Here is a 288358-nt window from a genome sequence, read left to right as displayed (position 1 = left end):
AAACGTGCATTCAGCACGCAGGTAAGTATTGATAATAAAATTTTGACGTGGCTAAGTTAAATATTTTGGGCGAGAGAATTAATTAAATTACACTGCACGCAATAGATGAGCTCTGAACTGGCCCTTTTGAGATCCGCTATCGCTATAATTTTATAGGTATTCAAAAGAAACTTTTCACATCTTCACAGTCATAGCGGACCTCCAACTTATTTAAATCTAAACATCCTAGCCTTATTTATTAGCCTACTTAATCTATCTTGCTTCCTTCAGTTTTGAGACGAAAACCAGAAAATCATGAATTTCCACTAAAGTCTTAATCTGTGAAATCCAAAGTACTGTTTTTATTAAATCATTATGAAAGATGAATCTAAATATAAATTTTGAAGTCTCTAGCTCTTTTCTGTTGCGCCAATGATTTTTTTAGAAAAACGTCCAAATTTCGAAAATGGCTGAAGTTATCGAACTGATATTTAACACACATTAATTTAGTATTATTCCTGACATGCTAGAAAAGTTTTAGGTCATTTGCTTGATTTTTAAGGTATTGCGCAACATTTATGATGTCAGAGCTAGTTACAGCAGACTGGCTAGCACACAATGGAAACTGATGTGAATTTACTACAGCGTGAGTAAGCTGCTTCCCTACATCACCCTCTACTTAAATTTTTTGTTTATGAATGTTAATGAATGAAAAAAAAATTTAATTACAAAAAGGGAAGCAAGAGTACAGTTTAACTCCCTATAAAAAATCAAAATTGAAATATAAACAGGTAGAAACATTAAAGAAAACTGATTACCTACATTAATTATTTAAATTGTGGGCATGTTCACTGTCTTTTAAACAATGTCATTACTCAAATTTTTAAGCAAAGTCAATGAAATATTTTGGCATACATATTGCCTTAGACAAACAAACACATACGAATTGAAAAATTATGAAAATCTTAGATCCATTAAATACATTAAATACATTTTTACATACACAAATTCAAAGAAAATAACATGATACATAAACAGGTGATTATCTCTTAGCAGTCTTTTCTAAACCTGAAAGAAAAGTTCACAAATAATTTTTACACACGTGGTTGTAGCCGCTTTGGCTGGCGTCCTACACTTCCATTCACAAAGGTAGAGGAGGGGAAGTTGCTATGGTGTGCGTCCTTCACGATCTCTCTAAATTACATGGGGGAAAGGGGAGGGGTCACTGTGAGTTGTGTCCAAGTCACTCCACGCTTTCACGCAGCTACCAGGCTGCCATTATCTGGTTTGTCCTGTAGAACAAACAAAAAGAGTGCCTCAGACTCTGTTCACTTAATATCTAAGAGTGGGTAACAATTAAATGGGTATATATACATTTTATCCTTCAATATTTTGCTGGAACAAAGTTAACAGAACTTTCTCAACATTACTCTCGCGGTTACTTAAATGTCATAAAATCGGTAAACAAATGGCTCAAAACGCCGTTAGTCACGTACTAGAGAAAATCTATGCTCAAGGCATACAATCATGAATCCTATTTAACATCAATTTATTATTTCTGGGCCGGAACACTGAACCAATGCTCGGTACATTCCTGACAAATCTGCATTTTATTTACTTAACTGACTCATCTTTGATTACCTTATTCTTAGAGATAGTATGAGTATATTTGATTAGTGGTTGTTTTCTCAGCTTCTTTGTACATGTGAGTAACTTTTGGTAATAGTACAGTTCTGAGTGTTCAAAACACACTACGTTTAGTTGACTACAAAATCCACTTATTGGTCCTCTGCTGTTGTTTTAGTTCCACATCTGCAATTAGGTACTTACTTACTTTGAAGTGTATTTATGCTGAGCTAAAATTAACGTTTCACGTCTGCCATTATGTTACTTATTTATTTTGCTAGTGTATGTACTTATTTAACACTCACTCTATTAATATTTAAAGCATAGGATAGCACATTTATTTCATATTCATAGTGTATTGCAGCTGATTAGTTCGCTCACGTGGCAATCCATTTCCACTCGATCGGACGCTGAAACCTCAGGTAGTCTCTCTCAGACCTACCACTAAAGTGCATCAAGTAATTATGGACGAGCGTAATGCTAAATTCCTTAAACCTATAGGACACCATGAGATGCTCTGTCTCATCTAACATAAGGGTACCTATGGTCGCATTCACGCCTCCAACTCATAACCTCAATACGTGTAGGTGTATCCTGTCACACACTACACTAAAATAATGGCCAGCTCCAACCTTATAAATACTTCAGGGACGTGTCCTTCACGCCTCAACCACAAACACTGCTCAGTTCTATTACACTGCCTTTCCTTGCTACACCAGGTGAGTTTAATCTTACAACTTATCTACATATTTTCCTAACACTAAGCAATCTCTTTTACTATTTCTTAGTTAGCTCTAATGCATACACTAGGTTTCACTACCACTTCAGATCTTGCTTGTATATGAATTCATATATCTTTTTAAATTACTGTTGGTGGACCATTTCCAATAAAACAACACTTTGTACTTACCATATTACCAGGGTTCCACACATACTTGTTACTCAAATACATTGTATCTTAATTACATCATACTTCTCTATTGTTTGTCACTATTAGGTTTGTCACATTAGGTATTTTTCTTCACTTATCGGTGGATAGAATGGTTACAGAACTCATGGCTTGGTAGCCATGACAGAAAAATTTCATGTCTGGAAAGAAGAGGTCGAAATTTTTGTGGATAGGAAAGATGAAGAATGAGGGAGACCTGAAAGGGAAAGAAGATCTCACACAGCTGGGACTGCACAGCTGCCACACTGTGTAGAGGTTACAGAACAACCTCCTCCCTACAGCATTCATTGGCTTAATGCTGGCTTGATAGTCATAACGGAAAATTTTAGTATTTGGAAAGAAAAGGTCGAAATTTTTGTGAATAGGAAAGATGAAGAATGAGTGAGACCTGAAAGGGAAAGAAGATCTCACACAGCTGGGACTGCACAGCTGCCACACTGTGTAGAGGTTACAGAACAACCTCCTCCCTACAGCATTCATTGGCTTAATGCTGGCTTGATAGTCATAACGGAAAATTTTAGTATTTGGAAAGAAAAGGTCGAAATTTTTGTGAATAGGAAAGATGAAGAATGAGTGAGACCTGAAAGGGAAAGAAGATCTCACACAGCTGGGACTGCACAGCTGCCACACTGTGTAGAGGTTACAGAACAACCTCCTCCCTACAGCATTCATTCATAACCTTTGACCACGCCACGTCGATCTGAAAATACCTTATGATGCCTTTTTAGAACCTGTCTCAGTTCTTCCTTTTGATTGTCTGAAATCTTATCGATTTCCTGCAATTTAGCTTCTATTTTGTCCACAATAATTGCTTCTTCTTTTTCTGTGTTCAGCTTACTGTTACTAAGATTAACACCTTCGTCCCAATACCTCCTATTTTTCAGAACTCGTATAGGCAGCTCCCAAGTTTCATGATCAATTACTACATGTTTATCACTAAAAGGTACTATAATTACTCCGGTTATTGGCAAGACCATTTTTAACTGGCTTCTTTCAAAGTCAACAACACTCTGATATTTTGACAAGAAATCTATGCCAATTAAAACCTCATTACTGAGATTGTTTATAATTAAACATGGATGATCAATTAAATTACCATTAATGTTAAAGGGTAGTAAAGCTTTTTGCTTTACCGTTTTTGAAACCTTGCCAGTAGCACCAATTATTCTTAGTCCTGATACCCTCATTACTGTAAGCTTGTCTTTACCAGGTAATGCATCAAAGAAGGACTGAGATATTGCACTCACCTCACTTCCACTGTCTAAGAGACAACGTACATTGATACCCAACATATTCACTATTATTATAGGGTGGCTTATTCTAGGTTGTACAGGTGGTTCCTCAAATTCATCTAGTAGTTCCTTTTGGATTTGTCTCCAACTAAAGTGATTGACATCTGTCTTCATTACATTTAGGTCACAGTGTGTAGGGGTTTCCTGAATTACATTTTCAGCTGCCTTTTCCAGTCGGTCTATTAATTTTAAATCGAAACACCGCACGACTTCATTACATTTAGTTTGCTGAACATAACCCAAATTACTGTAGTCTGAGCGATTCTGCGCCTCCAGACCGGGCATAACACTAGTTACAGCTAAACCACTTTTACCATTATCGTCGGTTTCCTTCTCAAGTGACAACTGGTCACAGCTACTGGGTTCATCGACCCTCAACAGCCTACCCTCTACATTCTCACTTATCTCCTGTCCTAAATTTATTAGTACAGTATCAACATCCTGCACAGGCACTTTAGATAAGAGCATATCATCCTCATCGTAAATATAAGCATGAATTTCTTCTGCTTCTTCACCTGTCAATTCAGTATTTTGGAGCTCCTCCCTATCGTTACACTGCTGCGCCTTCTCTTTCTCTTCCCACTTAGAAAGCGTCTCTAACACGGTATCTATCAAATACTGTGAGTGATCTAATATTTCTGTTGTGTCCTTAGATGCTACCGACTCTTCATCCACATGTTCAGTTTGAGTATTCTGATCTGTCTTACCAATTCCCTTAACTACTGGCTTAGGAAAAGTAACCGCCTGGTGAGCGCCAGTGTCCTCATAGACGGGAACTAGTTTTCCTGCCTCGGCCTACTACTGTTTCCTTTAGTTTCATTATAGTTAGCTGGCATAGCATTGCTTTCCGTACTGTTGCTTACATGCATATTTCTGTTTGGAACAAAATTATTATCCCTTGGACGCCATTGTTGGATCTACCTCTCTTAGGATGGCGAACACCTACTGTTCTGATGTTTACATTGCCATTTTGCTCGTTCCTAAAATTACTACTATTATTATTAGAATTTCTGTTATTACGTGATTGCTCCTCATTGGCCGCAACACGTTCGACACGTTCCAAATATTCAATGAAACGATCAAGATTGTCTCTAGGGGCAGATATAATTCTAGTTTGCTAGTACCATGGCAGTTTGGCTTCAAGACCCAGTATTATCATTTCAGGTTTCAGCTTTTCGTCCAAATGTGACAAACGTGAAATCCATGACCTAGCAAATTCTTTAATAGATTCCTTGCCTGCATTGAAGCGTTTTCCACTCCAAAATTCTCTCAACACTTCATTTTGCTTATTGCTAGACCAATACTCATTAATGAAAGCTGTTTTAAACTCCGCTAATGTTTTACACTTCAACATAACATCAGCTGACCAACGCATGGCGTCACCTGCTAAATGGCTTCTAATACATGAGATTTTCTCTCGTTCAGACCAAGTTGGTGGAATCACATCTTCAAAATCGTTCCAGAAATCTAGCGGGTGGATATTTTTATCTGGATCGAACAGCAAGAACTGCCGACACCCGATAAAAGCGGCGTTTGCAGCTACAACTTGTATATTACCATTACCAGAAGCTACTGAAGCTACTTTACTCTCAATGTTAGTACTGATATTTTCTACTCTCAATTCAACATTATCTACTCTTTGTACAACATTAGTAGTATCAGTTTTAATTGCATCTACGTCTGCTTGACATATGTTTACTTTAATATTAACATCTTTAAATCTATCTGAGCACAGTTCAGATTCCGCCTCGATCTTTTCTGTTAACTTGTGCTCCAGCTTCGCATCTTCCATTTGGAAGTCTTTGCGAACCTCAGCAACTTCGGATTTAACTGTTTTATACATTTCAGAAAACTGTTGAGCAACCTTTTTCTTAATATCCTCATGATTGTAATCAATTTTACAATTCAAACTGTCTAGATCCTCTTTCAACTTATTGCAACCAGCCTTGAAGGTATTGTCCATTTCCTCCAATCGATTATTAAAATTGGTCTGGCTGGCCACAATCCTGTTATTTACCTCAATTATATCAGATTTTAAATCAGCTGTCATTTTTGCATTACTGGCAGCTATTGCTTGTAATATAACATTTAAATCAACAGCCCCAGCATCTTTGGGTTGCTCACTAGCTGGCTTTTTATCACACTCAGGTGACGAAAAACTAGCTCCAACACCAGAATCATCAAAACTAAATGAAACTTCTGATTGATTAGTCATATCTAACTGCTCCTTCTTAAACTCTACCATCTCTGATGACTGTTTCATTTTTAATTCATCAGAGGAGCTATCATCTAAAAAATTTACAATTTCTACTTTCTGCTTTACTACAGGGATCTCTATTATTGAATCATTGCCCCTTCGCACACTACTGTCAGGAGACAATACTTCATATTTTACTTTAACATTACTACTTTCATGCATATTTACACTTGAACCGTTGTCTGGATTTACAGTTCCTTCAACAGACATAGGTTCTGATATAAGTTTAACCTCAGTTTCTTTTGGCGGTTCCATCGCCGACAGTCTTTTAGTGCAGGTTAGTAAAATTTTTAACAGCTTTTCACTTAACTTAGTTCCTTCTGCACGACGTATGGCGTTGCCGGCGCGGCGTACCAGGTTTCCTGATGCGACGTGGCACGTTGAACTGCAGACGGCTCTCCGACGGCTGTTGTGTGTTTGCGTGGCCCGCAATTGCAGGCGCTGCGCCGGCTGCTCCAGCGGACGACTGCGGCACGGCGAAACTGGCTTCTCGCGATGCCGGCAGCACCGCTAGACTCAGTGCCAGCTCCGTCAATCCAGATGCGTTGTTAATCCAACTGCGTTGTCCACATGCCCACGTAACACTTTCACTGTTCTATTACTCAGCTGCGTGCCGCATTCCACTCGCGAATCCGAATAGTTAAAAATCACTTTCACTTAGTTGATTTCCCGGCCGATGCACCATATGTGGGGCGGCGAGTAACTTGTTAAAATTAAAATTTTCCTGTATAAATGTTTGAATGTTGAATCAGTTTCAGGCTTTTAGAATGTTGTTAATGCTGTCTTTTGCTGTTCTCAACAATGGCTCTCTATTTACTTTTTAGCACCCAGAAAGTGATTTAACAAAACGTGAAGCCTGTAATTAGAGTTCCTAGTGCCCACTTCATCTGAGAATACCATTTCAGCTGCAGCTTATAGCTCTGAGGAATTAGGAGATTGTCCGGGATTTCTAATCAAAACGATTTTCCAAAATAGTTTTTGTATATTCTGAAATTCACTGATAAAAAACACAAGTATCCCTACAACCTAACTAACAGAGCAGTTCAGAGTCTAATGCGCTGATGCAACTATAAATGTCCGAATTAAATGTTAAAAAGAATGCTCGCCAAAATTTGATGAGAATATTTCGTCAAACGCCACGCTAAATAATTGGTAGAATGTCTGTCCCGCGACGGCACGTGAAAATACGACAATACACAAACTGAGGCTAGATAATGAAAATCATGCCCATGTGGGCACTTGCTGACAGTTAGACACATTTTAATGTCCTGTCCCGATCTTAACCAACTGCGCCTCTATCTTAACCTGCCTAATACTTTCGATGCCGTTTTAGCGGATGACCCACGAGCAGCTGCTCGTGTTCTTTGTTTTATCAATTTGACAAACCTCGCTAAGGACATTTGATGTTGTTTTTTAATCCTATGCCTGTCAGTCTCTTTTAGCGTGTTTTCCCTTTTAGTTGTTGTCCACTTGTGCCTCGCGGTGCATTTTTAGAGTAGTCAGGGCGCTAATGACCATTGAAGTTGTGCGCCCTAAAACCACAAAAAAAAAAAAAAAAAAAAAAATGAAAATCATCCCAGAATTAACCCTTCACTTGAAATGCTTTCACGGTTCCGCGTATCTCTAGTAACTTAATACGGCACCCGAGGCTGTTTATAGCAGTGATACCGATGCGACGCGACTCTGGACACAGATGGCGTGCTATTTAGCGTCTGGAGAGAACTGGGGCCTTCCTTCCTCGCGCAGCGTTCTTATATATATAGCCGCGGTGCGGACGGCTAAGGGAACGCCTGATCAAATCGGCTCTCCCGACTAGCCGCTGGGCTAGTAACGCACCACTTCAAGTTACATAATAATTTATAGCGTCTTTTGCTGATGGCCGACGAAGCTCTTAATTTAAACGTGCATTCAGCACGCAGGTAAGTATTGATAATAAAATTTTGACGTGGCTAAGTTAAATATTTTGGGCGAGAGAATTAATTAAATTACACTGCACGCAGTAGATGAGCTCTGAACTGGCCCTTTTGAGATCCGCTATCGCTATAATTTTATAGGTATTCAAAAGAAACTTTTCACATCTTCACAGTCATAGCGGACCTCCAACCTATTTAAATCTAAACATCCTAGCCTTATTTATTAGCCTACTTAATCTATCTTGCTTCCTTCAGTTTTGAGACGAAAACCAGAAAATCATGAATTTCCACTAAAGTCTTAATCTGTGAAATCCAAAGTACTGTTTTTATTAAATCATTATGAAAGATGAATCTAAATATAAATTTTGAAGTCTCTAGCTCTTTTCTGTTGCGCCAATGATTTTTTTAGAAAAACGTCCAAATTTCGAAAATGGCTGAAGTTATCGAACTGATATTTAACACACATTAATTTAGTATTATTCCTGACATGCTAGAAAAGTTTTAGGTCATTTGCTTGATTTTTAAGGTATTGCGCAACATTTATGATGTCAGAGCTAGTTACAGCAGACTGGCTAGCACACAATGGAAACTGATGTGAATTTACTACAGCGTGAGTAGGCTGCTTCCCTACAAGCTCGCTGTTTCTTTCGCATCGGCGTAGATACAGCACACACTGCCATATTACACGCTACTATTCGGAGGCCTCTAGTAGCTGAGAGCTGCAAATATGTAGACATAAAGAATAAAAACGTAGAATGTTAATAGTGTTTGATTTATTTAAAAAACTCTAAGAGTTTTCACGTAATATATTCGGAGCCATTACTTTTCAGTACGCCCACATAGACCCTATATTTACAGGATACAATCTCAGGAAACAACAGTTTTAACTTCCCAAATATGTCTGTTGTCAGACGGTCGAAAGGTTAGCTGTTATTTACATTCATTTCAGAAAATTGTGTTGTTGGTTTCTTGGTTTCTGCCTGTGGAAATTGATACAACTATTTTTTTTTTTTTTTGCCAAATACCCATACCTCACTTAATCTGGTAACACTAACCTCTCTGTCACTACTTTTTCAACAGTGAGGCAGCTTCAGCTCCAGAGAAGATTTTAGCAGTGACTGCTGATCAGAGAAGGCAAAGGAGGCCAGGCCTCTTCACTTTTCTGTGATAGAGATGTAGTAGTATTAATAGGAAGAGTAGGTAGTAGTAATTACAACGGCAGTGGTAACTATAATTACTTTTACAATAAACCTTTAAGCACATTTGCCAGAGAGCTCGAAAGACGTTGGCTTGTGTTATTTCTTCATACCCGCCAGCACTAGAGAACAAGTCAAAGTGAGAAGGCTTAACCACGATCCAAGGCAGACGGAGGTGTGAAGCACATGGCGTGGAGACCAGAGACATGCCAGGCCGCCTTCAAACACTCTTTTGCTGGGTTAACAACGACGTCACTACTAGGAGCAGAGGAGGATGTAAAGGTTGCTGAAGCCGCATAGTCTTGAACTTCCGTGGCACAGAAGGCCAGTAGTAGCTAAGGCGCCGCCACTCCATGTTCCTCTTACGTTAGTTGTCCCGTCTGGGGTGAATATGGATGAAAACCAGCATTGCACAGGGTGAGGAAAATAAAAGTTGCCTGGTGAACAGAGTCCAGGGTACAAAAATGGCTCTGAGCACTATGGGACTTAACATCTTAGGTCATCAGTCCCCTAGAACTTAGAACTACTTGAACCTAACTAACCTAAGGACAACACACACAGCCATGCCCAAGGCAGGATTCGAACCTGCGACCGTAGCGGTCGCGCGGTTCCAGACTGAAGCGCCTAGAACCGCTCGGCCGCTCTGGCCGGCTCCAGGGTACAAAGCAGAGAAAAGAAAATACAATACTAACCTGACTACAGCACATGTTGAAAATGACTATTATTCATCTCTTGGCACTTTTAGGTCCTGGTCAGCAAGTTGCTGAAGGCGGATCGAACTGGAATGCTGGAATTGCTGCAGTCTCATCCAAAATATTCTGCTGCTGTTCTTGTAGACTATGAGGGTCGTTGCGATACACCTTATATTTGAGGGCTCCCCACACAAAGTAATCACACACTGATAGATGAGGTGGTATGGGTAGCCACCTAGGGACGCGACCAGACCGCAGGTCCAGGTGGAGTATTCGCCGGCATGATCGACGTGATATGCTGGTCTCTTACGACAGGCATCGGGTTGATTTGGTAGGACTCTTAAGCATTTTCTGGTGAACTGCATCTACCTTTTCTAGTGTGCTAGCACATTATGGAAGGTTTTTTGACTTGTTCCAAACGTATCCTAACCGACGCCATTTTCGGACTAAGCGTTGTGTGGCATTCTTTGCTGGCACTTTGACACGATTGAACTTCTCAGCAACGTTGGCAGGACTTAAATGCACGTAACTTTCCACAATGAACTTTCGCTGGACCTCTCTGGGTACCATCGTCGCCTCTACATTGTTCCACCCACACTGCCGCAGCCCGCACTACGCTCTGAATCGATGTGGATCACCAGGTGGGCCCATACGTGACGTGCGCGTCACGGGCTGTGGTTATACGCATACATTGAAGTCCAGTCGAATCCACTCGGCCAGTGCGGGCCACTTTTATTTGTCCCACTCTGAAACAGCTGATGTAACGCTTCCGAGTGAGAACATCATTCCTACCTTGCAATAATTTTCGTTTCAAGGAGATGTGAAACTGAACGCATTAAATTTTCAAGGAAGGACTTCTAACACCGGTGCTACACCATCTTCAGGAATATAAGCTCAAAACACGTACATTACAGAGTTTATCGTATTAGCGGCATAAATGGTGATTTGCTATACCTACAAAAGGTGAATTATTCTGCTGGCCATATTTTCTCTTAAGCACAAGAAGAACTGCATCGTTCTCTGAGGTTTTCGGCCATCTGAGGAAACTGTTAATGGGCTTAACAAGGCATGCTTCTTCTAAAGATCATCAAAGTAGTTTCATTTTACTTAAATAACTATTGAAACAAATGTTGAGTATTTCAGAGTTAATTAAGGTACGTAACGAACTAATGAAAATCGGACACAACAATGAAGTGAAAGCTACAGAGATGTCATGACAATTCAAACCGACATCGCAATCTTGATGCGGCAGCAGGTTCCCGGAATACCGGAAATTTCAGAGAAATTTTTAAACAGTCACGAAGATTTGAAAGCACATTCGAAGAAAACGGGATATTTCAGGGGAGTTTCAAAACCTATACTGAACGAACAGACTAAATTATAAATGAGAAGATTTATGAATATACATTAAAGGTTGAATAGAATCTGCTTTTATGCCTGCGTTGTGGATGAAGCAACGCACGCATCGGACACGTCGCCATTCTCATTGTTTTGTGACTAGTGGACACCAACAGCGACATTCAACAACACCTTCTTGGTTTTCATAATGTTGGCGAAACTAGAACTCCTGCTGCTTTATTCACAGCACTGAGTGGTTAGTGTCAAAATTATGATACGAAGATCGAACTAGTAGTCTAAACCTACGGTGGTGCTTCAGTTCTGTCGTGAGAATTGAATGGCCTCTAAGTTATTATCCCACAAATTGACCGTCAAGCTCCTTTTATGCATTGTTTTGCACACCGCAGCCGAGCTGTCCTAGTATAAATCCAGCGAGTTCTTTTTCTATTTTTTTGACGCAAGATACTCCTGCATTCTTCCACCGGTCTTCCAAATGCGCAGTAATTCTCGACAGTGCTGTTGGTAAACATATTCCTTCGAAGAGTGAAACGAGGCGGTACTGTAACTTCAGAATAGTATCCGCCGTTCATGAAAGCCGTTCAGTGCTAATTGAGGTTTTAAATGAAATAATTAACAGAGAAGCCTGAGGTTTCAAAAACAACCTCATGCACTTTGACATTGTTTTTCATCTCTCTTATTTTCAAAGCGTGTTTTTTAGCACTGAACTACTTTTCAACATTCAACTGAAGAAAACCAGTGCTGCGCCCTTTTGCAACAAAGCTGTTTCAGGATGCAGAGCTTACATGAAAAGCTTAAAAATGAAAATAAATTTATCTGCTTTTAAAATTCCACGAACTGTTTGCCTAATTCCCAATCTGAAGTTCCCGTGAATAGAGCTGAAAAGATGGATGAATGCATTGGCAATTGATTGATATCAGAATACAAACAGGTCTACTTCGATGTATTGGATAATCTAGTAACATAACGGGAAACACGATTTTCACATAGTGATAAACTGGTCTTCCTTCAATCAGGTGATACTATTCAGATCGCCAGTTATGTTAAGTATTTCCCTGTGGACGGTATAGACTCGTCATTAAAATCGATTGGTGCCTCCTTCAGTCGCTTGCAGATGCATGTAGAACTGGAGATTTTATTTTGTACCCATCATACAGAACCGTTTCACTCTGTCAATTCGGGAGATGTTATTAACTGAATAATTGAGGGGGAAACAGACAAAATTTTTCCAGAGGCCACCAGGCTATTTTGTACAGCTGATATTATTCCTACAAGAAATACTTTAATTACTTTGCAAAAACAGACAGCCGGCCGGGGTGGTCTAGTGGTTCTAGGCGCGCAGTCCGGAACCGCGGGATTGCTACGGTCGCAGGTTCGAATCCTGCCTCGGGCATGGATGTGTGTGATGTCCTTAGGTTAGTTAGGTTTAAGTAGTTCTAAGTTCTAGGGGACTGATGACCACAGAAGTTAAGTCCCATAGTGCTCGGAGCCATTTTTGAAAAACAGACAATGTCTGATGGGATAAGAGCAATCAGTGGTTTTATAATATTACTTATAATCCGTCTTGATTGCAAATTTTTTTATTCATATGACCGGTTTCCGTTCATTCAGAACCATCTTCAGATCTTTAACAATAATGATACTAATTTACTATTTTCCGGAAGCAAATCTTTTTCATCCTATTTAATCAACATCAAATGTACCAGAACGTTCCTGATATTTCAGTTACAGGAGTAACCCGTCCAAATTCAGCAAATTTCACATGCTGCGTCACATAAAATTGGTTGGCAGAGTGCACGTCATTTATATTAATTATAACACTACTACCAACAGTTGGCGTCTGGTACATTTGTTAAATTCCATTAGCGCATACTATATTCAGTAGATTTTTTTAATTAAAAAATACTTAATTAAAATACATAGATGACACGGTTAAAATCTGTACTTATCAAAATTAAAAAACAGTAAAATTATCATTTTTATACGATCTAAAAAGCATAGGGCGATATATATATCTATGGTGCTGGTGTGGACTTGTTTTCCTCTACAGTCTGCTTCCGTGGTTCCCGCCATTTCGGTGTTGTGCCGCGGTCCGCTCAGTTGTCTGATGTCCATTGCCGCGGGCAAAAGGGCAGCGCAGGAGGGCCCCGTCAACGACGCCAGGCGCTGCACGCGTCTTCCGGCTTCTCCACCGCGCCCCATCTCTCATCCCTCGGCCTGGATCTCCACACGCAACAGTTGTCATCTTAGTGAGTCCTTATAAATGCTAAAATAGGCGTTATGATTGAATTCGATTTGCTCGTTGAGGATTAAATTATAATTAAGACGCACTACGTGGCGAACATTTATAAGACTCCGATGCCGTTGTCAAAGCTGTAAGGAAGAGGATAGCCTCGGCTGGTTCCGATTTTCAAAAGCGCGGCATGCAGACTCCGGTTCATCGTTGGCAAAACTGCATAACGAATGGTGGTGACTATGTGGAAAAATGATAATCTGTAGCTGAAATGCCGGCCTATGTGGCCGAGCGGTTCTAGGGCTTCAGTCCGGAACCGCGCTGCTGCTACGGTCGCAGGTTCGAATCCTTTCACTTTATTCATAGGCGTGTTTGCTGCCCTTCATATCACTAGTATGTTGGTTGACTTTCGTCGCACACACTATATACAATTTGCAGTTTGACAGTTTGTTACTCATCCCACATATCTTATAGTTTTTGGCGACGTCAGTCTATTTTATTGAGTCTGTAGCAAGAGCATATTTTGGTTCTAAAGCTCTTTATATTTGTCTTAACAAACCTGTTTTATTTCTGCTTTTCAGTCTTTGTACAATTGTTTTTAACATACTCCCTTTATATATATGAATTGTTTTCTTCGCTTGCCTGTCCGTTGTAGGACACTACCCCCGAGTCTTATTTTGATTTTGGATTACCAATATTTAGACCCTATTCCACTTCTGAAGATGACAGTTTAACTGTTGCAACCAGTAAAGTGAATCAAATACGATTTTCTTGCGCAGGTGACGACTGACTTTTTATCTGTGTTGAAATATTTTTCAACTGCTGAACTACAGCAATGAACATAAATAATGATATTTGTTTACCGGTTCATCTTGAGACGACCGTTCACGTTTGTACTACCTTCTTTGCACTGTACGTTAGTTGTTGGCTATTTTTTGTTCAACGACCAAAGTAAACAGTAACATAACCGTGAATATTCATCTGAAGATGAAACTATCGATTCGAAACAGCTAACGGAATTGTTTGTGTAAAAAAATAGATTTATCAACAACGGCCAGTTGCTTTTTCTTCTTTGCAAAAATCAACATTTATTTTGTACGCATCCATGGCCTCAAAAATGACAGTTTTCGACAAAAGTTCGTTCCAAGTGACAATCATACTGATGCATTACGTTTTATTTATGATAATTCAAGTACAGAAAAACAGCGTAAGGTTTTCACTAATAGATATGTAGCCAACAAAGACCACCTCTTGTATCTTTCAAATTTTGGAACTCCGAAGGGAAACAAAGCTTGACGCAAAGACAGTGCGCCTTCTACTGACGCGTATTTGAAGATGAGCACTTGTATCAAGTCTAGGGATATGGAATAGTGTACCGAGAACGTAATAATTCTGAAGAAGCGTTTCCACAAAAAACTGCACTTAGAATGTTTACATTCCAGCTCATCATTTATCACAGACAACAGAATATTTGTGTGTAGGCGTTTAAGAGCATAAATACACTGAGAACAGAAACTGTAGTTTATACATTTCAAATGGTCATGTGCTACACATTACTCAGACATTCAAATTCCAACCCTCTCGATAGTTCTCAAATATAATATTGTAACATTAAAAGTAACGTCGAAAATCGAGGTACTAGTGCAAATAACTCAAGTTTATTAATCTTATGAGTAATTTTGACTGTGGTTAGTACCCAGAAGATATTCCTGGCCTCTTCTCTTATTTAATTCAAGTACAGCTAGATAAGTAATGATGAATGAGGGAGTGTGAAATTCTAGTTGATTATTCTTGTAGTACGCTGAAACTCATCGTTTGGTGACGCGCTAGGACGAATTAACGGGAGCGTAGACTTTGGCGGCCGAAGTCTAGTTCAGACAAATTCTTCTGGGTGCGTGACCGCGTCATTTATTGTAACACTCGTAGCATATTACTTCACAATGAGTCACGAAAAGATAAAGGGTTGTAAAGTCTTTCTCGTGTACCACTGAGGACGTTGCACCAGGTAATAAGCTTCAGCGTGAACGTATGGTACAAAAAAATGGCTGAGCACTATGGGACTTAACATCTGAGGTCATCAGTCCCCTAGAACTTAGAACTACTTAAACCTAACTAACCTGAGGACATCACACACATCCATTCCCGAGGCAAGATACGAACCTGCGACCGTAGCAGCAGCGCGGTTCCAGACTGAAGCCCCTAGAACCGCCCGGCCACACCGGCCGGCTAACGTATGGTGCAATATTATCATTTTTAAAATTAACACTGAATGTTTAAAGTAATAAATCTTTAGCGATTCTGGTAATATATATACTCTATACATTGAAGAAAGTGTAAGACCCACACTCCGGCAAATAAAGGAGGAAGTAGTAACCCCTAAACATTGGATAAAATTTACGAAATAATCGTTTCGTCTCTTACTGAAGAGGTTGCTGAGATACCTCAAGCGAACCATCACTGGATTTCGCACACTACTATACTTATTGACGAAGAGAGGAGCACAATGAAGAAACGTGGCATACAAACTGACAAACTGCTCAAGATGAAGAAACGTACAAACAATTTGGCCGCAGAATACAGCAGATCTTCCGAACTAACGAGGTACAGTGTCTCACCAGTATTTTTGATGAACTAGACCAGCATCAGTTGGTGAATCAAACGCATGATCTCTTCCAGAAGATAAACTGCATTATTTGAGAGTTCAAATCGCGCACGGTCAGTAATGACAAGAAATTAGTTAGTCAGGTGCAAACAACACTACAAAACAGTGTAACGCAAAGGAAATATCCGACGAGGAAGAAAACATTTGTGTTGAATCAGGCATGATACTCTGGCCAGCGAAATCAAAAATAGCGTCAAGCATTTGAAAAACAACAAAGCCCCAGGTATAGACCGTATTTCCAGAGAAAATATAACTGTGATGGGAGAGGAAGACATGCGTGCTTCATATATGATATGTAATGTGATGTGGAAAACTGTGAATGGCCTAAAAACTGGACTACATCTGTTCTAATTCCTCTTCACAGGGAATGCTCCAGTTGTAGTGCTGTAGCATTGATATCACCTGCTAGCGAAGGCCTCCTGCACATAATTAATAAACGCCAAAAAAATTCCTACAATCCCAGAGTTCTGCGGAGCAAGCAGGTTTTGTGGCATCCAAAGGGATTTGAGAGCCAGACTTGAAGTGGAGGCAGATAGCTGAAAAATGTTGAATTTTGTGGTCCTGCTTTCCTTTCTTTCTTTAAACAGGCCTTTGACTGTTATTTGGACAAGCTGTGGCATGTCCTCAATGACTCTGGGGTTCCAAAATACCCGGCATCCTTATTGAAATATCTTTATAAAAGTCATACAACAACCATAGAGTTGGATGGAGAATACTCGGAGTTTTTCGATGTGACGCATGGACTTAGGCAAGTATGTACACTGTCATCACAGTTCTATGACATCAACAAAGAGTAGGTCTTCAGTGAATCAATGGATGACTGGAAGAGTGGAGTTCCAACTGGTGACGGGAAAATCTGCGCACGGATTGAGGGAGAACTTAACGATATGGTCTCTAGAGATAATACTATCGGTCTAGAGATAAACGTAGAAAGAGAACCGAACTAACTGTTGTTAATCGACAAGGATTAGATTAAATGCTACTTAACGGATATCTAACGGCTCTCGAGCGTCTCTGATCAGTGACACAGAAATTAGAGATAAAGAAATAAAGCGAAGAATCTACCTTGGCCTACCAGTAACGGTCATATTCAGTAATATCTGACAGAAACGGGCAATATCCAAAACAACAAATTTGCGCCTCGTGTGTTCTCGTACGGCTGCGAGACTTGGACCGTGTAAACTAGTGACAAGAGCCGATTTGATGGCTTCGAGATGTGGTGTTGGCCGAAGATGTTACGTGTACCACAGACAGAAGGAAAAGCCAATGCTTCCATTATAGAAGAACATATCATCACAAGAAGTGTATCTTCCCGTGTCAAAGATACACTACTGATCCTTAAAATTGCTACACCAAGAAGAAATGCAGATGATAAACGAGTATCCATTGGACAAATATATTATATTAGAACTGACATGTGATTACATTTTCACGCAATTTGAGTGCATAGATCCTGAGAAATCAGTACCCAGAACAACCACCTCTGGCCGTAATAACGGTCTTGATGCGCCTGGGCATTGAGTCAAACAGAGCTTGGATGGGGTGTACAGGTACAGCTGAACGTGCAACTTCAACACGATACCACAGTTCATCAAGAGTAGTGACTGGCGTATTGTGACGAGCCAGTTGCTCGACCACCATTGACAAGACGTTTTCAATTGTTGAGAGATCTGGAGACTGTGCTGGCCAGGGCAGCAGTCGAACATTTTCTGTATCCAGAAAGGCCGGTAAAGGGACCTGCAACATGTGGTCGTGCATTATCCTGCTGAAATGCAGGGTTTCGCAGGGATCGAATGAAGGGTAGAGCCACGGGTCGTAGCACATCTGAAATATAACGTCCACTGTTCAAAGTGCCGTCAATACGAACAAGAGGTGACCGAGACATGTAACCAGTGACACCCCATACCATCAGGGCGGGTGATAAGCCAGTATGGCGATGATGAATACACGCTTCCAGTGTGCGTTCACCGCGATGTCGCCAAAAAAGGATGTGACCATCATGATGCTGTAAACAGAACCTGGATTCATGCGAAAAAATGACGTTTTGCCATTGATGCACCCAGGTTCGTCGTTGAGTACACCATCGCAGGCGCTCCTGTCTGTGATGCAGCGCCAAGGGTAACAGCAGCCACGGTCTCCGAGCTGATAGTCCACGCTGCTGATAACGTAGTCGAACTTTTCGTGCAGATGGTTGTTGTCTTGCAAACGTCCCCATCTGTTGACTCATGGATCGAGGCGTGGCTGCACGATCCGTTACAGCCATGCGGATAAGAAGCTTGTCATCTCGACTGCTAGTGACACGAGGCCGTTGAGATCCAGCACGGCGTTCCGTATTACCCACCTGGACCCACCGATTCCATATTCTGGTAACAGTCATTGGATGTCGACCAACGAGAGCAGCAATGTCGCGATACGATAAACCGCAATCGCGATAGGCTACAATCCGACCTTTACCAAAGTCGGAAACGTGATGGTACGCATTTCTCCTCCTTACACGAGGCATCACAACAACGTTTCACCAGGCAACGCCGGTCAACTGCTGTTTGTGTACGAGAAATCGGTTGGAAACGTTCCTCATGTCAAGACGTTGTAGGTGTCGCCACCGCCGCCAACCTTGTGTGAATGCTCTGAAAAGCTAATTATTTGCATATTACAGCATCTTCTTCCTGTCGTTTAAATTTCGCGTCTGTAGCACGTCATCTTCGTGGTGTAGCAATTTTAATGGCCAGTAGTGTACTTCCAGTAACTTAGGCAAATTTTCAGAAGTGAATGAGATAATCTAGAAAAAAACTTGTACGGCAAAATCTAAGGCAGAAGAGCAGCAAGATGCATCGATCAGGCGAAATAGATTGCCAGCCTACATCTTCACATTATACACTGAAGAGTCAAAGGAACTGGTACACCTTCCTAGTATCTTGTGGGGTACCCGGGAGCACGCAGAAGTACCGCAACATGACGTTTATGGACTCGACTTATGTCTGAAGCAGTGCTGGAGGGAACTGACATCATGAATCCTGGAGATCGCTTCTGAACAGTACGTTGCAAGGCATCCCACATATGCTCAATCATTTTCACGTCTAGGGACTTTGGCGGCCAGCGGATTTTTTTAATCTCTGAGGAGTGTCATAGAGCCACTCTGTAGCAATTCTGGACGTGTGGGCTGTCGCATTGTCCTGCTGGAATTGTCCAAGTCCATCGGAATGCACAATGGACTTGAATGGATGCAGGTGATCAGACAGGATGCTTACTTACGTGTCACTTGTCAGAGTCGTATCTAGACTATCAGGACTCCCAAATCATTCCAACTGCACACGCCCGTCACCATTACCGAGACTCCACCAGCTTGTACAGTCCCCTATTGTCATGCATGGTGCATGGATCCATGAGGTTGTCTCCACACCCGTACACGTCCATTCACTCGATACATTTCCAGTGGTTTACCTATTTGCTAGGAATTTTATTTGAACTCTATGAGATTGATTTATGTGCAAAATGCTTATGAAACATGCATTCCAGTGTGATTGGCTCCTATTGCCCCCTGTTCTATCAAGTGCTTTTAGTAAGTACGCTTACTTCCTAGCATGATTCTCCACCAATTGACAGAGTTATGCTTGCTCTATAGTCTTGTTTAATCACGTTCAAAGGTATGACATCCTGGGCAATGATGAGCCTACTTCATGACGCATCGTGATATGTTGGCTCGCAGAACTTTCAAGCGCCCCTATTGGCTGAGTTCACGTTACCAGGAATAGCTTGTAGCCGTTTAAGAATTGGAGGCTTCTCTTGTTTCGAGAGGGCGGCGTGGGTGGCTTTCGACCGGTGCCAGCTTGCCGGACGCTTTGCTGAATGCTTTGGAATTTTCCTCTGCCATTGTACTGGCGTCCTTTCCCTTTGTGTTTACAATAATCGTTACATAGTGTAAGTGGTTTTTCTGCCGCCTTTAGTCTGGCGGACGGTTTGTTCGACCTGTTAAAAAGAGGTGATACCACGCTTGTATTGTGTTGGAGTTCTTACACTGAGCCTTTCCCTGTGTCGAATATCGTGCGACTCAAAGCCAGCGAATAATTCTGCCCGTATCATTACTGCACCACGTCGCTCCACCATCTCATCATCTGTCCCTTATACGTCACATAATGCCAAAATTCAATTAAGCATCAGAAGTCAGTACTAATGTTAAGTACATTAGCTATGTATTTCCCCTCATTCTGTAAGAAATGCGTGACAAAAGGAACAACTGAAAGTCAGAATCTCACTGGGCGCTTAATTAGACATAATATAATTTTACAAACATTTTGGAAGGCATGATCGTCAGAAAGTAAACGAGAGGATGGCTGAGAACATCGTATTTAACAAATGTGGTTAGTGCGATGTGGTATTCTTCATACATGGAGATGAAGAGGACTGCTGAAGAGAAGAAGCTGTGGTTACAGAAACAAGGCTTGGACTTCTGAAAGAAGATTAATTTTCCAAGAATATTCTTCGGAAGTTTTATCGATCTTTATTTGAAATGATGAATATGCACCGTATAGGATGTTTCAAAGATTTATCATAGGTCAAAAAACTGTTTCGTCTAAATGAATAAAGATAAATTATTATGTCACAATTTTAACTTACGTATAGGACAAAGTTTTTAATTAAAAAGAAAAATTCTGTTTTATGAGGGTATACATTCACATACGGGACGGGAAAAATAAAACTGACCCACAAAATATTTACAGTAAGACTGACGCAAAATTGACGCGATTTAGGTGCCAAGGTGGTTTCAATTCCTCTGTTGATTGTTCAGAGGATCACCTCATTCACACGCGACAGTGTTATCAAGGTGTTGTACATTATTTTTCTGTCTTGCTGAAAACATCCATAAAGTCTTTCACCATCTCTGAGTTGAGCCACGGAGGTTTCTAGGCGTACAGGTTAACACTGACAATTTGGTGAGATTTTGTTAAGACACAGGCATCAGAGATTGCGTGCCAACAACCAATCTTGAGAGTATTCTACGGCTGATGGGGGTTTCCAATGCGTAACGGCACAAGTTCTGTGATTTACGTATCTAATTTACGCATCTAATTTACGAAATCGCTGCAGGAAAAATACGAAGACATCGAAAAAGAAATGATTGTTGTAATGACAAACTCAGCATACAGGAAAGTCAAAAAACCTTCGGTGACATTCAAAGCAGGGGTGATTACATTAAGAGAGCAACGGGAACTCCACTGTTAAATGCAAAGGAGAGAGCGGAAAGATGGAAAGAATACTCTGAAAGCCTCTATGAGGGGAAGATTTGCCTGATCTGATAGAAAATAAAACAGTAGTCGATTTAAAAGAGATAGAGGACCCGATATTAGAATCAGAATTGAACAAAACTTTGAAGGACCTAAGATCAAATAAGGCAGAAGAAATAGATAACATTCCATCATAATTTCTAAAACGATTGGAGGAAGTGACAACAAAACGACCATTCACGTTGGTGTGTAGAATGTATGAGTCTGGCGACATACCATATGACTTTCCGAAAAGCATCGTCTATACAATTCCGAAGACGACAAGGGCTGACAAGTGCGAAAATTACCACACAATCAGCTTAACAGCTCATGCATCCAAGTTGTTTACAAGAATAATATACAGTAGAATGGAAAAGAGCATTGAGGATGCGCTAGATGATTAGTTTGGCTTTAGGAAAGGTAAAGGCACGGGAGAGGCAATTATGACGTTGCGGTCAACAATGGGAGAAAGACAAAAGAAAAATCAAGACACGTTCATAGGATTTGTCGACCAGGAAAAAGCGTTCGACGATGTAAAATGGTGCAAGGTTTCGAAATTCTGAGAAAAGTAGTGATACATTATAGGGAGAAACGGTTCATATACAACATGTACAACAGCCAATAGGGAATAATAACAGTGGACGTCCAAGAGCGAAGTGCTCGTATTAAAAAGGGTGTAAGCCTAGGATATAGACTTTCGCCCCTACTGTTCAAACTGTACATCGAGGAAGCAATGATAGAAATAAAAGAAAGGTTCAGGAGTGAAATTAAAATTCAAAGTGAAAGGATATTAGTGATACGATTCACTGATGACATTGCTATCCTGAATGAAAGTGAAGAAGGATTACATAATCTGCTAAACGGAATGAACAATCTAATGAGTACACATTATGGTTTGAGAGTAAATCGGAGAAAGACGAAGGTAATGAGAAGTAGTAGAAATGAGAATAGCGAGGAACTTAACATCCGGATTGATGGTCACGAAGGAAAATTTTATATTGACACGATACTAATTTACAGATGCGTTGATCGTTTTGAATACATACTTGGGTGGTTGCAGTGAACTGCCTATTGTAGGATGATACTGCGCCTAAAGGTGTGGAACATTTCAGTGTGAGGCCTCACATGAGATGAGTCGTTTTGTATGGGCTGTCATTCTAGTCGATGGAGGGTGACGCAGGCGAGAGTTCGACGACCAGTGGTGGCCGTCTTTAGTAAATCGGCTTATATATCCTCTGATACGTAACGTGTCGACACAGTGATTGAACTCAGTGCCCCGAAACTTTTCAGCACACAGCGGAACTGGAGCTGGTCTGTAATTGTAGTATTTGGGGGTAATGCTGAAATGATTAATGGAACTTTTACACCTCGCGCGTTTTCAGCTGCGCGTGGACGGAATATCTCGCGAAAAATCGCGCCATATGACCGTTCCGCTAACGAAGTTTGCGAGCGTAACCATTGGGGCGCTGGCGGCGTTGTCGAGCTGGCTGCATCTGACACCTTCCGGCCGGCGGCTCACGGCAGACCTGGACGTGCAAAGAATACCCTGCCGAAAAGCCCGCGCCGGCCGACATGCCGCTCACGTGCGCCCGCGACAATAATCAACAAGCAGCCTGCCACCTACCGAGCCCCAATTTTTTTTCCCGCCACCCACCCGCACTCCTGCACGCTCTCCACCGCCCAACCCCTTCATTGTTTACAAGCCCGCCATTCTTCGCGAGGGTCGGGGTGGGGTACCCGCGCAGTGTGGCGAGCAGGCTTTGTTAAAATTCTGGGCCGTGAGATCGCAAGCGAGGTTTTCACTGGCGGACCCCTGTATATTCTCTGCTTCCTCCTGTGCTTTCCTCTCCAGCTTTTCTAGTACTCCCAGCCGTTGTCCGCACCGCCGTCCTCACGCTTTTCACGCACTGGTCGTTTGCAAGCATTTACTCAATGCTCCGCCACCAGGGATAGATTTATTTACTAAAAACTCTACGGAATTTTGCATGAGGGTTGCTCCTCCCGGACCGTACTTTAAATTGTATGATTACGGAGCCTTCGTATCAAATACTCATACACTACTGGCCATTAAAAGTGCTACACCAAGAAGAAATGCAGATGATAAACGGGTATTCATTGGACAAATATATTATACTAGAACTGACATGTGATTACATTTTCACGCAGTTGGGGTGGATGGATCCTGAGAAATCAGTACCCAGAACAACCACCTCTGGCCGTAATAGCGGTCTTGATACGCCTGGGCATTGAGTCAAACAGAGCTTGGATGGCGTGTACAGGTACAACTGCGCATGCTGCTACAACACGGTACCACAGTTCATCAAGAGTAGTGACTGGCGTATTGTGGCGAGCCACTTGCTCGGCCACCATTGACCAGTCGACTTCAGTTGGTGAGAGATCTGGAGAATGTGCTCGCCAGGGCAGCTGTCGAACATTTTCAATATCCAGAAAGGCCCGTACAGGACCTGCAACATGCGGTCGTGCATTATCCTGCTGAAATGTACGGTTTTGCAGGGATCAAGTGAAGTGTAGAGCCAAGGGTCCTAACACATTTGAAATGTAACCACTGTTCAAATTGCCGTGAATGCGAACAAGATGTGACCGAGACGTATAACCAGTGGCAACCCATACCATCACGCCGGGTGATACGCCAGTATGCGATGACGAATACACGCTTCCAGTGTGCGTTCACCGCGACGTCACCAAACACGGATGCGACAATCATGATGCTGTAAGCAGAACCTGGATTCATCCGAAAAAATGACGTTTTGCCATACGTGCACCCAGGTTCGTCGTTGAGTACACCGTCGCTGGCGCTCCTGTCTGTGATGCAGCGTCAAGGGTAACCGCAGCCATGGTCTCAGAGCTGCTGAAAACGTCGTCGAACTGTTCGTGCAGATGGTTGTTGTCTTGCAAACGTCCCCATCTCTTGACTCAGGGATGGAGACGTGGCTGCACGATCCGTTACAGCCATGCGGATAACATGCCTGTCATCTCGACTGCTACTGATACGAGGCCGTTGGGATCCAGCACGGCGTTTCGTATTACCCTCCTGAACCCACCGATTCCACATTCTACTAACAATCATTGGATCTCGACCAACGCGAGTAGCAATGTCGCGATACGATAAACCGCAATCGCGATAGGCTACAATCCGAACTTTGTCAAAGTCGGAAACGTGATGGTACGCATTTCTCCTCCTTACACGAGGCATCATAACAACGTTTCACCAGGCAACGCCGGTCGACTGCTGTTTGTGTATGAGAAATTGGTTGGAAACTTTCCTCATTTCAGCACGTTGTAGGTGCCGCCAACCTTGTGTGAATGCCCTGAAAAGCTAATCATTTGGGTATCACAGCATCTTCTTTCCGTCGTTTAAATTTCGCGTCTGTAGCACGTCATCTTCGTGGTGTAGCAATTTTAATGGCCAGTAGAATATTTTGATAAAAAATTGACGTATGGTATTATTAGCCCCCACTTCTGCGAAATATAGAATTTTTACGGCTTTTGTAATTGCATCCACGACTTAAAAAGTCTATGTTCTCAAAAAACATGCTTAGAGTTGGTGCACTGGTTATACTATGGATCTGCATTCGACAGGACAGTGCTTTAAATACTCGCCCGGGCAACTACATTTAGGTTTCCCATAATTTAGCTTAATAACTTAAGGAAAATTAAACACACAGCAAAAGGAAATATGTGAAGAGAGTACCGAAAACAGTATAACTGACGGAGACTGAGTAGTAGCAGAAATTTCTCGTGAGTGGAGGCCCTAAGATTGCAGAACCGCGTTTCGCGTTTTGCATTTTAGGAACTCCAAAGTAAGTTTCAAAACTTTGGCGACAACCCTACATGTAATTTTTTCCTAGATGCAAGAAATAAAAAGCATAACGCACATGCGATGCATTTTTTTATTATGAATGACTATGAGATTCAACTGTTGCAAATTTATTATGTAAGACCTTTGAATAGAACACATGAACAGAAAAGAAACTTAAGAATCTTAAGCAGGAGCATAACAAGCAAACATCAACATCAGGAATACAAAAATGCGTGAGATACTTGTCCCTAGCTACTTTTGTGAAGTAGATCTATGGATAGACGAACTCTTGGCAGACACAATCTCGTATCGTCATCCAAGGCAACGTGGCCAGACCTGTAGTCGTGTTTTATATTCTTCAATGTAGAGAACGTAGACTCCCACAAGCAGGACGGTGAGAACGACAGTAAAGAAGATACTGTTTTCTCCGGTTATTCACTTTTGTTTCAGATTCAAAAGCAGGTAGTGTTTTCTTTGAATCTCGATCTCAAGACTATTTTCGATAATGCTTTTATAAGCTGCTCTTTTCCGGAACTGTTCAATTCTGCTTTGTATATGTTCACCTCGTCAGGTTCAATCAACCACTCACAGAGTATAGTATAGATCGAGGGAAAGAGTTTACAACTCGAGTAGGTGCCCTTTCATGTGCTCCTTCATCTGATATTTTCTTCTGTTTTCAACTCAACTGAACTAGAAAAGCAGTTGGATCGTTATCACGTATCGCGGATGTCCAAAGGGCGAGATTTTTTTTTTTCGGAAATGACTGATTTCCTCACTTGATGATATGATCGTTTCATTCCGTCCCCGTATATTTGTATTCAAAGCATTAAGTTTACTGAAAATACCGGAAAGGATGCCAGCTTGCCAGCTCAGTACACCAAACGGGGCTTTTAAATCCACTATAATAAAACTCATTATTTCCGTTGGTTTCAAGAACTGCAAATAGTTCATTTTTAAGCTGTCCAACTGTAGTGAGTATTTTTCCTTTAGAAAACCAAAGGAATTTGCCATGGGATAACAACACTTTATGATATGCACCGATTTCTTTACATTCTCAAACACTCACGATATTACAGGACGAGTTTTTGTATAGTTGATCATTGAAACAACATTTTATATGTCGTCACCCGAACGATTTCCGTCCATAGTCGTCACCATAAAAGCCTCTCTATGCAAAAAGCAATGATTAGTTACTACTGATGGGTTTTTATTCAGCACAGAAGTTAGAAACCCTTTACATTTACTCCCATTGCAGAAGCGTCATCACTCCGTACAGTAATGCAGTCCGTCGACTTGAGAGCGTTATCTTGAAAGAAACTTTCAGCAGCTGCAAATATATTATATTCAATGGTTGTTGTTTCCACTTCTCGACAAAACAGCTGTTGCACACTAATTTCTCATCCACAATCGTATCACTCAAAAGATAATAACTGATCGTTTGTAAGTAGGCTGTTTATGTTTTCTTTATGTAAGTTTGCTGTTTATGTTTTCTTATTGGCAACGTTACGTAGCGCTCTCTGTATGAAAATCACTGGCTGTGCTGTGTGCAGTATGTCGCTAGTTTGCATTGTTGCCTACCAATATTCGTCAGAACTTAGAATGACTCTGCTGTGGGTTTGCTCCATTGTGGCCCATTACCTGTCAGCATTTCAAGAGTCAGCACTGTCTTTCCGTTGGAAGGACAACACTACTTCTTCAAGACTGCATGGAAATCCACTACTTCTATGTGCAATTTCTTTTACTAATGAGACTTTGTGAAAAACAAAAACTGTAATTACTATTATGATGAACAATCTGGACTGTCTTTATGGACTGTGAGAAAATTTTAGCTGTTGACCAACATTGTATCAATAAGTGTGTGCATTTGATATCTTTGTTATTGTAATTATGAAAAAAATTTTCAAATCTGTATTGGCCACTGGCCAAAAACATTTTGTAAAATTTTTTGTGGGGAGCATGGGGGCTATGTAAGTAGGCTGTTTATGTTTTCTTTATGTAAGTTTGCTGTTTATGTTTTCTTATTGGCAACGTTACGTAGCGCTCTCTGTATGAAAATCACTGGCTGTGCTGTGTGCAGTATGTCGCTAGTTTGCATTGTTGCCTGCCATTGTTGTCATGAACTGCTATAGCTGGATGTGAACAGCAGATAGCGTTGGGCAGTTGGAGGTGAGCCGCCAGCAGTGGTGGACGTGGGGAGAGAGATGGCGGAGTTTTGATAATCTGTAAGACTGAATGTCAATTATGAATATTAAGGTAAATACATTGTTTGTTCTCTATTAATATCTTTCATTTGCTAACTATCCCTATCAGTAGTTAGTACCTTCAGTGGTTTGAATCTTTTATTTAGCTGGCAGTAGTGGCGCTCGCTGTTTTGCAGTAGCTTGAGTAGCGAAGATTTTTGTGAGGTAAGTGATTTGTAAAAGGTATAGGTTAAAGTTAGTCAGGGCCATTGTTTTGTAGGGGTTATTGAAAGTCAGATTGCGTTGCGCTAAATAATATTGTGTGTCAGGTTAAGCACAGGCTTGTATAATTGTTCTAAGTGGACGTTTCACATGTAAAATTGTTCTAAGGGGACGTTTCACGTTCACGTAAATGTCAATGCTCTGCACGATTCTTAAGTTTTGCATAACATTACTATGAAAATAAACCGACCAATCCACAATGTGCCGTTAAACTGCATCATCTGATAAAGTTATTTCGAAATCTTTTCAGCTGCTTCCGGTCCCAACAAAGTAGCAACAATTTCTTCACATGCGTGTAAAATAAGCTTATCACCGATGATATGAGGTTTCTGTTGCTTGGCAGTCATTTCAAAAATTTTGAATTGTATCGAAAGGGATTTATCTGTGAGCTTTATCCATTTTCTCATGATGGCAGAAGGTGCTTGATGGAAGTACACAGACGTTGAAAATATTATAGCGGTTTTTGAACGACGCTGTGGGGATTTCTTTCTAAGTACCTTTTCAGCTTGTAGGTATCGTGGACTCATTTGATAACACTGTGCTGCACACCAAATATTTTGGTGTAGACTTGCACTTCTCGTTTCTCCACGTAAATTCTAAATTTATATATTCTCCTTTTTCGTGGTTGTTATGTTGAACATTGTTTCATCTCGCTTTCTTGGTTAGTAGATAACGAAAATGGCGCAATTTCAGTATATTTATGTCCACTGTCCTCAGAGGCAGATGATGTGTCGACGGCATTCTTTTTACTCTTTCCAAAGCCCTCCAAAAAGAAAAGAGTGCTCTAGCAAGTAGCAAACGCCCGAAATTACTGAACTATTTTTAAAATTGTGTCGAGAAGCAAAACAAGAGATAGTCGACGACTGATTACGAAAAATAGGACGAACTGAAAGAGGAATAACCCAGACTTTCCAGAAATCCAATCTTATTTCCCACCGACAATTTTTACTGACGCAGCCGACAATGCGAACAAAGCGTCAAAGATAGGGGTGGCCACACCCACAAAGGATCGAAGGATTACAGCAGCCGCAAAAATGGGACTTTCTGAATGAAGATTTTTTCATGTAACGAGGTTTCATTCGGTTTAGAGTTGAGTGTAAAACGTTTATATAATTATTATGATACGAGAGCTGTTTAAATGTGTATAATCACGTATAATTATGGGCGATTTCTTAGAGACTGGGCTACTCCAAGAAATTATTTGGCAAAAATTTTTTTATGGTTTATGTTCACTCCAAGACGGACCACGACGGAGTTTTCCGATTGGGACGAAAATCGATCGACGTTATGTACGGAAAAATGATTACAATTTCAGAAAAATTGGGTAAGAGTAAGAGCTTCGCAAAACTGAGCAAGCTAAAAACACGTTGGTGTACCTCCGGCCGTTATGCAAGCCTTGGTACTGATTGTTGGTAATCCTCCTAACGTCTACCTTGCCATATTATGTCCACTTGGCGCATTAGATCGTCAAAATCCCGAACTGGTTGAAGGCCTTGCAAATTAGGCACCAAATCCTCTAAGTTGGGGAGAGATTCGGCGGCCTTTCCGGCCAAGGTAGGATTTCGCAAGTACGAAGACAAGCAGTGGAAACTCTCGTTGTGTGCGGAGGGCATTATGTTGATGGTATTTGACGACAGCACTGCGTCCCACGAAGGGCAACAAAACAGGGCTTACAATATTGGCGACCTGCCGCTGTGCTATAAGGGTTCCGCGGATGACAGCCGAAGAGGCCCAGCTATGAATTGAAATGGCACCCTGGACTACGGCTGCTAGTTGTGGAGTAGTATAGCTGGCGACAGTCAGATTAGTATCCCACCGGTGTCCCGGACGTCTACAGACAATATATATGCGTTTAACATTTATACAAGGGCTGTCCAGAAAGTAACTTACGATTGATCGCGAAATGAAAATCACACTGAAAATCAGAAATGTTTCATTTGTAACAGTTAGCTACGCCTTTCAGCTACTTCTCTACGTAGTCGCCGTTCTGACTCAGACATTCGTCGTAGCGTTGTACCAACTTTCCAATACCCTCATCGTAGAAGGCAGCCGCCAGTGCTTTCCGCCAATTCTGTACGCTGGGCTAAAGCTCGTTGTCTGTGCCAAAATGTTGTATTCGTAGACAGCGGTTCGTTTGAGCAGAGATGAAACTCAGTGGGAGACAATTACGGGCTGTATTGTGGGTAACCAAACATTTCCAATTGAAACGATGCAGGAACATCTTCATTGCCCCTGCAGAATGAGGCTGAGAATTGTCTTGGAGAAGAAACTGCACGACAGTTATGTAAAGTTGGTTGCATAGCTTCAGGGGAATATTCTCACCAGGCCTTCGTACTTGGCGGGAGACACTATTTTCTATAACATCTTTAGAGCTCAGTAATGAAAAGAGCGACATAATTCTACCTAGAGTCAAACTAGAGACACTGCCCAATACATCTTTGCAAAGCTTTATCGGATTTTCATAGTCGTTTCCATTTCGCGATCGATCGTAACTTACTTTCTGGACAGCCCTCGTAAAACAGATCTGAAGATTGTCGTTATAGACCGAAACCGGTAGCCTGATGACAAAAAATTTGTGACCGTAGACGTAAAGTAAAGGAAATTTGTTCTAAACTCAGACCACTGTTTTATTCGCGACCACGTCGCAGCTTGTGAGTCTACAGACACATCTTCGACCTGGAATCTCATTGACTGGAGTAGAACTGACCACAGTAATTAGTCCCGCTTGGAGGTGAGCCCCGATGACCAGCGGAGACGTGTCTGGCGATTTCCCAGACATTAGCCAGTCTGTCGGCCGCGATACGGCCCGACAACCCAGAATAATGGTCCGGGGTGCCACTTCCTTTCATAGCATGTTCCATTTGATTGTCATCAGCAGCCCCCTTACAACACAACGGCACATCCCCTTTATTCTACAGTGCGTTTCGTTGCCCTTCATGGAAAGCCATCCTGGGCTTACATTTTAGCAAGATAATGCCCGCCTGCACATGGTGAGAATTTCTACTTCTTGTCTTCGTGCTTGCCAAACACTACTTTGGCCAGCAAAGTCGTCGGACCTTTGCCCAGTTGAGACGGTCTGGTGCATTATGGGCATAGACCTTCAACCAGGCTGCTCGGGGTAGCCGCGCAGTCTAGGTCGCCTTCTCACGGTCCGTGTGGCTCCCCCCGTCGGAGGTTCGAGTCCTCCCTCGGGCATGGGTGTGTGTGTTGTCCATAGCGTAAGTTGGTTTCAGTTACATTACGTAGTGTGTAAGCATATGGACTGATGACCTCAGCAGTTTGGTCCCATAAGACCTTACCACGAATTTCCAAATTTCCTTCAACGATCTAACGCTGTCCCTAACTAACGATGTCCCTCAGGAGGATATCCAAACACTCTGTCTGACTTGCTCAGTTTGTGAAGTTGTTTCTCTTGAAGAAATAATCTAATTTTTCTGAAAGGTTAATAATTTGTTTGTTTATACATGTCCTTTTACTATTTTTATTTTTTCAGTGTTATTTTACCTGCAGAAGATTAGAAGATATTAAAAATATTGTACGATGCTTACATGTATTCCTGACACACCAATGTCTTGCGACAGACCAGCTGAGGAACGCTGACCTAGATAACACATGGCGAGAGAAATGGATGGAATCTGCCGAGTCACTTGACTTCAAAACATTTAGAAAAAGGCCTTGGAATTAATTCAAAAGCCGGGTGAAGTTGATAAAATGAATCTTAACACCACTTATATCCGTAAATAGTATTGCAGCCCTTATAGAGAGGAGATCCAGAAAATCAAGATACAGGACCAATCAATGAACAATAAGATATGAACTTAGCGCCCTCAAGACAAATAATATTCTGTTAGGTAATAATTCCTCCTAAATTTCCATTGTAGACGTGATAGAAATATTTATGTACGTAAAGTCAGGCAAGGCTTCCAAGCTCGACGGGACAGATGCGGAATTCCTTCTTCACTACGCCAAAAAATATCTTGTAGAGTTTTATACAAGTGGAATAACCAGGGGAGGGGCAGGGGGGTATATACCACAGAAAATGGGTTCAAAGATCATCACATTACTAAAGCTCGGAAAACTAGAAAAATGGTTCAAATGGCTCTGAGCACTATGGGACTCAACTTCTAAGGTCATCAGTCCCCTAGAACTTAGAACTACTTAAACCTAACTAACCTAAGGACATCACACACATCCATGCCCGAGGCAGGATTCGAACCTACGACCGTAGCGGTCACGCGGTTCCAGACTGTAGCGCCTAGAACCGCTCGGCCACAACGACCGGCGGAAACTAGAAGAGCAGCCGTGCACCTATAGAAAATTTGCTTTGCTCAGCACTAAATATAAGCTGCCTGAGAGGCTCCTATGCAACAGATTGAGCCCAAATTTAGTGGAAATTGTCCAAGACGAGCATACAGGATTTCGAACTTCCAGGAGCTGTACAGACCAGAAAAGCCTATTGCTTTCACAGTTTTAGCTACATCTTATGACCCTGTCTGGAGACATTGGTTGTTATATAAGCTAATTCTGATAATTCCATTGAGCAGCACCATCCATTTCATTGAGGTATACTCGCGAGAAGAACTTTTAAACAAGGAATCTCCGAGTTGTTAAGCTACGTCATATTTCTTCTATACGATCGACGCTTCGACCGCTCTGCACCGATTTTCTTTAGAATTTTGTGGTGTACATTATTGAATAAAAACTGGCAAATATCAGTGTCGCATCTCATATAATGGGGGAGTTCTCCGCGCTTATGCTGGAGTAGTGGAACTGTTACGTAAGATTACTGTGGCTACTACTGGTGGGCCATCGTCATTTTATAGTGATGTTCCCCCCGCTAACGATGGAAAAATCAGATTACGGGCGAAAATTTTTGTGGTTACCACTAGTGGGCCATTGTCATTGGATGTAAAGAGGTTTTTCCCAGGTTTTTCCCACACTTATACTGAAGAACTGCTATTGGTTAAAATTATTCCGGCTGCTGTCGGTGGCCACCGTAACTGGGCAAAAGCGGATCGGCAGAGCAACTGAGGTGTCAGGTCTATCAAAAATATTATTGACCACAGAAACGGCTTCCTGGACGTTGTTGTTATTTCCCGCGTATTCGCTGCCTTGATGGTAAGGATCCATGAACTGGAAGTCTGTATCTGTCCTCCCTACTGAAGTTAAATCCGTTCTTAGAAATTTCAATCGCTTCTCGAATGGTTTTCTTTCATAAATATTGGTCTTCTTAGCCAGCACACGTAAGTTATTGAAATCAATGCCAAGGGCTCAGTTCTCTTGATGTTTCGCTACCATCTAAATACCTATTTGAGTTAGTGAGCTTCCTATGCACTCTGTGTCCTAGAGTGTTGTCTGATATGCAAACCGAGCTTACTCACAACATCGAAGGTAAGGATGATTTTGGACCGAATCTGTACTGTGACATGCGAAGTGTGTCTTTCACATAGTGGAGCGAACAGAAAGACTTTAAAGGAGCATTCCTTAATATCTGTATCTCAAAATCTTTTATAAAATATGTTGCCTTCTACTAGCGACAAAGGTAAACCCGTTAGACTCTTCATAAATATCTCCTTTCTGTTTAAAATAGCTCTAGCCGAGACATAATTCAGCTGGGTCACAAATGTCGGGAGCGTCATTCTCCATAATGACATCCATCGTATCTTATACTGGGATGTTAGTAAACAAAGATTTTACATCGCAGCTCACAAGGAAGTCGCTTGCGGATATCTTCACCATGCGTAAAATTCACATAATATGTTTCGTATGTTTTACGAACGTATTCTTTCCTCCAACTAGGTGTTTCGGTTTTCCAGATAAACGACTTACTAAAAGGTAAGTTTGCGAGTTAACTGCATTCACTAACGGTCACGCTTCCCTGTGTATTTTGGGTTGGCCATACGTTCTACGTTAGACAGGCACTCTGGGCATTAGACTCTTAGTAACAGAGTTATCCATTCTAAAGCCTGATTACAGATTTTTCGCTTTATAAACATTCTGTTCATCGGGTCGCTTTTTAAATTGTGGTACACAGGATCAGTTAACATCTTGTGGTGGCACTCACAGCATCCATTATAACTGTAGCAATTATCCTCCTCTGCTTTCGTATCCACGATGTTTTCGTTTTTCTTGAGGTCATAAAATCTTCTCTTTCCTGAGTCGATATGCAGCTCTTGGACGGCTTAATTTTCCGTGGAATTCTCGACACATCCAATCCTCCTTCTTGGCCTGGAGCTCCGGCAGAGAAAACGGGTATGCTTCGACAGCACTGACAGTTTCTTCAGTGCGAATAATCTTAAGTGAAATTGCGAAATTCAGACCTTTGTACAGAAATGATCTGGGTGCCTCATCGAATTCCTCTGACTTTTAAAGTTATTATGGGCTGCCACAGAGTTCATTCCTTGCCCCACTCATGTTCAATATTTACATTTACGACATTCTGAACACATAATCCATGAAGTTCGGCTATGCGGATGTCTGCGCTATAACCGAGCAATATGAATCATTCGAGGCCACCGAAGACATATTGAGTGCTGACTTCCGGTTGCTGAGTGACTATTTTCACAAATGGAGGTTGCAGCTAAACCTAACTGACATAGAAGCATCATGGTTCCTCCTTTATAACTGCTCAGCAAGAAAAGAGAATATCAGCTTTGAAGGAAAACGGTCAACCATAACTCTCTCTCCAACCGAACAGATCTCGAAAGGCCCAACGGTATCGATCGACCGCCGTGTAATCCTTAGCCTATAGGCATCACTGAATGCATGTATGGAGGGTCATATGGTCAGCAAACCGCTATCCCGGGCGTTTTAAGTTTTCTTGGCCAGAATCGATACTTCTGCTTCAAATACCTCCTCAATTGAGCTCACAAGGTCTGAGTACACCTTGTCAATGGTTCACAAGGTCTGAGTACACAACTCTCGGCAGACTCGAACGGTCACCCATCTAAGTGCTGGCCAAGCCCAACAGCGCTTAATTTATGTGGTCTGACGGGAACCGATTGTTTCCACTGCGGCAAGGCCGTTGGCTCTCAACCATAACCAATACCATAAGTCTATGAAGTCACGCTGGATAGGAACGCCCTCTGACAAGAAACACCTGATAAAGACAGCAGGTAATATGAGGACAAGGACTTACATCATATATAAACTGTTTGAGCACCTCTTGCGGCTCTACTGCAGATACTTTTCATACAGCTGCAGTTGGGCCTCGTCTGTTGGGTGGCGGAACACTGCACCCTGTTTGGATTAATTTCTCGCATACGATCAAGATTGACGTGGTGTTAAATGACTCTATGCTTACCATCAGCGGCACAATAAATCCCACCTTTTCTGGAGACTAGAAATCTACTCTGTAGGAATCAGCATGAGTTTCGAAAAAGACGGTCATGTGAAACCCAGCTCGCGCTATTCGTCCACGGGACTCAGAGGGCCATAGACACGAGTTCACGGGTAGATGCCGTGTTTCTTGACTTCCGCAAGGCATTCGATACAGTTCCCCACAGTCGTTTAATGAACAAAGTAAGAGCATATGGACTATCAGACCAATTGTGTGATTGGATTGAGGAGTTCCTAGATAACAGGACGCGGCATGTCATTCTCAATGGAACCCCCTGCGGGTCCGGGGTAAGAATAGGCCCGAGGTATTCCTGCCTGTCGTACGAGGCGACTAAAAGGAGTTTCAACTGTTTCGGCCTTCCATGTGATGGTCCCCCTTGGGGTTTGACCTCCATTTTTCAAAATTCTACAGAAGTACGAGCCTTTTGGGGAAGGACACCTTACGTGGTGTACCACTGGTCCTAAGTGCACTAAGACCTTGGCACTCAGCATTGCACTGGCGTTGTAACTATACCCACTATTCCTCAAATTGGGCCTAAACGCCTGATGGGTTGTCCCAGTTACGCCCATAGTGCATCTCCATCTGCACCAGCGATCATGATGGACTTTCCATGGCACCAGAAATCCAGCACGGTAGCCAGCCCGTTGTGGTGGGGTCGTCATGTACCCTCTAGGTTGTAGCCCCCTGCAACACAGGGATCGTACTGCCGATACCTGTGCTGCACCCTCCCCACGTCGGCCAAGGAGTAGATGCCCGTCTCCTTGGGGCATCAGGACTCCCGGCAATGGTCATCCTGTCAGGTGGCCCTTGCTGCGGCTGGGTGGCGCCCGTGGGGAGAGCCCCTGGTCGGAGTGGGTGGTATCGGGGCGGACGTGTCGCAGATGAAACGTCACAACATATCAGGTCGCACTGCGGCCGAGTCTTTCAAAAGAAAAGGTACCGTTTCTAGTTCTGGTTCTCCTGCCCTTTCCCCCTTGGCCACTCCATGGGAGGAGGGACAGGCCCGCCGGCTTGGGGCGAAGTACTTCCCCCACTATTTGGTCTGTTCTCGAACCGATGGGGGCACATTCGCCACCTCCAAGCCCATGTTCTTTGTTCAGCACATTGAGGACATCTTCGAGGAAATCGAGGCTCTCAGCAAGATGCGTTCAGGGTCCGTTCTTATCAAGACCACCTCCGCCACACAGTCGGCGGCGCTCCAGGCGTGCGACCGCCTAGGGGAGATCCCAGTCTCCATTGTCCCACATCTGGCACTAAATAGGACGCAGGGGGTTATTTTTCATCGTGACCTCCTGCTACAATCTGATGAGGAGCTCAGGGCCAACCTGGAGCGCCGAGGCGTGCATTTCGACCGGCGAGTCCAGCGCGGCCCCAAAGACCATCGCATCGACACCGCGGCCTTTATCCTCGCCTTCGAGGGGGACGTTCTCCCGGAGAAGGTAAAGGTGATGTGCTACCGGTGTGACGTGCGACCCTACGTCCCGCCTCCTATGCGCTGTTTTAGGTGTTTGCGCTTTGGGCACATGTCGTCACGGTGTGAGGCTGAGCCCCTTTGTGGCGATTGTGGACGTCCTCTTAGTGAGGAACATACATGCACCCCACCACCTCGGTGCGTTAATTGTCCTGGCGTCCACTCGCTTAGATCCTCAGACTGCTCCGCATATCAGAAGGAGAAGAAGATACAAGAAATAAAAACTTTGGATCGGCTCTCTTATTCTGAGGCCAGGAAGAAGTATGACCACCTCCATCCCGTGCCATTGACCACTTCGTTTGCCTCAGTTGTGCCCACTCCTTCTGCGGTATCCTCACCCCTATTCTGTCCCCCCTCCGCCTCCTCCGCCCATCAGGGGGCTCTGCCTCTGCCTCCCAAATCCCTCCCTTCCAAATCCTCCTCCCCCGTGGCCCCCACCCCCTCTGCCCCAGGGGCCGCCCTTCCTTCTCCTTCTCCCCCCACGCCACCTGAGAAGCGATCCTCTTCTCAGGCGTCCATCGGGGCAATGTTCCGGACCCCAGCTTCCGAGGTCCGGCGTTCCAAAACGGACCCCGCGCGTGAGGACCTTCTTCGGGTCCAGCCCACCATCCCTGTGCCTCCTCGGCCTTCCAAGAAGGCCTCCAAGAAGAAGTCTCCCCCTCTCCACCCCGGCGCGTTTCGTCTGACGCTCCATCCGTGAGTCGCTGCTCCCGGCCGTCCTCAGTTTCGCCGGGACGCTCTGCTGCCAGGCGCTCAGCTGGCCTTTCGTCGGCAAATGATGCTGCCCCTCCTACACAACCAGGGACAGCGGCCGCAGCTGGCGACGAGTCGATGGAACCGGATCCGCCTCCCGTCGGTTGTAGCGTTGTTCCCTCGCAACCTGGCCCTCCGCGGCCATCGAGGTGACCAGCTCTTCCCCCGTCTCGTTCCCCCAACTTTTTGACTAGCGATGGCGTTGTTTCATTGGAACATAAGAGGTATTCGATCTCATCGGGAGGAATTACAACTGCTCCTCCGCCTGCACTGTTCGATCGTCCTTGGACTCCAGGAAACCAAGTTGCGCCCGACTGACCGTATTGCCTTTACCCACTATACCTCGGAGCGGTATGACCTCACCCCTGTGGACGGTATCCCAGCTCATGGTGGGGTCATGTTGCTCGTTCGGGACGATGTCTATTACCATCCCATCCCATTGACCACTCCACTCCAAGCAATAGCTGTCCGCATTACTCTTTCTGCTTTTACTTTTTCAGTTTGTACCATCTACACTCCACCGTCGTCTGCTGTTAGTCGGGCTGACATGATGCACCTGATCGTTCAGCTTCCACCGCCGTTTTTATTGTTTGGCGACTTCAATGCCCATCATCCCCTTTGGGGCTCTCCTGCATCCTGTCAAAGAGGCTCTCTCTTGGCAGATGTCTTCAACCATCTCAATCTTGCCTGCCTCAATACCGGCGCCCCGACTTTCCTCTCGGACTCTACTCATACCTACTCCCACTTGGACCTCTCGATCTGTTCTACCACTCTTGCCCGTCGGTTCGAGTGGTATGTCCTTTCTGACACCTATTCGAGCGACCACTTCCCCTGTGTCGTTCGTCTCCTGCACCACACCCCATCCCCACGTCCTTCGAGCTGGAACATACCGAAAGCTGACTGGGGACTTTACTCCTCCCTGGCGACCTTTCCGGACCACGATTTTCCCAGTTGTGACAGTCAGGTCGAATACCTCACAGCTGTTATCATCAATGCTTCCGAACGTTCCATTCCTCGTACTACTTCTTCTTCACGTCGCGTTTCCGTCCCCTGGTGGAACGAGGCTTGTAGGGACGCTATCCGTTCTCGACGACGTGCTTTACGCACCTTTCGCCGCCATCCTACGTTGACGAATTGTATTGAATACAAACGACTCCGAGCGCAATGCCGTAGAGTCATCAAAGACAGCAAAAAATCTTGTTGGGCCTCTTTCACCAGTTCCTTTAACAGTTTTACTCCCTCTTCCGTCGTTTGTGGTAGCCTGCGCCGGCTGTCGGGCATTCAGGCCCACTCCTCGGTACCTGGCCTGACCTCGGGTAATGCGGTCCTTGTTGATCCTGTGGCTGTCTCCAACGCCTTTGGCCGCTTTTTCGCGGAGGTTTCAAGCTCTGCCCATTACCATCCTGCCTTCCTTCCCAGGAAAGAGGCAGAAGAGGCTCGGCGACCTTCCTTCCACTCGCTGAATCTGGAAACTTATAATGCCCCCTTTACTATGCGGGAACTCGAACGTGCGCTTGCACTGTCCCGGTCCTCTGCTCCGGGGCCAGATGCCATTCACGTTCAGATGCTGGCACACCTTTCTCCGGCGGGCAAAAGCTTCCTTCTTCGTACCTACAATCGCGTCTGGACCGAAGGTCAAGTCCCCATGCGTTGGCGTGACGCCGTTGTTGTTCCTATACCCAAACCCGGGAAGGATAGACACCTTCCTTCTAGTTACCGCCCCATTTCTCTTACAAGCTGTGTCTGTGAGGGGATGGAGCACATGGTTAATGCTCGGTTAGTCTGGATTCTTGAATCTCGACAGCTACTTACTAATGTCCAATGCGGCTTTCGTCGCCGCCCCTCCGCTGTTGACCACCTTGTGACCTTGTCGACATTCATCATGAACAACTTCTTGCGAAGGCGCCAAACGGTAGCCGTGTTCTTCGACTTGGAGAAGGCTTATGATACCCGTTGGAGAGGAGGTATCCTCCGCACTATGCACAGGTGGGGCCTACGCGGTCGCCTGCCCCTTTTTATTGATTCCTTTTTAACGGATCGAAAGTTTAGGGTACGTGTGGGTTCTGTATTGTCCGACGTCTTCCTCCAGGAGAACGGAGTGCCTCAGGGCTCCGTCTTGAGCGTAGCCCTTTTTGCCATCGCGATCAATCCAATTATGGATTGCATTCCACCTAATGTCCCAGGCTCTCTCTTTGTCGATGACTTCACGATCTACTGCAGTGCCCAGAGAACATGCCTCCTGGAGCGCTGCCTTCAGCGTTGTCTAGACAGACTCTACTCCTGGAGCGTGGCAAATGGCTTCCGGTTCTCTGAAGAAAAGACGGTTTGTATCAACTTTTGGCGATATAAAGCGTTCCTTCCGCCATCCTTACATCTCGGTACCGTTGTTCTCCCATTCGTGGACACAACTAAGTTTCTAGGGCTCACGTTGGACAGGAAACTGTGTTGGTCTCCACATGTCTCTTATTTGGCGACCCGTTGTACACGTTCCCTTAATGTCCTCAGAGTTCTTAGCGGTTCATCTTGGGGAGCGGATCGCACTGTCCTGCTTCGCTTGTATCGGTCCATAGTCCGATCGAAGCTGGATTATGGGAGCTTCGTCTACTCGTCGGCTCGGCCATCCCTCTTACGCCGGCTCAACTCCATCCACCATCGGAGGATACGTCTTGCGACTGGAGCCTTCTACACTAGTCCTGTCGAGAGTCTTTATGCTGAAGCTGCCGAGTTACCATTGACCTACCGGCGCGAAGTACTGCTGTGTCGGTATGCCTGCCGGCTGTCGTCTATGCCCGACCACCTCTCTTACAAGTCCTTCTTCGCCGATTCTCTCGACCGTCAGTACGGGTTGTATGTGTCTGCCCTGCTGCCCCCTGGAGTCCGCTTCCGTCGCCTGCTTCGACAATTGGATTTTGCCCTCCCTACCACCTTCAGAGAGGGTGAGAGCCCGACACCACCTTGGCTCCAGGCTCCGGTTCATATTTATCTCGACCTCAGCTCACTCCCGAAGGAGGGTACTCCGGCTGCAGTGTATTGCTCACGGTTTGTCGAACTTCGTGCTCGACTTGTCGGTCACGCCTTTATTTACACCGATGGCTCCAAAACTGACGATGGTGTCGGCTGTGCCTTTGTCGTCGGGGCCGCCACCTTTAAATACCGGCTCCTCAACCAATGTTCCAGCTTTATGGCCGAGCTTTTTGCTCTCCATCAGGCCGTTCAGTATGCCCGCCGCCACCGCCATTCATCATATGTACTCTGCTCTGACTCACTCAGTGCTCTTCAGAGCCTTGGAGCTCCCTATCCGGTCCATCCCTTGATTCAACGGATACAGCAGTCCCTCCATTCTTTCGCTGATAATGTTGGTTCTGTCAGCTTTCTGTGGGTTCCCGGACATGTAGGAGTGCCTGGGAATGAGGCTGCGGATGCTGCAGCCAAGGCTGCAGTCCTCCTGCCTCGGCCAGCCTCCCATTGTGTCCCGTCATCTGACGTTCGTGGGGATGTATGTACGAGGCTTGTGTCGTTGTGGTGGGATGCTTGGTCATCCCTCCAAGGAAACAAGCTCCGGGCAGTAAAACCGCTCCCAACTGCTTGGACAACATCCTCCCGACCATCTCGGCGCGAGGAGGTCCTTCTGACCAGGTTGCGGATTGGGCATTGCCGGTTTAGCCACCGCTACCTGCTCTCCGGTGACCCAGCCCCGCAGTGCCCTTGTGGTCAGGCATTAACAGTGCGCCATGTTTTATTGTCGTGTCCCCGTTTTAGTCAATTTCGTGTTGTCCTGTCCCTGCCATCTAGTTTACCGGATGTTTTAGCTGATGACGCTCGAGCAGCTGCTCGTATTCTGCGTTTTATAACTTTAACTGGCTTGTCCAAAGACATTTAATCTTTTTATTTATTTTATTTGCATCTTTGTCAGGTCCTTCTGGTGTCCCCTCCATCCCCTTGACTTTTACCAGATTCCATGTGCTCTAACAACAGTGACTGGGCGCTAATGACCTCAGCAGCTGAGCGCCCTTAAACCCAACAAAAAAAAAAAAAAATTCTCAATGAAGAGAAGTCCTCCGAAGTAAGAATGATTTCAGGTGTGCCGCAGGGGAGTGTCATAGGACCGTTGCTATTCACAATATACATAAATGACCTGGTGGATGACATCGGAAGTTCACTGAGGCTTTTTGCAGATGATGCTGTGGTGTATCGAGAGGTTGTAACAATGGAAAATTGTACTGAAATGCAGGAGGATCTGCAGCGAATTGATGCATGGTGCAGGGAATGGCAATTGAATCTCAATGTAGACAAGTGTAATATGCTGCGAATACACAGAGAGATAGATCCTTTATCATTTAGCTACAAAATAGCAGGTCAGCAACTGGAAGCTGTTAATACCATAAATTATCTGGGAGTACGCATTAGGAGTGATTTAAAATGGAATGATCATATAATGTTGATCGTCGGTAAAGCAAATGCTAGACTGAGATTCATTGGAAGAATCCTAAGGAAATGCAATCCGAAAACAAAGGAAGTAGGTTACAGTACGCTTGTTCGCCCACTGCTTGAATACTGCTCAGCAGTGTGGGATCCGTACCAGATAGGGTTGATAGAAGATATAGAGAAGATCCAACAGAGAGCAGCGCGCTTCGTTACAGGATCATTTAGTAATCGCGAAAGCGTTACGGAGATGATAGATAAACTCCAGTGGAAGACTCTGCAGGAGAGATGCTCAGTAGCTCGGTACGGGCTTTTGTCAAAGTTTCGAGAACATACCTTCACCGAAGAGTCAAGCAGTATATTGCTCCCTCCTACGTATATCTCGCGAAGAGACCATGAGGATAAAAACAGAGAGATTAGAGCCCACACAGAGGCATACCGACAATCCTTCTTTCCACGAACAATACGAGACTGGAATAGAAGGGAGAACCGATAGTGGTACTCAAGGTACCCTCCGCCACACACCGTCAGGTGGCTTGCGGAGTATGGATGTAGATGCAGTAGATGTAGATGTGTCCTCCTGAAACCATGCATCACCACCAGAAATACAGCATAAAAATGATCTTCGTAGACAGTACCACAAGTTTAAAAATAGCCCTCAGCTATCCATAATTACTGACATAGCTGACCAGCATCGCAGAAGACATATCTAGAGGACTAGCACTAGTCACTGCTAAAGAACTGATAAACTCAATCTTTGAAGTTCACAATGTCTGGAAACAAGAGAGTCAACAGCACTGCTAACCACAATTACACGCTCATAGAGAAGCCTCAAGTTTTCTAACAACTGCGCAAATTATGGACGACAATAAACTGAATGCGCACTGAAGATAGCATATAAGTGCTGACGCCGTCCATACATGGAGGAAGAAGGGCAACTTGCGCTTAATCGGGGGAAAATGTATGTTATGCAAATAAGTAGGAAGAACAATTCTGTAATGTTCGAATACATTAGTGGTGGGCTGCTTGACATATAGTCACGTCGATTGAATATCTAGGCGATGTAGTACAGCGATATGACATGCAACGAGCGCATAATAGCGTTAGCAGGGGAGATGAATGGTCGATTTCGGTCTACTGAGAGAACTGTAGGAAAATGTAGCTCTTCTATAAAGGAGACCGTGAACGGAACAGCGGTACGATCCATTCTTGAGTACAGCTCGTATATTTGAGATCCCCACCAGGTCGGATTAAAGGAAGACATGGACGCAATGGAGAGTCGTGCTGCTAGATTTGCTACCGATAGGATGATCAACGTGTGAGATTTACAGAGATAGTTCGTGAACTCAAATGGGAATTCCTAGAGAAAACAGGACGTTCTTTTCGAGAACCACTACTGAGGAAAGTTAGAGAACCAGCATTTGCAGCTGACTGCAGCACGATCCTCTTGCCGCCAACGTACATTTCGTGCAAGGATCATGAAGACAAGGTAAGAAATATTCGGGTTCATATGGAGGCGTATAGGCGATCATTTTGCCCTCGCTCCATTTGTGAGTGGAACCGGAAAGGAAATTACTAGTAGTAGTGCAAGGAACCGCCGTCATACAACATATTTTGGCTTGCGGAGTTGGTTTCCAGATGTAGAAACCATCTCCAAAACTTGACTGGGGAGCCGAAAAGCAAACAACCCCACGCATACTGGAAGAATGTCGCACTTGAGCCTTCAAGGAGGTCTTCGCCGATTTACTTCCAGCATCAGATGAGGTAATTGGTTATATTAACGTAATAATATATAAGAAATTATCAGCCTCGATTGCGGTAATGAAATCAACCATTACCTAGATTTCAGCCCAAATAATTGAGCCTTCTTCAGAAGATATACCTAAATCTATAATTTGTCTAAGAGAGCGTGGTCTAGAAATAAAACTGAAACAGCCTGAAGAGGCGAAGTCAAATTTTAGTTTTATTTCTAGACCATGCCCTCTTAGACAAACTATAGATTCAGGTATACCTTCTGAAGAAGGCTCAAATATTTGGGCTGAAACCTAGGAAAAGGCTGATTTCATTACCGCAATAGATGCTGATAGTTTCTTATATATTAGATTATCACGATTGCTAACTGGGCTGCGATGTTGAAAGTACAAAAATTAACGTAAATGTTGGGACCCATCATTTGTGAAGGACTCGGCCAATATCCTGCCGTATTACCTAGAGTGCACTGGGTATATCAGGTGATCAATAATATTACTCACGGATAATATTGCGGCGTGTTATGGTTGTTGTGTGGCGAAGCTGGTTGTGCCGATGTTTTCTCTAAGCAAGAGCGATATTGATATTATTATTTATGTGCGTGAGCGTGACTGATTTTATATGAGCCACTTTAGCCTACACCATTACACTGTGAGCATGATGGATTTTGTTTGAGATACTGCATCGAAAATTATCTTGTTATTTTACTCTGTAAGAGTGATTTGTTTTGCATGTTATATTTGTCATATTGTATTGTAAGTTAGGGCTATATTGGGATATTTCCTTATGTAGTGCCATAGGAGGTTGATAGTGGCTTTTCTTTAGTGATTGGGGTGGTCGTAGATCTATGTTTAGTTGAGTGCTAATGTAACTAATAAGAGAGTTAGTTGTCTCCTAGCAGTTGTCCTGCGGTTAATTCCAGAAGTCAATTTTATTATAATTTTTCTGCCTGTTGCCTGGTTTTTTTTTTTTTTTTGTTTCTTTTACTGTTATTCTCTGGGCCAACCTTCAAGAACTGTTAGGGCTGGAAATTATGATATATTTTGTTATCATTTTATTATTGTTTAGAATAATATTTTATGTTTAATAATTTTTTGTAATACAGATCCCACGCCTGCACAATCAAAATGGCTCTGAGCACTATGGGACTTAACATTTGAGGTCATCAGTCCCCTAGACTTAGAACTACTTAACCTAACTAACCTAACGACATCACACACATCCACGCCCAAGGATTCGAACCTGCGACCGTAGCAGCAGCGTGGTTCCGGACTGAAGCGCCTAGAACCGCTCGGCCACAGCGGCCGGCCCTGCACAATCCGCAGACCAGACACCATTCCCCACGTATCCTATGAAACATATTCGAAATATGCGTAAAACCGATAACATTACAGAAGTTTCTTTCCCTTGAAAACTACATTGATGGGAAAGATGCAGAAGACGTCGTGGTCACCACAACGATCCAATAGTGACCACTTCGAACTTTCGTATCTCCACAACTATAACATAAACCACCGCACAAACACTGCAGTGCATAGTGGGCCAACAAACGGTAGTACCAGATGCAAAGACATTGATCGTGGGTGGTTTGGAGGTATCGTCAGCTTTACCTGCAAATACTTTAATTTTTATATACAAGTAGTGATTATAATTATGTACAGTTCATGCACTATGAGTACTGGTGTGTTAACGCTCCAAGGATGTCCTGTTATAGGCAGGAATGAGCCAGTTGAAATAAATGCTTAAAAATAAGTAAAATAAATAAAACAAATGACAGTAATAAATAACCATAATAACTTTCGATAAATGGGAAACTAATAGATCCAGTTACCTGTTCATTCATCACATAGATACTTAAGCGAACAATAAAAACGTTCAGTTTAGTTTCACTGTATTATTCTAACGAAAATCTCAGAATATGCTATTTTGTTTCTGTCGATGCACGGAAATGAAGTTGCAGGATGTAAGCATGTTTTATAGTTAAATTTTCCTCGAGATATATGTGTCTGTAGGAGTATAAAAGAATTAAGTTGTAAGAACTTCATGAGTTTACACTGAATACGCACCAGAATTACCCTCATTTATTGGGAACTCTTCGTCAAACAAAAAGGAAAATGGACAGCGGCAGTTCAAAACGTGTGTAACAAAGGAAGGCATTCGCCTGAAACCCTCTTGGTCAGCCGCTCCGTTCCTTGACAGAGTTATCTGCGTTCATGCTCGCATCATTCCATTGTTCGTCAGAAAACAAATGCAGAAACAAGTAGGCGGACCGGGCCTCCCGCTGCTTCTGTTTTTCCAGCAGTCCGATCGCCGAACAACGTCCGTGCGGTTGGAGCCCCGTTTCACGCTTTATTGCTCTTTCATTTTCCCTATCGAGGCTTTCAATTTTCCGCAGCCTGCATAGCTCCATCGGACGTATTTGATTACGAGTAGAGCGGAGGAAGATAGATCGGTGACTGGGAAGGGGTTCCTTCTACAGGTCGCTACTGTTACGATACGCCGCTCCCTATATCCACTCACAAGAGAGCAGCAAAGTATGTTTCTTTTTTCAACTTAATTTTAAATCTTTCGCATGAAGGAACTGACATCATACAGACTGGACGAATCACTGTGACGTCAACTTGCGCAAGATACTAGCAAATAATACATCATCGACTCTACGTAGAAAACGCTTCCATATAGGATATCTAACCAAGTTTGTGACTGAATCGAATCTTTCGTTAGAAGCGAAACGCAGCACTTTACCTTGGCCAACGAACTAATGTCTGGTGTTCGCATAGGAGTGTAATAGGACCACTGCAGTTTAGTATACATTAATGACGTGGTATTATTCGCAGTCTAACGCTGTTCACAGTTGATACAGTTATGTATGAGAGAAACCTGTCCCAAAGAAAATGTGGTAACACCCAGTTAGATCTTATCAGCCTAGTGTAAAGACTGGCAACTTAATATAATGTAGGCAAATGCAGTACTGTACATCACAAAGCGTCACAACCCTATTAATGAAAGACAACTAGTGTCATGACATGCAAACGTCTGGGAGTAACAACGTGCATAGGTTTGATGGTCAACGTCGGTATAGACTCAGTTGTAAGTACAGCAAATGGCAGGTTACGGTTGGTTGGTTGGTTGGTTTGGGGACGGAGACCAGACAGCGTGGTCATCGGTCTCATCGGATTAGGGAAGGATGGGGAAGGAAGTCGGCCGTGCCCTTTCAGAGGAACCATCCCGGCATTTGCCTGGAGTGATTTAGGGAAATCACGATGAAACGTCCCCTTTGAACAATTTATACAAGACTGTGCTTAACCTGACACACAATATTATTTTAGCGCAACGCAATCTGACTATCAAAAATCCCTGCAAAAGAATGGCCCTGAGTAACATTAAACTATACATTTCAGAAATCACTTACCTCACAAAAAATCTTCGTTACTCGAACTACTGCAATACAGCGAGCGCCACTACTGCCAGCTAAATAAAAGATTCAAACTACTGAAGGCACTAACTACTGATAGGGATAGTTAGCAAATGAAAGATATTAATAGAGAACAAACAATGTATTTACCTTAATATTCATAATTGACATCCAGTATTACAAATTATCAAAACTCCGCCATCTCTCTCCCCACATCCACCACTGCTGGCGGCTCACCTCCCACTGTGCAACGCTACGCGCTGTTCACATCCAGCTGCCGCTGCCTAACACTACAATGACAGACAACAATGCAAACTAGCCACAGACTGCACACAGCACAGCCAGTGATTTTCATACAGAGCGCTACGTAACGTTGCCAATAAGAAAACATAAACAGCAAACTTACATAAAGAAAACATAAACAGCCTACTTACAACGGAAAACCTAAATCAGGATGGCCGGACGCGGGATTGAACCGTCGTCCTTCCGAATGCGAGTCCAGTGTCTAACCACTGCGCCACCTCGCTCGGTGGCAGGTTACGGTGGGGTAGTATGATTTGAGGCAAGTGCACATTCTCTTTGAAGGAGACTCCATACAAAACTCTTGTACTGGACATCTTCGAATGCTGCTCAAGTGTATGCGACCACTACGAGGCATAACACGGAATGTAGAGAATATACAAAGAAGGACCGTGTCAGAGGTCACATTATTGTTTGATTGTGGAATGAGTGCGACAGAAATGATGAAAACTCTACACTCTCAGCCATTCGAAGGAACACGTCGTCCATCTGACGAAAACCTAAGTATATTTCTCAGATTCCTGCATATCTAATCTGTAGGACTTCCATGGTATTAGATATACACTCCTGGAAATTGAAATAAGAACACCGCGAATTCATTGTCCCAGGAAGGGGAAACTTTATTGACACATTCCTGGGGTCAGATACATCACATGATCACACTGACAGAACCACAGGCACATAGACACAGGCAACAGAGCATGCACAATGTCGGCACTAGTACAGTGTATATCCGCCTTTCGCAGCAATGCAGGCTGCTATTCTCCCATGGAGACGATCGTAGAGATGCTGGATGTAGTCCTGTGGAACGGCTTGCCATGTCATTTCCACCTGGCGCCTCAGTTGGACCAGCGTTCGTGCTGGACGTGCAGACCGCGTGAGACGACGCTTCATCCAGTCCCAAACATGCTCAATGGGGGACAGATCCGGAGATCTTGCTGGCCAGGGTAGTTGACTTACACCTTCTAGAGCACGTTGGGTGGCACGGGATACATGCGGACGTGCATTGTCCTGTTGGAACAGCAAGTTCCCTTGCCGGTCTAGGAATGGTAGAACGATGGGTTCGATGACGGTTTGGATGTACCGTGCACTATTCAGTGTCCCCTCGACGATCACCAGTGGTGTACGGCCAGTGTAGGAGATCGCTCCCCACACCATGATGCCGGGTGTTGGCCCTGTGTGCCTCGGTCGTATGCAGTCCTGATTGTGGCGCTCACCTGCACGGCGCCAAACACGCATACGACCATCATTGGCACCAAGGCAGAAGCGACTCTCATCGCTGAAGACGACACGTCTCCATTCGTCCCTCCATTCACGCCTGTCGCGACACCACTGGAGGCGGGCTGCACGATGTTGGGGCGTGAGCGGAAGACGGCCTAACGGTGTGCGGGACCGTAGCCCAGCTTCATGGAGACGGTTGCGAATGGTCCTCGCCGATACCCCAGGAGCAACAGTGTCCCTAATTTGCTGGGAAGTGGCGGTGCGGTCCCCTACGGCACTGCGTAGGATCCTACGGTCTTGACGTGCATCCGTGCGTCGCTGCGGTCCGGTCCCAGGTCGACGGGCACGTGCACCTTCCGCCGACCACTGGCGACAACATCGATGTACTGTGGAGACCTCACGCCCCACGTGTTGAGCAATTCGGCGGTACGTCCACCCGGCCTCCCGCATGCCCACTATACGCCCTCGCTCAAAGTCCGTCAACTGCACATACGGTTCACGTCCACGCTGTCGCGGCATGCTACCAGTGTTAAAGACTGCGATGGAGCTCCGTATGCCACGGCAAACTGGCTGACACTGACGGCGGCGGTGCACAAATGCTGCGCAGCTAGCGCCATTCGACGGCCAACACCGCGGTTCCTGGTGTGTCCGCTGTGCCGTGCGTGTGATCATTGCTTGTACAGCCCTCTCGCAGTGTCCGGAGCAAGTATGGTGGGTCTGACACACCGGTGTCAATGTGTTCTTTTTTCCATTTCCAGGAGTGTATAACTGCTCTTTATCGTTATTTAGCATACAACACACATATGTGAAGAATCTTATCCACAGATATGCATTTCTGGAACCAAACTCCCATCATCTGGCTGTTTGCGCTCAGCCCTTTATACAAACTCACATAAAAAAGCACAAAATAGTAATGAAATAAAATAAAATGACCATTCATCATTTCCGTGACCGGTCAGCATTTCCAAAAAGCAGCAGCTGCGATATCTTTGTCATTTCCTTCGTATGCATCTTGTATTGTGCACAGGTTGTCCAGGAGGGGGCATACAAGTAGGTGGCTTGGATCTTCTTCAGCCCCACAGTCGCCGGCCGGAGTGGCCGAGCGGTTCTAGGCGCTACAGTCTGGAGCCGAGCGACCGCTACGGTCGCAGGTTCGATCCTGCCTCGGGCATGGATGTGTGTGATGCCCTTAGGTTAGTCAGGTTTAATTAGTTCTAAGTTCTAGGCGACTGATGACCTCAGAAGTTAAGTCGCATAGTGCTCAGAGCCGAGCCCCACAGTCGCAAGAGGTGTCTGTGCTCACTGGAAGGATTCCCCATTTCTTCAGGTTGGTCTTGCATCGGGGGACGCCACTCTTAGGCGGTTGAGCGACGTCAATACATGGTATTGTAGGTTTGCGCCAGGAGCTAGGTCTTCTTTTGGTGATGCGTCTACGGGCAGTGAGCTCTTCCATGTTGCAAGACGAATTGCCTCTGGTACTTCCTCCAGTAGCGCAGTCCTAGCAAGGATTTAAGGTGGGATCTTGCTGCCTGATAACCATACAGAGGATGTCGGCGGTCATTCTCCTGCTTTGTTCTCTCATTGTCTGCAGCAGTGGCCCTCCGGATGTTGGGTGGGGCTATTCCAACAATCGGATACAATTTGTGCACTGGTGTTGGCTTCAAGCATCCTGAGATGACCCTTGCAGTACCGTTGACCGCAATATCGACTTGCTTAGCATGAGCTGAAGCGTTCCACACAGGAGCATCACACTCAGCGGCTGATACACAAGGCGCAAGTGCAGAAGTCCATGGGAGGTGCGCGTTGGCTCCCCAGCTGCTGCCCCATCAGCTTCTAAAATATCCCATTGCGAGTAATGACTTTCTTTTTCACGTTTAGACATTGCTGCCTGTACGTAGAGCCCTGTCCAGTGTGACACCAAGGTTGACTTTTCCCTCTACTTCTTTAAAGGTTGGCCTCTGCACAGCTGCTACTGTGCCATCGGCATAGATCAGGGCCGGCCAGAAATTCTACACGCGTGCGGTGCTCCTGCACATGTGCAACTTCCGGGTCACAACGTGCACGCCGCAGCCGTCAGCGTTCATGTAGTGCATTTTTGTACCCACAGATGTCGCTTTATCCACTTGCTGGGATACTCTGTTCCGGCGAATTCTAGTGCTCTTTCCACAGTTTGCAAGCCAACCATGGGAAGGTATTTCACGTATTAAACCTTTAAAATACTGTCACAGTCTACTCATTGAGACATCTACTTTTATGTTAGCAGTTTAACCCAGTAAGGCAAGTACTACAGTTAACAACCATGGGTTTTTATTAAGGCAGCTTGACTGACGGCACGTAAATACGCGTAATGTTTTTGATGTAGTATTTGAGAAAGAGAGCACTTAGCGACTTCCAACGAACCTTATTCATGATTTCAAATAACATTAAGAAGATTTAGTGTGGTTGTCATTCTGGAAAATTTAAAACAGTACATTGCACAGCGTACAGTAAAATAGACATAAATGTAACACAAGAAACTATTAGAGTTCAACAAGTGTCAGTTACTTTGACGTACAGTAAAATCGAGTTGATGTGTCTCATCCATTTTCTTAAGGACATTTAATTTTGCTTGCCGTTCTTCACTGTTGAGTACATTACACTCGTCTTTGTGACATGTATTGTAGTGTCTTTCAATTGAAAACTTCCGCTGGCCGCCTATTATTCGGCGGCACAACAAACACTGAGTTTTCACCAACGGCTACAAAAAAGAATTGCAGTTCCCAGTCATTTTTAAATACTGAGAACATAGATCTCCCCTCCTTTGCTTTTCACAGTGCCTGCCATTTCTCAGTACTTCTCTGTTCAGGTTACGATTACCAGGGGTAAACTAGACTGGATATGTTGCGCTCTTGTTTCTACCACATGAACAGGGAAGTGGAGCCTCCGCCGTTCATTTAGGACACATGTCTAATAACAGATGTCGCTGTCGCTTGCTGTCGCACACGTGCGCACATGTGCAGCACTTCCGCACGTCTGCACACTGTGCAGCGTTTGGCCGGCCCTGGCATAGATGAAGAGCCTAGTTCTTGCTGGTATTGGCTGATCATTTGTGTAGATATTGTACAGTGCTGGAGCAATCACACTGCCTTGGGGAGACCGTTCTTCTGCGTTCGCCATCTACTCATCTTACCCTGTAGTGAAATTTGAAATCTGTTCTGAAGGAAGGTGCTAATAAGGGATGTTAGATGGTAGTCCTTCTTAAGGTCATTCACTTTCTTTAACAGTTTCCTACGATTCACAGTGTCGTATGCAGCTGTTATATCAACAAAAGCGACTCCAGTAATCTCACTACGCTCAAAACCGTCCTTGACGTGCTGATTTACATTCAAGATCTGACTACAGCATGATTTGCCAGGACGAAAGCCTGCTTGTTGTGGGATAAACTTCACTTCGAGGATGGCACTGATTCGATTAAGTACCAAACGTTCTAATATCTGGAAGGTGTGGCATAGAAGGGAGATGGTCGAAAACTTTTTGGATCATTTGGTTCTTTCCCAGCCTTAATTATTGCAATGGCTCGAGACTTCCGCCACATTTTAGGGATCTGTAGCTTGGCGACACATGTGTTGATTAGTCTTAGTAGCCACTCCATCGTTTTAGATCCGAAGTTTTTTTATCTGTTCAACTCTAAGGTCATCGATACCTGTAGCTTTATGAATCTTCAAATTGGAGATGTCAGCTTCAGCCATGGAGAAGGGATCCCTAAGAAAATAATGCTCTGCTTCTGGGTCGCGCTGAATAAAATTATGTTATTCGCACATAAAGTCCTTGTCATACTTTGCGGTCGCAATGATGCACCAAAAGAAGTGACGTGAACCGTCAGCTATTCTCGTGTACGAGGTAGAAGACAGAACAAAAATCTTTTATCGAAGGATTGGTTAACGCAAACCTCCTCTGTCACCATTGTCTGCAATGCGTCTGTAAAGCCAAAATAATAAACTAGTACTAAATTTGAAGTTTTACCACTTAAATATTTGTGATCCATCTAGATATATTGTACTATTCACATGATGTGAGGATATTTTTAATGATGCTATGGCGTTGTATTATTACAATATGAGTAATTTCTAGTGTTGACATATTTCAAACGTTTATTCATAGTTTTTTGTAAGTAGCAATCAGCGAAGTGCTCAGATGAATAACCTTGAAAAAGAGGTATTATTCCTTTATATCTTGTACACCGACGCTGGGACTGAGCTGATGTCCGATCTCGTCCAACACTTGTACCATCGCGGACAGATCTGCGTTTCATGCTGGCCATTGGAGTATTTCAACACCACTCACACAGTTGATAGAAACATGTGCCATAGGGGACGAGCACTATTCTGTCGAAGAATGGTACCATGATAATCTCACACAAGAGGTAAGACGTCTGTGACGTACCACCGCTGCATCAGAGTTGCCTCAGACATTAGCAGACGTGCCCTGAAGTCATACGCAGTGCCTCCGCAAACCTTGACAACAGGAGTAACTTCGCTGCGCCCTTCCAAAACAATAGGCGGATGTCACCTCTCCCCAGCCTGCCGCCATACTCGCCGACTTCGCTGGTGAGGATCCGTGATTCATCACTGAATCAATGCGGCGCGATCCACCAGTAGCCCACGCTTCCCGACCGCGGCCTCTGTCCGAAAGCAGCCTTTTTGCAGTGGTCTTATCGGCAGCCTAGGCATTGGCCAATAATTCGCTAGTGTGGCTGCTACGAGGTTACGGGCAATCGTGCCGGATGACACACAATGTTAAAGGGATCGAGTACCTGTTACAGGAAGGCAGCCAGAGATCTGCCGTGGTGACGGTGTGCTTGGTGCACAATATCGCGATAGTCCCTCGTGGTGGCCAGACGTGGTAAACCAAAACCTAGACAACGAGCCTGACTTCTGTTTCCATGTAGTGCAAGATCGGTGGATTTACATTGCTCTGACCAACACTCTAATTTAACATATTTACCAAATTATTGAAGCATTTTTGATGATCACACACTCTTCAAGTTTTCAGTCGTAACTTACCTCTAAGGAGTGGGTGGAGAGTAATCGACAGATGCAGAAGTAATATCGGGTGTATCCCAGTGAATTGTGTTGGAACTTTTTCTGTTCATGTCTTTTTTTAAGCCCTTGAGGACAATATCAATTATAATGTCAGAGTTTTTGCAGATGATGTAGTTATCTATAATGGAGTACTGCCTCAAAGAAGCTGCATAAATATTCAGTTAGATCTTGATAAGATTTAAAAGTGGTGCAAAGATAACTAGTTGCTTCTGTTATTCAGTAATGTAAAATTGAGCTCTTCGCAAAACGAAAAAGTTAGGATTCTAGGACAACAGCATCAGTGAGTCATGGTTGGAGTCTGTACGAATCGCATAGGCTCAGTTGTAGGTAAAGCAGGCGATCGACTCTTTAAGATAGACGAAAACAATCCCTAGAAAGTCTGCTAACAAATTTTCAATAAATGGATCTGAATGATGACTCTGGGAAAGTAGTACAAGACCGTACGTGAGGCTGAGATTAATTACATCATGCGAAAAGGCATTTACACAATCCATACGTGAATGTAATGGGAAAACCCCAAAAACTGGTACAGTAAGATGTACTGTCTGCCGTACATTTCGAAGTGGTTTGTAAGAGTATAGGTGTAGACGTAGATGTAGATAGTATACAACTCCATATACCCTTCTTTTTCTTCTGTTTATGTTGTTGAAGTGGAATTATCCCTTAATTTATCACACAATATCCTCGGGCCGAAACGTACAAGATTCAGATTTATTAATTAAGCTCTATGTAGAGCATACAACTTCACAATACCCTTGTTTTCAACTTTCAGACTACTGCAACCAGCACGCTCGGTAGCTGCAGACAATGCCTCCTCCTTCCATCTCGGAGGTCCTCGGTGGATATACAGAACGGCTTTCTTTCTGGCTCTGAACAGTATTTTTCTAACGCTGCTAACGGTTAAGTTCCTGATAGCTAGCAAACCCCTGCCGCTGTGCCTGCTTGGACTTGGCTGAACAAACGGCCACCTGTGTATTCACAGGATGAATAGGCGAGGGATCCACTGCGTCGGGCATACTGTAAGGCGCGTCGGCAGCAGAACCTGTGAGTGAAACAAGCGACACCTGAAGTGTCCCACCTAAAGCCCCAGATTCTCCACGCCCCCTACAGTCCGAGGCAGCAGCCTGAAGACAGCTGACCGTACCAGAAAGTGCATTTCAACTGTCAGTGCATTGCGGCCAGCTCCTCCTGCTTCTGCACACGATACGCACACATCCCACCCATGCTAGCAGGGCTAACTGAAGAAGTAAACTATAAAACCAATGAGAGAATCATAGATATGCAACTTGCTACCCTTCTGACGTGTCACCAGTGCAGGCTGACACCTTAACGAGCTGTGTAGTTAGTTGTTCAGACGAAATGACAACTGTGCTACAGACTGCATAAACGCGATCTTACACTTAAACAGAAAAAGACACACGAAATTTTAAGTAATACGAGTACACTACCAAGAAAAACACAGAAAAACCTAACTATTTAACTTGCCATTCTCTAGGTGTGTACCAGGGCGGCAACTTGAGCGTTACTGGCACTTACTAGAATAGAAAGGATCGATGTCTAGCTCTTCAGCGTCCAAAGGAATAACTAGTGCGCTAAACACTGACTGAATTTACACTTACTGCTGCGAAACGTGAAATTAAACCTCTTAAATAGAGAAACGCGCACGAAATAAAAAGTGTACTAATAAGAAAGCACAGAAAAGTAGAAATACGTAGTTTCCCACTCTTCAGGTGTGTACCAGGCGGCAGTTGGAGCCTGACAGAGACGATAAACAGTAAATTCAGCCGAAATTTATAAATTTTGCTTACTATCATTTTATTGACAGCAGTGTTTCCAGGGTCACGAAGCGTCTTCTGGACTTTGTAGCGTAGGCTAACATGCTGCTGATCAGGCCACACAACGGTATCTTTAATGTTCATCCAGCAAAAAAATGTTATTTTAAAGATTTTGGTGACAGAATGGAGACACAAGAAATGTTTCTTATAAGGCAACATAAGGTAACTGCAAGACGTAATTTAACGACGTCTCCTACGTAATTAAAAATTTTTCCATTCGATTGCGGCAGGATGCTACAGCAAAAGATTTGGAATACGCAATTAATTTTGCGCCTGTTTTCCATTTCATATGACCTGATGGTGGATGGAGTACATGCCGTTGTACTTTTAACAATCTGACGACGCCCCAAAAGGGTGAAACGCGTTACTCATGTTAAATAACTTCGCAACCATGGCTGTTTTTATTCTGAAATTCTACGTAATTGTCTTTAGAGGTTTCACTGTTGCCACAGAAGCTGCAGTTTCTCAACCAGCTATCTAGTGGGGGCTTCGTACAGTCGGTTTCTGTCCGGCGGTGTTTGTCCCATTCTAGGCAGAGATTGTCCATTTACTGTTAAGTCACAAACAAGGGGTTTGTATCACGAAATAATGGAGGTATCTTTTATTCGTATATGAATCTTGCTTCCCTTCCAGAAACAATCTTGCCACACATTTCACTGAAGAAAACGTTGTGGTTAAAATTACAGGACCATTTTACACATACACCATTCTGATACTATATCAATATCCACGTTCATTCTCTTCAAGCCACTGCAGAGTGTTACAGAATATTTTTCACCTATGTTAGTCATTCGCTTTCATGTTCCACTTGTTAAACGACCGCTTTTGTGGAAACTACTGTATGTCGTAATCAAACGTCATTAAACAGATAAACACATCCCAGTTAGAGGAGAGAGTATGAGTGTGGTTAAAGCTAACGCCAAAAATTGCCATGTCTAACTACTAAAATTTCGCGTTAATTTATTATGCCACAGAATTATTTAAATGATTAATTGGAAATCCAATCAAATGCACGTTGAGCGGATTCTAGCAGAAATGTGTGTGTGTGTGGGGGGAAGTCATGTCGGGCCGTTAGGGCGCAACAGTCCTGTTTAAAACACACATGCTGCTGTTCTGAGTGGAAGAGTGTAAGGCAGGTAGAAGTCACTGAGCCCGGTATGCTGCATGTGGACCGAGATCCACCATACAGGCACAATCGTGATTTTTATCCTAAATGACAGGAAGCTGTTGAGTAATGAACGTGGTCCGTCTACCGGCCCCAGGGAGGCACATCATGAGCTAACAGTAACAGGTGATGCAGTATTGTAATGCACGGCGCCCTACAGGAAGCCCATGTTCTGGAAACCACTGGACATGAGACTCTTCAGAGGCGAGATTTGCAAGGTAGTGTGAGACGGGATAATCTGGCTCTTTTGTGCTTGGGGTTGTGGTACCCGCAGCCCCCAGGTTGGCACCAAGCCAACTGAATTGTTAATGATTTTACTAAGAAACCGTACACTGATGTCGGTTTTGGATCAGGGTGTGTTGAGGTGTGTGAGAAAAACAGTGATGGTGGTGCTTAAGATGAATAGCGTGAAAAAGTGAGGTGCTTGTGTAGGAAAAGCACTGAATTTAAGAAATAGGTTCGAGCTGGTTTCATATCTCTAGGACCCTAAGATTTTGTACGACTCAGAGTTGAAACATTATTAGGGCTTATCGTTCTAAATAAATTCGAAATGTTTATCCACCTGGCCAAAATATTTATGGTGTGAAAAAGTTGTGAATGGAGACGTGCGATTGTATTTTGATAATTATGTAGAAAGAAATAGTGCTCGAATCTTGGCTGCCCTAAGACTTGTTGAAATGTAAGGAAGTGATGCACAAGAAACGGACTCTGAAATGGAGATGGACTGCGACACATTGAATCACAGGCACATGCAAGTGTGTATTTGGATGCACCAGAAAGCCTTGAATTGGAGCCGATTGGTGGGCCTGCAACAATATTAACTGTGTATTTCTGAACCTGCTCGAATGCGGAATTGTAGAATGCCTCTTCGTAGGTCACGGGTCCTCTACACAAAGGAAGCAGCTACGCGGGTGCACTATACTTGTGGGGTGCACGTGGGATTTTCTTAGGCTGGGTGGTAGTTTGAGGTACTCTGATAAACACTCGCCAGACGACACGCAGACAGAGAAATCAGACAGCGTTCAGAGTAAAGGCACTTCGACTGTCAAATTTTATTAGTAAATTATGCAAGTATTCTTAACAAAGTTCCCGAAGTTACCGCCCTCCGGGAAATTTCTCGCGCTCATACTATTCCCGGGACCGAGAGATGACTGTAGCCTTAAGTACAAAGCTCTGAGACGTTTAGCATTTCGTGGAAAGTATATCGAAAAGATAGATTAGACGCCATAAGGGAGAGGGGGGGGGGGGTTGAAGGTTCATTGCAGTTTACAAAAATATTGTTTCTCCTGAGGTCGAATTTGAGTGTGTACTTACTTCAACTACGGATGATTCAATGAAATTACAAAACCTTCAGAGCTGCCCAGAAGTTTGTTTTTATTTAAATGGCGACCAGTTCCACACTTTTACCCACTATCAGACCATCCATAAAACTCCTACAATAACAGAACAATGTGTGTACGCTGTCGACATTGCTTGTGTGTGTGTGGCTTTATAATGAAGCCCGGAACTGTTCGTCATTTAAATTGAACTTCTCAGCATCTTAGACGGTTTTATAATTTCACTGCAATTGAGTGTGACAGAAAAGTTACCTGGTCGCGTGAAAAGGTCAAATTCACTGTTGGATGCTTTTACCGGCCACACGATCCGCTGTGACAGTTTCAGAGTCATTCAAAGACAGTCTAGGTCAGAAGCGCGGTAACACCGAAGTCATATTAGTTGGAAGCAAATTTAACCTACGGAGTACAGACTGGGACGTCTATGGAGTCATTGCAGGGAGTACAGACAGAGATTTTTGTGAAATACTTTTGAATGCGTTCTCCGGTAACAGTCTTGAGAAGCTAGTTCGATAATCCACACGCAAAGGAAATATTTTAGACCTTGGAGCTACCAACATGGTTGACCTTATCGACAGTGTCAGTACGGAGACATGGATTAGTGATCATGATGTCATAATAGCGACTATGGTTACTGAAGTTAACAAATCAGTCAAGAAGGCTAAGAAAGTATCACTGCTAGAAAGAGCAAATAAGCAGCTGTCATGATCCCACGTAGACAATGAATTGACGTAATTTGGTTCCAGAATTATGGACACAGATGAATTATGGTCGAAGTTGAAACGGATCTTAAATCGTGCTGTGGAGGAGTATGTGTATTAAGGTCGGAAAAGCCGCACCGTTGTTGAACAAGGAATTACGGAAAGTGCTTTGGAAGCAAAGACTGTTGCCTTTTCGGCTCAAAAGAGGAAGCGCAAATATCGTCAGGCTAAACTTTAAAAAAGATTCGCGTCTGTGAGAAGACTGACGTGCGAAGCATACAACTACTACCGTCACACTTTGGCAAAAGATCTGGCAGAGAACCCAAGAAAATCCTATTCCTACGTAAAATCCCTAAGCGGTTCCATGCAGTCACTCGTTGGCCAGTCTAGTGTGTCAGTAGGAAATAGCTAACGGAAAGCCGAAGTTTTAAATTTCATATTTCAGAAATCGTTCACACGGGAGAATCGTATAAGCATACCGTCGTTTGACAAACACACAGACTCCCGTATGAAGGACGTAGTAATAGGCATCCCAGCATTCCTGGCGTAGGAAAACAACTGAAAGAGTTGAAACAAATAAGTCACCATGTTCGGATGGAACGCGAATTCGGTGTTACAAAGCGTACTGTAGGACACTGGCCGCTAGTTAGATTGCCTTTATCGCGAATCTCTCGCCAAGCAGAAAGCACCAGGCGACTGGAGAAAAGCGCAGGTGACTCCTGTGTATACGATCCTAGGAAGGGTAAAAGAAAGGATCCGCAAAATTACAGAACAATGTCATTCAAATCGGTTTGCTGCAGAATTCTCGAACATATTCTCTTCGAATATAATAAATGCCCTTAAGACGAAAAAGCTGTCCACGAAAGTGCCGCTCGTGCAAAACTCAGCTTCCCCTTTCCCACACGGTATCAGGCGTGAGTGTATGAATAAAAATACTGCCCATTCCTCAGTGAAAAATGTCCTTGATGTACTTGTGCTGCAGATAAATTTCGGCACAATTTCATTGGCATCCATTTTCAAGGCAACATGGATGTGACGTTACATGGCAGCTTATCCTCAAACATATTTTATTATATTACATGCGGATCCCCATTGTTAATGCAGATGGCCCCTTAATGTTGCGTCATAACTGCAGATAGTATTCAGAACCAACAGTGACAGTTAATCTAATTCCATATTCTCTTCGCGTCCTTTTATTACAGTGAGAAACCTGTGATTTTCAGCAGCCATGGAGTGCCCTTTATAGCTGGTTCAGGTAACACAGAAGTTTACGTAAAACGACCAGGATGGGTAGTAAACACGTAGAAAACGGAAAGCTGTCCTTCAGAGTAGGTAGAAAGCGCAGAATACAGTTTATCCCATCTCCATAAACCAGGCAGCTCAACGGTCAGCCTATCCGCCATAAAATTCGATTCTCGATGATACCTTACGAAATCCTTTTGTGAAGATAACACACAAAGTCGGATGCAGATGTCAGAACAGGATACATGTGGAAACTACTGTTTCTCCTCAGTCTTATCACGAACGAGCGCGGTGGCGCAGTGGTTAGCACACTGGACCCGCATTCGGCAGAACGATGGTTCAGTCCCGCGTCTGGCCATCCTGATTTAGGTTTCTCCGTGATTTCCCTAAATCATTCCAGGCAAATGCCAGGATGGTTCCTTTGAAAAGGCATGGAAAATTACCTTCAACATCCTTCCCTAATCCGATGAGACCGATGACCTCGCTATTCGGTCTCTTCCCCAAAGAACCAAACTCTTATCACGTAAGAATGTTAGTTTGAAATCCTTACAACAGGCTGGCTCATAATAATTATTTCTGCAGAGTGCACACTTCCCTGTGTGTGCCCTCAAGCAAGCCATTCAATAGGCCAGTGATAGAAACCTGTCATTGAGTGATTTTCCGCACTCCTCCCCATGCCAGGCCATCGCTGATTAACTGTGAAAAAATCCACAGGAGCAGCAACTTGTAAAACTTATTTACAAAATAAGTGTTTGTCAGAACTTGCAAGGTCTGCTGCAATTGACCAGTGAGATTACTACACTAACAGAAAACGCCAAGTTTCAGCTGCAGCCGCTCTGGGAGACAATACACGCTGCCAGGCGACCCATGAGATAAGACTTGCTGCCATACAGTGCAAGCTAGCTTATGGTGGCGGCAGTTCTCCGTCTGCAAAAAATCGTAACCACCGTACCTGAGAGTTGCCACATTTATCAACAGAGCAACCGGCTAACTAGACACAAAATTAATTCAATTACTTCAGACCCACAACAAAATAAATGACATCGTAAGCGATGAGAGATTTGTTAACGAATATCTAGGTCAAGTGAGAACAAACTTAGAAGCTTCAGTTGTGTAACATTTCATTTCATTAACACGAACTCAGGTTGGTTGTCAATAGACCTGCGGAGCCTAACTGGAATTTACGTGTAAATGAGACTGGCTGCTGTGAGTGGAAGGATGCCAAACTAGGCAAGTGCACACTGCTGCATCATTCCACTGATTGGTCTCTCACGTCAAGATACAATTAGGCATGCAATGGACACTGGGAGTGACTACTGTGAGTACAAGGCTGCTATGAAACTAGATAGTCGTGAAAACGATTGATAAGCTTCTGAATTTGCTGAAGCTGTGCAACGTTACCGATATAGCCGATGAAAGACGAGACGCTGTCGGGGTGCGGGGTGGCTGGAGATCCTACAGCCAAACTCCCGGCGCATTTCACAAGATGAGGGAAGCTTCGTAATGAAAACAAGCTCCGTCTCGTCCATAAAACGATTTAGTGGGCGTCATTTTGGGGGGCGTAGTGGAAACCAAGAAACGTGACATCCAAAGACATTCGTCGTCCCAGGGTACTCTGTTCTTGTAATAAACATATTAGCTGGGCACCAGCCCGACGCGGCTTTACCTGGACCCGCACATAGAATAAGGAGCCCAGACTCCCACACCACATCCACTCGCTAATAACACTGTTAGGCCAGCACCAGAATGCCCGGCGCCGCCAGTTTCTAAAGAAGTGTCATTTTTCATTCAGCCATGGTGTTCCCACCCTCTTAGTTGGCCACTAGCGGAAGAAGTCCAGCCGCCAGAAACGCCGCCCTGCCAGGCCCATGGACCGTTTCGGTGACTCCTAAGGAATCCGCAAACTGGTTTGCTATTCGGGGAAAGCTCTAAAGCTGCCTCTAATGCAATGGTCATCTCCAAAAATCTGTCTCTATAGCCGGGTTTAATTCTACTACTGCTACTCAAGTCATGCAAGTACTGTGAGATCAATCAGTGGTTTACGCTAACCCTAATAGGCGATCAGATTAATATCAATCAGGGAAAATCTCTATACACCATAGGTGAATGAAATTGTATGATAATAACCGAAACAATATGAAAGGGGAGGTGTCTGACGGGTATTACCATGGCACTGGCCTGCCCAGAAGGCTCCGCCATCTTTCAATAGAAAGATGTTTCCATCTCAGTCATGAATACAAAGGGTGAGCTGCACCCAGAACTTCCAACTGTTAATTCTGCTGTCTTCTACTTTCACATTGTGTAAGAGTAATAAGGATGAGCTGGTGATGCAGTCACCAAACTGAGCGTGACATGAAGCTGGTTGACCTTCATTAGGGATTCATTGCACAGTTTTAAAGTTCACAGTCAACTAGTTCTTCCATCACGCACTTTGGCGATTTTAATCTTGCAGACATTGGTCATACCCGTAATGTGGTTTCATGGTTGTGCCTTTATTGTGTTCACTCGTCTGTGCCTAGGTTATATTACATAATTAAAAGTGCTTATCCATTTATTAAATCTCATACACATCGCAGGGGGTAACTCTGTGTGGTGTTTTTGCAGTACTATACCAAACTATTGCAGTGACTACTTGTTCTTGTTGTAGATAGATGACCCCCTTCATTACAGTATCTTCATATGGTTTGGTAACCGTATTTTCATGACTAACTGGGCCACTCCTGGTACTTTTTCTGCAATAAGACGTTTCCATTGCACGACATTGTATTTTCCTTAAATTTTCATTATCTTATGGGGAGCTTTTCTTCTCTGTAGGCTGGCAGGGGTCGGACTTACAGCATCTTTGGGATATATCAACGGCTCAACCGACATCTCACAATTGCCGTCCCATTTATAGGCTGCCATTAGCCCCAGAACACAGAGGGCTGCTTTTCGAGAGGTATTGAGAGTGGAAAGCACAAATTACTGATGAATGGTGTCGCATTGTGTTCAGTGATTAATCAAAGATCTGCACTACCTAGGATGGCCATTGTGAGCGAGTATGACGGCAACCTGGAGGGAAGTTCCATTCTTCCGATGTCTGGGGGAAGCACAACTGTGTTACCCTTGGGATCATGATGTGGGAAGGCACCAGGCGGCCGCGGTGGTCTAGCGGTTCTGGCGCTGCAGTCCGGAACCGCGGGACTGCTACGGTCGCAGGTTCGAATCCTGCCTCGGGCATGGGTGTGTGTGATGTCTTTAGGTTAGTTAGGTTTAAGTAGTTCTTAGTTCTAGGGGACTTATGACCTAAGATGTTGAGTCCCATAGTGCTCAGAGCCATTTGAACCATTTTTGAAGGCACCAGGTATGGCTTCAGGTCTTAGCTGGTAGCGATGGAGAGAACTGTGAGGGCACAACAGTTCATCAGCGACATCCTGAGTCTTTGTGTGTTTCCTTGTATGTGACAATATCATAGTGCATCTTCTTTGTAGGCCTAGGCTCACCCACACGTGACACATGTCTTTATGAATTGCCTGCATTATCTTAAGTAGTACTGTGGCCATTGTAGTACTGTGACAAGTGCGAGATTTATCGCGCAATCAGCTTAACAGCTCATGCATCGAAGCTGCTTACAAGAATAATATACACAAGAATGGAAAAGAAAATTGAGAATGCGCTAGGTGACGATCAGTTTGGCTTTAGGAAAAGTGAAGGGACGACAGAGGCAATTCGGACGTTACGGCTAATAATGGAAGCAAGGCTAAAGGAAAATCAAGACACTTTCATAGGATTTGTCGACCTGGAAAAAGCGTTCGACAATATCAAATGGTGCAAGCTGTTCGAGATTCTGAAAAAAGTAGGGGTAGGCTATAGGGAGAGACGGGTCATATACAATATGTACAACAACCAAGAGGGAATAATAAGAGTGGACGATCAGGAACGAAGTGCTCGTATTAAGAAGGGAGTAAGACAAGGCTGTAGCCTTTCGCCCCTACTCTTCAATCTGTACATCGAGGAAGCAATGACGGAAATAAAAGAAAGGTTCAGGGGTGGAATTAAAATACAAGGTGAAAGGATATCAATGATACGATTCGCTGATGACATTGCTATCCTGAGTGAAAGTGAAGAAGAATTAAATGATCTGCTGAACGGAATGAACAGTCTAATGAGTACACAGTATGGTTTGAGAGTAAATCGGAGAAAGACGAAGGTAATGAGAAGTAGTAGAAATGAGAACAGCGAGAAACTTAACATCAGGATTGATGGTCACGAAATCAATGAAGTTAAGGAATGCTGCTACCTAGGCAGTAAAATAACCAATGACGGACGGAGCAAGGAGGACATCAACAGCAGACTCGCTATGGCAAAAAAGGCATTTCTGGCCAAGAGCAGTCTACTAATATCAAATACCGGCCTTAATTTGAGGAAGAAATTTCTGAGGATGTACGTCTGGAGTACAGCATTGTATGGTAGTGAAACATGGACTGTGGGAAAACCGGAACAGAGGAGAATCGAAGCATTTGAGATGTGGTGCTATAGACGAATGTTGAAAATTAGGTGGACTGATAAGATAAGGAATGAGGAGGTTCTACGCAGAAAGGAATATGTGGAAAATAGTGATAAGGAGAAGGGACAGGATGATAGGACATCTGCTAAGACATGAGGGAATGACTTCCATGGTACTAGAGGGAGCTGTAGAGGGCAAAACTGTAGAGGAAGACAGAGATTGGAATACGTCAAGCAAATAATTGAGGACGTAGGTAGCAAGTGCTACTCTGAGATGAAGAGGTTAGCACAGGAAAGGAATTCGTGGCGGGCCGCATCAAACCAGTCAGTAGATTGATGACAAAAAAAAACTGTGGCCAGCAAAATCCCCTAGGTTTGTCCCAGACAGAACTCGTGTGGGCTCAGCTCGGACATCAGCTCCCTTCCAGTGTCAGTATCTAGTTCGTTAAGGCTCAGTTACAAGAGTTGCGAGACAGCTTGATACAGAGGAGGATTCAGCGATTTTATGGCACCCTCCCCAACCATATCAGTGCTTTTATCCAGGCCAGAGCGAGTGCAACATAATGATAAGTTGGCTCATACTGTCAAGTGCACTGTAAATTTGACTTAATCTAGTAATCGCTGAAATAACGTCATATATGCTCCCAACATGTGAAGTTTCGTTCCGTTTCCTTTTTTTTGCTGGGCAATGTAGTTTTGAATTTAATACATATGCACGAAAATAGTCATATATCTCCCTCAGACTTTCTCAATAGCCTTGCACCACATTTTATTGCAACAGGCGTACAGTATTTCAGTGATCTACTAAAGCTTACTGGAATTAGGATGAATACATTCCCACCGCGTAGTTGTGCAGTTTGTAATATAATCCTATTACTCTCGCCATCCGACAGGAAAATGAATCAGTTATTCAGTGAGTCAGTTATTCAGTGAGTCGTGAGTATCGTGATATGTTGTTATTGTAATTTCTTGGTGTCAGTGCAATTGCAAATCTGAGAAGTCTTGTTAGGAAGATTTTTACTACTTTGTACTTAGTTGTTAAAGAACCATGTATCTGTATGTTTACATAATCTACAATACGCTCAATGCTTCTACAACCACCCGATTCCGACAATGCTTTGTGCGTTAGCAAAGCCATGCGTATAAAACGCCGAAGTGGGTAATTTACACATTCTTCTACATTACGTTCTGCTTCCTGCGTAAGGCCCTACATTTCTTCTGTTCACGTCTGTGACTGTCGACGAGAATTAAATGAGGAATTAGGCCTTATTACGTAAGCACAAAGACCATATTTTGTAGGAATAATACAGCCAGCCGGTTGTAAATAATTGTTTGGTACATTGACCTATGTTTCGACACCTACTAGGGGGGGGGGTCTTCATCAGACTGAAATTTTGAAAAATCCTACAAAACAGTACAAAGAAAATTAAATATGACAAAAAACACATTAACCAAGATGACACGTTTCATGACGTAAAAAGTTTACTTACGTGAAACTACATTGCTAGAAGGCAATGGTCAGAATTTAGAGCAGCTATGCTCAAGTCAAAAATGAAATAAAACACGTTCCCGCCTTTGGCACGTATGCCTAACTAGGAACATCAGTCTGATCGGCCCAGTGGCTTACCTTGCAGCGACGAGAACAAGGCAAGTTGCGCCGCCTATCGGGCGCGAACTGTTGATATCTGCCCATTTGAAACATTATAACAGAAATAACTGAAAAAACGACAGTTAATTATAAAAACAAATTACAAAGGAAGGCAGCTTAATTTATTTTCGAAAACACATAGCAGTCAAGCAGATGAAGTATAAGAGCCATCTATCAGGCTTTACAGAAATTACTGTTGCATAAATGACAGAATAATGTAGAAAATTTATACAAACAGCTATCCAATCCAATAAACTCTGCATGAAGGTAACTATATTAGGGATTATCTATTAGATTCGAAGAAAGTGATGTTTCGGAAGTAGAGGCAGAAAAAATAGTAAAAAAATAGAGGAATCATAATTCCGCGAGTAGTGGATTAAAACTATTGAAGAAATTTTTGTTACCTAATTGTGACTGCTCACTGAGTATGAGACCATCGTTCTTGGAAATATGTTTGAAGATCTCCAGCTCTTCGAGTAGTCGAGCCTATGACTTTCTTTCCGCTATGTAACATGGAAATTCTTTCAACGCTTTTCGGTTTGTGACCGGAAATTAACAGATGATCAGCAAAAGTGGAATTATGTACATTAGCGACTCTTTCTCCCAATAAATGTTCTTCGTACCTGACACTAAAACACGTTCCAGTTTGTTCGACATGATAAACGGGACACGTATCACAAGTGATTTTATGCACACCTGAATGGTGTATAGGGGCAACTGTGGAATTTAGATTCCGAATAAGATTTTTTGCAAGAATTTTACAAGAAATAGGGCCTAGAAATGTAATCGAGAAAACCTTTTTGTGCTCGTTACTGTCAGAAACGGCACTGATGCCTAAAGTGGTCACTTTAGCGTCAGTTTTAACTTTGGAGATCTTGTCCACTATCAAGGGATCATAGCTGTTATTAACGGCATAGTTTTTATTTTATTCATCTCTTCATTCAGCTTGTCAGGCGTCAAAGGTACAGAAACAGCACGGTGAATTTCTGAATGTAAAAATTCTTTTTTATGGGAATGAGGATGCACTGAACTAGCGGGCACAATTTGATGTGTATTAGTTGCTTTTCGAAAAATGCCAAAAGAAAAATCAGACGTAGTCAACAACAATACTGAGGTTCAATTAATTGAACTGACGATCGCAATTTTCTAATTCACAACTGAAGCTGAAGACTATTGGAAATTTCAAAAAAATGCTTGTTCCTTCCCGGGAACCACTGTATATTATCAAAATGTCGTCTACTTATGGAGTATATCACAAAATATCCAGATCAGCAGCGAAAAATTATTGAAGAATTTCTCTTTCAGCGAATTGATGAAAATATCGGCTAAGATTTATCCGTTTCCAGGCCGTCAGGCAAATGATATAATTTGTCACTCAAAACAAAATAGTATTATTTTACTATTATTCTTAGCAAATGAATTAGGCCAGTAATTTGCTCGTTAGAAATATCTTTTTCAAAAGAACATGTTTTTTTCTTTTATTTTCCAACGATCTCAATGGTTGTTATAACAGGTACATTAGAATAAAGGTTCATAATATCTAATGAAAACAATTTAGTATCTTGCTCACATCGCAGCTCTATGAATTTACTGACTAGATTTTGACTATTGACTATATAATAATTATTTCGAGAAACTAAAGAGTTATGTTTATTAAATGAATCGCTATTAATTGTGCTCTTACCTCTAAAACATCTTTCCGCTTACAGTATGACAATCTGCGCAGCACAAGAAAGGAAAGAAACGGAACGACAGTGTCGGTATAGCTGCCTGTCGTAAAAAGGCTTTTAAATGGAGTGCTAGCAGAATGGGCAACGGATCTGTGCCAAGGCCAAGCGTTCCAGCTTTTACCTTTCAAGGACTTCACCCCGGGAGAGAGAAATGTCTTCTAAGGATTCCTTCACGCTGACACAGTCAATATTGAGGCCAAATGTGCCAGGTTTCTTACTTCCTTCTACAGTGCTGAGAGCACACTGGCCTCAATGAAGCCTTTTTAGCTGCGCAGATAGCTATTCACTGTATTGTGATTTATGGCGGGATGCCTGAAAGCAAACATTATATCTGGAAATCTTATTGTATCTGTTCTTGTACTACTGCTGGTTTTTATTCTCATCCATTTTGAAAGAAAGTAAACATGTCAACAGCCTGTTGGAGGTAATCTGATGCAGCTGTTGACTGATAAGTTAACTCAACCATGAGACTTTCACTTGTGCTACGGTTTATGGTAAGTGTTGACCATTCTGTTTCTTTATGTTGTCGAATAAGGGATTGGTAATGGAGTCAATTCTGAACTGCTGCTACAGAGATATTATTTTTTAAATTCATTTGCACTTTGCTGTACGTTCATTAAATTGATCACTAAAACGGACGCTTTAGCCCAAAACCAGAACTTACATTTATTCTCCAAATAAATTATGCTACAAATTATTCTCCCCTACGTCTGTCACCATACTACGGTAATTACAACCAGTAATGTAACACTACATAAACCATAACTATTTAGTAGCCTCAGTTTCCAATCACTGTCCGGTGTCCTCCTTAAAGTGATACACGTATTCATTGATTACGATATAACATTATTTTTGCACATATCTGGCTCTCTTCCAGTACTAATCGTCTTCTGCTACTGTCGCCACAATATCTGGAACTTTTGACTTGGTAACTGTTATGTTCAAATAAATAACTCATTGGCGACAGCTTTACATTTTTACTGTGAAACTACAGATATATCTATTAGCAGCAGTACTTTTGATTTTCAGCAACAACAACAACAATTTTGAAAGTAATATAATCTCTTCTTATTTGACTGTAGTCATCAAAAATTGTCCATAATACATCTACTAGGACAACAGCTGCAACAGTTATCATTTGTTACTTGTTCTCCGCAAGTAATTTTAGGCGTCTTTATAATTCTGCAGAACTAAGTTCAATTTGAACAGTATTAATGACCACACATTTTAAGCACCGGAAATCACATACTTTATTGTCTATTACAACCAAATCAGCATGCTCTTCGTACTAAAAGAATTTTGGAGATCGTTTATAGAAGTATCGTCAATTACTCCAACGTTCTTTACGCAAATGACTGTGATAGTACTAGAAATTAATCTCTACCTTTCTGTCTTCAGCTGTGACAAGGAACAAAGATCTCCTACGAACAAGGAACGAAATTGCGACTTTTGAAATACTGGACGTTCTGCGAAAAAAAAACCATCACTGTCACAAAATAACCCTAATTATCTTTTATTCAGAAAACAGTTACCCCCATCCAGTAAACACTTAATGCCGATGAAATTAGTTCCAGGAATAGCCTAGAAAGCAAAAACCAACCATGATAACATATGTCTTTCATTCATTATTGGTTCATAAAAGACTGTGGAAATGCAGTTTTACGTATTAATGCAGTTACTGAAATTATTTCTGCTTTGTTATTGCTTATTTACAACACATAATTAGGTACGAATTTTTCATATGGTGTTTATACATACATATGTGCTAAAAACTCGTTCTAAAATCCGTAACAATGCATGAAAATAGAGACTAATCCAGAAGAGCGGATGAATTAAAAAAAAAAAAAACAAGCATGAGAGACCTATACGTTACGAGCACTTGCGTGACGTTGTTTGGTGAGTTGCAAGATGGCAATACATGGCAGAGCACCTTCTGTCTTCACGAAACACATCACAGATGTAATGATAAACGTTTTCCACTACATAAAATCACAATTTTCTCTAAGAAGTAGTGGAAAAAACATGTGAATGAGCTGCACATCACAATCAGTGCAAAATTAACGCATTGTTGACATATGACAAGAGATCAAAGAAAGTACAAAAAATTTAGTCTTCTGAGTCGAAAGTCTTTGGAAATATATTTACATCATAAATGGGAGGCGCTCATGAAAGAAAAAGGTTTTTGTTGTGTTCAAAGGACGCTGTATAAAAGTCACTTGCTAAAAACGTAGATTGAGCCTATAGATATAATTTTATGTCTAACATATTGTTTGGTCTGTTGGCAGATGTAAAAGTCATATTGCCTAACTTCATGTAATGAATGGCTATCAGCATGAAGCCCTTCGACAGGAATGATTCCGGTCACTTGAAGACGGTAATAATAATTTCGTTTGGCAAAGCGGCCTGGTGCAAGTGTTTCAATTGAAAGCCACTTCGGCGTCTTGTGTGTCTCAAACTGCCCCAGTATTCCAACCGATGTAACGGGGCATACAGTCGCTGCTGACAATTCTTCACATCACGAAGAAGTAAAGGCTAGGTTAGAGGCAGACTGGTAAATTTATGTGATTCCACCAGGACTTGGTTCCCGCAACTTCTTTGTCTCCAGACTCTTGACAAAGATGAGTGCTTACCAGTTGTTAACTAGCTTTGCTTTGTAAATAAACAACGGCAAAAAATGAGTGGTTGCGGGAATTATATTAATACATAAAATTCTGTGTCTGTCAATGGGCTCGATAACATCAGTACCACAATTTTTTACTTATTATGACGATGTTGATTCACTCTGTATTTCATTGTTTTGCAAAGAAACTAGTGTTACGTTGGAGGGATCTATCGGATGACTTGATTCAGGGTCATGGTCTTTACTGAGAGCCCAACTCAGTAAATCTCGAGACAGCTGGCGAGTGATGAGTTTGAGTTGCGGCTTCCAAGCTAAGCACAGTTAATGGGGCGCCTGTGTCCACCAAAGACCCACCAGAAACTACCTAACAAGCATTATCAGAAGCGGATACCATCGCATCTTCCGGCAACTTCCTCAAAGAGGTTTCTTTGTTTGCACGCTCGATACAGTTATAACAATGATAGCTGCCAAAGGTTTACAGCTCAATAATACGGTTACAAAGAACTGATGTGTTGAATTTAGAATTCATTTATGTAGATTTTTTCTACAAATAGTATTGATACTTTATGATTCATGTATGTTTATTTTAAATTTTCTTTTATTAGTTATTTGTGTTTTAATTAGCGTTGCTTTTTTAACTTTGTTGGAGCTAAAGGTTTTAGGTTATATTCAGATTCGAAAGGGTCCGAATAAAGTTTCTAAACCGAATACTATGTAACATTAAAAGACTATATTGACAGAGCCTCAGTAGAAATGTTAAGAACTGTTTTGGAAATTAGCCCAATGTACTGACTTTCCAATGAGGAGGCAGACCTATATTAAAGATTTCTAATATTGAGAAAACGAGATACTGGCGGATTAGGAAAGAAACGAACCGCAGACTACTAAGCGTCTGAATGAAAGTAGGTACAAGCCTACAAAGAAAGAAACCCATTGTACAGGAAATCAGAAATGTTGTTTATCAGAATTTATTTAAGTACAGGGAGGGTTTCTTTTGTCGTCATTCTTCGGACTGGTTTGAATTCCCCCCCTCACCCCCCCCCCTCTGTGCTAACCTCTTCATCTCAGAGTAGCACTTGCAACCTAATTTCTCAATTATTCACTGGATGTATTCCAAACTCTGTCTTCCTCTACAGTTTTTGCCCTCTACAGCCCCCTCTAGTACCATGGAAGTCATTCCCTCATGTCTTAACAGATGTCCTATCAACCTGCCCCTTCTCCTTATGAGTGTTTTCCACATATTCCTTCCCTCTCCGATTCTGCACAGACCTCCTCATTCCTTACCTTTTCAGTTAACCTAGAATGTATATAAGTTTAAATTAAAAGGCAAGTTCAGAATCTCTGAAAATTAAGATAAAAACCAGCATAGGTGAAATGGATGCAACAAAAAGATACATGCAAACAGCAAAAAAAGCTACAGAGCAGAAAGAAAGCAAATTTGAAATGTAATTGTGTACCTATTAGAGAGAAGTCGAGAGAATGAAGCAAACAATCAATGAAAATGGCTAAATATTGTCAGTTACAGAAAATTATTCATATTTGTCTTGAGAGGATTTCGAAAGGTACAACGAAAATATGAACAAAACAATTCGTGGCAACAAAAGTATGAAGAAAACGAAATCGAAACTTATGTTGGGTCGACAAACATTCCTGTAATTAAGATTTGATGTGGTTCATAGACTACATTGATGAGTTATTAAATTGGTTCATTACATGTTTGCATAGTCACAGTAATGAGAAAATAAAATAGTTAACAATGAATAACACTTGCTGATTTATTTACATGATATCGACGAAAGACGACAATATTCGAAAACGTGAACAATGCTATATTGCTCTATGTTAGAAGATTAGAGGCAGACAATGATAATACTCTGTATGTATCAGCATTATCTATGTGATGCAAGGCATGCGTTTAGATTATAGTAGCATAGAATGGACAGATGTGAATAAGTCAGTGAACCAGCTACCTTTAGAAGTACCAACTCAAATAATCATTTTCACCTTTATGAATCATCTGTAGATGATTTAGCAAATACAAGCAAAATTTTCCTGCCATTGCCCTGAAAACATACCTCAAAGTCGCAGAGAATAAACTACCTAAGCGAAGCGGCCCTAAGAACTTCTAGTAAAACGGCCTAACTAATTAATTTGAGGGAGGGGACAGTCTAATTCCAACTTATTTGCATATTGTGAAATTTGGTATACTCATAACTGTTTTGTACGACAAAATCTGGTAATAATAATATAAACAAAAAGAATACTTAGTCTTGCCTCGAAACTGGACATAATTAATGTCCAATAATTTTTTTAAATTTATATGCGTTCTTTCCTAGCAAACAGGTAAATTGTTACTTATTTACATTCCTGTTGATACATTCAGCTTCAGAGTACATAATAATTTTGTTGAATAAATCCTAGTTTAAAACAATACTACTAAAATATAACAGACATAACGCGTTACCAGGTAGTCCCTATCTTCAGTGTGTGATATACTCGTACACTTACTGAACTCTGGAAAGCCTTCTGTACGTGAATGACTGTAGCTGTAGCCAACAGCTTCCAGGAAATTAATATTAACTGTACTCCTTACCAATGCTGCTTCCAGTTTACTTTTGGAACACAGGTGTTTAGTTATCTGAATCATTAATTAAATTGGTCTTGTAGTAGATGAAAGTAGACGCAATGAAATAATTTTAAATTTTAAGCCCTGGAATCATTGTTATACTTTAGTGTAAATATGCTATTCATTGTGGTGGCAAACCACGCAGTGTACATGTTTGTACTATCTATGTCAGTTAAAAACTACCTCAGTAAGTAATTTTAAAAAATATGAATGCATCTACATAAATAACATTTCTACTGGTTTATCTGCAATCTCAAAGAAAACTCAAAACGCTGCAACTGTTTGCCTCCATGGGCTTCAACTGAGTACTGTTCCTGGTCACAGAAAGGTTTCTACTGAATGCGGTTACAGCGCTCTGAATTTACCTTAATAAAGTTGAAAATTACGAAAAAAATAGGCACTTGGCTGCTGTGGAAGGTTGTATCATACAGAGAATTGCACAATAAATTACGTTTTTAGGGTACTTACGATATCACATATGCTTAAGCTGGCCTTTGGTAAGAGGTGTTAATATGCTTCTGAGAAAATCACTCGCGGGTCTAACATTAATTTGTACATATCAATCTATTTAAATAAGGAGTTATTCATGCAGGCACTATGTTCCTCTCACCAATCAGCAAAGGAAATCATTAACGATACGGGGGTTGGTACTTTAATAGTGGCAACTATTTATTTACATCTCGTAAAAAAAAATATACGTGTTCAGAGTTTTACCAACCTTCAAAGTAATCAACAGTATTGTGTACAATCCGTTGGCAGGTCCTGCTGAAAGTGTCATCACTTCTGTCCTATGCTGTTAATTTTTGGAACACAACGTACGACCAGCTTAGAAATGATGACACTTTTAGCAGAACCTGACCATCATTTTGCAGGATAACGCTCCAGCACGTACAGTGCAAGCTGTTATTGATTTGTTTGACTGATGGTGCTGCTAAATGCTATACCACCTACTGCACTTCCCTGATTTAAGCCCTCGTAAGTTCATCTCGGTTTCTAAACTGAGGGAAGCACTTCACGGCATTCGCTTCAGAACTGCTACAAATTCGTCGCGCTATAGACCGCGTCGCTCGAGCTGTCAACACAACTGGCCCTGCTAAGAGTATCCTACGACTTCCACATTGCTGGCAACGGGTTATACACAATTCTGGTGACTACTCTGAAGGTCAGTAGAACATTGAAGCACGTATTTATTTTGTATAAGCTGTAAATAAGAAGTCGCCACAATTAAAGTTCCAACCCTCTTACATGGGACCTCCCACGAAAACTCACAATATAAAAATCAGATCTCATGCAGAGAAATCGTCAGAAAAAGCAAGATAAAGTTTATATCGGTAAGAAATTTAATAAATATCTATTAATACTCTCAACAAACTCGTGGGGTGGTATTCAAAGGAAAACGAACTTGCAGTCCACATGATCTCCAACCTCATACAACAAAAGAATCTCTCAAAACATCCCGGCATAAAATCGACAAATTATTCTCACAAAATATCGTCTGCACTCTGCAGTTGCTCTAATTTCCATTTGAAATGGGCTAATTAGAGTAGGGACAGGTGTGGAGCTGCAAAAATCAGAATCAGTCACCCACGTGAGCACCTCGTGCAAAGCGACTCACAGAATCTGACAGTCCCTATCCACATAAAAGTACAATTATGCAAAATAATAGGTAAACTGAAGCCACACAAAGTAATGGAGTACTGTAGCTGTTTAGGAATAATAGCAAAAAGTAACTACAGCAGCTCGTTTTACGCACAAGGCATGATGGGTATATCTCACCAAAGAAAAACTGTGTATGAGGCCAACAGAGTCTATGTCTTCCAATCTGAGTCGCCTGATCAAAACTCTCTACGCAACATGCGTTGCCCTTGCGGTCCCTGCTTTCTCTGTATGACATTACAAAGAGCTTACAAATAAGTTACCGTCGCCTGTCCACACGTCGACTCAGAGCACAGAACGCTGTGGTCCAGCCATGACTTCGCACACACTTTTGGAGATGTCATTCGCGAGTGAAAGCACACGTCGAACACTTGTATCGTAATAATTAAACGAGGCTTAAAGGCAATTTTCAATAATAAAATATTATATAGAACAACTTTCGTATAAAAACATTTTTATTCTTAAGTGGTGGCTGATTTCGACACGTTGTCGATCCTCTTTGGGCAATAGCGCAGCGATGACGTGTGAAGACCATAACACAGAGCAGGAACTGTGACTGTCACACACTGATGTCGATGCTATCACTGATGAATACAAGTGTTTTTGTGTGATGAAGACCGTTCTATAGAATGTTTTATTACTAGTATATTGTGATCGCTGCTGTTCCCCATTTGTTTACAGATATTAACCACGTTTCACTCTCCTGGTCTTATCAGTCACTGACAGTAGATCGTTGTTGCGGTCACATCGCTTGATAAATGTAACCAAAGGAAACAGGTTAAAGAGGACTGACATGTTCCAGATATTAACGTGTTATGTGGACACTCATTTGTTTGATACCATGAAACAAATATTCTCTAAATGTAAAGATACGTTGTCATTCGGCCATATAATTATTGTACCCTAGAGATGATTACAGTGAGGTATGGGCTGCTCTGTATCAGATAAAGGTTAGCAAAATGAGAGTTCATGCCTTCATTGTTAGAAATGAGGGAATTGCCCTTATTTGACTGCTCCCATGCAATTTTGTTAATTTAGCCATAAAACGGGAAATACAGGTTTAACTAGAATGCACGCACTCGACGTGTTCGGCATGTTGCCCCTTTGTTTCTTTGGCCCGACCTACCACGTTGGATAATGGAAATTATTACTAAGTAAATAAGTTCAAATGGCTCTGAGCACTATGCGACTTAACTGCTGAGGTCATCAGTCGCCTAGAACTTAGAACTAATTAAACCTAACTAACCTAAGGACATCACACACATCCATGCCCGAGGCAGGATTCGAACCTGCGACCGCAGCGGCCGCTCGGTTCCAGACTGTAGCACCTAGAACCGCACGGTCACTCCGGCCGGCACTAAGTAAATTCCAATCTCCACTTAACTCACTCAATTTGTTTTCCTCCAGGAAAATACCAATACAAATTCCAGTTAGCTACATATTTGAGTTAAACTAGTTTGATATGGAATGTATTAAAAGTTTGATTGTTGTTGTTGTGGTTTTCAGTCCTGAGACTGATTTGATGCAGCTCTCCATGCTACTCTATCCTGTGCAAGCATCTTCATCTCCCAGTACCTACTGCAACCTACATCCTTCTGAATCTGCTTAGTGTATTCATCTCTTGGTCTCCCCCTACGATTTTTACCCTCCACGCTGCCCTCCAGTACTAAACTGGTGATCCATTCATGCCTCAGAACACGTCCTACTAACCGATCCCTTCTTCTAGTCAAGTTGTGCCACAAACTCCTCTTCTCCCCAATTATATTCAATACCTCCTCATTAGTTATGAGATCTACCCATCTAACCTTCAGCATTCATCTGTAGTACCACATTTCAAAAGCTTCTATTCTCTTCTTGTCCAAACTACTTATCGTCCATGTTTCACTTCCATACATGGCTACACTCCATACAAATACTTTCAGAAACGACTTCCTGGCACTTAAATCTATACTCATTGCTAACAAATTTCTCTTCTTTAGAAACACTTTCCTTGTCATTTCCAGTCTACATTTTACATCCTCTCTACTTCAACCATCATCAGTTATTTTGCTCCCCAAATAGCAAAACTCCTTTACTACTTTAAGCGTTTAATTCCCTCAGCATCATCCGATTTAATTCGTCTACATTAAATTATCTTCGTTTTGCTTTTGTTGATGTTCATCTTATATCCTCCTTTCAATACACTGTCCATTTCGTTCAACTGCTCTTCCACGTCCTTTGCTATCTCTGACAGAATTACAATGTCATCACCGAACCTCAAATGTTTTATTTCTTCTCCATGGATTTTAATAGCTACTCCGAATTTTTCTTTTGTTTCCTTTACTGCTTGCTCAATATACAGATTGAATAACATCGGGGATAGGCTACAACCCTGTCTCACTCCCTTCCCAACCACTGCTTCCCTTTCATGTCCCTCGACTCATAACAGCCATCTGGTTTCTCTTCAAATAGTAAATAGCCTTTTGCTCCCTGTATTTTACCCCTGTCACCTGCAGAATTTGAGAGTATTCCACTCAAATTTGTTAAAAGCTTTCTCTATGTCTACAAATGCGATAAACGTAGGTTTGCTTTCCATTAATCTATCTTCTATGAGAAGTTGTAGGGTCAGTATTGCCTGAAGTGTTCCAAACTGGTCTTCCTCGATGTCAGCTCCTACCAGTTTTTCCAATCTTCTGCAAATGTTTCGTGACTTATTAAACTGTTAGTTCGGTAATTTTAACATCTGTCCGCACCTTCTTTCTTTGGAATTGGGATTATTATATTCTTCTTGAGGTCTGACGGTATTACGCCTGTCTCATACATCTTGCCCACCAGATGGTAGAGTTTGGTCAGAACTGGCTCTCTCAAGGCCAGTTCTAATGGAATGTTGTCTACTCCCGGGGCGTTGTTTCCACTCAGATCTTTCAGTGCTCTGTCAAACTCTTCACGCAGTATCATATCTCCCATTTAATCTTCATCTACATCCTCTTCCATTTCCATGGTATTGTTCTCAGACACATCGCCCTTGTATAGACCCTCTATATACTCCTTCCACCTTTCTGCTTTCCCTTCTTTGCTTAGGACTGGGTTTCCGTCTGAGCTCTTGATATTCATATAAGTGGTTCTCTTTTCTCCAAAGGTCTATTTAATTTTCCTGTAGGCAGTATCTATCCTACCCCTAGTGAGATAAGCCTCTACATCCTTACATTTGTCCTCTAGCCATCCCTTCTTAGCCACATTGCACTTCCTGTCGATCTCATTTTTGAAACGTTTGTATTCCTCTTTGCCCGCTTCATTTACTAAATTTTTATATTTTCTCCTTCTATCAATTAAATTCAATATTTCTTCTGTTTCCAAAGGATTTCTACTAGGCCACGTGTTTTTGCCTATTTGATCCTCTGCTGCCTTTACTACTTCATCCCTCTAAGCTACCCATTCTTCTTCCACTGTATTCCTTTCCCCCATTGCTGTCAATTGTTCACTTATGCTCTGTCTGAAACTCTGTAAGACCTCTGGTTTAGTCGGTTTAACCAGGTCCCATCTCCTTAAATTCCCACCTTTTTGCAGTGTCTTCAGTTTTAATCTACAGTCATAACCAATGGATTGTGGTCAGAGTCCGCAAATGCCCCTGGAAATGTCTTACAGTTTAAAATCTGGTTCCCTAATCTCTGTCTTACCATTACATAGTCTATCTGATACCTTCTAGTATCTCCAGGCTTCTTCCACGTGTACAACCTTCTTTCATGATTCTTGAACCAAGTGTTAGCTATGATTAAGTGATGCTCTGTGCAAAATTCTACCAGGCGGCTTCCTCTTTAATTTCTTACCCCCAATCCATATTCACCTACTACGTTTCCTTCTCTTCCTTTTCCTACTATCGAATTCCAGTCCCCATGACTATTAAATTTTCGTCTCCCTTCACTATCTGAATAATTTCTTTTATCTCATCATGCATTTCATCAATCTATTCGTTATCTGCAGAGCTAGTTGGCATATAAACTTGTACTACTGTAGTAGGCGTGGGCTTCGGGTCTATCTATCACCTGACCAAAAGTCTTGTTCTTCCTGCCAGCGAACTTCACTAATTCCCGCTATATCTAACTTTAACCTATACATTTTCTTTTTGAAATTTTCTAACCTACCTGCTGGATTAAGGGGTCTGACATTCTACGCTCCGATCCGTCGAACGCCAGTTTTCATTCTCCTGATATCGATTTTTAATTAAAGAGTAATAATAGCTGTTTGCTTACATATTAACTACACAGATCAGTTTGGTACAAGTGACACATCAGTCACTTCAGAGCTGTAGTAGTGTTTCATCTCATTGCTGTGACGCATTGCAGTTGTTTGTATTCCTGACTGTCTGAAAACAATTCAGTATGATGTAAGAGCTAACGTACCATGCAGGAAGGTAACTGGTAATAATTCATTTAGTCTGCTCTCCATAGGAGTGTTTAAAACCCAGCACAGCGCATGAAAACTGCAAATTTTCGCTTTTATCACATTTCGAATGGAACATTTAGTCTCTCAGAATTTATATCAAACTGACTCTACCTCCAGTCACCGTTTGTTTTACATCATATCTGACGTACATTAAAAGTTCTAACTGTAATCTGAAAAAAATGCACGTGAGCCGGATATAAGACTAGTATATCACTCACAAGTCAAGCAGAAATTTGAACAAATGCTTACGTATGCATATGTTATCCTCATCGGTTGCTGGTCCTTTTGAACACCGATAATAGGATTGCATCACTCACCTTTTCGTGATATTGCACGCCATGTTATACACGGCGTTGTCAGGAACGGACATTTTAGACGATTTCGCGCACCAAACTCATTTAATTCAGGAAACAGTAACCTAAAAAACGTTAATGGACGGCGAAATGAAATGCGGAACGTCAAGCAGAAGTATTTTCGCTTGTGTGTTCTCCCGATACTCCAGCGGCGCTGAGTCCATTACTCATCTGAAAATATTCTAAAAATGCGCTCGACGCGAGATGCCGCCACAGCTGAAAACGTTTGTCAACTCGACATTTCGTTTCCAGAGCCCCGTAAATTACGCCTGCCGGCCGGATGAATGGCCGTGATGCGCGTCTCTTCTTTTTCCGATTTCGCCTGTTATTTCCACGCAAATCGCCTGCTATAAATCGCACTTTCAATCGCAGAGCATGCAGCCCTAAATAAATAATACGCCCCATGGTTAGATTTCGACGTTGATCCGATCAGCTCTGCGTTTCTCCGATTCTACAATGCCTTTTCCAGATGTGGCGATGTGACCATCCCTGTGTTCCAGAAGCAAACGTCGCTCATACTCTCGTGAATGATACTGCCCTATCAAAAGTTCCAAAATGCTTCCGAAGAATCAATTCTGATCGCATAAATCACGTAACAGAGGGACGTCTTTGATCTCGAGTGGCCAGCATAAAACTTATACGGCGCCTGTCCAGAACGTAACATACCTATTGAAATATGAAATCATCAATACGGAATAACCAAATAATGTTTTATACTATTAAAGGTACACTCTTCAGCTATTTTGCTACATAATCGCCACTCAAATTGAGGCACTATCACGCCATCGGACAAGTTTTCCAATACCGTCTCTCTAGAAATACGCCACCTGCGATTGCAACCACTGTTGTAGACCGGTATGCAGTTTGGCATCAGTGTCAAAGCGTTGTTTATCGAGCCATGTATTCATAGCTAGGAAGAGGTGGTAGTTGCTTGGAGCGAAATCTGGGCCGGCCGGTGTGGCCGAGCGGTTCTAAGCGCTTCAGTCTGGAACCGCGTGATCGCTACGGTGGCAGGTTCGAATCCTGCCTCGGGCAAGGACGTGTGTGATGCACTTAGGTTAGTTAGGTTTAAGTAGTTCTAACTTCTAGGGGACTGATGACCTCAGATGTTAAGTCCCATAGTGCTCAGAGCCATTTGAACCACTTTTTGCGAAATCTGGGCCCTATGGTGAATGACCAAGCACTTCAAGCACCTCCCAAACAAAAGCCGTAGCAGCTCCCGGGTATGATTGTCCATGCATGGACGTGCGTTGTCGTGGAAAAAAAATTCGCTGAGTTATCCCCAACGCTTGCTTGAATCGCCCACCTGAACTTTGTCAGTGTTTGATAATGCCTCTGAGTTAATTGTTGTGCCACGGTGAGAGAAACCAACGAAGTCACTCTCTTAGGCCCAAAACACAGTAGCCATGATGTTTCTTGCTGACACCGTTTGCAAACACTTCGTTGGTTTCTTGGACGAATCTGTGTCCCCATTCCATACACTACCTTTTTATTCCACAACTGATATGCGTCACCCACGTCTCGTTCCCAGTTACGATACAACCAAGAACTTGTGTTAGCATTTTTCGTAATCCTCGAGGAAGTCACCGCAGCAGTCAGTCTCTGTTTCTGTGTGGTCTTCCTTTAGGATTTTGGTAACACGTCTAGCACAAAATTTGTGGTAAAAAACTTGTCCACCACAATTTAGTGCACCAAATGCTGACATATTTTGGGGGAAATGTTGCGAAAGTTCCGCAATCGTGGAACGACGGTTTTCACGAATTTTCTCGTTGATTTTAATGACCAATTCGTCAGTCGCAAGACTAGGCCTAACACTGCGGTCCTCATCGTGAACATCGATTTGGCCACTTCTAAAATCAATGAAGCATTGCCTCACTCGGCTTTCACTCATTAATCCTTTTCCGTTCACTTCACAAAGGTCGCAAAAAAAATCGGTTGGTATGCAGTTTTTTGTCAACAAAAATCTAACCATAGAAGCCATCTCACAGGTGGCGAGATTTTCTATTGCAGCATATACACATATCAAAAAATGTTTTGCATCACCTCGGTTCCGAGAGTTCCGGAAGCTGTGAAAACTGAAATAGAGATCAACATAAACATCATTTCCACCCTTTTTTTGCTCTAGAAAACCACACTTTACATGTTGTACTACCATATAGCGAGACCTTCAGAGGTTGTGGTCCAGACTGCTTTAAACACCGATACCTCTTATACCTAGTAGCACGTCCTCTTGTATTGATGCATGCCTGTATTCGTCGTGGCATACTATCCACAAGTTCATCAAAGCGGTGTTGGTCCAGATTATCCCATTCCTCAACGGCGATTCGACGTAGATCCCTCAGAGTGGTTGGTGGGTCACGTCGTCTATAAAAAGTCCTTTTCAATCCATCCCAGACATGTTCGATAGGATTCATTTCTGGAGAACACGCTGGCCACTCTAGTCGAGCGATGTTGTTATCCTGAAGGAAGTCATTCACAAGATGTGCACGATGGGGACTCGAATTGTCGTCCATGAAGACGAATGCCTCGCCAATATGCTGCCGATATGGTTGCACTATCGGTCGGAGGACGGCATTCACGTATCGTACAGCCGTCACGGCAACTTCCATGACCACCACGTAATGCCACCCCAAAAATGACTCTGAGCACTATGGGACTTAACTTCTGAGGTCATCAGTCCCCTAGAACGTAGAACTACTTAAACCTAACTAACCTAATGACATCACACACATCCATGCCCGAGGCAGGATTCGAACCTGCGACCGTAGCGGACACGCGGTTCGAGACTGTAGCGCTTAGAACCGCTCGGCCACCTCGGACGGCTAATGTCACCCCATAACAGAAGGGAACTTCCACAATGCTGCACTCTCTGGACAGTGTGTCTAAGGCGTTCAGCCGGACCGGGTTGCCTCCAAACACGTCTCCTACGATTGTCTAGTTTAAGGCATATGCGACACTTATCGGTGAAGAGAACGTGATGCTACTTCTGAGCGGTCCAGTCGACATGTTGGGCCCATCTGTGCCGCGCTGCATGGTGTCGTTGTTGCAAAGATGGACCTCGCCATGGACGTCGGGAGTGAAGTTGCGCACCATGCAGCCTATTCCGCACATGTTTGAGTCGTAACACGATGTCCTGTGACTGCACGAAAATCTTTATTCAACATGGTGGCGTTGCTGTCAGGGTTCCTCCGAACCATAATCCGTAGGTAGTGGTCATCCACTGCAGTAGTGGGCGGCCTGAGCGAGGCATGCCATCGACAGTTCCTGTCTCTGTGTATCTCCCCCATGTCCGAACAACATCGCTTTGGTTCACTTCGTCCGCCGCTCGTGGTCTCGCGGTAGCGTTCTCGCTTCCCGAGCACGGGGTCCCGGGTTCGATTCCCGGCGGGGTCGGGGATTTTCCCTGCCTCGAGATGACTGGGTGTTTGTGTTGTCCTCATCATTTCATCGTCATCCAGGAAAGTGGCGAAATTGGACTGAGCAAAGATTGGGTAATTGTACGGGCGCTGATAACCACGCAGTTGAGCGCCCCACAAACCAAACATCATCATCATCATCATCATTGGTTCACTTCGAGACGCCAGGACACTTCCCTTGTTGAGAGTAACAATGCGGACGCGATGGAACCGTGGTATTGACCGTCTAGGCATGGTTGAACTACAGAATGTACGAGCTGTGTATCTCCTTCTTGATGGAATGACTGGAAATGATCAGCTGTTGGACCTCCTCCGTCTAACAGGCGCTGCTCATGCTTGGTTGTTTACATCTTTGGGCCAGTTTAGTGACTTCTCTGAAAAGTCAAAGGGACTGTGTCTGTGATACAATATCCACTGTCAACGACTATCTTCAGGAGTTCTGCGAACCACAGTAATGGAAAACTTTTTTTGATGTGTGTATTTTAACTAGTCACCGAAAGCTGTCCACACGCTACCACCACTGGATGCGTACCGGGAGTAGGAACGTTATGTCTCCAAGATGGTGACTGTAGTCCCGTTCGTCACCGCCATAGACCAAAATGTTTTTTACTTTCTGGATCACCCTCGTAGAAATAATGCTACAATATGGTAATTTTCTGCACAAAATGAAGTACACTAATATAAATGTAATAGTAATTTCACAGTCATTCAACGGTAGGATTGCATACCCGTACTGCCAAGAACTATTAACCATGTTCTCGCTACATTTACTAACACTAACCCTGCACTGAAACCTATATAAGTGATCGTGTGCTATTAGACGAACTTGTCCTTGTATCGTAAATGTACTGGTGTCTCCCTTTTGTGCAGCAAGTATACAAATTTTCATATTACAATTTGTAACGCCATTTTCCTTGCTGCAATCAATATTTATTTATGTTTCAGATGTAACACACTGAGAATGGCCTTATTCCTAATGGATGGGGCAGCTGAATTGCTGTTATTAAATTCTTCTTTGTTTTTTTTTAAATTATTACTCTGTAACTGTGAATCCGACCAGACAGCTGTTCCAGTTAAAGCGCAGATTTTGCGACTGGTAGGTGCGCCGGCCCAAGATCGAATCCGCCCCACTGTTTAACTTCGAGGGTCGGTGTGCCAGCCGCCCTGGGTGTGTTTTTTAAGCGGTTTCCCACGTCGCACTACGTGAATACGGGCTGGTACCCAAGCCCCACGTCAGTTACACGAATAGCAGACATTTAGAAACCTTCCATTACTTTCAAATGAATAACACTACATGCAGACAACTGGGATACAAACATTCCATTCCAGTGGTGGGTGTGCGGCGAGGGAGGGGGAGGAGGAGGTAAGCATGTCGGGACAGAAAGGGCATCCTGCCATCCCTTAAAGTAACCATGCCATACCCGTTAATAACGATGTTTGCATCAGGGCGGGACTAAGGTACAAAAAGGAAGAAGATTATGTTGTAGCTGTGAACGCAGTTAATGTTTCCATTTAAAATGATGAAACTTAGTTTATCTAATCTTACAGTCTTACTATGAAATTTTATAGTTATCAGATATACTAAATGTTTGACTGAATCATATTTTCATTCCGAAGAGAAACCTGAACACACTGTTCTTAAACATAATTTGTCTGAAGTCTTGAAACATTTGGGCTACAATGGGCCGCATCACTATTTGGACACCAGCAGAACGTTCCTTTTCGGCACGTCATCACTTTAGTGGAGTAGACATACGACGGCTATTCGGAAAGCAAGGTTCGATTAGTCGCGAAATGGAAACAACAGTAAAAATTCGATGAAGCTTTGCACATATGTATTGGACAATGTCTCTAGTATGGCTGTTGATGGCGTCGCGTCGCTCTTTTCAGTTCCGAGCACACAGTGAGCACCTAAAGATGCATAGAAAATAGTGTCTCACCCCCAAGTATAGGTGCCCACTGCGAGGTTTCGCCTGATTTCATACGACCCCACATAAAGGACCTGTCAATGGATTTCCTTCATCATGATACCTCTCGACCGCACACTGCAAAGGCCAGAGGACTCTCGTGTAGTGCTTTCAATGGAAAGTGCTTTATCATCCACCATATAGCCCGGACTGGCTTCCTCTGTTGTTCATCTCTGTTCACATGAACCGTTGGCTACGAAGACAGCATTTTGCCACAGACAACGGAATGCAGACCAGCGAAGGAAAGTGATCGAAAGTAGAGACGTCTGCCTTCTATGACGAGGGTATTGGAAAGCTGGTACAGCGCTTTGAATATGAACAACAGGGTGTCATTGTTTCTAACTTCTCTTCCCCACTCTACCCCCCACTTGCCCCAAGTATAATTTCTTGTACTCTGACATTTAATGTACACCATTTGCCTTGAATTTAATTACGATAAATACATAAAATATACAAAATATAATAACAATAATTTGCATAAACTAAATATTAACACATAACGTACAAGAATAATAATTTGTGTGATATAAAATTGAAGTGTACATTCAGTAGTATGAATTTTGGCACTACTCTGTCAAACACAGGTCTCCAGACTATGTCTACACGAGCGTGTAAATGAGCGGAATGCTGGTTCTTCCTTTCACGCTACAGGCACAAAAGTAAGTCTAGGTGTTTATTTTTTACTCAGTCAGGGTTATTTCCCTTTCTGTCTCGAAAAGAATTTCTAAGAATAAATGATGAACTGGGATGAAATGTATAAAAAACTAAATGCTCACATAGATTTTAATGTATTCCATTATAAATTCATATCATTATTTGAAAATAGATTTTCACATGAGCTAATCAGAAAGAACATTAATCAGCCATGTAAAAATCCATGGTCCAGTAGAGGGATTAAATGATCTTGCGGAAGGAGAAAGGGAACTTATCTATTGTCAAGAACAACTAAAGATCCTGCAGTAGTTGCAACTACAAAAGCTACTCAAAATAATAATAAAAGTTATTAAAAAGCAAGGAACATGCACAGTATGTCAGAAATCAGTATTCCGACAACAAACTTGAGACTGAATGGAACATAGTCCAACGAGAGACAGGATAGTAAGCAAACATAACAGGATAATATCATTACTACTTTAGACTGAATGGCTATAACTGATCGTTCACAGGTATCAGTTATGTTTAATGAACATTTCACGAATGTAGTAGAAAGTACAGAGATGAAAAGTTCAAAAGAAAAATCATAATCTTGAAGAAGCAACTTACATGAAGTTCGATTATATAAATGTCTCACTCATTTATCCTTCTGAATTTAAGAAAATTATGCAATGTAAATTCTTTCAAAAATAAAACTTCATATCGATTTGATAGTGTTAACAAAATAGCACTAAAGTCTTGTTCAAATATAATAAACATTGTCTTTTCTGAAATATATTATCCTTCACTAACTCAGGGGCACTGATAACCTTGGCACTGAGTGCCTGTAAGATCCTTCCATCTAACTCAGAGTATTTTTGCAGAGAGACTGAAATATGATTTCGTTAAACCCCTCTATAAGAAAGATGACAGGAAAGATGTCAATAACTACCGACCCATTTCACTACTTACGTTTCCCAAATTTTTGAAAAGGTAATGTATTCTTTATTAGTATTCCAACTGAGCACAGAAATACGCAGCATAAACCAGAGCTTCGATTTTAGAAACTTCCTCAACTGAGAATGGGATTTACTCATTCACCGCCAAATTTTACAAGCATTAAATAGTAAAAGAACACCCAATCTAATTTTTTGAGGGATATGTAAGGCATTTGACTGGTGTTGGTACAATATTCTACTCAGTGAACTGAGACGTTATTTAACTAATATAGCCAACGATATTTAATCAAAAGAATGCTGAAAGCTGCACTTAGTAATTCAACTAATTCAGCATAGAAAGTTCTTCTCACTGAGAAGAAATCGCTTATAGATCTCCACAATGCTCAATCATAGGTCGACTGTTGTTCCTCATATAAGTCAGCGACCTCCCATATAATATACAATAAGCAGAAATGTTCACGGATGGCAGAAATGTTGTAATCAACCAGAAAGCATACATACTCAAACAGAAGAAGTGGTAAATATTGTTCTCGAAAGTATTATTGAGCGATTTTCAGAGAATCGTCTCACTCTCAATTTCATATGACACAATATATTTAGTTCTGCGCATCTAGAGGTACTACACGAATGATATGTGTCACACATGGTGAGGAAATAATGACTAAGGTGGAAACTTCAAAAATTTTCGTTGTACATGTTGGTGAAAACTGAAACTGGTGAAAACAATTTTGTAACTTATAAAAAGAACTTAGTTCAGCTACGTTTGGACTTAGAATCGTTGCAAATCGCAGGAGGAGACAAATCAGTAAGCTGACATATTTTCTATATTTTTATTCTATAATATCATATGGAACAGTGTTCTGGAGTAAATCATCTGTAAGGAAGGAAGCGTTCATTGCTCAAAAGCATGCTGTCAAGATAAAATTCGGTGCTTACTCTCGATAATCTTTTAGACACCTGTTTAAGGCGATACGCATCTTAACTACTGCTTTAGAATATACATTGATCGAAAAAATCGCAACAACAAAAAATAATTAATGTACAGTAATGAGATTTCTGGAGTAGATGTGTCTAGGTAACATATTTAGGTGATTAACACTGCAAGATCGTCTGTTAATGTAAGCGTGAGACAAGCCTTTGCTAATATGAAATGCTCGTACTTTAGTAATCAGAGTAGTCGCCAGAATGTTGAATGCAAGCATGCAAACGTGCATTCATTGTGTTGTACACGTACCTAATGTCAGTCCGTGGGATGGAGTTCCATGCCTATTGGACTTAGCCTGTCAGTACAGAGACAGTTCATGCTGGAGTTGTCGTCCAATGATGTCCTACATGTGCTCGATTAGAGACAGATCTGGCTATCCAGCAGGCCAGACAACATCTCGACCCTCGGTGGAGCATGTTGGGTTACGACAGAGGCATGTTGGAAAATACCTCCTGGAATCCTGTTCATGAATGGCAGAACATCAGGACGAATCACTATATTGATGTACAGGTTTGTAGTCAGGGTGTGTTGGATGACCACTAGTTATAAAAAAATCCCGCTCCAAATGATAACTCCAGGTGTGGTTCCTGTGTGTCCAGCACGCTGACAGATTGTCTGCAGGCTCTCAACCAGTCTGCTTCTAACCAACACACGGCCATCACTGCCGCCGAGGCAGAACCAGCTTCAATGAGCAAACAGAACAGACGTCCACCCTGCCCTCCAATGAGCCATCGCTTGACACCACTGAGGTTCCAAACGGCAGTGCTTTGGATCAATGGAATGCACGCTACAGGGAGTCTGGCTCGGTGCTATGACTGAAGTAACCGATTTGTAACAGTTCGTCGTGTCACTGTGGTGTCAGCTGTTGCTCAAATTGCTGTTGCAGATGCAGTATGATGCGCCAAAACCGTACGCCAAGCACGATGGTCTTCCCTTTCGGCAGTGCCACGTGGCTGTCCGGAACCCGGTCTTCTTGCGACTGTAGAGGCTCGTGATCACCACTGCCAACAATCATGTCAGTGGCTACATTCTTGCGAAGTCTTTGCAGTATCGCAGAAGGAACATCCTGCTCCTTGTAGCCCTATTACACGATCTCGTTCTAACTCAGTGAGGTGTTGATAATGGCCTCTTTGCCACCTTGCAGATATTCTTGAGTAACATCAAATCACTACGGTCAGTCTCAAAGGCAACAAATGTTTGAAGCAAACTTGGTCTGAATCCTCACATTGGTGCAACCAGCGCCACACTTACGTGAGTGGCGCTAAATTTGAGTGGAGAGCAATTTTCTATGTAGGCGTATTTCTACATCTGAAAGAGAGATTGACGTTTTTCTGACAACTTCTGTTGATAACGCACAACTCGTTCTCGTTGTTCCTATTTTTTCCGTCATTGTGTTTATTCCCTCATGAAATACGCTGTAAATAATCTCTTCGTTTCGAAAGGAACAACAATGTACGTTATTACAACACCAGATGAAAAACTGACATTCATTAGTCCACATTAAGATTGTCTTTAGCATAAAAAGGGGTGCACAACGTTGCCAGAAAAATTTTTGATCATTTACTAACTTATATAAAATATTTGACTATTTGCACATCTAAATTTTCCCTAGAAAAATGTCTATTTTATTTTCGTAATGTTTAAAAGGTGCTTGGTAGATTGCGTAATGTGACTGTAAAACGACTGGTTTCACATCATTATCATTAATCATAAAATGTATCCATGAAACATGAAACTAAATATCGAGCCTTACTCAACTTCCTGTACTGTGCTCGTTATACCTGTGGGGTCAAGAGTCACGTATGATTTGCTGCTGGCAGCAGGTACAGTCGGCATGGGAATGGGGGTCTTCAGCTGGCTGGAATGGTCTCCACAGCTGGCGAGTCCGCAAGTGAGCTGGCTGTCAAACTAGAAACTGAAGAGTAACCTGTGTTAAACATAGCTTGTTATTATTTTGAATTCATTGCAGTTTTTCAGTCAATGTTCGTTTCAATTTGACCAGAGGACCTAATTCATTCCGTGTAAACACAGCCCACTGCATTATAGAGCCACCACAAGCTTGAACAGTCCCTTGTTGACAACTTGGGTCCATGGCTTTGTGAGGTCTGCACCACTCTCGAACCCTGCCACCAGCTCTTTCCGACTGAAATCGGGCCTCATTTGACCAGTCTACGGTTTTCCAGTCGTTTGGGGTCCAATCGATGTGACCACAAGCCCAGGTGTGGCGCTGCAGGACACGTCGTGCCCTCAGTAAAGGCATTCGCATCGGTCATCTGCTACCACAGCCCCTTAACGACAAATTTCGGGACACTGCTCTGACGGATACATCCGTCATACTTTCCATACTGATATCTGTGTTTATTTCACGCAGTGTTGCTTGCCTGTTAGCACTGACAAGTCTAATCAAATGCCGATGCCGTCGGCCACTGTGTTGACAGTGGTGAGAGATAAGACCTGAAATTTCGTATTCTCGGAATACCATTGACACTGTGGACCTCGGATATTGAATTCCCTAACGATTTCCGAAAAGCAAAGTCCCGTGCGTTGAGCTCCAACCACCATTTCGCCTTCAAAGTCTATTAACTGCCATCGTGCAGTTTTTTAATTAATTTTTTTAATTAATCACCGGAGTACTATCGACAGCTGCGCCAGTGCACTGCCTTTTATATCTTTTGTATGTGATACTGCTGCCATCTGTACATATATGTATCGCTGTCCCATGACTTTTGTCGCCTCAGTGTATATTTCTCAAAACTACCTAACAAACTAGGGAACTGATATGCTTAAAAATATAAACGCGTTTATTAAATTATATTCCCCCCCCCCCCCCTCCCTAATATCTGCGACTCTGAGTCACTCTTATTAAAAACAATGCTTTTCAGACATATTAGAAGATTAGTTCTGAGAATCCTGTTTAGTTTACCAAATACACTCCCTACGTTATTTATTCAGTGTATTTCTTTTGCTGCCCGTTCAGTCATCTGATTCTATGACTTCATTACTAATTTCTACGTTTTCGTGTTCGAACATTACCATTATCTTACTGCAGTTGATTTTATAGGTCCCCTTTTAAACTTTCTCTACTGGCTTCGTCTGTTCACTGTCCCAGCTTATCTCCAATGACGTAAAGCATTATATGCCCATCAACACACAAAAAGCACATTTGTTTTCCAAGTTTAATTCTTTCGTTCTACCAAGTCTACTGTGTAATATACATAAATCTGTGAGATTTTGTAAGTCTTAACAAACTGCAGGACGTTGGTATGAAATTCTTTACAGAAACAGTTCATCGTAGTAATGGTAGCGTTCTCATACGACAGGTAGTCAGAGATTCAATTATCTTTCCCTACGCCGGACACTGTGGCCGAGTGGTTCTAGGCGCTTCAGTCCGGAACCGCGCTGCTGCTACAGTTGCAGATTCGAATCCTGCCTTGGGCGTGGATGTGTGTGATGTCCTTAGGTTAGTTAGGTTTAAGTAGTTCTAAGTTCTAGGGGACTGATTACCTGAGCAGTTAAGTCCCATAGTGCTCAGAGCCATTTGAACCATTTTTTGAACCCCACATCTTCCTCATTACTCTTCTTTCAAATATTGGTAATTTTTCCTTTTCGTGTTTTGAGCTGAGCGTCTCCGTGAAGAAATACAAGAATTTCGTTCCGACTGCTGTTCTTCCCTTGATGTCCATTTCTATGCTGTCGTTGCTGGTAAATCAAGATCCCAAGTATCTGAACTTGTGAGTTCTCTTGAACCTCAAATCAACTGTATGAAGAAATTGTTGCTACTCTTTCCTTCTTCCTGACCACATGAACAGGTTTTGTCTTGATTCACCTTTAGACCAACCTTCTGTGCATAGTTGTCCATTTTCTGGTACATTTCCTTCAACTTGCGGATTGATTCATTTACCAGTACTATATCATCTGCATATGTGAGACTGCTGAAATTACCATCCATCTTTTCTCCAGCCAATTCCTGTTGCCTACAATCCTTATTACTGTTTCTAAATGACACTTAACATAACACTTGAGAGAGATTCCCCTTCTCCGAAACCTGTCTCAGTCTCGAACCTTTCTAACGTGACCATTCGGAAACGCACTGCTTCTCTTGATCCATCCACACAAGTTTGCACCATTCTCACTAGCTTCTCAAGGATTCTGAGTCGTACAGTGCATCGTATAGGATATTCCTACGGATCCTGTTGTAAGCACTTTGAAAATCGACGAACATACTGTCGGTATTTTTGTCATATTCTCAGTGTTTTTCTAACAAATTTCTTAGTGGAAAAATGCTGTCTATTGTTGATCGGTTATGTCGAAAGTCAGTTTGGTATTCTTTTATGTTGTTCTCTAAGAATTTTTTGTTATTTTCTCAGGATAATGATGGGCAGTATATTGTAGGTTACATTCAGCAAGCTGATTCCTCTGTGCGTACAACATTCCACTTTCCTTCCCTTCGAGAATGTCGGGCATATTGTGGCCAGTTTCCACTGTTTTGGCAATCTCTCATTCTACCGTATCAAATGGATCAGTTTATACACTGAAGCGCCAATGAAACTGGTATGGGCATGCGTATTCAAATACGGAGATATGTAAACAGGCAGAATATGGCGCTGCGATCGGCAACGCCTATATAAGACAAGTGTCTAGCGCAGTTATTAGATCGGTTACTGCTGCTACAATGGCAGGTTATCAAGCTTTAAGTGAATTTGAACGTGGTGCTGTAGTCGGCGCACGAATGATGGGACACAACATCTCCGAGGTAGCGATTAAGTGGGTATTTTCCCGTACAACCATTTCACGAGTGGACTGCAAATATCAGGAATCCGCTAAAACATCAAATCTCCGATATCGCTGCAGCCGGAAAAAGATCCTGCAAGAACGGGACCCATGACGCCTGAAAAGAATCGTTCAACGTGACAGAAGTGCAACCCTTCTGCAAATTGCAGCATATTTCAATGATGGACCATCAACAAGCATCAGCGTGCGAACCATTCAATGAAACATCATCGATATGGGCTTTCGGAGGCGTAGGCCCACTGGTGTACCCTTGATGACTGCACAACACCAAGCTTTACGCCTCGCCTGGACCCATCAACACCGACACTGGGTTGTTGATGACTGCAAACATGTTGCCTGGTCGGACGAGTCTCGTTTCAAATTATGTGGAGCGGATGGACGTGTACGGGCATAGAGACAACAACATGAATCCATTGAGTCTGCATGTCAGCATGGGACGGTTCAAGCTGGTGGAGGCTGTGTAATGGTGTGGGACGTGTGCCGCTGGAGTGATATGGGACCCTTGATACGTCTAGATACGACTCTAGCAGGTGACACCTACGTATCCCGTCTGATCACCTACATTCATGTCCATGGGTTCTACAGGCAATTTCCGCAGAAAATGCGTTACGTCCAGAACTGCTACAGAGAGGCTCCAGGAACACTCTTCAGAGTTTAAACACTTCCACTGGCCACCAAACGCCCCAGACATGAACATATTTGAGTATATCTGGGATGCCTTGCAACGTTCTGTTGAGAAGAGATCTCCACCCCTCGTATGGACATCCCTGCAGGACTCATGGTGACAATTCCCTCCAGCACTACTTCTGGCATTAGTTGAGGTCATGCCACGTCGTGTTGCGGCGATTCCGCGTGCTGGCGGTGGTCTTACACAATATTAGGCAGGTGTACCCGTTTCTCTGGGTCTTCAGCGCATATTTCTAAGTGCAAGCTCACACCTCCCTCTTTAATTCTCCTGTTATTCTGTGTCTGCAGGTAGCATCTCATCTGGATCTGGGCATTCACACATTAGGTTAGTAATTTTGGAATCACTTTTCCAGAATGAAGTTGAGGTAATTTTTGAGATGGAACGTTCCCCGAACGCCCAAAAGGTGGATCGTCTACACCAACTGTCAACACCAAGTGATCCATCGTTGGGAAAACTGTCGCCTTGAAGGCTGAGTGTGTAGAGAAGGACTACCATCTTCAGCAATCTGAGGAAGAAGTAGGAAGTTAAAGATTAACAAGACAATGGAATCCCAAGGCACTTGAAAGAGTAGTGAGGAGAGAAGTTTTTAAAAAATACCGGAAACGTGTCACGTTAACCAGATAGATAATGCCTAAAAATTTTTAACTTGGCAAGATATGGGGCAGGAGGATTTCGCACGTATGTGGTCACATGTAGATCAAAATAAATAAGACAGACTATCGAAGGTGCTCAGCAGATAAGTATTCGGCCGGCCGGGGTGGCCGAGCGGTTCTAGGCGCTACAGTCGGGAACCGCGCGATCGCTACTGTCGCAGGTTCGAATCCTGCCTCTGGCAGGTTTTAGTAGTTTTAAGTTCTAGGGGACTGATGACCTCAGAAGTTAAGTCCCATAGTGCTCAGAGCCCAGTTAACTATTCGTAGATGAAAACATTAAAGTAAATCAAAAATACTTAAATGACACCAAGGCATTCGAAATACTTTTGTGTTCCGAAGAAGTTGAGATTACTTCAGAGCCAAAAGTGAGAGTTCAGTAGTGGGAAAAAAACTGCGTACACTCGATGGAAGTAAACTACACGATTTACAATTAATTTTATTTAGACAAGCCCACAAAAACCTGCAATATCTAAGAGGTACACCACCGGGGCAGGTGACGCACTGCTTAGCACACTGGACTCTCATTCGTGATGACGACAGTTCAAAACCCCGTCCGACCATCCAGATTTAAGTTTTCTGTGATATGCCATCATCGCCAGGCTGGTTCGTTTGAAATAGCACGACCGATTTCCTTCCTCACCCTTCCCTAATCTGAGCTACTGCTGCGACTGTAATGAACTCACTGACGACGGAACGTTGAACACTAATCTCCCTTCCTTTCTGGAGTTACATCTGCATATTTTCTAACTAAAGGGACGAAAATTATTCATATCAGTCGTAACTAGCCTCATGGATTCTGAAGAACAGAGAGACGATTCAGTAATTAAAATCAATAGCTGAGTCACTTATTACTCTCCATTTGGCCAAGAAGCCAGCTGAAGCCACGTCAGTCGGCCGTTCAGAGTCACACGTTATTGTTGACGTTTATGGCGGCTCAGTCACTCCCGCCCAGGGACCGTTAACCACACTCGATTACTCGTTATGTCGTCCGGGCCAAACAGCTCATCATCTCCGCCGCTACCACACACACGCAGCACTCCGTCAAGGAAGTCGGTTGCGGCAGCAAAGCTATCGGGCAGGGAGCGTGGCGGCAGAGATAAGGCCGGCGGAACCGTAAACGAAGCCGTGCCGCCCTATAAACGTGACTTATCGAAGACATCGGGGGGCTTTAGTCTCGTTCTTAAGGTTTACTGTCTGCTCCCAGCAGTGCGTACTGCCGACGGAGTCCGACACTAAATACTCGCCGTTCTCCAGTACAACTTGTACGAGGTCCTCACACGCGAGACGAGGAACTTTTCTTTGCGTTTATGCTTCGTCAGCTCTCAGCGAGGCACGCTCTGAAACTACTTCCTTTCCCCGTCAGCAGCACTGCACTACCGTGATAGGTGACTCCTCGCTCGTCCTGGACGCTATTATGAACGCCATGGCTGGTATCCTGTATCAGGGGACGGCGATTTTCGCCTATACTCGAGATGACGTGCACACATTCCCGTAATTAGTCCAAACTAATTTCGATCTGAACCTTCTTGGTTAGTATTTAAGTACTCTGCTTGTTGCTGTGAAATTCGAACTACTCTACTGGCCATTAAAATTGCTACACCAAGAACAAATGCAGATGGCAAACGAGTATTCACTTGACAAATATATTATACTAGAACTGACATGTGATTACACTTTCACGCAATTTGGGTGCATAGATGCTGAGAAATCAGTACCCAGAACAACCACATCTGGCCGTTATAACGGCTTGATACGCCTGGGCATTGAGTCAAACAGAGCTTGGGTGGCGTGTACAGGTACAGCTGCCCATGCAGCTTCAAGACGATATCCCAGATCACCAAGAATAGTGCCTGGCGTATTGTGACAAGCCAGTTGCTCGGCCACCATTGACCAGACGTTTTCAATTGGTCAGAGATCTGGAGAATGTGCTGGACAGGGCAGTAGTCGAACATTTTCTGTATCCAGAAAGGCCGGTACAGGACCTGCAACATGCGGTCGTGCATTATCCTGCGCAGGGATCAAATGAAGGGTAGAGCCACGGGTCGTAACACATTTGAAATGTAACGTCCACTGTTCAAAGTGCCGTCAATGCGAACAAGAGGTTACCGAGACGTGTAACCAATGGTACCCCATACCGTCACGCCGGGTGATACGCCAGTATGGCGATGACGAATACACGCTTCCAATGTGCGTTAATCGCGATGTCGCCAAAAAAGGATGTGACCATCATGATGCTGTAAACAGAAACTGGATTCATGCGAAAAAATGACGTTTTGCCATTCATGCACGCAGGTTCGTCGTTGAGTACACCATCGCAGGCGCTCCTGTCTGTGATGCAGCGTCAAGAGTAACCGCAGCCATGGTCTCCGAGCTGATAGTACATGCTGGTGCAAACGTCGTCGCTCGTGCATATGGTTGTTGTCTTGCAAAGGTCCCCATCTGCTGACTCAGGGACTGAGACGTGGCTGCACGATCCGTTACAGCCATGCGGATAAGATGCCTGTCATCTCGACTGCTAGTGATACGAGGCCGTTGGGATCCAGCACGGCGTTTCGTAGTATCCTCCTTAACCCAACGATTCCACATTCTACTAACAGTCATTGGATCTCGACCAACGCGAGTAGCAATGTCGCGATACGATAAACCGCAATCGCGATAGGCTACAATCCGACCTTTATCAAAGTCAGAAACGTGATGGTACGCATTTCTCCTCCTTACACGAGGCATCACAATAACATTTCACCAGGCAACGCCGGTGAACTGCTGTTTGTGTAAGAGAAATTGGTTGGAAACTTACCTCATGTCAGGACGTTGTGGGTGTTGCCACCGGCACCAACCTTGTGTGAATGCTCTGAAAAGTTAATCATTTGCAGATCACAGAATCTTCTTCCAGTCGGTTAAATTTCGCATCTGTAGCACGTCATCTTCGTGGTGTAGCAATTTTAATGTCCAGTAGTGTATAAGGACAGATCAAAAAGTTTCCGTTAGAAGGCTGTACAGTTCAGAATCGGTATGTCAATCAAGCAAAATCGCTGTGATCATTCGGCCAATTATCCCATCTACGCACCAGGCCGAAGATACCCGCTTGATAAAACCCTGTGTCCTGCTGCTTGAAGAAGTCCGTAACTGACTGCTAGACAGCCTCGTCCGAAAGGAATCGTCGTCCATTTAAGGCCTTTTTAAGGGCCGAAGGCGTGATAATCGCATGGGGAGAGATCAGCACTATAAAGCGAGTGCTCGAGAGTCGCCCACCTGAGTTGACGTAACTTCTGCATTACGACATTTGCGACGTTGGGACGTGCGTTATCATGAAGTAGCAGCACCCCGCCTGGTAGGGTAGTTTTCGATAGACATGCTGCCCCATACAAATTCTCCATTCTCCGATCGATGTCTACCGGTGTCTGACCTTCGACAGCCACGGAAAGAATAACACCACTTTGGCTCTGTTTTTATGCATTAATTAATACCGTCGCAATAGTTCCTGTTTCCGCATTCACGCCGCGCAGTTCGGAAAGACACGAATGCCCCACTAATCCATTGCCTAAGTGTCGGCCCTTATACAGGGTGGTCCATTGATAGTGACCGGGCCAAATATCTCACGAAATAAGCATCAAACAAAAAAATTGACCGGATGCATGGGATGGTGATACCTTGGATGTGGCGTCCCAGTGTTTCTCTTCTCTAAGCGGCCGCGTGTGTTGTGCGTCGGCCAGCGGAGCGGCGCGGCGGGGGAAGGCCAGTGTCCCGGACTCGAACAACGGACTCCCGCTTGCCAGTCTTCGGCTGTCAGATCTTCATCCCAGCTCACAGGTGACTGCTGAGGTGAGGCCGTCTCCTTCCCATCCTCACGAGTCACCCGGGTACTTAAAAATCAGACTTCAAATACCTTTTAGCTTCTGTCTTCTGGCGCCGCGGCGGCTGCTTGCTACTCCATTACAGCGGCGGACTTGGTGCGTCTGTGCATGATGCAGTCTCTTCTTGCAAGACAGTCTTCAGCACCGAAACTGACTGAACGCTACTGCTACGCTTCTTCACTTCTTCGTCTCCCGTCTCCCGTCTCCCGTCTCCGTCTCCCGTCTCGTCTCGCGTATTTATTCACTTCAGTTTACTGGAGGTGAACGACTTCACGGTCATTGCCTCTTCTGTCACGTTGAAAAGCTTCTCGAAGAATCTTCTTAACGTCGGTCACTATCTCTTGGAATGTAGGCGAGGGCCTTTGATCACATGTGACGACTGAGAAACACGTGAGCCGGTCATTGCCTCTTCTGTCACGTTGAAAAGCTTCTCGAAGAATCTTCTTAACGTCGGTCATTGGCTCTTGAAATGTAGGCGAGGGCCTTTGCTCACATGCGACAACTGAGAAACACGTGAGCTGGTCGGGCGATGCCCTGACGGCTGAATCGACAGCGCCCGCTTATGTGGAACTTGCTGACTTCACGGTCATTGTCTCTTCTATTCTGCTGTTCTGCCCGCTGTTTGCCAGTATGTAACTCTCTAAACTAAACCAAGGTTTTCATTTATATTCTAATTTCTACTTCACTTTGATTTCACTAATTTATTTACTTAAGTACCACTAAACATTACGTTATTTAAGGAAACAGGTAGTGTTCAGCCACATGTGAAATGTCAACCACGTCCTGCAACAAATGATGATACCCAAGTAGGTGTTTTAGCTGCTGTCGCGGCTAATCCGCACACCAGTAGCAGACAAATTGCGCGAGAATCGGGAATCTCAAAAACGTCGGTGTTGAGAATGCTACATCAACATCGATTGCACCCGTACCATATTTCTATGCACCAGGAATTGCATGGCGACGACTTTGAACGTCGTGTACAGTTCTGCCACTGTGCACAAGAGAAATTACGGGACGAAACAGATTTTTTGAACGCGTTCAATTTAGCGACGAAGCGTTATTCACCAACAGCGGTTACGTAAACCGGCAAATATGCACTATTGGGCAACGGAAAATCCACGATGGTTGCTACAAGTGGAACTTCAGCGTCCTTGTCGAGTTAATGTATGTTGCGACATTATGGGAGGAAGAATAATTGCCGGCCGGTGTGGCCGAGTGGTTCTAGGCGCTTCAGTCTGGAACCGCGCGACCTCTACGTCCGCAGGTTCGAATCCTGTCTCGGGCATGGATGTGTGTGATGTCCTTAGGTTAGTTAGGTTTAAGTAGTTCTAAGTTCTAGGGGATTGATGACCTCAGATGTTAAATCCCATAGTGCTCAGAGCCATTTTTGAAGAATAATTGCCCCCCATTTTATCGATGGCAGTATAAATGGTGCTATGTATGCTGATTTCCTACGTAATGTTCTACTGATGTTACTACAAGATGTTTCAGTACATGACAAAATGGCGATGTTCTTCCAACATAATGGATGTCAGGTACATAGCCCGGGTGCGGTTGAAGCGGTATTGAATAGCATATTTCATGACAGGTGGATTGGTCGTCGAAGCGCCGTACCATGGCCAGCACGTTCACCGGATCTGAAGTCCCCGGATTTCTTTCTGTGGGGAAAATTGAAGGATATTTGCTATCGTGATCCACCGACAACGCCTGACAACATGTGTCAGCGCACTATAAATGCATGTGCGAACATTACGGAAGGCGAACTACTCGCTGTTGAGAGGAATGTCGTTACACGTATTGCCAAATGCATTGAGGTTGACGGACATAATTTTCAGCATTTATTGGATTAATGTGGTATTTACAGGTGATCACGCTGTAACAGCATGCGTTGTCAGAAATGATAAGTTCACGAAGGTACATGTATCGCAATGGAACAACCGAAATAAAATGTTCAAACTACCTAAGTTCTGTATTTTAGTTTAAAAAACCTACCTGTTACCAACTCTTGGTCTAAAATTGTGAGCTATATGTTTATGACTATTACAGTGCCATCTATCACAAAGCGAAAAAAGTGGTCCAACTGAAACATTCATATTTCTTTATGTTTACGTACTACACGAATACGAAATAAAAAAATGGGGGTTCCTATTTTAAAAAAACGCAGTAGATATCCGTTTGACCTATGGCAGCGCCATCTAGCGGGCCAACCATAGCGCCATCGGGTTTCCCCCTTCAAGCTAGACAACATTCGTACTTTGTAGTTTTTTCGTTTGACGCTTATTTCGTGAGATATTTGACCAGGTCACGATCAATGGACCTCCCTGTGTACCCGCATCGAAGTCGCGCTACGATGCGTACACGCTGCAAAAATGCCCTTAAGCGGAAAATTTTTGATCGCCCCTCACAGTATATATCGTCTAGTATGATTGTTTTATACATCACCTAGCACGGGCGCTGAATATCATAAACCTCAAAACAAGTCTTCTAAGTGTAGAGCAACACCAAATTTTTTTTACGCTAGCATGCACTTTCACTTATTTTTCCTCTTGAGTAGCGCGTAGCACGCCTTTATGTGACATTCTTTTGCTTATTAGCTGGGGGGAGAAGGGAGGGGGGGAGGTTGTGCCTTTGGAAAGGGCCATGCAGTTTTGCCTGATATGCCATAGTGGTAGTACTCGTTGATGATCGCCTGTGAACAGAGTATTTAAGTAACTGTGCACTCTCTAACAGTTGCTGTAAACCCTCTTCCCGATCGCTACGGACTACTCTCTTCGCCATCTTGGTTGTTTAATGAGATCAGCTAGCATGTGATATACATGGCTGTAGTTCGTTTTTAGAATACATTTTAAAGTTCTGTATTAGCTAGAAACTAAACTCTATGCATTTTTATAGTAAAGTATGACATGGTTAGCTGGGTGACCTCGAGGGGCCCGTTCAGCAGCCAAATTCTCTGTACACTCTGGCAACGTTTCCATAGCGGAGATATTTGTGTTACGTGTCTCTGGTAACGTGTAGATGACGACAATGGATGGATGTGCAGTATGGTACCATGTCTGCGTTTATTGATGGTAAGAGAAGGGAGAGCGTGGATTCCGGTTCTGACACATAGCCTACCACGAACAGCACCAAAAGGGCCGCTGTGCTTGATGTCCTCATCCGACGACAGGATCACCATCAACAGCGTCAGATGACTCCATGAGACACTATGGCGAGGTTTGGAAGTCTGCAGATCAGGAACTTTACGCCACGATGCCTCCCCCTTTGCCGGAAAGGTAAAGGGAAAATGGTCCTCATGGTGACTTACGGGGAGGTCACCGATTTGAGCACCGCACACTACCGGTGTTGCTTAACTTCGGCGATATGACGGAAACCGGTGTACTCAACGAAGCAAGGTCGTTGGCATTCGTTTAATCAAGCGGACATCTGAAACTCAGTTGGCCATACGATTTAAATGCCATATCAACCTCAAGCGATTACACCTGGTCAACTTATTCCATGTTGTTAAGATGGACTTTTCAGTTCCTGCAACAGTAGGTGCTTCCCAGCACCTCTTGCAAAGAAACTTCTCCTTGTAGGAAGCAGCACCTGCCAGAATCAGGATATGGCCAATTGATAAACAGAAATGGCTGGATAGGAACAAATTCCCTAGAGTACTTTTGCAGCTCACAGAACTGGGAGTCGACATATTGACGTCGTGAGGGTCAGAAGGAAACCGTGGGGCTGAGGTGGTAGTTTAAGTGTTGCTTGTACGAAGTTGTGAGTTTGAGGTCTCTGACAATCAAGGTAGTTACTTGCCCACAACAGAAAGGCTGTAAGTACTGGAAAGTGAATTACGATGCACTGGGGCAGAGTTCTGTTCGGGCACTTTCCTATCCTTTGGTGAGTATAGGCAGCGACCTTACGTCATTTAGTGAATCCAGTAGCTATCTGAAGGAGGTGCTAAATGATTGGAACAGACTTGGCGACATATAATGTCATACAATAACTTCCATTCGTATATGTGGTTGTCTGAGTTTGGAGTTTGTGTGTTCAATGAGCAATTCGTTATTCTCGCGTAACGTCACAAATCTTTAAACCAATTACTGCCAAGCTGCATTAAATAGCCGGACCTGGTGGTCAAAACTAAATCGTGATTGGACAAACACAGTGCGCACAAAAAGTGTAAATATGAGTACCCAAAGTTTAGTTAAACAGAAGATTATACAAGATGTACTACTATATCCCCGCAGCCTTGGCCGCACAAGGTAACCTAGTCACGGTTCCCAGGCTGCCCTTGTCGGAGGTTCGAGTCCGCCCTCGAGCATAGGTGTGTGTGTGTGTGTTGTCCTTAGCGTAAGTTAGAGTTAAATAAAGCAGTTTGTGAGCATAGGGACCGATGATGTCAGCAGTTTGGCCCTACAGGAGCTAACCATAAATTTCAAAATTTCGCCAACATTATTGGTAATAACTGGAATGCAGATGCAGATTTCAGCAGCAGAAATGGCAACAGAAAGCGATTCATATCGCTATTAGATTCTATAATATATGGATACACTCCACTATCGCCCTACCCATGCAAAGATATGTATAAGGAGCGGCCAAATGAAAATCAGAAAGATGAAAAAAAAGTAAGTAAACTGTTTATTATATGAAATGTAATTTTCATAACTGTAATACATTTATCCCATTGCGAGACAAGATGGTCAATGTCTTCATGGAAAAATGTTTCTGGTAGCCCACTGTAATCTTACCCTACAACACATCACGATTCAAATTTTCTTCGTCTCTTCATGATTTTCAAAACCTTTGGGAGGCGTAATATATACAAAATAAAAACTTTTTACTTATCTTCATTTTCTCTTGTTGTTGGCTCCACGTCTTGCGTCTCGGGTTGTGGTTGAAATTTTGATTTAAAGTTGTGGGTTCTTGGACTGAATAACTGATGAAATTCTTTCTGTTGCTATGACTATCTCTTTATTTTATCCCAGTTTTCTATATCACACTGACTTCCCATTCTCTATTTTCATACAACCATCAATTACGTTGTTGTAGACAAAATTAAAAAACCACGTGCACTGCCATCAGAGGCATGCCCACCACTACTTACATTCTGAGGTACTCGCAATTTCCAAAGAGTTTACAAAGCAAACGAGTTTACAAGCTTTCTTGACAAAAGAAGTATCATCACCAAGATACAGCATTATTTTATAAATGAGTCCAGAAATAAATTTAGTAATTTGCATTAGATTGTTCAATCAATAATATGAATTTTAATTATACCAGAAATTTCGTAATTTCAAATATTTTTAAAAGAAGAGTAATTTTAACTGTACGTACAGAGCATTAACAAATTGATTTCTTTTTACATATTTTAGCCTGAAACATAACACGTCATATACAAAAGCATACGAAATATCAGTCACAACACTGATTTAGTTGACAGATGCTCAAGTACGTTACCCAGACGGCTATGATGTCTTGCAAGTTGACTGGTCCGCACCAGTGTGGGAAGTGGATCTGCCCACATCTTTCAGCTTCCTCTTTAGGGTTCTAATCACATGTTCCAGCAGATAGCTAACTTACTGTCTAGCATTCACATCGAATCATGAAACATTGTTTTGTGTACTAAATATGCTGTTCAATAACTTCTTCACATCAAATGAGGTATGTTCTCTTAGTAACTTTCCAAAGTCAGTTATATGGGATTTATGTCAGTTGCAGTTAAAAAGTGTTCACATATGAAACATTAATAAACAGAGGTAAATGCATTAAAATGGACTAATAAGGTATTGCACACAGATATGCTCAGTTACTATTCCTAATTTTTGCAGTACAAATTATGATCATTCTCCATTTTAAAATTGTAAGAAGATCTAATTTAGTCTCATGGCATATATGTATCAAATTCTAAGGCATGTATCAAATTATAGGGCACAAATCTGTTACAGAAGATAACTATATAGTGTATCATAGACTTTATCTCAGTCAACAGATATGACCAAATTTTAGAAATCACATTATCTCACATACTAAGTTCATGACAAAGAAAACACAATTACATAGCTTTAAGAATCTACAAATAGATTTAAACTAAGTCAATGAATAAGATAGAACTCTAGAAATTACATGATCTTCCATACTAAATTCATGACAATGGAAAAAGAACAAACAAATAAAAATTATATACTTATGGATCATGTCTATATGCATTCAGTTCAGTGATATTGCGTTATGCAAACAACTTCTTAGATTTAGGATATACAAGTCTGGATGCATTAGGATGTGGATTTTTCAAGAATTTCGAATGGTCTAATCAAAATATCGAAAAATTTCTTTATCTCGGATGTCAACACTTTAGATTTGTCTTTGGCTTTCACCAACACAAGATCCCCAACTTCAAACTTACAAAATCTATTTTACCATCATGTCTCTGCTTTCTGCTATTCCCATGTTTTTCTATCATCTCCCTAACACACTTTTCCTCTCTTGTAGTGACAGAAATAACGTTAGCTGGTTTGCAATTAGACATATTTCAAATGGTGAAATACCTACTGAAGAATGTCGTAAGCTGTTCATAGTATCCTCAAAATGACTAACATAATCTATCTAACTGCTATGATTCTTACTACAATATGTTCTAAACAGTCTTCCAGTCTCTCTCATATATCTTTCTGCAGGATTACTCGAGGGATGGAACACCAAGGTTAGAATACGCCTTATTTTTGCATGATCAACAACATCTTTCCAAGCTTGAGATGTAAACTGAAAACCATTGTTTCTGATATACCCACCTGTTGAAAATATGTATTTTCAAACTTAGAAGTGATTTGGTTACTGGTAGCTTCCTCAAGAGGAAACAACTTTATGAACTTCGAAAATACATCAACCACCACAAAAACATAACAAAATCCATTCTTAGACTTAGATAACGGTCAATAAACATCCACAGATGCGACACATAGGTTGGAAATGGAAATGAGCGTTTGGCGTCATTGGCCAGGAGGCCCCCACGGGGCAGGTCCGGCCGCCTTGGCGCAGGTCTTATTACATTCGGCGCCACATTGGGCGACCTGCACGCCGGATGGGGATGAAATGATGATGAACACAACACAACACCCAGTCCCTGAGCGGAGAAAATCTCCAACCCAGCCGGGAATCGAACCCGGGCCCGGAGGACGGCAATCCGTCACGCTGACCACCCAGCTACTGGGGCGGACGACACATAGGTTACCATTAGGAGTATGTTTTGTGTTTGGCCTCTACTTGTTTGGTTACTTCTGTCCACTCTTTGACATCTATCACAGCTAGCAATCTTCTTCTTGACTCTTCTTCCTATGTCATAAAAATAAATGTTTTCCTAAATCTTTTGTATGCATTTGGTTGATCAATGATGACCAAACATCTCATGTGTATAAGTGATTACAGTATCAATACATTGTTCTGGCCCACATAGTTTCCAATCCTCTGAGTCAGTCTTATGTCTTCTGAATAAAAATACCCTTGTGTACCTTACGATGCTGTTCTGTCTATTCTCCTCCTTTCTTATCCAACATGCCATTAACCAATTTCCAGTTTTGGTCATGATTTTGATACCTACTGCAGTCTTTGCGAATTTTCAAGATCTCTGTTTCCTCTTCCACACCTTTCAAGTATATAATTTTAAACTCTATTTCACCTTCTCGAAAGTTGTTAGATGATTCACTTCCTAAAAGTAGCCTAGACAAAGCATCAGCAACTACATTGTCTGTGCCCTTTATGTATCTGATTTCATAATTGATTTGCTGTATAAACAAGGCTCTATGAGTATTTCTGTTATGGTACAGCTTACACACCTGAAGATAGGATAATGCTTTATGATCACCATAGGTAAAAGCTTTATGACCTAGTAAATAATTTTAAAATTTGTTAAATGCTCAATGTACAGCCAAAAGTTCTTTCTCAGTTACAGTGAATGTCTTTTCATGTGTCTGCAATATTCTACTAGCAAATGCAAGAAATCTATATTCACAAGCTGCAACATTGTCGCGAATAAAACGGACCTGTTTGTAGAATAAATTTCCTTTAATTTACGTCTTTGGTGACAAACTGTTTGTTAACGGATTACCGGTTTTGGTCTATAATGACCATCTTCATACCTGTGTTTTATAAAAACAATGTTCTAATGTACTGCAGCATTTTTTTTATAAAACACAGATCTGAAAATGTTCATTATAGACCGAAACTGGTAATCTGTTAACAAAAAGTTTGTGACCATAGAAGTAAATTAAAGTAAATTTATTTAAGAGATCTATGTTCAATAACACCATCAACTTCAACCTCCTGAAATAAGTGATCACCCAATCCAACATCACTACTATCTGTCATAATACAAAAAGGAAGAGACGAATCTGGACTGAACAGTATCTGATTTTTACACAACTGCACTTTTATCCATGAAAAGCATCCTGATACTCCTGATTCCAATCCTAAACAGTATTCTTCTTCAAAAGTTCACACAAGCATGAAGGTTTCAAAGCTTGGCTACAGCAAAATTTTCTATAATATCCAGGTAATCCAAAAAATTATTAAAGCTTAATTTTATTGCAAGGAGGGGGAAAATTAGCATTGGCATCATGTTGCTATGTATCAGGTAGAATTCCTCTTTCAGATAAAACATGCCTTAAAACTTTAACTTCCTTAACACCAAATTTACTCTTACCTGTTTTCAAACTCATACCTTATGATCGTAATTTTGAAAACACATCTCTTAACAGATCAAAATGTTGTTCCCAAGATTTTTCAGTGGCCAGAATGTCATCAACACACACAATTAATTTTGAACTCCTTCACTTCCTAAGACAGAATCCAGAGCTCTTATGTCAGCTACAGACACATTTAGCCGAAGTGGCACCACACAAGACTGAAAACATTTACCTCCATACAAAAATGCTGTATACTTTCTAGAATTAATTGCAAGTGGGAGCTGGTGAAATCCAGAAGTCAGGGCCCAACTACTCACGTATTTTGCATAATCAAATTTGTGTAACAGCATATCCATGATCTCGGTATGGTCATTCTCTTTGATAAGAAATTTATTAAGATGTCTAGAGTCCGAAACAATTCTCACTCCACCATTTCTCTTGCTTACCACAACTAAAAGATTATTGTAAGAACTCTTGGCTCTCTCAATTACGCCCCATGTTTCCATTTTATGTATTTCTTTCCCTATATCTTTCCTTTTTGGAAATGACGTATTATTTGGCTTGAGAAAGAAACGTTGACGGTCTCTAACATAACGTATCCATTGATAGCCTTTCACTTTTCCTAGTGTTTCACTAAACACGTTTCTAAACTCCAATAACAAATTCCTAAGTTGTTCCTTTTGTAGGTCATTAAGAATTGTAGCTTCCCTTACTTTAGAATCTACTACACTTTCAAAATTTCACTCTCATCAAAATCTATATCATCATCAAACATCTGGTATTCACAATGTTTTGCAAATAGTTACAACTTTTCCCACAGTTTAAAATACAGAAATTAGATTTCACACAAGTATTACTTTTAGGTTTCAAAATAAACAATTCTTTAGCATTCCATCCAAAACTAGCCACATCTTTCACTATCCAATGCATACCGAGAATTATATTTTCTTCCAGACTAGGGATTACTAAGCATCCATGTTCAAAGGTTTTGCCTTCTATACTAAAAGTTAAAAGTACCTGAGATTTTACTAATTTGCTTTTCTGACCCCTAGCCCCTCTTATCATTACACCTACAATGGGTATTTTCACAAAACTCATAGTGAGATAAAAGTATTAACAGTTCAGGCAATTACTTTTCAAATAATGAACAATTTAGCTACTTTTTTCCACCTGTCTCGTTTTCAGTTTTCATTTGAATACCATTCACATGTAAGACATGGAAAATGTCAGTAAAATCTGCACACGAGCTCACTGATTTCCACCAAAGATGTTTCAGGCGAATTTTGAAGACCAGTTATAGCGACCACACTTCAAATAACGTGTTGAGAAGGAGTGGTGTGGGTGCATGCGCGAAATCGTTCCTGAAAGGAAGAAGGGAGATGAGTTGGGGAGGAGCTGAAAGTCTGGCAGCTGGTGGGTTTGCCTGATATGCCACTTAACATTGAAGTAACTAGGTAAGTAAGTTTTTGTGTGACTTTTCGCTGGCCTTTTTAATTTTTGGGTCTACAACGGAGACAAGGTTTTTGGATAAAGTGAAGCTGGCGAGCCTTATTGATGATCATAGCACTACAGAGAATTTATCCTTTTCCTATTACATCTAGAGAACAATTCGTTACGAAATGTTTCGTGAATCGCTCAGCACTGTGATTACGGGGATTTCGCTCGAAGTCAAGAAATTTCTGAGGCCGGACGGAAAGGAATATTTCTGCCAACAATTCACGTCTTCATCTACAGGCTCCTACATTTGTAACTCCTGAAATTGAAGGGAAAACATTGCCAAAGGAGATATAAGTATAATGTTAGGGGCTGTGGTTATGCTCAAAAATGGTGTGAGCGCTGGTACGGAAGTGGAAACTAAGTGGAGACGGATACTACTGACAAAAGGTTTGGAGAGGAAGAACAGCTCTTTGTACGTAGAGCAGCTGAATGCTGCCCAGAGGGAGGCTGGTGATGGAACGGCGTCATGCAAGCCTCTTGAACTCGTTTTGTGTGGGAATCAACAGCCGAGCCGCGTTGTGTGCCTGAAAAGTACGTCCGCCAGAAGCTGAGCCAAGGGATCACGATCCTGCGTTTAAAATATACATTATCTATATACACTACTGGCCATTAAAATTGCTACACCACGAAGATGACGTGTTACAGACGCGAAATTTAACCGACAAGAAGAACATGCTGTGATATGCAAATCATTAGCTTTTCAGAGCATTCACACAAGGTTGGTGCCGGTGGCGACACCTACAACGTGCTGACATGAGGAAAGTTTCCAACCGATTTCTCATACACAAACAGCAGTTGACCGGCGTTGCCTGGTGAAACGTTGTTGTAGTGCCTCGTGTAAGGAGGGGAAATGCGTACCATCACGTTTCCGACTTTGATAAAGGTCGGATTGTAGCCTATCGCGATTGCGGTTTATCGTATCGCGACATTGCTGCTCACGTTGGTCGAGATCCAGTGACTGTTAGCAGAATGTAGAATCGGTGGGTTCAGAAGAGTCATGTGGAACGCCGTACTAGATCCCAACGGCCTCGTATCACTAGCAGTCGAGATGACAGGCATCTTATCCGCATGGCTGTAACGGATCGTGCAGCCACGTCTAGATCCCTGAGTCAACAGATGGTGAAGTTTGCAAGACAACAACCATCTGCATGAACAGTTCGACGACGTTTACAGCAGCATGTACTATCAGCTCAGAGACCATGGCTGCGGTTACCCTTGACGCTGCATCACAGATAGGAGCTCCTGCGATGGTGTACTCAACGACGAACCTGGGTGCACGAATGTCAAAACGTTATTTTTTCGCATGAATCCAGGTTCTATTTACAGCATCGTGATGGCTGCATACGTGTTTGCCGACATCGCGGTGAACGCACATTGGAAGCGTGTATTCGTCATCGTCATACTGGCATCTCACCCGGCGTGATGGTATGGGGTGCCTTTGGTTACACGTCTCGGGTACCTCTTGTTCGCATTGACGGCACTTTGAACAGTGGACGTTACATTTCAGATGTGTTACGACCCGTGGCTCTACCCTTCATTCGATCCCTGCGAAACCCTATACTTCAGCAGGATAATGCACGACCGCATGTTGCAGGTGCTGTACGTGCCTTTCTGGATATAGAAAATGTTCGACTGCTGCCCTGGCCAGCACATTCTCCAGATCTCTCACCAATTGAAAACGTCTGGTCAATGGTGGCAGAGGAACTAGGTCGTCACAATACGCCAGTCACTACTCTTGATGAACTGTGGAATCGTGTTGAAGCTGCATGGGCAGCTGTACCTGTACACACCATCCAAGCTCTGTTTGACTCAATGCCCAGGCGTATCAAGGCCGTTATTACGGCCAGTAGTGTAGTTGTTATTACGAATGTTTACGGAATACGCCATTACATAGTTTGAAAATCTCCATAAATAAATACTATAATTTGTTTATCTAAAGCTTCTGCAATTACTACGTCGACTTGTATATCTTAAAACCACGTTGTGCCTCATTTCACGACCTATTCTTCTGAATAAGATTTCTTATTCTGTTTCTTAAAACAGTTCCACTTATTTCAGGTGTGATATCTAATCATAATAAGTGGTCAATAGTTCCCAGTAAACCAAAATATTCGACACTTAGTTTTAATACCTTGTATATAAAACAACTTCATCTTTCTCTAATCTCCTACGCATTCTTTTTCATCCATGGTTAAATCTGCAAGATTAATAAGTAATGAAACTAAAGGAGACTACTGTTTTATTGTCCTACTGTATATACCAAAACTGGTCTTCATTGTTTTTCACAAGCTGCTACATGGTCGCGAATAGAATAGTGGTCCTGAAAGTGTAGAATGAATTTCTTTTGTTTCCTTCACTGGTCACAGAACTTCAGATCCTAAGACCACCGGCTTCTGTCAGCAATGACCATCCTCAGATCTGCAGTAAAACATGGGAAATTAAATTCAGCTAGTTGACAGATTACATCTTAATACAATAAATATGCAATAACGAAAAATTATTGCTTTCATGGATGTGGAAACATGCGCTTAAAATATGACGAGGCATACCTGTTTTATAGCAAGTCGTAATATGCTGGAGCTATAGTGGCATCGCCACAAAATATAAATAAAATCAACTTAGCAAAATTGGTGTAAACTAGGCTATAATGCCGCCGGAGTCATACTGTCAATAGCGCTACTGTTCATAAACTGCAGTACAGTAGCCACGACGTAAGCTAGTGCTGTAAGCTTGTCAGAAGTTCCTACTTCATTACTTAAAATATTGTGCAGAATGCTATAAATGAAGAGTGCAATAGATAAAGTATATAGTGGGCTTGACAAATTTTAAAGTCCCTGACTACTTACTTTAGGCGTTTGTTTTCATCCTCTTCGCTTCTTTTCCTAGTTATTCTATCAACTTTATATTTTTGTATTAGCCCCATAAGCTTGTTCCGTTATTATTTTTATTTAAAAATGACCACAAGAGCGTGTCAAACTCATATTTTATAGTTTAACCTTTTCCTTTTCATAATTCTAAATTTAACTTTATTCCTGTTATAATTATTACATTTCATCACTGTAATAACGTTTAAATTTGGCGAGCCCTCTAAAGACCTTACCTATTGTTCTATTCATTAATTCCATTCTGTACAGTTTTGTAATTGATGAATATCTGGAGACTTACACTACTGCCATCTAACGAGCTGATGGCATAAACATATGTTTTGGCTATTGTGCTGCGGTTTGTCACGAACCGCAGCGTTATTCATAGTGTGAATCCACCTGCATTGTGGTTTAGTTTCCTCCACATTTTAAATACATGGGACGATGTTAAGCTGATTTTTTGATATGACTTGTGACGATGTCGGTATGGCTTCATCATTTGAGGACATGTTATCAAACAAGTATGCCTCTTCATATTTTAGGCGAATTTTCCACGTCCATGAAAGTCATAATTTTTCATTATGGCATATTTCATTGTTTTAAGATGTAATCTGCCACTAGTTGTGTTTCATTTCTCATATTTTGATGCTGATCTCGAGATGGTCATTGCTTACCGAAATCGGTAGTCTAACGACCAAACATTTTGTGATAATTGACGGAAATAAGAGAAAATTATAAATCGTTTTTGGTTACAGCACCCTGTATTGTTTTTGTTAGCTTCTACATATATGTTGTATATGTGTTGCCGCTGCCTCAGAAAGTATTCCTATCCTATTTAACACGGCCCACTGGGTACTGTGTTTAATTTATTTGGTTTCTGAAGGCCCTTGTTATGTGATTCTCAATGACTGACTTCTTCGATATGGAGTAACTTATGCCACTAAGAACTGGCTCTTGTGTATTATTACACCTCGTTGTGCATTTCATGACACACTGCACGACCTTCCACATTGACATTCTACACTTCAGATTCTGCAACTGTCTGAGCTGTTAATTAAGTAACCTCGCTGAAAATGTGACAGGTTTTTGATGTTTTTTTCACTTGCATAGGCTGGTATAAAATATATTGTCTAGCATATCAGAGACTATTTTTCTCTACTTTCAATTCGTATGAATGTAGTCTTTAAAGTTGCTCTTTTCACCTCAGTTCGATAGAAATTAGTTTCTGTTCTACAGAAACTGAATTATTTAACTACACTAACAAATGAAATAGTAGCGCAGTAATAATCAGCGTTACAAACTCACAAAGTTGGCGTTCGTGTAATTTTCGTAGTCATCTGCATATTAACTCAATTTTACTTTCAAATTGCAGATCACACTGTCAAGTGCCTCTTCGGCGATATGAAACAGCTAATGCCCAGTAGCAGAGGTTTTAATTGTTTTCTCGTTCCCGTTCCCTCACTCCCTCGCATAATTATTATCCTCTTATGTGCCAAACAAACCGTAGCGTCTATGCATCGCTAATTTCGACGCAGCTGGTAACAACTGTTTATATTTCTTATTTTCGTTTGTCTACTTTGCAGCAACAATTGATTCCCTTTGTCTGCGAAATGCGAACCTACCGTAGTAAATAAACATCCCGCGCGCGCGGTCCAGCATTATCCACCACACTGCTGTTACAGCTGCTGCTACTGCTCTTGTTACCAGTTTACTAAATAAATAAAAAGCACCGTGAGTATAAATCATTACACTGAAATAATGCAAGGGAAATGAAACTGAAGTAAATCTGTTATTTAAGTAATAACGAGCGCTTTAGAGTCATCATTATTTATCTACAATACTTTGCAAGCCATTGTACAGAACAGGGCCGTGGGTACTTCCACATATTTGTCCAATGGACGGGGATAAATGATTTTTCATCTTTTGACAGACGCCTTCACTTTTTTTTATATTCTTCTCATGGTCACGACCAGTGGTATTCTTTGGAAGAATTAGAGTAATTGCGTATCCTTCATTTTTAACAACGGATGACGTGACCTTCAAGGATCACCGCTCTACATCTCTTAGCCAATATCTATATCGACGTGATTATTCTGCACTTTACACTTGGGGGAGGATGCATAGAGCCACTTTCAGTGAACCCTATACCGTTCGCCTGTGGACCAGCATGTGGGAAGAATACGGTACGATTTATCTTATGATTGTGTGTTGCTCCCTTTGTAGGTGGAAGGCAACAAAATATTTTGCTATTCGTAGAAGAAAGTTTCCGTTTTCGTGAAAAGATGTAGCCGAATGGAAAAACACCTTGTTTTAATGAGAGCCAACTCAACTTGATTATGATATCTGTGACATTCTCTCTACTATTTCGGGATAAAACAAAACGAGCTTCCCCTTCTTTGAACGCTTTCGATGTCGTCCGTCAATCCTATCTGGTAAAGAACCCATACCTCGCCGCAGTACTGCAGAAGAGGACGGAAAAACACAGTGTAGCCACTCCTTCCCAACAACATTTTCGATGTTGTAGTTCAAATTTAAGCTTTTAATCCAAGCTGAATTGAGAACTTTAAATTTGTGTGATTTTTCGTGTTTATGGCGAACTGCCACATATCGCACCACGTAGACAACTTGCCTAATTCTGCAGTTGTTTTTGATCTTCTGATGACTTTATTAGACTACAAATGACAGCATCATCTGCAAACAATCTAAGAGGGCTACTCAAATTGTCTCCTAAATCATTGACTTAGATTAGAAACAGCAGAGGCTCTATTAAAATTTCTAGGGGAACTTGAGTTTCACTGGATGACTTCCCGTCAATTACTATGAACAGTGACTTCTCTGACCAGAAATCGCGAATCCAGTCACACACTAGAGACGATAGGCACGTTTGGTTAGGAGACATTCATGAGGAACGGTGTCTAAAGCTTTCTGCAAATCTAAAAGTATGGAATTAACCGGACATGCCCCGTTTATAGCATGCGTTACTTCTGCGAGTAACGAGTTACTTGTGTCTCACAATAAAATTATTTTCTGAATCCGTGTCGGTTATTTGTCAATAGATCGTTTTCTTCGACGTATTTCATAATGTTGGAATACAATATATGTGCCAAAATCCTACTACAAAAAGCTTAAATTTTCCTAAGGGAAATCCGATACATGTTCTATGATCTCAGCAGGATCTTCCTGAATTCTTCCGATGTTTGCTGGTGTGCCTACAAAACTTGAACTGTAGCAGAAAAGTAGGGGAAGTTCTGAAACAAGTCTCAGATATTTACAAGTAATACTACACTGTTTTTGAATGAAGTGAACTCCAGGAATCAGTAGTAAAGGAGGATAATGGAAGATCTGCATTTATTAGAAGCGTAGTGGGAAAGTAAAGCGCATCTGTAAAGGAATCAGCAAGATGTTAGACCGACCAATCCCAGAGTACTGTCCCTTCATTGGAAAACTCTCACACGATGGGATTCCATTTCAAGTCCCGAATACCGGAAGTGAAACTCAAATATGAGTGACTGATTAGACTACGCTATGTCACCTCACTGACTAAGTACAGACAGTCTGGCCAACATACTTTACATTAAACTCTTATACGATACTGTAGCAAGAGTTAACTGTCGCCCTCTGTGGCAACAGACAAGCGACAAAACAGCGAACAAAACAAGGAAGAGGCGAGGTGTCAGTGTATCTCACAATGCACAAATGCGTTTGACGTATACTGTCTATTATTGTGGTGAAAAAATTCTACCCGACTCCACACATACAGGGTTTAAACATAAAAAGGAGCATAACGTACTGTGCATCAACTCAGTTGCTTAACTCTTCTGCTGAACTAGGGTGATTATTCTATAATTATAAGAGACTGCAGAACACTTCTGTTCAAAGAGAAAAAGAATCATGATTGTCATGCACTATATTCGATCGTCCTTTTTAAACTGATCTATGCTAATTTTATTAAGGCAGTATGTAGCAAATAAAGAAATTTGTTTCATATTTTTGGTCATATTTTATTGTATGATGGTGACTGTATCTTGCATGACTCTTTTTAGACAGACAGACGGGCAGGTTTTGAGACCCACGCTCCACCTGGAGGTACGGGTCTACAGATGCCCCTAGCCCCTCCCTCATCCTTAATGCGGCCCTCTATGGTATCACGGAAGCTATTTGCCAATCTTAAAATCTATTGAACGGACGTCCACAGCTAGAAAGCTTCGTATTGAATAAAAACACCACTCCCCCTATATAGTTACTTCATTAGAAAAGCTCGATCGGTTTCGTATCTTTAGTTACATCATGAGGTGAAGTCAATTACTACTGGAGTACATTTGATAGTGAACATTTTCTCCCGACCCCCAAAATTTTACTCTATTCTACAAATCATAGAGCCACCACGATAAAGTAATGTAAAAAGAGGGCCAGTAGTCGAAACCATGTTCTTGTAGATACAACAACGCTCGGAGTACAGATCAGCGCTGCTACTGATGACAGCTAGCGGCGAAACGATTTTTTTAAATTGAGTAAAATTCTAGGATCTGGGGAAAACGTTTAATATCAAATGACGTCCAGCATCAAGTTGTAATTGACTTCACGTCATAATGTAACTATCGTTACGAAACCGATCGTGCGTGATAAAGTAACCATACAGCTACCAGCGGTGTTTTTTTTCCCCTGATGTCTTAACACATCTGCTATCAGCTTGTCCCTTGTTCTTGTCAGTGGTGTCCATATATTACTTTCTTCGCTGATTCTGCGGAGAACTTACCCTCGTGGGTGACCACAGCCATATATAATTGAGAATTGTTCATTTATTTCACGCAATCGTGATTTCGGCTTTGTAGTCATTCTCAGGTGCATTTTGAAATATTAAAACAAGTCTCGTCTGTCTTTAACATGTTATCGTCGGAAAACATGTTTCTGGTCTTATACGACAACTGGTTTATAAGAACAGAAATATGTTTTTCCGACGATGACATGTTACAGGCAGGTCAGACCTGTTTTAACATTTAAACTTGCACTTGAGAATGGCTAGGAAGCCTAAATCACGATTGTGTGAAATAAATGCACAATTCACAGTGAAATAGCGGAAATGTCTTTCAACATGTCTACGAAGAACTTCTTCACTACATTTATTAACAGGCCACCTAATGTTCATCATTCTTCTGTAGCAGAACATCTCAGACGCGTCGATTCTCTTCTGAGCCGGTTTTGTGAACTTATCAACTATCAGTGAGAGCAGATGTCGAACGAATTCATAGAGACACGTCTAGTATCATAACAGCTCAGTGTATCCCAAAGAAGTGTAAGAGAAATCATGATCCTGAATAGCAATCGTTGGAAGGCACGTTATTCTTATGGAATGCTATTGCATAAATGTAAAAAACGTGTATTCGACGAAACGTGTGCAACAATTATCCTGCATCCATCGAATACGTCGCACAGGAATGGTGAGATAAGAGTGCGTATCGAGGAATATAGTCAGTTTATCTCGCTCATTGCATTAATGGAATCTGTACCTAGTACCTTCAGTCATGTTTGGTGCACAATATACAGGATGTTTCAGGAAGAATGGTTAAGATTTTAGGAGTGGCAATATAGACTAATTCGAAAAAAATATTTCACATAAAATGTGTCTATTTTACTGGTTATCCAGCGATTAGAATGCAATCCAAACAAGTTCTCAGAGAAGCCGTTAAAAGAAGGCAAATAATTATACTGAAATATGATTTTCATAGCGTCTACATCCGACTTAAATAAACTTCCGAAGTCTGTTGACGCACCATTTATAGCTCTTCTGAGGCCGTCTTGACGTTCTTTTATGAGAGCAGCGTAATTCAGCAAACGATCGGTTCGTCTCTTGCGTTAACATTTTCTTTGTAGCCTTCACCTTTGGATCATCCTCAGGGATAAAAAAATTAAAGGAGACCTTCGTGACCAAGAGACTTGACCATTTCTGACAATCCATTGCTTCGTGATTTCACAGCACAGTTATATTGTGCCACGATTGGCTGCCGCCAGTCGCTGTGGTCGAGCGGTTCTAGGCGCTTCAGTCTGGAACGGTCGCAGGTTGGAATCCCGCCTCGGGCACGGATGTGTGTGTGATGTCCTTAGGTTAGTTAGGTTTAAGTAGTTCTGAGTTTAGGGGACTGATGACCTCACGTGTTAAGTCTCATAGTGCTCAGAGCCATTTGATTGGCTGACACGTACATGTTCCGACAGAGTCAGCATGTTGCTCCAAGGCTGTGGTCGTGTGCTCACTGCTGCAGAGGGTGCGCAGACCATGAAAACAGCCACAGACAGCGACGGCGGCAACCTCGATGGAGCGATCGCTCCAGCGTGAAGGAGCCCTGTGTGGGGCAGTTGGAACTTGCAGCCATCGTGGGGGAAGACGACACGAGGCTTAAATAACAAAATATCACTGTCTGGTACTTCCTGTGGTCTTTCCAAGGCGTTTGATAGTGTAAATCATGTAACACTCCCAGAGAAACTCACGTTTTGTGCTGGTTTGAATCGTGTTTCACAAACAGAATACAAAAAGTCATGATTAATAATTCAAACAATGATGGAACGATATAAAATTGTAGTGACTAGGTATAAATCCGGGAAGGATCCCTACGTAACTTAATTTTGGGGTCACTCCCATTCCCTTTATGTGATCAAATGTATCTAGGCACCCCCAAAAACATACATCTTTCATATTAGGTGCAGTGTGCTGCCACCTACTGCCAGGTACTTCATATCAGCGACCTCAGTAGTCATTAGACATCGTGAGAGAGCAGAATGGGGAGCTCCGCAGAACTCAAAGAGTTCGAACGTGGTCGGGTGATAGGTGTCACTTGGGTCATACGTCTGTACGCGAAACTGCCACACTCCTAAACATCCCCAGGTCCACTGTTTCCTGATGTGAAGAGGAAAGGAGAAGGGACATGTACAGCACAAAAGCGTATAGGCCGACCTCATCTGTTGATTGATAGACACCGCCTACAGTTGAAGAGGGACGTAATGTGTAATAGGAAGACATCTATTCAGACCTTCGCACAGGAATTCCAAACTGCGTCAGGATTCGCCGCAAGTACTGTGACAGTTAAACGGGAGGTGAGAAAACGTGGATTTCAACGTAGAGTTGCTGATCATAAGCCACACGTCACGCCAGTAAATGCCAAACGACGCCTCGCTTGGCGTAAGGAGCGTAAACATTGGACGAGTGAACAGCGGAAAAACGTTGTGTGGATGACGAGTCACGGTGGACAAGGCGGCGATCCTCCGGCAGGGTGTGGGTATGGCGAATGCCCGGTGAACCTCATCTGCCAGTGTGTGTAGTGCCAACAGTAAAATTCGAAGGCGCTAGTGTTATGATGTGGTCGTGTTTCTCATGGAGTGGGCTTGCACCCTTGTTGTTTTGCGTGGCACTATTACAGCACAGACCTACAGTGATGTTTTAAGCACCTTCTTTCTTCCCACTGTTGAAGATCAATTCGGGGATGACAATTGAGTCTTTCAACACGATCGAGCACCTGTTTATAATGCACGACCTGTGGCAGAGTGGTTACACGTCAATAGAATCCCTGTAATGGACTGGCCTGCACAGAGTCCTGACCTGAATCCTACAGAACACTTTTGGGATGTTTTGGAACGCCGACTTACTGCCGTGCCTCACCGACCGACATGGATACCTCTCCTCGGTGCAGCACTCCGGGAAGAATGGGCCGCCATTCCCCAAGAATCCTTCCAGCACCTGATTGAATATATTCCTGCGAGAGTGGAAGCTGTCATCAAGGCTAAGGAAGGGCCAACACTAAGTAGGCTGTTTAGGTTTTTATATTGGTAACGCCACGTAGCGCTCTGTGTGAAAATCACTGGCTGTGCTGTGTGCAGTCTGTGACTGGTTTGCATTGCTGGAAGTTGCTATTATAGTGTTGGGCAGTTGGCTGTTAACAGCGCGTAGCGATGCGCAGTTGGAGGTGAGCCGCCAGCAGTGGTGTATGTGGTGAGAGAAATGGCGGAGTTTTGAGAGCGGATGATCTGGACAGAGACCGTTAATTTGTAAGACTGGATGTCATGAACTGATTTTATATATATATATATTATTATTATTATTATTATTATTATTATTATTGGTGTTTTGCCCTTAAGGAGCGCATTTGGACTAAACTACATGGCCAGTTCCTTTTGCTGCCTTCCTTGCTGCCCAAACTTCCCTCATTCGCTCGCTGTGTTTCTGTTTCCGGTCCTCTGTCCATGCTTCTTGTCGGCTTCGTGTCTTCGGCTTCATCTTGATTGCCTTTTTGGTTGCCCATATTTCTTTCATCTTCTGGCTGTGATCTTGCTTTCGTTCTTCGGTCCATTTTATGCCTGTTCGTTTGTCGCATTGTATCTCATGTAGTTTACTTTTCTTAATGATGTTTCTGAACTTTATTCTGTCGTTTATTGTGTCTGCTGTTATGCTGAGCTGGTTCAGGTCGTTTTCTACCTCTGCCACCCATTTGTTGTTTCTAGTGGTTACCCAGTCAAAGATCTGTTTGGTCAGCCTGTGTGATGGCATTCTGTATAGGTGTCCATAGAATTGTAGTCTGCGTTTTCTAATCTTTTCTGTGATTGTCTCTGTATGTTTGTACAGTTCCTCTGTAGGTTTCTTGATCCATATTCCATTGTTGTTAGTATATATATATATATATATATATATATATATATATATATATATATATAATGACTTTTGAACACTATTAAGGTAAATACATTGTTCCCCATCAAAATCTTTCATTTGCTAACTATGCCTATCAGTAGTTAGTGCCTTCAGTAGTTTGAATCTTATTTAACTGGCGGTAGTGGCGCTCGCTGTATTGCAGTAGTTGGAGTAACGAAGATTTTTGTGAGGTAAGCGATTTGTGAAAGGTATAGTTTAATGTTAGTCAGGGCCATTCTCTTGTAGGGATTATTGAAAGTCAGATTGCGTTGCGCTAAAAATATTGTGTGTCAGTTCAGTGTTGATCAGAATAGGTATTGAGCGAAATGTCTGAGTACGTTCAGTTTTGCTCAGCTGTTTGAAAATCAAATAACGTAAGAGGTTTACCAGCACAATCATTCATAAATTTTTCTAAGGGGACGTTTCAACACCATACTGAATTCCAGCTTTACCGATGGAGGGCGCCACGAACTTGTATTTCATTTTCAGCCAGATGTCCAGATACTTTTGATCACATAGTGTTAGAGCCGTTAGGTGCATTTTCTCTGATATTCCAGCAGATATTTGCAATCTGGTTTCTGCATTGTGTAGCTGGAGTCAGCCTAGATATATAGTGCCCATAACGTCCATCATGCCATGTCAAGTGTCGACGGAAATTGTCGGTTTGTTTCCCGTAAAAACATTTTTTTTTTCTTAAAGCAGAACTTTATGTTCCAGGTTAGTCTAGTATGATATTTTTTCGGTATGTTTTAGCAGGGGCAGTAATATCCTAAGAATACCAAATACTCCAGCAGTGACAGCATGGGGCCGGTGCCTGCTGACTGCTGCCGCCAAGCACGCAGCGCTACTGAATCGCTGCTGGATCGCGGTTTATTCTTCATTTACTGTCCCTGTTAATACATATCTTTAAAACGGATACTGAACTAGGCTAATATGGGCTCCATCGAATGTTGAAGTAAAATTTCGATTTAAAAATAACTTTCTTTCTGATGAAAGACAAAGCGACACTGTGTTGACACTGGGCGTCGCACCAAAGACGCGATGAGCACTAACTGTTTGTGAAACCCGAGCTACACAATGCAGAAACGAAATTGCAAATATTCACCGAAAAACGAGAGAAAATGCACCTCACGAGTCTTAGCACTGACACCCGGTATGTGAATGACCATCCACTTAACATCCACGAGTTTACTGTTGTAGCAAATCCCATTAGCGGGAAAGCCACAGAAAAGATTGTTTCACTTCTGTATAACAGATAGTCATACGAACAATTAACGTAGCACATGAACAGAAGTAAGTAAATAGGATGGAATACTCAAAATTTTTGGGTGTACATATTGATGATAACCTGAACTGAAAGAAGAAAACAATCAGGTTCAACTGCTTTTGCTCTTCGTATAATTAGTAACCTTGCAAATAAACGAATTAATCTCCTGACATATTTTGCATATGCTCACCCAAAAATGTCTTATGGAATATTTTTAAGCGGTAACTCACCACTTAAAAAGAATGTATTGATTGTATAAGGGCGAACAGCAAGAGTAATATATGGCGTTCACCAGCGGTCGTCCTGTAGGTATCTCTTCAAAGAGTTAGGCATTTTAACTGAATCGTTGTATACATGTATTCACAAATGAAATTCATCATAAATAATCCATCATAATGTGAGATGAACATTCATGCCCATACCTACAACTCTAGAAGAAAAAAATGACGATCATTACCCATTGTTAACCCTACTACACAAGGAGTGGAAAATATTACACTACCCGATAAGCCATCGTAAAGCTGACAACTCCAAATTTTATTCTAAGGAGGTCATATGTTATGCATTAGTTCATTACAATTGTCGGACCTCCCGTGGAATGTTACATACTAAATTAAGTGCAAACTGTCCTTTTTATACCCTATTGCAATTGTGCTTTAGTAAGCTAGGGTTAAAGCTATCTGTGACTCAGGAAGGAGCAACAAAAATTTTTGATTTGCCCCGTAACATATGGTAGAAAACAAAGTTTTAAATGTAATTTTTAATCTTTTCTGCGGAGTAGCCTCAATTCCATGTTCGAATTTCTATTTAAAAACTGAATAGGACTAAAAAATGTGTTCATCAATCACACTAGTCATGAACATGTTACTGGCCAACCACGATTTTAGGATAAACTAGTTTAGCCTAGGTCGAATTCGTTCATCCTGTTACCGATAGGATAAAACAGTTTAGCCTAAGTCAAATCGGTTTATCCTAGTTAGGATTTACATGTTTTAGGATAAACTGGTCCGTGCTAGTCTCAACTAATTTCACCTACTTTGTGTCTTCTATAAGCTTTTCAAAGTAAACTGAATAAAGGAATAGAAGTAAAATAGTCAATCTGATTCATTAAACTTATTTATTAACTAATCAATAATTTCACATCCATCACTAGATCAACTTACATATATCCATCCACAGAAATCACCTTACATGCAATTTGCTTATTTACTTATTTTTACAAGGTTTACTTTGGTGGCACTTGGAGAATTGCGGAGTACTTTGTTTTTCTTACAGTTGCGTTTGTTTTTTGTACAGTTTTTCATACAACTGCTTTTCATGAAGCCTTGCTCTGATCCAACAATGCTTTCTGGCTGCAGTCCTTAAAGATATTTCAGTATCCTCGTTAATGTCTCCCACATCTAAAAACTTCTGAATGCAGACGTTGAAATCAATTCTAAAAAATAAAGAAGTTAATACAAATATTTTTTAATATTTTATTACAAAAAATTATGGAAAATTTTAATAAAACTATATCTGCAATAATGTTTTTGATGTACGCCTTATTTGATGCCTAGTTTGTAGAGGCACACATCAGTCTTTTGAAGTATTACTCCAATTATGTTTCAAAGGTCACTTCTGCCTTTATCTACATCTGGAGAAGATATGGTTATGTTGTCTCCAATGTCAACTGATGCATGGAATTTGTCGTTTGTGTCAATTTTCACAATGTTATCTTCACTGTGTTCGTACTGTTCAATATTGCTGTTATCTTCGATTGCCTTCTTTAGGTCATCTTCATCCTAAATAACATTTATGATTTCTGGAGGCAACGAGGAAGTGGAAAGTCCTATTCTAGGTTCGATTCCGAATAATGCTTTGTAAGGTGATTGTTTTATGTCAGAGTGGTAAGTTCAATTTTTCATGAATTGGACATACCTTAATACTTCCGACCACTTCGTCGAACAGTTGTCCGTTGACTAAGAACTTATCACATTTTCAATGTCTTGGTTGGCACATTCAACAGAACCCTGACTTTCGCTGTGCCTTGGTTTTCCATGCACAATTTTCAGTTCTGACCAAAGCTTTGCAAGCTCACTTATTACATTACTGAAAAATTATCTGCCATTATGGGGTTGAAGACTGCACTGCGCCCCTACAGTTAAGTGTATGTCATTCAAATGATAAGCCACTTCTTCATCCCTCTTTGATGTTAACGCATGAAGGTGAACAAATTTTGTGGATGCTCTTGGTAAACTAGAATGAATTTTAAATTCCTGTCTCGTTGTGTTTGTAAAGCAATTAAATCGACTCAGCATCTGCTATTCATTTCCGAATGGAAAATTGGCTTTGAAACTAGCCTTCTTTTTTGTCTTCTTTTGTTGACAAACATCACACACTGGTAGAAGCATATCATTTCCTTTGTGACATTGGCATATTTTTTTGATGTCTCGGCTAACATCCTTTCGCGACCACCATGACCCACAGCTACATGAGCTGCGTCAATCACATCATAAAGTTTATCAACTGGAACAAAATATTTTATATTCCTTCACGCCATGCAATGAGTTTTTTCACATCACCAATTTTCAAAACAGCAAATCGTTTCAATCTTATTTTTGTAATGATGTTCTTTTTTTCCAACTTTGCGGCGTCTTCATCTAGTCTAACAAAATCGGCATATTAATGTACTGATAACACATTATAATTGAAACACTTTTTGTTTTTACTCCGCACAGTTTCCTCCAAAAAATTCTCTCTCCACATCTTTTGATTGGCTTGTCTACTACATGAAGGCTCATCCGTGAAGAAACGCCTCACAATAATTTTACTAGGTTTTTAATAAAATCTTTTAAACGCAACCAGCAACTTAACACGCGCACTCGTCGATTCAAAATGCCGTTCAAAACAAAGAACAGTGCGAGCGAAGAGTGTTCCGAATAGAAAAAATTAGTTCAGACTAGGACGTACCTGTTTTTCCTAAAGCATGTAAATTCTAACTAGGGCAAACCGATTCGACCTAGGCTAAACTGTTTTATCCTATCGGTAGCAGGATGAACGAGTTTCACCTGGACAAAACTAGATCATCCTAAAATATAGGTTGGCTGGTAGCATATACATAGCTTGTAAACTGATTCACTCCACATAATTTCGATTAAAGAATCGTTCAAATAATCTATGGAACATATTGTTAAGTATGTAACTAAGTATCTCACTGCTGACTGACAAACCTACATCAGCGACGTCGACTGCATGAAGGGCGCGCAATCTGGTGCTGGTTTACCCAATGGATGGTCAGCGAATCTTTTCTCGGCCAGGGGCCCTATTCTGTATCGTTCATACCGATCAGTGCAGTAGGTTAGCCTCGATAGTGATGTCGTATTCGGTTCTTTATCCGAATTTCTTAGTAAGTTTCTGACACCTGTTCCTGATCGGTCTGCCGGGCGGTGTGGCCATGCGGTTCTAGGCGCTTCAGTCTGGAACCGCGTGACCGCTACGGTCGCTGGTTCGAATCCTGCCTCGGGCATGGATGTGTGTGATGTCCTTAGGTTAGTTAGGTTTAATTAGTTCCAAGTTCTAGGGGACTGATGACCACAGATGTTAAGTCCCATAGTGTTCAGAGCCATTTGAACCTGATCGGTCCTCGTGCCGATTTTTCCACACCTGTTCGGAGAGGCTTTGGATTTCGATATGGCCCTCTCGTTAGGTTCGATATGGCTTATTTACACCTAGAATTTGTTATTTTCAACATATTGAGCGCTTTTAGCTTCGGATTTAGTGACTGTTACTGAAGAATCACCAGGACGCGTCCAGGTGAAAAGTCAGTTCATAATAGGCTACCTTCCTTTGTTAGAAATATGGTTTGTATTGTTGTTACGGTGAATCATTATAACATAAAAAAACAGTTTCGCTCAATATTCTCGCTAAATACCTGTTATTTTTACGTAAACAGGGGTTTGAAAAAAAATCATTACATTTCAAAACATCGGCTCTGCTTACGTATATAACATGCGTGTTAGGGGAAATTACCAGTGACTTCACGTACTTTTTTTCGTAAATGGTTTACTTATTGACAATCGAAACGCGTTTAAAACTTTTAAGTAACAATAACAATGCAAAGGAATTTTGTGAAGTCTGATAGAGGAAACCTTCCAAAATTTCATTTATTTACAGCTTAAGCCCGCGTTATTCGGCAACGAATTCGGCCTGCGTCTCTCTCGAGTCGAATTACAGGAATAAAGCACTGACGGTATGAGAGCTATAGCAGCCAAGCCGAACGGTAGCTCAGCCTGTTCGGTGAGAGGGTTAGCTGCTCTCTACAATAAAAAAACTAAGTGGATGGATCGACAATGAACTTGAATGGGTGTCATGCGACGTCCACCCCGAACACATGCAACGAACAGTATCGAACAAAATAGAAAAAAGCTTGTAATGCAGCGAATTGCTTTGTTGAAGTTCCGTAGGTTCGCTTACCGCTGGGTACGAAATTCATTTTTTCCCCCTCTTCATGTTTGTAATGTATTCTGAGACTTCGTTAATCGAAGAAGTTAAGCATTTTTCTGAAATATTCGTCGTTGTTTACACGTAAGAGGGTGCTTTCTCAGTGACGAATAATTTCGATTTCGTGACTTCCATATGTTTAAGACATGAAAAATTAAATTGCTTTGCGTGGAACAACTGACAGGACATTTGTATTTTTTCTTGTCAGAAGCAATTCACCATTTTTTTCTGAATACGTAGCGATTTCCAGAAATCTAAGAGCAAAACTTAAATTACTGTGAATGAAACCAGCAGCAATCGTCTTTATACGCTTGCTTATCACAAGTATTTATCTGCGATCGAGTCCTTAACAATAGTAGACAGAGATGAAAGATACCCACCATAATATTTTTAGACTATACCGCCATATGTGAAACATTTTGATTCAGCAGATGCATGTTATAAAGTACAACGAGCTTCTATAGCTGCAGTCGCCACATGCTTTTTTTTTTAATTTTATTTTTATGAACCAAATCGTTTATGTATCGTATAGGGAGGTAGGCTACTTCATCATTTGGATCTCTAGGAGCGAGTTACAACCACCTTCTATGCATCTTCTTATTTTTTGACACTCATAAATTATGTTTCGGGTTCGGGGAGATGTGTACCGTCTATACAATTAATTGAAGGCAGTTTGCTTATTGCCATACGCGTTTCGCTTCTTTTATTTTTGAAGCAACTTCACGAATAAAAGAAGCGAAAAGCATATGGCAATAAACAAACTGCCTTTAACTAGTTGTACAGACGGAATGTACCTCCATGAATTTTGAAGCAACTAAGGAACGAGGGTAAACAGAAAGAATGAATTTTTCGGGTGTTTCTATAGATGTATTTGTACAATACGGTACTACACTCCGTTCGTAACTCATATTCCGAAATGTAAAATAGAAAACAAGACGTCGATGTGAATGAGACTAAAATGACATAATATGACATTTAGGACAGTTGCCAGAACACAGTCAATATTCTATTGTTATCACGCATTCAAGGAAGCAGAAATTTGAACAGTGTTAAGTACTCTAACCACACTTTTCGGTACTGTGAAGAATAGCGTGCCTGTGTCGGCTGCTAGCCTCTTCGAGTTTGTGCTGCTGTGGCGCTGTACTGCGCATGAGCGTATCTGAGGCATATTGCATTTGATTGCTTGGCGTGAGGAGAACTGACAACAGCGTTTCGGTTCGCTAGGACCGTTCGGCATCGATTCCGAAATACTTACAGAACAATGTTAGGGCTCTCCTACGAAATCAAGACCGTTCGGTACGTTCGCGTACCGAACCTATCGGAAAAATGGCGGAAAGATACAGAACAGGGAGATTTAGTTGGCACTTGAAGCTAGCGTTTGGGAGGACGATAGAAAGTTGCTGGCTAACTGGTGCCGCGCCATCTAGTGTCGTGTTGGTACCCGGATATTTTGTTCCTGGAGGCTTTCTGTGAGTGATGGAACGTCAGGATCTTGAAGGAGGGCCGTTGGCAGGTGCTGGCCAACAATATATGGATAGCGGTGCCAGGTGCACGATCCACATTGTCTTTGTTCTGAGAAGTCTTTTGCGCAGCAACATGACATACTGGACTTGAAGCATGTGCCTGTGGATCAGAGTGGTGTTTGGGGGCTGACGACGTGAGAAACATTCGAAGAGAAGAAGGATGGGCCGGCCACTACCGCCTTGATGTCCTTAGCTGTTCTGAGACAGCACAGTCAGCGACAGAAACGTGTGCTGTTTGTGGCGCCTGGCGAACAGGGCTTCTCAATGCCTATCTGTAAGGCAGAATATGTAGTGACAGGGCTTTTGCTGCGGTGCTTATATGGGCAATGATGCTGTATTGATTGACTGCGTATTAGTACTGCTTTTACCCGACTTACGCGAGTTGGTCCCATCCGATTAACTAAACATGATGGTTGTACTGCTGATCCACACTGTTATTAGTTTCATTTTGTATGTGAGGGGCTATGAAAGCATCAAACTAAAGGCCATTTTTGAGGGTTCTGAGGTCTAGAATACAATAAAATTCATTCTCCTGTTTTTGACATTATTAGATAGACTTTTTAGTCATAAATTTAGTTCGTGGATCGTAGGTATTCGTTTGTCTAATGTATTTTAGTTCCCCTGTTTTGAGAATCACTAGTATTGACCTTTCACTCATAATAATTTCACTCATTGTGTATTTTAATTGCTATTACGTGAGTGTTAGCCAGTGACCGTTGTTGCTCATTTATTCAGCAAGCCTTTAAGTTCTGCTCTTGAATATTGGCAGTAAACATTCTTCTAAGCATTCCCCTATATTGGTAGTATACTTAAAATATTTTCATTAAGGTTATAAATTCTCTGTGCACACTTTAAAAGAAGAATTTGTCAGTTCTTCGGAAATGTCTTGGTTTTTGTGTTACTAATAGTGTATTCTGATAAGGAATGTATACGCGCCCAAAACCGAAAGTCACTTTCATTCCTCAGCCTAAGCTGCTGTAAATCCTGCCATAGGACCATTTAGAAGAAAATGTTAGATCTCGACAATCTCAAAGAAAGCAAGTGTTGAAAGATGTAAAAATTACCGAACTATCAGTTTAATAAGTCACAGCTGCAAAATACTAACGCAAATTCTTTACGGACGAATGGAAAAACTGGTAGAAGCCGACCTCGGGGAAGATCAGTTTGGATTCCGTAGAAATATTGGAACACGTGAGGAAATACTGACCCTACGACTTATCTTAGAAGCTAGATTAAGAAAAAGCAAACCTACGTTTATAGCATTTGTAGACTTAGAGAAAGCTTTTGACAACGTTGACTGGCATACTCTTTCAAATTCTGAAGGTGGCAGGGGTAAAATATACATACATACATACTAATATATATATATATATATATATATATCCTCGTATACCACAAGCCAGTGGATTTGTGTAGACCTAGACCCCACGTCCACCACATACTAAGTCCACAGTGGTGACCAGCATAGAATACTCCCAAGTGATGGAGTCATCGTTTTCATCTCGTCAACATATTTATTTATCTGCAGTGTAATACTGAACAAGGATGCACGACTGGCCAATTGCTTAACATGTCATATTTAAGCTCGCTCGGTGTGATTCTACAAACCTTACGCAGTTGAAATGGTTTGTTTAATAATATCAGGGTGTGGCACGCTATTGAAACAACGAAAATCTAAGTTTGAAACCTTATCGTTTGACTAACGTATGAAACTACAATTGTGAAATTAAGTTTGAAACTTTTAAGTATACACCATTTAATATGGGAAATTGATGCTTGTACTTTTATTGTGACACGTAAATGTATGTTTCAATACATTTTCTACAGAGCTGAAATTCATGAAGGAAATTGGTTCTAATAGCTCTGAAATTTACTGAAAAAAATTTATGTAGCTGAATATCTTCTCTCCTCTGCATGTGAAATAAAATACATTTATAATCTTCTGGTTAGGTGATGTGTAGGAGCTTTGTTATTGTGTGTAAGAAGGAGGCGTATTCAGAAGGCGTAAATCAAACAATTATAAGCATGGTTTGGATGCGTATTGCAGTCAAAGAAACAAAGACATGGCAAGGGATCCAATTTCAGCGAGACATGCACGTCTCAGTAGCGAAACTTATGAGGCACGACCACGTGGTTTCCAGCATAAAGCACATATATCATATTATCAAAGAAATTTTATAAACATTTGATCAAATCATGAACAGAAGGCATTTATAACCTCGGGAACAGGATAAAGCAAGAACATCTAGCTACACACACAGGGGTAAGTCCGTGGCACTTAGTCAAGGTGTGATTACAAACGAACCACATCAATATGAATGTAAATTTAGCCCTTCAGATTGGTGTTTATGACAATTTCTCGGGTTGGGTCCGAGATGAAGGCCCATTTCGGCAAGAATTGAACTGTTAAAGTGGACCCACAAGGTCGCCGAGAAGAGTTGGATGCAAATCCGAGGATTCTAAAGTTACGAGTCCGCTATAGAACTGAATCGCTGTCATATTATTAATGTACTTCAGTTCTTTATATTTGAACAAGCGCTCGTTACCGCATCCAGCAAGTACAGACTGACGGCGCGAAACCACAAGAAGCAGAAAGGGTACTTCTCTCTAGGAGTGTCGGTAACAAAGCGTGGAGCGGCGTGTGCGTCTCTGATGGGAAACGCTGAAATCACTCATCTTACCAAAATTTTTCTATTAAAAGAAGTCTACTCTGCGTGTGGTTCTTCCTTTTACTCTATCAATGTTGCAAAGGGAAGCATTTTTGTGTGATGGAACTCACGTCTACTAGTGCCGTAGTGGCAACGATGTGCGAGTATCAAAGATGAAAGCTACTGCCGCCTCCCAAACTATACGAAACCAGTAAATAATTTATTTTAGGCTCTATTATTCTCTTTTACGGCTCCACAGTGGGTAACATGTTCGGCAGTTTTCGAACCCGGTGTAGAAGTGCATATACAACAAGTGTCAGTTTTGTTTTACGATCAGTTTTCAGGACAGTCATAGGCCTTGTAGCAATTTAAACTCACCAGCGCCCACAATGAGGCTGGAAGTCAGCGTGGCCCTTGGTTGTAAAGATGCGCCATAAAAACGATGGGAGTGATTTATATGTTCTGTAGCCCTGTATTAGTAAAACGGTTGTGACACCAAACGGTCCAAATGATGTGCCATAGAACCTGTCACAGATTCAGTCACACATTACGTAATCCAAAACTTTGGTTGAGCCATTGTCTTGTATCGACTTAGAAAATGAATAAAGAGAAGTACCAGCAGACATCAAGGTTCGATCACCCGTTTTGGAAGTTTTAATGACACTAACATCCATGAGATATTTAAAATTTTTGTTTTCTATCCTTCCACACGTTCTACGCTGAGGTGACAACAGACATAGGATACCTGCTAATACTGTGTCGGAACTCCTTTTGCTCTACGTAGTGCAGCACCTCCACGTTGCAAGGTCTCAATAAGTCGTTGGAAGTCCCCTGCAGAAATATTCAGCCATGCTGCCTCTGTAGCCGAGGAAGGATTCTGAGCACGAACTGACCTCTCAATCATGTCCCACAAACGTTCGACAGGATTTATGTCGGACAGTCTGGATGGCCAAATAATTCACTCTATGTTCAGAATGTTCTTCAAACCAGTAGCGAACAATTACGGCCCGGTGACGTGGTGCATTGCCATCCATAAAAGATTATAGCAGGTGGTCTCCTTGTAGACATTTCCAATCAATTATGGGTTCAGTGGGAGCAGAGGACTCCGCCATTCCACGTAAACACAGACAACGCTATTATGGACCCACCACCAGCGTGTTCAGTGACTTGTGGACAACGTGAGTCCATCACTTCGTAAGGTCTGCGTCACACTCGAGCACTGCCATCTGCTCCGAAATGGGACTCATCTGCCCAGGGCACGATTTTCTACTCGTCTACAGTCCAACCGATATCACGAGCTCAGGAAAGGCTCTGTAAGTGATGTCGTGCTGTTAGCAAAGGCACTTTATGTCGGTCGTCTGCTGCCGTAACACATTAACGCAGCGTTTCGCTATACTGTCCTAACTGATATGGTAGGCATACATTCGACATTCATTTCTGCGGCTATTTCACGCAGTGTTGCTTGTCATTAGCACCGACAATTCTATGAAAATGACGTTGCTCTCTGTCGTTAAGTGAGAGCCGCCAGCCACTGCGTTGTTGCTCGTGAGAGATAATGTCTGAAATTCGGTATTCTCGAAACACTCTTGACACTGTGAATCTCTGAGTATTGAATTCCCAAACGATTTCCGAAATGGAATGCTCATGCGTCTAGCTCCAACTACAATTCCCAATGGAACGCCTTTGGGATGGGCCATAACGTCGACATCACTGGTTTCGGCTGTTCAAGAAGAATGGGCTGTCACTCCTCAACAGACAATTGAACACTTAATTGAAAGTAACCCCTGCAGAGATCAAGTAGTCATAAAGGCGAAGGGCAGACGAACCCCATAATAATGTCCACTAATAGGTTTCCAGATACTCAAGATCTCGTAGTGTGTGTTCCAGCCGACTCAATGAAATTAGGCCACTAAAGATGAGTCTGCGTAAAATGACTTTTTTTTGTTTTGGTTTTTGGGCTCAAAACTGCTATGGTCATTAGCGCCCGGTCCGTGACTTAGGAAACAGTAAAAACCGAAAATGGAAACCAGCAGCAGTGGGAACGAAACTCAAAAAATTGGAGAAACTAAAAGCAGAAGGAAGGCTTAAAAATCCACTACAGAAAGGGGTTGGTTGCCCCCTTAAAAAAAAAAAAAAAAAAAAAAAAAAAGCTTCAAATGACTGAGTGATTTCACTGGCACTAATAAACTCGAGAACGCGATCGGCCGAGCGCGTGTCATCTGCTAAAATTGACGATATATCAGGCGACAGCTGTAGACGGGCGCGTAACGGAGTATAGGGGCACTCAATTAAAAGGTGTCTTACCGTCCAAAGCTGAGAGCAGTGGGGACAGAGTGGGAGAGGATCGCCGCTTAAAAGATGTCGATGGCTAAAAAGACAGTGCCCTATCCGGAGTCTAGTTAAAATTACCTCCTCCCGACGACGCGTTCAGGAGGAAGAGGTCCAAGCACAAGGAAGAGCTTTCACGTCCCGCAATTTATTATGGGGAAGTGTCGACCAATGTGCGTGCCATAAAATAACAACACGACGACATAAAACGCTCCGTAGATCGGCGAAGGGAATCGATTGAATGGCTGGCCGAAGAAGAGAGGCTGCAGCCTTGTCCGCAATATCAGCCGCCTCATTTCCACAGATACCAACGTGTCCCGGGAGCCAGAGGAACGCCACCGAAACGCCCCCCAGGTGGAGCAAGCGCAGACAGTCCTGAATCCGGTGGACCAGAGGGTGCACAGGGTAAAGAGCTTGGAGACTGAGGAGAGAGCTGAGAGAATCTGAGCAGATAACGTACTGTATCCGCTGATGGCGGCGGATGTAGTGGACAGCCTGGAGAACAGCGTAAAGCTCCGCAGTATAAACCGAACACTGGTCGGGAAGCCGAAATTGAGTTGGGGTGTCGCCAGCAATATAGGCACTCCCTACACCTAACCTTGTTTTCGAGCCATCAGTGTAAATAAATGTGGCTTCCTTCATTTGTGCACATAGAGCAGCAAATGCCCGACGATAAACAAGTGAAGGGGTACCATCCTTGGGAAATTGACAAAGGTCACGGAGCAGGCAGATCCGGGGACGGAGCCAAGGCGGTGCTGTACCCCAAGTTGTCAAGAAGGTTTTAGGAAAGCGGAAGGAAAGAGAATGGAGCAGTTGACGGAAGCGGACTCCCGTTGGTAGTAGGGAGGAGGGGCGGCCTGCATACCCTACATCAAAGGAGACGTCGATTAGCAGACATGGAAGACAGATGGCTAGCATAACGACTCAGAAGGACTGCTCGCCGATTGGACAGTGGAGGTTCAGCGGTCTCAGTATAAAGGCTTTCCACAGGGCTGGTGTAAAAAGCTCCAGACACTAAACGTAATCCACGGTGGTGGATAGAGTCGAGACGACGAAGAATAGACGGCCGAGCAGAGGAGTAAACTATGCTTCCATAGTCCAATTTCCAGCGAACTACAACAGTACAACACTTAGCATGGAGCTCTGGGGTACCCCGTTTTCTTGGGAGAAAGTACGAGAGAGAGTAGTGTTCACCCGCACTCTAAATGCGCTCTGCCATAAATTCGCGAAGAAAAAGGGGCAGCCGACCTCGAAAGCCCCAAGAGAACAGTGTGCGGAGGATGCCTGTCCTCCAATAGGTATCGTATGCTCTCTCCAGATCAAAAAATATTGCTACTGTTTGGCGTTTCCGGAGAAAATTGCTCATGATATAAGTGGAGAGAGCAACAAGATGGTCAACTGCAGAACGATGCTTTCGGAAACCGCATTGGGCAGGTGTTAAAAGACTCCGGGACTCCAGCCACCAAGCTAAACGGCAATTCACCATACGCTCCAAAACCTTACATACACTACTCGTGAGAGAAATGGGGCGATAGCTAGAGGGGAGATGTTTGTCCTTTACAGGTTTCGGAACAGGAACGACGATAGCTTCCCGCCCTCGTCTGGAAAAAGTACTGTCGATCCAAATTCGATTATAAAGGCGACGGACGTAACGCAGACTATGGGTTGATAAATGCAGCAGCATTTGGATGTGGATACCATCCGGTCCTGGGGAGGAGGAGCGAGAAGAAGAGAGTGCATGTTGGAGTTCCCGCATGGAGAAAACAGTATTGTAGCTTTCGCGATTTTGAGAGGAGAAAGCAAGAGGTCGCACGTCCGCTGCACGTTTCTTCGGGAGAAACGCTGGCGGGTAATTTGAAGAGCTCGAAATCTCAGCAAAGTGGTGACCCAATGAGTTAGAAATTGCGACGGGGTCCACTAATGTATCATGCGCGACAGTGAGCCCAGAGATCGGGGAGAAACTAGGCGCGCCTGATAACCGTCGAATCCGACTCCAAACTTCCGAGGAGGGAGTGAAGGTGTTAAATGAGCTAATAAAGAATTTCCAGCTTGCCTTCTTGCTATCGCGGATGACGCGACGGCATCGCGCACGGAACTGCTTATAGCGGATACAGTTGGCCAAAGTAGGATGGTGGCGGAAAACGCGAAGAGCACGTCACCGCTCACGTATTGTGTCACGGTATGCCTCGTTCCACCAAGGAACTGGGGGGCGCCGGGGCAGTTCGGAGGTGCGTGGTATTGAACGTTCCGCAGCTGTAAGAATAACGTCGGTAATATGTGTGACCTCATCGTCGACGCTAGGAAAGCGACGGTCATCGAATGTCGCTAGAGACGAAAAGTGTCCAATCGGCTTGGGCAAACTTCCAGCGTCGCGGGCGCATATAGGGCAGTTGAGGCTGCAGTCTAAGGACACATGGAAAGTGATCACTCGAGTGTGTATCATCAAGGGCGAACCATTCGAAGCGCCGAGCTAGCGGAACAGTACCGACCGAAAGGTCCAAATGAGAGAAATTTGCCGTGGAGGCAGACAAAAATGTAGGGACCCCAGTGTTGAGGCAAACTAGATCCGCTTGGTAGAAGACGTCTAGCAATAGTGAGCCATGTGGACAAGGATGTGGAGATCCCCGAAGCGGGTGGTGGGCATTGAAGTCCCCAACCAGCAGGTAGGGGGGTGGAAGCTGACCAAGAAGATGAAGGAGATCAGCTCGTGCCATTGGTGTGGACGATGGAATGTATACAGTACAAAGAGAAAAGGTATATCCAGAAAGGGAAAGACGGACAGCGACAGCTTGGAAGGAAGTGTTTAAGTGGATTCGGTGATAATGGAGAGTATCATGGAGAAGAATCATGAGTCCTCCATGGGCTGGAGTGCCTTCAACAGAGGGGAGATCAAATCGGACGGACTGAAAATGGGGGAGAACAAAGCGGTCATGGGGACGCAGCTTTGTTTCCTGAAGACAAGAGATGACCAGCGAGTAGGATCGTAAGAGGATCGACAATTCATCCCGATTGGCTCGAATGCCGCGGATATTCCAGTGGATAATGGACATAGGGTGAACAGAAAATGGAGGAATGAGACCAAGGTTGCCGTCAACTCAACGACTGCTCAGAGCTTGCGACCGACAGCATGGAATGGCATTCAGACGAAGGCAGAAGATCCTGATCCATAGGTTGGTCAGGAGCAGCTCCTGCCACCAGCGATCGGCCGGTTGATCGGCCACCAGCAGTGCGCCTCGGCGACACAGAAGACGGCCGAGGGCGATTTCCGCCAGGTGGTGCTGTAGATGAGACACGCCTTGGCGGAGAAGGAGCTGAACTGGGTTTCTTAGTAGCCTTCTTGGAAATATGATGTTTAGATGAAGGAGGAACCGATGGTTGTGAAGTTGGGGTATGTAAAAAATCTTCACGAGTATGCTCTTTTTTCGAAGTCTCGAGATTTAGCAGAACCCGATGAAGGGTGACCCATAGAGTGGGCAGGCGAAAGTGGTGAGGTTGAATGGGCGATCTTTGCGCTGGCCGATCTGACGACCGTGGCACTAAAGGTGAGGTCGCAAGTCTGCGTGGCCGCCTCCTTTATTGGCCGAGGAGAAGCAAGGACAGTGCTGTATTTTCCTGTCTGAGGCACGGTGGGCTGTCGACTGGCGAATAATTTTCGAGCAGCAAACGTCGACACCTTTTCCTTCACTCTGATTTCCTGGATGAGCTTTTCGTCTTTAAAAATGGGGCAATCTCGAGTGGAAGCAGCGTGGTCACCCATACAGTTGATGCAGCGAGGGGATGGAGGTGGACAAGCACCCTCATGGGCATCCTTGCCACACGTTAAACATTTGGCCCTTTGGAACAGGACTGGCTGGTGTGATTGAACCGCTGACACCGATAGCAATGCGTAGGGTTTGGGACGTAAGGGCGAACGGAAATTATCTCATAGCCTGCTTTGATTTTGGATGGGAGTTGAACTTTGTCAAATGTCAAGAAGACAGTGCGGGTTGGAATGATGTTCATGTCAACCCTTTTCATAACTCTATGAACAGCCGTTACGCCCTGGTCAGACAGGTAGTGTTGAATTTCGTCGTCAGACAATCCATCGAGGGAGCGTGTATAAACGACTCCATGTGAGGAATATAAAGTACGGTGCGGTTCCACCCGGACGGGGAAGGTGTGGAGAAGTGAAGTACGCAGCAATTTTTGTGCCTGGAGGGCACTGACTGTTTCTAACAACAAGGTGCCATACCGTGATCTGGAACAAGACTTTACAGGACCTGCAATTGCGTCGACACCTTTCTGAATAATGAAAGGGTTGACTGTGGAGAAGTCGTGACCTTCATCAGACCGAGAAACAACAAGGAACTGTGGCAACGATGGAAGAACTGTCTGTGACTGGGACTCAGTGAACTTACGCTTGTGAGCAGACATAGTGGAAGGTGAGGAAACCATTGCGGAAGAATCCCCCATGATTACCGGCGTCTCCAATGGCGCGCTTCTCCCTTGTAGGGGCCCTCTCTGAGGGCACTCCCGCCTTAGGTGATTGTTCACACCTCAGGTCACACCTCGCGACAAATCGGCACTTCCGGAAGGTATCAGCTCGTGTAATCACCCCTCCCTGGGCCTGGCCGTGACCAGGTGGTACGTACGTGTCCTACCTGTCTACCCGGGGCGGGGAATTACGCGTTACCCCGTCACCGGCTACGCACGAAAATGCATAGGTCGGCCTTCAGACACGCACAGGGAGGAAGAAAGAGAAAGGGAAAAACAAAGAAAGGGAAAGGAAAGAAGAGAGGTCTCAAACGCCGCAGCGGAGAAAAGGGTAAAGAGAAAAGGAAAAGAGAAGGACAAAGGAAGGATGAAGACATACAAGCAGAGAAGGCGAAGAACGCGTTACATTTACGAGCGTCCGTCTCCGGACGTAGGCACAAACCATACTCCCAGAGGGGGAGAAAGGGAAGGAAAGAGCCAGAGGTGAGGGGAGGGGGGGGCGAAGATAGGGGATAGGGAAGGATGCGGAAAAGGAAGGTATGTAGCCCGGAAAGGAAGGAGGGCCGCATTATCTCGGGGTCCCGTGCTCACTACGCACGTATCCACAAAAGATTTGTGGACCCCCTGGGGGGGTAAAATGACGTGATGGCAAAAAGATGTAATCATGATTGGACGTGTCAATGGTCACATTGTGAGGAGCTGGCTGATTTTAAGGTGTATGCCCGCAGATTGTTCAAAGTGATCAGCAAGGGATGATGTACCACTAGCAGAAATGCAACAACAACTAAGAACAGTGATTATCAAAAGATCCTACAACCACACTGGTGCTTCTCAACCACTTGGCAATTAAATATTGCGAAGGTAACAAAGCAATGGGCACCTTGGAAAAAGCATTTCCTCAGAGCAACATGTACTGCTCCACTTTAAATAAAATGGACCAATTAAAACGAAAATCGACAATAGCTGGTTACAGGCGAGTTTTGTAGCCAATAAGGCGCTCATTTGATCCTTACAAATGATGCAAGATGCCAAGTACACCGACGGCCAATTCCGTGTTTAAGATGATTTGTGCACGGGGCTGCACACATACTACCCTTATTAGACGAATACCGTGGCTCCCTGTGCACGTCTACTTGCCCGTTAAACCAGGCTACCTCAATACCGTAGAAAACGTCTGAAATTATTTTAGTCATCCATTGGGACATATGAATGAATATCATCGCAGTTTGGTAGCTCTAGTACAATTTAATGATCTTCAGTGCCATCAGTCACATATGATTTACCTGGAGAAAGGTGGGGACTCCGTTCCCCGCAGAATTTAGGCAGCGACGTCTCCTGTAGGTGACCGACTTTTTTTCAAGGAGTGGTTATGATTTCTTGAGTTGCACTGGAGGACATAAACAGAGGAACTCATCCGCATCTCTATGAAAATGCTGGACAGAAGGTTTTGAACAGTGGGAGGGTCAAATGATAACGGTTGTGGACTGAAATGGAGTCTGCTTTGAACCTAGTGTTTGGTAAGCTTTTTGTTGTAGTAAATTCTCCGATCACTGCAACTGTATTTATAGATTTCGATGAACTTTATCTCAGTGTAAAGATATAGCTCAAGGTTGAAAAGTTTTTGGGCACTAATAAGGCAAACGATTCCATAGTAATCTAAATCATCTTGTTTTGTGTAGCGGTATTACTTTGAGGTGACAGAAGTCATGGGATACCTCCTAATATCGTGTTCGGCCCTCTTCTGCCCTTCGTAATGCAGCAACGTGACATGCCATGGACTTAACAAGTTGTTGACAGTTACCTGCCTCTGTAAACGTCCATAACTGCGAAAGTGTGCAAACTTCCTGCTTCTGTTGTAATCAGGACTTTGATAAAATGGTAAGGTAATGTTAATCAGAACACAGCGAGGAGTTGTGATCAAAATAACAATAGATTTATTCATTCTTAATATCACAAGACAAATAACATGCCTAAATAAACGTCACACAAACATTTTTATCTGACAAACGTTTTCACTAACATGGGGTCTATAGTGGAGAAAGTGATCAGCTGAGAATCGACACACGACACTAATCGCTTTATCTGACATGAATCTGGGGTGTGGCACAAAAACTATGCCACAATAAAGCATCTGTACTCAACTATTCCATAAAGAAAAATATGGTTCCAAAGAACAGGGTGCTGAGAAGCATATATTGGAGCCCTATTCCATAACAGCGAATATCTTACCCTGCTGGTGGTCAGGGCGGCACATCGTGATGCGTTTGGTGACCGAAGTCATGAAAGGCAGCAATCTGTTATTAATGGCGGGCGCCCGAAAACTGCAAGTATGCAGTCTCGCGTTCAGCTAGTTCAGAAAGCATGTATTTCCCTATGAGCCTCTTAAATCCCAGTGGATTCCAGTGTGCAGGTGGACCAGTATCCTGGTCTGCCAAACCAATTTGACTCCGTGCCACGACTATGCATGACAGAATGTCAAGCGTTTAGACGGCCAACTCAAAGCACGTAAGTACACCCTCACATCACTCGTTGTGTGCGTGATGCACGAAGCAGTACCTCTGACGGTTCAGGCGGCGACTGGCACAGGCTCTAAGTACTACATTAGCTAAGGACACAAGTCCACCTTTTAGGTAAGGACCTGCAGTTCTTTACTAGCGAAGTTCCAGTACAAGAGGTCCTTCCTCTCTTTCTCTCAGCTTTCCTCGCCTGCTCGGTAGCAAAGCACATTTACATCTTACACTACTCCGACTGTATCACAAGCCAATCACGAGCTGGAGCACTGCATTCGGAGATTGGTGACTGCCCCGTTCTCTGCATACAGAGATTTGACCAATCAGAGACTTGGGAGTTAATTGGGAGAAAAAGGAAAAAAAAAAGATTCAGCTTCTCAGCCTCTTTTCCAAGTATTTACGCTATGTCTCTTGCTAAGAACATGACCTAGATGAAACTACAGCCCTCCATAATAAGATCATTATCTCCCCTGTTGCGTCCATTCTGAACTTTCCAAAGAATTGCCATAAACTCGCTAAAAGCCTCGTGCCTTCACAAATATGTTTTGTAACAGAGTCTGAACGTCTGGGATCCAGTGACCTTCCCATGGAAAATCGCAGAAAGCTCACAGTTGTCCCATTGGCTTCCTGCCAGCTAGGGCACATCCTCTGCTTTGTTGCCAGTTTTCAATGCTCTGCCCATTGCAGCGGCGACTTCTCAGTGCTAGTCAGCCTACCTCAACATGGCCACTTATTGCAGTTGTTTAAATTGGTTCCCTATTCCTTTGAAAGCAGGGAAAGCTTACCACTATTCCTTCACTAGAACACACGAGCAAGAGTTGACTACTGCCCACCATTTCATCGTGATGAGTTAAGTCAGATCCTATCCAGGTACAGTAACCAAGTTGTAAATATCAACTTACCGATGAACATAATACATTAGAAGCGAGAGGCCCTGAAATCTCTCAAGCGTTGCTGATGCAAGATTTTTTGCAAGAAGTGACATCTCTATTTAATTCCATAAATGTTCGAAGGGATTCATGTGGAGCGATCTTGGTGGGAAAATCATGCACTCCAACTGCCCAGAATATTCTTCACACTAATAGCTAGCAATTGTGGCCCAACGACATGGCGCATTGCCATCCATAAAAATTCCATTGTTCTTTGGGAACATCAAGTCCATGAATGACTGCAATGGATGGCTATTGAAGTAGCGAAACATAACCATTTCCAGACAAGATTGGTTCAATTGGACCAGAGCCTCAACCAGCTTGAAAGTGCCTTGTTGACAGCGTGGGATCATGGCTTCGTTGGATCTGTTCCACACTGGAACCCTACCATCAGCTCTCACCAACTGAAACTGGGACTCATCTGACTAGGTCTCAGGTTTCCAGTCGTCTAGGGCCGAACCGATATGTTCTCAACACAAAGAGAGGTGTTGCAGGCATTGTCGTGCTGTTAGTAATTATCTCATGTCATTCGTCTGCTGCACTGTCCCAACGAATATGTTCGTCGTACGTCCTACATTGATTTCTAGAATTATTTCACGGAGTGTTGCTTGCCTGTTAGCACTGATAACTCTATGAAAACGCCACTGCCCTCGGTCTTTCAGTAAAGGCCGTCGGCACTGTGTTGTCCGTGGTGAGAAGTAATGTCTGAAATTTGGTATTCTTGGTACACTCTTGACACTATGGATGTCATTATACTGAATTCCTTAACGATTTCCGAGATGAACTGCCCCATACATCTACCATCCCGCGTTCAAAGTTTTTTGATTACCGTCATGCGGTGATAATCACATTGGAAACATTTTCGCTTGAATCACCATATTGCAAAAGACAGCTCCGCTAATGCACCACCCTTTTATACCATGTGTGCATGATACTACCGCCAACTGTATATGTGCTTATCGCTATCCCATGTCTTTTGTCACTTCATTGTATATACCTGTTGTATCTGTTAAATGCAGTATCATGCATGTGCTACAACATTGCCAGTGACAACTAAGAGATGGTGCTGTGCGGGTAAGTCGATATTCGGCAAACATACAACAGAAACATCTGAAACGAATTTCACACCAGAGTATCTGAGATCATGCTCTGGGTTGGAAAAGCACTATTTTTCACTCCTTGTTTGTATCGAAAGTAAAACTTCATTTCCTGCTCAAATTAAACCTCGCGAGTAGCGCTGCACGAACAGTTTGTGTTCATTTCGCCTTCATGTGTTAGTCATATTGAATTAATTATGACCTAGAAATAATAAGCTGCACCCACGAAATTTAGTGATGGTGTTAGTCCATATCTACTTACACTGCCTGATGTGAAGAAGTTTCAATACATGGTTGGATTACAATGTAAACTGGTACACTTACACACCTTTGGTGGATATCTGAGAGATTAAGCAATGACAACTTCGTCTAAGGAAAGAGGGCAGTGGATACCATGCTTGGAGATACACAAATCAGTAGTCAAAGTATGAAAATATGATGATACAATGAGGTATCATGTGTGGCTGACCTGTTCAGAATGCAGCTTTACTCATGTAGCAAGAAACACTAACCTTGGACAGCTTTCGGTAACCTGATCAGGAGATTTCGGTAGTTTGCTCCTTACTGTCATAATGTGTTCCCCTTACTTTCATAATCTGTTAGCACTACCCAATGGTGCTCCCAAAAAAACCACATCGCCTTACCTGATGATGGTAGATCTTATGTTCCATTGATGCTGAATTTCCATGTTTCCACTGCTTGCTTTGCTCCTTTATCTCTAGTTCTTAGTGATACTCCTAGCACTCATCCATGGTAATTAGACCCTGCCAGTAGAAATTTTCTCCATACAGCGGCATCATTTCTGATGATGGGGTGGTCCGATGAACTTTGTCCAGTCGAAAATGTTGTGTAAGATGAATACATTTTTTTTCCCCACTATTACCTCGAATGCGATACGCTGATTTCCGATATTTTTTGTTGTTTTCTTTGCTGCGATTTCATTCCCCTGCCCCATATGGGCAGGGTAGGACAGTGGCACATTCCGCCACTCTTCAGCCAAGTGACATTGGAGTGAAATAAAAAGAGGAAACTGAACATAAAAAAGGCGGAAAAAGGTATACATAGAAACATAATAAATGGAGACAATGGGGGTTAAAATAGAAATTGATACAGGGATATTCAATATGGGATGGTTAAAAAAGGCGACTTAGAGTTAAAAGAACACTTAAAATACACTGGAGTCACGTGCACAAGTTTAAAGCTGGCTTTAGTATGAAAAGACAGTGGGCCGTGCTGCGGCTCTCGTTGGTGCTGTTTGTAGGTTTCCCCCCTCTGTTGCAGGCCAGGCAGTATCGTTTAGTTGGCATGGTTGCGGCTGTTCGTCTTCTCATGTTGACTGGCGCCACTCGGTTTCGCAAGCGTTGCCTGTAAACTAGTGGCAGCAGCTGAGGTTATCGATATGTAGTAACTGTTTCCCTGTCTTTGGGGCGACGTCATTGTTTTTCCAGGTCGTGCGAGTGTGGCAATTGGGTTGGGGACTCAGGAGGAGCCAGGTCCGCACAGTGCGGGAACACGCCGTGACCGCTAGTGGCATGCATGGACTGCTGGATGGAAGGGCTGTGGTCACGAGAGTGACCAACCTCGTCGTAAACCGGATCCAGCAAGCTTCAAGATGAGTACATTTCAATCCAAGTAGTGAAACCACCATTGTGATATCTCGCGATTCTCCAGTGACTTGGTTTCATGTTGCTGCTCATAGTGTCGCCGAAAGCGAAGAGCATCGAGTGGAGTGCTTGAGGAAGGCGGATCTGGTTAGCTTTCCTCGACTTCTTGTTACTATGTACTGTGTTCAACTTGATACAATTTGTTAAGTTCAACCAGCGGTAACTATTCTTGACTGGTGGCCACTAACGCCCCAGTTACCTGCCCTGGGGGTTAGTGCATGTGACGGCAGTGTACGTTTCCTCGCCTTGCCACTGCTGTCCGGTAAGGTGTGTAGTTTTGACAGCTTTCTTGATTGTAGGCCGATGGGTGAGTCTTCTACTCTGGTGGTAGTGGTTCCTTTCTCGTTTTGGGCTCTCTAAACACAGTACTCTGGGGACGTAGTGCAGACCGCCGGTTCCTGCTTTGGCATATTGTTCCATAGTTGCATTTGGTTTATCGGAAGTCAGGTAGCTTCAGCAAGATTATCATTATTCATTCGTTAGACTGCCACTAGTCCCAGTTACCATCGTGTGAAGTGAATGCAACTCTTGGCTGCCTGTCTCATCACTCGCGGAAGTGTTTGATGCCGGACCTTCTCAGAAGTCGATTCTGGAGCACAATCTGGATCAGTTGCTCGTTTTTTTAATTAACTTTTGCTATTGTATTTTCTGTTTTGCAGCAGGTTTCAAAATGTTTTTATATTATTGCCGTTCCTGGCGTGTAAGGCCTTCAGCTGTGATTGTGGTCATTTGCCTTAGAATTCAAATTTGGTATTTCTATTTTGGCAGTAAGCCTTAAAACCTTATTTACTGCCATTCACGGCCTCTGATGCAGTCTGCTGTGTTTGTGGCCACTTGCCTTTAATATTGCAATACCTGGAATTTGTAAGTTGCAGTGAGTTTTAAACAATTCTTAATTTATTGCCGCTCCTGGCGTGTAAGGCCGTCTGCTCAGATCACAGTGGCTTGCTTTTAAAACATTATCTGTTGTATCTGTATTTAATGGTGATTGGCTAAATTGTAACTCACTGAAAACACTACTATTTACGCTGTTGTTTATTCCTTCATTAATAACGTGTGGTATTTTTTATTTATTGTTGAGTCTGGCATTACTGGTTTAAAATAAATTGTGTGTAATTGTAAAAGGCAACCAATAGTAACTGATTACGGCCCCATCCACCATCTTAATCGAATCCTGCCTGCCCTTGTCTACCACCAGGTTCCACACAGAACGGGAGACACTTAAAAAAACACGATGTAGCAAACGTGAAGAATAATACCCGCCAGGAGGGACGTGCTGATGGAGAGAGGGGCCTGAGAGGAGGGATAAAGAGGTGAAGGAAGGTGCAGTGGGGGAGGGGAGCTGATGGGGTGGGAGGAAACGAAAAAGGGGGGGATCAGAGGGTGCACCAAGAGGCAGGAGACAGGCAGGGCAGGAGATGGAGGGGGAAGGTAAATCAGGAGGGAGCACAGACACAGAAAAAGCACACAGGAAAGGGAGAGGGGTGTAGGAGGGAGGAAAATCACTCAGGGCAAGGGAGGAGGTAGTGAGAGGGAGCCCTGAGGAGTAGGAGTGGGAAGGTGGCGTTAGAGTTGGTAGAAGGGGTAGAGATCAGGATGAAGGTCATCTAGGACTAGTAGGTGCTGAAAGTTGCCTTTGGAATGGTGGTGGAGGGTGTGGAGATGGAGAGAGGGCAGGACACAACACTAAAGGCACGGCATCAGGCTAGGGGTAGGATACAAGATATCAGGGGATGGGGAGGATCGAGTCGGCAGACAATGTACAGGGTATGTATGTGTTTGAGGAAAAGAAGGTGTGGGAAAGGGATGAGGACATAGAGGATCCACATGGGGAATGGAAGGCAGATATGGAAGGCGAGGCAGAGTGCATGCGTTCTAGCATCTGGAGAGGTTTATAGAATCTGGGAAGGGCTGAAATCCAAGTGACACTGGCATAACAAAGGATGTGGTGGATCAAGGATTTGTAGGTGTGAAGGATGGTGGACAGGAGTTTCAGGAGGACAGAAGTTTCAGGAGGCAGAGTCTATAGTGGGCTTTGTGTTGGATCATAAGGAGATGGGTAGTCCAGGTGAGGTGATGGTTGAGGGTGAGGGTGAGGCCTAGGTATTTCAGGGTAGGAGTGAGGTGTATAGCACTACCAAAAATGGAGAGGTAAAATTCGTGGATCTGAAACAAGCGGGTAGTATAGCCTATGATGATTGCCTGTGTCTTCGAGGGGTTCATGCAAAGGAACTGAGTTCTGAACACCAGCGCCTCCATTTCTGTTTTGATTCCAGGTTCTCCAGAAATAGTCTGTTAACTCCTGTTTGATAATTCAGAGTTGTTTTAAGTCATTGGAAGCGTCTGTTCCATCTAACCACTGTGTCATGTAACTGAAAGCCAGTTTTCATTGCAGATACATATCCCTAATCAAATGGTTCAAATGGCTCTGAGCACTATGGAACTCAACATCTGAGGTCATCAGTCCCCTATAACTTAGAACTACTTAAACCTAACTAACCTAAGGACATCACACACATCCATGCCCGAGGCAGGATTCGAACCTGTGGCCGTAGCCGTCGCACGATTCCAGACTGAAGCACCTAGAACCGTTCGGCCACGCCGGACGGCCATGTAACTGAACCATTCCACCAATTGAGCATGGATTGATGCAACCTTGTTCCCCTTCAGACAACAAATGAATTAGCGCATGACAGCACTTTTTTACTGCACTGCGATATTCTTTTGGGGACTTCTAGCGGTGTACTTCTATACTGAGGCATGAAGATTTCAGTCTAGTCATGTACAAATTAACTCCAAACAGAAATTTAAAGGATCTATAGGTGGTAACTATCTTAATATTATTCAGTGATGAAAAAGCTAGAAAGTACATGTGCATGCTGAAAAGTAATGACTCCCAAATATTTTTTCTGTTCTCAACATCGCTTGAGGTAATTAGTGTCATGCATATTACTCGGTCGACTTTCCGCATCGCTGGTGCAAGTTACAACCCTCCGTCGCTAGAGGGCTCCGAATTCTAGCATGTAACATGCTGGCGTGTGACGTAACTATGTCGGTGATTGAGAAACAGCACGCTGTAATCGAGCTCAGGATTCGAAGAGTTCGTCTACACCAGAGGTGGCTAACTTTTCCTATTTTTTGAGACGGAATTTCCCCGTGGGCCGCATTACTAAGTTTTCATTTGTGAACCAAAACAAGCAAGAAATATTAATTCATTTATTAAATTAAATAAAACAAAGTTGGGGAACGAACATTTATTACACAATTTAATGAAATATAATGTCAGTGGGATGTCTAGCTTTGTTTGATTCAACTGAATGACTCACTGTTGATGTTACCTGAAGTTGTTGCCACACGCAAAGAGTTTCCCAGACGAACATGAGTAACTCGTGTTCTCATTCATCTGATTAAGAAGCTGTTCACACACGTAAGTGTTTCCAAATATTGGAATTTTTGGAACATGTTTGTAAAGGAGTTATCCAAATATGTTTTCTAGAACTTTCCCAAATCAACCTGATTAAATTTCCTTTTTAACTGTGCATCATATTGCATTTTGAAGCTTTGCATTTGTGTGTATCCCGGTAGTGAACTCATGTCTACGGAGAATTGCATAGCAAATACAGAAAAAAGCAAACAATGTTTCCCAAAATTTGGGAATCTGTTTTCGAATTCGTATTTCAAGTCAGATATCAAGCATTTCATCGCTGGCACTAATGTGACAATCGATTTATTTGATAAAGCAGGAAAATGTGAGAAATATTTTGTTCGCAACCGTTGTTCCGAAAGCCCACGTTCATTTGGATTGCGGCAATATGTTGAGGCATGACATTAATCGAGTATTAACATCATTCAGGTGGTTAGTTACATCGACCAAGAACGCTAAGTCGGAAAGCCATTCTTTATCCTGGAACTCAGAAAGTCTCTGACTTGGTTTCAAAGAATGGTTATATTTCTTGCTTCAAATCAAACACTTTTCAACATTTTCGAACGGATTAGTCATCTTACTTCTGTATAATACAAAATGTTATGAAGCTCTGACTCCAAAACCTTCAGAAATTCTTGTAACTGGCAGTGATTCAATCCTTTCGACTTAATAATTTTCACCCTTTTGCCAGCTACCTACATGACACGGTCCATTTTGAGGGAGACTGAGAACATAAATTCTCTTGATGAATAATGTAATGAAACTTCCTGGCAGATTAAAACTGTGTGCCCGACCGAGACTCGAACTCGGGACCTTTGCCTTTCGTGGGCAAGTGCTCTACCATCTGAGCTACCGAAGCACGACTCACGCCCGGTCCTCACAGCTGTACTTCTGCCAGTATCTCGTCTCCTACCTTTCAAACTTCACAGAAGCTCTCCTGCGAACCTTGCAGAACTAGCACTCTTGAAAGAAAGGATACTGCGGAGGCATGGCTTAGCCACAGCCTGGGGGATGTTTCCAGAATGAGATTTTCACTCTGCAGCGGAGTGTGCGCTGATATAAAACAGTTTTAATCTGCCAGGAAGTTTCATATCAGCTCACACTCCGCTCTAGAGTGAAAATCTCATTCTGGAATGCAATGAAAGTTTATCATTGACGTATTGCCAACTTTGCGGCCCTCGTTTCCAATCAGTTGATATAAACCTTCGTGCTTCCTAGCCATTGCTGGAGAACCATCCGTTGTTAGCCCAAATATATTATTATGTTCTAATAAAAAGCGACTTAATGTCAATATAACTGCTTTCAACAAATCTCGTGACACTGTGGTATCCTTAAGTGGATACAATGCTGCTAATTCTTCTGTTTTATTAAAATGAGCATCAACACGTCTAACATAAATCGTCACTTGGCCGGTATCCGCCATATCTGTGCATTCATCCAAAGCCATAGAATAAAATATAAACTCAGACGCACGATTTCTTAAATTATTTTCAATTTCTGTTGCAATGTCGTCCACACGACCTGTAATAGTTTGACGAGACAGGTTTAGTTTTGAGAAATCCTTTTTCTTTTCTGAACACACAATTTCAGCGACGGTCTCTAAGCCATCTGAATATGGCTTTAATTTTTTTGCCGGTACCAGAGCTACTGCATAATTACCTTTCTCATAGCATGTTGACTCTGAATTCGCCCTTGTAAATATCTGCTGTTGAGCAGAAAGTTTCCTTTTGAAGTCGTTTACTTGGTCTTGTAGAAATTGTCCCTTGTACTTATGAAACATAACTGTATGTTTAGTCTCGTAATGCCGTACGCTTTTAGAACCGAGACAGGTTCATATTTCACAGAAAATAGTTTATAGTCCTTTGTCTTGAAAAGTTCTCAACTCCTCTTAACTTTCCTTGTCTATGGCCTTAATTGTTTACCAGCTGACGTCATACAAAGTTTACCTCTCGAATTGAAACAGACTTTTTTTTTACCATAAGCGGAAACTGGCAAAGAGACCACACGATAGTCCGAGTTTTATAATTTCTATATATTGTGTGTGGAGCTCAGAATCAAATATCAGTTACCTAAAGTAGTTCGATGCAATTCTCAGAAATTCCCTACAAAACCTACTTTAAAGTTACCCAAAGTTGTTTAACATCGTACAGCAAGTTGACTGTTTTGATGGGCTGTGCGGCTCTATGGTAGGATGCCCAACTGCCACACGCATTGTGGTAAACTTTTAAACAAAGGTTCATGTTACACAGGCAAGCGTAGGGTAAACGAAGATGGAAAAAAAGTAATTGAAATATTTTTCTTTTTTAAAACAACCTCTTATATAAAGGATATGTGATTAGGGATTGTGGCGGGCCTGGGTGGCCGAGAGGTTCTAGGCACTACAGTCTGGAACCGCGTGACCGCTACGGTCGTAGGTTCGAATCCTGCCTCGGGCATGGATGTGTGTGTTGTCCTTAGGTTAGTTAGGTTTAAGTAGTTCTAAGTTCTAGGGGACTGATGACCTTAGAAGTTAAGTCCCATAGTGCTCAGAGCCATTTGAACCATTTGATTAGGGATATGTATCTGCAATGAAAACTGGCTTTTTGTGTATGACATGTAATTAGAAATAATAATGCATGCATTTTTCATAAAAATGGCAATTGAATATGTGCTAATTATTATATATTTGTATGACGTAGGTATTCGAACTGAACGGAAACAAACTAAGAAAGTAATGACCGAAGGAAGACTCGAACCAGTAATCCAGTAATTACCAGCGCGTTTTTTTTTTCTTTTTTCCTTCAATCTTTATATAAAAATGCTTGTAGAACATGCGACTATGTTTAAAAATGTGTAGCAACTTTGTATCAATGTTTAAAAATACAACCCACGCGAGAAGCGAACTCTGGAACTCTGGTCCTCCAAAGAAGTCTAGCATCATACCACATAGCTACATTGCATTTCATTAATAATATAGGCAATTAGAAAAACTTCTTAGTATGTTCTCTCGGAAACTTTGAGAGTAGTATTCGAATTGCTTTAGGAAATTAATATTTGAGTACTGCAAGTCATGTATGATGAATATAAAAATTATATATGCTTCACTTAACCTAGCAATCTCCCTTTAAAATTTCACTCCCATTTCGACTTCTTTTGTTATGATTGTTTCATAAAACTATTCTACATTTCAAGTAGATAACTTTATTAGTTGCTGTAAATAAGAGAGAAAGACAGGTAGATGAAGCTGCACTAGTTAGGGTCACTATCCTACCATTCTAATGTGGAATCCTTAAACGTCATCAGTAAAAACACATTATTACACTGAGGCATTTATTTACTTTGTAATACTAAAATTAAACGAAGGTACTGAGGCAGAAACGATAGCTAATGTCGATTGGTGTCCCTAACCACTATAACTGAATACATAAAATAAATGCAAGCCTACTAAAATTAAAGACAAGCATCACAGATTAATAGTAAAAAGATAGAAGCTGTCTTTACTTCGCTGAAGTGATGATAGGTCTGTCGCGATCGAAGTACACTACGTAGACGCGCGAAGTGCCTTAACTTTACGCCCAGTAGTGTAGTGAGTTTGCAGTAAAATTAAATATGGAAGTATCTACTATGTATGGCACTCGCACAGCGCAACAAACGTATCCGCTTGCTCAATCCTTACTGCTGCGTATCGCCAAGGCAAACTATATGTTTTTGAAGATGGCATGGGGGCTTTTCAAAATAAATCCAACATAGTAATTTTTTTCATCGGTAATATAGACGAAAATCTGACGATATTCGAATCAGTGACCTGAGAAATTCGCATTGTAATCGGATGTGATATGAAGGACACTTGATGTAATGCTCTTTTGGGCTTTTACGTGAAATAAAAGTTAAATTTTTCTTTCACAGGAAATTGCGGGACAAAAATTAGCGCCCCGGGGACCGCATGGGACCGGCGGGCCGCGCGTTTGCCACCCTTGGTCTATACCCTCTCCTTCAGCATGACAATGTGAAATCACACACGAGTGCTGCCATATCTGCAACCATTCTACGCCAACGGTTCGTAGACTTCGATCACCTTCTGTATATCACCGACTTATTCCTAACCGATTTTCGAGTGTGCAAAACTTTAACAATGCCTCTGAGGAGGTGAGGTTCTGGTACCATTAACAAAGCCAAAAATTCTATAGTGACGGGATGAGCAAACTGGTTGCTCGTTGGGTGAAATATGTTCGTCGCCAGTATGATAATGCCGAGATATAAATATCTACATACGAAGAATAAAGATGTAGAATGTTATTAGCGTTGGTGTTATTTACGAAAGTTTAAGAGTTTTCGCATAAGAAATTCAGGGGTATTACTTTTCAGCGCGGCCTCTTAATAAACCTGGCAACTGTTTTGGTAGAAGTACGGGAAAGAAATAAAGGGATAAAGAGATTTCGTAGACAGCTACTAATTTTAAAATTCGTTTACTGTATAATGTGACGTTATGGTACGTAGACATACAAGGAAAAGATAGCTTATAAAAGTTTACACTATGAATTCGATTCAACTGCATGACACAAAAGATGCATTCTTTCACACAGGAAATATGCGTGCGTAACTGTTTTTCTCTCTTTTTCGCGTGTAGCTAGACTAAAATTACTATGCGCATAAATACGTGTGGATGCAGAAATTTTCATCCACAAACCTTCAACAGATGCGCCTCGGAAAAGCACCGCAACGTTCGGGTTCGGATATGAGTTTTAATTGCACCAGAGAGTGCCGGGGGACTTTAAATCCAGTGTTTTGCCGGTAGTAATTGGCGCTGCGGGCATAGTTACAGCTGACTTCCGTTGATAACGGCAGAACCCGCTGCTGCTCCGCGAAAAACATTCCTCCCCACCCCTCCACCCATACCAACACTGCCGCCTCCTCTGCCACCACACAAACGGTTCAATTATCCCGCAGAGGTCGCGAGCCGCAGCCTCCATAGTGTTCTGTACGGCGAGTGGGCCGGCGGTTTATACCGCCCGCCGGGTGCCGCGAGTTTAAGCGCGACGGCAGGTAATTAATAAATGTCAACAAATGCCGACGAGCGCGACCGTGGCGTGGGTGTGTCTGCGCTCGGAACAAGTGTTTCATAACGCTGCCGCCGTGCTCCTACATCTGCATTTGTTCGCGCAGCGCACAAGTTAACGGTAATGAAGTGATGCAGTTATCCGTGGCAGCGCGAGATTGCAGAGCGGAAACTGTGCTGAGATTAAGTCTGTCTCACCTCCCATAACAGATCGTAACAGCACATCCTCGTAACAACAAGTAACGAGAAATGTGAAATGGGAAATTAAGTCTGTAGGCGTCCTGCCAGGTTTGATAAACGAATTACCTGTGAAACTAAACCCAAATATGCTCCGAACTAAAAAAAAACCTCTACTATGCAAATTTTTGACTCATGAACCACTTTTAGCAACGTGATCTGGCAAAGTAGTATGTGGAAAATTAGTGGGGGAGTCAACACTTTATTAGTGCAAAAATTTATAGTACGCCTAGCAAAAGTAAAACTGACCATAATGAATTTGTGCAATCGTATCAGATTTCTCACCGGGCATAGAAGTGTTTAAGCAACACAGTCGGCTGTATTGCAATTGAGTATACGGACCCAATTTGTATGACAATACCAAAAAGAAATGAAGCATCGAAAAATCTGTTTGCACGAAGCAGTATGTCTCTCCCACCTATATCAATACCATAACCTATTTGCCTGCGGAAAACATGCACATGAACTTGAAACAGGGTATTCGTAGAGACTATTACTGCTATCGATATAAACTACAAAGAGAACAATTGAGATATTTTACCGCCTGAGGTAGGCAAGTAACGCTTCTGAAGTTCCCCTTATTCCGTCTCAGTTACACTATGTCGGCGATTGGTACGCAAACACTGTCTCCACACACACACATACACAAGAGACGTTGCCTGGCGAGGGGGGGGTGGGGGGGGGGGGCACTGGGGGGGACCGAACCCCACAATAATCCTGAGTTCGGTGGGGGTGGCGGTGGCGGTGGGGTGGGTGGACTGCTGTGACCTGTTGTGGGATTGTGAACCACTGAGAGCTACGGCCGGATGAAGCCTCTCCGTCATTTCTAGGTCCCCAGTTTAAATACACAATACAAGATGAAAACAACTTGTTAGGTGAGTACCAACAAAAGTAAAACGAGACTAAAGGAGTGCAGTGGAAGTAAATTAGGTGATACTATGGGATTTACATTAGGAAATGAGGCTTTGAATCTATTAGATGATTTTTGTTATTTGGGCACCAAAATACATTATGTGCCAGAAGTATCTGGACACCTGGCGCCCTCATTGGTAATGATGGAATTCAATATTGTTTTGTCCCACTATTAGCCCTGATGACAGTTTCACTCTCGCAGGCATATGTTCAATCAGTTGCTGAAAGGTTTCTTGGGGAATGGTAGCCCATTCTCCATGGAATGTTGCACTGAAGAGAGGTATCGATGTCGGTCGGTGAGGCCTGGCACGAAGTCTGCGTTCCGAACATCCAAACGGTGTTCCATAAGATTCAGGTTAGGACTGTGCAAGCCAGTCCATTACAGGGATGTTATTGTTGTGTAACCACTTGTCTATAGGCCGTGCATTATGAACAGGTGCTTAATCGTGTTGAAAGATGCAGTCGCCATCTCCAAATTTTTCTTCAGTGGGAAGCAAGAAGATGCTTAAAACGTCAATGTAGTCCTGCACTGTGATAGTCCCACGCAAAACAAGGGGTACAAAACCCCTCCATGAAAACCATGACCTCACCATAACACCACCGCCTTTGAATTTTACTATTGGCACTACACACGCTGGCAGATGACGATCACCATGCATTCACCATACCCACACTCTGCCATCGGATCGCACACTGTGTACCGTGATTCGTCACACCACACAACGGTTTTCCACTGTTCATTCGTCCAATGTTTACGCTCCTTACACCTAGCGAGGCATCGTTTGGCATTTGCCGGCGTGATGTATGGCTTACGAGCAGCCGCTCGACCATGAAATCCAATTTTTCTGACCTCCGGCCTAACTGTCATAGTACTTGCAGTGGGTCCTGATGCAGTTTGGAATTCCTGTGTGATGGTCTGGATAGATGTCTGCCTATTACACATTACGACCCTCTTCAACGGTCGGCGGTCTCTGTCAGTCAATAGACGAGGTCGGCCTGTACACTTTTGTGCTGTACATGTTCCTTCACGTTTCCTCTTCATTATCGCATCGGAAAAGTGGACCTATGGATGTTTAAGAGTGCGGAAATCTCGAGTACAGACGTATGACTCGAGTGACACCCAATCACCTGAGCACGTTCGAAGTCCGTGAGTTCCGCGGAGAGCCCCATTGTGCTCTCTCACAATGTCTAATGAGTGAGGTCACTGATATGAAGTACCTGGCAGTAGGTAGCAGTACAACGCACCTAATATGAAAAACTTATCTTTTTGGTGATACCCGGATACTTTTGATCACATAGTATAAATGCTGACGACAGGATTAAAGATCACGTAAAATGCAGACTGACAACAGTGAGAACAGCTGTTATGAAGAATTATGTTACCTTAACTCTTCGGATGCATTTTCTGAAAGTATTAAATCAGGTTTAGCTTTGTATAGAAATCGAACAGCGAGACAAGACGAGTATATAAACTATCGAAATGTGGTCTCGCAGAACAATGATGAGCACAAGACTGGCACGTAGGATAACTAAAGAAGATGTACTGAATATATTCGGAAAGAACAGGACAGATAGCATGGAGAGCTGCATCAGCTTTCGGACTGACGATGACAAAAACAAGATTTAGGGACGAAAGGTAAGGAAACCTAGATGTACATTGTTTTGTTATGAAGTGATTTTGAGCTATTACCTTCCTGTCACATTACTGCTTCCAAAAGATAAAGCTTAAGCAACATGGATGAAACAGTAAGTAGAAATTTCAATGTTGCCAGGTGGACAACCCATAGTTTACAGAAACAAATTTCAAATGGCTCTGAGCACTACGGGACTTAACTTCCAAGGTCATCAGTCCCCTAAAACTTACAACTACTTAAACCTAACTAACCTAAAGACATCACACACATCAATGCCCGAGGCAGGATTCGAACCTGCGACCGTAGCGGTCGCGCGGTTCCAGACTGTAGCACCTACAATCGCTCGGGCACCACGGCCGGCTTACAGAAGCAGAATCGCTTTCTTCGAAAAGGTGCACATTTACATGTACAGGCTACAAATTCGAAAGAAGTCCATGCATTCCCGTAACATGTATCTTCTGATTTGAGGATAGTGGTGATGTTACTGGGTAGTTCGTGTTCCAGTTTGCGTAACCTCTGCACAAGTTACCTGCTGTTTGCGATACTAAAGTGCCGGTCATTAATGTGCCTCACCAAGCAGGATAGTAAATAACGAAATTTTAAAATTGTAGAACTGCCACAAGTCGCAAGTAACTTTTTATTTTACATCTTTGATTCAGAATTGCGTAAATACAATGTGTTACACCACCATACAATAAGATAAATTAACAGATTAAAATTACAACATGAGAACTTACATTATGTGGTCGAGGGCCACTCGTTACAAATATCGGGCTGTGTATAGCGCCGACGACATACATAAAATGGAGTAAGTTGACTGTGTACCGCTAACGTAAGGTACATTGTAAGATTAATCATCAAGTGATACCATTTCTTTTTGAGCGAGTCAAAGTCCTATCGATATGCGTTTCGACTGAGGTCTTTCAGTGCTCTGTCAAACTGTTCACCCAGTATCATATCTCCCATTTCATCTTCATCTACATCCTCTTCCATTTCCATAATATTGTCCTCAAGTACATCACCCTTGTATAGACCCTCTATATACTCCTTCCACCTTTCTGCTTTCCCTCCTTTACTTAGAACTGGGTTTCCATCACAGCTCTTGATATTCATACAAGTGGTTCTGTTTTCTCCAAAGGTCTCTTTAATTTTCCTGTAGGCAGTATCTATCTTACCCCTAGTGAGATAAGCCTCTACATCCTTACATTTGTCCTCTAGCCAACCCTGCTTAGCCATTTTGCACTTCCTGTCAATCTCATTTTTGAGACGTTTGCACTCATTTTTCCCTGTTTCATTTACTGCATTTTTATATTTTCTCCTTTCATCAATTAAATTCAATATCTCTTCTGTTACCCAAGGATTTCTACTAGCTCTCGTCCTTTTACCTACTTGATCCTCTGCTGCCTTCACTATTTCATCTCTCAAAGCTACCCATTCTTCTTCTACTCTATTTCTTTCCCCTGAATTTGTCAATGTTCCCTAATGCTCTCTCTGAAACTCTTTACAACCTCTGGTTCTTTCAGTTTATCCGGGTCCCATCTCCTTAAATTCCAACCTTTTTGCAGTTTCTTCAGTTTTAATCTACAGCTCATAACCAACATATTGTGGTCCGATTTGCTCTATGGGCAGCAAAATAACTGACGATGACAGATTTGAGAACGACATAAAAATGTTTTCCATGTTCATGGCCGTAATATTAGTAGATATCTCGTGCGTTATTCAGATTAGGTTGGAGGCTTGAAAGTTTTTTTTTCCTGTCTGCTTTTGTCATTACATTGATCAGTCACAAAAATATTCCAGTTCATCTCCCCACTCACAGTCTATGGGATGAGCCTGAAATTCTGCGAAGAATTTTCAGATGTTGTTTGGATTATCTTATGGGTGTTTTTAGACAACATTGAGGGCATCTCGGTAGAGAGTCAGCAATTCAGGCAGAAGTAACGCAAGACAAACCAGCGAAGTATGAGGGGACCCTTGTGTTTCTGTGTATTAATCACCCGACAGAGAATGTAAATAGTAAACTCAGACGTTTATAGATGATGTAATTCTTTATAATAAACTACTCGCTGCAAAATGTTGTAAAAATATTCAGACAGATTTTCACAACATTAAAAAGTTCCGCAAATATTGAAAACTTCATCAAATGTTCAAAAATGTGAAATTTTACACGTCACAAAACACCAAGAACCCAGCATCTCTTTACAGAACATCATCGAGCTCCAGTTGGAGTCAGTTACTTCAAAAAAACGGCTGTATTAATTTGTAGCATTATAAAGGAAATTATAATGTAGGTTTAGTAGTAGGTAAAGCAATTTCTGGACTTCAGTTAATTGTAGGATACTGAGAAAGCGCAATCACTGTACGAAGGACATTGAATGCTCAGCTCTAGTGCCATCTATCCTAGAATGCTGCTCAGTTCTATGGGACCTGTACCAAACAGGATTAACAGGAAATATGGAACGTATACACAGAAGAGCAGCACAGATGATTACAGTTTGACCTAAGGGAATGTATCACGGCGATGTTGAAAGTCCTGATGTGAGAGACAAAAGCCTATTTACAATGTCTGAAGAAACAATATTAAATGAGAAATTTAGGATTACACTGCAACCTCCTCCTGTAGAGACCACATAGACGAGATTATAATAATTACAGTATTCACAGGGGTATTTAACAGAATAGGAAGAAACTTTAATACGTGGTACACTGGGTAGGACTCTCCGTCATGAGCCTCACAGTAGTTTTCAGAGTATGGATGTAGATGGAAAATCGTGGAAGTTGGAAGTCGAGATAACTTCGTTAAAAACTTCACCTTTCCTTCCCAAGTTTCCAAAATCCATAATTTTCCTGTATCACTACATTGAAGAGACAAAAACATCGCATTGACCGCAAGCTTCCATTCAGATGTATTTGGCGACTGGCAATGATGTCTGAATACTACCATAACCGTCTAATTATTTCGCTGTCGACGTGACGTTAAACACTAATCGTCGTTCTTTACTCAGTAAGACCACCAACAGCCGTACTACACTGACATATAAAGTTTTCTATGTGCAAGACATTAAAATTATTTTTCGCTAAGAACTGGTTAGCTGACAGACATTCTTCCAGAACAGATTTGGCAATAAACGTGTTGGCCACGTATTCGTTATAATACTTCCAGCACTGCAATGAAAACGTTCATTGTGCATTATGACTGATCTGCTTCAGCAGACACAAAGACAAGGAAATGAATAACCATAAGATGCTCTAGTCTAAAAATCTGTTGTAGCTATGAGTCGCATTATTGATAAACAGGAAGTGTCATAATCAGTAGCGCCAATTGGTACAGTTGGAAGTGTGCGTCAGTAGAAGGAAAAACATTCCACTAAATACATGTCTGTAATGCAGCTGTTTGTGAGTTAACAGCCAGTGTGTGTTACGAGCGGCCAATGGGTTCAGCATGAATTACTTTCCTCGTTAGTGTACATGTATTTAAAAAATAAATGTTTCGATTATGATCCCACCTAATTAGGATTTAATTTCACCCATGGCCCGGTTAGTAATGTGTTACATGCATGATGGCCACCGACACATTTTGCTGTTGATGTAAAACGACATCAAACCCGCCAGTTACGGTCCAAACCGGATAGCTTGAATAGGGCCCCTACCTTGGCCTTCAGGTTCACTAGACAGTCCTCTCGATTTTTCTGTCGGAAGACGTCGGAAAAGCGAAATTTGCGGCACTCTCGTTGATACTGTTGAGGTACTGGAGCACTGTGTTGGACAGTCTTGTCAAGATGTATGAGATGATCCTGGAGCGTTTGAATGAATTTATAACTCACTGCAGATTGTGAGCTAACGAGCATTGCGCTCCCATTTAAATATATGGCCGAAAGCGCCAGTCTACAGGAATTGTGAAACGAACCCTGTCGTCCAGGACCGCGTGCCACAAAGGGCACAGATTCACCACGAGATAGGGAAACTCACAGTTGTCTATTGAGGCCTAAGCGCTATAGTGTGCGAGTGAGACAGACGAGAACCTACATCATAGGGAAACCCCATAGAAGCCGTTTGTGACCAAGGATACGTAGCACTGTTAAATATGACCATGAAGGGAAACATTTATGGAAACTAATTCTGTAGTAGTGCAGGGAATAAAGCCACAGTAATTTTAATCTACCACCCATCATAGTAATTGGCTCCTTTTACCGACCTCCCGACTCAGCAGCATTAGTGGCAGAACAAGAGAAAATTTGGAATACATTTCACATAAATTTTCTCAGCATGTTATAGTCTTAGGTGGAGATTTCAATTTACCAGATATAGACTGGGACACTCAGATGTTTAGGACGGGTGGTAGGGACAGAGCATCGAGTGACATACTGAGTGCACTATCCGAAAATTACCTCGAGCAATTAAACAGAGAACCGACTCGTGGAGATAACATCTTGGACCTACTGATAACAAACAGACCCGAACTTTTCGATTCTGTAAGCGAAGAACAGGGAATCAGTGATCATAAGGCCGTTGCAGCATCCCTGAATATGAAAGTAAATTGTAATACAAAAAAAGGGAGGAAGGTTTATCTGTTTAGCAAGAGTAATAGGAGGCAGATTTCAGACTACCTAACAGATCAAAACGAAAATTTCTGTTCCGACACTGACAATGTTGAGTGTTTATGGAAAAGTTCAAGGCAATCGTAAAATGCGTTTTAGACAGGTACGTGCCGAGTAAAACTGTGAGGGACGGGAAAAACCCACCGTGGTACAACAACAAAGTTAGGAAACTACTGCGGCAAAGAGAGCTTCACTCCAAGTTTAAACGCAGCCAAAACCTCTCAGACAAACAGAAGCTAAACGATGTCAAAGTTAGCGTAAGGAGGGCTATGCGTGAAGCGTTCAGTGAATTCGAAAGTAAAATTCTGTGTACCGACTTGACAGAAAATCCTAGGAAGTTCTGGTCTTACGTTAAATCAGTAAGTGGCTCGAAACAGCATATCCAGACACTCCGGAATGATGAAGGCATTGAAACAGATGATGACACGCGTTAAGCTGAAATACTAAACACCTTTTTCCAAAGCTGTTTCACAGAGGAAGACCGCACTGCAGTTCCTTCTCTAAATCCTCGCACAAACGAAAAAATGGCTGACATCGAAATGAGTGTCCAAGGAATAGAAAAGCAACTGGAATCACTCAACAGAGGAAAGTCCACTGGACCTGACGGGGTACCAATTCGATTCTACACAGAGTAAGCGAAAGAACTTGCCCCCCTGCTAACAGCCGTGTACCGCAAGTCTCTAGAGGAACGGAAGGTTCCAAATGATTGGAAAAGAGCACAGGTAGTCCCAGTCTTCAAGAAGGGTCGTCGAGCAGATGCGCAAAACTATAGACCTATATCTCTGACGTCGATCTGTTGTAGAATTTTAGAACATGTTTTTTGCTCCAGTATCGTGTCGTTTTTGGAAACCCAGAATCTACTATGTAGATGGAACATGTTTTTTGCTCGAGTATCATGTCGTTTTTGGAAACCCAGAATCGACTATGTAGATGGATTCCGGAAACAGCGATCGTGTGAGACCCAACTCGCTTTATTTTTTCATGAGACCCAGAAAATATTAGATACAGGCTCCCAGGTAGATGATATTTTTTCTTGACTTCCGGAAGGCCTTCGATACAGTTCCGCACTGTCGCCTGATAAAGTAAGAGCCTACGGAATATCAGACCAGCTGTGTGGCTGGATTGAAGAGTTTTTAGCAAACAGAACACAACATATTGTTATCAATGGAGAGACGTCTACAGACGTTAATTTTTTTTTGTGGTTTTAGGGCGCAAAACTTCAATGGTCATTAGCGCCCAGACTACGTTAGGAATGCACCGCCAGGCACAAGTTTAAAACAGCAACTAAAAGGGAAAACACGATAAAAGACAGACTGACAGGCATAGGATTAAAAAAACAGCATAATCAAAGGTCCTTAGAGAGGTTGGTCAAGTTGATAAAATGAAGAACGCGAGCAGCTGCCCGTGGGTCATCCGCTAAAATGGCATCTAGACTACAGGGCAGGCCAAGATCAAGACGCAGTGTTTTAAAATCCGGGCAGGACGTTAAAATGTGGCGGACCGTCAGCAATTGCCCACATGGGCAGAACGGCGCCGGCGCAGCCGTCAGCAGATGGCGATGGCTGAACCGGCAGTGTCCAATTCGTAACCGGGCCAAAACGACCTCCTCCCGCCGAGAAGGGCGGGAGGATGACGTCCAAGCCACGGGAAGAGGTTTCAGGGCCCGAAGCTTGTTGTCTGTAAGTGCAGCCCAATCGGCATGCCACAGCGATAAAATGCGCCGACAAATGACCCTGCTACAATCTGACGAAGGGACACAACAAGAAGCTGTCCGAGGCTGGAGGACCGCAGCCTTGGCCGCTGCATCTGCAGCTTCGTTCCCAGGGATACCGACATGGCCAGGAACCCACATAAAGCTAACCGGAGAACCGACGTCCACCAGCTGCTGAAGAGAGCGTTGGATCCGGTGCACGAAAGGGTGAACCGGATACGGATCACTGAGGCTCTGGATGGCGCTCAGGGAATCGGAGCAGATGACATAAGCAGAATGTCGGTGGCGGCAGATGTAAAGAACAGCCTGGTAGAGGGCAAAGAGCTCAGCTGTGAAGACCGAACAATGGCCATGGAGCCGGTATTTGAAACTTTGTGCCCCGACAATAAAAGAACACCCGACCCCGTCATTGGTCTTAGAGCCATCTGTATAAATGAAGGTCATATTAATGAACTTCGAACGAAGTTCGACAAAACGGGAGTGGTAGACCGAACCGGGGTAACCTCCTTTGGGAGCGAGCCGAGGTCAAGGTGAACCTGAGCCTGGAGCCAAGGTGGCGTGTGGCTCTCGCCCACTCGAAAGGTTGCAGGGAGTGAAAAATTAAGGTGTTGAAGGAGGCGACGAAAGCGAACTCCAGGGGGTAGCAGGGCAGAGACATACAACCCGTATTGACGGTCGAGCGAGTCGTCAGAAAAGGAACGATAAGACGGGTGGTCGGGCATTGACAGTAGCCGACAGGCATACCGACAAAGCAGTATATCGCGCCGGTATGTGAGTGGCAATTCACCAGCGTCAGCATGAAGACTCGACGGGACTAGTATAAAACGCTCCGATTGCAAGACGTAAACTCCGATGTTGTATGGAGTTGAGGCGGCGTAAGATGGATGGCCGTGCAGAGGAGTATACGAAGCTCCCATAATCCAGCTTGGAGCGGACGATCGACCGATATAGACGAAGTAGGACGGTTCGATCCGCTCCCCATGACATACCACTGAGAACACGGAGGACATTTAGAGAACGGGTACAACGGGCAGCCAAATATGACACATGTGGAGACCAGCTAAGTTTCCTGTCAAATGTAAGACCTAAAAATTTTGTTGTCTCCACGAATGGGAGAGCAACGGGACCGAGTCGTAAGGACAGTGGGAGAAACTCTTTGTAACGCCAGAAGTTAATACAGACCGTCTTCTCGGCAGAAAAACGGAAGCCACTGGCGACACTCCAAGAGTAAAGACAGTCAAGAGAACGCTGAAGACAGCGCTCCAGGAAAAGGGAGCCTGATACTTCAGCTGGGAGGCAATCCATTATTGGATTGATCGCTATGGCGAAGAGAGCGACGCTCAAAACTGAGCCCTGTGGCACCCCATTCTCCTGGCGAAAGGTGTCTGACAGGACAGAACCCACACGTACCCTGAACTGGCGATCCATTAAAAAGGAACGAATAAAAAGAGGGAGGCGACCGCGAAGGCCTTATGTATGCATGGTGCGGAGAATGCCCGCCCTCCAACAGGTGTCGTAAGCCTTCTCCAAATCAAAGAACACAGCTGCGGTCGGGCGCTTCCGCAAGAAGTTATTCATGATGAAGGTCAACAAGGTAACCAGATGGTCAACAGCAGAGCGGCGCCTACGAAATCCACATTGTACATTGGTAAGGAGGCGTCGAGACTCGAGCAGCCAAACCAAACGAGAGTGAACCATTCGCTCCATCACTTTACAGACACAGCTGGTAAGCGAGATGGGTCGATAACTGGAAGGCAAGTGCTTGTCCTTCCCCGGCTTAGGAATCGGGACAATAGACCGCGCCAGCATGCGGGAACATGTCCCTCAATCCAGATGCGATTGTAAGTACGAAGAAGGAAACCTTTACCCGCAGGAGAAAGGTTCTTCAGCATCTGAATATGAATTGAATCAGGCCCTGGAGCGGAGGACCGTGACCGGGCAAGTGCGTTTTCGAGTTCCCGCATGGTGAATGGTGCATTATAACTTTCACGATTCGAGGAGCGGAAGTTAGGTGGCCTAGCCTCCTCTGCCTGTTTTCGGGGGAGGAAGGCAGGTTGGTAATGAGCGGAGCTCGAAACCTCTGCGAAAAAGCAGCCGAAGGCATTGGAGACATCCTCAGGGGCCACAAGGACGTCATTCGCGACCGTCAAGCCAGAAACTGGTGAGTGGACCTTAGTGCCAGATAGCCGGCGCAGGCTACGCCAGACAACAGAAGGAGTAAAACTGTTGAAGGTGCTTGTGAAAGCAGCCCAGCTGGCTTTCTTGCTTTCTTTAATAATACGACGACACTGTGCACGTAATCGTTTATAATTGATACAATTCGCCACTGTAGGGTGGCGTTTAAAGGTGCGTAAAGCACGTCGACGAGCACGTAAAGCGTCTCTACATGCTGCGGTCCACCAGGGGACCGGTACGCGACGTGGAGAAGAAGTAGGGTGAGGGATGGAATATTCAGCAGCAGTGAGAATGACTTCCGTGAGGTGTGCGACCTGACGATCGCAGCTTGTGAAGGTTTCATCCTGAAAGGTCGCCCTGGAAGAGAAGAGCCCCCAGTCTGCTTTGGAGATGTTCCAACTAGATGAGCACGGAGATGGGGTATGCTGCAGGAGATGGATAACACACGGGAAGTGGTCGCTCAAATATGTATCAGAAAGTGCATACCACTCAAACCGGCGTGCAAGTTTGGTAGTACATATAGAGAGGTCTAAATGGGAATAGGTGTGAGATGTGTCCGAAAGAAAAGTAGGGGCGCCAGTATTGAGGCAGACAAGATTGAGCTGGTTGAAAAGGTCTGCTAACAGGGAGCCCCTCGGGCAGGATGCTGGAGAGCCCCAAAGGGGATGGTGGGCATTGAAGTCTCCAGTTAACAAAAATGGTGCAGGGAGATGAGCTATAATTTGCATCATGTCGGCCCTGGTAACGGCAGACGACGATGGAGTGTAAACGGTACAAATGGAAAATGTGAAAGTGGGGAGAGTAATTCGGATGGCAACTGCCTGCAGGCCAGTGTGCAGTGTGATGGGATCGTAGTAAATATCATCCCGGACCAGCAACATAACCCCTCCATGAGCCGGAATACCTACCACAGGTGGTAGGTCAAAACGCACAGAGGTGTAGTGTGCCAAGGCAATTTGATCGCATGGGCGTAGCTTCGTTTCCTGGAGGGCTACGACGAGCGGACGGTGCAAGCGGAGCAGCAACTTCAAGTCCTCTCGGTTGGAGCGAATGCTGCGAATATTCCAGTGAATAAGTGCCATCGTAAGAAGAAAAGGAAGATGAAAGAAGGGGTCACCTCGAAGGCCGCTGAGGGTATGGCTTCGAGCGAGCACTGCCGCCGCTATCAGTAGGCGGACAGTCATCGTCCATTGGGTCTATAGGTTCATCGACCATCTCGGTAAGATGGCCGGGAGGGGGAGCTTCCTCCGCTGGTGAACGGCCAGATGTTCGGCGGCCAGGCGAAACGGATGACGGCCTGGGGCGGCAACCGCTGGGTGGCGCAGGAGAAGAAATGCGCCGTGGCGGAGAAGGAGAACTGTGCTTCCTATGAGCCTTCTTGGAAGGTCGTTTGGTGGAAGTACTGGTCGATGGCTGGGAGGTCGAGGTACGTAGGAAGTCTGCACGGGACGGTTCCTTCTTCAAGGCCCGTGCATATGACTTCTGGGTCTTCGTCTTAGCAGAAGCTGATGAAGGGGCTTGTGTCTGTGGGGTGATGGGAGGAAGAGGAGACGTCGACCGCGCGATCTTAGCACTGGCCGAACGGACGACCGTGGTGCTGAAGGTCAGATCGCATGTCTGGGTTGCCACCTCCCTGGTAGTCCGAGGAGAGGCGAGGACAGTACTGAATTTGCCCGCTGGGAGCAGCGTGGGCTTCCTACTAGCAAATAGCTTGCGAGCAGCCGAGGTGGACACTTTCTCTTTGACCCGAATTTCTTGGATACATCGCTCTTCCTTATAGATGGGACAGTCGCGGGAGGACGCTGCATTGTCACCCCGACAGTTCACACAACGAGGAGACGGAGGTGGACAGTCACCCTCATGGGCGTCCCTGCCACAAGTGACACATTTAGCCGCATTGGAACAAGACTGGCGAGTGTGATTAAAACGCTGACACTGGTAGCAGCGCGTAGGTGTCGGGACATAGGGGCGAACAGAAATAACCTCGTAGCCCGCTTTGATGCGCGATGGCAGCTGAACACTATCAAAGCTCAAGAAAAGCGTCCGGGTCGGTACAAGGTCATTGTTGACCTTTTTCATGACCCTATGGACAGCCGTCACGCCCTGCTCAGCGAGGAACGACTGAATCTCTTCGTCAGTCAATCCGTCGAGAGATCTAATATAGACCACACCACGAGACGAATTCAAAGTTCGGTGAGCCTCCACCCGGACAGGGAACGTGTACAGGAGTGTAGCTCGAAGCAGTTTCTTTGCCTAAAGGCGCTCTCAGTTTCTAGTAGCAAGGTACCATTACGCAACCTTGTACAAGACTTAACAGTACCGGCTATGGCATCTACGCCCTTCTGGATAACGAAAGGGTTGACATGAAAAATCCTTTCCATCCTCAGATCGAGAAATGACGAGGAACTGTGAGGCAGGCGGTAGTACCTTTGTCACTGGTGGCTGGTCATGTTTCCGTTTGTGGGCAGAAGTCGAGAGAGAAGAAGAGAAATCCATTGCAGAGGAATCCCCCATGATTGCCAGCGTCTCCGATGGCGCGCTCCTTCCTTATGGGGACCCTCTCAGAGGGCACTCCCGCCTTTGGTGAATGTTTACACCTCAGGTCACACCTCCCGAGAAACAGATGGAGGGACCAATCGGCATGGTCAGAAGGTATCAGCTCAGGCAATCACCCCTCCCTGGGCCTGGTCTTTACCAGGGGGTACGTACGTGCCTTACTTGCCTACCCAGGGCGGGGAATTCCGTGTTACCCCATCACCGGCTACGCGTGCGAACGCGTGGGTCGGCCTTCAGGCGCGCACAGGGAGGAAGGAAGAAGAGGAAAAGGAAGAGAGAGAGGACAGACTGTCTCAAACGGCAAGGAGAAGACGGCAAGGAGAAGACGGCAAGGAGAAGACGGCAAGGGAAAGAGTAAGGAAGACAGTGAGATGGAGAAGAACAAAGAAAGGAACCAACCAAAGGAAGGAAGAAACGAGAAGTGAAAAACCAAAAAGACCACAAATATAGGTCGTGGAACCGTCCGTCTCCGGACGCAGGCGCTAACTAGTCGCCTCTTAGTCGCCTCTTACGACAGGCAGGAATACCGCGGTCCTATTCTAACCCCCGAACCCGCAGTGGGGGTCAACAGACGTTAAAGCAACCTCTGGTGTGCCACAGGGGAGTGTTATGGGACCATTGCTTTTCACAATATATATATAAATGACCTTGTAGATACTGTCGGAAGTTCCATGCGGCTTTTCGCAGATCATGCTGTAGTATACAGAGAAGTTGCAGCATTAGAAAATTGTAGCGAAATGCAGGAAGATCTGCAGCGGATAGGCACTTGGTGCAGGGAGTGGCAACTGACCCTGAACATAGACAAATGTAATGTATTGCGAATACATAGAAAGAAGGATCCTTTATTGTATGATTATATGATAGCGGAACAAACACTGGTAGCAGTTACTTCTGTAAAATACACTCCTGGAAATGGAAAAAAGAACATATTGACACCGGTGTGTCAGACCCACCATACTTGCTCCGGACACTGCGAGAGGGCTGTACAAGCAATGATCACACGCACGGCACAGCGGACACACCAGGAACCGCGGTGTTGGCCGTCGAATGGCGCTAGCTGCGCAGTATTTGTGCACCGCCGCCGTCAGTGTCAGCCAGTTTGCCGTGGCATACGGAGCTCCATCGCAGTCTTTAACACTGGTAGCATGCCGCGACAGCGTGGACGTGAACCGTATGTGCAGTTGACGGACTTTGAGCGAGGGCGTATAGTGGGCATGCGGGAGGCCGGGTGGACGTACCGCCGAATTGCTCAACACGTGGGGGCGTGAGGTCTCCACAGTACATCGATGTTGTCGCCAGTGGTCGGTGGAAGGTGCACGTGCCCGTCGACCTGGGACCGGACCGCAGCGACGCACGGATGCACGCCAAGACCGTAGGATCCTACGCAGTGCCGTAGGGGACCGCACCGCCACTTCCCAGCAAATTAGGGACACTGTTGCTCCTGGGGTATCGGCGAGGACCATTCGCAACCGTCTCCATGAAGCTGGGCTACGGTCCCGCACACCGTTAGGCCGTCTTCCGCTCACGCCCCAACATCGTGCAGCCCGCCTCCAGTGGTGTCGCGACAGGCGTGAATGGAGGGACGAATGGAGACGTGTCGTCTTCAGCGATGAGAGTCGCTTCTGCCTTGGTGCCAATGATGGTCGTATGCGTGTTTGGCGCCGTGCAGGTGAGCGCCACAATCAGGACTGCATACGACCGAGGCACACAGGGCCAACACCCGGCATCATGGTGTGGGGAGCGATCTCCTACACTGGCTGTACACCACTGGTGATCGTCGAGGGGACACTGAATAGTGCACGGTACATCCAAACCGTCATCGAACCCATCGTTCTACCATTCCTAGACCGGCAAGGGAACTTGCTGTTCCAACAGGACAACGCACGTCCGCATGTATCCCGTGCCACCCAACGTGCTCTAGAAGGTGTAAGTCAACTACCCTGGCCAGCAAGATCTCCGGATCTGTCCCCCATTGAGCATGTTTGGGACTGGATGAAGCGTCGTCTCACGCGGTCTGCACGTCCAGCACGAACGCTGGTCCAACTGAGGCGCCAGGTGGAAATGGCATGGCAAGCCGTTCCACAGGACTACATCCAGCATCTCTACGATCGTCTCCATGGGAGAATAGCAGCCTGCATTGCTGCGAAAGGTGGATATACACTGTACTAGTGCCGACATTGTGCATGCTCTGTTGCCTGTGTCTATGTGCCTGTGGTTCTGTCAGTGTGATCATGTGATGTATCTGACCCCAGGAATGTGTCAATAAAGTTTCCCCTTCCTGGGACAATGAATTCACGGTGTTCTTATTTCAATTTCCAGGAGTGTATCTGGGAGTATGCGTGGGAACGATTTGAAGTGGAATGATCATATAAAATTAATTGTTGGTAAGGCGAGTACCAGGTTGAGATTCATTGGGAGAGTCCTTAGAAAATGTAGTCCATCAACAAAGGAGGTGGCTTACAAAACACTCGTTCGACCTATACTTGAATATTGCTCATCAGTGTGGGATCCGTACCAGATCGGATTGACGGAGGAGATAGAGAAGATCCAAAGAAGAGCGGCGCGTTTCGTCACAGGGTTATTTGGTAACCGTGATAGGGTTACGGAGATGTTTAACAAACTCAAGTGGCAGACTCTGCAAGAGAGGCGCTCTGCATCGCGGTGTAGCTTGCTCGCCAGGTTTCGAGAGGGTGCGTTTCTGGATGAAGTATCGAATATATTGCTTTCCCCTACTTATACCTCCCGAGGAGATCACGAATGTAAAATTAGAGAGATTAGAATGCGCATGGAGGCTTTCAGACAGTCGTTCTTCCCGCGAACCATACGCGACTGGAACAGGAAAGGGAGGTAATGACAGTGGCACGTAAAGTGCCCTCCTCCACACACCGTTGGGTGGCTTGCGGAGTATAAATGTAGATGTAAATAAAATATCATGGTGATCCCAATAAAACTTGAACATTGATAATATGTATAATAGTTCAGGATTTACCGTTAACTTTAAATTAACTAGTTTTGTAACAAAGACCTGACTGCTAAAACCTGAACGCTTTGGTCGATCTTAAAGATCGACATTTCATGCAGAAGCACACCATTAAAATGACAAATTTTGTAAATATCAACTCTGTAACATTATTTGTTTAACAGATAGTAAATTTAAATTATCAGTATTTTCAGTTAAGCATCAGATCATCATTTCCTCCACACATAACACATTGATAGATGACAGCATGACATCTTATTGAATCATTAGGTAATAAAATATTTGTTGTCAAGTTTAGTGCATAATAGTTACTTTTGTTGTTTATTTATCAGCAAGCACACTGGTGCAAGGCTACTGACCGTGGCATTCAAAGCTAAGAAGGAAATTTTATTGGTTTTGTGTAACAATTTAGCGTTTATTATATTATGGATATTATTGTTACTTAGAACGTGAAAGCGGTCAAGCTTTGATTATTTAAATATATTAAAATGTAAAATAATCGAGAATAAGCTGTAGACAAGCTGATGGACGGCTTCAGAAAAGGGAACTGCCCTAGTCAGTTGAAAGAGGATGTTCGGCGCGCGGGAACCGCGGCCGGGATCGGGCAGACGGACAGTGCTGGTGCAGACGCGGAAGCGGAGACACCAGAGGGTACAGCTCGGATTGAGACGCGAAAGCAGTCAGTCGGTCTTTAGGCAGCTAGGAAGTGAAACGACTTAGAAAATATCGCGTTGTGTGGTATCGTGGGACTTAGTCTCTGAGCGGAGAGCAGCCACGCGCCTGGTGTGAACGCTAACTTTTCGTATGAATATCGAGGTGGAGTATTGGAGTTTAGCGATGACATTGTGAGTGATCGAACTGCGTCAAATGGATATACCCTCGAGTGTAACAGTAATTCTAAATACGACCACTTTCGCTATTAGTTTTCTTTTTGAATAAACATTATTCTAACCATTCGCAACTTATTGGTCGTTAATTTAGTTCCCCATATTATTATTACTGTTATTATATGTTACATTAACTTTCCTTCATACAATTTCGCAAACTTGCCGTCAGCCAGACAATTTAGCCAAAGGGTCCCAAGTGTAATTTAGGCCGTGTAATGCGACATTTGCTGTTCAACCCCTAGACGAGTTTGAGCCAAGACATTTTGACGAAGAGGAACCGAATGTGAGCCCGAACGTCTTCGGGATGTTAGTTTGCAAGTGGAGGCTAGTCCGGGAAAGGAATTTTGAAAGTCTTAGTTGAGGGTAAGAGTCTTGCAAACTGTTGGAACAGGATTGGACTTTTGAAAAGTGTTAGTTGCGAAATATGAACTCTGGAAACTTTAGAATTGGATTTGAATTCTGTAAAGTCTTTCCAAAGGTATTATCTGAACTTCAGTAGGCAGGACCTCTCGCAAAAGTTAAATTTAATATCGGTTGAGGACTGAGGTTTCTTTGTTAGTTGTAAAGTTACAACTGTAATTCTCACAGTTAAAGACATTCTGCGATCTAGGTCCCAAGTGTGTGGCGGTTACGCAGTTTGCGTGGAGGCTCTGAGCTATGAATTTTGCAACAGTTGCGTGCACCGAGTTTTAGCAGTGGTTAGGAGTGATAAAAAATGTAACGCGGAAGAGGAGGCGACATCGAAAGCACGTGGTTCCAGCCAGCAGAGTCATCTTCAACGGCGACTCATTGCGCAGCGGCGGTTGCAGTACCACAGCAGAGGCTACGAGATCTTCAGCGTAGGCTTCAACTGCAACATCGGCAGCAATACCATGGCACAAGGACCCAGCAAAACAAAGTACCTGCGCTGGTAGCGAGATTATGTATGATTTTGTTGTTCAATCGCCAATAACATACGTATCTAATATTACGCAGTCTGACAGTTTGTGTGGATCCGAAAATGCTAGCGAGCCGCTTAGCCCGAATTCGGAGCAGGAGAGTGTGATCGGCTGTGAATTTAGTAGGGCAAGTAGTCCGAAATCAGGCAAGGGAAATGAATTTTGGAGAACATGATGTCGCAATTAACGCAAATGATAAGAGGACTGATATCCAAAACTGATTGTGCTAAAACCGATATGGCTGACGTAAATTTAAAAACTCTGTTAAAACCGACATGGGATCCAAAATTGATTCTGTTAAAACCGATATGATTGATGTAAAATTAAAAATTGTTTCAGTTCAATACGAAATAGCTTCGGCTGGGAAAGACTAAGTAGGTAAAATGGCTAGTGTAATCGAGGAATTGACAGACGGAAAATTAAAAACCATTCGGGAAGAATTGGGCAAAATTTCTGATGAGGTTTGTGTGTGACTAAGGCAGATCAAGCGGAGAAAAATTTCAGTGATAAGGTGGAAAAGTTGCCGGCATATCTGGGAGGCAACGTAAGAAATTGTGTGAGTAGGCAAGATGCTCTAATGGCTGACACGACTGAGGCTATTAGCAACTTATCGGTTTGAATAGGTAAAGGGGAGAAAGAAGCAGATAAAATAAAGAAACAAGTAGAATGTGGCATTAAAATTGAAAATAGTGAAGTTGAAAAGCAAATCAATGAAATAAAAAGCGAATTGAATTCTGTAGCTGTACATCAAACCTCTACAGTGATCAGCATTCCGTGGATGAACGCAGGATCGATTAAATGTTTTGGAGACGACTGGAAATATCACCCAGTAAATTTTCTAGCAGCATGCAGGGATGGGTTTATTAGGGGAAAGTCCGGCGAGGCGAAGTTAAAATTCGTGAAAAGACATTTGGAAAGTGAGCCGCAATCGTGGGCAAATATACACAGTGATACGTTCACTACCTACGAAATATTTGGAAGCAGTTACCTGAACAAGCAAACGCGACTCGTTTCTGAACTGGCCAACATTTAAATACGGGAACGGGTCGATGCGAGAATTTTGTAAACGTGAACTTACGAGATTAATGCATGTGAAACGTCCATTGGGAGTGCTTACTGAAATTACGACGTTGAAGAGAGAGTTACCGGAAAATTTGCAACTCAACAGACGAATTTTTGGACTTTGTAGAAAAATTAGAACCGGTGTTGAAATTTAAACCGCCGAGTAAGCAGACAAATAGTTTTCAGAGTAGAAATAACTGCAGTCCGAGTGATTACTATGAAAGGCATCCGGGGAACGCAAACAGCAGTTTTGATAAGGAAAACGGTATCAGGAGCACATCCAATGATAAATTTCAAAGGGGTAATGGAAACTTATACTTTCGTGACAGGGACAGACACCAGGAAGGTGGATTTGAGGGACAACACGCCGGCCCTGAATAGGACGCGAGTGAACGGAAATGTGATAGGTGTCACTAAATCGGCAGGAAGGCGTCAGAATATTGAAATGAAATTAGGAAGAGATGACAATCAAATAGGTAAATTTTCAAATCATATCTGCGGGATGTTAGCTTGCAAGATGCTCTGTGGTACAGAACACGAACCTTGATTGTTTCTATTTAATATTATTCAAAAGGTTATGTGTCTAACATCACTGGAATACAGCAATGTTTCTTAAAAACGTAAGTGTGTAAGGCGGCTTTGTATGGAATCGCAAATTTTAGGTGGGGTTATCGAATTATATTAATCATTTATTAGTTGATACAGGATAGCCTCTTAACAACATTTCTGCAGAGTTGCATGCTTTGAGGATAATTTCGTGCTGGATCTAACAGAAAGTAACAAGGACCGAGGGCTAGAGGAAGGCAGTTTTATGGCTCTGAAAATATGCTTGGCATTTACTGACTAGGACCACCGCGCCGTCGAGAGGCCGTTGGAATGGGTTCCCCATCGCACCCTTTCAGATTTGCAGATTAATTGGCCCACTGTATAACCCGTCAAAAACTGAACACAGATCAAGGAGGGATACAGGAAGGAGGTAGGTGTACTGAACAATGAAAAAATAAGCAAAACACAAACAGTGAACGGTCGAAGCTTGAGATGGGCAACATTGAGCGTATTCCCACAACCATCGGGTCGTGATTGTGTGGTCTCGGTGTTGGACTGCCAAGCGGGAGATCCGTGTTCAAATCTCCCTTTCGTCCATTTTTTTCACAAATTTATCAGCTCTCCTTCCGTTCATTTGACGTGTCTGTCATCCTTCCCTACTCTTGGCCATTGTAATACTATACACTGGTTACAGAACATGAGTCACGTGGTAAGAATATATTACCGTTGCAAGTAAATATAATGAATAGTGAGGGCAGGTGACATGCCGTATACACCTGTCACCGAAATGAAAACAAGAAATAAACGGGTGTCAACTGCGTTACAACAAAGGAATTCAAGAGTCAAAACTTCCAAGACGGACGGAAGAGCGATAACATGTAGTGCTTGTGTAGAACAAGTGCAGGTCCCTTCGTATCCGGGTTGGAAATTCTCTGCCCGGGGACTAGGAGTTTGTATTGTCGTCGTCGTCGTCGTCGTCGTCGTCATCATTCGTGGCTCGTTTCGGTTGAGTAAAAACTGGACAGTGTAAAAATTGTTAATTTGTACGGCTGCTGATGACCGTGCCGTTGAGCGCCCCACAAACCAAACATCATCATCATCCCCTCGCTACAGTTCGTTGTTGCAAACAGACAGTACACTACGACACAGACACTAATTTGAATACAGTAAATTGTCAATGACCGGACGGACAATTAATAATTCTGTGGAAATAAAATCTGATTCCCCAGGACTGAGTGGAAAGGGGCCCAAATAAGTTGCTGTTAGTTCAAACTTTATTTGCTAAAAACACTTAACCTCACATGCCCTTACAGAATTCAGAAAACAATGCGGCTGAAGGCCAGGACACAAGTTATTAAAATTGCGTTGAGGAATACACACGGCTGAAGGCCTTAGTTACAAAATAGGACTGAGGGCTTTAAGGCCTGGATAACAAGAACTCCACTAAGGAAATTTTACAAGGTTTCTGACATAGGCGTTTCAAGTTTTATTTTAAGTAGGCTGAAGGGCTAATCTTAAAATATTTCAAATAACGTTCGGCTGAAGGCCATATACTGAACATTCAGACAAACTAAATTAGCCGGCCGTCATGGCCGAACGGTTCTAGGCGCTACAGTCTGGAACCGCGCGACCGCTGCGGTCGCAGGTTCGAATCCTGCCTCGGGCGTGGATGTGTGTGATGTCCTTAGGTTAGTTAGGTTTAAGTAGTTCTAAGATCTAGGGGACTCATGACCTCAGAAGTTAAGTCCCATAGTGCTCAGAGCCATTTGAACCATTTGAAACTAAATTAATACATAGCTGAAGGCCTCGCACAATACTTGAGACAAAAAAGAAAATCACAATCCCAAGCAACAGAATAGCGGCGCTCAGAAGTGTTCCAATGGTCGGCCTAGGGAGGAAACTAACAGATTACGTGAGGTAGGCAGCCAAACGTAGTACTAAATAATCGCGTGACAGCACGACCTAGGGACGGCTGAAGAACCAACCTACAACCTAATCAACTCCCTTTCATCCAACGAATGGCACGACAACCGAAAATATCAACGAGGATGAAGATCGCAGCACCACTACGTCCTGATAATTGGCATCTAAACACAGTCAAGGCACAATAACCACTCAAAGAAAGAAAAAGAACAACATCAAGCTGTCGAACTACACACCGTGTTGGACAGCATGAACACGGCGAGGAAAACACACTGCCGGAAAACTATGCTAACGACCATGGCAGGAAACCAGAACGTTAACGGTCACAAGACAGAAGATACCGCTTGTGCACTTCACTAATAAGTTACAATCACTTCAATAGTTAAACACCATACAGGAAGACAGCTGCAAAATTTGCTGACTCCAGCACACCGTAAGTTGCTGATTGCAGGAACGGCCCAGGAAGCAACAACCGGCAATGAACGAAGAGATCTCACAACAGTTGAGGTTTCGTATCAGGTTAACTGATTACCCAACTCCAGTATCCAGGTTCAGTAGCGTCGAGCTCTGCAGCTCTTGCAGCTAATGGCTCACAACTCCGACCAAGCGTGCACACCACCAGCGCCCCCAGCCTGACCTCACGCCAGGGGGACTTCCTCATATCTCTGTCACAACTGATTGACTGCGCACACACACCACCACACGGAATATATAGCGGTCATACTAAAGATCGTACAGCAGTACTAGTATCGATAAACACTGCTGCTGCCACTAACGAAGGCAAGTGTGCAACTCATTCAGGATGTAGCTGAGTGAGCAATAAGGCACCACTCGATGGTGAGAAAACGCTAAAAAGAAAAGAAAAAAACCAGCATCAGTGTGAGCCGACCACGGCTCAGGAAAAACGAAAGGAGGCGGCACAAGGGAGGTTTGAACATGAATCACCCCGTTCGCAGTCGAAGCCAGTGTCCACACAATCACGACGCCGTGGATAACCATCCGTGGTCGATGCTGCAAATGTTGATCTTGAACCATTCACTGTTTCTACTATCTTTTTTTTTGTACACCTTCCTGTTTCCGCACCTGATCTGTGTTTCTTTCAGGTTATTCAACGGGCCATCTTACCGATAAATCTGAGGGGGCTGCAATGAGGAGTTTCCATTGTAAGAGTCAGGGTGAGACCATGCTGAAAGCTTAAGATTGTGGAAACAGAAGCTTACAAGCACAGCTACCGGCCTTCTTAGCGCACAGGTATGTGTGAGGAAGGCCCGCCGCCTATGTGAGCTAACGGTCGCAGAAGTTCTACCACCAACGCGAAGACTTATTCCCGCCACAAAGCAGTGAAACGAATCTGATTGGCTTTAGTTTGTAATCTGAGAGGAGGAGTTCTAATTTTTTCTAGAAGTTTCTCCTGAGCTATGAGCCGAAGGCGGTCGCCTGACAGCTTCATGACTTGTAGAGAGGGAGTTATTCCATTTGCAATGGCAGAGAAACGATGTGTCCTTTGCGGAGACAAAGGCATTACAAAGTGCATTTTTACGACCGCACACTTGAGTCAAGACTCCGATTCTGGCTTAAGAGCAAACAGAACTGTTGATTCGTGTCTGGCTTTGTACTCAAGTAGATTCGAACCTAGGAGTTTTCAGACGCCATTCGACGTCCTCCACGTAATCAGAATTTACAGCTACGGAAACGCCTTTCGTCTGGACGACATGCAGCAGCACTGTTCAGATCAGCGCTGAAAGATTGCCCTTCCCAGCATTTAATTCGGCGATATACGCACCACTGCTTGGGAGAAAAGGTATATTTCATAGTAAATGAGTTAAGTTCCATTGGTTTGATCCGGAGCCCTTTACTATCACTCCCAGTGTGGTTGGAGACCCTTCTATGCTAATCAGTATCAATCACTTAGTGTTACCGCCGAATAAATGGGAGCGCGATTTCGATTGGAGTCATAGATGTTTTGCCAATCTGACATTTAGATTTATGAATTAAACATTTCAAATTTGCATTTTTTTCCAATCAGTGTTGTTTTTACAATAAACATCATGCCAGTACATAACTGTTCTACTTTCTTAAGTGAGATCCCCTGCTATACCCGCACGACAGGACAGATAATTTAATTTGTGGAAATGAGTGGCTGTCAGTTGCGCTCGAACATACAACTTAATTCATTTGACAAACATTACAGGAGTAAAGAAAACATTAAAAATAGAGCAAGCCAAACATTTTAGAACTTAATTCTCGGCTAAATGTGCCATTCAGTCTTACCCCTCAAGGGCAAAACAATTTTATTTAAAATCGGCTGAAGGCCAATAACTTAAGGCTCAAAACAGGAATTTCAGTTTCAAAAGGCAGAAGGTCTTATCCTGAAATTTCTTTAAATCAGGCTGAAGCCCCAAACAAACTTAATTTAAAATTGTCTAGAACCCATACATAAACAAACAACAAGGACAAATAAGAGAAAGCAGCACATCAAACGGCGCTCAGAAGTTTCCAAAGGTCGGCCTGGAATTCAAACACTAATGCTTGCTTGGGTGAGACAGGCAGTCGGCCCAACATTTCTCAATCCGATGGCAACCCAACCAATAAACAGTCAATGGACCAAGCGACAGGATAACTTCCGCTCCACCTGACCAGCACACAACAGGCAGCTCAATGGAACAACGAGGGAGGTATCGGCGCCCCCAACGAATTACACATTCAGCTGTCAAACTACACACCGTGCTGGACAGCCACAACACGACGAGGAAATTACACTGCCTGAATTAACATCAACGTCCAGGGCAGGTAACTGGAAGATTCCGCTGGTGCACTTCAATTAAAAAATAATCAAGTTAAACGCCACAGGAGGGCAGGTAGAATTTCGCCAACTTGAAAACACACGTTGCTTGCGGGAATGTCCCAACAGCCCACACCGAAATTCAAACGACACAGTGTGAACAGTTGGGGCTGGCTGGTAGATTAAGCAAAGACTCAACTTTCGTGTCCGGGATCGGTGAGCCATGGACCTCGTAGCAATGGGGAACAGCCCCTCACACTCCGACTGCTCGTGAACACCGCCAGCGGTCCTGGCCAGACACGCTTCTCGGAGACTTCCTCGCTGCATCACACCAACTGACCAACTGTCCGCACACGGCACAACCGGAAACTATAGGCGCGAGGCCAAAGACAGAACAAGGGTGCGAATATTGATATACACTGCTGCAGCGACTCGCGGAGAGAGAGGATAATAACATAATCACGATAACCTTAGTAGACTAATCACAGAATAGCAACCAAGGTTTAATGCAAAGCATAACATGAGCCAGCCACAGCTCACTAGGATTACCGATCCTGATTAAGTTAAAGTATTATCAAGGTTTGCGGGACCAATTCACATGTTATTCCCTGTTGAAAGTTGTCAATGGCGGGGCTAATTTAACTGAATTTTTGGGCGTGACCACTCCGTTGCGAACACAGCATTGGCAGCCATCACGTAGTCTATACGAAGGCATTTGGTGCAAGTCACATTGCAGACCGAGACAGAATTGGAAACGCAGCATTGCTTCCAAACACGGAAATTACACATGGAACACCTCCTTAAACAGCTACGAGTGTACAGGAAATTGTAAAAATACCGAGCTAACTTGTTAATGTGCGTCATGGTTAAAATTCGAGCCCAATTAGATGAGGACTTAATTGAAAAGTTTACGTTTCAAATACCATTGTATTAACTTTGGGCAATATTTCAAACTAAAGCCAACAGTGGCTCGTTACCAACATCACCAATTATCTCGCAAGCTGTTCGTTACCAGACTCATATTTATTGGAATTTTTTGCTTCACCAGCGTTATTTTTAGCTATTAGTTATACACCCTGTATACGAATCCAGTCGCTCAGCCGCTTTTATAGCTGAAACAACTGACGTCCCAGACGTAGCTGTTCTGCTGCAGATAGAAAGTAAAGAGCACAGAGATGGTCTTTGTACATGATAAAAAGCGGAAAGGCCTAAAGAAACTGCTAGAGACAAAACTCGACCTATTTCAGATGCTTGAATCCATTCATATCTGCTACAGAAGTGAGCCGAAGCCTCGATCTGGCCGACCAGAATGGCCGAGCGGTTGTAGACACTTCAGTCTGGAACCGCACAGTTTCGAATCCTGCCTTTGGCATGGATGTGTGTGATGTCCTTAAGTTAGTTAGGTTTAAGTAGAGTCGCTCGACTCTATACTGTCTGTACAGTCTGTACAAACAAGACTTGTAGTGGTCATGTAAGTAGTGTAAGAGAAAGAAAGTAACATAATTTCAGTTTCCGATTTTCAATTCTTTCTTTTTATTATTATTATTATTATACAAATTTGGCCGTTAAAGACCGTGAAAACAGTTATTTCTTGCGCTTCTGGGAAGTCTTCTTTCTCTCAGTCCACACTTCTTTCATTCTTGCGCTGAAGGCGGCTTTTCTCTCTTCAGACCATTTAGTTCCACAAGTCTTCTTAATTTTCACACCGAAACCCGTGAATGAATTCAGTTTTTTTCTAAAAAGGTTTCTGTTAAATATTGTTTCCTGATCTATGTCCATTTCTTTTAGATCTCTTTCTGTGTTGATAAACCATAAATTTTTATTTTTTAGATTTGTGATGTACGAAAATATTTGTTTTGTAAGCCTATTCGGGTTCATCCTCATGATGTGAGCATAAAAGGAGCATCTTCTTTTTCTAATTTCGTCTGTAATTTTCTGCACTTCGTATACACTTCTTTGTTGCTTTTTAGTCTGTATACAGGCTTGCCTTGATCATCTGTTATTTTCCTGTGTCCAAGAATTGTCCTCACAATTCTTCTTTCACGATTTTCTATCTGTTCTGCATATGTAAAATTTGCCAGTGTTTCTGATGCATATAGTATCTGCGGTCTAATGACAGTCTGGTAGTGTCTGAGTTTAATGTTTTTGGATATACATTTTTTTGAATACATTTGTCTGCAGTAGTGAGTTGCTGTCTCTAGTTTTTGTATTCTAGCCCTGCAGGCTGGATGACCTTTTGCCACAGGCTGAATTAGTTCACCAAGATATTTAAAATGTTTAGACACCTGTATTTTCCCATATTTCGTAGTTATTTTCTTTGGTGGATTTTTGATATTTGTAATGATTTCTGTCTTTTCAAATGAAATTTGCAAGCCTGCTTTTTCAGCAGTTTCTTTAAGTAATTCTATTTGTTTTATTGTGTCTTTTTGTGTGTAAGCCAAACAGGCGAGATCGTCAGCGAAGGCAAAACAGTTGGTTTCAATGGCTTTGTAGCACTTCCCTCCAATTTGGACTTTCTCAACTCCATGTTTTTGCGTGAGTTTTCTCCATTCTGCTATGACTTTATCAAGAACACAGTTGAAGAGTACCGGGGACAGCGCATCTCCTTGTCTGACGCCGGTTTTGACCTCGAAATGCCGTGTAATTTCTCCTTGGAATTTTACTTTTGATGTTGTATTTGTTAATGTTTCTTTGATTATGGTGATTGTTGTTTCATCTATTTCATATTCTCGAAGTGTTTTGATGAGTGTGTCCCTATCGATTGAGTCATAACCTTTTTTGAAATCAATGAATGTTATGAAATATTTCTTGCTCCTTGTAGATAAATAGTTCATTGTTGTTTTGAGGTTAAAAATTTGTTCGGCACAGGATCTTCCTGGTCTGAAGCCAGCTTGATATTCTCCAAGTTTTCCCTCTATAATTGGTGATACACGATTGAGCAGGGCTTTTGATAGAATTTTGTATGGGACTGGGAGAAGCGATATTCCACGATAGTTGTTAACATCCCTTTTGTCACCTTTTTTAAACAAAGGGTGAATTAGGGCAGTTTTCCAGTGACTTGGGATTTTCTTGGTTTCCCATACTTGTTCAAGTTCTTTGTGTAGTGCTTCTACTGATGTTTCTCCCCCAAGCTTGAGCATTTCTGCTGTAATTGTGTCTTCTCCACATGCTTTCCTGTTTTTGAGATTTTTAATTATGTTTGTGATTTCCTCTCGTGTCGGAGGTGTTGAATGTGTTGGTAATGTTTCTGGTTGCGTAAAACTGAGAGTCTGGATGGGTGTTTGGCAGTTTAGGAGTGTCTCAAAATATTCAGCCAGGATTTCACAGTTTTCAGTATTGTTGGTGGCGAGAGTCTTATTATTTCTCATAAGGTTTAGGCAAGGGGACTGGTATCCTCGGAGTTTCTGGTTGAATGTTTTGTACCAAGCTGCCGTGTTGCATTTCTTGAAATTCTCTTCGATTGAGTCCAGTTGTTGTTTTTCATATTGTCTCTTGGTGTTGCGAATAGTTTTCGAGGCATTCTTTCTGGCTTGCTTAAATTCATCAAAGTTGTTTTCAGTTTTATGTGAGTTCCACTTTTTCCAGGCTTTAAGTCTTTCATGCAGAACTTCATTACAGTTGCTGTCCCACCATGGGTGTCTCGGTTTGCTCTTTTTTGGAAAGGTTGTTTCTGTTGCCTCAATCAAGTTGTTCTGAAATTCTTGGAAGTTTTGTGAAGGGGAGAATGTCTTTAGTTTTTTCTGAAAATCCTTGAGGTTAGAGTTGGGCTTAAGGTTGTAATTTCTCAGGGTTGTAAGATCAAAATTTATTTTATTTCTGTTTTTATATTCACCGTTTCTGCTTTTATGTTTGTTTTGTGGGATCAGTTTAGTTTTTATTTTCGTGAGATAGTAGTCGGAGTCGAGGTTTAGAGATTTTCGGACACGTGTGTTCAATATTTCTTTTTCACGTTTGGAGGAGATGGCAAAGTGATCTATTTGAAATTCTCCGATACTCTTTATCGGAGATACCCAGGTTTTTTGTTTTCTGGGAAGATGTTTAAAACGAGTTGACATTAGCTTGAGTTTAAACTGCTTACAGAGCATAATTAACCTTTCTCCATTTTTGTTGGTTCGTTTGTGTGCGGGAAAGTTGCCGACAATATCGCGGAATTTCTTTTCTTTTCCAATCTGAGCGTTAAAATCTCCTAGAAGTATTTTTGCATTGTTTTCTGGGATTTCTGATATATGATCCTTAAGGTTTTCCCAGAATTCATCTGTTTATTCCCTATTTTTAGCATTATTTTTGTCATTTGTGGGAGCGTGAACATTGATTAATGTGTATTTTTTATTCGCACATCGAAAAGTGAGAAAAGATGTTCTCGATGATGTTGACCAAAAATGTTCGACAGAGTTCAGAATTTTTGTGTTTACAGCAAAAGCTGTGCCAAGCTGAGGGCATTTCTTCATTACAATTTTTCCAGGTTTTCCTTTAAATATTCTGAATTTGTTTGATTCAAATGTGTTTTCATCAGTGAAGCGAGTTTCTTGTAGCGCCACAATTTGTATATCTTCCGTGTGTAACTGGTCTGTAAGGTGCTTAAGTTTTCCCACTTTGAGAAGGGAGTTTATGTTGAGAGTTGCTATGTTGAAGATTTTTCTGGGTTTAATCTTGTTGGATTTGCATGGTGTTGCAGACTCCCCAGAATCCATGGGTCTGCTTGCGTCGTTGCCGACGGTGGATTGGCCACCTGGGGTAGTTTCGTTATTGAAAGACATTTCCATCATGCGTTAAGATTGTAACTGTTGAAATTCTTCAAAGTTGGGGAGATTACTTGCGTAACCTACCAGGAATACGACTAACGCTGTTAGCTTTAGAAGGTTTTCTTGAAACAGCCGCCTCTAACATGAGGAACAGACGCTGCCCACAAGCCGCCCAATCTGGGTACAGACGCTTGCAGTTATAGATTTTTGGTTCCTCCGCTCTCTCAGCCGTTGGGAGTTGAAAATTCCTCATCCGCCTATGAGATCGTTGACCGGTTTTCACCCGTAACCCTAGGCAGGGGCCCTCACAGGGTGCTACCATCCGGAGCCAGATGGACCCAGGTCTTTTTACGAGGTTGTTACTCCTCCCCCTCCTCCTCCCTCATCACTTGTAAGATGAGGATCTGGGCTTGGGACCGGCAATGGCGGAGTTATTCTTTCTTTTTATTATTTCATAATGGCCCAAATCTCATCGAAAAGACAGTTTTTTGTATTTTTATGTTCGTGTTTCTAAATGTTTTTCAACAACAATGAAACCATTGCTCATTGGACGATCGTCTTTACGTTATAACCACGATTTCCTCTTCTATAACCAATCCAACAACTGATAAGTTTCTTGATCCAAAATACGATGCGTCGCCACAGTGGCGTATCTGGTTGTTTTGCTTTAAACCTTTTTTTTTTATAAATAATTACATGACTAATGTAATAAAATATTAGAACGCTTTCACTTATTAAATACGTTACATAAGATTTTGATTTTTGGAGATCAAATAATAACTAGTCATTTTAAGAGTTATTTCTAGTAAAACCGTTATCAGTTATTATCAGGCCTTACGGGTATAATGTCTTCCCATCTTCAGGTGGCATCAAAAGCTTAAAACGCATTTTCGTTTTATAAATGCGAACACAAATGTTATCATGTGAACATTTTAATCTTGACAGGTAATTTTCTGATAAACATCTGTAAATGAAAAAGAAAGTTGTTTACTTGAAAAACAATATGGGAAATGAGAAATTCTCTTGGAAAAAACGTAAGGTATGAGAAGCATGTATTAAGATTGGTCCCCTTAGCGATGGACTGTCTTTCACGCTTTGCTATAGCCGTAGATTCGTAAATCCATAGTCACATATTTATTTGTTTATTTTTATGGGGAATTACATGACCAAAGTAAGAAAAATATTACAATGCTCTCGTTTTTAACTGGCTTGCTTTCTGTTTTGAATTTACCTTTCAGTAAATGTGCGTTGTTATGTATTACTGTTTTCTGACGAAGGCGACAAAAGTAACAACCTGAACATAGACCGCTGGATAATTTCCCAACATTCTTTGTTTTAGAATACCATTTCGCCCCCTTTAAGTATTTTAGGTGAAAATCCCTGGCCGTACTGCAGAAATGTGACTACAAGGATAGTTGGTTTGTGTATGCCCACTATTCTCAAATGCGGCGTCAGTTCCTTTATAATTCCCGAGTAACTGTAGTTCATACGATATTCTGCCGAATTTGGGGAAACCATACCACCCTTAATTTAAGAACTCCAGTAAAGTAATGCACTTTGCCATCAACCTGATGACTGATTTAAACACCAGAGCGCTTTCCCAGTCATGCACCAATTAGATGTAAATGCCTTTGCGTTCTGACATTTGAGCTTAGTGCGTTTGAAGTGTTCCTACAACCAGAGAACTTCTAACCTCTGTGCAACCTCTTAATTTTCACATACGCAAATCATTGGTGGAAGAGAAATGGGCTGGTCCGTGACCGATTGTCATAGATCCCGGGACGCGCTGGAGGCCGTGCCACCGTGTCGAATCGATAGGAGGCGACGGAGTCGCGACCCTGCAAATAAAGCAGCATGCACGGCCCGGCTAAGTGCGCTCCAGGTCCCATCTGCGAGCAGCGCTGTACGTGACGCCGGATGAGTAGTGTCTGCATTGACGAGTCTGTCCTTGTTGCTGTTTGAAGAAAGATCCTGCAAGGGTTGTAGGGAGGCGCTCTCGCAGTTGGATGCCTGGTGTCCTGCCTTGGCCGACGTAGTGCACCTAGAAGTGGAGTAACCGTGGCAGCCACAGTGAATGGTTGCCGGATACTGACTATTAATAGAGGTGCAGCACGTAGGCGATCAGAAACACCAGACGGATTTGTAAGTCACTCTCCATGTTAGTCGCCTCTGTGGATACTTCCCGATGCATGTAAGCCGATGGAGCACGAAACAACGCTTCAGTGCATGGTCGGCGTCACGTTTGGATGCAAACAGTTTTTCACTTTTCGAATTTTCAGGAAAAGAGTCTCATTTGTGCTCTGAACGTTCGGGTGTGTGTGTGTCTGTGCTTTGAAGTTGCTGAATTCAACTGGGCCCAAGGCCTGTGTCAGTTTAAGAATTGGTTGCGTTAATAATAGAAGTTAAACTGTTTTATTATGTGTTTGTTGACACGATACGTTTTAACCGCTTTTACTGTGAAGGATCCCTTATTTTAGTGGCGTAAAATTTCTGTAGTCCTTTTGAATTTAAATGGGGCAAGTTACGAAAGATTATGGCGAGCTTTTAAAGTCTTGTGACTCTCAGTCGTCTGGTTATACTGAGCCGAAACTGAGTTTACACAAGTTGCAAACTTTAAAATTCTATCTTGGAACGAATTGTATTTTCTCTTACAAATTTACTTTTGCACGCCTGGCTATAGCATTTTTCGCTATCCCGCGTTTTATGCTGGTGCACTGAACATCCAACGTGCAGTAAATGGCGAGAAATGTTCTGCAGTTATTTTTTCAGTCTGTTCCTGGCCATTCGCTAGCTTGGAAACTGGGAATCGATCTTATCCACGCTGTAACGAACGACAACATTTAGATTCTTCACAGCGGCCTTCTTTGAATTCACTTTTTGTAGTGTACCTTATTGTACGTGCTGGCCAACAACACGTCTCTTGTGCCCAACCATTTCATCAACATCTGCTTGCTTTTTTTCGTTTGTCATTTTTCATGTAGTCAGGGAACTCTTTTCTGTATTGCGACAATGTGCTGGCAAAAGTCACTTTGTCAGTCAAATCTGGACTAATATACTAGTTGTCCAGTTATCAAGGCAAACACAATAACCCTTTCCAAGGAATAATGAGCAAACCTGAAAACAATTCTAGAAGTTATTTTCTCTGCAGGCTGACGGCTATAAATTGTGTCCTTATCAGTACCGGTAATGAAACCGTTATAATTGACCAGGATTCGAGGATCAGACCAAAAGAATTTGTGTGTGTGTGTGTGTGTGTGTACACATCCACTATATGTTCCATACCTTCGGTATTTTCGCGGTATATTGGTACACTGTGGAGAGACAATATGTCATTTAGACATATTACCCCCGTCCCTTTCAACTACCTTACGCCGCCGCCAAACCAAGTCCTGTATACCTGCACGTCTGAGGCACATTTTGGCAGCCTTCACAAGTGAGTCACCGTTTTCAAAATTCGTTCTACAAATGGATTCCTTCAATTTACCAAAAAGGTGTCAATACCATGGCGTTAGATCAGGGCTGAAGGGTGGGAGTCTCCCTGTTGTTTACCCAAGTTTTCTGATCTCGGCGGTGTTTTTCCAACGGACATGTGGCCGGGAATTATCGTTCTACAGCATTCTGCTTGCATCCGTAACTTTATTCGTTGAAAGCAGAAACAGATTCATAACTATGTTTGTTTGGAGCACTACATATGTGGCCATGGAAAACGAGGATGACTGAAAGATTACACACCTCGATGTATCAGATGGATTGAGCATATAACATCACTACAACGAACCAAAGAGAGAGAGACAGAGAGAGAGAGTCTAGTAAAGAAGGTCATGTCACGAGAAGACAGCTTGTTTTGCACGTTTTACAGGCTCTGTATCTAATTGGAAGAACAACACATTTGAACATGATCGTTCCGCCGCTGTGTGGGAGATTCAGATTACTGGTGGGCCCACTTCCAACAGATCTGCCTGTCTGTAATGCGATCAACAGCATCATCACCATACAGCTTCTTCAATCTCTTCCGAATGCTTCTCATCGTTTCGTTCCGATAACATAGGGACTCTGTTACAGTACGTCTCTTCGAAAGGATGTCAAGTGCAGTAGCATCTTTGGGGGCGCTACTACAGCGCAACTTGCGGAAACAGCTTGAACTAATTTTAAATATAAGCGGGAAGAATGTTCCTTTGATCTTCATGAATAACAAATACGTGGAATAAAAAATGCATTTAATGTTATGCATTTATTTTATAGTGATCCTAGTACATTATTTTGACTGACGAAAGGGAGCATCTAGTGGGAGAATCAGGAACTAACAGCCAGCCTGGGATCTACGACATTTCCGAACTGGGGCAAAAGCTTAATAGTGGCGCCCTTCTCCTCTCCCCTCCAGTGTTTGAGATAGGACGTTGAAAATTAAAAAAAAATAGATTTTTCAAAAATATGTTCACTTTGTAGTGCACATGTTTCTGAAGAGTTTGGTAAATAAAACATGTATGTTCGAGGAAATGTAAGGCATGTTATTTGGTCTTATGTGTGCCGAAGTGCAGTCTCACTCCTCTTCGTACAGAATTATTCTATCGACGTGTATATCTTTTAATGTAAACCATGAAATCTATATTCAGGACACTGGAAATTAAAACGTCCTATGGTGCCTCTCTTGCTCCTAGTCGGACGGTTTGATATCCTACCGCCCTTTAAAAAACTCACAGTTAATACAGAATAGGATTACTTGTAAACCAAAGAATAAGAATTCTTCAGAAAATTTGCACTCTTCATTGCTTATTAGTTAATAACTTTCTCTTTTGTGTGACATAAAATTAAATGTAAGAAGTATCAAACCAGTCAAGAGGCAAGAGACAAGTAAGACGGTACACATTTCTTCAACCCTTAGGTCCTAGTATTTTTCTCTCTCTAATGTTGCTGCAGCTTTACATGGCGTGCTTTCTTTTCTGTAACAGAATCTGTTACCTCATCAAAGTTCGTCAGACGTATTGATACACGAAAAATTAAAATGTCGTTGTCTAATACTGAAGAAGCTGATAATGCGTGTAGTACCCAAGACTGATGCGGTTTATTGATTTGATTACATCTGTTTTGTCACTGTCTGCTAGATAAAACGAAATAGGCTCTTCTAATATTGAAGCAATTGTAACAGACGCCATATAAGCGAGACCGTTTTTGCACAGATGGTCATTTTTATCTACCTCGCTTACATAAATAACACGACAGAATATAATTTACGAAGTACCATTATCAAATGCCAATCAGGCCTCCTACAAGCAAAAAGCTCTATGTGAGGAATTAGTTTCTCACTTCGTTCATACGCTCCAGTTTCTCAAGCATGATATCGAAAAGTAGTAGTACGAAATTTTTATATAAATTTAGAATTTTCATATTCTTTAATTTGTGTGATTACCCCCCCCCCCCCCTCTCCTGTTTCTTCTTCTTTCTCGTTCTAACAAACAATCTTGTCATCATTTATTCCGTAACTATTGATGCCAGTGTCAAAACTTATTCTCCCGTTAACTGCACTAAACCTGCTAGAATCACCAGTTTAATGTGTTCGTGCAACACGTTTTCCGTACTGTTCCCAGAATAGAACTTAAGCCGCTGCTAACCGGGGGACTGTATAACTGGCCGTTAGTAGTGTAGCGATTTGGCAAAAATTTTCTGTCGAAATTTCAAGTGCCGAGATGATTAATATCTATTCTTTCTTGCCTCTTATTCCTGTCAGTCGTTTATTTCCGCTCTGTTAGTCCGAATCTATGGATTTCGTTAATAATTATAACAACGCAGATCATTCGCACACCAGTCAAATCACATAAACAAACAGCGATTGGAATTCACCTGTTCAGGTTTATTCGGCTCAGTTCATATAGCCCCATCATTTTTGTCTTTGGGAAAGATTTTTATTTCTAGATGCGACCGGGATTCCCCTGGCAGAGACATCGCGTACACTATGCAGACCAACAGGAATGCGTTTCGAAATCATGTGAATAAATCGCTACACCAACCTGCGCTGGATGTTAGGAGCTTTGCGAAACAAGGTTTCTTTCTTCAAGAATATGAAATTGGCGCCCCCTGAAATTTCCTCCAGGGGCAGATACTCTGGTTCTCCCCCCCCCCCCCTCCCCCTCCTCCCCCCACTCCTCCTTCCCACAAGAAACGATCTTGCAGATACTGCTATCCGCACTGCAATTACGTAATGGTGCCAAATGCCAAACATGACTTACATCTGAAAATTCGTGTTTGCCATTAGCTATTAGGCACAGAATGCTATGGACAGGTGTATTTGTCGAACCCATTGATAGTAAGTAGGTCACGGACGAATATATCCGTCAAGCCCACTTAAAGAGTTAATAACACATGCTCAGTTGTATCTGTGCACTCCAATACTGAACGCAATACGGCTGTGGTTAGTGCACGCTGCTGTTACACGCAAGGGAGTGACAATACACCGCGCGGAGGGAAGCGCCTGTCTGTGCTGTGGTGTGGAAGAGCCCTCCGCATCGAGCACACACTCGTTAGGCAACCGGTTGAGCCATATGAACGCGCGTAGTTGACTAATACAATTTGCAGCCGTATGTCGCAGCTAATGAGAACGCACACCGCGGGTCTTCCGCCAGGGTTCAGAGCTGACTGTATGGTTTAGAAAGGGGAAACAAACCCTCTGGAAGAGCTACACGTGCTGCCCACCGCTTGCTGCGCTTTTGTTGGTTTTGGTTGCACCGTTTCACTAGAACTTCTTCAAAAGAATCTTGCTGTATGATAACAAATCATTCGTGCATACACATGAAACCAGTAGTAGAAAAAGGATAAGCCACAGACACTATAAAATTCAGTTAACGAGAAGTATACGTACTTACGAGTGCATTTAAGTCGAGCAGTTCACACACACAGATTCCTAAATAATAACATATAGACATGAGTCCACAGAATACCATGTGACGAAACCAGTTTCTTTTTGATATGAAACAAGAACAAATATGGAGTTATTTACCACACCCAAAATAACGGATGAGAGCAAATATTAAGAAGAATAGCAGCAACATATTTACGCTGAAATTCAAAGAGTGCAATAAGCACAAGATACACATAATCAGGAATGTAATTTCCATCCGGCCGCTATGGCCGACCGGTTCTAGGTGCTTCAGTCTGGAACCACGCTGCTGCTACGGTCACAGGTTCGAATCCTGCCTCGGGCATGGATGTGTGTGATGTCCTTATGTTAGTCAGGTTTAAGTAGATCTAAGTCTAGGGGACTGATGACCTCAGATGGTAAGTTCGATAATGCTCAGAGCCATTTGTACTTTTTTTTGCCAACATCTAGTTCTCATTAAACGCGAGTAAGTATAGAAAATGGATGCAAACAGAAATAATGTAGAACACGAGCATTATATTTACAATAACTTGAAATTCAGCAGTTCACACTCAGATTCGTAAGCAATGACAGATACACGTTATTCCATAGAACACCGTGCAACGAAAGCAGCTTGGGTTTTATACGGAACAAAAACAGACCTGAAATCATTTACCCAATCCAATATTATGTATGCGAGAAGAACGCAATCACAATACAAGTAACATAATTACAACGCAGTTAAAAAGAGCAAGGAGTCATAATCTGGAGCACACTTCATTGAAACCAGTTTCTGTTAATTATGAACCGAAACAAACATGAAAGACTACAAATCAGAAACTAAGAAAGCGAGATAATCGATTGATGAACTTGTAGCGCTCCGAGTGGCGTGGCTGCGAATCAAGGGTGTGTTATGTCACCGTCAAAATGGTTCAAATGGCTCTGAACACTATGGGACTTAACTGCTGTGGTCATCAGTCCCCTAGAACTTAGAACTACTTAAACCTAACTAACCTAAGGACATCACACACTTCCATGCCTGAGGCAGGATTCGAACCTGCGACCGTAGCGGTCGCGCGGTTCCAGACTGTAGCGCCTAGAACCGCTCGGCCACTCCGGCCGGCTATGTCACCCTCATGGTTTATGGATTCCTCTGCGCGGAATGCGGGCCTATCTAGCCGCTTGCGGATGAATACCGTGCGGACCTATAATAATAATGTCCACCGATAGCAGCGCTGTGTGCTGTGACTCACAGGCCATGTAGCGGGCAAGATGGGACCACCGGACGCTGTGGCAGACGCTGGTGGCTCGGCTGTATACAGTGTCCCGCCTCGTCTATTTACTAAAACCCTCGTAGATGAGGCAGGGGCCATACCTGGCCTATTAAACATAAGTGGAGGCGTGACGGTCAGGCTATGCAGGGAGCAACCCTGCATACACCGCAGTTACATAATAGCGCGGTGCAGTCTGGAGTCTCACCATAGTGATCGATTCAGCCGGCCAGTTAAGTCTTTACAGTTCGCTTTACACCTTCTACATGGGACACGCACCTGACAGTTACTATCAAGGAGAGACGTCCCTTGTAGTGCCGCAGCTGGAACCGCTTACAGAGCGTTTCTGTGAGTAGTATTTATCTGTCCTCCCTGCACCAGCTATTTTTTAATTCAGGTCTCAGGCTAAGAACTGAAATTACATTTCTGATTGAGAATTTGAGCTCTTGTACTGGGTGGTACAGAACTGCTCATATTCTTCCAGTACTAGAAGATATAACTTCTCTTTGCTGTAGTTTAATGCCCAGTTCACTCGCATTCTGTTGGGGGAGGGTGTGAGGGGGGGGGGGCAGGGGAGGTAAAAATCAAGTAATCGGCAGAGGTTGACGTTTAATATGATAGGAATAAAACTGCCAAAAAGTTGCATCGAAATTTAACGAAAGTATCAAGCCGACAACAGTCAGGGAGCTTATCAGATGAGCATTTAGACATACATAAAACTCAAGAAAAAATCCACCAGGAATTTATTTTGCAAGGCACAGATAATGATAACCGAAAAATAGTATCCTAATGTAATATTTGTGCTGCTAGTGAGCCAGCTCAAAATAACAAGGTAGTTTATTTAGCCAGTGTATAGGGCCATTCAGAAGATATATGAAGATGCTGTAGGTCCACTACTTAGATCAAAACTCGGTAATCGATGGAATTTTTAAGGTTCTGTCTCTCAGTCCGTAAAAACGGAACCCCAACAGGATCGCTTCATTGTGCGTCTCTGTCTGTCCGTCTATCTATCCGGCTGATGAGAAACTATTTTCTCAGAAACGGGTTGACTCATCAAGTTCAAATTTATGTGACATATTGAAGTCTATGGTCCCTTTGCAGTGTGAAAATTTTAAGCTTATGAGTCAATTAAATGAAAAGAGGCGGCCATTTAGGTTACATATTTCGATACTCGAAAATTCATTCTTGAAAGCCTTTTGGGTACTTCCCGTTCACCTAGGATAGTGCAGTCTGACAGAGAGCAACATTTCACACTACAAGTAAAGGAAACAATTTTAGAATTTTTAGTCTGTAATTATTTACAACGAAAAAATGTTTTTTGCCATTTTCCCTCGGTCTGTCTATTTTCTTCTCTTGAATAAATAGGCGTACGAATTTCAAATTTACGTCACATACAAAATCTATGGGCCCTTGGCGGTGTAAAAGATTTATGTTTCAAAGTCAGTGCATTCAAAAGACCCGACCATTTGTGCCAAGTATTTTGATACGCGATAACTCACTCATCAAGACCCTATAAGGTGTTTCCCGTTAGCGTAGAATCATGAAATTTCCAAATATGAACCGTTTCACGCTGCAAGGAAAGGAAAAAAATCCGAAAATTGTTAATATGTAATTACGTCATATGAAAAGAATATTTTTTTATAATTTTTTATCTGCCTGTCCGTCCGTCAGCTTGTCTTCTGGGACAGGTTGGCGTATCAATTTCAGTTTTATGTCACGTGCTAAAATTTATGATCACTTGCGGGTGGAAAACGTTTAAGCTCCTAGGTCAATTCACGCAAAAGGTTTGGCCATTTATGCCATATATTTTTACAGTCGCAAGCTCTCTGATCTAAACCTAGAGAGTACTTCCCGTTGAAGTAGACCATGAAAATTGGCAAGAAGCAAGGTTTCACAGCACAAATAAAGTAAAAATGTCTTAAAAACTGTTAAATTGTAATTATACCACATAAAAATACCTTTCTGCTATTACAATATGCATTGCATTAATCTTCTGTCAGAAGCATAAGAGACGAACACTACTGCACGCAAACGTAAAATAAAAGTTTTAGTCACGTTTTAGTAAGTAAATAAAAAAAAATTTATTAATTCTTCGATATCTACATATATAAACTCAAGTCCCCTGCTCCCTTCTGTTTGCATGTCCGGGCTAGCCTTGGGAACTACTGCAGACATTTTGACACGGGCTTGGAATACCCGGGACCGATATCTTGCCAGTATCTATATCGAAAACAGGCAAAAATCGTTGAGATTCTCGATTAAGTTTGCGCGGAATTCTCATTGCACTAGTGCTATTCGCACTTGTCCAATTTCTCTTTTTTTCTTTTTTTTGTGTTGATGCTTACTTGCGTTTTGTATTGCTGCTACAGACTAAATGGTAAGGTATATGAATGGTAAGCAGGGCACATGGGTTTCTGGAGTAGAATGCCGACCCCATTTTGAGGATTTATTTTCACCACATTAATTAATACAGAAGACTGGTAACAACACAGTGATTAATTAGTATTTGCAAACGGCGGTGATCTACAACGATTATTCAGTTCTACTATAGTAATGAGAATATTTCAAAAAATTAAAAAAAAAACAGTCTTATGGCCCCAACTTTAAATTAATTACTTTACACAAAGACAACTTTAAGATAACTACAGATATGAGCTCACCAGTCAATTATCAGGCCTTGTGCATATGAAAAATAACAATCTGTAAAAGCTATTAGGTTTCAAAAAATACTCAAATAGCAAGATCTCATAAATACGTGAATTAACTATTATGGAAAATATTCGCAATATGATGTTATGGTAGCCTGAAAGATCTACACAGCGATCAGCACATTCTCGACGTTTGGCGTTCACAACGGCCGCTTGTCTGAATTCCGTGCTCCAAAGCTTAAGGGACAACAACAGGCAGGAGGGCCTGCGCGCACCAGTAACGGCTTTTAGAACTCACAGACCCAGTATTAACACACAGTTAATTAAAATACTAAAACCAACAGCCAAGCACTGGGTAGCGCCAAATGCAGTAACAGATGTTAAACGTTATAGTGTGACAACCGCAGTTACTATTAAAGCAATAGTTCATAATACAATCTACAATGATGTGAAATTTCACTTGATAAATTTATAAGCCACAACTAGTTCATCCGCACACAACCTTAAATACCAAAGCACCGTCTGACGGCGCAAAACTGTTACCATTATAGTTACCAACTAGAAGGAAGTTGGCAATTCCAGTTTAATTTGGTGGCTGAAGGTTTGTACAGAAAATAAACTTTGACTCATAAAATTGACCACAAAACATATTGTTGTTAATATGTTGAGTTGCCAGTTTTATGAATCAGAGTTTATAATAACAAAAATAGGAATAGCCGAATATCGACCACACTTGTAATGCAACAGAACCTGGGCACAGCGCAGTTACATGGACTTGCAGTACCAAGTATCCCGGACCCACGTCCAAGTGGTTTAAGGAATGGCTAGCGAAAATAAAAGTAGCTACACGGAGCAATCACATCCAAAAGTTCCCCAACAAAATGGCTCATCATTTAAAGTTAGTCCAGGAGCTCGCCGTTAAACATGCACACTCTCCTCAGGATTCGAGACAGATACGACTCTTTAAACAGAGCCTATGTTGACCGGTGACTGCTTCCGCACTCCAGTTCCGCTCGCCGCCGGACCCAGGCGCCGGAATGTCAACACCGTGCGTCCTCGCAGTACTGTCTTCCCTCTGCCACCAACCGAGTCTCCAACACTGCCTCGCCTGTCCCTAAATACAGCCAGCACGGTAGCTCAGCGTGTTCGCTCAGAGGGTTAGCTGCCCTCTGTAATAAAAAAGAAACTGAGTTAATGGATCAACGACGAACTTAAACGGATGTCTAACGACGTCCGCCCTGAGCAGATGCAATGAATAAAAAAAAAAAAAAAATACGGGGCGCTAGCCAACCAGGACGTCGCAAAGCGCGTAACTTCGACAGTGAAACTATCCTGCCAAGAGCATCGCAGGAAGTCACGGCTCATTAAGGTTGTTCCGCTCAAGTGGTAGTACAGTACTCGCAAGGTATTTTTGAAACCTTATGACCATCTCATTGTGTGGCAACTAATAACACTACATCTTTTACTGCCCATAGTTTTAAACATTTCTTGTTAGGGATGAGAATTCAGCGTATTATGACAACCACACCTTACTGTTCAAATCTCTTGTATACTGGGTACGTTAATGGGAACCTGAGGTCTGCTGTTATAGCAGTCGTAGCAGCGATCAGAGCGGTTCGGATCTATCGTTTCCGTGGTTAACCGTGGCATTTAATACTGTCCGTCATGAATCCCATGAGTTTGCTCTTCCGTTGTCAGTAGCCACCCACTGTGTAACTTCTGATCAACTGTCGAAATTTCGCCTGAGAGGAGCAATGCTCAACAGATGTCTACTCAGTGAAGAAGAGTTAAGAGATAAATTAAAGAATCCCATCAAAGGGAACCTAAGAGGTAAAAACTGGAGCGTCTAACAACCCTACCACACAAAGGTCAAAATTTAATAATGATTGTGGTGTTGCTCACGCTGCTAAATACTGCATTTTCGGGCAACAACTAAGTTACTATGTGGCAGGTGTTATTAGAGCACAGTTAATAAAGTCATTTCATGTAATAATGAATAAACTAGGCACTCATCTTTTCGTGTTTCCAACGCTGGTCTCGTTGTAAAATCATGGTTCAATCGTCGAAAATCTAGGTGGTGATGATTCCAAGCTCGGATGCAAAAAGGCCTAGGTTTTATTCTGCTATATTCAAAAGTTTTATAGATGCGCTTCACAAACCATTCTTGAAGATTAAACCTTTCAAAGTTAGCACAATGGTGATGTAAAAAAATAATCAGCACTCCGAATTCAAGTTACACTTCTTTTTTATTGCTTTTCTTGCAATGGCACGTAACACACAAAACATCACTTCACAATACAAAACATACTTGAAAACATCTTCCTCACATTTTATAAGCCAACTACAATATGCGTCTTTCCAACATGACGTCCAAGACTTGACTTTTTCAAGGTCCGACTCTTTAACAACTAACTAATAATCGCTTACGCGCCCAAAAATCACGAGTTACAAGTACGTCAAAGATCATAGTGACAAAAGAAAGAATACACATAAGAATAATATCATACAATACAAACAAATCGATGTATCAAAGTACCTCTACATTAACGAAATCAAATCTTAATGTTGTCTCAGAGATATGTTAACTACTTTACAGAAACGCAGTAGAATATTACTGGTATCGAGAGGTTCAGGTGAGGTGCCGTAATGGTTACGTAATTCAAGTACCATTACAAGCGGTAGCCGAACATCTACCGAGCTGGAGATAAGATTCTCCTGAGCAACTTTCAGGCGATTAGTAAAGCCGCTGAAAGAATCATTAAAATGCTTTTTGCCGCAGTTCAAGTGTCAGTTCCAATTTTGGTGTCTTATCTCCGGTGTCTGTTTTCTGGATTGATCTCCATACTGGAAGAGAAGTCAGAGCTCACCTCTCCCAAATAAAGCCGGCTTCTCAAGACCGATGTGGTTGTTTAGCGCCATCTGACCATAACAGGGCAGAGAGGGGCGGACAAGAGAGCGAGAGAATGCGTGCCAAGGCTGGCACGGTTTTGTTTTTGGTAACAACTTACAAGGTTGCTACCACTCTGACTCACTGTGTCTCTGTTAATTTCTCTGGTGGAAACGGTGACATTTCGTGACACGATGGATAGACGAGGGGACTTGGCTTGTTCAATGTAGAGTGCGCGAGGTTACGCCGAAAGCAGCGGAGGCTGCCCACTATCCCGTACAGCAGTCGGTATACTTGGCATGTTTGAACGTGTGGCTTGCTGGTGTTGAAAGTGCGGAGCCGGCTTTGGACTCTGACAATGGAGACCCCAAGTAATGGTAGTTTGCTTGTGCCTACCAAATGGATTGTCTGCCAGGTACCGTAAGCTCAGGCTTTGCTGTTTTTGGGCTCGCTTAGCCACAGAGACTGAATGTTTTCCTTCACTGGAGTCTTGTAACTTGTTGTGAGATATACTGCCCATTAGTAATCAGATTGCAAGACGCACTGACTGACGTTTTCGTTGCATGTGAATCGGTGGAACTGTAGAATCAACTAAAAGACGATGTCATTCTCCAGTTTTATTGTATTAGCGTCATTTGTTCACAGCTAGTTTCATCCTTTTAAACTTTTCTCATGTGACTGTGATTCTGTACAAAATATGTTGTACTGCCTCCAAAAATACAGACGTAATGATGTGAATGTAAAAGTATTTACCTGCAGCAGAAAAGTATGTCTCGCTGAATTAAATGTCAGCGTCTTGCAAGTCCGTGTTTACTGTTCCTCTCTATTCACAGGTGCTTTCTTGTTCATTTAACAGCTAGGCACTTACAAAGACATTACAGTATAACGATCAAAAAGTAAATCTAGGAGTGGAATAAATGGAATTAGAATCTCAAACACTGTGGCTGTAAATTTATGTGTGTAGCTGATGAAAGTTAAAAAAGTAAAAAATAAAATAGTAGGAAAATCAAATCAAATAAACATAAATATTAAAACGAATACTGATGTGAGATTCAATTTTAAATTTCATTTTATTGTAGATTTGTAATTGGTCATTAGCAGCGTGTCGATGAAGTTATCAAGGAAATTTTTGTTCTGAATATATGGTCGCTCGTTAAGAAGTGTATCAGGTTGACTTTGTAAATGACTGAAAATTTCAATTTCCTCCGAGGTATTCATTTGCTTCCCTTTCCTAGCATAATGCAAAATTTGGAGCTTTTCTTTAATATCTTTGGATGTATGTTTGTTGTTTAGGAGATTTAGTGCAAAGGCACTTTTAGTGTTACCATTGCATTTTGTGTGCTCCTTGAAACGTATCCGAAAGTTTCTACAAGTTTGTCCCATGAATACTTTGCCACAAAAGCCACATCCAGTTTCGTAGATTTCCGTCTTATAAAAATGGTCTGTTGTTCAGGTGATATGCCTTATAATATCACTAATATTGTTTTCAGTGCCGAACGCAATTCTGTTATTTGTATTTTTAAAAGTAACCAAAACAAATAGAAAACACATATTTCTAGACGTTGACATTTCAGTATGTAAGGTATAGTCTTCTATTGCAGGTAAATTTATTTAAAATACTTGTTGGAACATTTTTCCACGAGAAACAGAGATCTTTATAATTTTGTAACTTATGTCAATAAACACAGTCGTGATCGCCTGCACAGTTGGACCTGTTCCACTCAGCACTTCCTACATTCATCAAGGATAGTAAGGTCTGAAAATAATCTCTTAGAAGATTGAAACCGGTCATCTAAAAATAAAAATAAACAATATAAATGAGATCACGACTGTGCTTAGTGAAACAAGTTATATTATTTAAAATACGTTTACATTCACATCATTACATCTAGAATCAGTTTTTTATTTAATTTGAAGTTTTTCATGGAATGTTGGGTACAGTTATGATTTATCACTTGTTGTTATGTCTCTAATTTTGGACTGTTTCAGGTAACCTGTTGGGCAAAGGCGGATTTTTATGTCAGTTATATGCACTCGTGGTTATTTACTGTTTAGATAAAATTACGATATTAACACACCAAATGGAACCAGTTCATGTTACATAGCAACCCGGTTTTAAGCAAGACTGTCCTAGGTCCAAGCAAAAAATCAACTAATTTCATTGTAAAGAGAGAAGCTGTATTTTTGACAATGCTCCTGTAAGTACTGTGTTTAAACGGCTGTTAATCTCCTTAAATTCTTAAGAGGTGGAGAAGTGAAATCATGTTGCTTGTGAGCTTTGTTGGTGGACTTTTTTTAAATTTTTTTTTAGTTCAGTTATTCTTCTCCTTAATCAGATTACTACAGCTCAAGAGAAAGGTGTCTCATGTGATACTCCATGGTGCGGTCTAAAGTTATGTGTCACGTTTCTAAGCGTTGAATTAATAAATGTGCAATGTTTGTGATCGTTAACTCTGTATCAGTGAATCTGAATCAGTCGATAACTTCCTTTCATCCTACTGCCCATTTACCTCACAGATCGAAACTCGTAAATCCCTGTAACTGCATACATATAGCACGCATGAACGCTGTTGGCACGAAAGCTACCACCTACGACACGGTCTCTTTCTCCTGAAATTTCCAAAACAAAAGGAGATTCAGGAAGTGGCAATATTGACATTTGACTGGCAAGCTGCAACGCTAGAAGCGCTCTGGACACACAGGAGGGTTTTGATTTACGACCCAACAGAAGAGAAAGCAGCCCAGCGACCGTGTTGTCCGCAGGGACTTCAGCTTTCGTGCTCTCTGGAAACGTCATCGCCGGCGGCGACAGACAAATAAAGACGTTTCCGCCCCTCTTCGGGAATCGGGTCAGCCCAGCGAGCCAACTTCCTGCCAACTCCATTGCTGACGCTGATTCTATTCTTGTAGCAATTTCCCGTCGCCGCTGAACAGCTCTCCGATGTGCAGCTGCTCGTCCAGTCTATCTCTGAGGTGAAATCCCTTTACGTACAAAACGGCAGCAGGATGTCGGCCTCGCACGGCCACGTGCGCAAGTTTTGAAATTCGTGAAATCTGATTCCCAGCTCAAATGCATACTCCTGTGCAGTACCAAATTTGCGAGTGGCAACCAAATAACAATCCAAACAAGCACCGCTACGTGTTTTGTGTTACGAGAAAAGAGTGACGAACTCCAGGAGTTGTGGTATGAACACTGGGAGGGTGTTTTTAGTCGGTATATCTATTTACATAAAAACAAAGCTCGTGGAGAGCAATTTGCAATTAACAGATGTGTTTCATTCGCCAGAAAATAATATTTTCCGACATTAATTCATTAAGCGTGCACTCTAGCCACAGTTGGACAGATTGCGAAAGCAAATGGCTGTGGTTCCTTCCCGTTAATAAACTCTCGTTTCTAAAGTATTTCGATGTGTCTAAGAAATAAAGATTATACTCTGCATACACTGCCATTTTTGATTTGCATCGGGGAGTCCTGGGCTTAAAAGGCGAATACTATTCCCAAATTGAATAGTGCAAAGATTTGCTTCAGGAAAAGCTTGAAGGGAGATAAATTTAAACAAATTTACTAAGTAGGAGAGTGGGAGAGAATACGTAGGTTTAGATGTACCAAGTAAACTCTTTACTAGACCACAAGAGATTAGAACTGATCGAGACAAACCTCTACATCTTATAAAATTTTTATGTATATCTTTACCTTTTAACGCGTGTACATATCCTTCTAAACTACTGGATCAATTTCAGCCAAATTTGATTTACATAGCACTTGTTATCTGGGAAGAAGCAGTGGGACATAAGAACCTCCAGTCTCTCAAGGGGGATGGCTTGCCGCTTACAAGGGAACCTCCCCATCGCACCCCCCTCAGATTTAGTTATAAGTTGGCACAGTGGATAGGCGTTGAAAAACTGAACACAGATCAATCGAGAAAACAGGAAGAAGTTGTGTGGAACTATGAAAAAAATTAGTAAAATATACAAACTGAGTAGTCCATGCGATGATAGGCAACATCAAGGACACCCGGAGTCTAGGAGCGCCGTGGTTCCGTGGTTAGCGTGAGCAGCTGCGGAATGAGAGGTCCTTGGTTCAAGTCTTCCCTCGAGTGAAAAGTTTAATTTTCTATTTTCAGTTTATGTGACAAACTATTATGTTTTCATCACTTTTTTGGGAGTGATTATCACATCCACAAGAAAACCTAAATCGGGCAAGGTAGAAGAATCTTTTTACCCATTCGCTAAGTGTACAAGTTAGGTGGGTAGACAACATACTCCTGTCATGATACGAACATGCCGTCACCAGTGTCGTATAGAATATATCATATGTGTTTTCCTGTGGAGGAATCGGTTGACCTATGACCTTGAGATCAAATATTTTCGGTTCCCATTGGAGAGGCACGTCCTTTCGCCTACTAATCGCGCGGTTTTGCGGTGCGGTCGCAAAACACAGACACTAAACTTATTACAGTGAACAGAGACGTCAATGAACGAACGGACAGATCATAACTTTGCGAAAATAAAGAAAGTAAAATTTTCAGTCGAGGGAAGACCTCAACCAAGGACCCCTCCTTCCGAAGCTACTCTTGCTAACCACGGGACCAAGGCGCTCATGAGCTCACAGTTAACTTGATGTTGCCTATCTTGCGCATGGACTACTCAGTTTGTATATTTTACTAATTTTTTTCATAGTTCCACACATTTTCTCCTGTTTTCTCGATTGATCTGTGTTCAGTTTATCAAGGCCTATCCACTGTGCCAACTTATAACTAAATCTGAGGGGGATGCGATGGGGAGGTTCCCTTGTTAATACCAGGTGGTTATGAGTGAAGTGCAGCTGCTCACAGAGATCCAGTGCGGGCTGCAATTATCGCATGGCAGCGAAACTCGGTAGATATTCTAACGTATCAGTGTGAAACAGGTTTACGCTGGAAAAAAAATAGCTGCACTTTTAGCCACCAGATATAAATCTGACAATGTGAGTGTAAGAAAAACGTATAGAAATACATACATCAGAAAAAGTTTTGCATGACCTCGGTTCAGAGAGTTCCGGAATCTGTACAGAAAATTGGAATAGAGATCATCATAAACATCATTTCCCCCCTTTTTATTGCTCATGAAAACCACACATTGCATGTTGTACCACCATACAGAGAGACCTTCAGACATCGCGGTCCAGATTGTAGCACACACCGGTACCCCTAATACCCAGAAGCACGTCCTCTTGCATTGATGCATGCCTGTATTTGTCATGGCATACTATCCACAACTTCATCAAGGCACTGTTGGTCCAGACTGTCCCACTCCTTAACGCCAATTAGGCGTAGATCCCTCATGGCCGGCCGGTGTGGCCGAGCGGTCCTAGGCGCTTCAGTCTGGAACCGCGAGACCGCCACGGTCGCAGTCCGTATCCTGCCTGAGGCATGGATGTTCAGTCCCACAGTGCTCAGAGCCATTTGAACCAAGATCCCTCAAAGTGGTTGGTATGTCACGTCGTCCATAAACAGCCCTTTTCAGTCTATCCCAGGCATGTACGATAGGGTTCATGTCTGGAGAACATGCTGGCCACACTAGTCGAGCGATGTCGTTATCCTGAAGGAATTCATTCACAAGAAGTGCACGGTGGGGGCGCGAATTGTCGTCCATGAAGACGAATGCCTCGCTAATATGCTGCCGATATGGTTGCACAATCGCTCGGAGGATGGCATTCACGTATCGTACAGCCGTTACGGCGCCTTCCATGACCACCAGCTCACATAATGCCATCCCAAAACAGCAGGAAACCTCCACTTTGCTGCACTCGCTGGACCGTAAGGCGTTCAGCGTGACCGGATTTCCTCCAAAAACTTCTCCGACGGTTGTCTGGTAAAAGGCATATGCGACACTCATCGGTGAAGCGATGCACATGGTTCAAATGGCTCTGAGCACTATGGGACTTAACTTCTGAGGTCATCAGTCCCCTATAACTTAGAACTACTTAAACCTAACTAACCTAAGGACATCACACACATCCATGCCTGAGGCAGGATTCGAACCTGCGACCGTAGTGGTCGCGCGATTCCGGACTAAAGCGCCTAGAATCGCTCTTCCACACCGGCCGTCCTTATTATTATTATTATTATTATTATTATTATTATTACTTGTTAAGTAATGTGAGGTCATAGGATACTCTCATACTTCTGTTACATTTTAAGTAATGTGAGGATCTAGGATACTCACAAACCAGCGTCCAGTCAGCAGCCTTCATGACTTGACTACATGTGTTCCATACATGGCAATAAATTCTTTGAGGACAATATTCAGAGGCTGTTTGTGTCCAAGCCACATAGAAAAATAGAATTTATTCATGCCCGTCGGTGTCGCATCTCATTCAGATGTTCCAAATAGATCGAAAGTTTTATCACTTAGTACCTGTTATGTGATGAACACTGCAAGCCATCGCGCACTGTAACCATTAATATGTGTCCAAATGATGCTAAATGTTACTATTTTTACATAAAGAAAAGTATTATCTTCTCAATAACCTACAAATCGTGAGCTACACCCTTAAATTTTATATATGAATTAGCGAATTTACTGATGGAATTTATGTTGCCTATGACTCATGTCACTTTCATAACTGAAATTAATAATCATATTAATTAATTTAATAACATTGAACCTTAAATTGTTGGTATACCGCTATACTACGGCTATAAAATAAAAAGTGAGTAGTTGAAGGAGTATGAATGAGAAGAGCGGTGTATTTAAGTTTACGAAGTTTCATTACTCCTTTTGTAACTTCAGCTAGCTGATAGATCTTACACAAAAACGACAAACACAAATAAGTGTGTGTGTGTGTGTGTGTGTGTGTGTGCGTGTGTGTGTGTGTGTGTGTGTGTGTGTGTGTGTGTGTGTTGAGGCTTATGGGCGCTCAACGCCGAGGTCATCAGCGCCCTGACACACATTAAAACGAACGAATGTGGACAGACCTAATAAAACTGAAGCACACACGCAAAGAAGGCAGGAAAAGAAGGAAAATGCTACATAAGAAAGTAAAACGTAAGGAAAGGGGAAACGTAGCAAGAAGAATGCCACAGGAAATTGTCGTTGGCTGGCCACTTACATAAAACATGGGCGAGCTTGTCACACAATGAGCAAATTAAGATCCTCTCCCCAAAATCTTTGTAAAAACATTTGACATGGCACAGAACTTTAAAACTGTAACCACATTCGTCCGAGTGTTGCCTAAAAGAGATGGCAGGTCCGCTGGAAAGTCATCCGCGGCCCGCTGGTCAGAAAATAAAACGCAATCCAATAAAACGTGGCGCACAGTGACCTGGACGCTGCAAGCACCACACATTGGAGGGTCCTCTCGCCGGAGCAGGAAGCCATGCGTCATAGGGCTGTGGCCTATCCGAAGCCGAGTGAGGAGAACCTCGTCCCGTCGACGGGTCTGAAAGGAAATACAGCAAACACGCGTTGTGGGCGTGACTATACGGAGCTTATTGTCAGTCACTTCCAGCCACTCATCCTCCAACCGACGCATGACTCGTGAGCTCAACAGCGAGGCGAGTGCGTGCGAGTGTGGGGCGAGACACGCCTCCTTGGCTGCGAGATCTGCCCTTTCATTCCCAGCAATGCCGACATGCCCCGGAACCCAGCAGAAAGCCACAACCTTCCCCAGTCGCTGTAGTCGGAGGAGGGCATCCTGGATGGTCTGGACAATTTTATCTGCTGGATACAAACGTTGCAATGAGTGAAGGGCACTGAGTGAATCGGAACAGACAAGAAATTTAGGAGAGGAAGAATGTCTCATCTGCTCCAGTGCCCGCAAGATCGCAGACAATTCTGCATCAAAGACAGTAAAAGTCTGAGGCAGTCGGACCTTGAGGACATGATCCGGAAAAACAGTAGAGCAACCAACGGAATCCCCCTGTTTCGACCCATCCGTAAAAACAGCTACGTAGTCGTGGTGCTCAGATAAAATGGCAGAAAATGCTGCATTGAAAACGGTGGCAGGGGTGCAATCTCTCTTGTACTGCAATAAATCTAAAATCACTCCGGGCCTCTTCAGTAATCAGGGTGGCAGGCGGTTAAAACCCAGGATTTGGGGTTATACAGACTCCACACCGAGGGACTCTAGCACACGTTGCACACGGATCCCAAACGGCAACGTAGCCCGGGGACGGTGGGAAAAAAGGTGGTCCAGAGATGGATGAGCAACAATATGGTGAGCAGGCGAGGTCGGAGCTGCACGAAACTTACAAGCCTGGCGCACCAGCAGGAGCTGCCGCCGGATGGTAAGTGGCGGTTCCCCAGCCTCAGCACAGAGGCTGGGTATGGGACTGGTCCAATAAGCACCCGTGGCCAGTCGAATCCCTGCATGGTGGACAGCATCAAGGATCTGTAAATAAGACGGCCTCGCTGAACCATACTCTGTGCACCCGTAGTCCAGCCGTGAACGTACAAAAGCTGGATAAAACTGAAGGAGACGCGCCCTGTCCGCTCCCCAAGACCTGCGGCTGAGGCACTTGATGTTCAGTGCCTTCAGGGTTCTGGCTTTCAAGTCTGGTAGGTGTGGCAGCCATGACAACCTGGAGTCAAAAATTAGGCCCAGAAACCGCACTGTGTCTCGAAAATGTAGGACAGCATCCCCCATATGCAAGGCAGGCAAAGTAAAAAGACGACGAGAAGAATTAAAATGAACACAAACACACTTATCGGCAGAAAACCGAAAACCCGTCTTTGCAGCCCACTCCTCTAACTGCCGCACTGTTAGCTGCAACTGACGGCTCATGGTTGCAACACTGGAGGAGGAACAGAAAAGAGCAAAGTCATCCACAAATAAGGTGCACTGTACTGGACTCCTCACTGCAGGCGTTATACTGTTGATTGCTATGGCAAAGAGGGTAACGCTTAAACCACTGCCCTGGGGGACACCGTTCTCTTGCTCAAAGCGATCAGACAGTGTGTTACCAACGTGGGTCCGAAAAAACCTCTGAGACAAGAAAGACCGAATGAAAGTGGGGAGGCGGCCACGAAAGCCCCATTGATGTAGTTGTGCAAGAATACAGTGTCTCCAAGTAGTATCATATGCCTTCCTGATATCAAAGAAGATACCGATACAGTGATGCTGATGGAGGAAAGCCTGCTGAATAACCGCCTATAGGAGGGTCAGGTTGTCAACCGCGGACCGAATTTTTCGGAATCCACACTGAGAGCGGCTAAGGAGCTGTCTGGTCCCTAGAAGCCAGACCAGACGCCGGTTAACCATCCGTTCCAGGGTCTTTCCGACACAGCTTGTCAAGGCGATACTACGATAACTACCGGGACATGTGCGGTCCTCTCTTGGTTTGAGGAGAGGGATCAGGATTGCCTCCCTCCACGAGGTGGGAAACACTCCTGTCTGCCATATGAGATTAAAACATTCGAGGAGGATTTCCTTTGACGCCGCTGGCAGATGTCGAAGCATGGAATACCGGATGCGGTTGTGACCTGGTGCAGTGTCAGAAGTCTCAGTAAGTGCCGATTCAAGTTTCCACATGGAGAAAGGGGAGTTGTAGGCCTCAGAACTGTTCGACCGAAAGTCCAAGTTTGCTCTTTCGACAGTCGCCGGTAGCGACGAAACGCTGGATCCTGTTTTGCAGTGGCAGTACTTTGTGCAAAATGCTCTGCCAGCGTCTGAGCAATGGCTTTGGGTGTCGTTTGAAGGCATCCCTGGTTCAGGACTGCAGCTATTTGTAAATGGCTGCGTGTACCGGAAATCCTCCGGATGGCTTCCCATACTTTTGTGCAACAAGTGGAACGGTTGATGGAGTCCAGGAACTCCTGCCATGACCTTTTCTTGCTCTCTTTAATGATACGGCGTGCCCTGGCTCTCGCGATTCGAAAGGCAGTAAGATTGACCACGGTTGGGCGGCATTTAAATTGTCGAAGAGCCGCACGCCTGTCCCGGATGGCTGAATGTCACTCTTCTGTCCACCAAGGCACAAGGCGCCGCTTAAGAGGGCCAAAAGCCTTTGGTATGGACAGGTCAGCAGCATGATGGATCTCAATTGTGATGTGATCCACCCAGTCCTGTACGCTGTTGCGGCGGTCAAAGACAGCCAACCGACTGAACAGTGGCCAATTAGCCCTGCCAATCATGCACGATGGCGGCCTCTTCTCCAGCAATACACCATCCAGGAGATGAATGCGGATGGGGAAGTGATCGCTGGAATGAAAGTCGTCAATGACCTCCCAGTGAGCAGAGTCGGTGAGGGTTGGAGAGCAGAAAGATAGGTCAATGGCTGAGAATGACCCAGTAGCAGCAGAGAAATGAGTCGGAGTACCAGTGTTGAGGACGCACAACAATTGAGTTGTCAGGAGGTTCTCCAAAACTCGACCTCGAGCGCAAAGAGAAGTGGAGCCCCACAGGACATGATGGGCACTGAAGTCGCTCAGGAGAAGAAATGGGCAGGGGAGTTGTGCGATAAGATCTGTGACAGCCTCTAAGTTCACTGCATCAAGAGGAGGTAGATAAAGGGAGCAAACGGTAAGCCCCCGACGTGAATGAATTTCAACTGCAACTGCTTGCAGGTCAGTATCCAGGGGTAGAGTAGAGGAGTGGTGGTCATTATTGACAAACACAGCGACTCTGCCTTTGGCCCTTTCCCCAGTCAGGTCATCCTTGCGATATAACGTATAGCCCCTTAGTACAGGAGCATCAGATAGTTTGAAATACGTTTCCTGTAAACACAAGCACAGGGGACGTTGCTGTGCTAGGAGGTTTAGTTCCTCCACTGCATAATGGGAGCCATCTATCAGGGTGGGAGTACCTCCATCCTCACTTTCTGTCAGGGAGGAGAGCCCACAACAGGTGGAGGCTCAGTTTTGGGGCGAGATGATTGCCCCAGTCTGACATCAACCTCCATCGCCCCTGGAGAGGAGTCGAGAGAGACGTCAGAGAGAACGACATCAACATCAGCAGACTGTATAACTTCAGTCTCCTTCAGCGGGCGAGTCTTTACCTCTGGATTTGGCTTAGATTTTTTGGGCTGAGGTGGCATTGGAGCCAAAACCTCAGAAGCAGTAGGGGGTGTAGCAGCGCTGGGCAGTGCACAAGATTGGACCCGGGAAGGGGCAGGAAGGACCATGATGTCAGCTACCATGGCTTGGTCAGCAGGCCAGGCGGGGGGGGGGGGGGGTCAGCAGGCTTCAGCAGAGGAACTGCAGCAGCACAAGTACATTGACAAATGCAGGTGCTAGTGCTGACAGTAGCAACCTCCGTTTGTGTAGCAGCATCAGTTTTCAAGACTGGCTGTTTCAGAACGGAAGAAAAGGAAGCAGCGAACGTGGGCGGCTGCATGGACTTGTATATTTTCTTTGCCTCACCATACGGGATGCGTTTTGTGGTTTTAAGTTCCTGGATCTTCCTTTCCTCAAGGAAAACTCTGCATTCCCTACTCCACACAGGGTGATCCCCAGAGCAGTTGACACACTTGGGAGGAGAGGAGCAACCAACTCCCTCATGGGCGGCTTTACCACAGTTCCTATAAGTGACTTCCCCTCTACAGCCGAGAGTAGTGTGCCCAAAGTGTTGGCATTTAAAACACCGCATGTGGTTGGGGTAATAAGGCTGTACACTGAGACGTAGGAAACCTGCATTCACATGCTCTGGCAATTTGGTGCTGTTAAAAGTAAGGATAAATGAGTCGGACTTCATGAGAGCACCATCCACCCGTTTCATAACGTGTTGCACGTCGACAGTTCCTTCCCGGGACCATTCAGCCTTCAATTCGTCTTGGGGAATGTCAAAGAGACCCCTGCAAGTCACAACACCTTTTCTGTAGTTCAAAGTGTTGTGAAATTCAGTCTCTGTCGCAAACTCCCCAAGGAATTGTGTCTTCTGAAGGTTCTGGACTTGTTGGAAGCTAGTCGTTTCAATCAACAAGGTGCCATTTCGCAAGGGCTTTACATATTTTAATGTGCCAGCAATACCTTCTAAGCCTTTCTGTATATAAAATGGTGAAACTTTATCGAAACTCCCATCTTTTCTTTTAATTATGAGAAACACATTCTGCGAAGCAGCATGCGTTCTTTTACTACTAACTGAATCAGGAGGACTGGTCACACGAGCCCTCTTGTTAGATTGGGTGTTCGAACCTAACAGCGGCCCACCCTTTCCGCTGGGAGGAGAAGAAGAAAAGTTCGAGGGTTCCATCTCGGTCCCACTAGCAGCTAGGGCACTAGAAGTCCACCTAGACAGAGCCCCGCGTGCCTAGGTAAGCCTTATACAATTGAGGTACGGCGGGTTCCCCAGAGGTTGCCCGCTAACGACTGTTCTCATCAGCACGCAGCACACCTTGAGATTGAGGGGTTGTTTATAAAGGTTTATTCTATCCTCGCGATCCAGGTGGTCAAGCCAAGATCCCCATTCCCTGAGACACACAACATTCCACCGCCGCGCCGCACGGTGGTCGCTGAAGTATGCCCGCTTACCAGTCCCCAGCTCCGGAACCCCGGGCTCGCCAAGCCGGTGCCCAGCAAATGAATGCTGAGCCCCTGGGGGCACAAACACAAATAAGAAAAGGAAAGGTGTTTGATTAGCAAAGCACACATAAGGGTTCATGCTATACAAATACTCACCTGAATTAATCTTTTTTCCAGAGAAGTCTGATTTTGTTTAGACGAATCCACTGTAAGGCCAAACTCTATTGAAATGGAATCAACTCATATCAAGCATCCATGAGCCATAGTTCAGATGAAAACAGGGAGCTGAGAATACCATTTAACAATCTCACGCCGGTGGAGCAATACTTTGCCCTTTCACCTTCACTCAGACAGCAGCAGAAAACGGTGCGTTGTGGGCGAGGAGCGGTGCACTGCAGCAGCTGTAAAGTCCTGCTGCGTCCATAAAAATTTGCAAACTACACAGTCTGGCGTTCTGATATTAAGACGTGAGAAACTTCCCCATCAGAGCCCTGTAATCGCAGCAGATTTCAGTATGAGGTGCATCCATTCACTGGTCTGACCAGACCAGTTTGACCCACAGGCATGACGGTGCATGCTGGAATTGTCAAACATCAGACAGCCAACTCAGGCCGAATAAGTTCACCCTCGTGACACTCGATATGTCTGAGAGAATATGCAGTTCTACTGTCGGTACAGCTGGAAACTGCCACTGGCTCTTAGTCCACCAAATGATACAGACCACAAGTGTCACTTACTATGGAATGACCTGAAGTTATTCACCAGGGGAGGACCAGAAGACCAAGTAGGCAAAGAATCACAACCACTTTCCAAGAAGCCTCAGTACAGAAGCCGAATTAGCAAAAACGAAACTGCCCCCACATTTCACAAACCAACAGAACTATCCTCCACACATTGAATGTTACCTCTCGACTGTTCTGTTGGCCTTGTAGCCAATCCGACACAGCACTGGGGTCCCACGCTGGAAGAGCAAACCTCTACTTTGGGTATCCTGCGAGGAGACAATCAGCAACACTCTTTGAAAAAAGACTAGCGAGGTGTCGTTCTCACGACGGTAAGCAGGGCCATGTTTTGACAAAAACCTTTACCTGGATAGGACCACAGTCCCTCATGCATGGAGAGTCGACCATTTCTAGCTTCTGAATGAAAGCTGTTAAGCTTCCCAGAGTGTCATGTCCATGAAGCATACATTTTTTCCGCTCGCTAAAAATACCTGGAGACTTTCTGGCGTCAGGGGGTTTACAGATTTGCCTCCACTAAACACTTGCACCAGACACTCCGTCCTATCGTCCCAGCTTTTAACATGAGAATGACATAGTTTTATGACCTTGCCACCATTTGCACAAAAGATCAGCTTACAGCAGTGTTTCTTTAATGGCTTCCTCCAGCCACTTCCCACCAACTGGTCACCTTCATGATGAACTGCTGCTTGGCTCAGGTAAAATGTTTTGCAAACCGACTCCCTTCTCTCCAACCCTAAGCGGAAGGATGAGAGGGCATCAACTAGAAGTCTGTTAGCAGGTACGATCCACTGAGTGCTGGTTGTCAGAATCACTCGCACAGCCAAGACGCTGCTCTCAGCATTTGTGGCCCCCAATTCATCTCTCTCCCTGTTTCACTATAGTCCCAGGCTTCTCTACGGGGTACACATGCAGCTGTATGAACATTCTGCCCACAATTTCCTCGCGTAAAATTTCATTAACTACATATAGCGAATACCGTACTGGGAAACACATCATGGCTAAAATATGAATGTTAATCTGGCTGACAATGTTTTTAAAGTGAGAAAGTGGCCTGAAATCTCTCAGTACCACGAAGTTCTTGGTGTAATATTTGCCATTTACGTCAATGTGTGTGTGTGTGTGTGTGTGTGTGTGTGTGTGTGTGTGTGTGTTTGTGTGTGAGTGTATGGGTGATAGGGTGGGAGTTAATGTGTGGGTGACTGGGTGGATGGCTGGCCGTAAGATGAATTTGTGGAGAGTCTTATTGAAGTCTTACAGCATAACATTGTAGGATAAACCATGAGCCGGCCGTTGTGGCCGAGCGGTTCTAGGCGGTTCAGTCCGTAACCGCGCTGCTGCTACGGTCGCAGGTCCGAATCCTGCCTCGGGCATGGATGTGTGTGATGTCCTTAGGTTAGTTACGTTTAAGTAGTTCTAAGTTCTAGGGGACTGACGACCTCAGATGTTGAGTCCCATAGTGCTCAGAGCCATTTGAACCATCTGATAAACCATGATATGGGAATATATGCAGATGAGCCGAAATACTATAACCACTGCCCACTGCGGGACTGTATGTGACCTGTTGGCATTGCCAGTCACGTAACGCGGAAAAGGACCTTCATACAGCTCTATGTTCCTCTAACAAGTTTCTAGACGTTATGGAGGGGAATTAGTCCATAATGACTCATCCCAGTACCCATGCCTGGAATTGTATCCTTTAAGTGCAAAGTAAGTACACATATTTGATCACTTCCAAATCCCTTGCTACGCAGTACGCACACGGTGGAGACAATAGTGTCTGACCTGTATGCTACGGGAGTTGCTCCGTGTGACGATCCTGCTGTTCCATGCACAATGTGTATCTGCGATGCATACTGTCGTACACATGGTCGACAATCCCGGGTACGCGTCCATGGCGCATCGCAGTCATCCCTCTACACCTAAATCTACATCCATACTCCGCAAGCCACCTGACGGTGTGTGGCGGAGGGTACCTTGAGTACCTCTATAGGTTCTCCCTTCTATTCCAGTCTCGTATTGTTCGTGGAAAGAAGGATTGTCGGTATGCCTCTGTGTGGGCTCTAATCTCTCTGATTTTATCCTCATGGTCTCTGCGCGAGATATACGTAGGAGGGAGCAATATACTGCTTGACTCTTCGGTGAAGGTATGTTCTCGAAACTTCAACAAAAGCCCGTACCGAGCTACTGAGCGTCTCTCCTGCACAGTCTTCCACTGGAGTTTATCTATCATCTCCGTAACGCTTTCGCGATTACTAAATGATCCAGTAACGAAGCGCGCTGCTCTCCGTTGGATCTTCTCTATCTCTTCTATCAACCCTACCTGGTACGGATCCCACACTGCTGAGCAGTATTCAAGCAGTGGGCGAACAAGCGTACTGTAACCTACTTCCTTTGTTTTCGGATTGCATTTCCTTTGGACTCTTCCAATGAATCTCAGTCTGGCATCTGCTTTACCGACGATCAAATTTATATGATCATTCCATTTTAAATCATTCCTAATGCGTACTCCTAGATAATTTATGGAATTAACTGCTTCCAGTTGCTGACCTGCTACATTGTAGCTAAATGATAAGGGATCTTTCTTTCTATGTATTCGCAGCACATTACACTTGTCTACATTGAGATTCAATTGCCATTCCCTGCAACATGCGTCAATTCGCTGCAGATCCTCCTGCACTTCAGTACAATTTTCCATTGTTACAACCTCTCGCTATACCACAGCATCATCCGCAAAAAGCCCCAGTGAACTTCCGATGTCATCCACAAGGCCGTTCATGTATATTGTGAATAGCAATGGTCCTACGACACTCCCCTGCGGCACACCTGAAATCACTCCTAGTTGGGAACGCACGTTTCTCGCACCCATTGCTGCAGTCGGACGTAAATTGTATGTGATGGACTGAGGCGATCCGGAAGACGTTCTCTTCCACTATGTACCACGCCGTGAAGTGAGAGATTTGGAAGGGATTTGCTCTCCAGACATCTTATATCCAAATGGTACGAATGTTGGTTCCTTATCCCAACTTTATTTACTAAGTCCCCTCTGATCCCACAGAAACCTGTAATAGAACTTATGAAACAACCTGTGTCAGTTGATCAGAGACGATCAAGAAAGCAATCCAGACATGATACACGCCGTAAATGGGCAAAGGGAAGACTGACAAAGGAAGATTGTTAAGGCCCGAAGCATGGGAACTTGCTTATCGGAAACGGCGATTCTGCTCGACTAATCGAGTCCTACTGTCACTAGCATCATCAGTTACTATTGCATCGGGCACAGAAACACCGAGATTTGTTTGTGGATCAACAGAAACGCGCTTCCTGATTGGATGAACCACGTATCTTGTTATACCAGATCGATTGTCGTGTCCGATTACGCCATCATTCATGCGAAAGGGTGCTCGAATCATGTGGGTGGACGACGGTAACATCACTCGTAAGCGCGAAGTTAGTGCACGTCTACACTTCATCGCGCAACGTGGAGGTCAGAGACTTTCTTTGCCGACCGGAGTGGCCGAGTGGTTCTAGGCGCTACAGTCCGGAACCGCGCGACCGCTACGGTCGCAGGTTCGAATCCTGCCTCGGGCATGGATGTGTGTGATGTCCTTAGGTTAGTTAGGTTTAATTAGTTCTAAGTTCTAGGCGACTGATGACCTCAGAGGTTAAAAAATGGTTCAAATGGCTCTGAGCACTATGGGACTTAACATCTGTGATCATCAGTCCCCTAGAACTTAGAACTATTTAAACCTAACCAACCTAAGGACGCCACACACATCCATGCCCGAGGCAGGATTCGAACCTGCGACCGTAGCAGTCGCGCGGTTCCAGACTGAGCGCCTTAACCGCGAGACCACCGCGGCCGGCCCTCAGAGGTTAAGTCCCATAGTCCTCAGAGCCATATGAACCATTTTTGAGACTTTCTTTCTCTGTCGGACGGGACGTGCGGCCTCTGTGACAGTCCTGACGGCAGAGTACGATGCTGGTGCAGGAACAAGTGTTCCGGAAAACATCGAACTATGCGCGTTGCTGAATAAAGGGACCTCAATAGGCGACCTCTATACGTTCCTATGCTCTCTCATGTCGACGCAACGCCGTCGCCAACTACGATACGAGAAGATTGAGGTTGGAGGGCGGATCAACGGACCGTGTCTGGGCAGATGAATCGTGTTTATTGTTAAACTAAGTCGATGGTGGTATCCGATTATGGCCTACTCAGGTGAATGTGTGCTCGAAACATGCTCTGCCCCACGGATGCTGTGTAATGGGGACAGTATTATATTACTAGGAACATACGCCTGGTTTTCCATACGACTTTCGGTAGTAACTGAAGGCATCACGTGACCATAATTTTTGACTACCTTGATCTCTGCCCGTACTGATGTCTTCCCCGATGATAAAGATGGCATCATTCATGAGGTTAACTGTCCGTGTTGAGGGCCAGAACTGTGCTACAGTGTTTGTGGAACATGATAGTGAACTCACGTTCATATCTTGGTCAACGAATTAATCTAATCAGATCCAGATGGAAAACATCTGGGACACTATCGAGCGAGAGCTCCGTGCACAAACTGCTGCGTAATTTACGGGAGCTGAGAGACCTGTGGGTAAACATCTGGTGGAACATATGTCTGGAAAACTACCAAGGACTTGCCGAATCCATGTCACGCTAAGTCACTGCTACACTCCGTTTTAAACGTGGACCACCACGCTTTTAAGCGTTTTGGCAAATCAGTACACATACCATCACATACCATAAGACCTTAAAAGGTGGAAACAGATAAAATATGTAAAGATCTTGAATTTTTAGACTATCAATTATGCGATGTGCATAGTTTTCTCTCACTGCCAGCTTACGTTTGCATCATTATCCATGTAGAACAGATTGAGACTTCCTGTCTTATCCCCGGACACCTGTTGTTGTTTTGCATTGTTTTATTACATTTCTTGCATAGGGCTGCGTCCGCTGTGCTTTTATCGAAACAACCACACACTCGAGCTGCTACCTTGTGTGCGTTAGAAATGTAAAGAAAAAGTCTGTAAGCAAACTACCGTTTGGCCTGTAAATTTAACGTAATGTTTTTCGTTGACTTACGTTGAAGACACAGAATATGCGACTGTTTACAAAAGTCCAACACGCACTGTTAGCCGACTGTGGTCCTCGACAACCAAAGTTCAGCCTTTCTGCAGCTACATGGCTTCCGAGAAAAGAAATGCAAAATTTTCTGGAAATATTTTTCAACTCCGGTTATATACACATTTGTAACTCAATCAGAACGTTACCTCACTTCCCTCGAATTCTTCATGTCCAAATAAAACATGTTTAGTGAATCCACAATAAGTATGGAATTCTGAATCCTTTAACATATGACGTACACTCTGATACTTAAAAATACAAATGGCGGCTTATGTGTAAACAGTCACGTCGAGTTCAAATATTTTCAGATCTCACTCTCCTTGGAGACAACATATTTCTTGGCTGTTTGCTGTGTATCACAAAAGGTTAGACAAAGATACATTGTGATATTTGTCGTTCCCCAAATGAAACATTTTGCTGTGTCTGTTCCCGTAAATTCTTAGTAGAATCGATCATGATCCAATTTTTAAGAACAAATGTGGCTCCACGTGTTCGTATACCAGTCCCCTTCTTCGCTAACAAGGAACGTAGTAATCATAGGTGGAAAACGTGGACTCACGTTTTATAAAGACGTGTATTACTTCCGAAAAAATGAACTACGGAATTAGAAAACTAATTAAATATTTGTTGTATCTAACATATCTACTGCAACGATACCTAAAAACACACTTTTTTCAGTGTTAGTACAAAATGAGCAACAAATCAGAAACTTTGTGCTTGCTTGGAAGTAGTGTTATATTAATGCTCTATTATTGAAAAAATAAACAAATGTTGTGGTCGTATTGGGAACTGTAATAAGAGCTTTCTTGTATAATACTATTGCACCATTAAAAGACCTAAAATAAAGATTGTACAGCATCTGAAAGTAATAAACTTAGACATTTGCTGCAGTATCAAGTGTAAAAATTAGATGCATGAATTAATTCATCTTTATGTTGGTATTTTAAATTTCTCGAAGCATAAACAAGGTATTTATTTCCTGTTCACCCCAGAAATCCGTAAGAGTAAATGATGAACAAAGGAAATGCAGAAATCCTATTTTTTCTTTTATGTACGTGGAGGAATATTCGTGACTTATCTTTCCTCTTTTCAAAGAACTTTTTTCATGGTAAAATCACTCTCGTTATTCCTTTTCTCTTCTATACGTAGAGTATGAGGATCACCCCTGCAGAAGGTCTATATAGAAATAACTTACGTCGATTGTGTTGCTGAAAACTGTAGAGCCTCACTCATTTATATATTTATTTAGTGTCAGACAGTATACATTAACACTTAAAGTCTGATACAGGTAAAAATTAATTCCCCGCTAGATATTAATAAACGATCTTCACAAACTAAACCATATTTCCATCATTTTAAGCCTTAACTCATGGGGTCACATTTCTGCATTCTTCATACTACAATGTATCCGGGATCGCTATGCTTAAACCGACATTCAAAGGTGCAAATCATCTGAAATTTTTAATTTAAGGTACATAACATTTGTTTTTGTGGGTCCGCAGCTCGTGGTCGTGCTGTAGCGTTCTCGCTTCCCACGCCCGTGTTCCCGGGTTCGATTCCCGGCGGGGTCAGGGATTTTCTCTGCCTTGTGATGACTGGGTGTTGTGTGATGTCCTTAGGTTAGTTAGGTTTAAGTAGTTCTAAGTTCTAGGGGACTGATGACCATAGATGTTAAGTCCCATAGTGCTCAGAGCCATTTGAAACATTTTTTTTTTGTTTTTGTGGTTATTGAAGTATTGTTTAGAAACTCCGTGTTGATTTTATTGCGCAAATAAAGACTGAAGTATTTTGGTTTTTATTACATAAAATCACATATTTTTGTGTGCTTTTTTTTTAAACAGTACACATAAACGAACAGTTAGAGAACTGAATTTTACGTTCTGAAACGTTATAGTATCTCTTTAGCAAGTAAATTTTCACATAAAAGTTAATTCGAGGATTTAAACTTCGACACAAAAGTAGCCCTCGATAGGTAAAAAGAGAAATTCTGTAAAGTTGACATTCACTGAAGGGATATGCAGTTTTGGTTAACACCACTCAGAAAACATTTGATTTTAACTAACGCTTCAAATATTTCATTGGAGAAACAGGTTGGTCCTGAAGTTTTCCCTCTGTGTCATCCTCCATTAAAAGAACTATGATCACTGGCTAATGTAAAATCGTCATCTTTTTCGTCTATTTCTCGATCTGTGTCACCGTCACGTAGCTCCGTTCACCGACTAACAATTTACTGAAACTTGGGTCGTTAAAAGGGAGAGGTTCCTGCAAATACATTTTGTTCTACGTTAAAGAAAACAGATACGTAGTTTAAGATGCGTAGTATAGGAAACCACAACACGTGTCAATAGCAAAAAAAGAAGGCGATAATGCAGCCGACAGCAAAATATTTTAGGGTTGGAAATTTATGGAGGTCAGAGGGAGGGAGGGGGAGAAAAGAATTCCGCCAGAATTGACCTCAGAGAGTGAGTTCGAAAAGTGTCTTTGACATTCTGCCAGTAATTACGAGTGTGTGTGTTCGGTGATGCATCTCACTAGACTTATTTCGCCCACTAGAAGACTTGCTGCTGTCGGTAACTGCCTTTGGCTAGGTACCCCACTCCAAAAGCCCACATCATGCAGTTTCTTTGGCAGTGTTCACTCGGAAACCGACTGACAGGGACCTGCAATTTCTGTCGGGTCTGGAACCGATTGACTTTGATAAGGCTGAATTCCAAGTCTGTGGGAATCTATTTACGATCATTATACTAAGCCATGTTATATGGCTGCGAATGGAATACATGAATCCTTGCAAATGCTTTGAAACGTGCATGTCGATACACCTAAGAAACCAGACAACTTCATTCACAGTGTATTCGCGAGTATTCCCAAACACGATAGCTCTTTTCTGCCACCTTAAAACATCCGCACATCGTACTTAAATGAGTCCGTACAAACGAATGGTACATACCACTTCACAAGAATGAGTCACATCAGCGGTGGATGGTGATATGAAACATGGTAGAAGTTCTTCATCATCAACAGCGTTTGAAAGAGGCCAGTGTGAAGGGGAATGACAGATATAGTCTTCGGTGAACTTATTTACTGGTATTTTAGTACTCTTGTACTATAAAGAAGGCAACGCTAAGATCAACCTCTTATTGTAACAACTCAGCACTGGGGAAACAGACATAACGTACCTATGTAATTGATTATTGTAAAATACTTCAAAAAAGATTAAAAATAGTCTTGACCGAAATAAAATATTTATTTACAATGGTTAACGGTTTCGGTCAGAATGTGATCATCTTCAAATCATTTATACCACGATGGTAGGCGGTGGTGGTGAGCGGAGCATGTGTGGTGACTCCACGAACGTCAACTGCTCACTGTTTGAGCTGCTGACGTTTACCACCACCAACTACCATCGTGGTATAAACGGTCTGAAGATGGTCACATACTCATCAAAACCAGTAACCACTGTAAATAAATATTTATTGTGGTCAAGACCGTTTTAATTCTTTTTTAAATTACATTATTCTGACCGCTGTTTTCCCCCACGAGAAATGCTCTCAGAAATTACTGTTACGGTAAAACACGACATAAGAAAGCAAAAGCCAGCTTCATCGGACTGAATTTATTTAGGAATGACAGCGAATGTCTGGTATTGAATTGCTCTAAATTATGAAAGTGAATTTGATTTCACTTCTGAGTTAACTGCGAAAAAAGTTTTTGAGTAAGTCCTTTTTTTAAAAAAAATCATTAAAATGTTTTGGTTTTATTTTTCCTGGCGTGGTATACCACATATAACGTGCCCTTTCGTTACAAACTGTATTTTTGTGTTAAAATCATGACATGTGAAACTAAATGTAATGTGACATTTTATTTAACTGTTTGAACTATCAAATATTAATTTTTAAATGTTTCAATGGGTTTTATGTCTTTTCTTTATATGGTGTAACCTGATCGCTACACAAACTTTCAACTGTGAACAGGGAATTTTTCGAGTCTGTCTTGGAAAAATTGTTCTGTAAACGTGAGTATGCCAACGGCCTTGCCGCAGTGGTAACACCGGCTCCTGTCAGATCACCGAAGTTAAGTGCTGTCGGTGTGGGCCATCACTTGGATGGGTGACCGTCCGGTCTGCCGAGCGCTGTTGGCAAGCGGGGTGCACTCAGTCCTTGTGAGGCAAACTGAGGAGCTGCTTGATTGAGAAGTAATGGCTCCGGTCTCGGAAGAGCGGTGTGCTGACCACATGCCCCTCCAAATTCGTATCCAGTGACGCCTGTGGTTGAGGACCACACGGCGGCCGTTCGGTACCGTTGGGCCTTCCACGACCTTTTCGGACAGAGTTAGTTAAACATGAGTATAGTCTACCAGCGTTACCTTTAAGATTATGCTGAGTTCTCCTAGAGTGCGTCGACCGATTCCTGAAGTTGATTCATTGGTAAGAAGTCAAACGAAATAATACTCCGCCCGAACAGTCCTCGGAATGCCCAACAGATCCGGCCAGTCACCGTGTCATTCCTAGCCGACAGAGGTCACTGAATGCGGGTATTGAGGGGCATGTGGTCAGTACACCACTTTCCTGTCCTTTGTCAGCTTTCGTGACCAAAGCCGCTACCACTCAAGTCAAGCAACTCCTCTATTGGCCTCACAAGAGCACAGTGTACCCCAGTTGCCAAAAGCGCTCCACAGACCCGGATGGTCATCCAAGTCCCAACCAAGCCCGACAGTGCTTAACTTCCGTCATCTGACGGGGATCTAAGTTATCGCTTTGGCAATGTCGTTGACAAATGTAATAATATCGCTGTAATTATTCTCTTAGAGTTATCACATATTTTCTCTTTCTTTTTCTTTTTTATTATTCCTGCAGCACTCCCATATCATCTAACTTCGCCACTCTCAAGTCCAAGACTCTAGCCTCTTTATGGCGTTCTGACGGTGCAGTTTAGCGACCGCGACTCCTACGCTATACTTTTCACCAACATGCACCCCACGGTTTCATACCATTTGCGATGACTGCAACACTGTTTCTGACAGCTTTTCTCGCAGCTGACTTCTCTTAACAAACTTATATATAAAATTGGTGTAAGCCATATATGAGACTACGTGTGCAATCACACTCTAACGTATTCAAGGCAAATTGCACACCACACAAAGTTACTCAATGCCTGCTCGCAAGTGCACGATCGCATAATTCAAGGCCCCTTGTATACTGCATAATGTAGCCCAATTCCTACTGCACGATCTTGTGATATAAAGCCTCTTGTACACTACGCAAAGTACTTAGTGCTGCATAAAATGCCTCATGCTTGATGAAATCATTTATTTTTATCAATTTGCTTGTCTTCCAGTATGAAAGCCTATATGCATCAAGATAAAAAACACTTAACAGTTATAATGACACAAATTAGCTAATTTACTCTCCACGCCCTTCTACAACAGCACCGGAATCTGATGCTTTCACTTCAGATAATGACGGTGAACTATGGTGGTATCGTAAACCATGAGTTCCACCACACAAGTCGCTCACCCGCAAACCTAGTGGCCACAATATTTCTCGTGGAAGAATAATACATCCTTTCTCCATCTAACCGAGCTATAAATCACAGCGTGCCTAGTACATGTACGTGAGATATCCACGTATCACACTTCAATACCTGGCTGAGGTTTCATCGAACGATTTTCATACTACTTCTCTACCATTCTACTCTAGAACAGCGCGCATGGATGCCAACGCTTAAATCTGTCCGTGCGAGCTCTGATTTCTGTTATTTTATTACGATGGTCGTCTCTCCCTATGTAGGTGGGCGTCAACGGAAGATTTTCGCATTCAGAGGAGAAAGTTGGAGATTAAAATTTCGTGAGAAGATTTCACGGCCTCGAAAAAGCCTTTGTTTTAATGACTGTTATTACAATTCGCTAATCAGTGACATCCTCTCCACTAAGGAAGGCAAGGCACACAGCAATCAGGCGCAATCCCATTACTTTTTATTGCTCTTGCATAACTATAGTTCGGCTGTAAGTAGCCGCCTTCACTGGATTTGACATACAGTCCAACAAACTCGCGGCAGTACATGTCACCATACGACCTTACTGGTTTATAGGCAATAACATCGTGTGGTAAAACGTAGTACCGCGATTTTGTTGTGATTGTTACTCAAATGCACAGAAGATGACTATATATACCCGAAATCTAGAAGTGCAAGGTCAATATAAATAATAAGATTCCGACTGATTGCTGTGTGATTCTCGTTCCTTGTAATCTGCGGCCGCTATTTCACAACAGCACAAAACTAGCTGCCCTTCTTTGAACTTTTTCGATATCGCTCGTCAACCCTATCCGGTAAGGACCCCATGCATCACAGCAGTATTGTGACAGAGGAAGTACAATAGTTGTGTATCCAGTCTCTAAAGAATTTGTTGCATCTTCTAAGCGTTCTGCTAATAAAACACAATCTTTGGTTCGCCTTTCCCACATCATCATCTATGTGGTCGTTCCACTTTAAGTTTTTCGTCATTGTTATCCTTACGTATTTATTTCAATTCGCATCTTTTAGATTTGCATTATTCACCATTTGTTTTTAGTTTTTAGTGTTCATATGTAGGACCTCACACTTTTTTTTATTGTTCAAGGTCAGTTGCCACTTCTCGGACCATACAGATATCTTGTCTAAATCATTTTTTACTTACTTACTGGACGCTGAATGACAGAGTCATCTGCAAACAATCTAAGACGGTTGCTCAGATTGTCTGCAAAATCATTTATAAGGGTTAGGAACAGCAGAGGACCTATAATACTTCCTTGAGAAACGCCATAAATCACTTCTGCTTTAGGTGATGATATTCTGTCAATTTTGCAAACTGTAATTTTGCTGACAGGGAGACACGAATGCTATCGCACAACTGAGACGATATTTTATAGGCAAACAATCTGATTAGAAACCGCTTGGAACGGTACCAAATGCTTTCTGAAGACAAAGAAATATGGAGTTAACGTGAGATCCCCTGTCGGTAGCACTAACTTCAGATGCTAGTTCCTCCCTAATACATGCGCATTCCGTGCGGCAAATGCAGCAAAACCTCATGTGACTGTTTTGTACATTCACTCGTTGCAGACTGTTAATTGGTTCGCTCACGGTGTGCACTTGTCATGACCTGATGACTTTAACTAACAGATTATGTCACCACCGATGCATTGCATACCTGTCGATTTCTAACCCACCAGTGATTATGTATTATGTACGCAACTAAATTAAGGAAGTGCAAACTTTCAATGATTTATACAGTGTCTTTACCCCTAAGCCTAAGAAAATTATCCACAGTTTCAACGACAATACAAAATAATTCCGTGTTAAAATAAATATAAAAAGCTGAGTAATAATAACTTAATAAAGTGTTCCTGCCACCTCTTAAATTTCCTTAATAATCCGCATTGGTGCCGAAGACACCCGGCATAAAGAGTCACCCTCATTCTGCCAATGGCCTTGTCAGAGAGGGCGGAGGGAGCGGACAGATCCCTGGGGTGGGAAACTGCCTCTAAAGGCGGAAGAATCAACAGTCTGAGGATGCAAAAGGCAATGGAAACCACTGCACTAAAGACACATGAAGTGCATCCGCGGAATATTGAAAAAGTTTCATGATGATCTCCACAGTGGCAAAACATTCAGGAATAGTCTCCCATTCGGATCTGCGGGAGGGGAGTGCCAAAGAGGAGGTTACCATGAGAAAAAGATTGAATAACCAACGAAAGTATACCGTTCTACGAGTCGCGACGTGGGATGTCAGAGTTTTGAACGTGGTATAGAAGGTAGAAAATGTGAAAGGGGAAACACAATGGCTCAATCTAGATATGGTAGGCGTCAGTGAAGTGAACTGCAAGAAGACAAGGACTTTTGGGCAGATGAGTATAGGGTAATATAAACAGCAGCATAAAATGGTATAACGCGAGTAGGATGCGTTATGAATAGAAAGGTAGGGTAGACAGCATATTACTCGGAACAGTTCAGTGATAGGGTTGTTCTTAGCAGAATCGACAGCAAACCATCACCAACAACGATAGTTCAGGTATACATTCAGGGTGAAAGGATATCAATGATACGATTCGCTGGTGACATTGCTGTCCTGAGTGAAAATGAAGAAGAATTACATGACCTGTTGAATGGAATGAACATTCTAATGACAAAGACGAAGATGAACAGATAGAGAAGTGTTTGAGGATATTGAAAGGGTAACACACTACGTAAAGAAAGACGAAAATCTAATAGTCATACCGGAGAATATCCACTTTGGACAAGGAATGAGAGAAGATAAAGATTAATTGAGTTCTGTAATAAATTTCAGCTAGTAATAGCGAATATTCTGTTCAAACACCACAACAGCAGGAAGTATGCTTCAGAAAGGCCGGGTGATACAGGAACATTTCAGTTAGATTACATCATGGTCAAATAGAGATTCAGGAACCAGATATTGCATTGTAAGGCATAGCCAGGAGCAGACATGGACTCAGATAACAATTTGGTAGTGATCAAGGGTAGGCTGAAGTTTAAGAGATAATTTAGGAAGAATCAATATCCAAAGAAATGGGATACGGAAGTACTAAGGACAGACGAGATACGCTTGAAGTTCTCTAAGGATATAGATTAGCACTAAGGAATAGTTCAATAAGCAATACAGTTGAAGAGGATTGGACATCTCTAAAAAGGGCACTCACAGAAGTTGAAAAGGAAAACATAGGTACAAAGAAGGTAACTGCGAAGAAACCATGGGTAAGAGAAGAAATTCCTCAGTTGATCGATGAAAGAAGGACGCACAAAAATGTTCAGGGAAATTCAGGAATACAGAAATACAAGTCGCTGATGAATGAAATAAATAGGACGTGTAGGTGACCTAAGGGGAAATGGCTGCATTAAAAATGTGAAGAAATCGAAAAAGAAATGATTATCGGAAGGACTGACAAAGGAAGTCAAAATAACCTTCCGCGAAATTAAAAGCAAGGGTGGTAACATTAAGAGTACGTTGGGAATTTCACTTTTAAATGCAAAGGAAAGAGTGTATATGTGATAAGAGTACAGTGAAGGCCTCTACGAGAGGGAAGATCTGCATGATGTGATAGAAAAACAAACGGGAGACCATTTAGAATAGAAGAGGGATTCAGGATTAAAATCAGAATTTGAGATAGCTTTGGAGGACGTAACATCAAATAAATTAGAATGCATAGATAATATTCTATTAGAATTTCTAAAATCATTGTGGGAAGTGGAAACAAAACGACCACATTGGTGTGTAGAACATGTGAGTCTGGAGACATACCATCTCACTGTCGGAAAAATATCATCCACACAATTCCGAAGACGGCAAGTGCTGACAAGTGCTAGAATTATAGCACAATCACCTTGACAGCTCATCCATCCAAGTTGCTGACAAGAATAAAATACAGAAGATGGGTAAAGAAAACTGAAGATGTGTTAAATGACGATCAGTTGGCTTTAGCAAAGGTAAAGCACCAGAGAGGCAATTCTGTCGTTGCGGTTGATAATGAAAGCAAGATTAAAAAAATCAAGCCACGTTCATAGGATTTACCGACCTGGAAAAAACGATCGACAATGTAAAATAGTGCAAGATGTTCGAAATTCTGAGAAAAATAGGGGTAAACTATGGGGAGAGATGGGTCATGTACAATTAACAGCCAAGAGGGAATAATAAGGATGGACGACCAAGAACGAAGTGCTCGTATTAAAAAGGATGTAAGACAAGGATGAAGTCCTTAGACCCTACTGTTCAATCTGTACATCGAGAAAGCAATGACGGAAGTAAAAGAAAGGTTCAAGAATGGAATTAAAATTCAGGGTGAAAAGGATATCAATGATACGATTCGCTGATGACATTGCTATCCTGAGTGAAAATGAAGAAGAATTACATGACCTGCTGAATGGAATGAACATTCTAATGAGTAGAGAAGGTGGATCGTGAGTACTCCAAAGAAAGGCGAAAGTAATTAAAAGTAGCAGAAATGAGAACAGTGAGACACTTAACATCAGGATTGATGATCACGAAGCAGATGAAGTTATTGAATTGTGCTCTCTAGGCAGCAAAATAACCAATGACGGACGGAGCAAGGACATCAAAAGCAGACTAGTACTGGCAAAAAGGCATTTCTGGCAAAGAGAAGTGTACTTGTTTCAAAAATAGGCCTTAATTTGAGGAAGACATTACTGAAAATACACGTTTGGAGCACAGTATTGTATGATAGAGAAACATAGACTGTGGGAAATCCTGAATAGAAGAGAATCGAAGCATTTGAGAGGTAATGCTACAGACAAATGTTGAAAATTAGTTGAACTGATAACGTAAGGAATGAGGAAGTTTCGCACAGAACCGGAGAGGACAGGAATATGTGGAAAACACTGAAAAATAGAAGGGACTGGATAATACGACATCTGTTAAGACATCAGGGAATGACTTCCATGGCACTAGAGGGAGCTGCAGAGGGCGGAACGACGTAGGTTGGAATATATCCATTAAATAATCGAGGACGTAGGTTACAAGTGCTACTCTGAGATGAAGAGGTTGGCACACGAGAGGAATTCGTGATGGGTTGTATCTTGGGGTACAATGTTATATGCAGCTGGATGAAGGAATGATATGTTGTCATCCAGGTTTGGGAACGGTTGTGTAATTACAAGATTTGTAATTTTAACAGCAACCAGCCACAAATATGGTTTAAACTTTTGGCAAGAAAGGTTGAGTAGATTTCGCCGTTTTCGTCTTTGAATTTAGATGTATACTGGATTTACGGTAGGGACCTAAGAACTTCACTGAAATCCTCTCGGAGGATTCTCCTGGGTGAAGACTGCAGAAGGCGAGGAGGAGTTCGCGGCTTTAGAGGAGCAGCAAGAACTGATATAATTTTCAAATTGCAGAGAGACAAGCTACGTTTTCGATGGTAAGAACAGGTCAATTACGATGATGAATGGATTGTAATACACACTTATTGTAATATACACTTCAGGGTGTACCAGAAAACTTTGAAAAACCTGGATGATGGTTTCGGACATAGGTCTCCATCTGCAGTTTATTTTTCTCCTTTATCATATACCGAAAACAATGGAGATTTTAGAGAATGCCAGGAGAAAAACAAATTGCGAATGGACGGATGGAAACCCACATTTGAAACCGTCATCGACTGAGGTAAGAGAGCATCCCATTCATAGGATACAAGGACTTTCTAGGCAGTAGCTAGCTCCAGTTATCACTGAACAACAGACAACATTGCTAGACGTTCCACCTATGGTGCATTAGTGTACAAATTGACACTTACTGTCGAAGGGGTGGCCTAGTGGCAGGCGCTGGTGCCTATAACTTCGACATTCTGTAGCATCGGTGGATGATTTTCCAGACATGGGTTCCTATCCTTGATTTGTTCCACAAGACATCCTCTACAACTTCTCAATATTCCTGGGACACCTTGTATTGTGGCCTCTTTGTTGGATAGTTATTACATAGGTCACCAAGTTGGTTTGCAGTTGAGTATTGGCCCAAGCTATTTTACTGTATCAGTAAGATGGATAAGAGAGTTTGTGAACAGAATGGTTGAAATTCAGTACCCTCCAACTCAAAAAGCAATTTCTAGCTGACGAAGAGCAGAAGACGTTGACACGACCAACGCAGCATGTCTTTGCAGAACATTTTATGCATACTTCATAGCATCGAGATCAAGCGAATATGTAGGACTCCCGAGTCACAAGAATTCCTCACTCTCCAGTATCCCATCAATATCCAGACTACACCTTTAAATTATAACCAATTAACTGGTTCCGTCTTTGAACAACATTTATAGTTCCCCTGCATGTGAGTGGGATTCTGAGTCAGAAGCCGATGAAAACCACATCTTGTTTTCGTGTTCCAAATTTGACAATGATGATTATGGGTTACGTTCTCCCTCAATCAGGGTCTTCTGTTTCAGTTTCTGAAGACATTCGCCTGTATAGAGTGATTTTCAATTTTCTTAAGAGAACAGGGAAATGGACTCATATTTTCATTTATCTGTATGTTTAAGTAGTGTGAATTGATACCATAAATATCTCTAGTTTACTTATCACTGCACTTGTTAAACTTTCGTTGAAAAAATTTGTCAGCTCAGCTTTCAATTCTGGAAATACACGTTTATGTATTTCCTCTGTACAATTCTGTATTATATGTAAATATGTGTTCTTGATGGCTAAACAGAGTACAAGCTCTAGAGTCCAAATAAAACAAATAGACTTATTCACTGCATGTACCATTGCTTTAGTACAACTAACTTTATTGGTAAATTCAGGAAAGCGTATCGCTGCAGTACAACAAATAATGTTGAAATTTTGTTCTCTAGTATCTGGAGATCCATGAAAACACGCTCTTCAAACATCCTAACACAATAAGACATCCTAGGAAGAAATGGACAAAACACTACGCAACGTAGAGAGATATTGAAAACTTTAGGCAGGATAAGCTTGGTGGATTTTCAATAACGGTTTGATATGAAATAACGACACTCCTCTTGTAAGTGCTGTTCGTGATGTACTCAATAACGCTAACTTTCGGACTATCGTCCGTGTAGCAATTTTGATCCGAATTCACGAACGTAACACGAGTTTTCCCAAATCTACAATACAGCTACAACCCAACCGTATTTAAAGAAAAGATAGACAACATGTTTGACGTTCAGATTGTGCGAAGAGAATGAAATTACTTTACACTGAATTATACAGGTAAATCTATAAAAAAGTTACATAAAAGACGAATCATCTTAATGTAGGCTGGTAGCTACTGGAAGTAGACGCGTTAGAGGTCTAACGAAGAGGTTAGTGTCATATAGAAGTAACAGAATTATATTTTCTTTATTTGACAGCATTTAGCGAAATAAGACTGAAATTTACTTGCCTTCGGGCAGGTATCATAGTCGTACAAAATTTATGCAATAACAACGCTTTACCATCAACTGTAATTATTGTTTATTTTCTACTAAGGCCAATTTTTGATTTTGTACATTTGTCAAGGGGTAGTTGAAACGCTATCCAGCCATAAGCAGATCGTTGGCAAACACAAAACTTACCACAAGTAATCATGTATAAAATTACTATAAAAACAGTTTGAAACCATTAGCAGATACGAGAACGTTGTCCAGTCCAAGTCAACTGTGTTGTCGTAGCGGTGTTCGATGACTTGTTTGCCGCAGCTCTGTATCCTACTCTATCCCGTACAAGCCCCTTAATCTCCAGATAACTACTGCAACCTACAACCATTTCAATCCGCTTACTGTATTCATCCAGTAGTCTCCCTCTACCATCCCCCCCCCCTCGCCATTCCCTACACCTCACTTGCTACCACTACCAAACTGACGATTCCTTCGTGCATCGGGATGTGTCTTATCAACCCATCACTTCTTTTAGTCATATGTTACCACAAAACTGTCTTTCTCCCAGTTACAACCGCTAACGCATCCTTTAGTATTCAATTTACCTATCTAATCTTCAGCATTCTTCTAAGCACCAAATTCTCGTCTTGTCTGAATACATTGCCGTCCAAGTTTGACGTCCATACAAGATAATACTCCGGAAAAATAACTTCAGCAAAGATTTCATAACACATTTATTGAGCCGTGGCGCCATTGAATTAGTAGACCTGCCTGGCGCCACTAGCTCAGGTGTAGTATCGACTATCCCTCTTGCGGGCCCATTTGCAATTGCTATGAGGAAGAGTTGGTATCTGTGGGTTGTGTCCTTAGAAGGTCTTTGCTTGCCGAGATATATGGGGTTCGCTGACCTGAAGGAGGCACCAAGTATGGGGATTGGCAATAGCGTCGCAACAAGAGTCGGTCACGAGCTCCGAGCTGCCAAAGCCACGAACTACGCAAGGAGGATCTGCGCAGAGTAAAGATACCCGAGTACTTCACCGGGGTCAGCGCTGACTACAAGCAGGCCGACAATCTGTCGGTTGGTTGGCAACATTCGCGTTGGACGACCGCTCGTGACCTGGTTGCACTCTTCTACCTGGCTTTCATCGGCACCACACAGTAACCGCTGGGACGCACCGTGCCGTGGATCCAAGGAACTGCTTGCTGATAAAGGGGAGTAACATTCTGTGATCCTCGTGGTGATTTGTGTTATTGTCCACCTGCCCTCACTATTATTTTCTGGCTTGTTCCCAACCCTTAGATAATGATTGGTTTGTGGGGCACTCAACTGCGCAGTCAACAGTGCCCGTATAAAGTCTCAATTTTTACACAGCCCAATTTTTTTTTACCCAATCCAATCTATCCACTGTCACGAATGATGGTGATGAAATGATGAGGACAGCACAAACACACAGTCCACGGGCAGAAAAAATCACCAAGCCGGCCGGGAATCGAACCCGGGACCCCGTGATCCTGAGGCACCGAACCTCAGAGTTTTACTAGGTCGGCTCTTTGGTCGTAAATATAGGCCGTAGTACTATACTAAGACACTGGTTGTCGTTTGAAAATTTTTCACACTATTATTTTGCCTTTCCTTCCTGGTTTGTACCCGATCATTCATGTTCTAACGAATCATCTACTGGTCGTAAATACAGCCGGAACAATTGTACTAAGGCACAGGTTGCCGTTAAACAAAGAGGGACCTTGTGGTTAGATTTAGCTGTTAACCGATTCAATTCTTTGATTGTAATTACATTTCTCAGTCATTAGTTATAATCTGACCACCCTTTTGTACTAAGCTGTTCGTTGCTGTGTTTGAAAGATCTGGTCATTATTGGTGTATTTTAGCTGGATCTTGTGTTTCCTCCGTGTGATTTCTCTTGTAATAAGTGTTCACAAGTAATGTTTTAAGACGTTCCTTCAGAGCGGTCTTAATAACTGACAATAAGTTTAACTTTGAAAATATTTACAGCCAACTGTCACCAGGGCTTTAGTCAAAATAAGATTATCAAAACGGACGGGTGGGATCCAGTCGCACCTTTGTTGCCGCTTGAAATTAAGAATTTGGTTCTTTGAAGTAAGCCTTATCATTCTCATATTGTTTTCTAACCCGTTTAACCTTTAAGCAGATGTGCACATCTTAACCCCGAACCTTTCGACATACACCTGTCAAATTAAAAGTTACGTCATCTGTTTTGAGTAACTGAATCACTCTTGTCATCAATGGTGCTTATATAGTTTTCATGTGTTGCAAAAGGGCATTTAATATTTAACAAGAGCGACTGTGTCCAGCGCGGCAGTACACACCGCTGTTTGACCCGATAACGAGCGGACTGCAGGTCCTGCCGTCGTGAAATCATTGTCATATTATTTGTTCATTTTGTACAAAAAACAATAGATTATGGTTATGTATTGCTAAATAAACAGATTGTGTTAAAAGGAAGTTATACTGGTGGATCCTCCCTTCCACGCTTTACTTAATTCCAGTAAGTAGCACGTCTCATTTATATTTGATGTTAACAAATTCCCGTTTTCCTGAAACGCTTTTCTTGTCATGGCCATCAGCTTACTCGAAGCCAAAAAGTGTTCAGTCCTGCTTTCCTCCCATGCACAAAGCTTACCATATATCCCACTTCTTTAAATTAGTCTTTCGCCTTGTTAACCCTGTACTCAATCTGTTGAGGGTCCTCCAGGTCCCGTATTGGAGATGGCGGCGCGATAGTAGCCTCTCTTTCGCTTTTGTGTGTCCATTCTTCTGACTGGTGGTTTGTGGGACTTCAGCCGTTAACTTCTCTTTTGCTGTCCACGTTTCTGCAGGGGACTTATTCTCCCACAGCCCAATTTCGCAGGCATCTGCTGAATTTGGCGTTGGTGCTGTTGTAAAGAGTAAGCTTCTGGATTTTACTCGTGATGGATATGTATGAGTTCCAGGGAATGGATGCCTTGGACCTGTTTCTTCCTTCTTCTTTTCAATCTCTGATGACATCGGTCTTCTTACACCTTGAGGTGCTACTCACATGAGCGGAAAGATCTTATTGACGAATTGGTCTTACGCATCCTATGACTATGCGGCCTGCCTCCTGAAGGGTCACGTCAACCTGATTAGCATGGACAGAGTTCCTTCAGAGTGGAGCGGCATACTCTGCAGCGGAGGTGCCGGAGACGTTGGGTTGCGCTCGCTCTGTGGTGTTCGTCAGTTTGCGTACAAGATTGTTTCTGACCGCATATTTCCTGCCTGACATCTGTACAGTGTTGTGCGTAAGTTCAGGCACGATCCAATTTTAACCCTAGATATCGGGTCAATTCCACGTGATGTTCTGTATTTATTTGTCTCTTTATTGCGTAAGTGGAATATACATACTTCTATCCGAATGTGATTTCAAGTGGTTGTCATAGTATAGAGCAAGTTCTTTGATCAGATGTTAGCAAGCTCACTTTCCTGGGGAAGGCCAGTTCTCTGCATCCTTCACCGACTGCTGTAACTGCAGTCTGGTTTTTGCACGTGTTGTAAATCACTTTTCATTCCCTCTGCTTTAACTGTGCTACCTTCAGAATTTGAAAGAGTTTATTCCAGTCAACATTATCAAAATCTTTGTCTAGAACTAGAAATGCTATGAACGTATATGTACTTTTCTTTAATCTGTCTTCTAAGGTAAGACATTAATACACACGCCAAAAAAAGTTTTGCATCACCTCGGTTCCGAGAGTTCGGGAACCTGTACAGAAAACTGGAATAGAGATCAACATAAACATCATTTCTGCCCTTTTCATTGCTCATGAAAACCACACATTGCATGTTGTACCACCATACAGTGAGACCTTCAGAGGTCGTGGTCCAGATTGCTGTAAACACCGGTACCTCTAATACCCAGTAGCACGTCCTCTTGTACTGATGCATGCCTGTGCTCTTCGTGACGTACTATCCATAAGTTCATCAAGGCACTGTTGGTCCAGATTGTCCCACTCTTCAACGGCGATTCGGTGTAGATCCCTCAGAGTTGTTGGTGGGTTACGTCGTCCATTAACAGCCCTTTTCTATATATCCCAGGCATGCTCGATACAGTTCATGTCTGGAGAACATTCTGGCCACTCTAATCGAACGATGTCGTTACCCTGAAGGAAGTCACTCACAAGATGTGCACGATGGGGGCGCGAATTGTCTACCATGAAGACCAGTGCATCGGCAATATGCTGCCAATATGGTTGCACTATCTGTCGGGGGATGGCATTCACGTATCGTACAGCCGTTACGGCGCCTTCCATGCCCACCAGCGGCGCACGTCGGCCCACATAATGCCACCCGAAAACAGCAGTGAGCCTCCACCTCGCTGCACTCGCTGGACAGTGTGTCTAAGGCGTTCAGCCTGACCGTGTTGCCTCCAGACACGTCTTCGTTGATTGTCTGGTTGAAGGCATATGTGACACTCATCAATGAGGAGAACGTGATGCCAATCCTGAGCGGCCCATTCGGCACGTTGTTGGGCCCATCTGTACCGTGCTGCATGGTGTCGTGGTTGCAAAGATGGACCTCGACATGGACGTCGGGAATGAAGTTGCACATCATGCAGCCTATTGAGCCCAATTTGAGTCGTAACACGACGTCCTGTGGCTGCACGAAAAGTATTATTCAACATGGAGGCGTTGATGTTAGGGTTCCTCCGAGCCATAATCCGTAGGCAGCGGTCATCCACTGCAGTAGTAGCCTTTGGGCGGCCTGACCGAGGTGTTTCATCGACAGTTCCTGCCTCTCTGTATCTCATCCATGTCCGAACAACATCGCTTTGGTTCACTCCGAGACGCCTGGACACTTTCCTTGTTGGGAGCCCTTCCTGGCACGAAGTAACAATGCTGCCGTGATAGAACCGCGGTATTGACCGTCTTGGCATGGATGAACTACAGACAACACGAGCCGTGTACGTTCTTCCTGGTGGAACGACTGGAACTGATAAACTGTCGGACCCCCACCGTCTAATAGGCGCTGCTCATGCATGGTTGTTTACATCTTTGCGCGGGTTTAGTCACATCTCTGAACAGTCAAAGGGACTGTGTCTGTGATACAATATACACAATCAACGTCTCTCTTCAGGAGTTCTGGGAACTGGAGTGATGCGAAACGCAAACATCTTTTCCGTGATAGGTTTCTACCAGATTTTCCATTCTACTGTAAACAGTTCGTATTTTGTAACAACGATTTATTAAAACGACGGTTCGGTAATGTTCACACCTGTGAGGCAACTGATATCTTGGTGGCCTTTAATCTCTCACGTCGACAATGTGATAGTGACACAAGAGACAAGACTGGTCAGTAGTCCTGATAGATTGATTACTATCATAATGGCAAAGTAGTTGATAATTTTCAACATTTTCTTCCCTTAAAAGCCAATATAGTGCGAAATTCCAGTTAATTCGGAATAATTGTGAAGAAGTTTGGCAACCACAACGACATTCAGATCTGTTAAAGTTTCAGTGGATCGAAGGAAACGCGGGAGGTCGAACTTCAAAATGCAGGATAAAAATCGCGTAGCGTGGTAGAATCAATCATATAATATTTGCACTGAAAGCAAGCTGCTAACTGACAGCGATATTCGCCACAGAAACAGTGACTGAACGCTTAGCTGTCACGAAAAACGGATAATATTGTCCAAGGACTTGAAAGTTTCCCCGAAATCGCCCTATACGTATTGTTCTTCCCTGGAAACGAAGGTGCTCCCTAACTCTCAGCGGCACGTTGCAAAGTTTCCACTCCCCTGCTTGCAGCTCGCTTCTTACGAGCCCCTGCAAAAAGCGCCCTCCCCATTTATCGACACAATAATTCACTAATGTCTCCCCCAGCTCGGCTAGCGGAACGGTTTTAATTTCCCTGGAGGGGATCGGTACACCTGGGTGCGGCCGCGACACACTAAATCAGCTGTTTCGGGCCGGACCGGGTGGGCCAAGTTCTTTCCCCACCACCCGAGGGACTGTCTATTCGCCCACAAGTACAGGCGCAGAACGGCTGGCGCACGGAGCAGCTTTTAGCTTCAGCGTCTAGAAACGGACGCGGAAACATTACGAAAATCACATTTCAGCGCTGGTGTTGTGACTGCGCATGTATTTATCCCATTAATTTCTCTAACTGAGTCTCTGTCGATGTACGGGGGTAATCCAAAAAGTAAGGTCTCCTATATTTTATAAGTACGTAGACCTGTTTATTTCTACAATGACTTACATCAGTTTACAGTTTGAACATTTAGCTATTTTTGGACACAATCATTTCTGTCGATGCATTTTTGTAGACGCTGTGGCAGTTTTTGTATGCCCATGTCATACCAGCTCGCCGCCATGCCGTTCAGAAAGTTATGAACCTCTTCTTTCACCTCGTCGTCGGAGCTGAATCGCTTTCCGGCCAAATGTTCTCTTAACCTAGGGAACAGATGATAGTCACTGGGCGCCAACTCAGGACTATAGGGTGGGTGGGTGATCATATTCCACTGAAACTGTTGCAGGAGAGCAACGGTTTGCCGGGCAATGTGTGACCGAGCCTTGTCATGGAGAATGTGTACGCCCTTGCTCAACACTCCTCCGGTTCTGAAGTGCCCGTTTGAGTTTTTTCAGAGTCTCACAGTACCTGTCAGCGTTAATTGTGGTCCCAGCGATTCAGCTCCGACGACGAGGTGAAAGAAGAGGTTCATAACTTTCTGAAGGGCATGGCGGCGAGCTGGTATGACATGGGCATACAAAAACTGCCACATCGTCTACAAAAATGCATCGACAGAAATGGTGATTGTGTCGAAAAATAGCTAAATGCTCAAGATGTAAACTGATGTAAACCATTGTACAAATAAACAGGTTTATGTACTTATAAAAAAATAGGATACCTTATTTTTGAGAGTACCCTCGTAAAACACTGCAGTAATAAACTTCCTAGCAGGTTACAGCTGAGTACCATGCTGAGACTTGAACCTGGTTCGAGTGCTGGTCTTGCACATTTTTTTCAATCTCCTAGGAAGTTTCAAATCAGGGCACACTCTTCTGTACAGTGAAAATTGGCTCTGGACCGTAATAGTACTTTGAAACGTACACTGTAAGACAAAACAAGGAACGACGCACTCCGCAGGAATTAGCCAAATGGGACGCATGTGATGTACATGTACAGATGAACAAATGATTACAGTTTCACAAAAATTGGGTAATTTATTCAAGAGAAAGAGAGATGATAAGAAGCAGAACGTCACAAATTGAGCAGTTCAATAACGAGTTGGTTCACCTCTGGCCCTTACGCAAGCACTTATTAGGCATGGCATTGATTGATAGAGACCTTAGATGTCCTCCTGGGCGATGTCGTGCCAAATTCTGTCCAATTGCCGAGTTAGATCGTCAAAATTTCCAGTTGTTTCGAGGGGCCTTCTCACAATGCTGCAAATGTTCTCGGTTGGGGAAGGATCTGACGATCTTGTTGGCGAAGGTAGGGTTTGGCAAGTACGAAAGACAGGCAGCAGAAACTCTCGCCGTGTGCGCGTCTGCATTAACATACTGCAATTTAAACCCACGAAGGCTTGGCATGGAAATGAGCGTTTGGCGTCATTGGCGGGAAGGCCCCTTACGGGGCAGGTCCGGCATCATCGGTGCAGGTCTTATTACATTCGACGCCACTTTGGGCGACCTGCGCGCCGGATGGGGATGAAATGATGATGAATACAACACCCACTCCCTGAGCAGAGAAAATTCCCGACGCAGCCGGGAATCGAATCCAGGCCCCTTAGACGGCATTCCGTCACGCTGACCAGTCAGCTATCGGGGCGGACAAGGCTTGGCATAAAACGCAACAAGATGAGGCGTACAACATCGTCGACGTATCGCTTTGCTGTAATTCTGTAGTGATCCTGCTGTGACATGAAATGGTACTCCGCACCATCACTCATAGTTTTCAGACCGTATGACGGACGACTGTCAAACTGGTGTCCACCACTAGAGCGTCTCCAGTCACGTTTCTGCTGGTGACAGGGGCGCAGTTCGAAGCATGACTCATCACTGAAGACAATTCTGCTTCAGTGAATGTGGTTAAAGGCCAAACGTCACTGTCTGCACTGCAAAGGGCTTGTTGGTGTAGATAGGGGCGAGGGCCACCGTGAGCTCTGCCTCCTCTCTGTGAGACGACTATTAATGGTCCTTGTGGTCACCGAAGCACCATCTGCACGTCGCGAACTGCCTTAAGCCTTATGAATGATAATGATGACCCCCGAGCCCTTAGTGCCTCCCTGACGCTTGCTCGGTCTTCACGTTCTGTCATCTCTCTATGTCGACTTCTTTCATGACGCTGTGTTCAGCCATGATTCACTCATTCCTACCAACATCTTCGAATGTGGCAGCATCGCCCCTCCTCAAGTGTCGAGCGATTCGCCGATTACTCCAGCAGGTTTCTTTGAGCCCAACCACACGTCCTCTCTCAAATGCTGACATCTTCGTACGATGTTCACGCTTTGTCTGCGAGGCATAGTTACTGTCCCACTGAGTAAATGGACTGAAATTAGTTAAGATTTCATGACCTGTTATTGACATGTCCCTCGTGTGCTATCCTTACCAACTGGACGGTGAAATTACGCTGCAACGCCACACATTCATCCATCGACCGTCAAAGTTTACAGTTTTCATTTTCCGTCAATACCTGTATGAATATCGATTTGTGACTAATTTACGAAACTCCTTCGTGGTGCGTCGCTTTTTGTCTGCTCGTGTGCCTCGCGGGGCAACCACGTGGTCTTAGTCGCCTTGTCACGGTCCGTGCGGCTTACACCGTCGGAGGTTCGAGTCCTCCCTCGGGCAAGGGTGTGTGTGTTGTCCACAGCGTAAGTTAGTTTATGTTAGATTACGTAGTGTGTACGCTTAGAGACCGAGGACCTCAGAAGTGTGGTCCCATAAGACCTTGCCATAAATTTCAAAAGATTTTTGTCTGCTCGTTTATTTACATACTGTTTCGTTACAAAATGGTCAAGTGAAGCGCCTATCGGTGGCAACCACGACACGTTTCCAAAAAACGCGCGGTGGTGCTAAAGTGATCCATGCCGTAAGCAGGTTAGTGAACGGTTGCAGTATCGCAGAATCGTCCGCAGTTCACAAAACTGGTAGAAAATTTGTAAATCTACGATCAAGCCAAGAGAACCATGAATACCGACGTCAACATCACGCAGACGGTTTATGGAGGTATATCCTATGTATAGACGAGCACTGTCTTGCTGAAAAATGGCACCAGGCTACTACCTTAAGCTACATTACACGTGATGACGCAGGAGGGTCGTGACGTAACCCTCAGTTCCTATCAGCTGTCTCCAGAAATCATATCCGGTAGGCTCCCCACACTACGATGCCGGAAGTAGGGCTGTTGTGACTCTCCAAAACATTGCAAGAATGTGACCTCTCCACTGGTCGCAGTAGTACTCGCCGACGATAGCATACGGGGTAGTGCAGAACCGCGATTCACTGCTGGACACAATGTGACACCATGCTTCCCGGTCATCGTACCACTCCAAACACAGCCGTTTTTGTCGTAGAGTTAACGGCAGCCTACGCTTGGCACGGTAATTGCCCAGTCCATATGCTGCTAGTCTCCGACCAGTGGTGTGCGATGACTCAGAATGTTGCTGGAAGTCCATTAGTTTTTCCCTGATACGAGGCGCAAATGTTAAGGTGTTACGATAAGCATGGTGCACAATACGGCGGTCCTCTCTTTTGGTCATCGATCGTAACCTTTACGATGAATATGTCTGCCCTCGTGTTCTCATGCAATCCAGTATCGAGCCAATGTCACATCCAAATTCTCCAGAGATCTCTATACGGCTAGAGCGCCACAGTGCAGCATCTTTCAAAGTGTGACAGGTGCTGATAATGTTGTCTCGCAAGAGTACGTGGAACTCCGTGTCCTTCAGGGTGATCTCTCAACATCTGACGCTTTTCGTGCCCCTTATAATGCTGTACGAGGCCTGGAAACAAAACCAAACAACACAAAATTACTGTAGTTGTCGTTCTACCTGTCACAGAGAATTGATATCCTAATTACACGTATACCCATTCGCTGTGTGTAGATGTACGAAGTTACACTTATGTCCGATCGATTAAGTCTTCTTAGTGTTTCATGTGTTTATCGGGCAGTGTATCTAGCAAATGAGATCTTAAAGGGCGACTAAGCAGAACAGACAAAGAAAATTTTTCGCCAGGGACACATTAGGCTAATATCGTCTACCATGGCCTCTATCCTGAATTCGGGTATGCTGTACCCAGCTGAAGCCACTCACTTACGATTAGATCCCATAGAGTAACTAGATTCCCGAGACGTTTACTGCTACGTTTCTCAGGGGCTGTCATATTTATTTATTTATTTATTGCTTATTTAGCCTAACCAGATTAGAGCCTTAAGGCCCTCTTTTACATCTGACCAGCAACAAAACATCCAAAAATACTACATAATAATCACAATAACAGAATTATTAATCAAAATAATAATTGGCATTAATAACAATAGTAACAGTAACATTAATTTTGATGATAAAATAATAGAGGAACTAGGAATGTTATTAATTAGTTATTTCATAACAAACTCAATAACATTAATCTGCATTATAAAAAAGTAGTAATTTGCAGTAATAATAATAGTGACGCTAATAAATAAAATAATCATGACATAAAAAATGATATTGATTAGTCTCGCATTTTGAAATCTTGTTTGGTATTTGAAAAAGTTGAAGAGATAGTGAAAGAGGAGAGGATGGAAATGAAAATGACAGTGGCTGCTAGGGAAAAAGAAAACTTCAATAGAAAACTGTGTAGACAAGGGGAGGGAAAAGTGGTGGTGGAGGGACAGTCTATGTAAGTGAGCTGCAAGAAGAGATAGTTACTGTGACAGAAGGTGGACCATCAACTGTCCTTTGAAGCTTGAAAGGATTCCAGTTTCTCTTATATCTTGAAGAAGATTGGTTCAAAGTCGGGTTTCTGACACAGAAAATGATTTAGAGAACATGGAGGTGTTGTATAGTGGTGTAGAGAGGATTTTACTTTGTTGAGAACGATTATTTTTGCAGTGTTGTTCATAAAGTACTGCATGCGTTGAAGGTAAATATGAAGGACTGCAATGATTGAAAGACGATGCAGCAAACACAAGGTATGATAATCTCTACGCTTATCGGCATGTAGCTATGATAATTGTTCATAGGCAGGAATGATATGGTGAAACAGCTTACGTCACAAATGTTCCACACAAAAGTATTCATCGCCATTTTAAGCTAATGTGAGCTCTCGTACGAAAGTTCTTGGAGAATTGGATCAATATATTCATGGATTGGAAGTGTTAGTGATTCTACGAGTTTCTTTTTAAGTTCGAGAGAGAATGCTTTTTTTATATTTATGTGATGAATGAAGCGACGGTGACAGCTTCTTACAGGCTGAAGTTGTGTGCTCAGACCAGTTATGTGATGGTCCAGAATTATCCTCAAATTGTTTGCAGAAGAAGAAAAGGTGATTTGCGTGCTTTTTAGGAGTAGGGGTGGAAGATGTTCTCTGAAATGAGGAGTAATACGTCTTTCGTGAGCCACTAAGACTGCTTTGGATTTAGGACGGTTAAGTGTCAAACCTGTGTCCTGTGCCCAGCTGATAAAACTAGTAGGTCAGCATTTACGCTTTGAATAGCTGTGCGCTGATTTGTTGGGCTTGTACTTTGGTACAACTGAAGCTCATCAGCGTATAAATGATACTTTCATTGGAACTTAATAGTCGACACATCATTAACATATAATGAGCAAAGTAGCGTGTCCAGTACTGATCCTTGTAGGGCCCTGATACTTGTATCACGGAGGCTGCAGAACTGTGTCGTTGCTATGATTCACAGCGCAGCTGACGCTACCGGCGGTGAGAACGGTCTCCAGTAACATGCAGTAGGAACGTAAATTAATACCCTCTACGAATCTAATGAAAACATAATCATTATCAATCGATTTTGTTCAAACTTGGTACACCATCTTCTGTTATTAAAGAAAGCATCCTGTAAAATTTTCAGACTTTTATAGTTCCGGAGATTGAGAAAATTACTTAAATGTCCAAAAACTGACACTTATCTTTCAAAACTAATTTAGGAATAATAGCAGTTCGTCTTTTATTATCATCTAAAGTCATAAACAGAGTTCTCAGTGTATAAAATCACTTAATTTGAATTTTTCTTTGCAAAACTTTAATTACTCTGCATTTCTTAGTGTAAAAGAATTATTCAAAATTATTATTTGCTTATTATTTTGTTGTGTAAATAAATGGGAATGAATGAGAGAGTGTCTGTGAGACATACGTAAAAACTTAATACTATTTTATGTACAAACTTATGAAATTGAATAGTGGGAAAATTGTGGTGAAACCACGACGTTGATGACGTATGTCGATGTGTGCTTGCTTTTGTAAGAGAGCAGACAGAATAAAAGTCGGAAGTGGAATAAGTTTCTAAATTAATTTAAATATTATTTTGTATTTCTGTCTATTTTATTGAATATTATATTAGAAATGGCATTGGAATGACGTAAATGATTTTCTGATTAGCGATTGGCTCAGGCAATTTTTGCCGCGAGAATGATCTAGAAGGATCATTCTGATCGGTCATTCAAACCATTAGCCAATCAGAATTAAGCTGTTCCCGTGCGCAGAAAGTTAGATAGCCACAGAGTGGGGTGGCAGCGAGAGAGTCGCTCGTCAACCTTCGTACGAGTAACATCATGCTAAATGTCGCCGAGAAAATAACTTGTAAAATGAAGAACTGTTGAGTTCATTGCTGTTAGAAAGTGTGACTCAGGCAGTTTAAGTTAAGAACATTTTGAGGACAATTTGAGTAATTAATTGATGTGTTATGAGCATGTGATATTTCGGTCCTACTTGTTAGTGAAATTCCGCGTGGCTTATTCCGTATACTTTACGGAATACTTGGGCGAGCACTTCTAACTTTGAAGACCACTGATACGACTGACGTTTCAACTCGCTATAGTAGTGGGTCAGTAACTGTCAGATTGAATATTAATCGGGTCGGACTGTTAGATATTCTGGCTGATTTTTTATCGTGTGAGAACATTTTGTACAGACTGAGAGATGTGAATAGTGGAGAAGTTAAAATAGTAAATTCGGACTTTATAGCTAATTTATGCGCTTCCTTAAGAATAAAAACAAGTTTACTGGAATTTTTGAAGGCTTACTGCAGGTAAACTGCATTTTTTCCCACCACCACAAATTTGTCAAAATGAACTTACAGGAGTACGCGGCCTCTGTGTGGTAAGTATTAGGTCGTGGTTTCATCAACGCTGCTTTACACGGCCTAGTGGGTACCTACTACTGCAGAGTGAAGAGACGTCGTAAGGAAGCCGTACTGAGGTAAGTGGACAATGAATGAGAGAGTATACTAACGAGTAACGACGACGTCAAGACCCACCCCGCCGCAGGAAAAGTTAAAAGGTAAAATAGAGTTATTCAACCTCAGTTTTCGCCCTTCAGCACTGACTATTCGTAATGCCCAAATAGTGGTGTGACACGAGATTACATCATGATTTTTGAGGAGAGTTCATAAAAGTTGGAATCAATAAGAGAATATTGGTGACTGTTTTTTAAGTGCTCAACAACATCACTTTTCGAGGAAAGTAGGGAACAGTGGACGGACTGTTTTCGTTTATCTGCTTATTTAATTTAATATTCTCATTCTGCTTGTCTTGAAACTGGCGGAACCAAAATTTTTCAGTATTTACTCGTTTTCTGCGTTCATTACAGGAAATAACACGAACAATGAAACGAAAATCTTTTACTTCAGAAACTGGGTATTGTGAGCCAAGAATGGCCTTTTGGAATGTGTCCGTCGCACGCAGTTCCTTTCCCAGCGTTCGCCCGAAAACTTGTTGGGATAGTGCAGCATTCACTAACAGCAGTAATTCTTGTCGGATTTCAGATATATTGTCACTGAAAAGGCGTGAGAGCCATTATCAGCCTCTGTCAGGTTAATGGTTTTTTATACCGTCTTATATGGTTACATCACCTGTGTCAGAGACGGTGGTTAGTCTGCGTTGTACATCAAGAAATCGGCCAACTTTATTTTAAGTACTGTCGAGTACGTCCAAAGAAGATAACTCCTTTCCCGCACTTAGTCACGTCTCTCCGTCGACCGCCGGCCAGTGTGGCCGAGCGGTTCCAGGCGCTTCAGTCTGGAACCGCGCGACCACTCCGGTTGCAGGTTCGAATCCTGCCTCGGGCATGGATGTGTGTAATGTCCTTAGGTTAGCTAGGTTTAAGTAGTTCTAAGTTCTAGGGGACTGATGACCTCAGCTGTTGAGTCCCATAGTGCTCAGAGCCATTCTCCGTCGAACCAAATTACTGTACTGATTCAAAATGGTTCAAATGGCAAAGATATGCTGAATAGTTCAAACTATGTTGGAACGGTAGAAAATTTTAGTGACTGGGGGCAAATCACGAAGCGAGTCTCACAAAGTTCGATTTTGGGTCGACTCCTATTCCTTACATACGTGTTTGCCATCTACTTTAACATTCAACAAGCAGAAATGGTACTTTTTGCAGACGATATCCTTGTTATAGTAAATGCCAAAAAAATGGCTCTGACCACTATGGGACTTAACATCTGAGGTCATCAGTGCCCTAGAACTTAGAACTACGTAAACCTAACTAACCTAAGGACATCACACACATCCATGCTTGAGGCAGGATTCGAACCTGCGACCGTAGCGGTCGTTGCGGTTTCAGACTGAAGCGCCTAGTAAATGCCATTTGACAGAAAAACACAAAATAAATTGTTAATGACGGTTTTCAAAGAACCATTAAGTGGTTCTCTGAAAATATACTCAGCCAGAATTTTGCGAAAACTCCCTACATTCAGATCTGTAAAACGTATACCTGTAGAGTCATACCAACAACTGACGTAGCATATGAACAGCAGTTAAAAAATAGGATAGAATGATCCAAATTTTTGTATATACAAACTGATGAAAACTTGAAATGATGGAAGCATATTCCTGAGCTTCTCAGACAAATACGTTCATCTACTTTTGTTCTTCGTATAACTGATAGTACTGGAAACAAACAAATTAAACTTCTGACATATTTGGCTTACTTCCACTCAATAACGTCTTTACGAATAATTTTGTGGGGTAACTCTCCACTTAGTATAGACCGCACGAAACCGAGCAATTAGCGTTGTCTTGTAGGTAACTCTTCAAAAAGTTAGGAATTTTAACTGCATCGTTACAATACAAATATTCCCTAAGGAATTTTATCATACACTCCTGGAAATGGAAAAAAGAACACATTGACACCGGTGTGTCAGACCCACCATACTTGCTCCGGACACTGCGAGAGGGCTGTACAAGCAATGATCACACGCACGGCACAGCGGAAACACCAGGAACCGCGGTGTTGGCCGTCGAATGGCGCTAGCTGCGCAGCATTTGTGCACCGCCGCCGTCAGTGTCAGCCAGTTTGCCGTGGCATACGGAGCTCCATCGCAGTCTTTAACACTGGTAGCATGCCGCGACAGCGTGGACGTGAACCGTATGTGCAGTTGACGGACTTTGAGCGAGGGCGTACAGTGGGCATGCGGGAGGCCGGGTGGACGTACCGCCGAATTGCTCAACACGTGGGGCGTGAGGTCTCCACAGTACATCGATGTTGTCGCCAGTGGTCGGCGGAAGGTGCACGTGCCCGTCGACCTGGGACCGGACCGCAGCGACGCACCGATGCACGCCAAGACCGTAGGATCCTACGCAGTGCTGTAGGGGCCGCACCGCCACTTCCCAGCAAATTAGGGACACTGTTGCTCCTGGGGTATCGGCGAGGACCATTCGCAACCGTATCCATGAAGCTGGGCTACGGTCCCGCACACCGTTAGGCCGTCTTCCGCTCACGCCCCAACATCGTGCAGCCCGCCTCCAGTGGTGTCGTGACAGGCGTGAATGGAGGGACGAATGGAGACGTGTCGTCTTCAGCGATGAGAGTCGCTTCTGCCTTGGTGCCAATGATGGTCGTATGCGTGTTTGGCGCCGTGCAGGTGAGCGCCACAATCAGGACTGCATACGACCGAGGCACACAGGGCCAACACCCGGCATCATGGTGTGGGGAGCGATCTCCTACACTGGCCGTACACCACTGGTGATCGTCGAGGGGACACTGAATAGTGCACGGTACATCCAAACCGTCATCGAACCCATCGTTCTACCATTCCTAGACCGGCAAGGGAACTTGCTGTTCCAACAGGACAATGCACGCCCGCATGTATCCCGTGCCACCCAACGTGCTCTAGAAGGTGTAAGTCAACTACCCTGGCCAGCAAGATCTCCGGATCTGTCCCCCATTGAGCATGTTTGGGACTGGATGAAGCGTCGTCTCACGCGGTCTGCACGTCCAGCACGAACGCTGGTCCAACTGAGGCGCCAGGTGGAAATGGCATGGCAAGCCGTTCCACAGGACTACATCCAGCATCTCTACGATCGTCTCCATGGGAGAATAGCAGCCTGCATTGCTGCGAAAGGTGGATATACACTGTACTAGTGCCGACATTGTGCATGCTCTGTTGCCTGTGTCTATGTGCCTGTGGTTCTGTCAGTGTGATCATGTGATGTATCTGACCCCAGGAATGTGTCAATAAAGATTCCCCTTCCTGGGACAATGAATTCACGGTGTTCTTATTTCAATTTCCAGGAGTGTATATAATCCATCACAATTTGAGGAAAACCGTGATGTCCGCAACTACAACTCTAGTGAAAAAAAAGACCTTTATTTCCGGCTATTAAAGCTGTCAGTGCCTCAGAAAGCAGTTCAGTATGGAGCAAAAAAATTTTTTGATCATTTTTCCAATAACATAAAATGTCTGACAGGTAGCAGTCATTACTCCAGGACAACTCCTTCTGTTTCATGGCCAGATTTCTATTTAAAACTGACAGCGTGAAAAAGAAACTTGTTTTTAAGTGTAGTTCCATGAATAGGACTAAAAGGCAATGTGTTCCTTAATGTTAACATTATTCATGTACACATATCACATAAATCAACTGATGCCACACCACTGCTATAAGAATCATTGAAATGATCATTGCTACATCTAACTAACTAACTAACCAAAATCAGATCACGTGCAAAAAGTTACTTTATTCCAGTTTGTGGTAGATGACATTTTGTAGCACCGACGGACAAAAAATACTGCTACTCTCGTTCCTTATGACACCACAAATAACGTTGTTAATAGTTACGAATAGCTGTAGCATGAAATGAAGAAGAATTAGTATGCAAGTAACACCAGCGTACAGGCATTCGTTTCACTGTTTAAGACACTCAGTTTGTTTGGATACCGTTACTGAGAAATAGTACTTTTTTTTCCAGACGTTCTCAATTGCAGTGATATCAAAACCCGGAGATTCTCCGTGTAAGTAAACATGTGATATTCGTCCCGAATCGTTATGCCCCGTGTATAATGACATCGTCATCGACAAGATGTTAAACCCTAATATTTGTATGATTCGACTTGCTTTCAGCATACGTTGCGGTAAGATATAAAAGTGAGGTTTGTTTTGTTGGAAGACAGGGCTGATAACACTACGAACATGGCTAAGATGCGAAGCGGCGGAGTACCAACACACTGCTCCACAAAGTCGTGAGGAGAAGATTTGAAATCCGTTTCTGACCCCACAGATATAGGTTTTTCATGGTTTTCAGCGATAGTAGAAATGCATCTGATTAATTTTGAACAACGTTTTGAATAAAATTCGCACTGTGGCTGACTTTGCCTCTGTTACGGTTTTCGGACCAACTGTCATGAAGTCGGAGGCATAGGTCATTGCTGGATAGCGATAAGTTGGGTGACGCGTGGCTACATGAGGATTCAGTACACAGTGTCGAAATATATCGCAGTGCACAGCAAGAATAATTGGGCTTTCTAATTAAAACATATCAGACTGCAGTTTCTAAAATAAATAACGTAATTAATCAGGTGGTAGTGCGCGAATGGCGCACGATCGTCACAGCGTCGAATTTATGCTTAACAGGGGGAATAAATAGCTGGAACACAGAATGCATTTAAACAGATAATTAGTGATACATGGCGGGAATAGGCAATGAATATTAACTCATTGTATCTAAAAAAAAAAGCAGTTAGCTTAAACGTACAAATACGGGCGTCTTAGTTTCAAGAAATCAGGTGAGAAAGAGCCTAGTATGGAGGATTCGAAGGAAGCTCGTTTGATTTATATAAAGACGAAGGAAACTATGACATTCGTGATACTACATCGAGCTCTGAGATGTTTCTTCATAATACTCAACAGAGTCGATAAAAATTAATATGCTCCAATGGGTATGTTGTGCTGAGTACACAATATGCTTACTAACTTGTTAACGACGCCAAACATGTGCAGATGGAGGCCTACGAAGAATATGGGCGAGAAACAGCTAATTTCTCAAGAACTGGATGTTGGGAATGCAGCTTTGCCACCATTTGTCTTAGGTAAAAACATAATGTTATTTTATCGAACGACGACACGTCGTAGCCAGTTTCTAACCTCAACTCGTCGTAGAAGGAGTTACTAGCTGGAGAATATATAATTTTTCTTAAATCGGCTGCGTAAATTCTGTTGTCACAAATCGTTATGTTGTTCCTCGGTACAAAGCGAGTGTTCAAGACTATTCCATATGAAAATTCAACTAGTTATAGCAATCAGCACGATTCTACAAACTATGTAAATGTTACATTACACCTGAGGCGCCAGGTTTTGTGTGTTTGACATTTTTAATGTCGCCTTATTTGTTTCTGATCGGTTCACACACACATATTGTAAAGTGATAACAATTCTGTCACTTTTTTCCCAATTTGTGTATGAAAGAGTCAAATCTTGGTTTATGCATCAAACCCCTACTAAACTGCTGTGGAAGTTCCATTGCGTTTGTTTTAAATTGTTTCGCAGTTTTCATTCATGCAAGACTCCAGTTTGCGGGATGATGATATAATGAGCAGATGTGAGAGTCAGGTGTTTAAAGTTTCAGGGACATCTGCATAGGCACTAACCTCTTATCGTTTCTCCCTCTTAACGTCTTTCGTCCAAGAATTTTGAGAACTATTATTTTGAATTAAGGTGCAAGATCAGTGGATACGCAGTCTGATAAAAAGTATTCGGACATCCCTTCGTAACTCAGAATTGACCATGGATCTCATCAGTATAAAATGAGGCGGACAGCATTGTGTTGTCATTAGAGAAGCAGCAACAGAGAGCAGGATGGGTCGGTCATGGGAGCTCAGTGACTTCGAACGTGGACTAGTCGTTTGATGGCGTCTGAGTAATATATTCATCAGGGTTATTTTAGCCAGGCTAAAGCTGCCAACGTCGATTGCTGACAAAGCAATTGTTAATTGGAAGGGTGAAGCAACCGTACTGACCGTCTGGTGAGTTCCAAAGTGCTACTAGAAGTCCAGCTAGCACAATCACTGTATGTATGGAGTTAAGGAAGACTGAAGTACGACGATCGAGCAATCTACAAATTTCTGTAGTCAATGCTGAGTGACATTTCAGTTGGTATGTAGAGCGACGAGACTGAACTGTGCATGAGAGGAATCTAGAGATTTGGAGTAATGAATAACGCCGTTCCCTGTGTCCATTCGATGTAAGGTTTTCGTTTGCGAATGCCTGGAGAATGTTACCTGCCATGATATGTATTACTGGTACCAACAGTGAGGTAAAGTTACTTTATGAGAGTGTTCCTCTTGATTATCCTGTGGTCCCCTTCTTCCACTCATTAACGCCCTAAATGGCGAAATAAATAAACCCTTTTTACAGTATTGTATATTGCCAACAGAGGAGGACCAGTTCGGAGACGATGACGGTGTCAACACGACAACGCACACTGTCATAAAGCATCGCATCTCCAAGGGAATGGGTTGTCGATATTAACATTCGCGGAATGGAGTGACCTGCACAGAGTCCCAACCGAGACCCAATGTAACATCTTTGGACAGAGGCAGAACGTCGATTTCGTTCCAGACAGCAGCATCCTGTACAGGCATTCAGACGCTTAACTGAAAGTGTTCCAGTAGAGTTCAAGCTGTCATAAAGTCGAAGAGTAGATGCACCCCATATTAATGCACTCTAACATCTGTCGTCTCTCTCTCTCTCTCTCTCACACACACACACAAACACACACGCACACGCACACGCACACACACACACACACACACACACACACAAACACACACACAACACTCCACTAGCAAATTAAATATTCCTTTTTGCTTCGTAATGTGTCCCGTCAGCCCATTACTTCAAGTTGTACCATGAAGCTCTCTTCTCCATAAATTAATTTGTCCTTACCATATTTAACTGCCCAACTCATCTTCTGTGGCACCACACTTCAAAACTTATTTTCATCTTGTCTCATCTGCTTATCGTCAACGGTTCGGTTCCACTGAATTCTACACTCCCAAGAAATTCATATGGAATACACTTCCTGAAACTTAAAAGCCAACATAATCATATTTCTGTTTTTCAACAAATGTTTTATTTTCTATGACAAGCTTATATTTTACTTCCTCCTTCTTACGTCGTCAGTCATTTTCCTACTAAATACCAAAACCAGTCTAGTACTATAATTTTGTCATATACTAATGTAATTCGAACAGTGTCACCTGTCTTAATTCGACAACACACTTATTAGTGTTTATCTCCATTCCATTCAACTAATCTCGCAGTTCCTTTATCTCTGGCATAACTATAGTGTCGTTGCTGACATGGCCAATCAAAACGGAATAACAGTTTCGAAACAAAGCCAGGGGAACGTGAAGTTGCCAGGAAAGGTTCGGGGAAAGCCTCTTTCACATTTTAATTTACACACTTTATTTTTAAAATATTTAAAATTTTTCAATAAGAAAACATTTCCAGTGTTTTAGGGAATATAATAACAACGTTTAATGGATTTAAATAAAAAAAAACACGTAGCGTAAACTACATGCCTACTCAAGCGTTTCAAAAAGGTTTACAATTCCCCTATACTTAAAAGAAATGTTAAGCACTTAAGAGAAAAAGAAGTTTAAGAGACTCCTCTAAAATTTGCTTTCAGATCGGCTTAGCAGGTACAAAATCCTTCGAGATATTAAATTCACAGTGGGTCCAGAATATTTATCAAAATCTTACATTTTTCTCTCAGTTAAACAAGCAACAGAAAACTTTTTTTAGAAAAGAGGAAACTAACCGTTTACAAAATCAACCATTTAAGAGACATCCCCAAAACGTGCTTTCAAGCCAAGCTTCCAGTTATGAACAATTCCTTTAAAATATTAACATCTCAGTGATTCCACCATACGTAATAAAATCTTACAAACAAACTTAATAAAATCTTACAAACTTACTTAATAAAATCATACAAATAAACAGGAAAATTCTTTAAATATTAACCATTTAATGAAAAAAACAACCATTTAAAAGAAACCCCAAAATGTGGTTTCAAGCCAAGCTTTCAATTATGCGTAATTGTTTTACATTAACTCTTGATCCGGTGAGCGTTTCCAAAGCCGTTATCCCTCGGTTGTCGCAGGTCCGGGCGTTCTTCCACCCCGTCAGGCTGGCGTTGTCTTCTGCAAGGCATGGCCCTCACGCCGGCAAAACTAGAACGCACTAAGATTAACGGTCGGTTCCATACCACTCGTCGATTGTAGTTTTAATACAGACGGGAAGAGAATATAAGTCCGGTGCGAAATAGCACAGTGCCTTTGTGAAATTGTGAAACCAGTCAATATGGAAGCACCGAGCTGCCATGAGCTCAAAAGGCAATAGGGTAAAAACCAAGGCCCACAACCCCGACGTAGCCATATCGAACCAAAACGAAAGAGAGACATTATGGAGACCTAGAAAAACTCAAGCGCTGGACGATAGATGTAGAGGTTAAACCAAACACCACCCAACTTAGGTCGACTCCAAAGAAGAAATCAACTTTCACGGTTCAAAGGTGAGGTTTAATGATACACACTGATTATCTTGAAGATGTCAGGAAATATCTAGACTAGAGCAATTTGGGGCGGGGGCAGTATGAAACACCCGACACAAAGGCGACACACTATAGGCTCATTCGTTCGGTATTTCACGTCTGCAAGTAGCTAAGTTATCAGTCAGAGTTTGTAACGAGGATCAAAATTCGTGTCCGTCATGACATCACTCCACCCACTCCACTAAATAAAAAAAGTTAAAGAAGGTCACTAAGTAGTGGAAAAACTACCAAGGTGGATGATGATCCCCTTCAACTGAACGCAAATTCCTGTGGGCCTATCGTTCTGAAAACCGATGGGACCTCCTGCAGGTGGTCGCGTCCTAACTTACACTACCACTTCCATCCAACAACAGCCACTCCACACGACTCCTTGCATCGATCACTCCATACAAATTCCCTCTGCAGTGGAAACCAAAGCACTTAATTGACCAAAGCTGAAAGGTTTACTAGCAAATGTGATGCTAGACTGACCCTCGGGCCTCATCCCTTCTAATACGTTATCGACAATTTCACCCACGGGAACTCGAAATTCTAAAGCTAAAACATTGGTTTGGATCCGCTCAATATATTTACTCAAGGGCTCATTACCTGACTGCACCTGCCAATGACACTTACACTGCCACTCGTTGTTCATACAGGGTGACAGTTTGAAACTCATCACCAGTTGATGCCGGCCGGTGTGGCCGTGCGGTTCTAGGCGCTTCAGTCTGGAACCGCGTGACCGCTACGGTCGCAGGTTCGAATCCTGCCTCGGGCATGGATGTGTGTGATGTCCTTAGGTTGGTTAGGTTTAAGTTGTTCTAAGTTCTAGGGGACTGATGGCCACAGATGTTAAGTCCCATAGTGCTCAGAGCCATTTGAACCATACTCAACCGAACACAAACACCTGTGGCCCTCTCATTCTGAAAACCAATGGGGCCTCCTACTGGCGGTAGCGCCCTAACTCACACTGCCACTTCCGTCTGGCCAGAGACGCTCCACACAACTCCTTGAATCAATCACTCCATTCGCCCTCTAGTGACCACCATCGCTGAGATCCAGCTGCCACCGTGAGGTCAGCGCCTCCACAACAACAAGAACATGTCAGAAGTGAACTAACAAATGAGAAACACACCCCAGGAATTTGAAGGTAGCTGACCCACACAGCTCAGTTGTTTCTCCCTAACTTACGACTGCCTTGCCAATTACTCGTTTCCTATACCGTTGAAAGGTGGTGACCCTTTGAGAGCACCATCTTTCACGCTTTGTTAATTATGCAGACCCTGCAGAGTCATTGGTGCCATCTCAGCTACATAGCAAGGCATCAGAATGAGTAATTATAACAGAATTTGTTAGCCACTAGCAATAATAGTTGTGTTACCATGTTTTTTCTGGGTCAGTGAGGACGGCGGGGAGACACGGCCAGGCCACCAGAAATGAAATAAACTCCTGCCATAGACTCTTCCAGGAAAGAATTAGGGCTTCTACAAAAGTGTGACCACTTTCCTTATGAGCATAGGTGGTGGCATCTCCTCACAAAGGCGACCCACGATGGCAGTCTGGTCTCCAGTGTAACAATGGCCAGTGGCCTGCAATCTGGAGATGTATTGTCACATTGGATGTGCGACTGACAGAGTTTAATGGTTTTCTCTGGGAAAGAGAGCAGTCTGAGCAGTTTGGCAGAAGTACCCTGTACATTCGACAAATTGGCAGAAAGTCACCATAAAGGATAGTCTTGATTCTTTTGGGGCACCAGATGTGATTCTCTGCACATCTTGCCACAAGGGAACACCAGCCACAGTCTTTGCAGTTGCGCACCTATGACCAGTCTCCACATCACCCATTGGGCAGTTCAATGGTGAGCATATATGCAACCCAGGACTATCATCAATCTTTGTCTGAAAACTTAGTCTTCACCACAGCGACTGTATCTGAACTACAGCCCTGTATTCCAACCAACCTATGTTGTATTGATATTCAGCCAGCAGTAAACAATCTCTGTCTGTACCTACCTCACATATAGTTGCCATTATCCTGAGGGAGGCATCGTTTTAGCTTGACCCTCTTCACCAACCATCAACATCTCACCATACATTTCATTGTGTGTTTCTTTTTTTTGTAATTTGATCTGTATTATAATTCTGGGAATACACATGTGGGATTTTTAATAAACTAAGTCTGATAAGAGCTGTATTTCATTTCAATACCCTGTTCATCCTGGACATTTGAATTATAATTAATTTTTGTGAACTGAGGGTACATAAAAAGCATAGGAAAACTTACAAATTTGCGACCCTGCCAGGATCTTACCAGTAGAATCTAATGATATGCAGTCAGATAATTAGCATTTGCTTTTCAATGTTTCATGCCAGAAATAGATTGTAAACAAATGAGACTCACGATAATCTTAATTTGCTGGCGCAATATGTACTAATATATGTACCCTCTTACCAGGTGTTTAATTTATTGTATGTTTGTGTTTTGTGGTTTCTGTTTTTGATTATTGGATTTCATAATGGCATTGTGAAGTTTTGAACAGTTATTTTCAAAATGTGTTTGTGGATTTTTAATAGCGAAGGAGTTGGGTTCACAGCAGGTTCATGTTTCTAGATGCTTATTTTATATCTCAATGATAACTAGGAGTTGCAGCGTTAATACAAAAATCGAAGTAGTGGGCGCTCTTAACATGCAGAGCAATCAGAGTGTAGATCACGACGAATCAGGAAACGAGGCAGTCGTTTCTTTCAACTGAACAATCACATCCAGTGGTAGCTGATAGGCACTGTTCAGCATCGCATGTAGAGGACTCAAGCTGAAAGTGAAGCAAGCGAGGTTGAAGAAATGGAAGAGACATGTCATGTCGATGTAATAGTTCAAGGTAGGAAACCATCAGTGGCTGACAATAGAAGGTCGCTCCCATCTCTATGAGCAAATGCCGAAAGTATCAGTGTGACAGAGAGCATTTTCGATTTTTTGAGAAGCAGAAGAAAGGCGAAGAGAAGTGGAGGAAACGAGCGGTTTCAGAATTCTAAGATAGGTTAACATAAAGTACCAGTCGTGTGTTATGAGAGGTAACTGTGTGGCTATGTGGAACAGGCAAACAGGCGAAGAAAAAGAGGTCGTAACGGAAGCAAAAAAGGACGCTCGTGTCGCTAGAATGGAGGCAATTGCTGCACAGAAGGACTCTTTGTTGGCCAAAAAGTATACTAGGGCAGCCCATCAAATTCAGAAAGTTCTTACCACGACGCAGGAAGAGGAACACGAGATAATCTGGGAAACTCAGGAACAGGTTTCACACCACTCTAAGAAAATTAAGACTCTGGAAGACCAGCAAACAAAATTTTCACAGTTGGAGCAAGACCATGAGCGCGTCGCCGAGCGAACAGTGGAGATCATTAAAGATATTACGGACACAAGCGGCCGTATAAAACAGTTGGAAATACAGAGCGCTAATAGACAGAAGGAAGACGAGGAGCTTAAGAGACAAGCCGGACCACAGATGAGTAGGACTCCGACATTAGTGAACCGGTAAATATCGTTGAGTCTCCGCAGCGGAGATCTACTGATGTTTGCTTACCACAAGCGTGTACAACGCAAGCGGCGGAGCAACCACATAACTGTGTGGCGATTATGAGTTTCTGTGCGCAGGTCTGTGACGGGAACAGTGAAATACAAGGCCATAGTAGTCGATGGGCCGATGTTTCACAGTATATGGAACGCATAGAGTCACAGAGACGGGAATGAGAGAACACGCAACTGAATACCTGGGTTTCGACAGCAAAAATTTTATACCCGTGTAAATTTTCGGGTTAAGTTGTTAATGGTATGAAGATATTGGAAAATTATTGTTAGAAGAAAAAGAGAAGATCACATCGAACGATGTACATCTCCTAATCGAAGACTTGTTGCTAAAAGCCATTGTGGACAGCTGAAGCTGCTTTACTGTCGTGTAGGAATCAGCATTTGAAAGATGACACACGCTAGAAGCCAATTACTTGGTGACGCCACATTTGATCTCCTAAACAGAAACCATTTCCTTAAAGAACAGAAGACCGTACTATGGTAGAGCTGAGGTCGTCCTACAGAAGCGGCCCTCAATCCTGTTTGAGGAGCAAAGCAGTCAAGGCACAGATTCCAGAGAATTGTTTCAAACTTAATTTTTCCAACAGAATACAAGAAGGGGAAGAGAGACGGCTGCGACATGACAAGAATGTCCATTTATCATGCACAGAATTGTTGAGATGAGACGTTAACGTTGCAATAGAGCAGAATATTCAGTCTATGCAAAACAAGGAGAGAACGAGAGGGAAGTATTGTTTTGATATTTTATTAGAGAACGCCGAAGTATTCTTACCAAAGCCTTGTCCAATAAAGAACTTTCAGTATCGATTCCGAGTCAGGGAACACTGTCGGTTTTTCATGACTCCGTACAGTGTCCCACTTGCATGCGGACATCGAGTATTTTTAGAAATTCGGAGAAGGGGTTATAGAGCCTGCAAGGTCGACGAAAAAAAATGCTTCAAATGGCTCTGAGCACTATGGGACTTAACATCTGAGGTCATCAGTCCCCTAGAACTTAGAACTACTTAAACCTAACTAACCTAAGGGCATCACACATATCCATGCCCGAGGCAGGATTCGAACCTGCGGCCGTAGCGGTCGCGCAGTTCCAGACTGAAGCGCCTAGAACCGCTTGGCCACCAGCGGCCGACCAAGGTCGACATACAGCAGCCCTGCACGTGTAGCAGAAAGTATGGTTCCGTTCGACTGGTATTGGGCTCCCATCAAAACAATACAATTATTGACTCAGAGATAGATAGACCCGAGAAATTAGAGGAGTTACCGCAGAATTTCCATAGTGCGTCACTTTTCTCAGCACCAGTACACATCAAAATAATTGTGCACCACAATGCTGTTAAAACATCAAAATCTAGGAAGTCGATCGGCATCCACTATGTGAGCCACATCTCACAGAATAAGGGAGACAGTGCAAGATGGGATTATTTCCTAATATGGTAGATGAATAGTTTTAAGCTATGTTGTAGTGTAGGTTATTGTTTAACAAGATTGAATGAAAGCTGAACTGAAATCTGAAACTGAGGTTCCTACTTAGAGCATTATGGATGACAATGTGTAATTGCGTCATTAATAAATTGGGTGTTTGTCCAGTGCCCTAAATTCAGCATGATAGTCGTGAGTTGTGACTAATTAGGTTGTCCATTGCTATTACCCTGAGGCAGGCATCATTTTAGCTGCCCTCCCCACCCCTCCACTTCCTCTTTAATAACTTTGCCAGCTATCGACATCATATGTCACCGTGTGTTTTGTTCCGTGTTTGTTTCCTTTTTTGTAATTTGTGCTGTACACGTGTGGGATCTGTAATAAACTAAATCTTAAGAGAGCAATATTTCATTTCAGTACCCTACTCATCCTGACCATTTGAATTATACTAAATTATTGTGAGCCGAGGGAACGTAACAAGAGTAGGAAACCTTACGCTGTTCGCTCACCGTACGCAATGCAAACAAATACTGGCTACCTTCTACGTTCGATTGTGTGGAAGTTGTAGACAACCCTTTGCTACCTATATTCCATCCTTAATAACTTCACGATTCCTGATCCGTGCGATGCTTCGATACGAACTCAGAAGTTTGTTATAATCTCTTTACCCGTGTAACTAATAAACCGCCTCCTACCCGTCACGCCAGGGTGCATGCGCACTCTCCACAACGCCGACTCAGAAGTGTTACACATGAAATCCTTCTCACTTGTTTACCACCGATAACTGCAGGTTAGCTGCCCAAGGAGAAGTGCTGTCATTATTTGGCATATGGATGCTATGACCATTTGCCGGAGCTGTATAGCGGGCGTATGGTTCTCTATTCTACCATCTTAAAGCCTGAAAAGCACGTAACTCGGATTTAGTAGGAGAAGGTCTTGGAACTTGCCCTGCCCTGGCTACGGAACTCATGGGCACAGTGAGCCACTATCATCAGGGCTTGTTGGACCTATATGGTGAATACCTTACTGTGTTGACTGTACAACGAGTCATTCGTAACTATACTCTGTGCTGTAGAGTTCTTTAAACTATGTATGTTTTTTCGCTTTATGTCTGAGTTAGCAACGATTATATTTCAAGAGTTTACCTGTTTCAGATTAGATAACTTATTACGTACTACTGCTGTTTATGCCACAATTATTCGGGACGGGTTCTCTAGTTTCTGTCCATCGGATTTGAACCTTGTTCGTAGCTTATGACTATTATCTGTGCTAGTGATGCGAAATTTATTTCGTACTCAAGACTTATGTAATTTCGGTTTTACTATCTGCTGCTTCAGTTTAAACCCTGTGGCTGTCGTTATTTAAATATTATTCATATATTCTGTTATAGGACTAGCGTGAATTGTAACTGAATACCAAGCTATCAACATTGGTGCGTTCTCACTTGGCTGAAATCTGCATTCTACCTAATGCCGTGTTGGGCTATCTGTTCCAATGTCGAGCTGTTTGAGAACCTCTTTTTGACAGTTCACATAGTCTTGCTCTGATTCACGTAAAAGTCGAATTTTATGTTGTTTATATTGTTACTCCTTATCTATTGTGATCTGGAATGTTTACTTGTGTTAACTGATGAGTTGATCAAATGTTTATTCATGCTTGATGTAATATTCTGGAACATTTGTTAAGTGAAGTGTTTTTCCTGTCTGTAACAGTATCATCTGAGTTCACACTGTGCTTCTTTGAATTTATCTAGAGACAGAACCCCTGAGCGCCTTGAGGCTCTACACGAGGTGGTGATTTTTGAAATTTGAAATCCTTAATCATAAACTGTGTAATATAAAAATCTTTATTACTGGCTTTTCAGCTCGTATTATAATAACACTCGAATACGTTTGTGTAACTGCATGTTTTAAACAAATTCGTAAGAATAGTTTTCACAACTCGTTAAGTAATATTAACTGACTTTTTTTATGACATGCTATATTTTTTGTGGCCTGATACCTTACCACTTCCAATTCTTCTCTTGCTAGTGATATCAGTCCCAAATGATGTATTCCCGTAAGCACTGTCAACAGACTTTTCTTTTTTAATCAACAAAATTCAGTGAAACGCTAAATAGTAAATAATATATCACTTAGGAATATCACTTTAAAGTATGGGCAAGTCATCAGAAACAATTGGTTAAAATAAAAATGTAATTCTACATTTTTATAGGAAGAATTAACACTTTAAAGGAAATTTTAGCCAACTAAACCAAAGAGCTTTCAGGTTGCAGCTGCCACGACTTTGTGTGTGTCTGCTGCATCAGATCCCACCTTCGGCCCGGCCGGTATAGAGCATAATCGCATTGTCTTGAGGTCCATGAATAGCTAAACGCATTTGGACGCCTGCTTAGGCAAGTATTAGAGACCACGCCCGTAGCTGTAACCAATCGACCTGCGCTTGGGCAGAGCGGTGGAATGGGAAGGTGCGGATATTCGGCGAGTTTCCCCACAGGTCGATACCGCTGTAGGGGATGGGGAAGGCAGCACCACAGAGCACCTGTGTCGTAGGGCACCTTTAAAACCGACTGCGATCTGATTTTTATGGGAACAAGCGTAATGCGAATTTTTTGTGATCTGAAGATGGGTATCAAAGTTGCAAGGAATCAGTTTAACCTCTCAAAAACCAATAAAAGCTTGCGGCGTAATATTAGATGAAAACCTAACCTGGGGATAACGTAATAACAAACTGTCGAAGAAGCATGCAAGAAATCTCTCCCTTGTTTACATGGAATTCAAAACTTTAGGAAACTGTTTCCGCCTGACTGTCAGGCTTTTCCCATGTTCAGTAGGTTGGAAGTGATCGGGTATGTTACGAGATTTCCGCATGCTCTGTTTCAAATGGTTCAAATGGCTCTGAGCACTATGCGACTTAACTGCTGAGGTCATCAGTCGCTTAGAACTTAGAACTAATTAAACCTAACTAACCTAAGGGCATCACATACATCCATGCCCGAGGCAGGATTCGAACCTGCGACCGTAGCGGTCGCTCGTTCCAGACTGTAGCGCCTAGAACCGCACGGCCACTCCGGCGGCATGCTCTGTTTCCTCCAACGGTTTGTCAGTCACTGATATCCTCCATGCCTCTCCTCCCGTATCACGGACTTATCATCATTGCTTAACTTCAGCACAGCTCAATATCTTACACGACCACCATCTTTCTTGTACACATTACAGTACATGATACGTTCACCATGTTGCTTGTACCTATGGATAACACTGAATCATTCTCATCCTCCTTCTCCATTTCTCTGGAACAAGATAATTAGGAACTATCGATTGATCCAATCTGCGCTGCATTTAAGAGCAAATTAGAGCTTCATCTGTAGTCATTGGCATAGCTTCCCTTTCAACACAGCCCTGTTTTCTTCCATCCAGAAGAGAACTGGCATTTATGTCACATTTTCAGCACTATACCAGTTATTATTTCTCGCTTTACCTTGAACCACGTGCCTTCTTCTTTATATTTCATTTCGTCTGTACTGCTGCCATGCATTATACCCATTTTACAATAACATAATGAGAAGCTCCCTTAACGTAGCGTTAATAAGGCTGTCGTTATTGTAATATTATGTATTCATTACGATATCTATTGTTGTTATTAGTAACTGGTATTATTATTATTATTATTATCATGTACAACTCTTGTACTAAACATAACGCACTGTTAACTCACTAAGGAAGACTCCTTAGATGTAAGAGATGGCCTGAAGGTCATAATGTTAATTTCTTGTGTACTGTTGCCAAGTATTACACCCATTTGATAGTAACGAAATAAGAAGACCACAATCTTAAAAATACTGACTTTACTGTAGTGTCATCATTACTGTATCAATTAAGCAGGTCCTACAAATCTGTATTTTCCAAATTTTTAAAACATTTTTAGGTAATTACAATGTTTTTTTGATATTCTAAGTTCAGAAATACGTAACATTTTTTTCACAAAGTAATAGGGAAAATTTAAGAAATCAGTACCAATCACAAATTTAAAAAAAAATGCTAAAATAACGCGGTCCTATTATGTTCTCCAGTACTAATACAAAAACATAAATTTTAATGTCTCTTCTTTTCCCCTTGAAAACTACTTTTCGCTTTTTTTTTCACTTCCTGAAGAACACTTCGTGTGCAGCATCTAGCATTAGTGAGCTATCATACTGACATCGTATCAGGCCTGATGCCTTCGTTTCATCTCTCTGATCTCGTGATGGAACATTTCTTCCCGTTTCTCTCTCGCATAATCTAGATTTTCTGCAGAACAACTGACAGTAGAGTCCAAGAAGAGCAGATTTACGCTCTTTGTTGTTGCCGAGAAATTATTTAACTTCTTTAAAGGGTGTCCAAGCTGATCTTTCAAATGCTTTTATTTTTATTTTCACCTGTTGAAACTGTCGTTAGTTTCCGAATCTAGGTTCTTACGAAAACTCCTTCTTTAAGCTTGGCTTCTGATGGACTCGGATATCTGTTTGTCATATATTTGAAAATGTCGTAATCTTTTGGCAGGGATTCAATAAATTGTTTTCTATTTTCAAGTGCTACATGAACTGACGGCAATAGTACTTTTTTGGGGAAGAGGGGCACCAACTAATCGAATAATACGTTATTCCCACCAACTTCAGGTTGTTTGGTCAGATTTTCTGGGTCCGGTACTCGACGCATCACGGCTGTGCTACAGCGAGGTAACTCTAAAACAGATCATGAAATTAGAGAACTTTCTGAGGCAGGTAACACAACAAAATTTCACAAAACAATACTGACGTTATTATGAAAATTACATAGCTACATTTTTCAAATCTCACAGAAATTCTCAATTTGTGTCAAAACTGGTGGTGAATGAAGATTTTACATACCAGAGATCTTCACCCAAAAATATACCAGAAAAAACGTCTTAGCTATATGAAAATAATTTCATTGTCAACCAGTGTTATTATTGTTATTTTATTACTACTAATATTATTGCTGTTATTGTTGTTGTTTATAGCTCATGTGCTATGATTAATATGATGTCAACTCTGTAAGCCAGTCTGACTAGATGTATGAAACAGGCTGTAGGCCTTAATCTTGCTAGGTGATGCAAATGCATAAATAAATTTAAAAAATTGATTTCAAAACTCATGCACACGGCATATGCACGGATTCAGCTAGGGAATGATCATTTGGGTTATTGCCCCGGCTTTTGGGCAGGTACCATAAGTGCTCTGTACACTTTATACGGAAAACTCTGTGCTAAACCTAGAAATATGAAGAGAACGGGAAAATATCCAGCGAGTGGCTGTCCCATGTTGCTACTTCAACTCTGCACCAAAGTAAGTCATCAGAATTTCACTAGTGCAAATTTCACAAACACACTCACACACACGCAAAACGTAAGAAACATCCATTCACCTGTTGGCACCTCCCACTACTTCCACACAAAAGAAGGAAATTAACGTAAACACTGTGATACTCGTTGAGTACGTGAAACTGCAGTATGTTTTGTCACATGAAGTTTTTACAAAAAAAAAGGTGGGGTGAAAAAGACACTGCTGCAGTGTAAGAAAAAGTGGTTTAAAAAAAGACGAAAAATGGCAAAAGGAACGTGCACCTAATTTTCGTTTGACTTTAATCTCCTCTAACAACGAAGGAAAATGCAGTGGTTTGTAGAACGCGCAAACAAGTGCAACAAACACCGCGAGTGTACTGTATGTTTAGGCATATTATGTATTCAGATTTCCAGAATGACAACTTAAGATGCTTTATAAATAAAAGCGAAAAGCGTCTGCTCAAAAGCGTTCTTTCATTACTTCCAATAAGCTGAAGACTGGGAAAGCGGAATAATTGCTTATAACAGCTGCTGCGGAATATGGCCATGCAAACAACAGTAAAATATTGCTTTCGCAGTGTGAAGTGTGACAATAAAGGAACTAGATTGTTCTTATTACCAATTATCTTTTTGTTGTTTGCGTACCAGAACCACTACTCTTCGTGCTTGAACTGCGAATTTACACTGTAAGAAGCAGAATCAAAATCGGCCAGCTCTTCATGGCCGACGATAAATTTACTACAGGTGTATCCTTGCGCTCCACAGGAAGGCGAAAATGATATTCTTGTAAAGCAAAACGGAGAGAATTCTCAAACAGAAAACAAGTATCACAAATTGAGGATCTGTTTGACAACACTCATTTTGGTACGGAGGCGTAGTTCTGCCATTGGCCTTGTTAAAAGAAGCAAGACTGAAGAAAATTCCAGACACATTCATATGACTTGTCGACTTAGAAACGTGATGTGCAATCTAAAATGGTGCTAGATGTTCGAAATTCTCGGGAGAATATCTGTAAACTATAACGAAAGGCGGGTAATATACGGTGTGCACTGGACAAAGGGAGAAAAATAAGAATGAATAAGAATGACGTGCTCAGATTACCAATGCTGTAAGACCTGGATGTAGTCTTTCACCCATACTGTTAAACTCACAACACACGGAAATTAAAGGTTTAGCAGTGGGATTATAATTTATATATATATATATATATATATATATATATATATATATATATATATATATATTTATTCCTTGCAAGCCAGTTGGCAATTTTAATGTTAAATCTAGAGCTAATCTCACTTATGCTCGTCCTCATTACTTTCTGTACTGATCAGACTGTTCATTCCACTTAATACTAACTGTTCTTCATTTTCGTTGAGTGTAACAATGCCATCTGTGAAACTCATCATTCATATCATTTCACCAAAATTGTAGTGAACTTTAACCCCACTCTTGCGCATTTGCTTTGTTTATGTGATCGCTTTTTCGACATGTAGCCTGAACAGTATGGGCAGAAGACGGCACTTTGTCTTTTGCTTTATTCATCCGAGCACTTCTTTCTTAATATTGCATTCTTATTCCACATATCGAATATCATAGGGGTGGGCTACAACTAAGTCTTCCTCGATACTAAATTATTGTCTCCCTTCCATGTCCTTCCACTCTTATAATTTATATTTTGGACCTATCGTTCCCAAACGATTTTTGATGAATTTCTGGAACAAGCTGTACTTGAGGGCCATAAAGTCCACCAGGAGGTATTTGGGCGAAGTCGGGGTAAAGAAGTCACACCAACTGAAATTGAATTTTCATGAAACTATGGCTATTAACATAAATTTGTGGCATATACATCTCGAATATACGTACTGTAAGGATCACATCAAATATTTATAGTTAAGGTGAAAGTATATTTTATAGGTACTAAAAACATTTTTCTGAGTGCTTACGTAGTAGCCAGTTTTCACTATCTAATGTGGTAAAATCGCCAGTCTTTTGCCACCAATCACAAACAGACTGTTTTGTTTTAAAAATGGGTAGGCTTATAGTTTTTAATTCACCATTGATTATCATTAGGAGAACAATAATACAAATGAGGAAGAAACATTTTGTGCCAATACATTTTTGGCACAAAAAAGGTCAACAAAAGAGAAGCATTAATTATTCCTATTGCTGTAAATAGCGAAATTAATGACAGACTATGGGTTACTATTTCTGTATAATTCATTCCCAGTTTATTCACTCAAAAACGATATTAACTCGTGTACAAAATTTGCACGTGAAGTTGTCATCGCCCTCATCACATCCAATGCGCAGTTCATGAGCCCAGCGTTTACGGCTCCGACATCTTATCCATCCTTCCTTGCAGTAAAAGCAGTCTGTGTCCCTGCCCTCTTCTTCCGTTTTTTCTTGAAAACGTTTCTTTTTCTCAGAAACTCTGCACGTGACGCAGTAACAGAAGTATGGAAGCGGAGCAGACACGGAGGGGGATCACTCTAGCGAAGATTTGGGCTGAAAATGGGGAAATCCATTGAGTTAAGCGAATGAGGCAAATGGAGCTTGTGAACGAGAATCTCGAAAACGGCGAAGCTGGTCGAATGGTTCAAATGGCCCTAAGCACTATGGGACTTAACATCTGAGGTCATCAGCCCCCATGACTTAGAACTACTTAAACCTAACTAACCTAAGGACATCACACAAATCCATGCCCGAGGCAGGATTCGAACCTGCGACCGTAGCAGCAGCGCGGCTCCGGACTGAAGTGCCTAGAACCGCTCGGCCACAGCGGCCGGCCTGGTTGAATGTTCATGTGCTACTTTCGCAAAATTCCACACTTCTTAAACCCATTGACTGCTTTCATTGCAACAGCTGCATTAAGAAATGTTTCACCCAAGACTGCACTTATTTGAAACTGTGTAACAGTTCTTCCTGGAGTAAAGCGAAGAAATTTTTCACAAGCATGTGTGTAGAAGGTGTTAAAAGTAGACATGAATACCACATCTAAAGGTTGCAGCTTGTCCGTACAGCATGGGGGCAAGTAACCAACAATTGTATATTTTCCACTGACCTTATCGATGGAACTTATGTTCTTGGTATGAGCAGAATGTCCATCTAAGATTAGATGAACTGGATCTTGAGCAGTTTGTTCTGGATGTTTTAAAAAGTGCTCAAATAAACCAAAAGGTTCTCACTCCGTAGCCACATGTTAGGGTGGCTCCCAAATTTGGTTCCTGGTGGAACCCCATTTTTAAGTTCAACCTCCATTCTTCACCTAGGAAAGACTGCAAAAGGGGGAATGAAATTTCCTCCTGCAGACGTGCACACAACAGAATTCGACAGCAATCCTCTCTCAGCTGAAGTAGCGGTTCCGACTTGTCGTCTTCCTCTGAGTGCAAACACTTAGTTGTTCTTGGACTGAACTGTCAGAAGACTGGTTTCACTTACATTATAAATACGATGAGCAGAATGATATCGTTTGTTTTGAAATGATTTAAGGATATAAAAAAAACGTGCACACGTTCAGCTTGGTAAACACTCATGCAGTATCAATAGAGGTAGATTCTGACTTCCTAAGGCTAATATTAGGGAGGAAAATCCAGGATGGAATGTAACATTATCATGAAACAAATACATGGTACTCATCATATAGTGGAGATGCTGGGTCGCAGATAGGTACAACAAAACGACTGTTGGAAAGTGAGCTTTTGGCCAACAAGGCCTTCATCGGAAATAGACAATATAGACACACACACACTCATGCAAATGCAACTCACACAAATATGACCACAGGCTGTGTTCAGAGGTGGAGGGATAGCAGGGTGGGCTGGGAAAGGTCAAGTGCTGGTTGTGCGAGCATACAAGGATGAGGTGAAGAGAGGGTAGGGTAGCTGGGTGCAGTGAGAAGTTCAGATGGAGGGCGAGGGAGGGGAAGGGCTAACGGTAGAGGAGAGAAGTAAAAATATGGTATGGGGATTGGTAAAACAAAGGGCTGTGTGGCGCTAGAATGGGAACTGGTAAGGGACTATATGGGTAAAGACAATGACTAACAAAGACTGAGGCCAGGAGGTTTAAGGGAACATACGATATAATGCAGAGAGAGAGTTCCGACCCGTGCGATTCAGAAAAGCTGGTATTGATGGGAAGGATCCAGATGGCACAGCAATCATTGAAATGAAGAACGTCGTTTTGGAGGGGGGGCGGCGGGGGGGGGGGGATGGACAGGACGGTTCATCAATTTCTTGGCCACAGTTTGTCAGTGGCCATTCATGCGAACAGACAGCTTGTTGGTTGTCATGTAAGATTAGAATGCCCATATCAGGATGCCGTTCTCTAACGCGTGCCACCCAGTCTTTACGTGCCACTTCAGTCTCTTTGCAGGAAGGATGTGGTATTTTCTCACGCTCTACGAACTGGAATGCCAATCACTGCAGGTCACTCACTGTAATTCCACAAAATCGCTTTTCCATTTCATGTTCCATTTCTTGTTCTACGCTTAACACTGCCCTTAAGTTATCCATAACCATTTTACTGCCAACTGCATCTCTGTTTTTTCGAGAACTCTTCGTTTTATCATATCACTTGGAATACTGAATGTTTTGCTACTGCTGAAGGATGCATGTTACCATTCTTTATTGCTTCAGTGGCCTTTTGCATCGCAACAGGGTTCCATGTTTGTTCCTCTGTTTTCCAGATGTATTTTCTTCGCATCTTGAAGCTCTTGCAAACGCTTAGAGAAGAGCAAAATATCGAGTATTAGTTTTGTGTATAATACTTTTTAATTTCAATTGATATACTATGCATAAAATATGGAATTAGCTTCTCCTCATCGCCGTAAACGGATGAAAAATGAACTGTCGAAAATAGTGCACAGCCGTTGGGAAAAATGATCTTCTTGACCACATTTCCCGACGTGTAGCGTGGCCAATTTTCCCGATAGGACGCCATATCTGTACCAGTGATTCACACGCTAAACAATACGACCGAAGAAAACGACAGTGACGTACACATATCAACAAAAGTTTCGCATCACCCTGGTTCAAAAAATGGCTCAGAGCACTATGTGACTTAACATCTGAGGTCATCAGTCCCCCAGAACTTAGAACTACTTAAACCTAACTAACCTAAGGACATCACACACATCCATGCCCGAGGCAGGATTCGAACTTGCGATCGTAGCGTTCTCGCGGTTCCAGACTGAAGCGCTTAGAACCGCACGGCCACACCGGTCAGCTCACCCCGGTTCCCAGAACTCCTGAAGACAGACGTTGACTGTCGATATTGTATCACAGACACAGTCCCTTTGACTGTTCAGAGATGTCATTTAACCCACCCAACGATGTAAACAACTATTCATGAGCAGCGCCTATTAGACGGAGGGGTCCGACAGCTGAACAGTTCCAGTCATTCCAGAAGGAAGGAGGTACATGGCTAGTGTTTTATATAGTTCAACCATGCCTAGACGGTCAATACCGCGGTTCGGTCGCGTCCGCATTGTTACTTTGTGACAGAAAGGGCTTTCAACAAGGGAAGTGTCCAGACGAATCGGAGTGAACCAAAGCGATATTGTTCGGGCATGGAGGAGATACACAGAGACAGGAACTGTCGATGACATGCCTCGCTCAGGCCGCCCACGTGCTACTACTGCAGTGGATAACCGCTGCCTACGGATTATGGATCGGAGGAACCCTAACAGCAACGCCACCATGTTGAATAATGTTTTTCGTGCAGCCACAGAACGTCGTGTTACGACTCAATCTGTGCGTCAAAAGGCTGCATGATGCGTAACTTCACTCCCGAGGTCTATATTTGCAACCACTACACCATGCAGCGCGTTACAGATGGACCCAACAACATGCTGAATGGACCGCTCAGGATTGGCATCACGTTCTCTTCACCGATGAGTATCACATATGCCTTCAACCAGACAATCGTCCGAGACGTGTTTGGAGGCAACCCGGTGAGGGTGAACGCCTTAGACACACTGTCCACAAGATGGAGGTTCCCTGCTGCTTTGTGGTGGCATTATATGGGGCCTACGTACGCAACTAGTAGTCATGGAAGGTGCCGTAACGGCTGTACGATACGTGAATGCCATCCTCCGACCGATAGTGCGCCCATATCGGCAGCATATTGGCGAGGCATTCGTCTTCATGGACGACAGTTTGCGCCCTCATCGTGCACATCTTGTGAATGACATGAACCCTATCGAACATGCCTGGGATGGATTGAAAAGGGTTGTTTATGGACGAGGTGACCCACCAACCACTCTGAGGGATCTACGCCGAATCGCCTTTGAGGAGTGGGACAATCTGGACCAACAGTGCTTTGATGAAATTGTGGATAGTATGCCACAAAGAATACAGGCATGCATCAATGCAAGAGGGCGTGCTACTGGGTATCAGCGGTATCGGTGTTTACAGCAGTCTGGACCACCACCTCTGAAAGTCTCGCTGTATGGTGGTGCAACATGCAAAGTGTGGTTTTCACGAGCAACAAAAAGAAAGGAAATGATGTTTAAGTTTATCTCTACTCCAATTTTCTGTCCAGATCCCAGAACTCTCGGAATCGAGGTGATGAAAAACTTTTTTTGATCTTTGTATTCGTAAGCCAAAAGGCATTGCGTGATCCGTCATATCGCAAAAACCTGTTGCTCTACATAAAATTGAAGCGACTAAAGTAAAATGAGTGAATTACTGTACATCAAACGATCAAAACACCTAAAGATAAAGGAGCAAGCTTCCTCTCTCAGCGTCACTGACAACACTAACGGTGTCAATTACTCCTAGTTTGGCCACTTCTTGGTAGGAAGCAGCCCTGCGGTAGACATTGAACAAGCAGTGGCCACTTTTCCCATCCTGCCTCTTTACCGTTCTCTCCAGTACATAATTTGTCAGTAGTATCAGGACGTTGATTATTGGATATCAACATCAACTGTGCGCACCTTTCACCTTTACGACTGTCGGAATTCTACTGCGGACACTTTCGGTGTGATGTCTGAATGTCTGCGTAGTAGTGGCCGCCGATTCTCCCTCAAGAGCCCAAAACCAGATAAGGTAGTGAAGTTGGTTGTTGTTGTGTGGAGTAAAATCGAATTTCTAACTCATCCATTCGGGGTGGGTCGGGACTAAGGGCAGGTGCGTTCATTTCACTAATATTATTGTCCGTAAACCATTGCCTAAATGTTACTGGTTTATGACAGGGTGCATTGTCACGTTGATACAAACAGTCAGATGCCTTTCCACTCCGTAATTATGTCACAGTCGGCTTGAGAAACTTCAGAAGAGTTGAACTGTCCCTCCTGGGCCGGCCGCAGTGGCCGAGCGGTTCTAGGCGCTTCAGTCTTGAATCGCGCGATCGCTTTGGTCGCAGGTTCGAATCCTGCCTCGGGCATGGATGTGTGTGATGTCCTTAGGTTAGTTAGGTTTAAGTAGTTCTAAGTTCTAGGGGACTGATGACCTCAGATTTTAAGTCCCATAGTGCTCAGAGCCATTTGAACCATTTTTTGTCCCTCATGGATTTGTTGCTCAGGTCATGCCCAATGCCAAGCCCACGATCGAAGCCAACTGAGCTCTCCTGACCGACCGATTCTGCTCTTACTGCTTCTCGACTGACAATGGAATACTCCCAGCCTCCTTTGATACCAGCTGGAGTCCTCTGGTAAGTTCTAGTGGCCAATTACGCTTTGGATAGTGTTGTGTTGTGAGAAGAGCCAACACCGTGTTACGAGTGGAGGCCGAAATACACGCGTTTTAGCTCACGCAGGCTGGCGTGAGGAGGGAAGGACCATACTGACGTGCGGTCTGGAACATCACAAGGAATTATAATTCAGAAAAAAGACGTAATTAGTTTGATATTTAACTTTAATCCATTAATGATGAACGTCACTCTTGACGGTACATTATTCAGAATATTATCTGTTCAGAATACATTCTTGAAGAATATGGCGCCTTGCTAGGTTGTAGCAAATGATGTAGCTGAAGGCTATGCTAAACGGTCGTCTCTGCAAATGAGAGCCTATGTAGACAGTGAACCATTGCCAGCAAAGTCGGCTGTACAACTGGGACGAGTGCTAGGGAGTCTCTCTAGACTAGACCTCCCGTGTGGCGGCGCTCGGTCTGCAATCACTGATAGTGGCGACACGCGTGTCCGACGTATACTAGCGGACCGCGGCCGATTTAAAGACTAGCACCTAGCAAGTGTGGTGTCTGCCAGTGACACCACAGACAGGAGTGTATGTATCATAGGAGTGTATGTATCATACAGTGTACACATTAGTGAACTTCGTATAGATATCAAGCTCATTCGCAGTCGTCGTACAAAGTCAATTTTCCGTTTCTGCTAAGCGGCTGAACGGCTGCTACAGCCCGAAGGGCGCTTAACGGCGCCAAAGCGGAACCGTGCGCACACTGAGGCAGGACCAGCGGCGGCCCCTGTGTGTGCCTTTTGGCAGAGGTCCACGCGCGGAGATTCCGCCGGCAGCTGCGGCGTAATGAATGAGCCGCCGTGGTCCGTAATGAAGGCCCGCAGGCTTCACGCGAGCCCCGCCCTGGTGTCGGCGAAGCGGCGCTTCCACTGCCCGGCGATGTGCGGCGCGGCGCGGCGCGCACCTCGCTGCCCGGCGCTGCTAATGCTCTTAGCCGCTCACCGGCCGTGGCGTCACAGGGATCGCTACCGTCACCGACTACTCCGCTAATGGTTCGTCATCCGCAAATCCACACCGATCTGACTACTGCACCGCAATTTCCCGTATCCATCACAAAATCGCGTTTAGCGGTTTTGCCCACCCTCAGCAGTACTGTGGTGTAAAACGTGTATGGCCTGTCGAAGCTGATGCTATTGCTATGATCTTTCCTCCTAAACTGATACAGTTCTCAATATAGAGAAGTTCAGTAAAGGCAGTACAGTCCGTTTTACACATATGTCATGAGCCATGTACGAGGCGTGTTTTTAACTAAGTACCGTTTTGAAGTTGAAAAAAAAAAGTGCTAAGATATCTCAATAATTATATTTTTAAATGAAAGCCTGTACCTTAATCTACGCACTGACCCCATCACAGTCCGATTCTTCCTTGTTTACGCTGTGTATTGAGCCTCCGAAAATTGTGAGTCCCGCCGACTGTGAAGTACGGGCTGTTCTTAGAGCTAAAGGCCTAAAAGTGATCGATATTCATCGTGAGATGTGTGCAGTTTATGGAGAAAACATTATGAGTGATAGAATGGTAAGAAAGTGGGTGAGAGCATTTAAAGATGGCCGCACAAATGTGCATGATGGACAATGCAGTGGTCGTCCTTCGGTCGTTAATGAAAGTTTGGTACAGGAAGTGCACAATAAGTTGAGAGAAAACAGACGCTTTACGATTTCCTTCTTGCGGGATGACTTTCCTAATGTTTCTCGTAGTGTCTTGTACGGCATTGTGAGCGAGCACTTGAATTACCGAAAATTGTGCGCACGTTGTGTACCGAAAATGTTGACGGATCTGCACAAAACCAAACGTTTAGACAGTGCATTGACTTTCCCTGAGCGGTACCGCAACGACGGTGATGATTTCTTAAGCCAAATTGTTACGGGCGATGAAACATGGGTGGCCTACGTCACACCAGGATCAAAGCAACAGTCCATGGAAGTTGGGCAAGGGGAATCGTTTTGCTGCGAGACAATGCCCGTCCGCATGTGGCGAATCAGACCGAAGATCTCATCACAGCTTTTCGATCATCCTCCGTACAGCCTCGATCTTGCGCCCAGTGACTACCATCTGTTCCTACACTTGAAGAAACACTTGGGCTGTCAGCGTCTTCAAGGCAGTGATGATGCAGTGGTTAACAAGGGTATTCAAGAACTGGTACAACGTTATGACAAGTGCCACAATATTGACGGAAATTATGTAGAAAAGTAGATTAAGATAAAAGTTTTCATGCAAAAATAAAATTATTGATATATCTCAGCACGTCTTTTTTAAATTTAAAAAGGTACTTATTTAAAAAACGCGCCTCTTATCAGTTTCAGCACGAATTAAATAACGAGGCTGCTTAGAGATGCATTCCTCTCACAGATACCCGAAAGAAACTACGAACGGAATTAATCACGGTAGAGTGCACATTGCTCTAACTCCGTATTACGATGGGCGTTCAATAAGTAATGCAACACTTTTTTTCTGAAAGCAATTTGGTTTAATTCATGATTCCGATACACGTATTATTCCCCACTCTTTTTGCCACGAAGTATTATTTTTCGCCATAGTCTCAGTTTAATGTGACTGTTCTGATTACATTTGTTTTTGTCTGGTTTGTCTCTCGGTAACTGTTCATCCATTCAACACATCCTGTAATTCTTCTTCACTTTTTCTCAGGTCACTAAAGTCATCAACGAATCTTATCCTTGATATCCTGTCACCCTGAATTTTAATCCCATTCTTGACTCTTTAGCTTATTTCCATCATTGCGTTTTCGTTGTACAGCTTGAAAAGTAAGGGCGACAAATGGGGCATTCCTGTCTTACACAATTTTTAATCCGATCGATTCGTTCTTGGTCTTCCTGTCTCATTATTTCTGCTTGAATTTTGTACATAATCTGCAACTGTTGTCTTTCGCTATAGGTTGCTCCTATTTTTCGCAGAATTTCGAACATTTTGCACCATTTTGCACTGTCCAGCGCCACGAGCGTGGCTTCATATGTCTTCAGTTTTGCATCAATTATGAAGTGCAACGTCAGATTTATCTCTCACATTTCTTTAACCTTCCCTAACGCCATCGTCATCTGTGAGAGCCTCAATTTTCTTTTTCATTCTTCTGTATATTATCCTCGTCAGCAAGTTGGACACATTTCCTGATGAGCCGATTGTGCAAAAGTTCCGCACTCACCTCCCCTGCTGTCTCCGGAATTGTGTGGATGGAATTTTTCAGATAGTCTGATGGTATGTCGCCTTTCTCATAGAGTCTATGCACCAGACTGAGTAAGTTTTTGTTTTCCAGTGTCTTCTGTCATGACAGACTAGTTCTCCCCGTCATAGAGGCTTCCAGTGTACTCTTTCAGCCCAACTGACCTATCTACTTTAACCGGGGTGTCCCAATGCACTCATAACATTAGCACCTTTGCTTTCAGTGACTTTTCTATACTCTAAATCAGTCTGTACGTTTGATGTCCAGGCTTATCTTCACAGAGCCGGTATGTACAAGAAACGTTCACTTTAGAGTAGATGTTCAAAGCTACCACCCTGAATCTCCAAACACTTCGCCACTCGCTCAATTATACTTTGCTGGACCCTACGGAACAAACCTGCATCCACCATAGGCGAAGGGGCCTGCAGGTGAGCTGTTAAGTGGTGTACATCCATGGGTGGAGTACTGTAACCTTCTACCTGTAAGTGTACTCACAAATAAAATTATAGTGGATTAAGGTCAGAGGAACGTGGGGCCAGAACATTGGACCTCCACGACTGATCCATTTCCCTGGAAAAGCTTCATTTAAATAGTTATGCATATTCTTTCCAAAGTGTAGCGTTCACCATCACGCTGAAACCATAGCTGTCGCCGAAAACTAAATGGAACGTTTTTTAATGCGTCATGCAAATTGCAAAGAAACGTACGATACAGGGGAACATTCAACTTGTCCGGCCATAGGTAATGGCCTAACAACACTCGTGCCACTTTTCCAGTCCACAGGATTACTCCAAAGCGTGCCTGAGAGCCATGTTCTCAGGTGACATGTTGATTTGTGTTCTGATCAGTAACGGCTGTTGCAGAGGTTGGAAATACCTTCACGACTGATGCTAGATTCGTCAATTCACATCACATTATTTATAAAACGTTCTTTATCTTCAACTTGGTGCCACTCACAAAACTACTCGTCGAATGCGAACTTCGGTTGCTGGTGTTGAGTTAACTTGTAATGATATGTATGAAGTTCGTCACCGTCCAACACTTCAAAAACTAGTCTTTGAGACACCTGGAACAGCTTTGCAATACCACGTGTGCTTCGACGAGGTACTGGTGAACGTTTTCAAGAATCTAGTCCTCTGTGGTGTATGTCTAGCCCTTGGACGACCTATGCATCATTTGCGGACGAAGATCACCGGTTTCCCGAAGGCTTTGCTCCAGGCGACGAAAAACAATCTTATAGGGAAGGCGCCTTTGAGGGTAGCAGCAGCAGGTTCGTCATTGGACGCTCACAGCACCAAAAGCATATCGATGTTTTCATCGTTTGTGTACTCCATCAAGAAGCCGCACTGCATGAACTTGACAGGACCAGTTATGTTTGTGCACTGAGCGGTTAGTGGGCACATCCGTGCACTTGATGGATCCCACTGTGATAGGCTGTTGTCATGGGACTCTCACAGGCGTCAACAGGGTTGATCCTGCGTATAATCCACGAGGCGCGCCGACGGATTATGGTCAATGGCGACCGGACCGAACGCATAAATCTTGGATGGTCGGAGCGAAAAGGATGCCCTCTATCAGTAGTGTCACTGGCGGAGGCCCTCGAACCCGCGCTGCACATCCTTCGCCAATGACTGGAAGGCATCTGCATTCGAGACATGACCTTCCAATGTGGTGTCTTTGCTGGTGATGTGGTACTCTTGGTGCGACTGCGAATAAATCCAAGCGACACTTCAGTGGTTGCACCGCTACGGTGCGGTGTCAGGCAGCGTCGTAAACATGCGCAAGACGACTTACATGGATGTCGAAAGAGCCTTCTCCACCTGACGTCGGTCCACTTCCAGAAAGTTCCCTCACTGAACGCATTAGGACTGCAGTTCTCTAGCAGAGTTCGACGAACTGCGACTGCAACATATCGACAGCTACTACAACAGACATGTGTGATCCTCCATGACAGCAAATTCCACCACATGGATACGATTCTGTGGGCACATTACGTCAACGCTTATCTATCATCAAAATAATTTTCCACATATTCTTCCCTTAACCATCGCTATGTCTCATAGTTTCCAGGCGGTGTACGGGCACTTCGTTAGCGCAGGTCAGATATTTCACTACTTTATCGAGGCCACCACTGAAAGAGGGCTTGGCGTTAATTCATGTCCAGAACCGCACGCGGGCGCTACATCCACGAACGACGCGACTGGCGTGGACCGTGGCCAGCACCAGCTTAATGAGGAGACTGCTTCAGATCGTCGCGCCACGAGATCTTCGACAGTCAGTCGTCGTGGGTCTCATACCCTCATTTCTCGCTCACATCCGAGATTTGTGGGTCGAACTGAAGTGCATGACGGACGGTCCAGCGGCGATGAAAGAGCCGAGCACAAGAGACTGTTACCGCCTCTATCAAACACGAAAACCCCGCGACAAGACCAAACAGCAGCACATGGCAATCAGCTGGACCAGGGAGTGGCGGGCCGTCCACACTCCATAGCTCCCCACATACGCTCGTTCCTTGTGGTTCGTGGTGGTGAACGAAAAATTAGCCACACGCCAACACCTCCATTACATCCATCTTACGGACGGCCCTTTGCGCTCGCACTGCGTAGTCGTCGATTCCGACGCACACCACTTGACCTGTGTTGCAACGGGCAGCTACTCAGACCTTGTACAACGTATGCGGCGCTCCTGTTGAGGCGACAGAGGGAGTGTATCACGCCGGACGAACTCCTACGCCCACATGCCGTTTCCTTTACCACCGCCAGAACGAACACCGTGAACTAGTAGCAGGACGTGGCACTGTACTACGTTTTGCAAGCTGTTCCAGAAAGCGCTCTAGACTTGTGGTTTCACCTGACGACCTACCAGGCATTCCACCGTCATGCATTGTACCACACACGACTAGCGAATTACTTAGTCTCATTATTCGAGGATCTTCCTGCCCATTGGGCGTTCCGAAAACGAGAAGTCACAATTGGCGACGACTCTCGGAACATGATTTTCCTCCGAGGTAACGGTTTAGAGCGACTCCCCTACCCATTAACTTGCAAGAAGACGACTGGGAGGCTTCAAATAGCGGTAGTGGGATTCGAGGGGAGACAACACAAAATAAATTTTTCCAAATAAATATGTCTTGATCGGGTAAGACTGCTTGCCTTCCTTAGCTCCGGTATGGTGGGAACGAAACATCGTACCTATGCCTCGGAAGGCGACCCCTGACCTCTTTTCCTCTGACGCTCCTCTTAAGAATCCATAATAAAAAAAAAAAAGAAAAAGAAAAAGAAAGTAGAAAATCTGGGTTCGATTCGTGGCCTAAATACAAACTTTCATTCATTGCTTTCGCCTGCATATATACGTCATAGATGTTTGAGACTTGAAATGGACTCTGGAATCATGTACCTTCATTTGATAATGACACAGATTTAAGCATCCCCTTAAAAGTTTCCACAAAGACATCACTGGAAATGGTAATTAACGACGAGCTTTCCTAACTGATTTCTTGGGGCTATGAGTGAAAGACGCTCTTACTCGGACAGCATGTTCTTCAGTTATTCTTGGTTGTTCCGTACAGGTATACAAACTAAGCTGTTTACATTGCTCGTTCATTTGATGTGTTATTTATGGTTGTAAGTTGCATGTAATAAATGCTACGTGGCTGTAAAACCCCATTATTAATTTTGAAGTACCCGGTATTTGATCGCTATTACAAACAATGAGGAAAACCTCGTGCGCCTTCCATTCTTATTCTTCCGTCTCGGTTCTTATACATACTGTATATTGACCGCCTTTCCTTCCAACTCCAATTTTTTTTTTTTTCAAATCTGGACATCAGTTTCTCGGAGTATCATGACAAGTGCTTCGTACAAGAGCAGTATTTTATCTCAGTATATACTTCAAGCGCGGGAAAGATGTGGACATTGGTGAGCCGTTAGTTGTATGCTTCCTTCCTCAGAATGGACGAGGGAACAAATTGAGAAACAACAGGAATTCTGCAGATATTAAGGTACATAGCTAATTAACTCGTTACCTGTCACATTTCAAACAGCCATTGTAAACGCAACGAAGGACAGTAAACATACCACGGTTTTCTTAGCAAAGCGAAAGTTCCAAGAGGTCGTTAAAACGCTAGCTAAGACGAAGCAAGCATAACCACAAACAGCTTGCTCGAGAAATGCAGGTGTGGCTGCAACAGCATACCCGCGTGAAGCAGACGACCAATGTAACACAGCTTAAAGTGCCCGGAATAAATTAAAACTATAATTAAAACTTCAGGAGCGCCTTTCTGCTAAACAGCCTTTGCGCCGCCAACGTGCGCAATAACAAATAAATTATGACGTTTTGCTTTTAGAGCTGTTGGAAAGTTACGCAATATAGCGCGCATAAATATGGACTCCTCGGACTGCGAAACAAAAACTCTCTTTTCGTGCGGTGGTGCTGAGGTTTTGTGTAAATGGGAAGCCCTCTGGGCCGCTTTTAATGTATTGTCAGCGTAGTTCGGGGGCTGCTTAAGCGGAAAGGCGGCGTGCATAAACGAAAGAGACCGATGAGCGAAGTTGTGAAGGCTGGGTAATGACTGTAGTGCAAACAGCCGTTTAACATAATCTTCTTCTTTTGTTTTTCACTGGAAAGATAACAACAATGAGAAATATCTACTTCTACGGTCCGACGCTTCGGTTATAGCACAGACCTCGGACCCAGCATTCGTACACTGAGGTGAAGAAAGTCTTGGCATAAAGACACGCATATATATAGATGGCGATAGCATCGCGTACACAAGGTATAAAAGGGCAGTGCTTTGGCGGAGCTATCATTTGTATTCAGGTGATTCATGTGAAGGTGTTGCCGACGTGATTGTGGCCATACGGTGGGAATTAACAGACTCTGAACGCGGAATGGTACATGCAGCTAGACAGATGAGTCTTTTCACTTCGGAAATCCTTAGGGGAGTTCAGTAATCCGAGATCCACAGTGTCAAAATTGTGCTGAGAATAATAAATTTCAGGCATTACCTCTCACCACGGACAACACCTTGGCCGATGGCCTTCACTTAACGACCGAGAGCAGTGGCGATTACGTAGAATTGTCATTGCTATCACAGAAGGAACACTGCGTGAAATAACGGAAGAAATCAATTTGGGATGTACGACGAACGTATCCGTTAGGACAGAGCGACGAAATTTTGTGTTAGTGGGCTATGGAGGCAGCCGACCGACGCGAGTGCCTTTGCCAACAGTACGATGTCACCTGCAGAGCCTTTCCTCGGCTGGACACTGGAAGACTGGAAAATCATTACATGGTCAGATAAGTCCCGGTTACAATTGGTAAGGCCGACCGGGGTGGCCGAGCGGTTCTAGGCGCTACAGTCTGGAACCGCGCGACCGCTACGGTCGCAGGTTCGAATCCTGCCTCGGGCATGGATGTGTGTGATGTCCTTAGGTTAGTTAGATTTAAGTAGTACTAAGTTCTAGGGGACTGATGACCTCCGAAGTTAAGTCCGATAGTGCTCACAAGGGAACATCCCCATCGCACCCCCCTCAGATTTAGTTATAAGTTGGCACAATGGATAGGCCTTGAAAAACTGAACACAGATCAATCGAGAAAACAGGAAGAAGTTGTGTGGAACTATGAAAAAATAAGAAAAATATACAAACTGGGTCATCCATGCGTAAGATAGGCAATATTGAGGGAAAAGTGAGGCGAGGGGCGCCGTGGTCCCGTGGTTAGCGTGAGCAGCTGCGGAACGAGAGGTCCTTGGTTCAAATCTGCCCTCCACTGAAAATTTTGCTTTCTTTATTTTCGTGAAGTTATGATCTGTCCGTTCGTTCATTGACGTCTCTGTTCACTGTAATAAATTTAGTGTCTGTGTTTTGCGACCGCACCACAAAACCGTGTGATTAGTTGACGAAAGGACGTGCCTCTCCAATGGGAACCGAAAACATTTGATCGCAAGGTCATAGGTCAACCGATTCCTCCACAGGAAAACACGTCTGATATTTTGCATACGACACTGGTGACAGCATGTGCGTCACATGACAGGAATATGTTGTCGACCCACCTAACTAGTACACTTGGCGAATGGGTAAAAAGATTCTTCTACCTTGCCCGATTTAGGTTTTCTTGTGGGTGTAATAATCACTCCAAAAAAGTGATGAAAACATAACAGTTTTTCACATAAACTGAAAATAAAAAGTTAAAATTTACGGTCGAGGGAATATTTGAACCAAGGACATCTCGTTCCGCAGCTGTTCACGCTAACCACGGGACCAGGGAGCTCCTCGCCTCACATTGCCCTTGATATTGCCTATCTTACGCATGGACGACCCAGTTTGTATATTTTGCTTATTTTTTCATAGTTCCACACAACTTCTTCCTGTTTTCTCGATTGATCTGTGTTCAGTTTTTCAAGGCCTATCCACTGTGCCAACTTATAACTAAATCTGAGGGGGGTGCGATGGGGATGTTCCCTTGTCAGAGCCATTTTTGAACAATTGGTAAGAGCTGATGGCAGGAGTCAAGTGTGGCGCAGACAGTGCAAAGCCATGGGCGCAAGTTTTCAACAAGGCACTGTGCAAGCTGGTGGTGGCTCCATGATGGTTTGGGTTGTGTTTATGTGGAAAGAACTGGATCCTCTGCTCCTACTGAACCGATTATTGACCGGAAAAGGTTATGTTCGGCTACTTTGAGACCATTTGTAGCCACAACTGTTCGCGATTGGTTTGAAGAACGTTCAGGGCAATTCGAGCAAATTATTTGGCCATCCAGATCGCCCGACATGAATCCCGTCGATTTTTTTATGGGAAATAATCGATAAGTCAGTTCGTGTACAACATCCTGCAGCGCCAACATTTTCGATGTTGTGGACGGCTATTGTGGCAGCGTGGCTCAATATATTTGCAGAGGACATCCAACGACTTGGAGTCCATGTCACATCGACTTGCAGCACTAAGTCGGGCAAAAGGAGGACCGACACGATATAAGGTGGTATCCCACGGATTTTTGTCACTTCAGAGTAATACAGAAGATTCTCGAAATAATAGGAATTCATCACGCAAAGGGTTTTTAACTTTTAGACTAAAACTAAATAGATAGGAGACTGTAAAATGTTTTAATCGAGGAATCAATGACTGAGAATTAGCATCTTGTAGGAGAAATGTGTGAAGCGCCTGTTCGTGAACTGGTTTTCGTTTTCAGCTGCCTCACGTGTCCATGTTCATGTTTACACCTTGAAAAACATTGCACAGTCTGCTCTGACGTCTCCACCTCATGGACGGTGGTCGAATATGGATAGTGATACAAAAGCACATCGGCCACACATATTAAGGTGGCTTGTGGATGGTAGATGTCGATGTAACTATGAGAATTAATCATTACAGGAACTGAAACTTCCTGGCAGATTAAAACTGTGTGCCGGACCGAGACTCGAACACAGGACCTTCGCCTTTTGCGGGCAAGTGCTCTAACAACTGAGATACCCAACCACGACTCACACCCCGTCCTCACAGGAAAAGGTCTCGAGTTCGAGTCTCGGTGCGGCACACAGTTTTAATCTGCCAGGAAGTTTCATATCAGCGCACACTCCGCTGCAGAGTGAAAATCTCATTCTGGATTACAGGAACTGTTTGACATGCCTTTACTGCATAGTGCATCGTATACTGATCGAAAATCAGAACGAATGTATGGGGAACAGTACTGCAGCAGACTGTAAGTGAGGGTTTCTTATGTAAATTTGTATTTCATTAACTTGGTGTTTGTATTCGTATTTTATTCTTTGGTTTCCTCATTTTATATTCTGGAGAGCTTTCTATGTTGATGTAAAATTGGCAACAAACCGTAAAAAATTAATCCGTATGTTCCCAGAATGAAATCTTTTCTCTGTAACTGAGTACACGCGGATATGACACTTCTTCCATGATTATAACAGTGGGCCGGACGGAGACTCGAACTCGGGACCTTTGCCTTTCGGGTGTAAGTGCTCTACCAACTGAGTTACCCAAGCACGACTGAAAAACCTGCTCAGACGGTAGAGGACTTGCCCGCAAAAGGCAAATCACCCGACTTAGAGTCTCGGCCCGGCTCACAGTTATAATCATCCAGGAAGTTTCATATCCACGTCACTCTGTTGCAGAGAGAAAATTACATTTTACAAACATTCCCAAGGCTGTGGCTATGCCATGTCTCCGCAGTATCCTTTCTTGGAAGTTACGCAGGAGAGCTCCTTTGAAGTTTGGAAGGTAAGAGATGAGGTACAGGCGGGATTAACGATATAAGGAGGAGTCGTGAGTCATGGTTGGGTAGCTCAGTTGATAGAGCACCTGCCCCCAAAAATCAAAGATCCCGAGTGCGAGGTTCAGTACACAGTTTTAATGTGCCAGGAAGTTTCATTATATATGTTGTAGTGTTGTTATGATTGTATTTGATGTGTCGTGCAGACGTTTTAGTCTCTGTTTAATACCTCGCAGAGGCGGAGGTAAGCATACAAATAAGATCTGTATATATTTTATTAAAGCTGTAACATTACTTCATAAGACCAAAACGAGACTGCAAGTAGCCGTTCCAGGGTGAGGACGCGAAGTGAATTGGAGGACTTTAATTTCCAAAACTTTAGTCTGGTTGTTCAAGAATTTGGAATCGTAATTGTGATTTATCTTCTAACACATATAAAGAGGTGTTTGGTGGTGTTTTGCTGGCATGAGGCGAGCACTGAGAATGCAATTTACTCAGCATTCAGCTAGCCCCGGACTGGCGACTCCGCAGAAAGTCAGACGTACAAAAAAATAACTTGGCACCATTTCAGCACCCGAGCAGAAGTATATAACTAATCAGCAGACTAAACATCTTCCACATAAGCCAACTGTCATGCTCACAAGGATTTTTAATAGCTACTGTTGTTACTCGACTGTGTTGAAAGGCAAAAAATAATCTTCCTGACTCCAAAAACAGGCTATTCACCTTAACAATAGACCTGGAACGAGCCGTACCCACAAGACTGTCGTTAGTGGGAGGTAACGTAATACGCCCTGGCAGTTCGCCTTTCAGGTAAGACGCTCTGTACAGCTGAAACTTCTTCGGATTATAGAATACGTCACCTACAACCTCAACAAGTCTCATTAAGACTCAGCTATTTCTCTTGATGTGGAAAACGTATAAAGTCTGAAGAGGCAACCTGATAGTCAAACTGAATGCATAAAAAAACCGAACAAACTATTGCATAAAATTTATAGACCGTTCTCTGACTGATAGAACATTCTCAGCATCGATGATAAACGATCAGAGATGAAGCGAATACATGAAGGGAGATCACAAGGCTCCGTTCTGTTTCCTATTCACTTCAGCTTATTGGTCAATGACCTGCCTGTTCCTCAACACATACTCATGGCACATTTCGCACATGATATTGTCTTCTTAACATCATCCAGAAGGCTAGACGCCGCAGTAAGAAGAATGCAAAACCAACTCATCGCTACAGTACAGTGCTTCCCATCAACAAAATAAAAACGCAGCAATGATTTTCACAAGAAGAAAGCCGATCCTGAACGAGAGACTTGCCCTCTTGAATACGGAAATCAGCTGGGTAGAAAAAACAGAATAGCTTCGTATAATTTTGGACAGGAAACTCATGTTTAAACCAAACGTTATGCAAAAAAGAAGGGAGATCGTAAAAATTGTTTATATGCTTTACCTATGTTCAAACGTAATGATGTCAATACCAACACCCAATTCAAAGCCAATGCCAATATATAGGTTTTTTTATGGAGGTCTACTTGTAAATCTAATGTAAAGTACTTCAAGGATCGCAAAACAGGTGTCCCAGACGTGTCCTCAACGTTCCACGATCGACTACAACACAAGAAATACAGAATGAGCTCACATTCCTTCGGTGGAAGAACAAATTTCAGGGAACACAAAAGATAACTGATAAAAAAATGAATTTCCTGAGATTTTCATCCAGAGTCTTAGAAAACTTTGGAGTAGTTCAGTATAAAATTAGTGTCCCACTATCCATAATCGAAAACTGAATAGAAGAGGTGATGGTCTGATGATGAAGAAACTATGTTGTGGACACTATGGTGCGGACTACGTCGAAGATTGTCATGTGCATTGTTACGGAGCTTTAGATTCTGGATCCAGTGGTCTGGACAGATAGTGAGGGAATACTGCAGGCTAGCGCTCTGGTCTCCCAGGCCACAGTGACAATTAAGAAGAAGAACAAGAAGATCAGGGAGAAGAGTCCTCTTTCCCAACAGGACAGACCGCTACTGCCGAGATTAAGGCGCATAGTACAGTGACTCGCGAGTATGGTATAGCATATCTATATCATCCTATTCACAACATGCGACCACAACGTTCAATACGCCAAATTAAAAACCCAGCGAATATAGGATATCAGCCAGAAGCACAAAGCTTAAAATCCAGAATGTTCACACTGATCCCTTTATATGCAGTCAGAACATCTAAGTGAACAACTTTCCAATACTGAAATCTCTGTCTCGTACGATGAGGATTTCAAACTCTTCAGAACATCCGTGTTGAGAGGCCGTGCTCTACGAGTATACATAAAACTAGTTCCTGACGTTTTGTCTCCGACTGCGCAAGACATCTTCATCGGTAATGCGGCGAAGTTACCCTTTCGCTTCCCAACTTGTCTTCCGCGAAACCTCGCGAAACCTCAAGAAATATTTTGATAGACTGACTGACCATGGCGCATTAGCCCGGCTGTTTAACTGAAGTAAATACTGGCTGCAAAAAAGTACGTTGATAATTGCCAGGTGCTTCATTTCGAATACTATTCAAGACGCAATTCCATCCTATCTATCGTATTTGACGGAAATGTAGCAAACCTTGCAGTAGACACTGAATAAAACGTTGAAGACAAATTATTGTAGGAAATCTAGCAGCCAAGGAAACCGCCACTGTACCCTCATTAAAACAATTGAGTCTAGCACGTCAAGTTCTGTACATGAAATCCGACATACAATGCCACATATCAACAAGACTTCGAAACACAATTTAGCAAGACGACTGATACTAACTACCTACCTAAAGCAACCATGATAGCAAACCTCACGGCAAAATGCAAACGGAGAAATCACACGGACTCACGCTCAGCGTTGCAGTAGCCAAAGTCGACCATGCTAACACAAATGAAGAACAGAAAGAGGAATTAAAGACAGGAACGCCATGTCGAAAAGATAGTGCCCATCATTTCTTGTTTCACCAGAGACTTAATAGATAAATGTTATTTCTATTGAACACCAGAGACTTATTAGAGAAATGTTATTTATATTGAACCACAAAGAAGCGACAGACCAGATAATTGCTCACTATTCCAAAGTACACGGTGTAGTAAAGAAGGCAGAGCCAGCCAATCCCATAGACTCTCAACCAAAGTAATGCAACAGTTTCTAACACACGTAGGAAAATTTCCGAAATAGACACGAAGGTGAGAAATGCGTTGGACCATACCAAAATATTAATTACAAAATTGATTCGCAAACAGAAACACTAAAGTGCAATAACTGCAATGGTAATCATCGACCCGAATTACGAAGAGAGACCAAAACAGCCTGTCACATCCAACAAAACTCAAAAGTTCATTCATGAACCTAACATGCCTTCCGACTCAGAACTGCGGGAATGCTTGTCACATCCAACAAAACTCAAAAGTTCATTCATGAACCTAACATGCCTTCCGACTCAGAACTGCGGGAATGCAACCTAACGGAAATCTTCTACACTGCCCTTCTCTGTATTGCGCCCGAAAGACGGACATTTATAGCAGGAGCAATCCAATAGCTTTCAAAAAAGTTCCTGCGACCTGACCTGGTAATCACACAAGCCTGGAACCACATCCACATCTAAATAAGCAGGCTGACGAATAAAGAGGCACACAGGATAACACACGACATAAAATATAAAAAAATAAAACCTTTAAATTCATGCCTGAAAAAGATACTGCCACTTTCTTTTTCCAACGCTAACGGTTTCACTGAATCTTCTCGTTTAGAAAAGACAGTATGAGCAATCTGTTTTACTTGCTAAAAACATTCAAAAGCCAAGATAGCAAAATATTTCTTTAATTAAAACAACTGGTTTCGACAGATTTTGATGTCATCTTCAGGTCTTAAAAGGTCTATTTGTTATGCAGCGTGTCTATTCTAAGTTGGATCTCAAGCAAAATTTTATTAAAAAAAGAAAAAAAGATTTTTTAAGGCCTGAAGATGACGGAAAAGTCTGCCGAAACCGGTTGCTTTAAATAAATATTTATGCGATCTTAGCTTTTGAGTGTTTTTAGCTAACAGTTTCTGAGTGAAAAAGGATAAAGGATTTCCCTGAAGACTGACTAACAGAAAAGGAAAGTACCATTTTCGCACTGCAGAGACCAGACGCACCAGCAGAGAAAACAGCCAACATATTTATGTACATCACGACTTGATTAACCAAAACTAGGACGTACCAGAAAGTTAAATGGTGGGGTGGGGACCTTTCACATGAAACAACTTCTGTAATATGCAAATATCCACTAAGCAATTGCCTTAAATTTACAGCGCAATATAAGAAACCTCTCTTCTTTCTAGTAATATATGTACATCTTACGGACGAATTGCTATAGATCTCTTCAATAAAATTCTTCAGGGTATCAGACCGCATCGTAATAATTTAAAATGCGCCAACGTTTCGGCCAGCGTTGCAGCTAGCCTTCATCAGGGCCTTACGTTAAACTGCTAAATGAAATTTTTTTTTACTTTATTGTTATTTTAACACCTGAACAAAACAGGTAGGTTGGCAGCGGCATGCTACGCCGCTCTTCAGCCAGAGAGTTGACAATCACAGTACAAAAAATGGAGAATGAAATGAACATAGTGACGGGCAAAAAACAGTGGTCATAGTCACACAAAAAACACGGAGCCGTTCACACTCGACGAGAAAAACACTGAAAACACGTTGACACGGCGCACAGAACACTGACGAATCCGATGGCACAAGTGAATAGAGAAGCGTGACGGCGGACACTAAAAACACGAATCGACGTCACACACACGAGAAACAGATGGCGATGATCTCCGGCGCGCGAAAGTCCACGTAGCGTGTGCGAGCCAAGAGGGGAAGCAGGGTGAGGGTGGGTGGAGAGGGAAGAGAGGGGAGAACGGAGATGCCAATGGCTGAGGAGAGGGGAGGAGGAGTAGAAGGACAGGGGAGGGGAGGCCCGGGGGAGAGGTGGGGAGGAGGGGGGGGAGGGATGGAGGGTGCCCAAAGGAACAGATACAGGAAGAGGGAGGGAGAATCAAATTTGGTAGGAGGGGTAGATGGAGGGGAGGAGGACATCATCAGGGAGGGGGAGCTGGCGGAAGCCACCTCGGGAGAGGGTAAGGAGGGTGGAGAGATGGAGACCAGGTGGGACATGGGAATACAGGCGCGGCAGCGGGCGGGGCTGGGAGAGGAGCGGTGAGACGAGCAGGTGAGGAGAATCGAGTTTGCGGGAGGTTTACAGGATCCGTATCCTTTCAAGGAAGAGGAGAAGGTGGGGGAAGGGGATGAGATCGTAGAGGATCCGCGTGGGGGATGGGAGACGGATGCGATAGGCGAGGCGGAGAGCATGGCGTTCAAGGATTTGGAGGGATTTGTAAAAGGTAGGGGGGGGGTGGAGATCCAAGCCGGATGGGCATAACAAAGGATAGGGCGGATGAGGGATTTATAGGTGTGGAAGATGGTGAAGGGGTCCAGACCCCACGTACGGCCGGAGAGGAGCTTGAGGAGACTGAGGCGGGAGCGTGCCTTGGCTTAGATTGTCCGGAGATGGGGAGTCCAGGAGAGGCGACGGTCGAGGGTGACGCCAAGGTACTTAAGGGTGGGAGTGAGGGCGATAGGACGGCCATAGATGGTGAGATAGAAATCAAGGAGGCGGAAGGAAGGGGTGGTTTTGCCTACAATGATCGTCTGGGTTTTGGAGGGATTGATGTTGAGCAACCACTGGTTGCACCAAGCGGTGAACCGGTCAAGATGGGATTGGAGAAGGTGTTGGGAGCGCTGCAGGGTGGGGGCAAGGGCAAGGAAGGCGGTGTCATCGGCAAACTGGAGAAGGTGGACGGGGGGTGACGGCTGCGGCATGTCCGCCGTGTACAAAAGGTACAGAAGGGGGGAGAGGACGGAGCCTTGTGGCACACCGGCAGAGGGGAAAAAGGTGTAGGAATCTGTGTTATGGACGGTGACATAGGAAGGACGGCGGGAGAGAAAGGAGCCGATCAGACGGACGTAGTTAATGGGAAGGGCGAAGGTTTGGAGCTTGAAGAGGAGGCCAGAATGCCATACGCGGTCATAGGCACGTTCGAGGTCCAGGGAGAGGAAGATTGCGGAGCGACGGGAATTAAGCTGTTCGGAAAGGAGATGAGTGAGGTGAAGGAGAAGGTCGTCGGAAGAGAAGGACGGCCGAAAGCCACACTGGGTAACGGGAAGGAGGCGGTGCTGGCGGAGACGCTGGTGGATGCGTCGGGTCAGGATCGATTCCAGGACCTTGCTGAAGACCTAAATGAAACACACTTGGTTCCTTAAATAGCTGCACGAGAAAACCGTGTCGATACTTGATTGGCTGTAAAAGGAGGAGGAGGAGGGGTGAAAGGTATGCTTTATTGGTGTTTCCTTTATTATCTGTCATTGGCTGAAATAGCTGTTTTCTATTGGTCTTTATATTAATCCACCCCATTGGAGGAGACGGACGAATAGTGAACAGGTGATGGCTGTGACGTCACACTGTTTACATGCTGTCCAGAAGCCGGCTGCGGCGTGCCATTGCTTTGTGTGCTCGCGACCACTACTGCGGCTCTCCGCGTGTCTGCATGGGCCGCCACGGCTCTGCCGCCGCTCCGTAGCCCTGCTATAGCAGGCAGCCAAGACCTCGGAAGCTTGTACCCGTCCTCTCTAGTCATGTTGGCGGGTCTTTTGGCTATTTCCATCGCCTCTCTAATCTTTCTTTTGAAAGTGAGAGGCTGTTTCGCCAGGACGCGGGCTTCTTGAAAAAATATTGGTTTCCCGCACTCGTCTCGGTGTTCCGCCACTGCTGACTTAGTGTGTTGTTTCAGGCGGATATATCTTTCATGTTCCGAGAGCCTTGTGCTAATCGGACGTCCCGTCTCACCTATGTAGACTAATCCACACGCACAACCAATTTCATACACGCCAGCTGTGTGTAGTTTGTCAACCGCATCCTTGGTAGAACCGAGCATGTCTGATATTTTGTTACTGCTTCGGAAAATTGGTTTGATGTCGGCTTTTCGTAGAATTTTGCCAATACGTTCGGTGACCCCTTGTACATATGGTAACACAGCAATGCTCTGTGCCTCCTTCTCCTCTTCCCTATTAGTCTTCTCCCTTGTCGACATGGTGCTGTCTATCGTCTGCTTCCCATAGCCATTAGCTCCGAAGATGGACCTGAGGCGTTCAAGTTCTGTCTTCAGATGTTCTTCGTCGCTTATCCTGTACGCTCTCTTCGTTAGTCGTAGAGGCTTCGGTACGTCATCTGCCACAGGCCGAGGCGGAGAAGATCCGGCAGGAAACGGTCAGAGTTCTGAATAAAGCAAAGCCACCGAAGCAAAACATCAACGCTGAGGAATACCATGCCATCAAGGAACTCAGGGACAACCCCCACTTAGTAGTGGTACAGGCAGATAAGGGCAACGCCACTGTAGTCTTGGACACAACTGATTACAACAAACGAATGGAAGATATTCTCGCAGAACCTATCTACAAGAAACTTCAGGGAGATCCGACGGCCAAGGTAATCAAGCACTCTAGAATCAACTTCGACAAGGCTAGAAGATTCATCCCGCAAGTGACACAGGCACCAAGGATATATGGTGTACCGAAGGTACACAAAACCGACTTCCCCTTAAGGCCCATAGTAAACAGTATAAATTCGCCGACCTACTACCTAGCGAAAGAACTGGCACCTAGGCTCCGACACCTAGTGCATCAAACCGAGTCCTACGTTAAGGATTCCACTCACTTCGTGTCTCTCCTAAAGGAAATGCGTGTTACGGACCAAGATCTGATGGTTAGTTTCGACGTCAAATCCCTATTCACTAATGTCCCAGTGTCAGATACTGTGAACATCCTAGAAGAACGCGTGGCACCTGAATATGTGAGCTTGTGCGCCACTGTCTGACGACCACCTATTTCAAGTGGAGAGGTCAATTTTATGAACAAACTGACGGTGTAGCTATGGGCTCACGCCTATCGCCCATCGCAGCAGAAATCTTCATGGAGGCATTTGAGGAAACAGCCCTCCAGTCCGCACCATTACATCCAAATTGTTGGCTTCGCTATGTCGATGATACTTTCGTCATTTGGCCCCACGGAGAAGAGGAGTTACAGAACTTCCACAAGCACCTTAGCCAACAGCATAGGAAAATTCAGTTTACAATGAAAACAGAGTAGAATGGGGTGCTGCATTTTCTCGACGTGGAAGTTTATCGAAAACCTGGTGGTAAACTTGGCCACAAAGTATACAGGAAACCAACCGGTACGGACAGGTACCTTCACGCCTCCTCCCACCATCACCCCACGCAGAAGAAGTCCGCCCTGCACACGCTAACGAAGAGAGCGTACAGGATAAGCGACGAAGAACATCTGAAGACAGAACTTGAACGCCTCAGGTCCATCTTCGGAGCTAATGGCTATGGGAAGCAGACGATAGACAGCACCATGTCGACAAGGGAGAAGACTAATAGGGAAGAGGAGAAGGAGGCACAGAGCATTGCTGTGTTACCATATGTACAAGGGGTCACCGAACGTATTGGCAAAATTCTACGAAAAGCCGACATCAAACCAATTTTCCGAAGCAGTAACAAAATATCAGACATGCTCGGTTCTACCAAGGATGCGGTTGACAAACTACACACAGCTGGCGTGTATGAAATTGGTTGTGCGTGTGGATTAGTCTACATAGGTGAGACGGGACGTCCGATTAGCACAAGGCTCTCGGAACATGAAAGATATATCCGCCTGAAACAACACACTAAGTCAGCAGTGGCGGAACACCGAGACGAGTGCGGGAAACCAATATTTTTTCAAGAAGCCCGCGTCCTGGCGAAACAGCCTCTCACTTTCAAAAGAAAGATTAGAGAGGCGATAGAAATAGCCAAAAGACCCGCCAACATGAATAGAGAGGACGGGTACAAGCTTCCGAGGTCTTGGCTGCCTGCTATAGCAGGGCTACGGAGCGGCGGCAGAGCCGCGGCGGCCCATGCAGACACGCGGAGAGCCGCAGTAGTGGTCGCGAGCACACAAAGCAATGGCACGCCGCAGCCGGCTTCTGGACAGCGTGTAAACAGTGTGACGTCACAGCCATCACCTGTTCACTATTCGTCCGTCTCCTCCAATGGGGTGGATTAATATAAAGACCAATAGAAAACAGCTATTTCAGCCAATGACAGATAATAAAGGAAACACCAATAAAGCATACCTTTCACCCCTCCTCCTCCTCCTTTTACAGTCAATCAAGTAACGACACGGTTTTGTCGTGCAGCTATTTAAGGAACCAAGTGTGTTTCATTTAGCCCTTCTCCAGTATGCTGATGACACCGCCTTCCTTGCTATCTATCCTACCCTTCAACGGTCTCAACGTACCCTCCAAACCCACCTTAACCAGTTCACCACTTGGTGTAACCAGTGGTTCCTCCGTCTCAACCCCTCCAAAACCCAGGCAATCATCATAGGCCGCACCACTCGCTCCTTTCGCCTCCACGATTTCTACCTCACCCTTTATGGTCGTCCTATCCAACTCACCCCCACCCTGAAATACCTTGGCCTCATCCTTGACCGACACCTCACCTGGACCCCTCATCTCCTGACCATCCAGCAGAAAGACCATTCCCGCCTCCGCCTTCTGAAACTCCTGTCTGGCCGGACCTGGGGATTGCATCCTTCTACCATCCTCCACACCTACAAATCCCTCATCCGTCCTATCCTCTGTTATGCCAGCGTTGCCTGGATCTCCGCCCCCACCCGCTTTTACAAGGCCCTCCAAATCCTTGAACGCCATGCGCTCCGCCTTGCCTTCCGTATCCGCCTTCCTTCTCCCACACGGCTCCTGTATGAACTGATCCCCTTCCCCCACCTCCTCCTGTTCCTCCAACATCTCCGCATCCTTTACATTGTTCGCAGACTTGATCCCCCCCACCCTCTGGTTTCCTCCTTCCTCTCCACCCCCCGTCCGTTGCCGCGCCTCTATCGCTGTATCCCTCCCTCTCTCCACCTCCACACCCTCCATCTCCTTCATCAGGGCAATTTCCAACGCCTCCCCCTCCCGGATGACGAACTTCGCCGTGACATCTACCCTTCCTTCCAACTATAACCTGGCCTTGTCCCCCCCCCCTCCCCAGGGCCCCCTTTCCTCTTTCCTCCTTCTCCCAGAGCGGATTTCCCTCCGTCCCCCCTCCCCTGAGACCCTGCACCCCATACCCTCCTCTCTCCTTCCCACCCTACCTGGCCCTCTCCCGTGCACCCCCTGCTCACCTACCCCATCTCTTCCACTCCCTCCCTTCTTCGGGTCTCCCTCATCTCCTAGCGCCTGGCAGATCCTCTGTATTGCTCATCATCAGTGTGCCACATCAGTGTTGTGTTTAGTGCTGTTACTCGTGTGCGTCAAGAGATGTGATTTTAATTGTGTCCTGCCTTGAGGTTCGCCGTCAGTGTTACGTTATGTGCTATGCCATCCGTCGCTACTTTTATGCTCCAGTCATACTGTGCCTTGTGTTCTTTTTACCGTCGCAGTGTGTGGCTTTTTATATGTGCTACTTTTAAACAGTTTTTTGTTATCTCCATTTTACAGTCACCCCGTTTTTTTTTTTTTTTTTGTCTTCCATGCTGTTCCCCCTTTTTTATATCTATGTTCACCTTATTCTCTCCTTTGCTGTTTTTCAATGTCTTCTATTGTTTTGTTCTGTCTTTCGGCCTGCCCCAATGGGGAATTGAAACCCAATAAAGGAAAAAAAAATTTCATTTAGCAGTTTAACGTAAGGCCCTGATGAAGGCTAGCTGCAACGCTGGCCGAAACGTTGGCGCATTTTAAATTATGACGATGCGGTCTGATACCGTGAAGAATTTTATTGAAGATGACAACGGCCGCGGAAGCCCACGCTTACTGCTATAGATCTCGTTTATTACGTATTCCCACTTGGCCAAACTATAATTACCAGAGAGTTCAATGTTAGATCCACGACATTTTTTAACAAATCTAACGCTGTAGTCAGTTTGAAGGGAAATCTGTAAGATTCAGAAATGACTATCCGACTTACAGCAGTCACTGTAACATTGCATTCCACGTGACATAACACGTATCCAGACACTGTTGTGAGACTGAAATTAATGACAACATGTCTAGTTAGCAACTTACTGCGAGGATGTGCTGGAAAATAATGCCCCCGAACTTTTATGGAAAAATCTTACAGATTTTTAAAGGATACACTCGTTATTAAGTTCCACATATTTTTCTTAACGTCTACATACGAGGGTAAGTCAATTATTATCCGCAATTTAGTTACATTTTTGTTTATTTTGGTAGTACCGCCGTTTTACGTTGATGACGCATGCTTTGTTTATTTTTTGTTACATCCTTGCCATTTTCAAGCTGCTAGGTTAGTTTCGTTATCGCTGCCGTGCTGTTAATCATGACTGCTCCGCTGTCTATTTGCACCAAAGAAGAGCAACGTTCAGTAAACCGTTTCTTGTGATCGGAAGGCGTATTAGGGGCCGAAATTCATCGAAGACTTTCAGTACAGTACAGGAACAGTGTTTTGCCACAACGGAGTGTCTACGAATGGATTGAAAAATGCCGAAATGGTCACACAAGTGTTACACACGATGAAGGAGCCGGACGAGCGTTTACCGCCGCAAATAAAGAAACCATTGAGCGTTCAGGTGAAATGATTCTTTTAGACAGACGATTAGCTATTGACGTAGTGGCACATCGTCTGAAAATTAGTAACGGTTCTGCTTATGAAATTATCTACCCAAAACAACTCACACAGTTGCTTAAACAAACGCGCAACGACATCTGCAAAAAACATTTGGATCGCTATGGTAACGAAGGGGACAACTTCTTAGACAGGATCATTACTGGTGATGAAACATGGATCCATCATTGCGATCCGGAAAGCCAACGGCAGAGTATGGAAAGGAAACATCCAAATTCGCCGTACAAGGAAACGTTCAAGACCCAACGGCCCGCAGGGAAACTGATGCTTACGGTTTTATGGGACGCACCGAGTTCAGTAATGGAACATTATGGAGAAAGGGGCACGACAATAAACAGTTTACG

The sequence above is a fragment of the Schistocerca cancellata genome, chromosome 6, assembly GCF_023864275.1.
Source record: "Schistocerca cancellata isolate TAMUIC-IGC-003103 chromosome 6, iqSchCanc2.1, whole genome shotgun sequence".
Classification (NCBI taxonomy): Eukaryota; Metazoa; Arthropoda; class Insecta; order Orthoptera; family Acrididae; genus Schistocerca; species Schistocerca cancellata.
This window is presented reverse-complemented; position numbering follows the sequence as displayed.